The sequence below is a fragment of the Schistocerca americana genome, chromosome 6 (genome assembly GCF_021461395.2).
Source record: "Schistocerca americana isolate TAMUIC-IGC-003095 chromosome 6, iqSchAmer2.1, whole genome shotgun sequence".
Taxonomy (NCBI): domain Eukaryota; kingdom Metazoa; phylum Arthropoda; class Insecta; order Orthoptera; family Acrididae; genus Schistocerca; species Schistocerca americana.
In genome coordinates, this window is record NC_060124.1 from 182742714 (window position 1) to 183016446 (window position 273733).

At 41.7% G+C, this 273733-nt stretch overlaps 1 protein-coding gene and 1 non-coding gene across 2 annotated transcripts; one reads left to right on the top strand and one right to left on the bottom strand.

Annotated features, from left to right (window-relative positions):
• Positions 1-9376: 9376 nt before the first annotated feature.
• Trnas-cga lies at positions 9377-9451 on the bottom strand. The gene has a single exon. It is a non-coding gene; the product is annotated as a tRNA-Ser (tRNA).
• Positions 9452-53597: 44146 nt separating this feature from the next.
• Positions 53598-206778, top strand: LOC124620037 (selenoprotein N-like). The gene is made up of 10 exons (XM_047146703.1): positions 53598-53810; positions 73403-73492; positions 114379-114554; positions 142689-142856; positions 167398-167549; positions 169024-169104; positions 192784-192881; positions 197070-197279; positions 206123-206280; positions 206364-206778. Exons 1-8 carry the CDS (start codon positions 53598-53600, stop codon positions 197172-197174), a joined length of 1083 nt encoding a protein of 360 aa, XP_047002659.1. The 3' UTR covers positions 197175-197279; positions 206123-206280; positions 206364-206778.
• The last annotated feature ends 66955 nt before the right edge of the window (positions 206779-273733 follow it).

Here is a 273733-nt window from a genome sequence, read left to right on the forward strand (position 1 = left end):
ATTTACACATCGAGTGCGCTCCTGAATTAACTGTTCAAAATAATTCTCGGAGAAAGCATTTTGTACAATTTCTAACGATTGTACCTAGCATCGGCTTTGAACATGCGTTTTCGCCAACATATCGGGGATGGATTGAATTCATCACCAACTATAACTGTATGATTGGGGTACCTATTAGAGATGGCACCAAGTTTCCTTTGAACTGTGCAGCAACTCAATCATCAGGATCCGGGGAAGAAGTCGGTAAAAGGAACCATTATTAACTTATTCCTGTTGTCAAGTATAACTTTGCCATACTAACTCACAGGAACTATCTACTTCAATGTTGCTACAAGATAAACCACTTCTAACAGCAGAAGGAACTGCGGCGTTTCTTCCTTTCCCGCAGTGAGATACTGAATTGAAAGTTTCTCAAAAAGGTGACATTAATCAGAATTTACGTAAGGTGACTGTCGCGCTATTGAGGTAACCCACATTGATGATGAACAATGACTTCTTTTATGAGCACTGTACGGTGCAGCTCTCTGGAATTTCGGTATTGCTGATTGAAACCTTATCTCTTCTGTTCCATCACCTAATCATCCTTTGTTGTAATAGGCTTTGCATTAGGACAATCAGTAGGCTGGTATGTGTCATTGGTCGAAGGTGGCAACCGATCAAACCCACACAACTCATGTGATAAAATGTCACGTGCAGTGAGGGAAATGGTCGGATAAAATATATCAGGAGAGTTCTGGGTCGGACTGAAAAGCAAATAACAAAAGAACGCAAATAGTGTTCGGTCGTTCGCCCCCGAACAATCCTCCTCCAACTTCTCCTACTTCGCTGCTGAAACACGTTCAAAATACGATACACATTATGTAGGTGATAAGGACACAGGATGGTAATTTTTGTTAAATAGTGACCTCAGCTAATTATAATAAAAATCAACAATTATTAAGCCAGCAAAGTACAAGCACATTGACTAACATGCTGTCAGCACAAGTTCCGAATTATAAAAGATAAAATGGCAGGTAGAAAACAAATGAAGCAGCCTCTATCAATTTTTATCAGTGGCATTAGATTAACGTCTTCCACAGATCGAGAGGTTTCTCTGAGTATAAATGTTCATTACGTTTGCAAAAGCGTTCGGTGACTTATTGAAAAGCACATATTTTATGAAATAAAATTAGGATTACGTAGTCTTTATCCCAAAGTGTTTTATTTCAAATATCTGTTAAATAAGTGGATAAAATACACAGAAAACACTTCAACACGCTGCCACTAGCTGTATGCAATTAGTTCTTTCTGAACACCATTAGAGCATTTTCAAAAATTTCGGTTGAACTTGTCTCCAGCATTAGCCAGATTTCAGTACTTTCAACGATTTGCGCTACAGTGGTCTCTACTAGCGCCGGGAGCTCTGATTATTTCCCAACACAGCTACAACAGGTTACAATTAAAATGCTGATTGCAGCTACGTCTACCATCTCCCTGTATTCGTCCTGCACTCTTTGATACTGAAGCCCTTTCTGTACTTCCCCGAGACCCCTGTAACCCAAAAGAAGATAACAGCCCAGTCCAATCCACACAGCCCCCACTATCCATGTAGCTGCCTCCTGTGTACAGTGGACCCATGACTTATTAAGCGGAACTTGATTCCCCACCACCCTGTACGGTCGCAGAACCGTTTGAGTGTCCGATTCATACCTCTACTCGGCTCTGTACCAAAGGACCATAATTGTTCCTGTCGAAGATGCTACAGATGGTGAGCTCTGCCTTCATGTCGCAAGGCAAGATCGGTCGTCTTTAGTACTTCAATTAGTCACCCATAACTTTTTTTCTTTTTGTAGACCTGAGTTACTTGTCGAAATTCAAGCGAGACTCATAACCCGTCTTCAAGCACTACTTCCACCAATACCCCATCTCCTACCTTCCAAACTTCACAAAAGTTCTCCTGCATACATTGCGGGGTTAGTACTCCTGTTTGAAAAACGATACTGCAGAGAAGTGGTTTAGCCACAGCCTAGGGAACAGTTTCCAGAAATTATTTTCACGCCGAAGCCGAGAGTGCACTGTTTTGAAACTTCATGGCAAATTAGAACTCTGTGTTGGTCAACAACTCTACCCCAGAATGTGCTTTTCGCGGGTAATGCTCTTACAGAATTCTCTGAAATTTCAAAAGCAGGTGGAAATAAGTTGTGAGGATCGATCTCAGTGCAGCAAGATATGCAGGAGAACTTCTGTGAAGGTTGGAATATATGAGATGAAGTACTGGCGGAAGTAGAGCTGTGAGGGCAGCTCAGCTGGTAGATCACTTGCCTCCGTAAGAGAAAGGTCTTAGGTTCTAGTCCTCTAGTGCCACACAGTTTTAATCTGCCGGAAGCTCCTCTCCGTTCTACTTGTTGTCACGACAGCAGACTTCAGTAACCTGGAAGAAGTCTTTCACTCTGCAGCAGAATCTGTGCTACTGTGAAACTCTCAAATGGATTAAAACTGTGAACGCGACCGGGGCTCGAACCTGGATACTTTACTTTGAGGGGTAGTGCTCTTACAGACAGAGGTACCCCGGCACTACGCACAATCTGCCCTCAAAACACTGATTCTGCAAGTACCTTTCTTGCTCAAACTTTACAGATTCGTTTTTTCATCGTGTCCCCTAATTCCTCTAACGGGAAAAAAATCAGGAATGTTAAATGAAAAAAGGATATTATTTTAAAGAGGGTTAGCAATCACAAATTCCTTCTGTAGAAATTAATTCAATAAACAGTTATCAGTCGCTATAGACGCCATAACTGAAGGTACACAACTGTCAAACAAGCCGCTACACTGAAAAGCAGCTGCTGCATTTCCAGCTGAATAGATCATCCGCTGTTTGTTTACTACGGTTTGCTTAAAATCTGCGTGGCATTAAAAGAACAATTAACGTTATTACTTGTCATGGTAAAAATGTCAGTGTCCAATCCTCGTAGTTATAATCAAGCAAGGAGTGGGTAGCGGTGGACGCTTTCAGTTTTCTTTCGATTTTGCAGTTCTACCTCCCGCAACTGTTGCAGGAACGCGATTGTGCTCGTTGAACTTTGTAGCGAATAGTGACGAAACTTGTCAGTAGATCGGTAGCGACCAACTTTTCGAACATGCTGGGAGACAAAAAATTTGTCATTAATTGACAAAGGATGACTCTTACGGAACCTAAAAGTTGGTATTTCTAATCACAGAAGCAGAACGTGTGGCGTGTTCGAGAGCTGCCGCACTTAAAGTGTATCCTGATTGATGTCAATGAGGCGGAACAAGGACTCTTCGATGCGACTGTGGAAGGCCGGAGAGAATTGGCAGTTGCAGGGAGCGTCGAAAGGCATTTGCATGTCTGTTCACAGTGCAAGCTGGTGGCAGATAGAAGCAGTAAGCTATAAAGGAGCGAGCGTTTACACTCGCGAGCAATATGCTAGAGAGCAGCTGTTGAGCCGCTCGGAGTAAAAACTGAGGCGAAGAATCTCGTCTGAGGGTTCTGTGAGCCGCACTATTCGCGAGAGTGTAGACGCATACGAACGTCAAACACGCAGCAGTGCCGCTCTAGCAAAGCAACTATCACGCCTTAGCGGAGAAGTGAGGCAGCTGTTGCCGCCATTTCCAGGGACCTAGAGATTTGAAGCGTATCAGACGCAGTAAAGCTAACTGAAGATCAAAATAAAAGCATTTTTGTCACACGTCTCCTATCGAGTGATGAAACGCGTCTTATTCTCAGATGAATGTAGTTCCCTAGGTTTCTGTATTAGCTCGACATCAAAAGGCGGAAAGTCGCATATGTATATCCAAGGTTGAAGGGTTCCTTCCCGACAATTAGGAGCGAAAATGCGATCGACTCAAGATAGTTGGTAGCAAACAGGGAAGCTATTTTATCATTCGCTAAGGTTTTTACTTGCAATTCTTGATTAACATTTCCTCACACATCTCCTACCTTCGTCTTGTGTACTTACGTTGCATAGTCTTTAACTTCTTTTCTACTTCGCAATTTTGGCTACTCTCTATTTCACAAATTTATCGTAATTTTTCTTCAGGTTGGTTGGACTTGAATAATTATGATCTCCACTTTAACTTGAAACATGAATTTCATTCTAACATTCTGTTTTTAATAGGGATACAGGGTCCTTATGAACGCAGTCTGAAATCCTAAGTCATTGTACATGCAACGTTTTACCAGATTCGTGGGGGCTTCAGAAAGTAAGCTACAAATGTCATCCCACGTTAAGACCATTGTGCAACAAGAGTAGCGGATTGTCAGAAGGGAGTACGTGTCCCGAGTTTCCCGCAGTCACTGTGGGCAAAAAGTCTAAACCGCACACAGGTTGATCGTGAAGTTCTGGCGGTGTACAGACCGAACGCGATATCGCCTTCAACAGTAGTGAAATGGTGCCAACAATTTCATAAAGGCCGCGGAGACGTGGATGAAGCTGTTCGGAAAGCCCAGATCTTGCACCATTCGCAATATTTCCATCTTTCCGGTAACCTGAAAGAGCATCTGGTGGGGGAGACATTATCCAACGATGAAGACGTTCACACACCGGTTCTCGAACGCCTCCATGGCCAAGGAGCGGACCTCTGTTGTCGAGGAACTGAACGATGGCAGAACGTTCAGACCGTTCTTTATACTGACTGTGTTGAAAAATACACTCCTGGAAATTGAAATAAGAACACCGTGAATTCATTGTCCCAGGAAGGGGAAACTTTATTGACACATTCCTGGGGTCAGATACATCACATGATCACACTGACAGAACCACAGGCACATAGACACAGGCAACAGAGCATGCACAATGTCGGCACTAGTACAGTGTAAATCCACCTTTCGCAGCAATGCAGGCTGCTATTCTCCCATGGAGACGATCGTAGAGATGCTGGATGTAGTCCTGTGGAACGGCTTGCCATGCCATTTCCACCTGGCGCCTCAGTTGGACCAGCGTTCGTGCTGGACGTGCAGACCGCGTGAGACGACGCTTCATCCAGTCCCAAACATGCTCAATGGGGGACAGATCCGGAGATCTTGCTGGCCAGGGTAGTTGACTTACACCTTCTAGAGCACGTTGGGTGGCACGGGATACATGCGGACGTGCATTGTCCTGTTGGAACAGCAAGTTCCCTTGCCGGTCTAGGAATGGTAGAACGATGGGTTCGATGACGGTTTGGATGTACCGTGCACTATTCAGTGTCCCCTCGACGATCACCAGTGGTGTACGGCCAGTGTAGGAGATCGCTCCCCACACCATGATGCCGGGTGTTGGCCCTGTGTGCCTCGGTCGTATGCAGTCCTGATTGTGGCGCTCACCTGCACGGCGCCAAACACGCATACGACCATCATTGGCACCAAGGCAGAAGCGACTCTCATCGCTGAAGACGACACGTCTCCATTCGTCCCTCCATTCACGCCTGTCGCGACACCACTGGAGACGGGCTGCACGATGTTGGGGCGTGAGCCGAAGACGGCCTAACGGTGTGCAGGACCGTAGCCCAGCTTCATGGAGACGGTTGCGAATGGTCCTCGCCGATACCCCAGGAGCAACAGTGTCCCTAATTTGCTGGGAAGTGGCGGTGCGGTCCCCTACGGCACTGCGTAGGATCCTACGGTCTTGGCGTGCATCCGTGCGTCGCTGCGGTCCGGTCCCAGGTCGACGGGCACGTGCACCTTCCGCCGACCACTGGCGACAACATCGATGTACTGTGGAGACCTCACGCCCCACGTGTTGAGCAATTCGGCGGTACGTCCACCCGGCCTCCCGCATGCCCACTATACGCCCTCGCTCAAAGTCCGTCAACTGCACATACGGTTCACGTCCACGCTGTCGCGGCATGCTACCAGTGTTAAAGACTGCGATGGAGCTCCGTATGCCACGGCAAACTGGCTGACACTGACGGCGGCGGTGCACAAATGCTGCGCAGCTAGCGCCATTCGACGGCCAACACCGCGGTTCCTGGTGTGTCCGCTGTGCCGTGCGTGTGATCATTGCTTGTACAGCCCTCTCGCAGTGTCCGGAGCAAGTATGGCGGGTCTGACACACCGGTGTCAATGTGTTCTTTTTTCCATTTCCAGGAGTGTATTTCCAGTGCGCCCCAACTCGGCCGTTACCTCACATGGTTCACTCTGTATACGTAAATGCTCTGACGGATAAGGTGAGCAGCAATATCGATTGACTGCTGATAACAGTGTGATGCACAGGAAAGTGTCGTCTTTCTGTGGCTGTAGAAGGATACGGCATCACTTTGATATAATTTCAATGTGGTGTAGTGAATGGCAGCTTGCTGTAAATGTCGGAAAATGGTACGTTAATGCAGATGTGTCGGAAAAACAGTCCTGTTATGTTCGAATACAGTATTAGTGTTTTGCTACTGGAACTGGAAAGGCAATGACTAGCAGTACTGCGAAGTACCGTCTATGACGCACGGTATGGAGACTCGTGGAGCATGTGTATAGATGTAGACATAAATGATTTTGTGGAACGAGAGTTTTGTAAGCGATATCTCTCGTGCGTGAATTATAATTCCTACGATTTTTCCAATGACTTCCAGACTGGCCACAGCCTTTGCCACGGCTAGATTTTCGTGATCGAGTCATATAAATCACTCCAGAGATCCACATCCACACACACTACTGGTCATTAAAATTGCTACACCACGAAGACGACGTGCTACAGACGCGAAATTTAATCGAAAGGAAGAAGATGCTGTGATATGTAAATGTATGCAAATGATTAGCTTTTCAGAGCAGTCACACAAGGTTGGCGCCGGTGGCGACACCTACAACGAGCTGACATGAAGAAAGTTTCCAACCGATTAATCATACACAAGCGGCAGTTGACCGGCGTTGCTTGGTGAAACGTTGTTGTGATGCCTCGTGTAAGGAGGAGAAATGCGTACCATCACGTTGCCGACTTTGATAAAGGTCGCATTGTAGCCTATCGCGATTGCGGTTTATCGTATCGCGACATTGCTGCTCGCGTTGGTCGAGATCCAATGACTGTTAGCAGAATATGGAATCGGTGGGTTCAGGAGGGTAATACGGAACGCCGTGCTGGATCCCAGGGGGCTGTAACGGATCGTGCAGCCACGTCTCGACCCCTGAGTCAACAGATGGGGTCTTTTGCAAGACAACAACCATCTGCACGAACAGTTCGACGACGTTTGCAGCAGCATGGACTATCAGCTCGGAGACCATGGGTGCGGTTACCCTTGATGCTGCATCACAGACAGGAGCGCCTGCGATTGTGTACTCAACGACGAACCTGGGTGCACGAATGGCAAAACATTTTTTCGGATGAACCCAGGTTCTGTTTACAGCATCATGATGGTCGCATCCATGTTTGGCGACATCGCGGCGAACGCACATTGGAAGCGTGTATTCGTCATCGCCATACTGGCGTATCACCCGGCGTGATGGTATAGGGTGCCATTGGTTACACGTCTGGGTCACCTCTTGTTCGCATTGACGGCACTTTGAACAGTGGGTGTTACATTTCAGATGTGTTACGATCCGTGGCTCTACCTTTCATTCAATCCCTGCGAAACCCTACCTTTCAGCAGGATAATGCACGACCGCATGTTGCAGGTCCTGTACGGGCCTTTCTGGATATACAAAATGTTCGTCTGCTGCCCTGGCCAGCACAGTCCCCAGATCTCTCACTAATTAAAAACGTCTGGTCAATGGTGGCCGAGCAACTGGCTCGTCACAATACGCCAGTCACTACTCTTGATGAACTGTGGTATCGTGTTGAAGCTGCATGGGCAAACGCCATCCAAGCTCTGTTTCATTCAATGCCCAGGCGCATCAAGGCCGTTATTACGGCCAGAGGTGGTTGTTCTGGGTACTGATTTCTCAGGATCTATGCTCCCAAATTGCGTGAAAATGTACTCACATGTCAGCTCTAGCATAATATATTTGTCCAATGAATACCCGTTTATCATCGCATTTCTTCTCGGCGTAGCAATTTTAATGGCCAGTAGTGTATTTGAGGGAAATGACTGATTTCAATGGTCATTCATCTATCTTGTACTCAAACCTTATTCAATCGTTTCGCCAGGTTTCGAAGGTTACTTTGCATTAATTTATGTTAAGTCTCTCCTGCCAACATTGATCGCCTAGGAGCCTTTTCTGGACTTTTTTTAGCAATTTCCTAACGATGTCAACTCCCCATATGTAATTGCATCCCGTATTCTAGACGAGTTGAAATCACGTCCCCGACGTTTCATCCTGATTTACAGTCCCGGTGGTTTTCCCGTATCACCTGTAAACGAGACCCTACTGGAGAGTCTCAAAAAAGAGACTGTAGATTTCCTTCCCCTCTTTGCCCAAATGAGCTATTGTTCCATTTAAAATAACTTTGGTGTCGTCAGGGCACTAAACATTAGCTAGTATTTCTTTATTCGGCGAAAATTTGACAGCAGCTCTTGCGAAGGGCCGGCCGGTATGGCCATGCGGTTATAGGCGCTACAGTCTGGAACCGCGTGACCGCTACGGTCGCAGGTTCGAATCCTGCCTCGGACATGGATGTGTGTGACGTCCTTAGGTTAGTTATGTTTAAGTAGTTCTAAGTTCTAGGGGACTGATGACCTCAGAAGTTAAGGCCCATAGTGCTCAGAGCCATTTGAACCATTTTTTCTTGCGAAGGTGTAATGGCAAATAGTCTAACGCTGAATCGTAACCTTAGACATCGTTGTCCCGCTTTCCTCGTGAGCACACACCACCTTAAAAAGTGTCTATATACGTTTTCGCAGAGTACCACTGTAATAAAATCTGTGCAAATTTCTTGCTACACCTGAGATCGCACTTGAGACACTGCGATTTTATGAGGCAGGAAAACCTCGAAGATTTCGTTGCTTCCCACAAGCATGATCTTTTGAGCGTCATTTGTTCAACACTGTTCTATGCCTCTTGAGGCGGAGACCGTGATGACAGAAGAGTTTCAGTGTTTAGCGACCGTCGACATAATGGTCATCAGTGATGGGGTAGCTTAGAAGAGGACGACACTGAAAATCGGACGTGGCGGTATAGAAGTGATTTAGGGAAAGCAATAAAAAAAACTTAATACCGATAGTCTGACGACCGTAGTTTTAAACCTGCTCATCCCGAACTAAAGTTCATTGCCCGAAACATTGTACAACATGTATCGGCCGTTACTGGCTTCTTCGGCAAACGTCTCGTATATAGCGCCTCCATCGTCGTTCGGAATGATACGATAAGCCCTGAATATTTACTCCAAGTAGGGCACACATTAATGTTTGCAAAAACTGTAACACCTACAAGGATACACGTGGCTCAATTGCACTTTGTACCACAAAGTTCTGTACATGGCAACAGAAATATGATTAAGAGTACATATTTGTAAAACTTCCTGGCAGATTAAAACTGTGTGCCGGACCGAGACTCGAACTCGGGACCTTTGCCTTTCGCGGGCAAATGCTCTACCAACTGAGCTATCCAAACACGACTCACGCCCCGTCCTCACAGCTTCATTTCCGCCAGTACCTCGCCTCCTACCTTCCAAACTTTACAGAAGCTCTCCTGCGAAACTTGTAGAACTAGCACTCCTGAACGAAAGGATATTGCGGAGACATGGCTTAGCCACAGCCTGGGGGATGTTTCGAGAATGAGATTTTCACTGTGCAGCGGAGTGTGCGCTGATATGAAACTTCCTGGCAGATTAAAACTGTGTGCCGGACCGAGATTCGAACTCGATTCTGCAAGGTTCGCAGGAGAGCTTCTGTAAAGTTTGGAAGGTAGGAGGCGAGGTACTGGCGGAAGTAAAGCTGTGAGGACGTGACGTGAGTCGTGCTTGGGTAGCTCTACGGCACGTTAGCTCAGCGTGTTCGGTCAGAGGGCTGCGTGCTCTCTGTAATAAAAAATCTGAGTCAAGGAACCAACGATCAATTTGAATGGATGTCTTGTGACGTCCGCCCGGACCACACGCAACGAACTATATCGAACAAAATGAGTAAAAAAAAAAAGTTGGTAGAGCACTTGCCCGCGAAAGGCAAATGTCCCGAGTTCGAGTCTCGGTCGGGCTCACAGCTTTAATCCGCCAGGAAGTTTCATATCAGCGCACACTCCGCTGCAGAGTGAAAATCTCATTCTGGATACATATCTGTAGTTGACATTTGACTTTGAGAAAACGTCACCCGCTGCAGTCCAAGTCTCTAACCGTGATGGAATCAGAAGCGATTTCGATATGTTCACAGTGAATCTCCTTCCACACTGTTTGGCTGCGACTCTGCAACGTGTCAACAAAGACGGCTAGAGGATCATACCGAACAAATTGTTGACTGACCACGTATAATTTCCAGCGGGCAATATGCCAAGCGAAACGAGCAGGTCGTGGAGCAGTGGTAAGTGTCATTCGTCCAAGAAGGCTTGGACGTTACTTCCTGTTCACACTCCTATTGGGAGCCACATGACATTTGCTTTCCCGTAACCTACTTACAGACATTTAACTAAGAGCCAGCTGGAAGAGCCAGGAAGTGCGCTATCTGGGCCATGCAGGACGCGGTACGGAGATAAGAGCGTAGTGATTGCAGTGTCTTCCTTCTTCCCGGTGCAGCTGCCTAACAGTGATTTTTAAGTATTTTTCTGTCCTCAAGAATCGCGTAGTAGACTATGCAATTTGTGAGTCGTTTACCACAAATCGTATTACCATTCTCATTCTACTAAAGAAGGAACCTCCCCATCGAGCCCCCCTCAGATTTAATCTTAAGATGACTCAGTAGATAGCCCGTCAAACACTGAACACAGATCAAGCACGAAAGCAGTAAGAAGATGTACTAAACTGTGAAAAAAGAAGCAAAATAGAAACAATGAACGACCGAAGCTCAAGACGTGCAACATCGAGCATACTTCCGTAGCCGCGGCGTCGTGACTATGTGGTTATGGTGTTGGACTGCGAAGGGGGAGGGGTAGATGTGTGTTTAAATCTCGCTTTTTGCCCCAGTTTATTTTTCACAAAATTATGAACTTTCCGTCCGGTCGTTTACGTGTCTTTTGTCCTTCTGTAGTCTCGACAACTGTCATACTATACAGTGATTACAGAAGATGTCATGTGGTAAGAATATATTACCATTTCAAGTAAATGTGACGAATAGTGAGAGCAGGTGAGATGCAGCATCGATCTTTCACAGAAATGAAAACAACAAATAAGCGGGTGTGAACTATGTTACAACAAAGGAATTGAAAAGTCAGAACTTTCAAAATAGAAACGCAAGAGTCATAACATGTGGCACTTGTGTAGAACAAATAGGAGGTATGTACGTGTGGAGGTCCATTTCTTACACGTCCCTGTTGCACAAGGACGTTACACCACGACATAGCCACAAATCTGAGTACAGCGAACAGACACGTCAATGACGGGACGAACACTTCATAATTTTGTGAAAAAAAATTGGGGCACATCTACATCTACATACATACTCGGCTAGCCACCAAGCGGTGTGTGGCGGAGGGCACAATTCGCGCCAAAGTCATAGTCATATCCCCCCCCCCCCCCCCCCCCTCTGTTCCACTCGCGGATCGCGCGAGGGAAAAACGACTGTCTGAACGCCTCAGTAGGAGCTCTTATTTCCCTTATCTTTGAATCGTGATCATTGCGCGATTTGATAGTTGGTGGTAATAATATATGCTCTACATCCTCGGTGAAGATTGGATTTCGGAATTAATGAGCAGCCCTTTCCGTTTAGTGCGCCGTCTATCTGCAAGTGTGTCCCACTACAAACTTTCTATGAGATTTGTAAGGCTCTCGCGATGGCTAAACGTACCAGTCCCGAATCTTGCCGCTCTTTTTTGGACCTTCTCAATCTCTTGAATCAGACCCAACTGGTAAGGGTCCCATACTGACGAATAATACTCCAAGACTGTATGAACCAACTTATTGTAAGCTATTTTCTTTGTTGAAGGACTCCATCGCTTCAGGATTGTACCAATAAACCACAATCTAGAGTTCGCCTTACCCGTTACTTGTGTAATCTGATCATTCCATTTGAGATCATTTAGAACAGCCACACCCAGATACTTGACGGACGCTACCGCTGCCAAAGACTGGGTATTTATTTTGTACTCGTACATTAATGGGGATTTTCGCATTGTTATATGCAGTGGGTTACACTTACTAATATTGGGAGATAATTGCCATTAATTACACCATGCATTTATTTTCTGCAAATCCTCATTGATTTGTTCACAACTTTCGTGTGTTACTACTTTCCTGTAGGCTACAGCATCGTAGGCAAACAGTCTAAGGCCACTGTCAATACCATCAACCAGATCGTTTATGTAAATCGTAAAAAGCAGAGGGCCTATTACGCTGCCCTGGGGCACACCTGAATTTACGCTTGTTTCTGTTGAAGTCACCCCGTTCAGGACGACATACTGCTCCCCATCTGTTAGAAAATTTTCTATCCAACCGATATGTCATCAGTGTGTGATGTGAACACAGATCTCCGCTTTCCTAGTCTAACACCATAACCACGTAACCGGGACGCCGTAACTACGCATGCATGCTCGATGCTGCACATCTTGACCCTGGACCGTTCACTGTTTCTATCTCGCTTCTTTTTCTCACAGTTCAGTAAACCTTCTTCCTGTTTTCATGCGTGATATGTGTTCAGTTTTTAGCGGGCTATCTACAGTGCCATCTTACCACTAAATTTGACGGGGATGCGATGCGGAGTGTCCCTTATCAGAAGGCTGCTATATTACTCTCTGCTCACATTTGAACTTTTGCTGTAAAATAGGAAGATACACCTTTAAAATAAGAATGCTGTGTAAACAAACGTAAACGAATGAACTCTTCGTAAACGGTTATTGATCTCCCAGATGTAAATATACAGGGTGAAGAAAAAATGCCGCGCTTAGAGATCGGCAGGCGATTGTTCACCCCAGTTCGGGACAAAAGTGTCTTTATCAAAACACCCCACACCACCGTACCAGCTGACGTAGTTCACAGAGTAAGACTGCTGGGACATCAAACCGTCATTGCAGAATACATCAAACTTCACATGTAGTCTCTTTGACAATCCAACAGCTGGCAGACTGACTTACTGACCGAAAAGACTTGACTACAAAGTGAACCCCTAGGCGAACTGACCCTGCATTGCCACGTTTGCTTATATATATTCCAAACAATGAGTGTTCATTACTTCAGTTATTACGCCATTGTGAAATTAATAGTTACAATTAAAAGTTACAAAAATACAAAAGGTTGACAATCAGATTACTTACAGCATAAAATATTAGTTCATTAAAGATGAGTTTTAGGTTAGAAATTGTACAATTTAAGATTGAAAATTAAATATGACTTTTTACAATAGTGCATTTCATTAATTTAACAAATACAAATCAATTATCGATCGGAAAATGCTGCAAACATTTACGTAATATATACACAAGTTGTTTAACCTCTTTAATGGCTCATAACTTTGAAATATGCATCCAAACATAAGTAATGGAGTTAATTACATGTGCTAACAATGATTGACTGAAAATACTTGACTACAAAGTGAACCCCTAGGCGAACTGACCCTGCATTGCCGCGTTTGCTTATATACATTCCAACCAATGAGTGTTCATTACTTCAATTATTACACCATCATGAAAGTAATAGTTACAATTAAAAGTTACAAATATACTAAAGGTTGGCAATCAGATTACTTACAGCATAAAATATTAGTTCATTAAAGATGAGTTTTAGGTTAGAAATTGTACAATTTAAGATTGAAAATTAAATATGGCTTTTTACAATAATGTGTTTCATTAATTTAATAAATACAAATCAATTATCGATCGGAAAATATTGCTAACATTTACGTAATATATACACAAGTTGTTTAACCTCTTTAATGGCTCATAACTTTGAAATATGCATCCAAAGGAGTTAATTACATGTGCTAACAATGATTGGCCGAAAAGACCTGACTACAATGTGAACCCCTAAGCGAACTGACCATCCATTGCCGCGTTTGCTTATATATATTCCAAACAATGAGTGTTCATTACTTCAATTATTACACCATTGTGAAATTAATAGTTACAATTAAAAGTTACAAATGTACTAAAGGTTGACAATCAGATTACTTACTGCATAAAATATTGGTTCATTAAAGATGAGTTTTAGGTTAGAAATTGTACAATTTAAGATTGAAAATTAAATATGACTTTTTACAATAATGCATTTCATTAATTTAATAAATACAAATCAATTATCGATCGGAAAATGTTGCAAACGTTTACGTAATATATACACAAGTTGTTTAACCTCTTTAATGGCTCATAACTTTGAAATATGCATCCAAACATAAGTAATGGAGTTAATTACATGTGCTAACAATGATTGACTGAAAATACTTGACTACAAAGTGAACCCCTAGGCAAACTGACCTTGCATTGCCGTGTTTGCTTATATACATTCCAACCAATGAGTGTTCATTACTTCAATTATTACACCATCATGAAAGTAATAGTTACAATTAAAAGTTACAAATATACTAAAGGTTGACAATCAGATTACTTACAGCATAAAACATTAGTTCATTAAAGATGAGTTTTAGGTTAGAAATTGTACAATTTAGGACTGAAAATTAAATATGACTTTTTACAATAATGCGCTTCATTAATTTAATAAATACAAATCAATTATCGATCGGAAAATATTGCTAACATTTACGTAATATATACACAAGTTGTTTAACCTCTTTAATGGCTCATAACTTTGAAATATGCATCCGAACTTAAGTAATGGAGTTAATTACATGTGCTAACAATGATCAATTAATTATTTTAGTAATGGTATTAATTCTGGTTTACAAATTTGGGTTTGAAATTACATATCACTTGAAATTACGTGAATTTAAATTTGGTTCTTGCCTTTTGATCGATTTACAATAACGTTTTCCAGACTGAACTTTCGAGATCTAATTGCAGTTAATTAACGAAAGTTATAACGATGCTAACATTTATAACTACTTCTAATTAAATGAATTACATACTGATTATTATAGTTCTGAGTAAATGTTGATGGTTCATAGTGATTATTATGTTACATACTTACATATTATTTAATTATTCATAAATTTTGTTTAAATATCATTCATAGTATTATATAGTACAATTACATAACAGGAAAAGGTGCCATACTGCCATGATTTTTATTCTTTGTGTAACAGAACGTACCGATACCCGGCTACAAATTCTGGGTATCGAATATTATGGTAATGCTGGGGGGGGGGGGGGGGATGTTACAGTCAGTTCCCTAGTTCTCGTCGTTAATAAGCAGGACATAATTTTGTAATGTGACTATAGCATATCACATGAGAGTGGGATCCATTAAACTGCACGCAAGTGTGTACTAATGGCACAGTGCACAATCATAAATGGTCCTGTCACGTTTATGTAGGGTGGCTTCCCGATGGAGTGCAATACGTCGATATGGTTTTGGTGCTGAGTGCATCCGCCACCCAAGGTACTGCTGCTGCTATTGTTGCTCATGCGTATGCTCCACGGTATCCTCGAACGCGCCATCCCGATGAGAATGTTTTTCGTCGTCTGCATCAACGCAGTCGGGAAACCGGTAATATTCGTCCACAAGTAAGGTAGTTTCACTTGTGAAAGTATTTTCAACCCCACAACAGCCATTATTCGTAGGAACACAAGCCACATGTCGTCCGTGAACATGGCTTTCAGGCACACTTTGGAGTATGTCTGCTGGTTGGAATCATGGGACGAGTGCCGTACAAGTTGAATGTGCCCCTGCATCGAACGTTTCTTTGCAATACTTTGCATGCCGCATTAGAAAATGGCCCACTTGTTCGGCGACAACTATGGTTTCAGCATGATGGTGCACAACCACACTTTGGCAACTATTTAAAAGGTGCATTTCGAGGGAAATGAAATGGTCATGGAGGTCCAATTTTTCTGGCCTCCAAGTTACCCGGACCTTAATCTGCTAGATTTTTATTTTTGGGGACACTTAAAGAAACAAGTTTGTGGTACATCGCCCATGGATGTACAGTACATGACGTAATAGCTCGCGTACGTGTCGCTTCGGCTATGGTGGATGTGCGTGTGTTGCGTAGGGTCCAGCAAAGTCTGATCCAGAAAATGGCGCAGGGTTTGCGAATGTAAGGTGGTCGCTTTGAACATCGTCTATAAAGTGAACGTTGCTCGTACGTCCAGGTAAGCCTGGATGTCAAACGTACAAAATGGAATTATTGTGAGTAGCATAACGTGAAATCTATCGTTTTTTTTTTTTACCTCGCTGGATGCAGACAATGTTGCTCTAGCCTCTATTATTTTTTGTTGGATTTATTTGTTCAAAAATGGTTCAAATGGCTCTGAGCACTATGGGACTTAACTACTGAGGTCATCAGTCCCCTAGAACTTAGAACTACTTAAACCTAACTAACCAAAGGACATAACACACATCCATGCCCGAGGCAGGATTCGAACCTGCACTGTAGTGGTCACACGGTTCCAAACTGAAGCGCTTAGAACCGCATGGCCACACCGGCCGGCGGATTTATTTGTGCCATGGACGAAACAAAGTGCTCCTTTACGTCTGTAAGAAGTTTATGTTATGTTTTAATGTTTAAATGAAGGTAGCCGTAACAGAAAAAAGTACACAATATACCGCAGTGTGGAGGTGTAAACTGGATACAGTTTGATGCTTTAACTAAAACAAAAGTTTGGAAGAAACACGATTATTTTTTAACAAAACATGAACTTTAATTTAGTGATTTGCAGAGAGACATGGTGTGTCATGCACTCGAACATCGGTGAGCCTGCATATCCGTTCCTCACGGCATTTCCTCGTATCACTGAACTGATGGGACAGCCTGTTCTCGGCCACGCTGCATCCAGCAGCAGCGTTGCCAGAGCCACGTTTCTTAAATCGCATTTCCGTTAAACCTATTGGCGAGACTAAGTTTTACTAGGTACACTTTTGCCTTCAAATGGTTCAAATGGCTCTGAGCACTATGGGACTCAACTTCTGAGGTCATTAGTCCCCTAGAACTTAGAACTAGTAAAACCTAACTAACCTAAGGACATCACACACATCCATGCCCGAGGCAGGATTCGAACCTCCGACCGTAGTGGTCTCGCGGTTCCAGACTGCAGCGCCTAGAACCGCACGGCCACTTCGGCCGGCTACACTTTTGCCTTCAGTTGGGATGAGGTACCGCTTGCCGACCGCCAAGTGCGGCATTTTTTCTTTGCCTTGCATACTTCGTAAGGTACTGTAGAGTATACGATGCGTGGCTATCCAGTACCAACATTGACCGTGCGCTGTCAAATTCTGTTTGCGTATTGAACGAGGGAAAAAATGGCTACCTACATCCTTTTATACGCACCCTAATCCCTCTTAACTAGTTCTCGTGAAGATCCCTACGCCACATAAAATTAATTGTCGGTAAAGTGGATGCCAGACTGAGATTCATTGGAATAATCCTAAGGAAACGCAATCCGAAAACAAAGGAAGTAGGTTACAGTACACTTGTTTGCCCACTGCTTCAATACTGCTCACCGGTGTGGGATCCATACCAGACAGGATTGATAGAAGAGATAGAGAAGATCCAACGGAGAGCAGCGTGCTTCTTTACAGGAGCATTTAGTAATCGCGAAAGCGTTACGGAGATGATAGATAACTCCAGTGGAAGACGCTGCAAGAGAGACGCTCAGTAGCTCGGTATGGGCTTTTGTTAAAGTTTCGAGAACATACCTTCACTGAGGAGTCAAGCAGTATATTACTCCCTCCTACGTATATCTCGCTAAGAGACCATGAGGTTAAAATCAGAGAGATTAGAGCCCACACATAGGCATACCCACAATCTTTCTTTCCACGAACAATACGAGACTGGAACAGAAGGGAGAAACGGTAGAGGTACTCAAACTACCCCCCCACCACACACCGTCAGGTGGCTTGCGGAGTATGGATGTAGATGTAGATGTAGAAGTTGGCGGCGGTATGACGCTCTCACAGCCTCCCCCAAAAACTGCTTCCGTAAATTTACCCAAAAGCGTTTCAAAAGAACTCCGTCGTCTTCCCGCAAGTATTCCCATTTAAATTCCTCAATTTTCTTCCGTTACTCAAAGAAGGTGATCAGGAGAGATCAGAGAACGCAGAACACAAGACTGATCGAGGAGACCATAAAAACCGGTGTGAATATGAGGGTCCTACGTCCCAGCCAATCAAAAGGCGAAATTCCGAATGGACGACGAGAAGTCATTACTGAAAGAGACATAGTTATAAAAAGTATCGAGGACTCTTATCGGAAGCTCTACAGTCAGCCAGGGCAAGCCAAAGCCTGCATGATCGATTCACAGGTGCCGCCTCCACGTCTCACCTCCGCCGCACACATCTCGCCGGCTGCAAGTTAACATCGCCGCACGAAGTAATGTACTGCCGCTCCGGCATTGTCAGGGCTACAGATCTCACTCGCCACTTGCTCTCAGCTGCACCTATGTAGAGAAACTACTGTAGATTTGATCAGTCAAAGTCTGCTCAGCGTCAGATCAATTCAGATTGCGTTATCCACATTTTTAGGGCCAGAGTACTTGACTCACTTCTGCCATCCAGGATCCTTGTCCATTGTAGTCTGCTAGTTGTTTACGGTATTCAATCAATAACTTGTTTAGTATAATTTATGTCTGTTTTCCTTTTGAAAAATAAATCTTATTTGAACACTAAAATTATGGCAATACAATCAATCATATATATAGTCCCCACAGGGTTACCTTTCACATTCAGCTACCATTCTAATTAAATTTAAATCAACATTGTGGCGCTGTTGTTAAGTACCAAATTATGAGTCCAAAGGTCTGGAATTTTACCCTAGATCAGTCCAAGGTGTCTTTCTGTCTCTTATCACTTAACTCCCCTCTGGCAATATTTTTGAATATGAAAAATATCGAGATGCACCCTGGTTTGGAGTCTAAATTTAACCGCAGGCTCTTACATATCACTACTGAAACGTCCCCTTTGAACAATTATACAAGACTGTGCTTAAACTGACACACAATATTTTTTAGCGCAACGCAATCTGACTTTCAAAAATCTCTACAAAAGAATGGCCCTGACTAACATTAACCTATACGTTTCACAAATCACTTACCTCACCAAAAATCTTCGTTACTCGAACTACTGCAATACAGCAAGCGCCACTACTGCCAGCTAAATAAAAGACTCAAACTACTGAAGGCACTAACTACTGATAGGCATAGTTAGCAAATGAAAGATTTTGATAGAGAACAAATGATGTATTTACCTTAATAGTCATAATATATATAGCAGTTCATGACATCCAGTCTTACAAATTTCAAAACTCCGCCATCTCTCTCCCCACGTCCACCACTGCTGGCGGCTCACATCCAACTGCGCAACGCTACGCGCTGTTCGCATCCAGCTGCCCAACACTACAATGGCAGACAACAATGCAAACTAGCCACAGACTGCACACAGCACAGCCAGTGATTTTCATACAGAGCGCTACGTAACGTTGCCAATAAGAAAACATAAACAGCCTACTTACATAGCCCCCATGCACCCCACAAAAAATTTTACAAATTGTTTTGGGCAGTGTTCAATAATGATTTGATAAAATTTTTCATAATTACAATAACAAAGATATCAAATGCACACACTTATTGATACAATGTTGGTCAACAGCAAAAATTTTCTCATAGTCCATAAAGGCAATCTTGATCATTCATTACAGTAAAATTGCAGTGTTTTTTCAAAGTCTGAGCAGTAAAAGAGAATGCACATGGAAGTAGTGGATTTCCATGCAGTCTTGAAGAGTTAGTGTTGTCCTTCCAACGGAAAGACAGTGCTGACTCTTGACATGCAGACAGGTAATGGGCCACAACAGAGCAAACCCACCGCAGAGTCAGTCGAAGTTTTGAAGAATATTGGTAGGTAGGTCATCACAGAGGAAGTGATGTAGTCCTGGTAGAGAGTATGGTATTGGTGGGCCACCAGAGGTGCAAACCCACTGCCGTCCTTGTGGAGATAATGGTATTGGTGGGCCATCAAAGATGCAGACCCACTGTAGTCCTTGTAGAGATGGCCAGCAGCCATCTATTTGACTGTGCAGGTGTACAATCACCATTGAAGAGTCTTGTGGATAATATAGCAAGTCCATGAACCACCACTTGTGCACTCACAAAATTTTTTTGAAATGTCCTCCAAACCAGCAATGCTGTTATCCAGTCCCTTCCTGAATTATTAACACACGTGCAAACACTATCAGTCCCTACTTCTCACATATTGTCCATATACTATGACCAACAGAAACGGGTGCAGTGAAATGTAACTTACAAGTTACTTAATTTGATGAGCTGGTGCCAATTACAATTTTATAACACAAAAATACAATTACAAAGGTACAAAATACATCATTAAAGAACATAATAGTACAGATAACATTTGTAGTAATACGGGCTTTACAAAAGAATCGAACTAACATATACATCAGTGTTACAGGAATTATGACATCAGTAAATACATAAAAGATCAGAATAACTTTTGAAACATCAACTTCACACAAGAGCATTAAAACAGAACAGAATAAATAATGTCTAAACATCTTTACAAACAAAATAACATAGTATTTGAAAAATTCTACAACATAAATCTTATTAGCTAAACACATAAAGACAGGAAAAAGACAAATACACAAGGATACATAAACACATAGCGGAATAATACGAAAGGTAAGACAGGGTTCGTTTTCAGGGTAACATTTGGTACTGCAGTCCAACCCAAAACTTCATTCCATAGGTTTTTCGTCTTATTTCAACATTTGTTTCCACCAAAAAAAATCCTATCCAAGCATGCTTCCTGTATTTATATGTTCACATATTTATTACCTCATTATTTATTTTCCATTATCTTACCTCATCATTTATTTCCAAGAAAATCCTACCTATACCTGCTTTCTGAACTTTTTTCGTATAACTTCTCAATGCATTTCTTCCAATTCATTGCAACTCATTCTCTTATATAGTCTACCACCTCTTAAGCTAACTTAAATCTACTGAGCTCAGATGCTAAACTAAGGGACGAGGCAATGCAGCAGCACAAAACTATTAACACAAACATCAATGACAAAAAATTCAAATTGGCATAGCAATTGCAATATTACAACTAATATAAGGCACTGTGCAGCAAACAAGAAAAATAAATCCGTAGTAAAACTGGCTTAACAACGTAATACAAAGTTAAATTCTGTAACATTATGCCTGGCAAACAGCAGCAGCAAATGCAATAACTTACGTCTAAACATGACAAAGCTCAAACAGAAAAAATATTACAGTAAAATGGCCATGTTTAATACCTATGTCACATCTTAACACTATGGTGATGCGTCATCTTAAATTACACTACTAAATAAGTTACCCAGTCATTGACAAAAATTATGTATGCAATTCCTGTGAAGGGAAATGTCTTTTTGTGCTCCCTCGTTTTTTTGAAGTAGAATATAAAATTGTTATTTACTGGATCTGTAGGCATAAAATATTTATATTAGTACATCTATTAAATTTTATTTTAACCAATGCTGCAGGGCAGCTAGAAACTAGATATTAAACAAATTGAGCAATCTCTCAACTAGAAAGGCAATAAATGTAAAAATGTTTCTCATCATTTCATTAGGCATTTTAGTAAATATCATAAATTAAGAGCTCCACAGTGTAATCATGTTTTCAACTTTGAGCGTGTCGTATTTGCGATGCTTTCGCCAAAGAAATGTCAATAGCGAGGATAATGTCCTTATTTTTCTACCTGTGCTTCTGAAAAGGCACACACTAATGGCTTTTTCTGCAGGCGTCTCACACAGCTGGTCGCTCAAGATGCATTACGTCAAGGTCACTTGGCTTTCTTACCGGAATATTTACAACACCAGTTTGCACTACAGTGACAGTCTCATACAAAAATTTCACAGTTCGAGAATTTGCGTTGCAAATCTGTAGAAACGAAATCCTATAAATATAACAGTGTCCAAAAAATATTCGTTGGCATTGTGATACATTCACACATTTAGACACATTTCATAACTCTTAAAGTACGATTCTTGGTTTCCAACATACTTTTTCACAAGTCAGAGTCCCTAACCACTACTCATTATTCCTTACCTTATTACACATACACATATTCGTCGACACTTCATCAATATTTCATCATAATAAATATGTAGCATAATCAAATTCCTCATATAGCCTCAGCTTATTGATCATAAACATACCGCAACAGCGTAATACACATCGTCATCATAACATCATGAAACCTCAGCCAAATCTCAAAAAAGGCGTGGCTTTCTGCAATAATGTCAAAAAATAAAAAAATTCTCTGCTCATTTCAATAGTGTCATCTACCTCCAACGTACTTGAAAAATCATGACCCCATACCAAATACATCATTCAAAGCTCTCATAGTATCACAATGGTTCCGAAAAAATATGAACAGTTCACAAAGCACAGACAAAATACAATTTCATAAGTGTGAAGTTACCCAACGGTGTAATTGCGTAAACATGTGTCACTGATGTAGTAAAAAAAAATGTTTGTCTCTCAGTTAAATGATCAGATAGCTGTGTAATTTGTGTGTTAGAGAAATATGGTACCGATGTGTAAAGTTGTATAAGCAAATACCATATTAGCTAGGGCTCCTTGTGCTTGCCAAACACATGGTACACAAAGTAAGCGTGTACCCCCCTGAAGATTAATGTAATTATACCCTCAGGTGTTACAGATTACAGCAATGGAATGAAATGTATCACGGAAAACCTTTGTATCATTGTATTTGAAATATCTTTCAAAATAAATGATTTAAGTTCAAAATTAATCACTCAAATACGTGTCCTGTAGCACTAAATGTGCGTCTTGCTGTAAGATAATCTCTGTGGAAGTGTCGTAGTTATTTTCCTCCGAAAGCTAAGTTCTGCAGAAGCCAATGTACTTACCTCATGATAAACAAAAGTGAAATGCTTTGCGTATAGATATCGTAGTTATTACGTACAGCACTGTGATCAAGAAAGTACTACACTGTAACGTATTGTTGTGCTATAAACCAAAAAAAAGGCTGTCTTATTGTAGCTATACCACAAAGTTATTATTAAACATGTTTTACTTCCCAGAAGCATTCAGAAAAACTGTGCAGATATAAAGCAGATACAGCACAAAAGCAGCAATGTAAATTGTGTCACACTTTAGTAGCGTCGTGATATAATTGTGTAGCTGTCAAAGAAACCAAGTGCTAAGTCATCTTTAATCCCACAGAAAGTACATCAAATAAAGAATGTCTTTTCTAGTAAACCAAAATGTTGCATGAAAATCTCATTAGCAGTGCCGGTATATGTTCTAAGTATGTGAGCCTTATAATCGTTACGTGATCGTGCAACTAACAAGCAAGAATGCACAAATAACAACACTGTGTCGTCTGTTCACTATAACAATGCATTCGTAATTTCTGTTTAAATAAGTTCTCTTTGTTCTTGACTGGATGTTTAACTTCAAACATTGTTGCATGTTAACAGATTCTAAGTCTGACAAAGCATACTGGTAATGTAAAGTGAAAAGTTATATGGCAAAGACAAAGTTAAAAAGCAGATTATCTTTCAATAAACGGTTTTACATGTGAAATGTGGTGTAAACCTTTACTCTTCCTAGTACGCAGAGTTTCAACTTCAACGCAATTATAATGTGGTATACGTCGGATTCTGTAAGGTCCATTGTAAACTAGAAAGAATTTGTGACTCATGTATTTCTTCTAATGTGACAATGAATGAGCTTCAATGAGAACTTTCTGACCAATATATAATTTCTTTGCATTTGATTTACCGTGTAGTTTTCTCCTTTTGTCTGCTGCAGATTTTATATTTTTAATAGCCAAATCAATTATGTCTTTGTGTCGAAGTTTACGTGTATTCGGGAAAGGTACAAGCTCTCTGATTCTGTTCGGTGGTTCTTCATTCTTCAGTACAAGAGTAGGTGGTAAAGCAGTGGAGTCATGAGGCATTTCATTCAGCACATTTTGAAATAAGTGTAAATACACTCCTGGAAATTGAAATAAGAACACCGTGAATTCATTGTCCCAGGAAGGGGAAACTTTATTGACACATTCCTGGGGTCAGATACATCACATGATCACACTGACAGAACCACAGGCACATAGACACAGGCAACAGAGCATGCACAATGTCGGCACTAGTACAGTGTATATCCACCTTTCGCAGCAATGCAGGCTGCTATTCTCCCATGGAGACGATCGTAGAGATGCTGGATGTAGTCCTGTGGAACGGCTTGCCATGCCATTTCCACCTGGCGCCTCAGTTGGACCAGCGTTCGTGCTGGACGTGCAGACCGCGTGAGACGACGCTTCATCCAGTCCCAAACATGCTCAATGGGGGACCGATCCGGAGATCTTGCTGGCCAGGGTAGTTGACTTACACCTTCTAGAGCACGTTGGGTGGCACGGGATACATGCGGACGTGCATTGTCCTGTTGGAACAGCAAGTTCCCTTGCCGGTCTAAGAATGGTAGAACGATGGGTTCGATGACGGTTTGGATGTACCGTGCACTATTCAGTGTCCCCTCGACCATCACCAGTGGTGTACGGCCAGTGTAGGAGATCGCTCCCCACACCATGATGCCGGGTGTTGGCCCTGTGTGCCTCGGACGTATGCAGTCCTGATTGTGGCGCTCACCTGCACGGCGCCAAACACGCATACGACCATCATTGGCACCAAGGCAGAAGCGATTCTCATCGCTGAAGACGACACGTCTCCATTCGTCCCTCCATTCACGCCTGTCGCGACACCACTGGAGGCGGGCTGCACGATGTTGGGGCGTGAGCGGAAGACGGCCTAACGGTGTGCGGGACCGTAGCCCAGCTTCATGGAGACGGTTGCGAATGGTCCTCGCCGATACCCCAGGAGCAACAGTGTCCCTAATTTGCTGGGAAGTGGCGGTGCGGTCCCCTACGGCACTGCGTAGGATCCTACGGTCTTGGCGCTCATCCGTGCGTCGCTGCGGTCCGGTCCCAGGTCGACGGGCACGTGCACCTTCCGCCGACCACTGGCGACAACATCGATGTACTGTGGAGACCTCACGCCCCACATGTTGAGCAATTCGGCGGTACGTCCACCCGGCCTCCCGCATGCCCACTATACGCCCTCGCTCAAAGTCCGTCAACTGCACATACGGTTCACGTCCACGCTGTCGTGGCATGCTACCAGTGTTAAAGACTGCGATGGAGCTCCGTATGCCACGGCAAACTGGCTGACACTGACGGCGGCGGTGCACAAATGCTGCGCAGCTAGCGCCATTCGATGGCCAACACCGCGGTTCCTGGTGTGTCCGCTGTGCCGTGCGTGTGATCATTGCTTGTACAGCCCTCTCGCAGTGTCCGGAGCAAGTATGGTGGGTCTGACACACCGGTGTCAATGTGTTCTTTTTTCCATTTCCAGGAGTGTATCTGTCCCAATGCTGATGCTTTCTGTGACAATAAAGTCTGCAAAGCTTATTGATTTCTTTCATAATCCGTTCAGACGGGTTACAATGTGGTGAGTACAATGAAATAAAAACAGGTTTGATTTTATGATTCCGAAGCATGCGTGACCAAACAGCAGATCTGAATTGCGGTCCGTTATCTGAAATGACTTTACCAACGTGTCCAACTTCACATAAGAAATTTTTAACAAAGGCGTCGGATACAGACCGTCCAGTGGCTTTACGTAACGGAGTGAAAGAAACAAATTTCGAAGTAAGTTCAACAGCGACTAGAACGTACGAAAATCCATTTGATGTTCTGACAAGGGGTCCCAAGAGATCAACAGCAGCAAATTCTTTTAATTTAGAAGGAATAATAGGAAACAACGGAGTACGATGTGAGACAGTAGATGGTATCGCCTTTTGACAAAGTTTACAAGTAGACAAGATCTTCGAATTCTCTTTTCCATATTGTTAAAATAACAAGTCGTTCGAAGAATATGATAACGTTTTCGTGGACCAAAATGTGCGTAGCTGAAATGAATGTACCAAATGAGCTTATTAACAAAATCGTCTGGAATGCAAAGTACCCATAGCTTGTCATCAACAGTGCAGCGTTTGAAGAGTATGTTGCTTCTAACCAGGTAATAATGCCGAATCTGTGTGTGTGTCTTTTCATGCCATTTGCTCTTGATGTCTTTCCAAATCGGATCTTTATCTTGTTCATGAGCAATGTCCTTTAAAGATGTGGTGATGAAGTTTTCAAAGGCGACTTTCTGAATGTAAAGAATACTGAAATTTTTCTCGAGGTTGCCTTCTGTGTTACTTTTCTCAAGCCCAGCGGGTGCGCGTGAAAGTGCGTCCGCAACAATGTTCTCCAAGCCGGGAATGTAGACTATTGTGAAGTGGAATTCTTGCAGAAACAATGCCCATAGTTTTAACCTGTCATGATTTAATTTTGAAGACATAAGAAATTGTTATGCACGATGATCACTGTATACTTTTACGTGCTTACCAGAAAGAAAGAAACGGAATTTGTTAAATGCCCAAACGACAGCTAAAGCTTCTAATTCAGTAACGGAATAATTTTTTTCAGATTTTGTTAGCACTCGGCTAGCAAAAGCAATGGTTTTCTGAACGGTAGTGTGATTTTCTATGGCGTCTTGAAATAAATGGGCACCAAGACCGACTTTAGAAGAATCCGTGCTAAGGCAGAAATCTTGTGACAGATCTAGTATTGGCGCGTTAAGTAGCGATTCTTTCAAAGAATTGAATTCCAATTGTGCTTGTTCGTCCCAGTTCCAAATAGTATTTTTTCCAGTGAGAGAACAAAGTTTTGGTGTAACAAGAATTTGCATATTCAGAAAACGACGGTAAAAATTTACGAGACTAGAAAACTGCGGACTTGTTTTTTTGTGGATGGAACTGGAATGGCTCTTATTGCTTCTAACTTTTCAGGATCCGGCTGAATGCCTTCAGAAGAAATAATATGTCCCAAAAACTTCACCTTTGTACCACCGAATTCAGACTTTTCCAAGTTAACTGTAATGCCAGATTCTGCAAAAATATGTAACACGCTGTTGAGGATGCGACTGTGTTGTTCCCATGAGGCTTCTGCTATCAGAATATCGTCCACATATAAGGTGATGTGACGTTTTAAGAACTCAGGTAATATGGAATTTAGCCCGCGAATGAATGCTGCCGAAGAAATGTTCAAACCAAAAGGAAGTTTCCGAAACTGATAACAAAAGCCGAAACAAAGGAAAGCTGTGTATTTTCTACATTCTGGATGAAGTTCGATCTGATAAAAGCTGGATCTGAGATCAATAGAAGACAACACTTTTACGCCATTAAAATTTTGAAGAAGTTCTTCCATCGCTTGCAGCCTGTCTGTTTCAGGAATGATGATAGTATTGATTTGTCTCGAATGTAAGACAAGTCTGATCGATCCATTTTTCTTCTCAACAACATGTAATGGATTGTTGTATGAGCTTACTGCAGGCTCAATAATGCCCTCATTAAGCATAGATTGTTTTTCTGTTCTAACACGGTCCCTATAATGTGCTGGAATTGCGTATGGTCTAACACAAAATTTAGTATGCTCACGAACACGAAATTGGTATTGAAATCCCTTGATTGTTCCTGTTTTGTGAGTAAAAACTGTGGAATGTGCTTGTAAAATCTCAAAAAGGTCTTGCCTATCAGTGTCATTACAATTCTCAATTGTTCGAATTTTATTCTGAATTAACTCATTAGTATCAAATATGTCGTCGATATCATCCCTGTCAGTACTTGCAGAGTGGTTGTTAGTGTCTAGTTCCGTAGAAAATTCCGAACTGTTGTCTAACAGAAGGTAAAGCCGATTAATTTCCTCGTCATGGTTTGAGAGCCAATCTTCAAATTTCAAAGCTATTGACTTACCTTCTTTCTCTATACTTATTTCAGCTTCGTGAAAGTTTAAGATTGCTTTGTATTCATTCAAAAAGTCTACTCCCAATATAATTTCCGTCGACAATAATGGAACAATGAGAAAGTTCATAGAGAACCTGTGTCTTTGACAAAAGAATTCTAAGTTTGTTTGTTGGCGTACATCTACACTTTTTCCAACGATTGCACCTTGTAATTTAATCTTACGTAACGGAAGGGTGGGGCAATCGTTCGATTTGTTGCATTTGCTAAAGGCTGTTTCACTAATTACTGAAATGGGACTGCCAGAGTCAAGTACTGCCGTAAATTTTACGTCATTTACTGTAATGTGAATCACAGGATATGAAATGTTGTTATGTTTTATGTCGTGTTCCTGGAGTAAGATGTCCCTAATGTCTTCCATTTTTACGTAATTACTAGCTACGGCAGCTGCGTCGTCAGTTTCATACGTACGTTTTGTGGCTGCCAACCGTATGAGTCATTGCCTATTGTCTCTTTGTTGGCGCGCGTCGTTATTGGGATTTGGAGACCTAACATCTACAAATTCACCTTGTCGAGAGTGCCTGCTCTGTTTGAATCCCGCCAGTTCTGATGGAATTCAGGTCTGTCGTTTTGTCGGTAGTTTACATAGTTTCTTGTTTGTCGGTCATGTGGTGGAGAATTTCTCCCGGAATCGTAACTGCACGCTGAACTGTTGCGTCTTAAGTTATTCTGTCTCCCTTGATAATAATTGTTTTTGTTCCCATATTGTCTGTTTCTATTGTAATCTCTGCCATATTCATTACTACGGAAATGCGATCTTTCTCTGTAACTATTATTACTCTGCCAGTGGTTGTCATATGGGTGGTGTCTGTTTTGGTCACGATTTGCGTTGTAAGAATAGACTTGTCGTGTCCAGTTATTGTTTCTGTCGTCACGGAATTGTGACGGATGTGACCTGTAGTGATTGTTTTCCTGTTTTCGCATCCTGCGACTGTCTGAGTCAATTTCTAATTCTTGTAAGAGTCCCTGAAAAGCTTCAATGTCGTCTTTGCAACGTCCTGCCAAAATAATATTTCTTAAATGTTCAGGCAATTTCATTAAGCAAATGCGGATGAGTTCTGAAGGGCTGTATGGGTTTGACAGGTATTGATTCTTGTGCAACATGTCTTCAAAATATTTGACAAGACTGGAAAATTCAGATTGTTCGAAATGTTTCATCATTATGATGCTATGTTTTACTCGGTTTTGTGTAGCTTGAGACCAATATGCTGAGAGGAAGGCATGATCAAATTCTCCTTCACTGTGACAATCGTGAATGACCGATCGCATTCTTACAGCTGGTTCATTCTCTAAGTAGCCACACATAAATTCTAATCTGTGCTCTGATGACCAGTTGGGAGGAAAACAATGAGAGAATTGATGGAGCCATGCTTGTGGATGAATGTCGTTGCCAGAATTCTTAAATGTTTTGAATATATGTGTAGTAATGAACAGCTTATAGTCAAAATCATCATGTCGGCGAGTCGCATGTCGGTCATTGTTACGTCGTTTCGGCGGTTCCATCTCAAAATTCGGTGTACCTTGCCAATTTCTTTCATAATTTCCGAAGTGCCCTGAGTTATTATTTTGTGGCTGTTCTGTATTTCTATGTCCCTCTTCCCGTATTGGAGGGCGAGTGGCCTCTGAAATACGTAATTCTTGTATTACCTGTGTCAGCTGATCTTGTACTTCCCGGATTTCTCTTTGGTGTTGCGTATTAATTTGATTCTGATTTTGTTTGAATTTCCTAATTTGTTCGCACTCTTCTGTGTCAATAAAGACTACCGGTTTCGTGTCATTCAGATTATCATCTACCTTCGTAGATAAAGTATTTAGCTGATCCGAAAGTTCAACTACTTTCTCTGATAATGAACTAATTTCCTCCATGTGTCTTTCTACTGTGTCCTTTAAGTTTTCCTGAGTTTTTGCAAGTTGCGTAACCGAATCGGTAGATGCAACTGAGTCAATTTTAGCTTGCAAGGTCTCATGATTTTCATGAACAATAGTTTGCAGTTCTTTTATGGCTGCTTCGTGATTCTGTAATGCATTTTCATGACGCGAAAAAATAGGTTGGAAATGCTCACAAATTTGTGTTTTTACGTCGTTACAGAATTTTTGACATTTCGATTCGATTTTATGTAACTCAGTAGTTAAATCTTCACGTGTTTGTTCAAGAGTGGTGTGAATATTTTGTTCCATTGCGTCTAACTGTTGCTGTGTTTGTCTCTGGTGTTGTTCCATTGTGTCTAACTTTTGAAGCTTTTGCTGTGTTTGTCTCTGATTTTGTTCCATTGTGTCTAACTTTTGAAGCTTTGGTCCCATTTGTTGCATTAATTGTAATAACAATGCACTGGTGTCTGAAACATGTTCCTCAGTGCTTTTCGGCAGTGAATTTGCACCGGCAACATTCACATTTTGACAAGCGGAAAATGTGTCTTGACTCATTTGAGAAAACGGTGAGAACCCAAAACCTGAATCTACAGTATTTGCGAGATTGTGTCCTGTCATTTCGGATTCCTGAGGCAAGCTATTGCCGACCGATCGATCGATAATGCTTCCCTGTTCACTATTTGTTTCGGTGTCTACGCCATTATTTGCCGCCCGCTCCATTTCCCTATTCACAGTTACCAAATAACTACTTTGAATGTCTGTTAATTCATTACACAGCGGTGCTGGTAAGCTACGCTCGTCGTCACTATTATTTCTCTGTTTACTTTGGAGCCTAGTGTTACGTTTTTCACACGCCATTATTGTCACAATATTTCACACGATAACACACAAAATAAGAGAACACATTAACATAGCGCTGAAAATAATATCTAGTTAATTGCAAGCTGCGAAATACTTGGTGCAAATTTACATGCGTGCCACACCTGTTTTACTGTACAACAATGAAAGACTGCAACTACACAGGAGATTCTCTCTACAATTACGCGCTAGCAATAAACAAAATCTACACCAATTACACAAACTACAAGAAAAAATCAGAAGATTCCAGTGAGGTATCCTCGGCTAAGGGTCGACATACGAAACATCCCCTTAGAACAATTATACATGACTGTGCTTAAACTGACACACAATATTTTTTAGCGCAACGCAATCTGACTTTCAAAAATCTCTACAAAAGAATGGCCCTGACTAACATTAACCTATACGTTTCACAAATCACTTACCTCACCAAAAATCTTCGTTACTCGAACTACTGCAATACAGCAAGCGCCACTACTGCCAGCTAAATAAAAGACTCAAACTACTGAAGGCACTAACTACTGATAGGCATAGTTAGCAAATGAAAGATTTTGATAGAGAACAAATGATGTATTTACCTTAATAGTCATAATATATATAGCAGTTCATGACATCCAGTCTTACAAATTTCAAAACTCCGCCATCTCTCTCCCCACGTCCACCACTGCTGGCGGCTCACATCCAACTGCGCAACGCTACGCGCTGTTCGCATCCAGCTGCCCAACACTACAATGGCAGACAACAATGCAAACTAGCCACAGACTGCACACAGCACAGCCAGTGATTTTCATACAGAGCGCTACGTAACGTTGCCAATAAGAAAACATAAACAGCCTACTTACACTACTATTTGCAGTGTCTGTGTTTAACGGTCTGATATAAACACAGACAGTGGAAACTGTAGTTACATGCTGGGCAAAGGCCGTGGCAATAAGTAAGTCTCTTCCTGTACAGGAATCACAGCGACTGCGTGAGTCCAGGATGTGGACACATGGCGACATGTGGAGGTTTGGGTCGGCCCAGGAAGCGTGCTCAGGTAGCCGAAGTTGTTAGGGTGACCATTCACACAAAGAGGGAAATCCGGGTTCGAGTCTCTGTCCGTCACAAATTTTCATATGTCGCTAGTAAATTATACAGCTGGAGTCTCGTCATATTCACAATTGCGAATGCAATTTTTGTATCCCTTACAATAGGCTGGGTTGGTGAATGATGGCCCTTTGAAAAAATACCGATTTCAATCATTGTATATTATGTCTGTGAATTCATGTGATACATAAAAATATTTTGTTTCATGCATGCAACTTTTTGCTCGCTTCCGGAGGCCACGTTCATTTTGCGGTTTACGCTCTCGTTAACACACTGGGACGAACTGCAGTGAGAGCCGCTACAAGAATGACGCCTGTCGTAGAAAGCCGGGATTCCACATTCCCAAATGAGTGAACATGCTACTTCACCCACATAATTCTCGCCTAATGGTCACAACCTTGTAATTAGAGAAAAGGCCACAACCCTGTAATTAGAGAAATAAGGGCCCGTACAGAGGGGGCAGGGGCAGTGTTTCTCCCTGCTTACCGGCCGTGAATGGAAGAGGAAGTGTGGCAAGGAGGAGGGGGAGTACACTATGTACTCTCCACCTCACACCGCACTGCTGCTTGCGGAAGGCAGATGTAGACGTAGTAACTTACACCTACCGTTAAAGCAGGAATGACCAATAATTGGTCTTTAACCGTTCAATTCTTTACAAATTATATTGATTAATACTGCAATTCTTCTCGTCTCAGAAGTGATATATACCTGTAAATGAGCTCCAAAGTCGAAAATCAACGTGGCCGAATACCTTTTAAAGCCAGTTTACACTATTGAGCGAGACGTCAGTGGAACTGAACGTCAGGCGTTGTTGTTCGAAGCCATACTTATTTCGGGGAGCAGAAGAAGCAAACTCGGCCCTCACAATGACCGCCACAGGGGAGGAGACGTGTAGGAGGAAAAAGAGCGGCTACGGTCGCAGGTTCGAATCCTGCCTCGGGCATGGATGTGTGTGATGTCCATAGGTTAGTTAGGTTTAAGTAGTTCTAAGTTCTAGGGGACTGATGACCACAGATGTTGAGTCCCATAGTGCTCAGAGCCATTTGAACCATTTGAAAAAGAGCGCTTGTCTGGCACAGAGTCTGTTTGGCCACGGTAACTGCCGCGCGGGGTAGTCGGGCGGTCTACGGCGCCTTACACGGTTCGCGCGGCTGGCCCCGTTGGAGGTTCGAGTCCTCCCTCGGGCATGGGGGTGTGTGGGTTGTCCTTAGTGTAAGTTAGTTTAAGTTAGATTAAGAAGTGTGTAAGCTTGACCTCAGCAGTTTGGTCCTTTAAGATCTTACCACAAATTTCCAAAATTTCTTGCCACGATAACGTGACGATTTTGTTAGTGGTGCCTGAAGCGGAGAAAATCGGCACTACTTGAAAGATATTCAATTGTCTCCGAGCGCTGCCCAAGTCCAGGTGCCCCTAGACGCGAAGTATTACGAAATCCACTATCAATTAACTTCCGTAAGCACTCGCTGAGGTGTTTACGTTACAACAAAAACTTACTCAAGATTACTTCTTCAAGTCTCTGAGGCAAGTTTATTTCAGAAAGTAGTTGCAAGTACTTGTTGCAGAAGCGCAGTTGCTGGCCTGGGTGGCCAAGCGGTTCTAGGCGCTTCAGTCTGGAACCACGCGACCGCTACGGTCGCAGGTTCGAATCCTGCCTCGGGCATGAATGTGTGTGATGTCCTTATGTTAGTTAGGTTTAACTAGTTCTAAGTTCTAGGGGACTGATGACCTCAGATGTTAAGTCCCATAGTGCTCAGAGCCAATTGAACCATTTTTTTGAAGCGCAGTTACTCTTAGAAACCAGAGCAGTCATCATTGTTGTTGCATTATTATTAATGAATCAAAATCGTGAGGAAGCACAAAAATGAAACAGTAGGGAAAAATGTTAGAAGAGTACATATTGATGTTACCAAGGAACAATATTCAACTAACTAATATCAGAGGACTTCACTTATGTTAAAAGCTTTGAGGCTGTTGCACGCAATTCTCGGCCATCTCCCGTCTATTGCATAATCAAATATTGGATAACAGGAAAAGAAAATGCAGCGAGGTATCTCATCAAGAGACTTCCTTTTAATCACTCTTTGATTTTTCCAAGCAATATTTGCTACTTATATAAAAAATGTGATGCATTTCTGTTTACAGTAACATTAAAAAATCGGATAAAATTTAAAGACGTCTATACTGCCGTTCTACTTTTAATTCTGATGAAATAAATTGATTGGTAATCTCATTTCGCACTTCCTTGACAGGAGGTACCAGTTATGTGTGTTAGAAGTTCCAGTGGCACATTTGTTTCGGACTACATGTCTTTGCGCCATTTCTCCTCTTCGACACATATTTTCGCACCAGCACTGAACACACACAATTTCTATAAGTTTGAGAAAAATTTCCACGAAATGACAAACTCGGCAAGTACTTCCAGCAAGTTCCAAGAAACTAGAACGAATTTTCACCCTACACCGGAGTATGCGACGTTTTCAAACTTCCTGCCAATTTAAAATTGTGTGCCGGAGCGAGACTCGTACCTGGGAACCCAGTCGGGCAAACAGTTTTAATTTGACAGAAAGTTTCACACAAGACACTGTTTCCACTAATTTGCGAATTTCTGCAAATAGAAGAAACTAGCAGACGTCGAAGGGAGGCAGGGTTTGCAGATATGGTGGATCCGAATATTCCATCCAATTCTGTGATTGTACGGATAATGGGCCATACCATAGAATGAAGTTCGACAGAACGTCTAATAAATATGGTTTCATGATAGTGAATATAGAATGTTTGGGAGACAGGCAAATAAACTTCAGCGTCTCAGTGAGGAAGGGCGAACTGTTATTTAAAATAAAAGGAAACAAACTAGTCTTCAATGTGTACCTCGTGGATAAAATTCCTGTGAGCGGAGACCACAAAGTAGTCCGTGCCCAACAACTGCGATCTAAATTCGATAGAATTCGCATGTGCCAAAATAAAACAAAATTTCATGGATAATAATGTAACTGGTGGGGAGGATTGCGTGCCTCAGCGATACAGATGGCCGTACCGTAGGTGCAACCACAACGAAGTGGTATCTGTTGAGAGGCCAGACAAACGTGTGGTTCCTGAAGAGGGGCAGCATCCTTATCAGTAGTTGCAGGGGCAACAGTCTGGATAACTGACTGATCTGGCCTTGTAACACTAACCAAAACGGCTTGCTGTGCTGGTACTGCGAACGGCTGAAAGCAAGGGGAAACTACAGCCGTAATTTTTCCCGAGGGCATGCAGCTTTACTGTATGGATAAATGATGATGGCGTCCTCTTGGGTAAAATATTCCGGAGGTAAAATAGTCCCCCATTCGGATCTCCGGGCGGGGACTACTCAGGAGGACGTCGTTATCAGGAGAAAGAAAACTGGCGTTCAACGGATCGGAGCGTGGAATGTCAGATCCCTTAATCGGGCAGGTAGGTTAGAAAATTTAAAAAGGGAAATGGATAGGTTAAAGTTCGATATGGTGGGAATTAGTGAAGTTCGGTGGCAGGAGGAACAAGACTTCTGGTCAGCTGAGTACAGGGCTATAAATATAAAATCAAATGGGGGTAATGCAGGAGTAGGTTTAATAATGAATAAAAAATAGGAGTGCGGGTAAGCTACTACAAACAGCATAGGGAATGCATTATTGTGGCCAAGATAACACGAAGCCCACACCTACTACAGTAGTACAAGTTGATATGCCAACTAGCTCTGCAGATGGTGAAGAAATTGATGAAATGTATGATGAGATAAAAGAAATTATTCAGGTAGTGAAGGGAGAAGAAAATTTAATAGTCATGGGTAACTGGAATTCGGTAGTAGGAAAAGGTATCAGATAGATTATATAATGGTAAGACAGAGATTTAGGAACCAGGTTTTAAATTGTAAGACATTTACAGGGGCAGATGTGGACTCTGACCACAATCTATTCGTTACGAACTGTAGATTAAAACTGAAGAAACTGCAAAAAGGTGGGAATTCAAGGAGATGGGACCTGGATAAACTGACTAAACCAGAGGTTGTACAGAGTTTCAGGGAGAACATAAGGGAACAATTGACAGGAATGGGGGAAAGAAATACGGAAAAGAAGAATGGGTAGTGAAGGCAGCAGAGGATCAAGTAGGTAAAAAGACGAGGGCTAGTAGAAATCCTTGGGTAACAGAAGAAATATTGAACTTAATTGATGAAAGGAGAAAATATAAAAACGCAGTAAATAAAGCAGGCAAAAAGGAATACAAACGTCTCAAAAATGAGATCGACAGGAAGTGCAAAATGGCTAAGCAGAGATGGCTAGAGGACAAATGTAAGGATGTAGAGGCTCATCTCACTTGGGGTAAGATAGATACTGCATACAGGAAAATTAAAGAGACCTTTGGAGAAAAGAGAACCATTTGTATGAATATCAAAAGCTCAGATGGAAACCCAGTTCTAAGCAAAGAAGGGAAAGCAGAAAGGTGGAAGGAGTATATAGAGGGTCTACACAAGGGCGATGTACTTGAGGACAGTATTATGGAAATGGAAGAGGATGTAGATGAAGATGAAATGGGAGATACGATAGTGCGTGAGAGTTTGACAGAGCACTGAAAGACCTGAAACAAAACAAGGCCCCGGGAGTAGACAACATTCCATTACAACTACTGACGGCCTTGGGAGAGCCAGTCCTGACAAAACTCTACCATCTGGTGAGCAAGATGTATGAGACAGGCGAAATACCCTCAGACTTCAAGAAGAATATAATAATTCCAATTCCAAAGAAAGCAGGTGTTGACAGATGTGAAAATTCCGAACTATCAGTTTAATAAGTCACAGCTGCAAAATACTAATACGAATTGTTTACAGACGAATGGAAAAACTGGCAGAAGCCGACCTCGGGGAAGATCAGTTTGGATTCCGTAGAAATGTTGGAACACGTGAAGCAATACTGACCTTACGACTTATCTTAGAAGAAAGATTAAGGAAAGGCAAACCCACGTTTCTAGCATTTGTAGACTTAGAGAAAGCTTTTGATAATGTTGACTGGAATACTCTCTTTCAAATTCTGGAGGTGGCAGGGGTCAAATAAAGGGAGCGAAAGGCTATTTACAATTTGTACAGGAACCAGATGGCAGTTATAAGAGTCGAGGGACATGAAAGGGAAGTAGTGGTTGGGAAGGGAGTGAGACAGGGTTGTAGCCTCTCCCCGATGTTATTCAATCTGTATATTGAGCAAGCAGTAAAGGAAACAAAAGAAAAGTTCGGAGTAGGTCTTCCTTATACACCAAACGCATGCCTAAAAGCAGCATTGGCAGAGCTTCTGTCCAGTCTCCTCCACATGAGGGCTAGTTTGAGTATGCTGTGCCAGTGTTTCACTATTCCATTACTTTGAGAGTGGTAAGGTGTGGTTTGAAAGAATGGTTCAAATGGCTCTGAGCACTATGGGACTTAACTGCTGTGGTCATCAGTCCCCTAGAACTTAGAACTACTTAAACCTAACTAACCTAAGGACATCACACACATCCATGCCCGAGGCAGGATTCGAACCTGCGACCGTAGCAGTCGCGCTGTCCCGGACTGAGCGCCTAGAACCGCTAGACCACCACGGCCGGCTTGAAAGCATGAAACACCACACAAGTGATAGATCAGTAAAAAGTGCTGCTTCAAATTATCTCCCTTGATCAGTCATTATTGAGGCAGGACAGCCAAAACAGGAAAGCCATAAACTGACAAATGCTTTTGTTGTTGTTGTTACTGCAGTGATATCATATACTGTTATAGCCTCAACCCAGTGAGTTACCCTGTCAATTGCTGAAAGGATACGATGAAAACCACCTGAGTCATAGAGGGACCTGACAAGGTCTAGGTGGATATGCTGAAAGTGGCACATAGTGATTAAATAACAATCATGTTGTGGTTGCACATGCTGTCCTGTCTTAGAGTGCGGCAGGCAGCAACATGCTTGCATCCAAGTTTTACAATCTCTTCCGACATTTGGCCACACAGATCAGTTCGTGACAAGTTTCACTGTTGAGTGTATCCCTGGATCGGACAGCCTGTATAGTTTATCAAAGATGACTCTGCTCTTGTTCAGCGGTACTAGTAGTCAAACATGATTCTGTGAAAATCACCCAGTACTTGGGTTGAATAGCCAGGAACTGTGTAGCATTCTATGTGCAAACTGGTCATGGTGGTGTGTTGTGCTGGAGTTCACGAAATTACGTGTCCTGTAGTAATGCTTCTGATAGTTTATCGTAATTAACATCCACCATGAGTACATAGCTGCTAGAGAGATAATTTGCAATGACATTGAATGTGCAATGAAGATGTCAAATATCCATTGTGAATTGTGCAAATAACCTAAATTGAGGAAGCAGTGAAGGAAACAAAAGAAAAATTTGGAGTAGGTATTAAAATCCATGGAGAAGAAATGAAAACTTTGAGGTTCGCCGGTGACATTGTAATTCTGTCAGAGACAGCAAAGGACTTGGAAGAGCAGTTGAACGGAATGGACAGTGTCTTGAAAGGAGGGTATAAGATGAACATCAACAAAAGCAAAACAAGGATAATGGAATGTTGTCGAATTAAGTCGGGTGATGCTGAGGGTATTAGATTAGGAAATGAGACACTTAAAGTAGTAAAGGAGTTTTGCTTTTTGGGGAGCAAAATAACTGATGATGGTCGAAGTAGAGAGGACATAAAATGTAGACTGGCAATGGGAAGGAAAGCGTTTCTGAAGAAGAGAAATTTGTTAACATCGAGTATAGATTTAAATGTCAGGAAGTCGTTTCTGAAAGTATTTGTATGGAGTGTAGCCATGTATGGAAGTGAAACATGGAGGATAAATAGTTTGGACAAGAAGAGAATAGAAGCTTTCGAAATGTGGTGCTACAGAAGAATGCTGAAGATTAGATGGGTTGATCACATAACTAATGAGGAGGTATTGAATGGAATTGGGGAGAAGAGGAGCTTGTGGCACAACTTGACTAGAAGAAGGGATCGGTTGGTAGGACATGAGACATCGAGGGATCACCAGTTTAGTATTGGAGGGCAGCGTGGAGGGTAAAAATCGTAGAGGGAGACCAAGAGATGAATACACTAAGCAGATTCAGAAGGATGTAGGTTGTAGTAGTTATTAGGAGATGAAGAAGCTTGCACTGGATAGAGTAGCATGGAGAGCTGCATCAAACAACAACAACAACTCAAAAAAATTAAACTCACTGCATGGTGAGCAAAAACGTGTCTTCTGCGTGCAACAAACCTGAGAAAAGTGTTCTTGTAAGGTAGCTACGTGTAAGATTTAGTGGACTAAACAAAATACAGTCAAATACAAAATCAGTGCACATTGGCCAGAGAAGAACAAAACCATCTGAAATATTAATGTTTCATTTCTGAGTAGATCTACTGTACCTGTTCTAAGTTGTAGTTTAGAAATATCATTTTTGATACTTTTTAGCTTGAAAGACGGTATCGTCTGTCATTGTTTGCGCTTGCTCTGAAAATCTGCGCTCACATGGAACGGAAAGCTCTGGTTCTTTCAGTTTATCCAGGTCCCATCTCCTTAAATTCCCACCTTTTTGCAGTTTCTTCAGTTTTAATCTACAGTTCATAACCAATAGATTGTAGTCAGAGACGACATCTGCCCCTGGAAATATCTTACAATTTAAAACCTGGTTCCCAAATCTCTGTCTTACCATTATATAATCTATCTGATACCTTTTAGTATCTCCGGGGTTCTTCCATGTATAGAACCTTCTTTTATGATTCTTGAACCAAGTGTTAGCTATGATTAAGTTGTGCTCTGTGCAGAATTCTACCAGGCGGCTTCCTTTTTCATTTCTTCCCCCCAATCCATATTCACCTACTACGTTTCCTTCTCTCCCTTTTCCTACTACCGAATTCCAGTTACCCATGACTATTAAATTTTCTTCTCCCTTCACTATCCGAATAATTTCTTTTATTTAATCATACATTTCTTCAATTTCTTCGTCATCTGCAGAGCTAGTTGGCATATAAACTTGTACTACTATGGTAGGGGTGGGCTTCGTTTCTAATCTTGGCCACAATAATGCGTTCCCTATGCTGTTTGTAGTAGCTTACCCGCACTCCTATTTTTTATTCATTATTAAAACCTACTCCTGCATTACCCCTATTTGATTTTGTATTTATAACCCTGTATTCGCCTAACCAAAAGTCTTGTTCCTCCTGCCACCGAACTTCGCTAATTCCCACTATATCTAACTTTAACCTATCCATTTCCCTTTTTAAATTTTCCAACCTACCTGCCCGCACGCTCCGATCCGTTGAACGCCAGTTTTCTTTCTCCTGATAACGACGTCCTCCTGAGTAGTCCTCGCCCAGAGATCCGAATGGGGTACTATTTTACCTCCGGAATATTTTACCCAAGAGGACGCCATCATCATTTATCCATACAGTAAAGCTGCATGTCCTCGGGAAAAATTACGGCCGTAGTTTCCCCTTGCTTTCAGCCGTTCGCAGTACCAGCACAGCAAGGCCGTTTTGGTTAGTGTTCCAAGGCCAGATCAGTCAATCATCCAGACTGTTGCCCCTGCAACTACTGAAAATGCTGCTGCCCCTCTTCACGAACCACGTTTGTCTGGCCTCTCAACAGATACCCCTTAGTTTTGGTTGCACCTACGGTACGGCTATGTGTATCGCTGAGGCACGCAAGCTCCCCACCAACGGCAAGGTCCATGGTTGATGGGATTCTTTTTTTTTTTTTTTTTTTTTTTTTTAGTATGTTTATTCTCGAACACATAAATAAATAAACTTTTTTTGAGTATGTTTATTTATTTATGTGTTCGAGAATAATTATCTGATTTATGTATCTATATTTTGTGTGTTGTAAATGTGCTGTGTTTGGTTATTACACAATATAGGCATCTTAACATTTGTGTATCACAGATAATTCTCAGACAAATCAACAATGGTACTTTGATACTTTTGTTTTTGACTTTCAGATAATGTGATAAAAAATTGCTTTTCAACAGCAACTTAACTTTATAATTATCTGATTTCCTCGGGAAGTTTGTAATAAAATGATAATATATCTCCTTGCTGTGAGTACTTGTTGGAACTCCATATACGTGTATATCGAACAAACTTCCTTAACAAGAACTGTAAGTGGTGTAGAACCAGTTCTGCCGTGATATAGGTATCACAAAGGTATTATACTGTATGAATTGTTTTAAATTTTAGTTTGGATTTTATACTTCAAGGAAACATACCGAAAACAATGGAATATGATATAATGTGCAGGCCTATACAATTACGAAACAGCCGGCCGGTGTGGCCGAGCGGTTCTAGCGCTACAGTCTGGAACCGCGTGACTGCTACGGTCGCAGGTTCGAATCCTGCCTCGGGCATGGATGTGTGTGATGTCCTTAGGTTAGTTGGGTTTAAGTAGTTCTAAGTTGTAGGGGACTGATGACCACAGCAGTTAAGTCCCATAGTGCTCAGAGCCATTTGAACCAATTACGAAACACAAACGGTTTCACTGTTATTGCACTGTCTCATTTGTTTCGAAACAGTTATGTGTTTCAATTTGCCCATGTCTAATGCGGTTGATGGTGCCAGCACTGATGCAAGCAGGCTTCCCCTGACACTTATCTCCCCTCCGCAGCCCTACCGCGGTGGAATGTCCGTTCCCAACAGCCACCGCGCCAGTCGTCAACCCATCGTGGACAAACAGTAGACACCTTATCCTGTATGTCGTCCACGGCTGTGCGAAAGCAGAAGCCACACATGAAGGTAAAGATTTACTCGTCGCTCGTAATCAAAACTGATATAACTTTATGTCCTGGAACGTATAATGAAGTTCCTAACTACAACAATTACGTACACTTATCGCTCAGGAAGGAAACACTAAGATGTAGTGTGAAGTACAACACAGTAACACTGCAGTCAACAATGGCTACCGTACACATTATTGTCGGCTGGAAGTAAAATTGTAGCCAAAAATAAATGAATACTACAGGCCGAAGACTTCCGACGTGTACTGATTCAGCTTCCTTATATTCATCTATGGGAAACGGGACGACCGATAGTACCACCTTCACCCGTTGTTTTTCAGATTTCTTAATTTAGTGCGACAGATTTCGCCGCTACACCGACTCAGGACTTGGTAGCTGACAGGTTAGCTTTTTGTCTTTAACACACTGAAGACGGAGCCTAAAATCTGTGTCAATTTGCTCATAAGCTCGATATTTCTTTCGCAATACTGAGCATTGCGCAAAAATGTCTGTCTGAGAGCCGTATTGACGATTTGCTCAATATATTGAAGATCACTGCAGAATTTTGAAAATATTGACCCTCGCTCAATACGTTGCGCAATGTACCGTGTAAGAGTGATATTGGCGCAATACACGGCAGTACTGGAGGGAGTGAAATCCGACAAGTATACGGACAGCATCTTTTCTGTGTACACAAGGTCTAACGAAGTTCACCAATTCGTTCAGATTCCTCCATCGCTCGTTCTTAAAATATTGCGATAGGCATCTGGCTCTGCTGCAAACTGCCTTTGCATGATAATATGGCCGGGTGCAGCAGCACGTAGTGATAGCAATCACAAAACCTTCATCCAACGCCGATACGTTCGCTACGAAGACAGCAGACTTCCTTCTAACTGTCGCGACCCGGGCATAAGCATTGCGAAGTAGTATTGTGCCGTTCTTGGCCTCGCATTATACTGACACATTACCGCGCGTTAAATATTGAGCGTCTGAGGGCTCCTAGCCTAATACCGAACTGTGAAATGAGGTTATGAGATACCGTCCGTTATACAAAAAGTCAGAACATGGTATTAAAATAAAGGAACTAGCAAAGTAAAGTAAATTAACAGCCAAAGCAAATTCCATAAAGGGTATTATTGATAAATTTTGTGTCCTAACCTAGTAAGAAACGAAACAATATTTCAAAACATCGACATTTATTTGCCAGCAAAATATATAACGGAATACATAGAGCGTGTTTGCCTTTTCCATTATTTTTTTTTTCATCCTTCAATAGAGCTAACAGCTTCACTCGAACAAATTTGTTTAATGAAAATTGCTTCATCAGTTTATGTTATTTGTACGCAGCGTAGGCATCAGCTCTGTTTAGTTACTGTAATACGTAATTCGTGTTTCGCTTTCAGATATCTAGCCTCTCTTGTGGAAGAACACTCAGTGTAAAGATATGCAATTCGTGATCGAACATCTGCACTGTGTCACGGAAACAAAGGAAAATAATAAAATCAAGATTAATAGGACACAAAACCATAAAACCCACTACTATACCACGAGTCAGCGCGGCGAAAATAGGCTAAGTTCCGATGTTGGGAGAAGACGGCGCCGTACAGACTTCCTTCTCGAGAAACCTTGACGCCAACGTGCCGTGACTATATGTCTAGCTACCTTGGTGCCGTGATGTGACGGTTAGTTCGGCCTGTGTGAATGCCGCCACTTGAAATGCGTTGTAGAATGTTTTGACGTGACACGACGGCTAATTTGAACTAGCAATGTTATTGACGTTCTCCCTTGAGTGCTCAATAATATTATTAGTTATATTGTCAATAAATCGGACTATAAAAACGCCTCTGCTGTGATAATTGCTCTATGTTATGGCAACAGAAAAATGGCGGTTGGCGAAAAATTGGTTCAGGGAGCGTCAAAGATTTCTCACAAAAACTTGCGAGAACTGATATTGAATGAAAAAAAGAGTATCATAACTTTTTTTGTGTTGATGAAACGTTACTGGAAATGGTTCTCCGCCATACGTGGTCATCCCCGTACATAGGCACTTGACCCCCTCCCCCCCCCTTCCCGGATAAATCACTGGTCTGTCATTAACATTATCTAAAAACAAAATACTGCAATGAGAGACGCAATTCCACCAAGTCAGCGCTTGTGTCTTACGCTACGATACCTTGATACTGGCAATTCCTGGGAAGGTGCGAAATTTACAAGTGCAGTTTCATCTTACATTATTTGAGACATACACTGACGGGAAAAAAATCGCAACACCAAGAAGGAGGTGTGCGACGTATACAAAAATTGGTAGGCGTGTTCTCAATGAATTAGAGCGAGGTCGGGTAATACGGCTACAAGAAGCTGGATGTTATTTCAGAAATACTTGGCAGGAATGTAGCCACTGAAAGCGATCCCAGCCGCATTGGTCACGAGAATGTACGATCGCAAGATGGACGGATTCCGGATGGCCATATTACACTATCTAGAGGGAAGACTAACGAGTTCGACGTATGACTGGCGCATCGTACTCCATCTGCAGCAGCAGCTGACACCACAGAACAGCTCCAAGCCGATCGCCCTGCAGCGTGCATCCCACTGACCCCAAACCACCGCCATGTACGACTTCAGTGGTGCCAAGCGAGAGCTCATTGGAGGGCATTGTGGGAGTGTCACGTGTTTTCTGATGAAAGCTGGTTCTGCCTCGGTGCCAGTGATGGCCGTGTGTTGGTTAGGAGGAGGGCAATTGAGGGCCTGCAGCCAATATGTCTGCGTACTAGACACCCAGTACCTACAGCTCGAGTTATCGTCTGGGGTGCGATTTCATATGACAGCAGGAGCACTTCGTGGTTATCCCACCTACCCTGACTGCAAATTTGTACGTAAGTCTGGTAATTCGACCTGCTGTGCTGCCATTCATAAACAGCATTCCAGTGGGTGTTTTCAAGCAGGATAACGCTCGCCCACATATTGCTGTTGTAACTCAACTTTCATTCATATTTATTTACGTACTGCACGAATATGTAGTAAAAAATTGGGGTTCCTACTTTTAAAAAAACGCAGTTGATATCCGTTTGACCTATGGCAGCGCCATCTAGCGGGCCAACCACAGCGCCATCTGGTTTCCACCTTCAAGCTAGACGAGTTTCGTTCTTTGTAGTTTTTTCGTTTGATGCTTATTTCGTGAGATATTTGGCCCGGTCACTGTCAATGGACCACCCTGTAGAGTGTCAATATGCTGCCTTGGTCTGCTCGATTACCAGATCTCCAATCGATCGAGCACATACAAGACATCATTAAACAACTCTAGCCTCATCCACAACCAGCATTAACCGCCCTATGTTGATCGACCAAGTGGAACAGACATAACTTAATTTAACCTAATCTAACCTAACAACTCTGTGCCTCAGAATGACATCCGGCACCTGTACAACACAATGCGCGCACATTTGTATGCCTGTTTCAACATTTTAGCGGTTACACCAGTTATTAATGAATGAGCATTTAACATTTTCAGTAGCTTATTCCGTCCTAATGATATTGCCTTACTGGCCAAAGACTTCGCAGAGCTCCAAAACTTAGTTACAGATCTTGCATCGCAATGTCAGCTGGTTGGCTTGAACATGAACCTTTCCAAAACAAAAGTAATGTCCAACAAACGGGTCCCAGCTGGAGATGTGAAAGTCAAGGACAGTCTACTAGAAGAGGTCAGTGAATATGTCTACCTTGGCCAGATTGTAAATATGAAGGGAGACATAAGGCCAGAAATCTATCGACGCATCAAGCTTGGCTGGCAAGCATTTGAGAAGAATTCAAAAGTATTCAGATCAAAAATGCCAGTAAATCTGAAGAAAGCAGTATGTGATCAATGCATTCTTCCTGTGATGACGTATGGCTGTGAGACATGGACACTGAACCCATTTACAAAAGGGAAACTTAGTACAGCACAGAGAGCCATGGAGAGATCAATGCTGGGCTATACAAGAAAGGATAGAAAAAGGGCAGATGACATCCGGTCTGTGACGAAGGTTAATGACATCTTAGAGACAGTAGGTTCCTTGAAATGGCAGTGGGCTGGCCACATCGCAAGAAGAAAAGACAACAGATGGACGAAGCTAGTACTGGAGTGGAGTCCGAGAGAGCACCGGAGGCCTAGAGGAACACCACCAGACAGATGGGACAAAGACATCAAGAAGATCGCTGGTAACACCTGGCAGAGAACTGCCCAAGACCGTCCCACTTGGAGGAGACTGCTGAAAGCCTACCTGAATCCACGACTCGAAGAGGCCACATCATTTAATGATTGAATTGGCTGCTGCTGCTGATGATGATGATGATGATGATCCCGTCCTTACAGTAAGCTGTGGTCGTGCAATGTTAATCATTTAAATATGTTACCTAGACAAATGTATTCACGAAATTTCATTACTCTACATTAATTATTTTTTGGTGCTGCGATATTTTTGCCGTCAGTGTAATTATTGAAACATGCACTGAAGGATTTTATTCGAGTAGGTAATGTACAATTTTATTCATAATTTTGTATTAATTAATTTTTAAAGCATCTTCCTTCATGGCTATTCCCTATATTTTCTATACAATCAGTCATATGATTCATCGTCCGTAACACTTCTGTTTTTGTATTCACCTGCCCTAACATCGCACAGTGCCGGCAGTGATTTATATATTGCGATGCACACTAATGATATTGTTCTTTCATTTCTTTTGAACTGATCTTCCAGACAGCAACAAACCTAACCTGTTAAGGATATTATCAACACTGCCCACAGATGTCACAATATTCATTTATTCATTCATCAAAAAAATATTTCCAGATGGGACATAGACCAAACACAAAACAAAACAGTAAAAATACAGTATTATTTTAGTAGATACATAAATTTTAGCTTTATCCACAAAAGAGCTTGCACTACTTACAGTAGCTGCAATGTCTTGATTCAAGTTTCTTGTATCTCAAATGTTCTAAAAATTCTGCTACTGAATCTAATAACAGTGCGATTAAGGTTATACAGAAGAGTGACAAGGACGTTATGATTTTTACCTTACATGGAAGACTGTTGTAAATTTGTATACCACTCTTTATTGTGGAAGTTTTGTAGGCTGACGTCGTTATTGACTGTATGATGCTCATGGATGTTAAAATTTTCATTTATGTCTTTCAGGTTCTTTCTAATATACTTACAGGGAAGTGGGAGAATTGACGACTTTTGAAAGAGGGGCTCTCAAGAGTCTGTTTGTCAAGCATGTTGCATTGCTCTTACAGTTCTATTCTGGGTTAGGAAAAAGAATGAACTAGGTGGTGTATTACCACAGAATATAATTCCGTACAATAGGATGCTATAGAATTGAGCAAAACGTGCTAAAACTTGCTTTAACAGAGAGTAACCGTAAACATATTTTATTTAGTGTTCCATTTATTTCGTTTATAAGTGTATACCATTTCAAGTTATTTTGAAGCCATATGCCTAAAAACTTTGTTTCCAGAGAAGATTAAATGTTTTTGGAGTTTATTGTTTCACTGGTGTTACATGCATCACCTTTTATGAGAAATTTAGGATTATTTTTTTGTGTTTATCAACAGTTATTTCCTTCAAACCATCTGTTTAGCTGCACAGTGGCTTTATTTACAGCTGCTTGTAGCCGAGTGAGGTGTTTCCTGTAATAAGGATGCTTTTGTCATCTGAAAAAAAAAGTGTTTGTTTGTGACTCAGTATTTAGGTCTAAATCGTTTATAGAAGAAAGAGGATTGGCCCACGAATGGATCCCTGAGGGATTCCTTTTTTTAAATTATTATTATTAGAATAATTCCTAGGAGGAAGTTATTGTCCTTTACACGAGATTATGGAATAGGAGGCAAACTTTTGCAAGCAATTAAAGGTCTTTACATTGATAGTCAGGCACCAGCTAGAGTTGACAGTAAGTTGAGTTCATGGTTCAGAGTAGTTTCAGGGGTAAGACAAGGCTGCAACCTGTCTCCACTGTTGCTCATATTATTTATGGATCATATGTTGAAAACAATAGACTGGCTGGGTGAGACTAAGATATGTGAACACAAAATAAGCAGTCTCGCATATGCGGATGACTTACTTGTGTTGGCAGATTCGATTGAAAGTTTGCAAAGTAATACTTCAGAGCTAGATCAGAAATGTAAAGACTATGGTATGAAGATTAGCATCTCCAAAACGAAAGTAATATCAGTGGGAAAGAGATATAAACGGATTGAGTGCCAAATGGGAGGAACAAAGTTGGAACAGGTGGACAGTTTCAAGTACTTAGGATGCATATTCTCAGAGGATGGCTACATAGTGAAAGAACTGGAAGCGAGGTGTAGCAAAGCTAATGCAGTGAGCACTCAGCTACGATCTACTCTCTTCTGCAAGAAGGAAGTCAGTACCAAGATTAAGTTATCTGTGCACCGTTCAATCTTTCGACCAACTTTGTTGTATGGGAGCGAAAGCTGGGTGGATTCAGGTTACCTTATCAATAAGGTTGAGGTTACGGATATGAAAGTAGCTAGGATGATTGCAGGTACTAGTAGATGGGAACAATGGCAGGAGGGTGTCCACAATGAGGAAATCAAAGAAAAACTGGGAATGAACTCTATAGATGTAGCAGTCAGGGCGAACAGGCTTAGATGGTGGGGTCATGTTATACACATGGGAGAAGCAAGGTTACCCAAGAGACTCATGGGTTCAGCAGTGGAGGGTAGGAGGAGTCGGGGTAGACCAAGGAGAAGGTACCTAGATGCGGTTAAGAATGATTTTGAAGTAATAGGCTTAACACCAGAAGAGGCACAAATGTTAGCACTGAATAGGGGATCATGGAGGAATTTTGTACGGGGGACTATGCTCTAGACTGAATGCTGAAAGGCATAATCAGTCTTAAATGATGATGATGATATTATTAGAATTTCTGCATCTGAGAAACTGTTTTATTTGTATTTTCTGTTTCCTATTTGTCAAATACTATGTGAGCCATTTTAGTGCAATGCCTCTAATGTCGTATACTTGGAGCTTGTCCAACAGTTTATAGTGGTCTAGTATGTCAAAAGCTTTGCTTAAGTCTAAAAAATGCCAGTGGCACTTTGTTTCTTGTCCATTGGTTACAAGACATTCTGTATAAAATAATAGGTGGCACTAGTTGTTGATTTATTTTTCCTAAATCCATGCTGTGTATCAGTGAGAATTTTGTTTTTCACTAGCCTATTATACCGGGTGATCAAAAAGTCAGTATAAATTTGAAAACTTAATAACACGGAATAATGTAAGTAGAGAGGTAAAAATTGACACACATGCTTGGAATGACATGGGGTTTTATTAGAACAACAAAAAAAAACGAAGTTCACAAAATGTCCGACAGATGGCGCTGGACAGCAAAACGTCAGTGACTGCGCATGACAATCGTATATAAAAGGAGCTGTAATGAGAGAGAGAATCAGATGTGCCAGTAGTCGCAGCTTGTTGACGTTACCTGAAAAGGCGCTTTTAGTGAAGCTGCATTATCAGAATGGGGAATGTGCTAGTTCAGCGTTACGATCCTATCGCCATAGGAAGGAGATTCGAACGGGTAAAGGTCCGTTGACAAATGCAGCTGTGGCGAGAATGATTTCGAAGTTCGAAGCCATGGGTTGTTTACACGATAGACCCCGTAGTGGCCGACCGAGGACAAGGCGTAATGCTGCTGAGACAGTTTAGGAAGAAATGGAGACTGCAGCAGGTTCGTCTATGCACGGGAAGTCAGCGCTCGTGCAGTCGCACGTCGCACCGGCATTCCACACACTACTGTTTGGTTGGCACTTAGGCGTACCCTCCGATGTTACCCGTACAAAATCCATCGCCATCATGAACTATTTATTACCTTGCGATTTAGTGAAGCGGAGGGCATTTGCGGTGTGGCCGTTTCAAAAGATGGCGGAAGATGACGATTGGTTGAGTAACGTGTTATGGACCAACGAAGCTCATTTCACGCTCCGAGGGTCTGTCAACGCCCACGACTGCAGAATTTGTGCTACCGAAAATCCTAGAACTGTCGTGGAAACTCCATTGCACGACGAGAAAGTCACGGTATGGGTTGGATTTACCACATCTACCGTTATCGGGCCTTTTTTCTTCGAGGAAATGCGTGATTCTGGTTTTGTAACTGCTAACGTGACGGGTGAGAGGTACGCCGATATGTTACAGAATCAAATCATCCCCAGCCTGGCTGATAAACACCTGCTGGAACGTACGATGTTTATGCAGGATGGCGCTCCACCTCATATTGCTAGACGCGTGAAAGATCTCTTGCGCGCGTCGATTGGTGATGATCGTGTGCTCAGCCGCCACTTTCGTCATGCTTAGCCTCCCAGGTCCCCACACCTCAGTCCGTGCGATTATTGACCTTGGGGTTACCTGAAGTCACAAGTGAATCGTGATAGACCAACATCTCTAGGGATGCTGAAAGACAACATCCGACACCAATGCCTCACCATAACTCCGGACATGCTTTACAGTGCTGTTCACAACATTATTCCTCGACTACAGCTATTGTTGAGGAATGATGGTGGACATATTGAGCATTTCCTGTAAAGAACATCATCTTTGCTTTGTCTTACTTTGTTACGCTAATTATTGCTATTCTGATCAGATTATGCGTAATTATTGCTATTCTGATCAGATGAAACGCCATCTGTCGGACATTTTTTGAACTTTTGTTTCTTTTTTTTAGTTCTAATAAAACCCCATGTCATTCCAAGCATGTGTGTCAATTTGTACCTCTCTATCTACATTATTCCGTGATTTATTCAGTTTTCAAATTTATACTGACTTTTTGATCACCTGGTACATTAGGTGTTCTATGATTTTACTAAAGCCTGATAATAAGACAATTGGTCTATAGTTTTCTATATTTGATTTGTCTCCTTTATTATGAATAGGGACCACTTTAGCAATTTTTAAACGGTCTGTAAATGTACCTGTCAGAAAAGATAAACAGACTTTATTTGCAGGAGGCAGTGAAATGTTTGTAATACATTGTTTTATGATGCAGTCAGGAATACCATCAATTCCTGATGACAGTTTCTTAATGGTTGATGCAGCATGGATGATTTCATCTGGAGTTGTTCCATAAACGTAGATTGAAGAGGAGCATGACTGCACATTGGTTTTCTGTTTCCTTTTAGTATCTGTTTAGTCACTGACAATAAAATATTTGTTATATGTGCATAGGAGCACTTGAAAAGATTTGCGATGTGTTGGGGATGAGTTACACTCTTGTTCTCACTGTCCAGAGTCGTATTTTACCTTTTAGGGCACGCTTTATTACTCTCCATACTGCTTAGCTTTTATTTGCTGACTCTGTTATGAACTTATTAATGGCCATTCTTTTTGCCTGGCGTGTCACTCTTTTGTAGATTTGAAGATATTTCCGAGTGTAGTTGTTCGGAAGTAGGGGTATATTATTGTTTTTCCCATATCGAAGTAATTATCTTTTCCTCGCAGTTGAGATCTGGATACCTGTTATCCATTTCTTTGCCTTTGGAGTTGTACCGCTTAATACTAGTGTTTCGAGAGAGAATGGAAATTCAAAGTAACCACTGAAGATGAAGATGCTAGAGAATTTCTCGAACTTTTTGATCGTCTCATGCATTTGGAGAAGTTATTCCCGCCTTTCACTTGATAATAGGAAATTGAATGTTTCTATATGTACTAAAATTTCTTGCTGTTACAGCTGTTTTGTAGTTCTGGGTGGGCAGCAAGTAGCTTTGGAGAGTGACAACTTGAGCTTCATGATCACTAATGCTTGTACTTCACAAATATCTGATCCAGAGCAGTGGCAGTATTTTTTGTGATTCTTGTTGGGGATTTTATAGTCTGTTTTAGGTGAAAGTATCTGTAAAGTTGAGCAGTACACCTTTTCTTTCGTTGGTTCCAAGAAAATCATTGTTACAGCCCCCACACAGCATTATTGATTTCTAGTCTGGATTGAGCCTGTTTAGCACGTATTCAAGCTTACTTAGGAATGACCCAAAATTTCCATTTGGGGAGCGATAAATACATACTACAACTGTATTTGTCTCACATACTTCCGTTAGTACCAGCTCAATGTCTCTTTCTACATTGAGATGCCGAAAACATATTACTGCATTTATGTTTCAGACATTGCTTGCTGAAAATTACGGTTCCTCCATTTTTATGACTGTTTGTAAAGAAATAAGTCGCAAGTGTGTACACTGATACAGAGAGACAATTTGGTCAATATTTAACCAGTGCTCTGTAAAGCACAGAATACCGATAAGGTGGAGTTCTGTATTTAGTAAAGTTTCTACATGTAAAATTTTTCTTTGTTATTAACTGACTATTTTGATGGCAAACAGGAAGAATTTTGTTGCTGCAGTTTATTTTATTTCCAGTACTGAATCAATGCGCAAAGAAGTGGGATACGGAAGTAGTAAGGAATGACGAGATACGTTTGAAGTTCTCTAACGCTATAGAAACAGCAATAAGGAATAGCGCAGTAGACAGTACAGTTGAAGAGGAATGGACAGCTCTAAAAAGGGCCATCACAGAAGTTGCGAAGGAAAACATAGGTACAAAGAAGGTAGCTGCGAAGAAACCATGGGTAACAGAAGAAATACTTCAGTTGATTGATGAAAGGAGGAAGTACAAACATGTTCCGGGAAAATCAGGAATACAGAAATACAAGTCGCTGAGGAATGAAATAAATAGGAAGTGCAGGGAAGCTAAGACGAAATGGCTGCAGGAAAAATGTGAAGACATCGAAAAAGATATGATTGTCGGAAGGACAGACTCAGCATACAGGAAAGTCAAAACCACCTTTGGTGACATTAAAAGCAACGGTGGTAACATTAAGAGTGCAACGGGAATTCCACTTTTAAATGCAGAGGAGAGAGCAGATAGGTGGAAAGAATACATTAAAAGCCTCTATGAAGGTGAAGATTTCGTTTGACATCGTCACTGTAAATGTGAACTAATTTACATGTGTACATGTCCAACTGTTGCTGGTCATTAGATTACAGTCGTTTTCAACGAATGGAATTCTAAACAGGAAACAAAATAGCTTCATACATCGAAAACACTGCTGAGCTTAAACTTTCTTAAACATGCACATTAGAAAAGATAAATATTCCCCTCTTGCAACTGAAAAGAGAAACTTTATAAGATAAAAAAAATTTATTTGATTAAACAGGTATCTCTCTTTTGCCTCTTCTTCTGTCCCCCACCCCCCTCCCCCAACGTGTAAAATCGCAAGATATTTCATTAACACTCAGTGCTCCTCACCCCATAGTCAACCAAGATACCTAAAGAAGAGCACCAGCCGGCCGGAGTGGCCGTGCGGTTCTGGGCGCTGCAGTCTGGAACCGAGCGATCACTACGGTCGCAGGTTCGAATCCTGCCTCGGGCATGGATGTGTGTGATGTCCTTAGGTTAGTTAGGTTTAATTAGTTCTAAGTTTTAGGCGACTGATGACCTCAGCAGTTAAGTCGCATAGTGCTCAGAGCCATTTGAACCATTTGAAGGGCACCAATATGTTCACAGTTTCTTGTAAAAGCAACGTAACTTCCTCAGATTTACAAATAAGGTAAAGAAGCACGAATTCTATTGCTGCTGGACCATGAAGTTGTTTTTGTATGTCAATCCTTAAAACAGGTGGAAATTTAAGTTCAGGATTACACTGTTTGCTAATAAGTGTAATGAATTGCACAATTAATTGATTGCAGAAATCTCTCAGAACAATGTGAGTTGGTCAACTACCGCCAATAGTTTCACATTTTCCTGTGTCAGAGAGGGAGACATCGCCATTATGAGTATGCCTGCAACAGACCAGGCGTTCGGCGTGCCTACCTGACGTGACGTCACGAACAAGCGCCGAGGCCTTCCTTTGAGTCGGTGTTGCTGTGACCCAGCCGGATGGCTAGAGGTGCTGCAGACGGAGGCGCGAGCGGGCGCCTGGTTACGTGGCGGTAGGCGGAAGTTTCGAGTAAGCTGAAAGGCGAGTCCGTTGTCCCCTCCCCTCCCCGCCGGCCGCGTGTCCTTGCATGCCCCAGCTGACGCGCAGCGCTGCTCGCACCTCGGAGTCAGTCGCGATGGAGCTGCGGGCATCGGCAGCTGGCGCTCTGGCCGCGGCCGCGTTGGCTTCCGTGGTGGCCCTGTGGTGGTGTGGGTTTGTAGGTCCGCCCTCGCCCAGGCACGAGCCGGCTTCCTGGGACGCCGACCGGCTGTTCCGCAAGCTAGACGCCGACCGCAATGGACTGCTCGACAGGCTCGAGTTTGGGAATTTTCCAGACGCCATCGCCGAAGTAAGACTTCACTTGTTTATACCCCACCACTAACACGCCGTACTGCGTAGGTCTAGACAGCGGCTGTCAAATAGGGAGGGGGAGCGTGCGCGTACTGACGTTTATTGGTGATTTACACGCGTGAAATGGAATATTTTGAAATGTGGAAGGAATTACTGCTTGTAACAGCTGTGACGTTGGGTACACTGTTCCTTTCGAGAAAAATAAGCAGGCGGGTTGTATTCGCATTTAACCCTTATATACTGCAGTACATAAGCATTAGGAATTTTTCACTGCTTATAATATTGCAAAATTTAGACACAAGATAGGAAAAATTCACACAAATTCTAATCGGCGACATGTTGAGCTCACCGAGGTTATACGTCAAAGTCCGATTCAGTTTTCGGCTCTATCTCAGCAAGGTGTTTCCATGTTTGTTCAGTCGTCTTTATTGTTGACTTACAATACTCATTCCTGGTAAGTGAAGGAAGATAGTCGCTAAGAAGATAGAAGTGCTAAATCTGAAACACATTCTTAATTCTAGATGAAACTTCGAAATGTTTGGAACCTTTCCGTTGAAAGTGCCGCATATAAAAAAGTTGCACAAGGCACAGTTCCCATTAGTTGTGCCAACACATAAGCAGCAGCTGGACCAGTAGTTAAATTTTTAAGCTGTACTAGTACGTAAGGACAAAACTCTGTTTAACGTTCTTACGAAAAATCCCTTGACCGATTTACTTAATGTTTTTACACGATAGCCGGCCGGTGTGGCCGAGCGGTTCTAAGCTCTTCAGTCTGGAACCGCGCGACCGCTACGGTCGCTTGTTCGAATCCTGCCTCGGGCATGGATGTGTGTGATGTCCTCGGGTTAGTTAGGTTTAAGTGGTTCTAAGGTCTAGCGGACTGATACCTCAGATGTTAAGTCCCGTAGAGCTCAGAGCCATTTTAACCATTTTTTACACGATACTCTCAACTACATATAGGAGTTCGTTAAAACCAACTGCGCGAAATTAATGGTCATCATCGTCATTTATTGTACATAACAGGCCATAAAGACCCATGACAGAAAGCAAAAGGAATATTACAAACTAGAAGAATACACTATTCAAAGATCAATAACACGATCAGTGACACAGGAAGTAGTATTGCCCTGATCACAGTTGCAGGTATTTCCGGCAGATGTTGTTCTACTTTCTCCTGTCCATTGCATCTTCCAGGGATGCTGTTGGTTCTACCTTCTGCAACGAACTCATCACCCTACCATTCCACCTAGTCCTTGGACGACCTCTTGGACGTCTTCCAGGCAGCTGGGAATTGAACACTCGGTTGGGGATAGATTCTTCAGCTCTTAAGACATGTCCCAACCACTGGAGTCGTCGTCCTCTGATGGTCGTACCAACGTCAGCTTTCCCAAAATGTTGGTATAAACCCTCTTTTTGCCTCCTTTCCCATCTTCCATTTTCTCTGTTGAATGTAGGTCCATAGCTCTTTTTGAGCACTTTCCTGTCAAATGCGCAAATCCACTCTTCAAGAATTTGTGAAATCGCTCATGTCACGCAGCCATATAAGAGAACCGGTTTTACCAGTGCCATGTAAAGTTTGATCTTGCTGTTTTGTGAAACCAAGGGTGACTTGAATGAGTTATTGAGACTAAAGTAGGCACGATTAGCATTAATTATTCTCTGTTGAATCGCTTTCTCAACCTCGCTTTTGTTAGATATAATCGATCCCAGGTACTTAAATTTCTTTACTCGTTCAAAATTGTGTCCATCTGTATTGATAGTGATAGGGAAATCCTGTCGACGTGAAATGATCGTATATTTGGTTTTCTCGTCGTTGACAACTAATCCCACTTTGCTTGCCTCTTTCATGAACCTAGTGGTGTCAGGCACTATCTGATTGAGTCTACCATAATCACCACATCATCGGCAAAGGCCAAGATTGTGTCAGTTCCAAACATATCCATCTCCCTGTCATTATCAATTTCATGTCATACCTTTTCCAATGCAATGTTGAGTAGCAAAGGATCTCCTGGTCTCAAACTGTGTTGAACAGTGAAAGGCTCTGACATTTTCTTTCCAAACCGTACTTGGCAGCTTGTATCTGTATAACATGCTTCATTCACTTTGATGTATTTTCTTGTGATGCCCAACTCCTGCATAATCCTCCATAATACTGTCTGATTAATGCTGTCACAGGCCTGTCAGAAACCTATAAATATGAGGTGTAGTTCTCTATCAAATTCACAGTACTTTCCCAATAGCTGTGTAGCGTAAAGATGTGATCTATGGTTGAGCGTCCTGCCATGAATCCACATAGTTATGGTCCTATGAACTCTTGTAGAGCAGGTTTCAGGCGACTAAGTAACAAGGAGATTAAGACTTCATAGCCTATCTCAAGTAGCGAGATTCCTCGATAATTGTCCACTTTTGTGGCATCTCCTTTTTTAAAAATTGGGCATACAATTGCTCTCTTCCGTTCAACCGGGATCTCCTCTGATGACCAGATTTTGACAGTAAGCTGTCTTAGTGTGTCCAGTAAAATCCCCTCCATTTCTAACTAGTTCTGCACTAATACCACTACCGCCTGGCACTTTATTGTTTTTGAGTGACTGTACAGTTGTTCTTATCTCTTCCTCTGTATTTAATTCCCATTCTTGTTCTATACTTCCTTCTGGAATTTCTATATTTAGCAATTTTCTGAAAAGCTTTCCAAACTGATCTGCTTGCTCCATAGGAGGTACCACATTCCCTCCTTCATCTGTTAGGATTAAAGTTTGCTGTTTATAATTGCCTCGAGTTAAACCTGCTGACTTGAAAAAGTAGTGTGGTGTGTTCTTAGATTCCTCAACTGCCATTAATAGTTTCTTCCCTTATTCTCTTTTCTTCCTTCTAATGAGCCTGTCAGTCATCTCACTTCTGAGAAGTTTGTATATCTTCTGATGGGTGATTTAACCACTATAATATCTTCTCCATTCTATCTTTAACAGCTGATTGGCATTCATCAAACCAAAATTTGTTTTTCGGTTTAGGTTGTCGTCCCAGTTCTTTCTATGCACTCTGGATTAACCTCTTCCTTCAATTGTGTCAATATTCCTTCTACATTATCCGGGGCCTCTGTTGGCAAAAGCGAGGCAGTGACTCTATCTTGGTACCACTGTCTTACCCGTTCATTTGAAAGTTTGTCTTTATCACGATGAACTATTCCTTCTCTTTTCCTGTGTCATTTTGTAGAGAGTTTTAGACAAATCTTCAAAACAGCTAAATAGTGGTCTGAATTCATATTAGCACCACAGTACATTTGTACTTGGCTCGATGCATCCACAATGCTTTCCATCCACCAATGCATGATCAATCTGGCTTTTCATTTTACCATTTGGCGATATCCATGTGGCTTTATGTATCTCTTTCTGTGGGAAGTAGGTGCTACTAATTATCATTCTTCTAAGATCAACTTTTCAGCCCAATTATGGGACGATATTCGTTTTCTTTTCCAATTTGTGCATTGAGATCACCCAGGACTAAACAGATCGAAAGTCATGGTAGTTTGTGAATAATGTCCTCCAAATCAGCATACAAGTTGTTCTTTATCTCATCATCCATGTCGTCTGATAGTGCATGACAGTTAACAAATTAATGGTGTGCTGTGAAAATGTGTGATTTAGGGTAAATGTACCAAAGAGTGCATAGTCACAAAGAGAGTGCAGCTTGTGTTCCTGACAGTTGACAAAGCAGATCAGCTGGCCACTGACACAGTTGTATTCAGAGTTGTATCAGAAACACCTCGTACAAGCTGAGTGAAGAAATCCTGTTTTTTCCGAAGTGAAAGGGTAAGAATCGCTTTCCAGCTTTCTTTTCTGGTACTCTCTTGCATACGTTATACACAGAATACACGAGCAGTAGCCTTTAATTCTGGATTGCGTTTTGAAAGGCTGGCTTGCAGTCTACCATAATGCATCCACATGTTTTGCCAATGTGACGTGTGCTGCCATCAGTTGACATCGTTGTTTCTGTAGGAAGGAGCGCGTATATAATGTCCCAAAAGTGCGTGTGTGTTCACTTTAGGGCACAACTGGAAATTTATACATTAAATACAAAAATTGGCCAGGAAGCTCATATAAACTGAAGAGCTCTCCAATGAGGCCAGACAAATGGAGAAAGCAAACAAAGGTTGCTGCTGCTATTAGTACAAATGAGTCTGCTATAAGCCACATGGGATTAGCTGACCGGTCTAAGGCGCTGTAGTCATGGACTGTGTGGCTGGTACTGGTGGAGGTTCGAGTCCTCCCTCGGGCATGGGTGTGTGTGTTTGTCCTTAGGATAATTTAGGTTAAGTAGTGTGTAAGCTTAGGGACTGATGACCTTAGCAGTTAAGTCCCATAAGATTTCACACACATTTGAACATTTTGGAGTCTGCTATAAGGAAAAGACTGAAAGCTGTGAGTAGAGAGCATAGATTTTGGTGTTGCCAGAAAACTGGCTGCAGTGCATTAAGTTTGGGAGATGGTGGCACCAACAGTGCTCTTCATTTGAAGGGTAATATTGCGTTCATTTGTGACATTTGCTAAATGCGTACTGTTTGTCATGTTTTGTTACCTAAACGCAGGTGAACGAAAGACTGCGCATTTTCTGTTGCCTGTATTTTTGAAAAGTTCAATGAAAGTATCACCTCTCTGCTGCTGTAGTTGTCTGAACATGTACGTTTTGTATTAATAAACATAAACCTTAAATGATTTTGTTTTCTTGTTGATAATAATCCAGGTTATTCCTTAACTAGGCACTCGTAGGTATGGTTCCCCTAGTTTTCTTTCTTTCTTTCTTTCTTGCAGTTAGTTTTAATAGACATTTAAACCATTGAGCCAGTTTTATCCCATTATGTATTCTTTCTCCTTCTACACAATTTTAAACAAAACTGATGACCTCAGATGTTAAGTCCCGTAGTGCTTAGAGCCAAAAAGGAAAGCTTTATTTATAGTTTACGGGCTTATGGTTACTGAATCTGAATTGTCTGAAACTTTGTAATCTAACCCATTTCCAGTTTAAAACTGTGCAAAATGCTGTCATTGAAGCCATGGTACTCATGGATCCAGTAGTAGGAGAGGTCTCTCATTCCCTGAATACGAATGATCCCACCCGATTTAACTATTTATTTAAAACTACTTCAGTACCCAATCAAGGTTTCATTGGCTGTTACAAAATTGGCTCAAGATCAGAGTGGTGGTGGGGGGGGGGGGGGGGGGTGAAGAGGAAATAGACAGAATGGGGGGGGGGGGCGGGGAGGCTGAATGTGGTGGACATTGGACATAGAGGGGGAGAGGGGGCGGAGGCAGAGATCAAGAATCAAGAAGTTTTATTCACCATCAATCCTTTTACAATGGAAATAAGCTTTGCCATTGAAGTATACTATAAGATGTAGTACTACATACATAATAAGGAAATATAAACTATTATCAGTAAGTTATCCTATACATAGCACAGTAATAATAAAACACATTCCAAGAAAATTTGTAAGGGCTATTGTCAGTAAGCTATACAATACAGTATGGACTGGATCATTTGCAGGACTGTAAAGACTAAACAGTTCATAATTACACAGGACTTAACTACAAAAGACATAATCACAGCACTTCATGATACAATGAACTACAGGAAAATTTGTCAAATGCTAAGACGCTCCTCACGCATCTCAGAGAACTTTAATGTCATGAAAAGGATAATCTGATAGGCAGCCAAACCAGTTAATTTTTTAAAAAAATTTAGATCCATAGACTGATGTAGATTGGTAATTTGTTGAAAATTTTGAGCGGGTGCACTTGGTGAGAATTTCTGGTTCTTGCTAACATGTGCCATTCTATATCTAAATTAGCCTTAACTCTGGTGTTGTGTTCAGGAAATTCTGAAATATTTTTAATAGAGAACACAGATACATAGATGCATAAATTTGTAATTGTGAATATTCTGAGCCTGGAATAAAGGAGGACAGCATTCCACACAAATTGTTTCACATATTGTGTATAAGACCCTTTTTTTGTATTTTTAAAATATTCTTGATGTGAGGGGAGAGTCCCCATACAATCACACCATATGACACATGCAACTGGGATATTCCAAAGTAGGTTACCCCAAAATAAACAAAGTTCACTATATCCCAGAGTTTCAAAATGGGTTATGACACCAGAGTTTTATTTATTTATTTTTTGTATACTCAACTGGTATGTTGCTCCTAATGGAGCTTGGAGTCAATGTAAATATCTAGAAGTTTTACTGACTTATTTTCTATTTCCTTTGACATTTCCATTAGGAGTCGTTGGGTTTTATTGGGATTATAAACGAGTTTATTAGCTGGAAACCAGTGGAAAGCACCGAGCGAGGTTATGCAGTGGTTAACACACTGGACTCGCATTCAAGAGGATGATGGTTCAAACCACATCTGGCCATTCTGATTTGGGTTTTCTGCAATTTCCCTAAATTGCTTCAGGTAAATGCTGGGATGGTTCCTTTGAAAGGGCACGGCCAGCTTCCTTCCACATCCATCCTCACCGGCACCAGAGTACATGGTTTCATGCCTCCTGCTTGGACTGCAGAACTGCAGGCATCATTTGAAACCCGCCAGATGAGCCTCAGGTGAGCTCCTTCCCTTGCGCACCCAATTCCTGAGGCCCCACTAGCAATCTTCGCAGACGACTCATCCCATGCTGTCAGTGGTATGCTACAACAGAGCATAACTGAGCACTGGCAGCCTTTGGGTTTCTTCTCCAAGAAGATCACAGAGAAGCAGTGCTCTTGGCCACCATTTTATATTGAACTGTTAGCAGCCTATGAAGTAGTTAGATACTTTAGATGCAAGGTGCAAGAACATGCCCTCACTGTATATCAGACTCTACATATCAGACTTTATCCAACTCCTCGACATTTTGTGCTGCTACCAGTTTGACAGAATTCACAGGTGAAGAGATGCTTTCCACTCTAGACAGGACATCAGCAGTGTCATTTTGTGAACCACTTATATGCAAGAAAATACCAGATATTTTATTTACAACCCATAGGAAATTACAAACGAGCATTCTGAATGACTATCAACAACTGGCTCGTGATTCATTGGGTTCAGTTTGTGGGGTAATAGGTGAGTTGTGGCCCCCTGAAAATATTCTAAGTTCAGAGTTGGTGTGGCCGCATAGGCCACTCGGCAAGCCGGGGTTTGTCAGCGACCACATGGTGCCATACATTAGCTGGAGCAAGAGGTGTAGCCCCAGCGCATGGTCCAGGCCAACCATGTGGCTGGGAATTGCATGTTAACGCTGTGTCGTGAAAGGCGCTGTGTGTTGATGAAGGAGATTTGTATGCCGGGAGTGCCAAACATGGGGGACTTTGTGAAAACATAATGGCAGACATTTCACAGTTCATGTAGAAATTAATAATAGCCAGAGGAATCATAATACCTCAAAAAGAAACATGTGAACTACCATTATTTGCACGATGATTCTGATGGTGTAAATAGATTTTCAATATCTTTGTTAGCTTAAAGTTTAGTATCTGACTGTAAATTATACAAGTAACAACCAGCAATGAATTTCTAAAATCTAAATGGTTCATCCAATTGTGTTCATCGACATGTCTTTAGAAAGCTATTAGTGTAAACCTAAATTAGTATGAATTACATGTATATACCTTGAATAGTACATGAGTTATTGGAGGTCAAAGTGGCCGATTACTACTGATCACGTCAGGCCACAAGCACTCCACAGCTACATGAAAAAATGGTAGCAGCAGGCTTATAAATATATTTATTCATCTATGCCTTTGTTTGTATCCAATATGTACTATTCATGATGAAATTGGTCGAATATTTACTGTGTTTTAGGAAGCACAGAGACATTAGGCTTCTGGCCTGCTCTTATTTCTATTCCTTTGATATATGTTTATTTCATTTGTTTATGGATTTAATAATGTGTGTTAGAGCATGGTTATGGTCCAGCTGTAGGAATATTTATTTAATTTCAAGTTATTTAAATGTAAATCCACTATTTCGTGTGTGTCTCAGTATGTTTGGGAGTGTGGGTTAGCTTGTAGAAATGGCGGGAGCGCTCTAGCCAATCACAGTGCTTGTTAATGGGGAGACTGGATGGAAGTGGGAAGGAGTGCTGGACAGGACAAGGGGTGCTGGATGGGAAGCAGGACGGTCAGTCGCAGGAAAGATTGGGACAGTGGAGCGTTTGCGCATGGTCGTGGGAAATAGAAATATTTCGTAGTGCCGACTTGTGCACTTGTGAGACTTCTGTGGCTTCTGCAGTGAACGTGTAGTATGCGTTTGGAAGTGAATATCTTGTGAGCTATGTTGTTGTTGTTCATAACTAATTATGTGAAGTAGGAATCTATTGTTTCCCTGTTATTCAACTTTTATTTAATTCGTGGACCATTGACACTAATAAGTGTTTGCAGTAATAAACGGCATTCTTAAAGGTATTGTTCTCATCATTTAAAATCATAAAAAATATTACCTGCAGATTTTATTTAATTGCACTCTTTCATTTATAAATTTCTTCATTACATTCAAAAGTCATAATTGCTGAGTGATAGGAACCTTCGACCATTCGATTCATGTGTATATTCATACTGTATACTGTACACTCAGCAGTATCTGGCTTGTAATGCGGCATCTACGTATCCCAGCCCCTAGACAATGAAACCAGCCAAAACTTTTCAACTCTGAGTCTGAGGGTATGTAGTTGAGGGCCACACACCATTTTTATTTTTGAAAGCCCGCAAGTTCCCGTCATTCATAATCTCAACAGTTACCAACAGCAGCATTCAATGCAGAAGCAAAAGTACACTGGAAGTTCACTTTTACCAATACATAACAAACAAGTACCTGCTGCGTTGGCATTGGAGACACTACCTTGAATAACAGTACACAATCATATCTGATGTGTTCATGGTGAAGGTTATCACCGTTAACATTTCACCATTGGTGTGTTAAAGATGGAGCATTCTCAATATAGACACTAGCAGAGATTCAGTTACTGTATGTTGTAGCAGGATGTACCACTTCGAAAGCTGTATAGAAATAAGTTGCAACAGTCACAATCCTATTTGGAAGATGCTTATAACGACGAACAGAAACTTGTAGATATTTACTAAATGGCACACTTCACTTTAAGATAATGATCTTTTATTGGTCAGCACAACAAGATACACAACTTATATCACATCTATTGTAATCTTGCTTGTTATTGCTATGTAATCCACTTCTGGTAACTGCAAACACAGCAGTGTCTGTGCTGGGGCAGGTAGAGGCACAGGTACTGACTACTGGAGAATGTGGTCTTCCCAGCATTGGTCATTCACAACATTGCCAGCAGATAGGTGTGGAGCGACCTGCCAGCTGTGGTCACCACACCACACCCCCTACAAGGAAAAAAAAAGTTTTTTCTGACATGAACTATGAATGTCTGTTGGGTCGAAGCAGAACCACACTTCCCTTCTGTAATGTGTTTCTGTTGTGGCTGGGTTGATTGGCTGGCGTTGTGAGGTGACTGCTGGAGTTGGATTGATGGTGGCTGGTCAGTTTCCAGGCAGGACACAATGCTCTGGATGGCGGCTGCAGTGTGGCGGACTGTGGCAGTGGCCACCGGTTTACCTGTCAGTTGACATGAGCCAGTACCAGCAGCTACACAATCCTAGCAAGTCCAGGTGATTGTGTGAGAATCGTGCCTCTGAGCTGTCAAAACTCACGAGTGGAGCTCGTACTTGCCATGTTACTTTGCACTTTTGACATGCAATGCAGTTCTGAGTCCTCGTATGGTAGTCCTATATGTTGGGCCTCACAAAATGTTGTGTTACTGGTACCCTCATAGCACAAATTGCCAGTTGGCTGAGACCCTGCAGAGAATAAAAAACCCACTGTTGGATAAGGACAGGTAGGCATGGCTGTTGTCAGCCTGCTGACTCGTCTCAGTGTATCAGCTCCTCAGTGCCTTGCAGTGGCATATGACGCAAGTGCAGAGCCACCCTGTCTTTAAACAGATCATCCAAATCCTTGTCATCATTTTGTGCCACTGCCAGTTTGGTGAAAGAGCAATGCTCTTGGCCACTGTATTACGCAGAACTGTTAGCAGCCTGTGAAGCAGTTACATACTTCAGATTCATGGTGGAAGAACATGCCTAGACTATATATCAGAACACTGGCCGTGGAAGTTTGCATTTTTGCAGCCACGAAATAATTACCTCCCCCTGGCCATGCAAACCAACCACCTAAATTTTATTTTGCAGTTTACGACAGACATTGGGCATGTAAGGGTTCACAAAATGACACCTTTGATGCCTGGTCTATAGAAGAAGGAATTTCTTCACCAGTGAATTTCAGCAAACTGGCAGCAGCACAGAATGACAAGAAGTTGAAGGACCTGTTTAAAGGCAGGATGACTCCACACTTGCATCCTATGCCACAGCTGTACACCGAGGAGCTGATGTACTGAGATGAATCAGCAAGCCGACAGTGGCCTTCTACGACAGTGGGTTTTCAATTCTCTGCACAGCTCACCTGTCCGGGCATGTGCAAAAAAAATGGCTCTGAGCACTATGGGACTCAACTGCTGAGGTCATTAGTCCCCTAGAACTTAGAACTAGTTAAACCTAACTAACCTAAGGACATCACAAACATCCATGCCCGAGGCAGGATTCGAACCTGCGACCGTAGCGGTCTTGCGGTTCCAGACTGCAGCGCCTTTAACCGCACGGCCACTTCGGCCGGCCGGGAATGTGCACTATGAGGGCACCAGTAACAGCATTTTGTGTGGCCCAGTATACAGGACTGCTATAAGAGGACTCGGACCTGTGTTGCCTGTCAAAAGTGCGAAGTAACATGGCACGTATAACTTCCACTCAGGAGTTTTGACATCCCAGAGGCACTATTCTCACACATTCACCTGGACTTGGAAGGACCACGTAACTGCTGGTTCTGTCTCACAGCAATTGACAGGTACACCAGGTGGCCAGTGTCGCATTCTGTCACATTGCAGCCAGCATCCTGCCTGGAAACTGACCAGCCACCATCAACCCAGATGCAGCACCAGCCAATCCACCATCATGCAGCCACAGTAGAAACGCATTACAGAAGGGAAGTGTGGTTCTGTTTCGACCCTTCAGACATTCATAGTTCATGTCAGCAAAAATTTTTTTCTTGTATGGGGTGTGCTGTGGTAACCACAGCTGGCAGGTTGCTCCACACCTACATGCTGGCAACATTTCGAGTGATGAACGCTGGGAAGACCACATTCTCCAGTAGTCAGTACCTGTTCCGTGCCTGCCCCGGCACAGACACTGGTGTGTGTGTGTGTGTGTGTGTGTGTGTGTGTGTGTGTGTGTGTGTGTGTGTGTGTGGGCGCGCGCACGCTGTTACCAGAAGTGCATTACATAGAAATAACAAGCAAGTCTAAGACAGTACATGTGATATCTGTTGTGTATATTCTTGTGCTGACCAGTGAATCATCATTATCTTTAAGTGAAGTATGCTGTTTAGTAAGTACCCAAAGGTTTCTATTTGTTATCATCTTCTAGTTAGGATGGTGACTTTTGCAACTTTTTTCCATACAGACATTCAGCTATCCAAGTGGTACATCATGCTACAACATACAGTAACTGACACCCTCGTACACTTCACATGTTAGGCATTTCTCATCACTGTGGTATTTGATCTCTGCAAGTTTCTATGTTGAGAAAGCCTCATCTTTCCCTACCAGTGGTGAAATGTAAACAGTGATAACGTGAGCACATCGGGATTGATTCTGTATTGTTATTCAAGGCAGTATCTCCAATGCCAATGCAGCAGGTACGTGTTTGTTATGAAACAATATTGGTAAAATTGCTCTTTTGCTGTACTTTGGCTTCTCCACTGCTTGCTGCTGTTGGTAACTGTTGAGATTATGATGGGAATTGAACCCAATGAATCATGAGCCAGTAGTCGGCAGACATTCAAGATTTGGGCTTCACTAGACATCAGTCTGTTGGCATATCCAGTTTCTTCCATTCTCATTCATTGGTCTCACCAACTTGCAACTAGACTGCCATATAGTATAGGCATGTCCTTCCACCACGAATCTGAAGTATGTAACTGCTTCACAGGCTGCTAACAGTTCTGACTAATACGGTGGCCAAGAGCATTGCTCTTTCGCCAAACTGGCAGTGGCACAAAATGACGACAAGGATTTGGATGATCTGTTAGAAGACAGGGTGGCTCTGCACTTGCGTCATATGCCACTGCTAGGCACTGAGGAGCTGATGTACTGAGACAAGTCAGCAGGCTGACAACAGCCATGCGTACCTGCCCTTATCCAACAGTAGGTTTTTGATTCTCTTCCATACTGGAAACAAATCAATTTGCATACCTTGCCAAAAGATATTAGATTCAGTGAGACTCATTGGCTACAATATGTTGCGGCCAACAGAAATGATTACCAACAACCACTGACAACAAAAGAGCCTGATACACTGTAAGTGCACCTTAGCTCAAAATCAATTTATAAATAGATATGATTCACATGTTTCCCCTTCAGACCTTGTACTGCCCAAAGTATTCATTTATGACCATTGATTAGGGTCCTCTACCATCTGTATAATTTTGTTTAAAGGTTTGGGACACCCAATGTATACATTGTGTACCTCCGATTCCATCACTTTGGAGGACCTTTAGGCAATTGGGCTGGATTTATGTATTCGCATGTAAATTAAGAAAGAATTACAAACTTGTGGTTAGCAGAAGGAACAAAAATTGGAGTTAAATGTCCTGTCATTGGCGAGGCAGTTAGGGACTAATGTGCCCAGTACTACCAGTGCTGCCTTTATTTATATGTATAATGTTAGTCATCCCTTAGACCCCCCTCGCGCACACGCAGTGCAAGTCACCAAGCATTTGATGAGTCAGTTTTGCACATAAATTGCACTTTCTAGTACCCTATTAATAAATCAAATCATGCCGCTTGTTTTACCCACTGCACTCATTTGTAGTCATTATATTCCACCTTGGAGAGGTTTTGCAGTAATTGCATGTAACACCAATTTCATAAAACAAATACAAAGTATTAAAGTTCTATCTAACATAGCATCAATGACAGAGAGCAAAGTATCGTTCATCCTGGGGACTGAAAGGTTTTCAATACTTGTCACCTTTCCTCAAAAGTGAATGTGTGCATGATTGCGTGCGTGCTTGCATGCGCTTGAAGTGTAAACCTCTTGAAAACCAGTCAACTCCCACCCATGATTATCTGAAGAATTCAATTCCCATGTATAAAACATTGTATCTCTCAAATTGTGTGTTGTATGATGATACAGGTAATTTTGCTGACACATTCAGTGTTGTGTTTGTGGATACTGTCAGCAAAATTTACTGCAAATAGAGTTACTAGTAAAGAAGTAGTAAACTGAAATGCCATGCCAGATGCTGCATTTGTATGTGTGAACAGCAAAAATGTAGTAAGCAATAAACTTTGTTCCTTTCATAATTTTGTGAGGGATGTCGGCTAGAAAATTTTGTAAATATTTGAAATTATGTGCCAAGTTTCTTGAAAGTCACTATGTGCTCTCATTCTCAAATAATGGATGAATATAGTCTGCCTCAAGACATATACACAGTTTCTAATTGTAGTCATTGACTTTTTGTATCAAACCTTTAATATATGATTAAAATTCTGTCAATAACTGTTTGAAATATTAAAAAGCGAATGTTTGTTGCCCCTGGAAACTTCTAAATAGGCAACCTACTACTGGGAACATGCCCCAGGTTAGCTGTTTGGTAATATAGATACCATTAAGTGCAGTGAGAGATGGGATCAGCTGAACCCACAGATACCAGATTTCGGCTTCATCCAGTTATGCAATGATGTTCAGGCTTTTTATGTCATATGTGTGCAAAGAGGAAGAGAACAGCAGATTGGCAAAACTTTTTTTGTGTCTATATATTTTTTAAAATATATGTTGTGACAATGCTCCAGTGAGTAGAGCAGTACAGTTAAGTCAATGTAAATTGATCTCTGAAAGTTGCATTGGGATGGATAGGATGGCAACCTCAACCAGTCACATAACATGATTTTGTAAACATCTGCCAGGCAGTGCTTCAGTGTTGTTACAGCTCTATAGATAGCTGCTGTTTTTGCTTGCAGCCATTCGTGCTTCACAGTTGAAAGCTAGCAACAGTGCTGAGAGATATTGGGATCTTCTTATTCCATCTCAACTACAGGGTTCAGTGCTGGAGGCCTTGCTTTCGATCTCCGTAGGAGCAGAGATTTTTCCTTGTTCCATCCCCTCAAAAGTGGTCCCAGGTCCACGAAGCCTGTTGTGAATTTGAGTCCTGGGGATATTTCCCAGGGGTACAAGACAATCAGGGAAATGGGCTCACCATCCTTCCCTTTCTAGTGCCATGGCGAATGAAAGACTGCACACTACATACAATCAGGCCAGAAGCTCATGCACAGGCTGAGTGCCACAGATTCTAAGATTGTGGTGACAGACTGATGTGTAAATAAGTCCAAGGTATAGGTTAGGTTGAAAGGCAACACTTTGGCTGTGAGTTGGCGAGGCCAATGAATATTAATACAAAATTTTAGTTGTGGTGGCATACTGATATTTAGTGTAGCCCGAGACCTAGGTTAGACTGCAATGTGACCAATTGGTTGAGAGTTAGCAAAGTGGTATCAAAGGCTTTAGTTTATCTGAAAGATGTGCTGTTGTAAAAGATGAAACAGTAGTGACTGTCACATATACTAATGCTTAAAAATTGGGATGTTAAATGTTTTTAATCAATGATTTTTTTTTTTCAAGCAGGCTGTTAAATGGTTTTAATTGGCGATTTGTTTGAACGGGCTAAGCTACACATCAGTCTGCCACCATAGCCATAGCCCTTGTAATCACCAACTCACATCCAGTCACCTTCCGATCTAACCTAGACCTCAGGCAAAACTACAGATCAGTACAACAAGGTTTTATTTACTGTCATATACCATGGTTTAGCCAACTCACAACAAAACTGTTACCTTCCAACCTAATGTATACCTCAGGCTAAGGCACAGATCAATGAGTCACCGCAACCAATTTTTTTCTCCACTTTCTTTGGCTTTTTGGAACTAACAACAAAACTGAATACACATACCAAAAGTGACTTACATCAGCCATTAAAATTGTCACTAGCCAAAGCTGACTCATCTAAAATATTCCCCTTGGCCCCTGTTTGTCTTACTAGAGCACCACTTGGCTGTACCATCCAATTTTTAGTTGTTCTCTGATAGCATGTCAGCATGAAAAGTTTCTTTAAATGTGTTGGTACCTAAATTGTCAGGTTAATATGGAATTAGTCACTTCAGAGAAGCATTGGGGTAATCACACAACGATGAATGAATTGGCTTGGAAAACAAGGCTGGGAACCTTCTCATACAGATTTCGAGACTGCCTTTTTCTGGGGCAGTGGAATGATGGTTCCATGTTAAGTGTGTGGTGGTGTACATCTGTCAGTACTGACATTATTAGTACTACTCTGTTTTGTTGTGCCATTCAACTTTGATTAAAATAGGTCTGTGGAGGCGCTTTTGGCCATTGACATCACACTAATGCCACAACACATTGTGGACAGCGAAGTTACTTTCTCAGTTGCAGCTATCAAAGATCTCACATGAGCACGAGTCATTAGAAAGCAAATTAATTTTGGCAGGCAGACTTCTAGCCCTGCTTTAACTCATTGGATAACAATGACCAGATCCACCTGGGTCAGGGACCACACTGCTACAGCCAGCTGCAGGTAGCCTACCACAACCAAGTGTTCAGAAGACGTTGAGGATGACGTCCTCACATCTTCTGGGGCAGTGACCCCTCCGGCCAGTCAAAACAAACAGGCAGCCAGGTGTCAACAACTCTCTGCACTCAGAGACACACCCATGCCCCTGTTGGTACATTGGCGTTGTTGCATTTCAGTGATAAAGCATGCAACTGCATGGCACCTTGCTTTCACTCATATATTTTCTTGTTGATACTGGGTCTGGAGTGAGTGCCATACCATGTGAGTTACCACTGCCACAATAAAACTTTTATCATCTTTCCAACTCCGCACAGCAAATGTTTCACATATTGAAGCATATACAATCACATCTCAAATCTTTGACCTGGATTTATAACATATATTTTCATGGCAGTTTTTCCTTGCTGACCTCAAGGAACCATTACTAGGGGCTGACTTTCTAAGACATAATCATCTCACCCCTGATTTGGAACACGGAACTCTGCTACACTGCAGCAGCGGACATTCCATAACTGTAGTCATTGGCACACCATCGCTATTCACACAGCTGCCTTCCATGCACACCAGCTCACAAATTCTTTATTCAGTTGACAAAAGCAGACATGATCAGCAGATAATTTGAGACTGCTTGACATCAGCATTAGAACTGCAGAAACTTACTCAGCACATCCTCACCTAAATAAGAAACACTTCACCTAAAAGAGCCACACTACATAGCACAAAATTCGCACACCTACAAACAAGATCACTGCTACACATTCATATTTCAATTGGCTTGCTAGAAAACAACCTCATCATTTTGACATTATCACCATGAATGAGTCAGAGTGTGAGGGGTGGCCAGCAACACGCGTCATCGGAGCAGCGTGTAATATCTACACTGGCACCAACACAGGTCAGTATAGTGAACCTTTCTTGCAGTACCTGTGCACCTACTGTATGTGTTTCCATTTCATACCACTAGATTCAAATATGCAGTGTAGGCAAAGTGCTATCAGTAACAGAACTGTTCATAAAACCATGCTGGACCCACCAGTCCAACATAAGGCACACAGATTATCTCCAGATAAACTTTCAGCAGCCAAATTGGCTATTAATGACTTACTGCAAGCCACATAATCAGATTGTCCAATAGTCCCCAGTCCTCGCCCATTCATCTTGTACATAAGAAGAATGGCACATGTAAATTGTGCAGTGACTGTGGGCTCTTAACTCACAGACAGTTATCGAATCCTGAATATTCAGTACACTCGTAACTTAACAAGCATGTCAGTGTTCAGTGTGACGGACTGTAAAAAAAGCTTATTTTCAGCTTCCCGTGACCAAGAGGACATACCAGAAGTGGTTATTATCACTTCTTTTGGACTTTCTGAACTCCTTTACATGCCATACAGACTCAAAAATGCAGCCCAGACTTGGCAAAGGTTCACAGACAATATTGCTTTAAAGTTTTCCTTTTGATTCACATACTTCATGATATTTTAGTCTTCCCTGATTCTCATCACAAGCATGAAGAGTATCTCAAACTAGTCTCGATGCCTTACTTCATGATATTTTAGTCTTCTCTGATTCTCTTCACAAGCATGAAGAGTATCTCAAACTAGTCTCGATGCCTTACACAATCTCAACATCACAGTCAGTGACAGTAAATGTCAACTGTGACAGACAGTCAAAGATTACCTTCTTTGGCCATTCGTTTTTCAGTGACAGCATAGAGCTCATCACTATGGCCACAAAACTTTGAAGGATTATGTCAATTTCTCAGCCTGGTAAACATTTATCACGGACACCTACCCCTTGCAGCTGCCAACCAGATGCATTAGCAGCAGCCAAACACATGACATGCAAAAGAAATATTCAAAGGACACTGCAGATGTGACAAATTAAAGACTGCTTTTCTCAGGATAAGCTATTAGCACACCCGCTACCCACCATGCACCTGTTGATCCTCAGATGCAAGTGATTTCATCTGTGGAATGGTTTTCCAGCAGTCAGTAGCAAAAATACAAGAGCCACTATACTTCTTTTTCAAAAAGTTGACAGACTCCCAGTGTAAGTGGTCAGCTTAAGAAAGCGAACTGTTAGCAGTGTATGAAGCAGTATGGCACTTTGAAGATGATTTAGAGGGCAGACCTTTGACCATCTATACCAGTCATCTTCCTCTGGCAGATTCCATTTACAATCAGCAAAAGATTGTTGCTAATAGTGTTTTCGCCATTTAGGTTATTTGCACAATTCACAACGGATGTTTGACATCTTCATTGCACATTCAATGTCATTGCAAATTATCTCTCTAGGAGCTATGTACTCATGGTGGATATTAATTATGACAAACTATCAGAAGCATTACTACAGGACATGCAATTTCGTGAACTCCAGCACAACACATCACCATGACCAGTTTGCACATAGAATGCTACACAGTTCCTGGCCATTCAACCCAAGTACTGTGTGATTTTTCACAGAACATATTTGACTACTAGTACCTCTCAACAAGAGCAGAGTCATCTTTGATAAACTATACAGGCTGTCCCATCCAGGGATCCACTCAACAGTGAAACTTGTCACGAACTGATCTGTGTGGCCAAATGTCGGAAGAGATTGTAAAACTTGGATGCAAGCATGTGCTGCCTGCTGCACTCTGACAGGACAGCATGTGCAACCACAACATGATTAAATAACAATCACTATGGGCCACTTTCAGCATATTCACCTAGACCTTGTCATATCCCTCTCTGACTCAGGTGGTTTTCATTGTATCCTTTCAGCAATTGACAGGGTAACTCACTAGGTTGAGGCTATAACAATATATGATATCACTGCAGTAACAACAACAACAATAAAAGCATTTGTCAGTTTATGGCTTTCCTGTTTTGGCTGTTCTGCCTCAATAATGACTGATCAAGGGAGATAATTTGAATCAGCACTTTTTACTGATCTATCACTTGTGTGGTGTTTCATGCTTTCAAACCACACCTTACCACTCTCAAAGTAATGGAATAGTGGAGCGCTGGCACAGCATACTCAAACTAGCCCTCACGTCATGAAGAAGACTGGGCAGAAGCTCTGTCTGTGGCGCTTTTAGGCATGCGTTTAGTGTATAAGGAAGACCTCCACACATCCCTAGTGAAAATCCTTTACAGGAACCACTAACTCTACCGGCAGACTTCAGAGTCATTTCAACCCCCAACAGAGAAAAAACTCTTGCTCATCAGCAAGGTGAGGTGGCACATTGCTCATCTCCAGATACCACTCTTGCAAGCATATGGGCCGCGTAAAATCACTCTCTCACTCTCTGGACAGCAGTACAGCTGTCTGCTGTAAGGACTATCTTTGCATTCAGCTAGTTCTGAGCTTCAGCTGTATTCACATTCGATCTTATGTATTGCTACCAAGCAATGAAGTGCACCTATTCTGTATTTGTGGTTTCAGTCATTATATCATAAGCATTCTAACCAGGGCCCTCTCGACAGCTTGAGAGACCACACTAGCAACATAAGGTCTGATGTTTCCAATATGTCTGTGGCACTCTCTGAAGAGTCCAACATGCTGATAATAGATTTCAGTGTCATTCTGCGAGTCCAAAACGTTACGGCAATTTCATAGTCAATGAAAGGTACAGCATAAATAAAAACTTGTGCTGGTGCATTTTATATTGTCTTCATACATCAGCATAAGTACCTGTTGATATTATGAGAATGGAAGTCCTTTAGTACACTACAAAATTCATCACATTTGTCTATCAGAAGTAATAAGATTAGGAAATATAACACAATTTGAAAAATATGCCTGAAATATATGTGCATTGAATACAGTGATTTCCTAAATGTTTGCAGGTAGAATCAGAAGAAAGGAGAGATGGGGAGGTTATTATCAAGTGCTCATTTACTCCACTGCTGCTGTCATCTATGGAAAGTGAACTGTCTGTAAGTGTTTCCTTAGAGAATAAATTACTCTTTACATTTAACAGTAGTACTGTTCATTAGTTGTGAGTTATTACTCAAAAGAGAAGTATCATGTATGTATTGAAGATAATGTGTAGTGGAATACTTTATGGCAAATACTGAATCTGATATCCTGGAAAATGTTTTTGGTTAAAAAATAATCAGAGGAAAATAGCAGAAAATTGAGGAAAAAAAAACAGTAATATGCTTCAGAGTCGCTGGTGCTGTAGAACTCAAAAGAGAAGGAGCAAGCATCTGTAACATACTCACTGACTGAAAGTTACACTGCCTTAATTTTAGCATTTGCCACATTGTACTTGGAGCAGGTAAATTCTTCCTGACCATTCATCGTGAAAACTTTTTTTCTAATAAAAACAGAAACTTTCTTCTGTATCGTAAAGATATAATGAAAACAAGCAACAGTTAAAGACAGAGCAGCCAAAATATTATGACCACTGCACAGTGAGATCGGACGCTGCCCGGTGGCATCACGGGCACACGATGCGGTAAGGAAAATATATAAGTGAGCAGAGACAAATGTGGACTAATTCTAATGATAAGGGCCACAAATGAAGAAATCTACTGACTTAAGTGACCTTGAAAAAGGGCCACGTGCCTGGGTATTTTGGAAATGACTAACCTGGTCAGCTATTTATTCACTTGCTATTGTCATGAGCATCTATGGAAAGTGATTGAAGCATTGTGAAATCACAAGTAGATGACAATATTTTGGACATCCATGCCTCATCACTAACTCACCTGTAATTAGATAACTTTAATTTCAATCTTTTGATGGCGGTTAGAAATTGAGTTTCGCTGCATTTAAGACATTTGTAGCCTAGACAGGTTCCAAGAGGTTTGAGGAAGGTTATAGCACTCTATTAAATAATGTAGATGATACATTTTTTACTTTAAGTTTTATATATTGCTACAAAACTGAACAATTAACAATAAAACTTTATTTTGACTGGTACAAGTTACATTTCAAAATGCTGAACTACAACTGGAACTTACAAAGACTGCTCCATAACTGCTCCTTACAAAAATTACTCCATAACTGCCTTGCATGATCATTGCCATTCATCTTAAATGACATGACAATACTGGCTTACATTACTTCATGTTACTGAAAATGGCATACATTCTTGTACAACTAAAAATAATAATCTTGGCAAAAGTTAACGTACATCATAAATGATTTTATAATATAGGTATACTTTCAGTGTAATAATAGTTCAGACTATTCTACAATGTTTGTGAGGAAGTGTACCACATTATTTCTAACAACAATGTTCCTAACTAATATACAGTTTACTTCCAAATTACAATCAGTAAATTAGTGCTAATGTAACCTTACTGTCTGTGTGTGAATTGTGTTCCACAGTACATATGACTTTCAGTGTAGAAAGTTATTAAGACTTGATGCTCTTACTATTGATAGGATAGTGATGCTTAAAATATTCTAAAATTCACTAGTATATATGATGATGTTGTGTAGGTGATTGAAAGTTACATAAATATCAAATGTAAATTGAAACTGAGTTCAAAACAATGGTCAACATACGAATACACAAGCTAAACAATACACACAGTGTGTGATTAGAATGTGCTGCTGCAGTATCAAGTTTTAAAGTTGACATGGGATCAATCAGATCATTAAGTGTCATCACCCTCTGCCATGTTACACATGCCTCTGCTATGCAGGCACAAGTATTTTGGAGCAATTGTTTAATACACATTGTTCAAGATGGATCTCCACAGCAGATCATGTGTTCCCATGTTGACCTATCATCATCATCATCTTCTTCTTCAGTTATGATTGCTGTGGGCATAGGATCATAGAGGCTGGACCAGGAATCAATGGAGATGTCGCCTGGTTGAATGAATCACATTTTTTGTGTGCACTAGGTCAGTGAGCATGTAGAGGTAAACCATTATCGAGGTGTACAACTGTTTGGAATATGGTGTGTGTGTGTGTGTGTGTGTGTGTGTGTGTGTGTGTGTGTGTGTGTGTGTGTGTGAGGGGGGGGGGGGGGTTACATTCCATCCTGGATTTTCCATTGTTTGAAATGTATACTTCTTTTATTTTCATTTCAAAACTGTACTTACTTAAAAAACATGCCTCATATTTACTTACAGTGGCGTTTTATTTGGGCCTTTTCTTGGTTGTAGCTGGTGTGGTTCCTGTTTTGCTACCTGTGATTGAATTTAGCTGTAAGTGGGATCCCAACATCCATTTACTGTGAAGTTTGTCTCTTTTTGTTAAAGCTGTTATCGTGGTTGTGTATCTGAATGGCTCTTCTGAATAAAAGAATATGGTAGTTCTAGTTCACTGTGGTGGTAAATTGTAGAGTGCCCTGAATTCTGTTGTGAGCTCATCTGTGACCGATTTCTGCATGTATCCTAGTATGTAATGTCGTTTGTGTGTGGTAATAGTGGTTTTTATGGCACTTCTTGCCATCCTAAAACTTCCACTTTTCCACAGATATGTGGAATGTGATGGGAAAAAAATAAAAATGAGTGTTTGGCATCATTGGCCAGGAGGCCCCTTCCGGGGCAGGTCCAGCCGCCTTGGTGCAGGTCTTATTACAATCGATGCCACATTGGGCGACCTGCGTGCCAGATTGGGATGAAATGATGATGAAAACAACACAACAAACCAGTCCCTGAGCAGAGAAAATCCCCCACCCAGCCAGGAACTGAACTCGGGCCCATAGGACGGCAATCCATGACGCTGACCCCTCAGCTATCGGAGCGGACATGGAATATGATAAACTTCTGATAGATGGGAGGGACATTCACTGTCCTTTGAACTTGTGCAATTCTGCAACCCAGCCCTCGTTGATCTAAATCATCAGTTTGTATTCCATCTTTAGGCAGTGATTGTGTAATCTTGGGAATATACAGCAGAAATTATGTTCTCAATATTTCCTCTAGTGGTGTACTACATCAGCACTGTTCCTTAGAACACACTCAGTGTTGTTCCATCTCATGCCTATGGTGTTCATTACAAGAATATTGATTGTGCCTCTTTCCTTGCTTAGTCCAGGATTTCATCATTCCTCAGGGTCAGCATGATCATGGTGGCTAAGATGCTATCTTTCTGCACTTTCATCATCAACTTGCTTGCACCACACTTTTCAGAGGTCTAGTCTAGAGCCCAATTATCAAACTGCCCCATAAAATACTGACAACCAATGGACTTTAGACATCTAGCCGTTCGTAGGAATTATTCTTCCATATGAAGCATATAGATATATATGCTCTGGCAAACTGATGTTATGATAATGAAATTGTCCCAGTGTCTATGTGAGAATGTCTATTGCAATATGGCTTAATTTCATTTATTGGAATGTTTCAAAGCCCTTGCAGGATTAAGTTAAAGTAGAAATAGGTCACTTTCAGGATTTAAGTGTTGTTCCAGATTCCTTATAGCAAACGGGACCAAAAAAATCCAAATTATGGAGGGGAAGCTTATTTTCACAATCCCTGGATGAGGCTTTTAGAACCATTACAGTATGAAACACTTCTTAAGGCCTCTACCAATAACAACTGATTATAGTTTTGTTGTGCTGCAGGGTGTATAGGCCTCAGGGCAACCGGGGAAAAACCCAAGAATTTTTTCATCCACTTAAGTTTTTATACTTTTTACTGGTCCCCCCCCCCCTTATGAACCATTGGTGGGAAGTGATACAGATAGCCATACCATAGGTGCAACCACAACATAGGGGTATCTGTTGAGAGGCCAGACAAATGTGTGGTTCCTGAAGAGGGGCAGCAGCCTTTTCAGTAGTTGCAGGGGCAACAGTCTGGATGATTGACTGATCTGGCCTTGTAACACTAACCAAAACGGCCTTGCTGTGCTGGTACTGTAAACGGCTGAAAGCAAGGGGAAACTACAGCCGTAATTTTTCTCAAGGGCATGCAGTTTTACTATATGGATAAATGATGATGGCATCCATCTTGGATCAAATATTCCGGAGGCAAAATAGTCCCCCGTTCGGAACTCCAGGCGGGGACTAGGGGACTACTCAGGAGGACGTCGTTATCAGAAGAAAACTGGCATTGTATGGATCAGAGCGTGGAATGTCAGATCCCTTAATCGGGCAGGAAGGTTAGAAAATTTAAAAAGGGAAATGGATAGGTTAAAGTTAGATGTAGTGGGAATTAGTGATGTTCAGTGGCAAGAGGAACAAGACTTCTGGTCAGGTGAATATAGGATTATAAATACAAAGTCAAGTAGGGGTAATGCAGGAGTAGGTTTAATAATGATTTAAAAAAATAGGAGTGCGGGTAAGCTACTACAAACAGCATAGTGAACGCATTATTGTGGCCAAGATATACACGAAGCCCATGCCTACCACAGTAGTACAAGGTTACATGCCATCTAGCTCCGCAGATGATGAAGAGATTGATGAAATGTGTGATGAGAGAAAAGAAATTATTCAGATAGTGAAGGGAGAGGAAAATTTAATAGTCATGGGTGACTGGAATTATACAGTAGGAAAAAGGAGAGAAAGAAACCTAGTAGGTGAATATGGAATGGAGGTAAGAAATGAATGAGGAAGCCACTTGGTAGAATTTTGCACGGATCATAACTTAATCATAGCTAACACTTGTTTCAAGAATCATGAAAGAAGGTTGTATACATGGAAGAGGCCTGGAGATATTGGAAAGTTTCGTATAGATTATATAATGGTAAGGCAGAGATTTAGGAACCAGGTTTTAAATTGTAAGACATTTCCAGGGGCAGATGTGGACTCTGTCCACAAGCTATTGGTTATGAACTGTAGATTAAAACTGAAGAAACTGCAAAAGGTGGGGATTTAAGGAGATGGGACCTGGATAAACTTACAGAACCAGAGGTTGTAGAGAGTTTCATGGACAGCATTAGGGAATGATTGCCAAGAATGGGGGATAGAAATACAGTAGAAGAAGAGTGGGTAGCTTTGAGAGATGAAATAGTGAAAGCAACAGAGGATCAAGTAGATAAAAAGGTGAGGGCTAGTAGAAATCCTTGCGTAACAGAAGATATACTGAATTTAATTCATGAAAGGAGAAAATATAAAAATGCAGTAAATGAAGCAGGCAAAAAGGAATACAAATGTCTCAAAAATGAGATCAACAGGAAGTGCAAGACGGCTAAGCAGGAATGGCTAGAAGACAAATGTAAGGATGTAGAGGCATATCTCACTATGGGTAAGATAGATACTGCCTACAGGAAAATTAAAGAGACCTTTGGATAAAAGAGAACCACTTGTATGAATATCAAGACCTCAGCAGGAAACCCAGTTCTAAGCAAAGAAGGGAAAGCAGAAAGGTGGAAGGAGTATATAGAGGGCCTATACAAGGGCGATGTACTTGAGGACGGTATTAAGGAAATGGAAGGGGATGTAGATGAAAATGAAATGGCAGATATGATACTGCATGAAGAGTTTAGCAGAGCACTGAAAGACCTAAGTTGAAACAAGGCCCTGGGAGTAGACAACATTACATTAGAACTACTGACAGCCTTGGTAGAGCCAGTCCTGACAAAACTCTACCATCTGGTGGGCAAGATGTATGACACAGGTGAAATACCCCCAGACTTCAAGAAGAATATAATAATTCCAATCCCAAAGAAAGCAGGTGGTGACAGATGTGAAAATTACTGAACTATCAGTTTAATAAGCCAAGCTCCAAAATACTAGCGCAAATTCTTTTTAGACCAATGGAAAAACTGGTAGAAACTGACTTAGGGGAAGCTCAGTTTGGATTCTGTAGAAATGCTGGAACACGTGAGGTATGACTAATCTTAGAAGATAGGTTAAGGAAAGACAAACCAACGTTTCTAGCATTTGTAGACTTAGAGAAAGCTTTTGACAATGTTGACTGGAATACTCTTTCAAATTCTGAAGGTGGCAGGGAAAAAATACAGGGAGCGAAAGGCTATTTACAGTTTGTACAGAAACCAGATGGCAGTTATAAGAGTTGAGGGGCAAGAAAGGGAAGCAGTGGTTGGGAAGGGAGTGAGACAGTGTTGTAGCCTGTCTCCGATTTCAATCTGTATATTGAGCAAGCAGTAAAGGAAACAAAAGAAAAATTTGGAGTAGGAATTAATATCCAGGGAGAAGAAATAAAAACTTTGAGGTTCACCGATGACATTATAATTCTGCCAGAGACAGCAAAGGACATGGAAGAGCAGTTGAACAGAAAGGACAGTGTCTTGAAAGGAGGATATAAGATGAACATCAACAAAAGCAAAACGAGGAAAATGGAACATAGTCGAATTAAATCGGGTGATGCTCTGGGAATTAGATTAGGAAATGAGACGCTTATAGTAAATGAGTTTTGCTATTTAGGGAGCAAAATAACTGATGATGGTTGAAGTAGAGAGGATGTAAAATGTTGACTGGCAATGGTAAGGAAAGCGTTTCTGAAGAAGAGAAATTTGTTAACATCACGTATAGATTTAAGTGTCAGGAAGTCATTTCTGAAAGTATTTGTATGGAGTGTAGCCATGTATGGAAGTGAAGCATAGATGATAAATAGTTTTGACAAGAAGAGAATAGCAGCTTTTAAAATGTGCTGCTACAGAAGAATGCTGAAGATTAGATGGGTAGATCACATAACTAATGAGGAGATACTGAATAGAATTGGGAGATGAGAAATTTGTGGCATAACTTGACTAGAAGAAGGGATCAGTAGGTAGGACGTGTTCTGAGGCATCAAGGGATCACCAATTTAGTATTGGAGGGCAGTGTGGAGGGTAAAAATCGCAGAGGGAGACCAAGAGATGAATACACTAATCAGATTCAGAAGGAAGTAGGATGCATTTGGTACTGGGAGATGAAGAAGCTTGCACATGAGAGTAGCATGGAGAGCTGCATCAAACCAGTCTCTGGACTGAAGACCACAACAACAACAACAACTACTACTACTACTACTACTACTACTACTACTACTACTTTCTACTGGCAGGAACAGATACTTTAACAAAGAATTTTTCTGTATCCAGCTACTGCAGAATAAAACTGCAGCAATAAAACATAAACGGGAGGTGGAAAAAAACACTTACGTCACAAAGGAAATGCGCCATTCACAACAACAAAACGCAGTGCACACTCATGCGTCTGCCAACGGCAACCAGTACTTCTTAACAAATACCTCTTATCAATACTTTATAATAATAAACTGCTTCCGACGAGTGTCGTTGTTGTTGTTGTTGCTTGTGGTCTTCAGTCCTGAGACTGGTTTGATGCAGCTCTCCATGCTATTCTATCCTGTGCAAGCTTCTTCATCTCCCAGTACCTACTGCAACCTACATCCTTTTGAATCTGCTTGGTGTATTCATCTCTTGGTCTCCCTCTACGATTTTTACCCTCCACGCTGCCCTCCAATACTAAATTGGTGATCCCTTGATGCCTCAGAACATGTCCTACCAACCGATCCCTTCATCTGGTCAAGTTGTGCCACAAACTTCTCTTCTCCCCAATCCTATTCAACACCTCCTCATTAGTTATGTGATCTACCCATCTAATCTTCAGCATTCTTCTGTAGCACCACATTTCGAAAGCTTCTATTCTCTTCTTGTCCAAAATATTTATCGTCCATGTTTCACTTTCATACATGGCTACACTCCATACAAATACTTTCAGAAACGACTTCCTGATACATAAATCTATACTCGATGTTAACAATTTTTCTTCTTCAGAAACGCTTTCCTTGCCATTGTCAGTCTACATTTTATATCCTCTCTACTTCGACCATCATCAGTTATTTTGCTCCCCAAATAGCAAAACTCCTTTACTACTTTAAGTGTCTCATTTCCTAATCTAATTCCCTCAGCATCACCCAACTTAATTCGACTACATTCCATTATCCTTGTTTTGCTTTTGTTGATGTTCATCTTATACCCTCCTTTCAAGACACTGTCCATTCCGTTCAACTGCTCTTCCAAGTCCTTTGCTGTCTCTGACAGAATTACAATGTCATCGTCGAACCTCAAAGTTTTTATTGCTTCTCCATGGATTTTAATACCTACTACGAATTTTTCTTTTGTTTCCTTCACTGCTTGCTCAATATACAGATTGAATAACATTGGGGAGAGGCTACAACCCTGTCTCACTCCCTTCCCAACCACTCCTTCCCTTTCATGCCCCTCAACTCTTATAACTGCCATTTGGTTTCTATACAAACTGTAAATAGCCTTTCGCTCCCTGTATTTTACCCCTGCCACCTTCAGAATTTGAAAGAGAGTATTCCAGTCAACATTGTCAAAAGCTTTCTCCAAGTCTACAAATGCTAGAAATGTAGGTTTGCCTTTCCTTAATCTGGCTTCTAAGATATGACGTAAGGTCAGTACTGCCTCACGTGTTCCAATATTCCTACGGAATCCAAACTGATCTTCGCCTATGTCAGCTTCTACTAGTTTTTCCATTCGTCTGTAAAGAATTTGTGTTAGTATTTTGCAGCCGTGACTTATTAAAATGATAGTTCGGTAATTTTCACATCTGTCAACACCTGCTTTCTTTGGGATTGGAATTATTATATTCTTCGTGAAGTCTGAGGGTATTTTGCCTGTTTCATACATCTTGCTCACCAGATGGTAGAGTTTTGTCAGGACTGGCTCTCCCAAGGCCGTCACTAGTTCCAATGGAATGATGTCTACTCCGGGGGCCTTGTTTCGACTCAGATCTTTCAGTGCTCTGTCAAACTCTTCACGCAGTATCAGATCTCCCATTTCATCTTCATCTACATCCTCTTCCATTTCCATAATATTGTCCTCAAGTACATCGCCCTTGTATAGACCCTCTATATACTCCTTCCACCTTTCTGCTTTCCCTTCTTTGCTTAGAGCTGGGTTTCCATCTGAGCTCTTAATATTCATACAAGTGGTTCTCTTTTCTCCAAAGGTCTCTTTAATTTTCCTGTAGGCAGTATCTATTTTACCCCTAGTGAGATAAGCCTCTACAGCCTTACATTTATCCTCTAGCCATCCCTGCTTAGCCATTTTGCACTTCCTGTCGATCTAATTTTTGAGACGTTTGTATTCCTTTTTGCCTGCTTCATTTACTGCATTTTTATATTTCCTCCTTTCATCAATTAAATTCAATATTTTTTCTGTTACCCAAGGATTTCTACTAGCCCTCGTCTTTTTACCTACTTGATCCTCTGCTGCCTTCATCTCTCAAAGCTATCCATTCTTCTTCTACTGTATTTCTTTCCCCCATTCCTGCCATTTGTTCCCTTACGCTCTCCCTGAAACTCTGTACAACCTCTGGTTTAGTCAGTTTATCCAGGTCCCATCTCCTTAAATTCCCACCTTCTTGCAGTTTCTTCAGTTTTAATCTACAGTTCATAACCAATAGATTATGGTCAGAGTCCACATCTGCCCCTGGAAATGTCTTACAATTTAAAACCTGGTTCCTAAACCTCTGTTTTACCATTATATAATCTATATGAAACCTATCCATTATATAATCTATCAGATACCTTCTAGTATCTCCAGGATTCCTCCATGTATACAACCTTTTGTTATGATTCTTGAACCAAGTGTTAGCTATGATTAAGTTGTGCTCTGTGCAAAATTCTACCAGGCGGCTTCCTCTTTCATTTCTTATCCCCAATCCATATTCACCTACTACGGTTCCTTCTCTCCCTTTTCCTACTACCGAATTACAGTCACCCATGACTATTAAATTTTCCTCTCCCTTCACTATCTGAATAATTTCTTTTATTTCGTCATACATTTGTTCAACTTCTTCATCATCTGCAGAGCTAGTTGGCATATAAACTTGTACTACTGTAGTAGGTGTGTGCTTCGTGTCTATCTTGGCCACAATAATGTGTTCACTATTCTGTTTGTAGTAGCTTACCCGCATTCCTATTTTTTTATTCATTATTAAACCTACTCCTGCATTACCCCTATTTGACTTTGTATTTATAACCCTGTATTCACCTGACCAAAAGTCTTCTTCCTCCTGCCACCGAACTTCACTAATTCCCACTATATCTAACTTTAACCTATCCATTTCCCTTTTCAAATTTTCTAACCTACCTGCCCGATTAAGGGATCTGACATTCCATGCTCCGATCCCTAGAACGTCAGTTTTCTTTCTCCTGATAACGACGTCCTCTTGAGTAGTCCCCGCCCGGATATCCGAATGGGGGACTATTTTACCTCCGGAATATTTTACCCAAGAGGACGCCATCATCATTAACCATACAGTAAAGCTGCATGCCCTTGAGAAAAATTACGCCTGTAGTTTCCCCTTGCTTTCAACCATTCGCAGTACCAGCACAGCAAGGCTGTTTTGGTTAGTGTTACAAGGCCAGATCAATCATCCAGACTGTTGCCCCTGCAACTACTGAAAAGGATGCTGCCCCTCTTCAGGAACCACGTATTTGTCTGGCCTCTCAACAGATACCCCTCCGTTGTGGTTGCACCTACGGTACGGCTATCTGTATCGCTGAAGCACGCAAACCTCCCCACCAACGGCAAGGTCCGTGGTTCATGGGGGGGACGAGCGTCATGTCACAACTATTTACATTTGTTTCGTTTGAGCAGTTGCCAGCGGGCTCATCCGCTTGCGCAGTCGAGTCGCATATGAGCAAAACTTCTTTCGCCTCTGTTACCTTGAAGTGTGGCTGTTGGTTGTATCAGCAGTAGCAACAAGCAGCCAGATGCTACCCGGAAAAAATTTTTCTGGCGTTCCCAAGCTACCAGTAACCAGTGTTGCGCATGCGCAGAACAGTCTGAGTTGTAGTGGGGAGAGCGGTAGTTCCACGTAACACATGTTTAAGTTTAGTGATTTCTGGGGCCGGGAACTACAGTCACATAATTACGGAAGGTTAAAATACGTTATTAGTTTCAGATTTCTGATTTTATTTCCATGTTTTTGACAGTCGAGCATTAACCGTCTTGCCGAACAATGAAGTTCTTTTTGTCTATTTTGCTAAAGATATTTAGCTTTTGTTGATCTTTTCCGAAGAGACGGTTTATTTGAAACGATATGTTCCATTTCACACTATTGCTTAATTTCAACCGTTAGCTGAATTTAAAGTGCACGTTTTCATACTCAGGCACGTATGGCATTATGCCAAGATAAAGAACCAAACATGAGGTAATACAGTACCGGTACTCCACGAAAATTTGCATCAGAAAACCACACTGAAAAGCTTAATACGAAGTTTTGGCCTACGTCTTTGTGAATCTGGACATACAAATGTGACTTCAAGCAGAATTATGCATTTTAGTATGGTTTACGAAACGCTCTTGGAGCATCCTGTGCTGTCATGTTTCGTTTATGACTTAATGTTACCGCAATTCTAGTACGAATATACGGACTTCCTACATCATCGTAGCTGCGCACGCGCAGTAATGTATGTTTTTTGGCGCTCTCTGACAACTGCTGATTGGAAAAATTTGCGAAAGGTCGTTTGAAAATCGTTACTTTCAAAGTAAATTTCATTTCACGCAAGATGAATTATGTTACGTGTGAGTAGTGCTTTGAATTGAGTTTCTTAAATCGTTTTCATTTAAAGCTTAACACTTTGAGGGACAGCCACTCAAGAAGAATTTCTAATCCATAAGACCAGACATTTATGTCATTATTTAAAAATTTTCTGGCACATTTGTGTTATGTATCTTAAATTGTAACACACGAGAAAAAAAATCAAATATTATATGTGAAAGCTTAGCTTTACTTGTAACTACACTATTTACATTAATGTAAACCATTAACTTTTCCAGTTTATATGTTTGCGCTACTTAACAGTGATGTTGCCATTGGCTAACTACATCAAGTGTACTGTGCTCTGAATATTTGCTTTCATCGGCTGGATACATCACGTGACATGATCTATGATTGGCTTACAAAAGCCCATCGCAATCTCGACTTCAATGCGTCGGAAACGAACGTGTTGTGTTCTGTGGAATTCGAATATGTACTTTCGTAATACGAAAATATGCAGCGTGTCATAATACGAAAATATGTAGCCTACATGTTGCTGCACCGCGAAGTACTACGCCGGTGTAGAAAACGTTAACCATTCAAAGGAATGGTAAGTTTTACAGTTCCGAGGGAAAGTATACTGTCACTTAACACGGAAAACGCATATATTTAACCTGGAAAAATCCCGATATTTTTTCCCTTATCCGCGAATACACCATGTCCTAGCATATCAGCAGTTTTTCAGAAATAACTAAAAAAAACCTGTTACCAACATTCCGCAGTGCATCAATTATCTGGATGATATAGTTGTAGTTGCAGCAAAACCTCAGAAGCACTATATATGAAATCTCTGGCCGGTACAGGATTTTCAGTCTTTCTGAAAGCCAGGGTAAAATGTAATTTGTCAAAATACAACTTGTTTCAGCGTTCTGTTATGCAACATATAGTTCGCATGAACTATGAGAAAAGCAAAAAGGCACTGTGAATAAGATAGGAAAAGAAAATTTACTGACGCAAACAAGCGTGAATGAGGTCAATGTAAATGTGCCGACCAAAAATTGTGCCGAAGTGAGTAGTAAAATAATACAAAACCATTTCCACATTGTGAACTTCAATAACAGCAAACTGTTTGTGCTTTCAGACAGCCATGGTCGTGGAGTTGCGAGTACCTAAGCTAAAAGTACACCCAAAAGATATTCGTGTGCTATAGTGAAACCGGGAGCGGCGAAATTTAAAAAAAGAACTGCATCCGCAGAGGTAAAACTCCACGATAAAGACTTTGTTGTACTTATTGGAGGCGCAAACGTCGTCTACAAAAATGAAACAGCGAGTGCGGCGCGCGATCTTAATCAGTGTTTGAGAAATCTCACTTTACATGTGTAGTAATGGTCAATATTCCACATCGCTATGATCTTGTAAGGTAGTCCTGTGTTAATACGGAAATAAAAAGTGCCAACAATCAGGTTGCAAACATTTGCAGGCATTGTAAAACCGTGAAATGTGTTGATATAAGCAATATTGGATGGAGATTCCATACGCAACACGGACTTCAGCTGAATGGCTTGAGGAAAGAATATCTGGCAAACCTGACAACCAAGGAAATAAAAAACCACCAAAATAAATTCAAAACCATAATGATAACTGCATCACCATCACCAGACTCCATAACGAAAGCACTTCTAAAAGAGGTAAAGGCATTAGAACCATTACCAGCACCAGAAAAGCATGTTAAAAAAAAGACTAAGTGTTAACAGGAAGAACAGTGGACAGTAATTTGAACGACAAGAGAACTACAGTTCCTCATCATCCAAATATCTTTTTAGCCGAAATCAAGAAAAATGAGAACACTCACAAGAAAGCACAGCAGTAGTGGCAGAAACAGCATCGCCATCGTCTCAGAAACAGCATCACCATCGTCAACAACAACAGAAATGGCAGTATTAAGTACAGTAGCAGCAGCGAGAAGCATTTCACCACAGTCCAGTGTACAGGTGTGACCCGAGAGGTGCAGGAAACTTGCCCTTCTCAAGGATTTTTGGTATCTTATCGAGACACGGGAATGAAATGACAGCACAAAACGTTAATAAAACTGTAACTAGTTCTCATCCTAGTCACCTGCAGATTTTAAGCCTAAATATTCAGTACCTTAGAAATAAATCACTAGAACTTGATGAAGTAATAAATGGTGCAAACATTAACTGCATGTGCTAATGGAGCATGGGTAATTTCCAAGAATGATTGCCTCTCGAAGTTACGGGGTCCAAACGATACATATCGAATGTACGATCCTACGTCGATCACGCGACTCTGGTGGCGGGCATTATGAGTATGTTTACGGTGGTCACTACAGCAACGACAAAAGAAGAGCATTAGAGAAATACTTGTAATTACAAAGGAGACGGCTTACCTTATTCGTTGTCGGTGTTGTCATCATGTGAAACCTCATGTGATGTGTACGCTACAATTCCCTTTTTGCCATTAATTCGGGAGGTGTGTAACTTAGAGCAACTAAGGGAATGTCGGAAAACAGATAACAATGACAATCACAAATAATTGATCATAATGCCCGTCACCAGAGTCTCGTGATCGATTTAGGATCGAACGTTCGATATTTATCGTTTGGACCCCGTGTCTTCGAGAGGCAACCATTCTTGGAAATTACTGAGCATTGGTGCAGAAGTTTTGAACTAAGTAGCATTAATATTCATCCATGTAAGTTGGCTAGTCAGTGTTGTAGAAAAAATGCCAAAAATAGAAGTGTATGTATCTTTAATAAATCAAGTATCGGGTACAAAACAAGGTGTGAAGCTGAATCATTGAGTGTGGAAAATCAATTTGAAGCAGCAGCTATACAATCGTATGAAATACAGGGAAAAGTCATAGTTACAGCAATCTACAGACCACCTACTGGGGATAGACACATTCATTGATCAAGTAGATACACCGATTAACATTCTTTTTATTGAAAGAACCATCACAGTTGTCTGTGGGGATTTCAACATAAATCTTATGAATGAAAGTGGGCTAAAAAATCAATTCCTAAAACTGTTATGTTGTTTCCATCTGTTTCTGCACATACACGAACCCACAAAAATAACATGTAATACAAACAGTCTTATAGATAACATATTTTTAAATGTATGATCCACAGAAGTAGAAGTAACAAATACTGATTTGGAACTATCAGACCATAATGTTCTTGTCATCAAAATTCATTCAATGCCACTGCAAGAAAAAAAAGTGTACTTCATGTATAAAAGAAAATTTTCCACTGAAAACTGTGTAGAATTTACAAGTATCCTAACTAGTGAGTTCTTGGCAGAAGTGCTGTCCCTAACAAATACAAATGGTGCATCTAACACTTTTTCTTCAATTTTTGTGGGATATTTCAAAATGTGCTTTCCAAAGAAGCTGTAATGAATCAATCACAATACAAAGCCAAGTTCTTGGATCACAGCTCACATCTAAACTTCTTGTGGAACTCTAAAGAGACTAAATTCGAAATTGAAGACACATCCACAGTTCATAGAAAGTATTAAGAATTACAAGAGAGTATATTGAAAAGTAATTGCCAAGGAAAAATTTATGAGTAATGACAACTTAATAAGACAGTCCGATAACAAATCAAAAGCCATATGGGGTATTGTGAAGACTGAAACAGGAAAGAGATACGAAGACCAGGATAAACACACAGAAAATGTCAATATTAAAAACAAGATTTGCCAAATTACATCAACAATTATTTCATAAATGCAGCAACTTCACTAAGCTCGTAATTTACAAACCAAGAAAAAACCAGAATTTCCAAAAGCTGCTTGTAGCATTGGAATGGACCTAACAGATGAACATGAAGTGTTCAAAGTAATAAAAAGCTTGAAACCTAAAATGTCAGCAGAAGTAGTTGAGGTGCCTGTATATCATAACAATGACTGCTGCACAAATCGCAAGGCCCATGGCATACTTAGCCAACTTATCGTTTAATGAAGGAATGTTTTGGAAAAATGAATATGTCAAAAGTGAAGCCATTATTCAAAAACGGCAACAAGCATAAGGTAGAAAATATCGGCCAATATCCCTCCTTCCGGCATTTTCCAAAATAATAGAAAAATTAATGAAGCACAGAATCAACAAATATCTAAACGACTGTGTTACTAAATAGAAATCAGCATGGCTTCCAGGCAGGTAAAAATACAGAAGCAGCACTAATGTGCTATGCTGGACAAATAATAAAAAATCTAGAAAAAGACAATAGCATAGTATGAATAAATTTAGATCGCTCCAAAGCATTTGACAATGTCAATCATGGCATTCTTTTTTTAAAAAAACTGGAAGCATTAGGTATTCATGGGACAGGGAAAAAGTGGTTTCAATTCTACTTACAAAACAGAACACAGATTGTAGGACTGATTTCAGATTACTCCAACCACAAAATAAATTTAGTATCAGATGCAAATAAGTGGAAATAGGAGCCCTGCAAGGTAGTATTCTACGTCCCTTATTGTTCCTTGTCTACATATGACATTCACACCTCAGATGGAGCAGCAAAGGCCATATTATTTGCAGATGACACAGTGTGATAGGTGCACCAAAGCAAATGCTGCAAACAACTACTGATAAAGTAATAAAGAATGTTCACACTTGGTTCAATGCAAACGGGTTGACATTAAATGCAAATAAAACAAATGATATACAGTTTGGTAAAATACGTCAAAATGTAAATCTCGATCTGTTGTTGGGTGACAAGGCCATAGACAGAGTGGCATCATCAGAATTGCTGGTGATTCATGTAGATGAAAGTCTGAATTTTAATGACCATGTAATGAAACTTGTGCAGAAATTTAACTCAGCCTGTTTTGCTCTTAGAATTATTGCAAATGTTTGCACTGCAGATGGTTGCAAGATGGCATATTTTGGCTGTTTGTATGCATTATTCTTTGTACTGCTTAATGTAAAATTTTGCATGTTCCTTTTCCTTAAATTGTTTCCCATAAATTTACATGTACTTTTGGACAACATCCATACAACATCTGTTGTCTATAGATGAATAAATAAACTAAAATAAAAAAAAAATGCTCAATGTATCTCCCAAATTATGATGATAGGCTATCTGTGGAAAACGATGGCTTTCCAGTAGTCCACAGTGTGTCACCAAGCTTTTCTTAAATGGCAGCAATGCCTTCAAACTGCCCCATGCCTGACCTTGTAACAGTCACGGATGCATCACCATACGGCATTGGGGCCATTCTGTACCCAAGAGTCTGAATGGTTTGGTATGGCATATCGTGTTTATCTCTTAAGACAATGACCGTAGCACAAGAAAATTATTTACAGATAGAGGAGGAAGCATTAGCAATTAGATTTGGTATCCAGAGGTACCACATTTCCCTATCTGGAAACAAATTTCATCTGGTCACAGATTGTAGGCTGCTGTCGTCCATAGAATAGAATAATTTTATTGTTATTAGGCCATTAAGGAAATAGACAAAGTCATGCACATAATACAATATAATTCATGTTGCAATAGAACAATAGGTTTGTTATTACAGTGTAATATTACAATTGATGAAATCCTACAAAGTCATACTTATAACACAATATAATTCCTGTTGCAAAGGAGCAATATATTTGTTATTACAGTATAATATTACAATTGACAAGGTCATACATATAATATGATATAACACATGTTGCAAAAGAACGATAGGTTTGTTATTACAGAGTAATATTATGGTTGGTGAAATCCTACAAAATCATACTTATAATGCTGTATAATTCCTGTTGCAAAAGAGTAATCAGTTTGTTATTACAGTATAATATTACAATTCCTTTTTCGTAGAATGGGTGGGCAACTAACCAGTCATACAGTGCTTGTTTGAATGGTTACTCTGGTAAATCTTGCATAGGTAGTGGAAATTTATTAAATATCATATTTGGTGTTCAGTCTAAATTTCCTCAACAGACATCCAACTTTGGTCTCTTTTCTTATGAAATTACTGTATTCAATTCATTATCATACGCCAGTTAAGCACATGAATGCCAACATGCTGTCGAGATTCCCTACAGGTCCAGATAAGGAATTTGATAAACAATACTTTTTGTTTCCACGCTGTTTCGTAATTAGAACATTCAGTGTAAGAGTTTACTGTTACTTCCAGAGATGCTGCAGCAACCACACATAAGGATTCACTCGAGACAGGTTTACCAGTTTGTGCAAACCAGGTGTCCTGATAGGTTTACCTGTTCGTGCAGACCAGCTGTCCTTTGACTGGTGTCATTTTGTTGAATCAGGATGACTGCCATTGTAGAATAGTGATCACCAAGGTTCTGCATTCTCATTTTTCATCAGTGCCACTGGGGCATTTTCAGAACAAAGAATCTTGCCCAGTGATAAGTGTGTTTGTCACTTGTTGAAAAAGGTATTGCACAAGTTGCTCAAAAATTTCAGACTTGTCTGCTGCAGCAAACAGCAGTGCCCCAAACCTATCATGATGATATACACCTACCTCGGCACAGAACTGGGTGCATTTACGAGCCTATACTATGAGATCCTGTGACTGATTTTGATAGATGTATGTTCTCATTTCCCATTAGTAATAAAATTCAGCAGACCATGATAGAAAATACCACTAATGTCCTCACAGGTGTCCCAAGCTCTTCTTTCGCAGAAAATGGTTTACAGTTTACTTCTGAATATTTTCGGCAGTTTTGCAGTCGAAACGGAATTAATCGCGTCACCACACCTCCCTTTCTGACTGCATCTAATGATATGGCAGAACATTGAGTATTTTAAGTTGCAGAAGGAGTAAAATTGTGATGTCCACTTCTATCGATTCTGCACTGATCTCCATTTTATTGTTGTACTTGACAACACTGTTCCAAAATCAAAGTCTGCAAGACCTGTTAAATGGATGCCTTCATCATTCCTTGCTTGATTTAGTGCAGCCTCCATCAGTGCAAGAATGAAAGAAGCTATTCATCTTTTAAGGTAGAAGTATCTGTTGGGGCATGTGTGTTGTAACACACCCTTTATATGGTGTAACAAATAAATGAAGTTCCAAATTTCAGTGGTTCAGTATTCAGATTCGTCATTGTAATATAGTTCATATGGAGATATGTTCACTTTAACTCATCATATGATGGATTTATTGTCTTCTTCAAGGATGATAAATGTTGGCCCAGGTTTTGAATTACAAAGAAGTTGCAGTTAGCATTATTAAATTAAGTGGACCATGAAAGTAGCATCAGTTATAAAATAATTTTCATTGAGTTCTCTGTCCTGTATTTTTCCTTAAAAATAATCTTCTAAATGGAAGTATATTTTGTTTTCTCAACAGTTACAGTAGAACAGAAAATAAACACTCAGCTGCCTGCTATTAACTACTGACGCTTAGCTGTAAGCATGAACTACTTTACACCAAGCATGGCATGAGCAGAAGTATCGTCCAAACAATGCATTCTTTTTCAATAGTTGTTGCAGTACAGTTTATTGTACAATTAATCATCATAAGCAAAACAGAAGAATAACATTCATATAGCTAGCAAACAAATTATTACTTTGTAAAATTTACATAAAAATATAAAACTTAAAGAAAAAATATTACAGATTGTAGTGTAAGTTTTATATAATTTTACTTTCAAATTACTGCCTATCAAAATTGTTTGGTCTGTAACAAATGAATGCAGAACCTCAAATTTTCACTGCTTATATTTAAAAATTAATTTAAATATATTTCTATTTTTCTACTGTAGCTGTTGATACCTGATGGTATGGATAGGTACATGTAAAGTATTGAGCACCTTTACAATAGTTGTTGATACCTAATGGTATTGGTAGTCTGTTGATTAAATAATAATTTAAGAAAAAATAATTATGATATAAATTTGCTGGCACCGCACAAAATGTGCAACAACAGTGAGTTTGCATGGGAGTGTGTATCTCAGTTAGTTTACACACAGTGATGCACACTCCAGTCAATCGAGCTTATGATTTTTCATATACACAAAAAATCTGTAACATATAATATTGGATTATTAGATGATAGATCTTAGAGCCTTGGTTATTTACCTTCTCTTCTTCTTTGAAGACAATGTCACGGTGTCCAGCTTGCTCTGTTCAAATTTCTTGCTTCTCTGGAGTATTACAGATACCAGTAATGCAGATAGATCAGGTGAAATAAGGAACTGGTAAATGAAGTTGACTTCTTACTATAGGAATACTTTTTCTTCAAGTGACATCTCTCCCCTGGTTATCTTGGGCAATGGTTTCTCCCACTCATCGAATTCTCACCTTTTAAACATCAGTTCACTAGGTGTAAAATCAGTTGAAGTGTGTGGTTAAGTTGTTATGATTTGTTGAACTGGCGAGACAAATTCAACCCATTTCGAGTGCTTCTGGGGTATGAAGATGCAGATAAATCTGTGACATTCTTTGAACGTCCTGTCTATTGGGCTTCACTCGGAGTGAAGTCTGGATATACATTAATGTTTTATCTTGTTTATGTTAGTTAATTGCTTCTTTCTATTGCCTACAAAGTACTATGCATTTTCCATTAACAATATCTGCGGCTCCCCCACTCCCGGGAGGTAATCCACCTAGTAATAAAACCTGCAGTCCTGCATACAACTTAACATATTCTGTGAAAACATCATACAAGGCACATTTGATATGTCCCTTCACTTGGGAGGGAGGATCTGGTAGCATCCAAGGACATTAATTCTAAAGCTTTGTTGGCACTATAGGATATAGTTCAATCAACTCAAACTTGTTTGAGTGCTTCATCTTTTGGCAAATAACGCACTCCTGAATTACTTGGAGATCTCTTCTCCATAAGTTGGGAAAACAGCAGTACATATTTATCTTAATGGTGCATTTGGAAACCCCATAGTGACCCCATACATTGAGTGTATGAAATTAAATCATCTACGTAACTTTCCGGTAAACACAGACACCACTGTTCTTAATTCAGTGTACACCGATGAAATAGGACACCCCCTTATATATAGTATAGAATTTCTTCAAATTCTTACCAGTGTTTTTAGATAGTTCTGATCTTACCTTTGTCCAGCACAGATCTTCCTCTTGCAATAGCTCCAAACTCTTTTGTGGATATGTGCGTGGCGAGCACGGGGCCCCGAGCTATAGCAGCCTTCCTTTTTTCAAGGACTGCATTTCCTTGCCCTTTCCTCCTTTCCTGTCCTTGCTCCTTCCCCCTCGCCCTCTCCTCTCCCTCTCTTGGTGTCCTTGCTTATGTTGGCCTCACTATCCTCCTGGTTCTGTTGGTTTTGCAATTTAGCTTTGTTGCGTAATCGCCTCCTCCTTTTGGCACTCCCTGGTCCCCCTCTGGGGTTTGACCCCCATTACTAAATTTCTCTTCTGTAGTGTGAGCCATTTGTGGAAGAGCACCTTACCTAGTGTCTCCAATGTGTGCCCTCCTAGTTCATTCCACTTTTTCTTTCACGTCGTTGTCTGATGCTAGGGTGCGTAGCCAGCACAGTAGCCAGTCTGTGTGGTGGGGTCGCTATGTACCCTTTTCGTTGAGCCCCCTGAACACACAGGGATCACACTTCTGATACCTGAGCTGTGACCACCTCATGCAAGCCTCAGAGTGGTTGCTCGTCATCCTGGAGCATCGGAACTCCCGGCAGTGGCTGCCGTGCCAGACGGCCCTTGCTGTGGCTGGGTGGCGCCCGTGAGGAGAGCCCCTGATCGGAGTGGGTGGTATCAGGGCGAATGCTATGCAAATGAAATGCATACGGGTCCAGAACTCTGGCCATTCTTCTGCGGCCGTCTCACTGCGTGGAACTGATTCTTCTAGTGCTGCTTCTCCTGCCCCTACGGCGCTCCCTTCCATGGCTACCCTCTGGAAGAGGGTCAGGCCCGTCGGCTAGGGCAAAGCCTTTCCCCCATTATCTGGTTTTCACCAGGACTGATGGGGATACTTTCATCAATACCAAACCTTTATTCTTTGTGGAACACATTGAAGACAAGTTTGGTGAAGTGGACTCCCTGAGCAAGGTGCGGTCGGGTTTGTTGCTGATCAAAACTGCTTCAGCTGCCCAGTCTGCGGCCCTTCGTGCCTGTACCCATCTTGGCACAATTCCTGTGTCCATTACCTCCCCCACAAGTCTCTAAATATGGTTCAAGGTGTGATTTTTCACAGGAACCTCATTCTTTGCACTGATGAGGAACTTTGGGCCAATCTCGGACGGCGGGGTGTTCACTTTGTTCGGTGTGTTCATAAGGGTCCTAAAGACAATCACATTGATACTGGTGCCTTTATCCTGGCCTTTGAAGGGCATACCCTCCCTGAGAAAGTAAAGATTATGGTTTATCGATGTGATGTGAAGCCGTACATCCCACCTCCTATGAGGTGTTTTAAGTGCTTGCGTTTTGGACACATGTCTTCCTGCTGTTCGCTGACCCCTCTCTGTGGTGACTGTGGACGTTCACTCCATGAGTTGTCCCTGTGTTCCCCCTCCTGTGTGTGTTAATTGTCATGGCAATCATTCTCCACATTCACCAGATTGCCCAGTATATAAGAAGGAAAAGAAGATACAGGAGTATAAGTCCCTCGATTGGTTAACCTACACAGAGGCTCGTAAGAAGTATACACATCTTCTCACTGTGTCCATGATGTCTAGTTATGCTTTAGTTACATCTTCACCCCTTCCTCCCCCTTCCTTATCCCAATCCCGTTCCCCTCTCCTCCCCCCTCCCTCCCCTGCGGCTCCCACACCTTCTCCTCTTGGTACTACTCCCCTTCCCCAGCTGGAGAAGGGTCCCACTCCTTTGGCGTCTGCTGGTCAAGGGCACTCCTCCCGGGATGCCCCTTCCGTGCACCTTCCAGGCCAAAGGACTGCTGCCACGCGACAACCACGAGAACTGCGGTCTGTTGGCCCCCAGGTCGCGTGATCTCTCTCTGTTCCCGATCTTGCTGCAGCTGGCTCCTTTATGCCACACAGCCCTCCTTGATCTCAACCAGAAAAGAAGAAGAAACATAAGTCCCGGGACAAAGAGCCTCTAGTGTCACCAGAGGTCCCATCCCCGGCTTCACAACCAGATTCTGACCTATCGTTCATGGATGTCACCCCCTCCTTGTCGGTGACGGGTGGTGACCCGGCTGTATGACTGGCTTTAGCCTGTTCAACCCCCATTTAAATCATCATTCTATGGTTATCCAATGGAACTATAATGGATACTACCGTCACCTTCCGGAATTGAAATCCCTTATTTCGTCTTACTCTGCAGCTTGTGTGGATCTACAGGAATCTCATTTTACTGATGATCACTCACCGACCCTCTGTGGGTTCCGTGTTCTCTGTCGAAATCGGGTCGGACCCCTGCGGGCTTCTGGTGGCGTTTGTACGTTGGTCCGTACAGTCATTGCTAGCACGTGGATTCCTACATTGGAAGCGGTTGCTGTTAGGGTCCACCTGACAGGACTCTTACACCTGCTGCCTTAACTGCCCTTCTTCAGCAACTTCCTCCTCCCTTCCTCCTTCTCAGGGATTTTAATGCTCATCACCCCTTGTGGGGCAGTGCATTTCCATTTAGATGAGGTCTTCTCTTAGAACAGTTTATGACAGACCACGTCTTGTGCCTTCTTAATGATGGTTCCCCTACTCATTTCAGTGCCGGTCATGGCACCTTTTCTGCTATTGATCTTTCTCTTTCTTCTCCCTCTCTCCTCCCTTCATTACACTGGTCGCCACACGACAACCTTTGTGATAGTGACCATTTCCCGTTGATTCTCTCTCTCCCTTCCCGCTCCCCTATGGACAGGTTACCTCACTGGTCTTTCCAACGCGCCAATTGGCCTCTATACACTGCACAGGTCGTGTTTTCTCCCTCTTTGTCGGGTTGTATTGATGACATCCTACATGACGTGTCTGACGCGATTGTTCGTGCTGCTAGCCTTGCTGTACCGCACTCATCTGGACCATTTCGTCACCGGCAAGTCCTGTGGTAGAGTAGGGCCATTGCCATTGCCATCCTTGATCGCCGTCGAGCTTTGCAACACCTTAAGAGGCACCCATCCGTTGCCAGCCTTATTACCTTTAAGCGCCTTCGCGCTAAAGCTGTTATTTAATCAAACAGAGCAAATGGATATGTTGGGAACAATTTGTTTCTTCCCTCGGTTCTACTATCCCTATGTCACGGGTATGGGCTACACTTTGCTCTCTCCAAGGTTCCCACTGGCATTCCACCCTCCCAGGCCTTCATCTCCCAGATGGACTTTGTACGGACCCGTTGATTCTTGCGGAACATTTTGTGACCCATTTTGCAATGGCATCAGCATGAGCCTCCTATCCGGCTGCTTTCCTTCACCAGAAACAGCGGGCCGAAACTTCCAACTTATGTTTTACCCCTTGTCACTCAGAATCTTACAACGAACCTTTTACTGAATAGGAATTTCTTTCCGCACTTTCTTCTTCTCATGATACAGCCCCTGACCCAGACTCCAATCATAACCAACTGCTTCAACATCTCAGTGCTCCACAACGGCAACATCTTCTCTGGGTGTTTAACCATATCTGGCACCAGGGTGACTTCCCTTCTCAATGGAGGGATAGCGTCGTGGTTCCTGTGCTTAAGCCTGGTAAGAACCCCCTATTTGTTGACAGCTATCGGCCAATTAGTCTGACCAATGTTGTTTGCAAGTTGCTTGAACAGATGGTAGCCCGGTGGCTCAATTGGGTACTCGAATCTTATGCACTCGCTGTCCGTTCCTCTCCCACTCATCCTTCCTATTCTATCCTGTTCCAAGACCGTGGACATCGCCCACCTGATTCCTGCCCTCGGGCGGGTTTACCGGTTGGGCTCTGCCTTGCATCTCTTTGCCGTGATTTTCAGCATCCTTCTTTGTCCTGTCTTCCTCGCTCCCTCCCCTCCACCCCCCCACCCCCCCCCCCCTTGGTTAGTTCCTCGGCCTTGAATTCCGATGGATCTCCGCCAAGGTCCGAAAGCTTCCATCCCCCCAATGGTGTTCCGTTCCTTTTTCCGCCGAATTTTATGGGAGTTTCGGGATGCTGTTGTTTTCTACACTGATGGCTCTAAATCTGCTGATCATGTGGGATATGCCTTCACGTCCTCTGTTGGAACGGAAAATCATCTGCTGCCACCTACATTTGGGGTGTTTACTGCGGAATTGATGGCAATTTCCCAGGCCCTTACCTTTATTAAATAGTCCCAACACAACCGTGTTTTGTTATGTACGGGCTCAATGAGTGGCCTTCTGGCTACTGACCGGTGTTTTTCGCACCATCCCTTGGTCTCTGCCGTCCATGACCATCTCGCTGATATTCACCGTGCTGCTTGTTCCGTTGACTTCCTTTGGGTCCCTGGCCGTGTGGGTATCCCGGGTAATGAGCTCGCTGATCGTTTGGCTGGGGGAGCAGTCACTTACCCCCCATTTTCTGTAACCCCTCCTGCAGCAGATTTACGGCTTCACATCAAATCCCACTTCGCACAATCATGGCCCAACTCTTGGGAGGCTACGTCCCTACCTAATAAATTTCGTGCGATTGAGGTGACACCAGGCCCGTGACATTCTTCCTTTTGCCTCTCCCTAAAGGACTCGACCACACTGTGTTGTCTCTGCATTGGCCATACCAGGCTGACCCAGGGTTTTCTTTTGCGTGATGAGCCACCCCCACTCTGTGGTTGTGGAGCCTTCCAGTCAGTAGCCCACATTTTGGTTGAATGCCCCCTTCTTTTGGCTCTGTGTGCTAAGTACAGACTCCCCCGCACTTTACCTTTGATGTTGGCTGATGATTCCCGGATGGTCGACCTGGTTCTCGGTTTCCTCCGGGAAAGTGGTTTTTATTCTTAGTTTTAAGGTTTTTAATCTCTCTCTGGTGTTGGGGCTGGGCGGTGAATGTTGGGGTATCTCCCACTGTAAGCCATGTTTGGAGATTCCCGACTCCCCTCCCTTACCGAGATCCTCTTTTCTTCCCCTTTTACTCTGTTTTTATCATTTTTTTAGGATTGGTTAGTCTCCTTTTTCTCATACGTACTTCTACATTTTAGTAGTTGCACCTTTTAAGTCGCAGGTGGTCTTGCCTCTGCTGTTTCAGAAGTGGGATATTTCCTGCCTCTAGCATAGCGTAGGGTTCGCTCTCTTGCTGACTTACCTCATTTTGTTTTTACCATTGACAACATGACTGCCCTTTTACATTTTTTAGCCTTTTCCATTTTATCATTCTGACTTTTCTGGGATGTCACACTATTGGAATGGACCACATTTGAAACAAGGGACTGATGACCTTGCTGTTTGGTCCCTTAAACCCCAACCAACCAACCAAACTCTTAAACATCTTTATGTAATATGGTTGCTGTGTCTTGTCCTGCATGAGCAGGAGCCCTTGAGGTAACCTTGACAAGGTGTGTGCGATTATGTTTTGTTTACCCTGGACGTATAAGATTTCAAAATTGAACTCCTGCAACTACATGTACCACCTGGTTAACCTTTGATGTAATAATTCACATGTCAACAAAAAAGAAAGTGCTTGATGATCGCAGTAGGCTTTGGTGTGCTTGCGTCGATAAGTAGTAACCATATTTCTTAAATGTCCTTATAATCCCGAGAACCTCTAGATCTGTCACGGAATATGACCACTCTGATTCAAAAAGTGTTGGACCAGCAAAACTGATTGTCTTAGGTGTCAGTTCCCCTTCACGTTTAATGATCTGAAATAAGCAAGTGCCTAATCCCTGTGACGATACATCCATACTCAAGTAAAACTCCTGTGACATGTCAGGGTGGTGTGGTATGTTTACATGTAGTAATGCTTCCTTTATTTTGTCGAAGTCTGCTTGATACGGATCAGTCCATATCCATGGATTGTTCTTCCTCAAAATATTAACCAATGCATCACTATTCAATAACTGATCTGGAATGGATTTCCTAAAAAATGAGACCAAACACAAATGTGCCTTGAGTTGGCTTCTTTTTCCTGTGGCAGTGGGAAATGTTTGATCGTGTCACGTTCTCCTGGAGCAGATAGTATACCCTGTGGTGAGATAATGTGACCAGGGATCTGACCTTTTCTTTTCCAAACTCCAATTTCATTATTCTGCAATTTGATATAATACCTGTGCCAAAAGCCTCACATCTTCTTCCCATGTGGAAGTAGCAATTAACAGGTTAGGGTGGCTCTACTGAGGAGTTCTGGTCCCAAAACTGTGTCCAGTGCAGAAATGAAAACACTCACACTCACATTCAAGCCGAACAGTAAAACACGAAATTCATAGCTTCTGCGCCCATACACAAAGGTTGTGTACTTCCTACTATCTTCATGTAATGCTGTTTATCAATACATGTCTTTAAATCAATTATAGTGAGAAATTTAACATTGTGAAATTTCAGTAACTGTTCTTCAAGGTTGTCAGTGTGTGTCGTGACAGGAACAATGATTTAGTTTGTACTTCGAACGTCAAGCACAAGCCTGATTGTATCATTGGGTATGGCAATGGTTATGGTAGGGCTACAGGATGGAGAATACGAGAGTTGTTCGATCTTCCAATTTATCATCCTTTCAATTTCTTTCCTTGCAACTTCTCTTTTTGCCCAAGGAATTGGATATGAAGAAAAGTAGAGTGTCTTGTGTGGGTAAATGTCCATTTTGTACTCATAACCATTTGTTACCCCAGGACACCATGTAAATACTTGCGCATAACAAAGTATTACTTCTTGTAAATGCTCCTTCTGATTCTCTGACAAACAAGCAGTTTCACTTAGCATGATTTGGACAGTATCCAGATTCATGACTTGTTCCGACAGCTGCTAACCCTTTTGTGTGTCAAGAAACCGTATGTTTTGATATGAAAATCGTACTCTGATATCAGTACTCAGTTTGAGTATATCTTCAGTTGTGCTGGTTTTAACCCTTTCGTGGGCAAAATTATTGAGCAGTTTTTTTAATGAATGGAGAGCAGATAGTAGTTAACAGATAGGTATATTTATTATACAGAATATTAAATTTGCTCCAACTGTGAAAGTGAGGTCACACAGCAAGTGGGGTCTATGCAAAATGGTATTTGACAATACGTACAAACACAGCCCTCCTCCCATGAACCATGGACCTTGCCATTGGTGGGGAGGCTTGCATGCCTGAACGATACAGATAGCCGTACCGTAGATGCAACCACAACGGAGGGGTATCTGTTGAGAGGCCAGACAAACATGTGGTTCCTGAAGAGGGGCAGCAGCCTTTTCAGTAGTTGCAGGGGCAACAGTCTGGATGATTGACTGATCTGGCCTTGTAACACTAACCAAAATGGCCTTGCTGTTCTGGTACTGCAAACGGCTGAAAGCAAGGGGAAATTACAGCCGTAATTTTTCCCGAGGGCATGAAGCTTTACTGTGTGGTTAAATGATGATGGCGTCCTCTTGGGTAAAATATTCCGGAGGTAAAATAGTCCCCCATTCGGATCTCCGGGTGGGGACTACTCAGGAGGACGTCGTTATCAGGAGAAAGAAAACTGGCATTCTACGGATCGGAGCGTGGAATGTCAGATCCCTTAATCGGGCAAGTAAGTTAGAAAATTTAAAAAGGGAAGTGGATATGTTAAAGTTAGATATAGTGGAAATTAGCGAAGTTCGGTGGCAGGAGGAACAAGACTTTTGGTCAGGTGAATACAGGGTTATAAATACAAAATCAAATAGGTGTAATGCAGGAGTAGGTTTAATAATGAATAAAAAAATAGGAGTGCGGGTAAGCTATTACAAAGAGCATAGTGAACATATTATAGTGGCCAAGATAGACACGAAGCCCACGCCTACTACAGTAATACAAGTTTATATACCAACTAGCTCTGCAGATGACGAAGAAATTGAAGAAATGTATGATGAGATAAAAGAAATTATTCAGGTAGTGAAGGGAGACAAAAATTTAATAGTCATGGGTGACTGGAATTTGAGAGTAGGAATACGGAGGGAAGGAAACATAGTAGGTGAAAATGGATTGGGGCTAAGAAATGAAAGAGGAAGCCATCTGGTAGAATTTTACACAGAGCATAACTTAATCATAGCTAACACTTGGTTCAAGAATCATAAAAGAAGGTTGTATATATGGAAGAATCCTGGAGATACTAAAAGGTATCAGATAGATTATATAATAGTAAAACAGAGGTTTAGGAACCAGGTTTTAAATTGTAATACATTTCCATGGGCAGATGTGGACTCTGACCACAATCTATTGGTTATGAACTGTAGATTAAAACTGAAGAAACTGCAAAAAGGTGGGAACTTAAGGAGATGGGACCTGGATAAACTGAAAGAACCAGAGGTTGTACAGAGTTTCAGGGAGAGCGTAAGGGAACAAATGGCAGGAATGGGGGAAAGAAATACAGTAGAAGAAGAATGGGTAGCTCTGAGGGATGAAGTAGTGAAGGCAGCAGAGGATCAAGTAGGTAAAAAGACAAGAGCTAGTAGAAATCCTTGGGTAACAGAAGAAATATTGAATTTAATTTATGAAAGGAGAAAATATAAAAATGCAGTAAATGAAGCAGGCAAAAAGGAATACAAACGTCTCAAAAATTAGATCGACAGGAAGTACAAAATGGCTAAGCAGGCATGGCTAGAGGACAAATGTAAGGATGTACAGGCTTATCTCACTAGGGGTAAGATAGATACAGCCTACAGGAAAATTAAAGAGAACCACTTGTATGAATATCAAGAGCTCAGATGGAATCCCAGTTCTGAGCAAAGAGGGGAAAGCAGAAAGGTGGAAGGAGTATATAGAGGGTCTATACAAGGGTGATGTACTTGAGGACAATATTATGGAAATGGAAGAGGATGTAGATGAAGATGAAATGGGAGATACGATACTGCGTGAAGAGTTTGACAGAGCACTGAAAGACCAGAGTCGAAACAAGGCCTCGGGAGTAGACAACATTCCATTAGAACTACTGACCGCCTTGGGAGAGCCAGTCCTGACAAAACTCTACCATCTGGTGAGCAAGATGTACGAGACAGGTGTTGACAGATGTGAAAATTACCAAACTATCAGTTTAACAAGCCACAGCTGCAAAATACTAACGCGAATTATTTACAGACAAATGGAAAAACTAGTAGAACCCGACCTCGGGGAAGATCAGTTTGGATTCCGTAGAAATGTTGGAACTTGTGAGGCAATACTAACCTTACGACTTATCTTAGAAGAAAGATTAAGGAAAGGCAAACCTACGTTTCTAGCATTTGTAGACTTAGAGAAAGCTTTTGACAATGTTGACTGGAATACTTTCTTTCAAATTCTAAAGGTGGCAGGGGTAAAATACAGGGAGCGAAAGGCTATTTACAATTTGTACAGAAACCAGATGGCAGTTATAAGAGTCAAGGGGCATGAAAGGGAAGCAGTGGTTGGGAAGGGAGTGAGACAGGGTTGTAGCCTGTCTCCGATGGTTTTCAATCTGTATATTGAGAAAGCAGTAAAGGAAACAAAAGAAAAATTTGGAGTAGGTATTAAAATCCAGGGAGAAGAAATAAAAACTTTTGAGGTTCACCGATGACATTGTAACCTGTCAGAGACAGCAAAGGACTTGGAAGAGCAGTTGAACGGAATGGACAGTGTCTTGAAAGGAGGATATAAGATGAACATCAACAAAAGCAAAATGAGGATAATGGAATGTAATCAAATTAAGTCGGGTGATGCTGAGGGAATTAGATTAGGAAATGAGACACTTAAAGCAGTAAAGGAGTTTTTCTATTTGGGGAGCAAAATAACTGATGATGGTCGAAGTAGAGAGGATATAAAATGTAGGCTGGCAATGGCAAGGAAACCGTTTCTGAAGAAGAAAAATTTTTTAACATCAAGTATAGATTTAAATGCCAGGGAGTCGTTTCTGAAAGTATTTGTATGGAGTGTAGCCATGTATGGAAGTGAAACATGGACAATAAATAGTTTGGACAAGAAGAAAATAAAAGCTTTCAAAATGTGGTGCTACTGAAGAATGTTGAAGATTAGGTGGGTAGATCAAGTAACTAATGAGGAGGTATTGAATAGGATTGGGACGAGGAGAAGTTTGTGGCACAACTTGACTAGAAGAAGGTATAGGTTGGTAGGACATGTCCTGAGGCATCAAGGGATCACAAATTTAGCATTGGAGGGCAGCGTGGAGGGTAAAAATCATAGAGGGAGACCAAGAGATGAATACACTAAGCAGATTCAGAAGGATGTAGGTTGCAGTAGGTACTGGGAGATGGAGGAGCTTGCACAGGATAGATTAGCATGGAGAGCTGCATCAAACCAGTCTCAGGACTGAAGACCACAACAACAACAACAACAACAACAACACAAACACAGCGAGTGCTCTTTTCCGCAGCTTTGGTACTACAATGACAGCACATCCAGTAGGTTTCCCCTAAAATGTGTTGATGCTCCCCTACAGCCACATGACGAAAATCTTCAGGTACTTTAACCCTTTTTGCCAGAAGGACAGGTTTTTGTCCACGTCTTTTTTGGGATGCGAAGCCAGTGATCAATTGTCTGGCTAGATGGATCCTGTATGTGAGCTGATCATGCTGTCCACTTTCTCTTTTACTTATTTTCCACAGGATAAAACTGTTCACTGCAGCAAGTCCACCAGGAAATAAAATATTCTGTGCCACCATTTTACAGAACGTCTGCCAATAGCATACCTTTCTCGTAATTGATCAAACTTATCGACACCATTCATTATTTTGTTGTATTCTGCCACAACTTCAGGACAAGAAATCTTTGTACTAGTACCATCCTTGTTTTTCCTTTTCACCATGGCTGTTTCTCATGGATCATGAATTGAGGACAGGAAAGTGACTGGGTGGTTATCCATCCATTTTACTGCAGAAATGGCCCCTTTTGTTTCAAACGGAATTCTCCTCATTCCAATTTTACGTTTTCCTTCATAAATTTGGGTAAATACTATAGCTTTGAGGAAAAAATCACAAAATGTCATGCAAACAGCACTGAAAGGCTCCTCTACAAAGTAACACTCAGCTATACAATGCCTCTGCACAAAGGTACAGCAAAAACGGCGGGAACTTCAGATTGGAGGTAGTACCCTATACTGTTCACTAGGTGGTAGCACCGTACAGAGGTGGGAACTATGAATCCCATGGGACTAGGAGCGAGTTCATTGTAGTGGGAAGTATGTTTCCCACGGCCCGTGAAAGGGTTGATTAAATTTACTGATAACGTCTGTTCGTTGACTGTAAAGAAACATTTTCCTTGCCCCATGTCAAACTGTACTTCATATTGTCTAAAGGTATCAATTCGAATAAGATAGTTTACTACAAGTTTTTCCACTACCAGAAAATACACTTTAGAGAAAAACTACTGATAGTAATGCGTATTAATGCCAGAAGTTTAACTTCTTTTGACTTGCTCCCGACTGTGGTTAGAATATGACAGTTCTGCACTGGAAATGCTGGCATACAACATAGTCTTTGCAGGTCATTAGAGAGACCTTGTGATAGTACATTTGTTGATGCACGTGTGTCAAGTACTACATGTACTACAAGTACAACTAGATCACATATCTGGGCACCAATTACAGCTTTCAGTGACACCTCATTATCTGTGTCTAAGTTGTTTACATCTTCCCAACACTGATGTTCTTTCATATCTACCCCTTGGTCATATCTGAAAAAGTAATTTGGAATAAACTGCGTGTACCCACCCCTTTTAATGGTCTGCGAATGGGGACTTACCACCTGTTCGAGTTTTCCTGATTGGTTGGGGAGGAGTTAGCCTCTTGATTGTGAGTAACTTAAACTGTCTGAATGTTGTGGGTTTGACCTCGCCAGTCCATGTCCAGTATTGCCCTGGAATTAACTTCTCCTTGACCTTGACCCCCACTGGATACATAATTGTTATTCCATTAATTGTAATTGCCCGGTGGAGAACTCCCAGGTGGTCTATTTGCAGTTGGTTCCTGCCATTTGCTGTATTGATTATTGCCACCTGCTGAGGGTGCAATGTGAAGTTGTTGACCACAGCCCCTATGTTTGGTATGAACCGGTCTATTGTAATTCTGTTTGTGATTTCCTTCGGAACCTCATTTGTGCTTTTGGTTTCCGCTGCTGCCATAATTATTTCCTGTATTATTATTGTTGTTGCACAGGGCATCTGGGTCCCAATTGTGTTGGTTATTACCACCGTTGCCATTCTGCTGTTGACTATTTTGCAGAGACACACACTGTGTATTAATGATCTGTAGTTGCAACATCCTCTTTTCATACACACATAAAAAAAGTTTTGCATCACCTCGGTTCTGAGAGTTCCAGAACCTGTACAGAAAATTGCAATAGAGATTAACATGAACATCATTTCCACCCTTTTTATTGCTCATGAAAACCATACATGCATGTTGTACCACCATACAGTGAGATCTTCAGAAGTGGTGGTCCAGGTTGCTGTACACACCAGTACTTCTGATACCCAGTATCACGTCCTCTTGCACTGATGCGCGCCTGTATTCTTCATGGCATATTATCCACAAGTTCATCAAAGCACTGTTGGTCCTGATTGTCCCACTCCTCAATGGTGATTCAGCGTAGATCCCTCAGAGTGGTTGGTGCATCACATCGTACATAAACAGCCCTTTTCAATCTATCCCAGGGATGTTCGATAGGGTTCATGTCTGGAGCACATGCTGGCCACTCCAGTTGAGCGATGGCATTATTGTGAAAGAAGTCATTCACAAGATTTGCACGATGGGGGCGTGAATTTTCATCCATGAAGATGAATGCCTCACCAATATGCTGCCAATATGGTTGCGCTATCGGTCAGAGGATGGTATTCACGTATCATACACCTGTTACGGTGCCTTCCATGAGTGCTAGTGACATACGTCGTTCCCACATAATACCTCCCCAATACAGCAGGGAACCCCCACCTTGCTGCACTCGCTGAACAGTGTGCCTGAGGTGTTCAGCCTGACCGGGTCGCCTCCAAACACGTTGTAGGGAAGCAGCCTACACATGCTGTAGTAAATTCACATCAGTTTCCATTGTGTGCCAGCCAGTCTGCTGTAACTAGCTCTGACGTCATAAATGTTGCGCAATACCTTAAAAATCAAGCAAATGACCTAAAACTTTTCTAGCATGTCAGGAATAATACTAAATTAATGTGTGTTAAATATCAGTTCGATAACTTCAGCCATTTTCGAAATTTGGACGTTTTTCTGAAAAAATCATTGGCGCAACAGAAAAGAGCTAGAGACTTCAAAATTTATATTTAGATTCATCTTTCATAATGATTTAATAAAAACAGTACTTTGGATTTCACAAATTAAGATTTTAGTGGAAATTCATGATTTTCTGGTTTTCATCTCAAAACTGAAGGAAGCAAGATAGATTAAGTAGGCTAGTAAATAAGGCTAGGATGTTTAGATTTAAATAGGTTGGAGGTCCGCTATGACTATGAAGATGTGAAAAGTTTGTTTTGAATACCTATAAAATTATAGCGATAGCGGATCTCAAAAGGGCCAGTTCAGAGCTCATCTACTGCGTGCAGTGTAATTTAATTAATTCTCTCGCCCAAAATATTTAACTTAGCCACGTCAAAATTTTATTATCAAACTTACCTGCGTGCTGAATGCACGTTTAAATTAAGAGCTTCATCGGCCATCAGCAAAAGAAGCTATAAATTATTATGTAACTTGAAGTGGTGCGTTACTAGCCCAGCGGCTAGTCGGGAGAGCTGATTTGATCAGGCGTTCCCTTAGCCGTCCGCACCGCGGCTATATATATAAGAACGCTGCGCAAGGAAGGAAGGCCCCAGTTCTCTCCAGACGCTGAATGACACGCCATTTGTGTCGGGAGTCGCGTCGCATCGGTATCACTGCTACAAACAGCCTCGGGTGCCGCATTAAGTTACTAGAGATACGCGGAACCATGAAAACATTTCAAGTGAAGTGTTAATTCTGGGATGATTTTCATTATCTAGCTTCAGTTTGCATATTGTCGTATTTTCATGTGCTGTTGCGGGACAGACACACTACCAATTATTTAGCGTGGCATTTGATGAAATAATATCATCAAATTATGGCGAGCATTCTTTTTAACATTTAATTCGGACATTTATAGTTGCATCAGCGCATTAGACTCTGAACTGCTCTGTTAGTTAGGTTGTAGGGATACTTGTGTTTTTTATCAGTGAATTTCAGAATATACTCAACTATTTTGGAAAACCGTTTTTGATTAGAAATCCCGGACAATCGCCTAATTCCTCAGAGCTATAAGCTGCAGCTATAATGGTATTCTCAGATGAAGTGGGCACTAGGATCTCTAAGTACTGGCTTCACGTTTTGTTAAATCACTGTCTGGGTGCTAAAAAGTAAATAGAGAGCCAGTGTTGAGAACGGCGAAAGACAGCATTAACAACATTCAAAGAGCCAGAAACTGATTCAACATGCAAGCATTTATACAGCAATTTATTTTTACAACTTAACCGCCGCCCCACAACGTCTTCAACAATTGTCTGATTGAAGGCATATGTGACACTTATTGGTGAAGAGAACATAGTGCCAATCCTGAACAGTCCATTTGGCTTGTTGTTGGACCCATCTGTATTGCACTGCATGGTGTTGTGGTTGCAATGACGGACCTCGCCATGGACGTCAGGATTGAAGTTCCTCATCATGCAGCCTATTGTGCACAGTTTGAGTCGTAATACGACATGCTGTGGCTGCATGAAAAGCATTATTCAACATGGTGACATTGCTATCAGGGTTTCTCTGAGCCATAATCCATAGGTAGTAGTCATCCACTGCAGTAGAAGCCCTTGAGCGGCCTGAGCGAGGCATGTCATCGACAGTTCCTGACTCTCTGTGTCTCCTCCATGTCTGAACTACATCATTTTGGTTCACTCCAAGACACCTGGACACTTCCCTTTTTGAGAGCCCTTCTTGGCACAAAGTAACAATGTGGACATGATCAAACAGCGGTATTGACTGTCTAGGCATGGTTGAACTACAGATAACTCGAGCCGTGTGCCTCCTTACTGATGAAATGACTGGAAGTGGTCGACTGTCAGACTCCTCCCTCTAATAGGTGCTGCTCATGCATGGTTGTTTACATCTTTTGGCAGGTTTAGTGACATTTCTGAACAGTCAAAGGGACTGTGTCTGTGATACAATATCCACAGTCAGCATCTATCTTCAGGAATTCTGGGAACTGGGGTGATGCAAAACTTTTTTTGATGTGTGTGCATTAGATCAGTTGAGTCAAATATGGATAAGAACTACTCTATATAATTTTCAGGTGTAGTGATCAGCTTTTCCCTGTTGTGTGTGGGAGGGAACTTTTCAGTATTTTCAGTACATCCACATGGGAAACTGGATGTGCCCAATACCTGTTTTTGTTTAAGTATTTTTCTAAATACTTGCTCAGTTCTCCATGGTGACCGGTTGAAAACCTCTCGATGTAGCCTCTGTTGGACTGCTGTGGACCAATTTTTGTCCAAAAAAGCCCGTTAAAATTGCTCATAGGTATGGCATCTCTCAGCCATATCTGTTGACTACAGTAAAACATTGCCCTGTGTGTACCCCACAATAAACCGTATCCTCTGTGCTTCTGTCCAATTGTGGCATAACACATTGCGAAAGGCTCTGATAAACACAATGGAGATCGTCCTCTTACCCTCTGTTGAAAAAATCGGAAATTCCCTATGACGGAGCAGATACTTGTCCGCTAATAATGTAGACAAACATGCAGTATTGTCTGTTGCCACCATGCAATTGTTTGGATGCACATGATTATACTCTGGTTATGTTTGCACTACTGGTATTGACATTGGCAGTGCCTGTTGCATTTTGTAATTTCTTTATTTTCAGTCTGAAGGACTGGTAGCAAATGATTAATATGTCCTGCCCAACTGCACCTGATTGCTAGCTATTGGTGTCTCTCTTGTGACATACAAAACATTAATTAGACTGCTCTGCAACTTCTCATTTGCTGCCTTTAAGCCAGTCTCAGTCTTAGCAATCAATTTGTTTTCCCTTTCCTTTACTACCTCTTCAACTGCCTCGACATAAGTCTTATGTTCTTGTATGACCTTCTGTGTGAGGGTCTTACCATTATCTAGCATTTCCGCTTTGGCTCTGTCCTTTAAGTTATTTACCTCCTATTTGTTTGTTTCCTGTACTTTCTTTATAAACTTAGTGCCAAGATCTAAATTACTCAATTTTACCTACAGCTCCTGTACTTCTTTAGGGCAAATCTCTACATAAAGATTGCAACTCATTAACAGTACCTGTCATAGTTTCTAAATTTTTGTAAATTTCCGACTGGGCCTCTTGTGTATGTGTCTGCACATCACTCATGATCTTTAGCATATATACCATTTCCTCTAGTGCCTTGTCTATAGATGACACTTTTTGGTCTAGGTTGTTTCTCCTGAGACAAATCAGTTAATTTCTTCTTCATACCTGCAAGTTTGCATGTTAAATCAGTAGAAAGATCAGTGCATGGATTTTGACCTAAATTATCAAACCACTGTGATAGGTCATTCTTAAAACCATCAAATGTTTGCTTTTGTTCCTTTTTAAAATAACATAATTTTTTATCAAGTTTTTTGGTTTTCTGTGTACAAAAATTATTAATAAATTCTTCATTAGGTCAATGCATTGATGATGCAATAGTGTCTTGTGCTCCTACCATGTCTTGTTCTGCCACATTTGAAACAAGCTGTCATGAATTGGAGAAATGGAAATTTACTGATTCTGAACTAGCATGCCTTTCTCTGGCTTTATATGAGAAAATGCTTCTTGGTGAGATTTGGAAATTAGTCTCATATACCATGAGCTTGGTAGGACCATGAGGTGACATATTACTGTCATCAGCGTAAATTTAATTTGTGCAATATTCTCTGCTGTCTTAGATATGATTGACATTTTTGGTGTCACTTTCATTTGTCGTTGCACCCATTGCAGTGACATTTTGTATCTCTGCACTATTTTTATTAGTCAGCACAACCTTGTTAACTGGTTCTCTTTTTAAGTTATAAATATGAAATAAAATTGAATTTTAATGTTAAAACTTATTAACGAGAATTTTCTGAATCAGTACATGATGTATTCTATGCCAGTATGGCATATCGTTGTTGCTATTTACAATTTTTGTATCCACATTCCAAAAAATCAAAATCATGTTGACCCAGATCCCTATAGCTCTAAAAAAATGTTTCATTTTTATGACTGGGTAGGGTAACGTACTGCTAACACTTTTGATCGAGGCTTTACCAAGTGCATTCATGCGAGCTCTAAGTTGGAGTTTGTTCCTATCTTACAGACTATTTTCTTAAATGTTGTTGATACAATTCTTCTGATTAAACATTTGTAATTGATGCATACCGTGTGATGCTTGCCCTTCGTTTTCTCTCGGCAATGTTACTCCAATCGTGAAACAAAGTAAATGAAAAACATCTATTACAGCAGAATGTTACTAAACAAGTTTTATATAATTTAATTATTGCACCTGTCTAATCTCCCTGTCACCATCTAGGGAACATTCACCAGTTCTACTGATTAATTATAATTTTAAGGATAATAATTATGATGGAAATTTGCTGGCACTGCACAAGAGGCGTAACAATAGTGAGTTCACTCAGGAGTGTGTGTCTTGGGTAAATTATGCACAGCAGTGCACACTTCAGTCAGTCAGGCTTATGATTTTTCACATACACAATCAATCTGTAACATATACTATTGAATTATTATATAATAGCTCTTCAAGCTTTAAACTTATTTACCTCCTCTTCTTCATTGTAGACAGTGTTAAGGCATCCAGTTTGCTCTGTTTAAATTACTTGGTTCTCTGAAGTATTGCAGATAATGCAGATGTTGTTGTTGTGGTCTTCAGTCCTGAGACTGGTTTGATGCAGCTCTCTGTTACTCTATCCTTTGCAAGCTTCTTCATCTCCCAGTACTTACTGCAGCCTACATCCTTCTGAATCTGCTTAGTGTATTCATCTCTTGGTTTCACTCTGATTTTTGCCCTCCACGCTGTCCTCCAGTACTAAATTGGTGATCCTTTGATGCCTCAGAACATGTACTACCAACTGATCCCTTCTTCTGGTCTAGTTGTGCCACAAGCTCCTCTTCTCCCCAAATTCTATTCAATACCTCCTCATTAGTTATGTGATCTACCCATCTAATCTTCAGAATTCTTCTGTAGCACCACATTTCGAAAGCTTCTATTCTCTTCTTGTCTAAACTATTTATCGTCCATGTTTCACTTTCATACATGGCTACACTCCATACAAATACTTTCAAAAACGGCTTCCTGACACTTAAATCTATACTCGATGTTAACAAATTTCTCTTCTTCAGAAACGCTTTCCTTGCCATTGCCAGCCTACATTTTATATCCTCTCTACTTTGGCCATCATCAGTTATTTTGCTCCCCAAATAGCAAAACTCCTTTACTACTTTAAGTGTCTCCTTTCCTAATCTAATTCCCTCAGCATCACCCAACTTAATTCGACTACATTCCATTATCCTTGTTTTGCTTTTGTTGATGTTCGTCTTATGCCCTCCTTTCAAGACACTGTCCATTCCGTTCAACTGCTCATCCAAGTCCTTTGCTGTCTCTGACAGAATTACAATGTCACTGGCGAACCTCAAAGTTTTTATTTCTTCTCCATGGATTTTAATACCTACTCCCAACTTTTATTTTGTTTCCTTTACTGCTTGCTCGATATACAGATTGAATAACATCGGGGATAGGCTACAACCCTGTCTCACTCCCTTCCCAACCAGTGCTTCCCTTTCATGTCCCTCAACTTATAACTGCCATCTGGTTTCTGTACAAATTGTAAATAGCCTTTTGCTCCATGTATTTTACCCCTGCCACCTTCAGAATTTGGAAGAGAGTGTTCCAGTCAACACTGTCAAAAGCTTTCTCTGATGCAGATAGATCAGGTGAAATAAGGAACTAGTAAATGAAGCTGACTTTGTACTATAGGAATTCACATTATTAGTGAACCAAACATAAATCCACACCCTCTCTGTCATGGATGGGAAAAGACAGACAGTACAAGATTAATGAAACATCTGATAGGAGTTTTTAGAAGAATAACAAAATTAATGTTCTTTATCTTTTCTTGCCAACTTCACAGACCTGATTGCTGTGGGCATACAACATTTTAATCTTTGTCGTAAACTACTTAGGCGAATGGCTGGATAAAAATAGAAGGAAAAATAAAACATATACCAACATAGAAAAACCAGCATAAGTTCCAATACAGTAGGGACATGCGATAAAGTCCAGTGTCTTATACCACAATGTCCAAACATGTACCTGGCCACGTGCATGGCTTCAACAACACCCAGCAAGGCTGCCAGCTGGTCCTAGTGGCCACACCCAGAGACGTCCTTCACCAGCATAGGAACCAGTTCTGTTAGCATCATCTGGAACAAGCTCTGCCGCCACATCTGCCACACCAGCAGGGGCAGCCCAGCTCACCCACTCCAAGGACTCACAGAAGCAGACACAAAGTCCATTTGTGAGCAATGACATTCCAGGTGATGGACGCTCGATATTACTGGTTCTCCAGCCATTGTTGATCACCCCCAATGGATATGGATCCAGATGTCTCACAGGAGGAACTCCAGTCTGTGTTGCTTATGATGTCAGACACACAGCCCACTATCAGGAAGTTGTGAGTCTGGCCCAACATCGCCTCCTCCAGCTCCATTGCTGGACCCAGGAGTGGCTCTTCTACACCAACAGCGTCAGGAGCAGTTTTCACAGCAGGTTGTACTGCTCCCATCACACTCTCCCTTACACTTGCTAGGATGGTTCCAGCCTAAGGCCAATTCCAGGGAGGAGGTATATTGTGATCCTGCTGGACATACTGCCAGATCAATCAGTATAATTACGTGTACATCTGATGAGATCACTGGCGACTGCACAGAGTGATACATTCGCAGTGCTACACTTCACTGATAAACAAGAGCAGCTAATCTAAGGACTACTGCGACCTGTCTAGGCCTCACTTGTCGCAGCTGGCTGATGTGTGCTACACGCTCTCTGGTGGACTTAGCAATGCTTGGCTATTTCTGGGCACTGATTTGAAGTGATGCAGTCTTTGGTTGATGGGATATTGTGCCTACCATAAGTGCAATGATAGTGTGTTTGTGCATTGAGGGTGGTAGGATGCTGGTAGGCATAAGCAACAAATCTTGAACTTCAGCAAGTTCAAAATAAAATGATAAACATGTTTTGTTGGACAGTAATTCTGCAGATTAACAGATTATCTTCAATCAAGGTTTAATAATTCATGTTGCCAGTATATCCAGTAACTGTGTTAATTGTGAATATACCTCTACTTTTACAGCACATATGCAATTATTTTTCTTGGACAGACACACGCAGATAAGACGCAGCAGCAGCAACTATTGAAGTAAAATACAACAGACACTCACATCAAAAATATCATTGGTTTCAGGTTGCAAACGTGGCAGTGAAAGGTCTTCTAGATTGGCGTGAACCAGCAAGACCCCAAGCAAGTTATTCTCATGAAATTTTTGCAAATTTTATGAAAACCAGAAGCAATGAAGTTGGCACCATTTGGTACATGATTCAGCCTGACACTGGTTCATCGTATGAAAATAAATTTTCCAAGTAAGATATTAGGACTAAGAAATTGCATATTCAGCTCAACAGCAAACTTCAGTGTATATTAACAATGACCAAGATAGAAGAGGAACTACACACACACAGAAAAAAGTGTAGGATGAGGATATCTGATAAAGTTCGGTATTTTAAGTGTCAGAGTTTAAATTGACTTCTTTATCAGGAAAATAAGAAATATTAAATAAATTCTTGTACTGTATGAAACTGGATACAGAAGGAGCAAGATCTACAGAAGCTGAAGGAAAAAAAATTGTGGTGTTGGATCAGGAGAGGGAGAGAAACTGATGCCAGGAGGGACTTCATAAGTAGTATTGTTTCAGATGCCATAGCCAATGTAAAGTTAATCTGTGTCATAAATTAGGCCTCAAGGAGCAGGTTAGGAACCAAAAGTGATAAAATTTGGATAGCCAGCCCCTTTTCTCTCTGTTTTAAGGATGAGTGGCTTTTTCTTTCCTCCGGCAGCTGTATGTCTTACTCTTTCTTTCTCATTTAAGGAAAGATTCATCAGAAAGTTAAACCAGGAATTGTTCTGTTTAAATTATGTATTGTTCAGTTTCTCCCCTTTTTGTCAGATATTAAGAGCAGGGCTACTGTTGTTTGTTTTATTGACAGTTTGCACAGAAAATGTTAATACCAGAAAGTAATAGAAATGTGTAAAGTGACTAATCTAAGTGTTATATGCAAAAAGGTTAAAAAATCCAGAGGTTTCAGAACAATAGTACGTTTATTTGGAGAAAGGCAGTGGAAGATGGGACAACATACCGTGTAACATAATGACTGAGGCTTAGCAAAGAGATGGAAGGGGAGGGGCCAAAGACTAGAAAACTAAAAAAGAAACAAAAAGACAAAATGGCAGGGAAAGGGGGAGGCAAGCGGGAGATAAAACAGTGGGGGTCCAGGGTGGATGTACTGTACTGAGATGAGTAACAAAGGTAGTGTGCTGGTAGACCATTTACCACAGTTTCTGTGCACTGTTGGTATGTATCCACTAACTCATATTGGCAAGTTTGTAATTGTTCTGCAAACATATAGAACAGGCATATATGAGCTGGTACACTGGATGGATTTAATCATATAGAATGGACCAGAATAACTAGGGATAACAGTGCAGGGGACAAATACAAATACAGATGTTTTATTTCACCTTTGAGCATCTTTACATGCAATCAGTGTCATCAAAGTTAACACAGTAATAATAATAGTAATGATGATGATGGATGATGATGATGATGATAATGATGCAAACTTGGGCAAATGTCATTAAGCATAAGAAAATAATGGAAGATAGATACATTGCATATTCAAGTATGTGACAGCAGCATTACAAGATAATTGGCTTACATAATTATGTAAATGACAAAGATAACAAATATTTAAACAGTTAAACGACAATAGGCACATGAAACAGTACTAAAATAGATACACAGCATGAAGTATATTTTGTTTGTTGTTAATTTATTGCTCATTCTGATAAGAAATGTGGGTCATTTGCCACACTCTCAAGGAACTCTTGAGCAAAGTTAATTCCTTTACTTTTCATCCATCTCAAAAGACTAGGTGTAAATTTATTTACTGGCATCATGTTGGCACTTTCAGGAAATTTGTCAAAATAGACAAGACCAAGATATTTCCAACTGTTATAGGTCTTCTCTGGCCTAGCATCTGGCGCATTAATTGTATGGCTACAAGTTTTTAGAATGTTACTAACTGTCATCTAAGGCATTGGAAAGGAATTATGTGAAATGCTATACAGGTTGTTACTAACATATTGGAGATTTAGGGAGTAACAGAAAATTCCTATGGGTTATAAGGGTAAAAGACTGACATTTCATGGTATAGCACTTCTGCAGCAATAATGATCAGCACTAAAATGTTAACTCATCTAAGTTACTCTCCATAAAGTTGTAATTAATTTCAATTAGATGAGTGTTCAACTTAATACTGTTGTAAATCCAATTCTAAATTTGTAGAAGCAAAATCATTCAAAAATGCAGATGTGCTATTTATACAATAACATTTTGGAGCTATAATATGAAATTTCCACCCACTTTTTGAGTTAATAGATTTGAGAAGTATACATGGAAGAGCAACTGAACGGAATGGACAGTGTCTTGAAAGGAGGATATAAGATGAACATCAACAAAAGCAAAACGAGGATAATGGAATGTAGTCGAATTAAATCGGGTGATGCTGAGGGAATTAGATTAGGAACTGAGACACTTAAAGTAGTAGATGAGTTTTGCTATTTGGGGAGCAAAATAACTGATGATGGCCAAAGTAGAGAGGATATAAAATGTAGACTGGCAATGACAAGGGAACATTTTCTAAAGAAGAGAAATTTGTCAACATCAAGTATAGATTTATGTGTCAGGAAGTCATTTCTGAAAGTATTTGTATGGAGTGTAGCCACATTTGGAAGTGAAATATGGATAATAAATAGTTTGGACAAGAAGAGAATAGAAGCTTTCAAAATGTGGTGCTACAGAAGAATTCTGAAGATTAGATGGGTAGATCATGTAACTAATGAGGAGTTATTGAACAGAGTTGGGGAGAAGAGAAATTTGTGGCACAACTTGACTAGAAGAAGGGATCGGTTGGTAGAACATGTTCTGAGGCATCAAGGGATCACCAATTTAGTACTGGAGGGTAAAAGTTGTAGAGGGAGACCAAGAGGTGAATATACTAAGCAGATTCAGATGGATGTAGGTTGCAGTAGGTACTAGGAGGTGAAGAAGCTTGCAAAGGATAGAGTAGCATGGAGAGCTGCATCAAACCAGTCTCTGGACTGAAGACTTCAACAACAACAGCCAGTGGTATGATCGGCTTTATAATTGTATAGAAAATCTATACCATGACTGCTTGTTCTTAAGCTGTGACATATGAATAAAATCTGTGATACGGGAAGTGTAGAATTTATTTCTTTTATTCCAGTCTATGATCACAACATTTTTTGTCCTCACACTATTGATGTTGGTCAGCAGTGACCATCTTCAGACCATGCAAAAAGAGCAGTTATGTATGTTCCCTGAAGTGTAATTTTTTCCATTTGTGTTTTGGGCAGTGTACAAACTACTTGCCCAAGTTTCCTAATGATCAGCAATCTTATCATGATAATATGAAAATGGAAAAAGTACAATGGTCACTTGCTATCACCTTCATCTGGGGGTGATTCTCCATTCTCAGAGCCATTAGTACTGAATGAAGTGGAAACACTAATAGTTCGTTCATCAGTAACGTTTCTGATGTGGCTGTCACAGTTCCACTAATCCTGTTTGAGTTGCTGTACTGTACTGCAGTAGTCTTTCCAGGCTTCAGCATTAATTGGCTGAAATGGATCATCTGTAGGTTTCTGTAAATTTGCTTCAAAATCTGCAGTGTTTAAGTTCTATCATACTACAATAGTATTTTCTCCAGCAGCTTAGTGTGGTATGAAATATTGTCTATGACAGTTACTGATTCTTACAGAGATAAGATGATTGACACTGCCTCATAAAGTGAGCACATGTAGTTCTGCTGAAGTCTACTTGCAGAGCTTTGAGAACCTGTGTTAAGTTAAGAATCTCTAGACGTTCTTCTGCCATCTATGTATTGCTGCCATAGAGACTGAGGAAACAAGATTATACTAATTACAGTGCAAATAGAGGCATTTAAGCAGTCATCTTCCTGCACTTACGTGATAATACAAAACGAGCTGCCCTTTTTTGCACCCTTTCGATGTCCTCTGTCAATCCCACCTGGTAAGGATCCCACACCGCGCAGCAATATTTTAACAGAGGACGAACGAGTGTAGTGTAAGCTGTCTCTTTAGTGGGCTTGTTGCATCTTCTAAGTGTCCTGCCAATGAAACGCAAGCTTTGGTTCGCCTTCCCCACAATATTATCTATGTGGTCTTTCCAACTGAAGTTGTTCGTAATTTTAACACCCAGGTACTTAAGTTGAATTGACAGTCTTGAGAATTGTACTATTTATCGAGTAATCGAATTCCAACGGATTTCTTTTGGAACTCATGTGGATCACCTCACACTTTTCGTTATTTAGCATTAACTGCCACCTGCCACACCATACAGCAATCTTTTATAATATTAAAAAACTAGAAACCCGCCTCGATTGTGAAAAAACACCTAGGTTTCGGCGTAGATAACTACACCTTCTTCAGAACAATAAAACCCACAAGTGCTTAAGAAGACCTTTGTCAATGATTAAAAGAACACCATAGCTACTCATTTATGAACGAAAAAAAAGGAAAACACAAACAGTACATGTGTACAAAGTCTAAACCGTTACTTAACTGTTTGTGTTTTCCTTTTTTTCGTTTATAAATGTATAGCTATGGTGTTCTTTTAATCATTGACAAAGGTCTTCTTAGGCACTTGTGGGTTTTATTGTTCTGAAGAAGGTTTAATTATCTACGCCAAAACCTAGGTTAACACTAGGTGCTTTTTTCGCAATTGAGGTGGGTTTCTAGTTTTTTAATATATTAACCAACTATTGCTGACGCGCTGCAATGTTGAAGCTTCTTAAATCTTTTATAAATCACTTTGCAACTGATACTGGTCTTCATATGACCTTACTAGACGGTAAATTACAGCATCATCTGCGAACAACCTAAGAGAACTGCTCAGATTGTCACCCAGGTCATTTATATAGATCAGTAACAGCAGAGGTCCCAGGACGCTTCCCTGGGGAACACCTGATATCACTTCAGTTTTACTCGATGATTTGCCGTCTATTACTACGAACTGTGACCTTCCTGACAGGAAATTACAAATCCAGTCGCACAACTGAGACAATACCCCATAAGCCCGCAGCTTGATTTGAAGTCGCTTGTGAGGAATGGTGGCAAAAGCTTTCCGGAAATCTAGAAATACAGAATCAACTTGAGATCCCCTGTCGATAGCGGCCATTACTTCGTGTGAATAAAGAGCTAGCTGCGTTGCACAAGAACGATGTTTTCTGAAACCATGCTGATTACGTATCAATAGATCATTCCCTTCGAGGTGATTCATAATGTTTGAATACAGTATATGCTCCAAAACCCTACTGCAAACCGACGTCAATGATATAGGTCTGTAGTTCGATGGATTTCTCCTACTACCCTTCTTAAACACTGGTGCGACCTGTGCAATTTTCCAATCTGTAGGTACAGATCTATCGGTGAGCGAGTGGTTGTATGTGATTGTTAAGTAGGGAGCTATTGTATCAGCGTAATCTGAAAGGAACCTAATCGGTTTACAATCTGGACCTGAAGACTTGCCCGTATCAAGCGATTTGAGTTGCTTTGCAACCCCTAAGGTATCTACTTCTAAGAAACTCATGCTAGCAGCTGTTCATGTTTCAAATTCTGGAATATTCCATTCGTCTTCCCTGGTGAAGGAATTTCGGAAAACAGCGTTCAATAGCTCCGCTTTATCGGCACAGTTGTCGGTAACAGTACCATCGGCACTGCACAGTGAAGGTATTGACTGCATGTTGCCGCTTGTGTACTTTACATACAACCAGAATTTCTTCGGATTTTCTACCAAATTTCGAGACAATGTTTCATTATGGAACCTATTAAAGGCATCTTGCATTGAAGTCCGTGCCAAATTTTGCGCGTCTGTAAATTTTAGCCAATCTTCGAGATTTCGCATTCTTCTGAACTTTGCATGCTTTTTCAGTTGCCTCTGCAACAGCGCTCGGACCTGTTTTGTGTACCATGGGGATCAGTTCCAACTCTTGCCAATTTATGAGGTATGAATCTCTCAATTGCTGTTGCTACTATATCTTTGAATTTGAGCCACGTCTCGTCTACATTTGCATAGTTAGTTTGGAAGGAATGGAGATTCTCTTAGGAAGGCTTCTAGTGGCACTTTATCCACTATTTTAAATAAAATTATTTTGCGTTTGTTTCCGGTGGATTTGGAAGAAACGGTATTGAACCTAGCTACAACGACCTTGAGATCACTAATCCCTGTATCAGTCATGATGCTCTCTATTAGCTCTGGATTGTTTGTGGCTAAGAGGTCAAGTGTGTTTTTGCAACCATTTACAATTCGCGTGGGTTCGTGGACTAACTGCTCGAAATAATTTTCGGAGAAAGCATTTTGGACAATCTCGGAAGATGTTTTCTGCCTACCACCGGTTTTGAACAAGTATTTTTGCCAACATATCGAGGGTAGGTTGAAGTCCCCACCAACTATAACCGTATGAGTGGGGTATTTATTTGTTACGAGACTCAAATTTTCTCTGAACTGTTCAGCAACTATATCATTGGAGTCTGGGGGTCGGTAGAAGGAGCCAGTTATTAACTTAGTTCGGCTGTTAAGTATAACCTCCACCCATACCAATTCGCATGGAGTGTCTACTTCAACTTCACTACAAGATAAACCACTACTGACAGACACAAACACTCCACCACCAATTCTGCCTAATCTATCTTTCCTGAACACCGTCTGAGACTTCATAAAAATTTCTGCAGAACTTATTTCAGGCTTTAGCCAGCTTCCTGTACCTATAACGATTTCACCTTCTGTGCTTTCTATTAGCGCTTGAAGCTCAGGGACTTTCCCAGCACAACTACAACAATTTACAACTACAATTCTGATTGTTCCTTGATCCAAGCACGTCCTTTATTTGCCATGCACCCTTTGAGATTGCAGCCCACCCTGTGCTTTCCTGAGGCCTTCTAACCTAAAAGAACCGCCCAATCCATGCCACACAGCCTCCGCTACTCGTGTAGCCGCCAGCTGAGTGTAGTGAACTCCTGACCTATTCAGCGGAACCCGAAACCCCACCACCCTATGGCGCAAGTCAAGGAATCTGCAGCCAACACGGTCACAAAACCGTCTGAGCCTCTGATTCTGACCCTCCACCTGGCTCTGCACCAAAGTTCCGCAGTAGGTTCTGTCAACGATGCTGCAGATGGTGATCTCTGCCTTCATCTCGTAAGCAAGACTGGTAGCCTTCACCAAATCAGATAGCCGCTGGAATCCAGAGAGAATTTCCTCAGATCCAAAGCAACACACGTCATTGGTGCCGACATGTGCCACCACCTGCAGCTGGCTGCACCCTGTGCTCTTAATGGTATACGGAAGGACCCCTTCCGCATCAGGAATGACTCCACCTGGAATGCACATGTAGTGCACACTGGATTTCTTCCCCTCCTTAGCCGCCATATCCCTAAGGGGCCCCATTACGCGCCTAACATTGGAGCTCCCACCTACCAATAAGCCCACCCTCTGCAATTGCCCGGACCTTGAAGGCTGAGAATCATCCTCCGAAACAGGGCAGGCAGCTGCATCTGGCTCAGCCAGAGACAGTACCTGAAGCTTGTTTGTCAGACGCACCGGGGAGGCTTTCTGATCAGCCTCCGGGGACGTCTTTTGCTGCCTGCCACGCCTTGGAACGACCTCCCAATCAACCACAGGCGAGGGCTCAGCCCCACTGTGGGCAGCAACCGGGGCAACCACAGCGGCAGACCAATCTGGGGACAGACGGGACGAGGTTGACATCCCCGTGATACCAAAAGTCCGGCTCCCCACAGTGGTGCCCATTGGCAACAGCCTCAAGCTGCGCAACTGAAGTCAGTGCCGCCTGCAGCTGTGAGCAAGGGGATGCCAACTCAGCTCTCATCCGAACACAGCAATCACAGTCCCTGTCCATTCTAATCGATGTTGAAAAACAGTTACTGAAACACGAGTCCATGCCGAGATAACGCAAGGGAAACACGCAAAGAATGTATGAACTAACCTGTATAAATGCCTAACGACTATGCCACAATTTGCCTGAATTTACGATTACAGTAACTAAAATTCGAAATTACACCTACTATACGAAACTCACACGCAATTTAAGTAAGAATCTACAAAGTAAAAACAGAAAAGAAGCTATATATGTATCTTTCTGTGCTGTCAATGTGCACCAACTGGGAGCTCAGGCCCTAGAGCCAATTTTTGTTTGCTTTGCTATGAATTTTGGAAAAAAGGGTGATGCAAAACTTTTGTTGATGTGTCTGGGCCTCATGGTTTGTACATACTTGGAACAAGTTACTTCAGTAATATACAAAACTGTGCCTGAAATATTAGGCAATCAAACCAACAAAATGTCTTGTTGAAAGGTCTGAACAAGGCTATTAAACCACACAAAAAGTAAAGTGATTATCTTATTCTTGCTGCCGGTAATTTCCACAAGTGAACTTGTTCAGTCCAGAGGATGCTGTATAGTTAACATTTTAGAACAAGCCTTCCATAAACTATTATGTTAACATTGTAGCTGCACTTTCAGGCCACTCATACCAATAGAACATCTGTTTTGAAGTATTAAACAATGGAAAATTCAAAATCCAGGATGGAAGAACAAGAATGGGAAAGGAGAGACTGTTACTCACCACATAGAGGAGATGCTCTCAGGAGCTCAGGATTCATTTGCTGGGCATGGGCTTGGCAACCCTGCGATTACTCAGCTGGGGACTGGTAAGCACCACCACCACCACTCCCCTGTCACCATAAGCTTTGGACATGCTTCAGTGACCACCATGTGGTGCAGCAGTGGAATGTTGTGTGTTGCAAGGAATTGGGATCTTGGCTTGAGCACCTGGATTGTGAGGATGGTAAAACCTCTATAAAAAAACCTCTCAGTCTTAAGGTGCATTGTGTGCCGATGAGATAAGTGGCTGTTGAGGTGGAACAGTCATTAGTGAGCAACCTCTGGGGAACCTGCTGCACTTCAGTTGTATAAGGCTCACCTAGTAGGCATGCAGGGCTCTGTCTGGAGGGACTTTTATTTCCCTAGCCGCTCATAGGTCTAAGTTGAAAACCTCAAAATTATCTTCTCCTCACAGTGGAAAGGGTGCAGCCATGGCTCATGTAGCCAGTCCTGAGTCTCGACTTATTCAGAATGACAGTATTTACAGTAACAGAACACATGCTGCTGTCTGGAATGTGTTTTTCATAGTCAAGTAAAAAGAGGGTAGTTTTGAGAAGGTTTCATCCTTCTATATCCAAAAGGGCTTAGAGGGAACCTGTGGCTCTTTAAAGTAAGTCAAGCTTTCATGCAATGGGACATTATTAGTGAGAACTTCTAATTCCCACCAAGAAGCTAACCTCCAAAAAGCTAAATGTCTTGGGAAGTATGCTGTAGTTCAAGGTGATGTGCAATTCTGTCTCTATTGCAAAGGTGTTGACTTCCAGGGACATAGTTGACTTTCCCAGAGAAGAAATCAGTGGGTTCCAGAAGGCATTGTTGATATGCAAAATACAGTGAAAAGGTGGGATGGTGATCTAGTGAAATCAGACTCTTGTTTTTACTTTCTACAGCATGAAACTTCCAGAGCATATCAAGGCAGGTTTCCTTCACCTCAGCATGCAGCCTCATTTCCCCACCGGAACACTACTGTTCGCCACTGGGAACAGTACTGTCAGATATAAGGAAGAAGCCACTTGTCGCAAATGTGGGAAGGCTGCCCATGAAGTAGTTGGTTATTCATCTCCTGTGAAATGTGTAAACTGCTCTGTGGATCATCCTGTCTGGAGTAGGGACTGCAGTGTCTTTCTTGAAGAAAGGAAGATACAAGAGATCAAAACCACTAAGCATAAGTCATATGCTGAGGCCAAAAAGACCTATAAGGCCACACAGCCCCCAACATTTACAACATCCGTTGCATCTGTTCTTAAACAGCCAGTCCCAAAACCAATGCTGCTACACAAATGGAGGTTGCCAGTGTCAGCACTAGTACCTGTGTCTGCCAGTGCACTTGTTCTGCTGCAGTTATTTTGAAACCCATACCACCCCCAAGAACATTGGACAATACTGTGGTTGCCACTGTTGTGGTGCTCCCTTCCCCTCCAAACAATCAGCTTGATCCACCATCCAGTGCTGCAACTATCACACCCACTGTCATGTCTCCAATGCCCAACATCTACATCTACATTTATACTCCGCAAGCCAATCAACGGTGTGTGGTGGAGGGCACTTCACGTGCCACTGTCATTACCTCCCTTTTCTGTTCCAGTCGCGTATGGTTCGTGGGAACAACAACTGTCTGAAAGCCTCCATGCGCGCTCGAATCTCTCTAATTTTACATTCGTGATCTCCTCAGGAGGTATAAGTAGGGGGAAGCAATATATTCGCTACCTCATCCAGAAACACACCCTCTCAAAACTTGGCGAGCAAGCTACACCGCGATGCAGAGCGCCTCTCTTGCAGAGTCTGCCACTTGAGTTTGCTAAACATCTCCGTAACGCTATCATGGTTACCAAATAACCCTGTGACGAAACGTGCCGCTCTTCTTTGGATCTTCTCTATCTCCTCCGTCAACACGATCTGATACAGATCCCACACTGATGAGCAATACTAAAGTATAGGTCGAACGAGTGTTTTGTAAGCCACCTCCTTTGTTGATGGACTAAATTTTCTAAGGACTCTCCCAATGAATCTCAACCTGGTACCTGCCTTACCTACAATTAATTTTATATGATCATTCCACTTCAAATCGTTCCGCACGCATACTCCCAGATATTTTACAGAAGTAACTGCTACCAGTGTTTGTTCCGCTATCATATAATCATACAATAAAGGATCCTTCTTTCTATGTATTTGCAATACATTACATTTGTCTATGTTAAGGGTCAGTTGCCACTCCCTGCACCAAGTGCCTATCCGTTGCAGATCTTCCTGCATTTCACTACAATTTGCTAATGCTGCAACTTCTCTGTATACTACAGCATCATCCGCGAAAAGCTGTATGGAACTTCCGACACTATCTACTAGGTCATTTATATATATTGTGAAAATCAATGGTCCCATTACACTCCCCTGTGGCACGCCAGAGGTTACTTTAACATCTGTAGACGTCTCTCCATTGATAACAACATACTGTGTTCTGTTTGCTAAAAACTCTTCAATCCAGCCACACAGCTGGTCTGATATTCCGTAGGCTCTTAGTTTGTTTATCAGGTGACAGTGCGGAACTGTATCGAATGCCTTCCGGAAGTCAAGGAAAATAGCATCTACCTGGGAGCCTGTATCTAATATTTTCTGGGTCTCATGAACAAATAAAGCGAGTTGGGTCTCACATGATCACTGTTTCGGGAATCCATGTTGATTCCTTCAGAGTAGATTCTGGGTTTCCAAAAATGAAATGATACTCGAGCAAAACACATGTTCTAAAATTCTACAACAGATCGACGTCAGAGATATAGGTCTATAGTTTTGCGTATCTGCTCAACAACCCTTCTTGAAGACTGGGACTACCTGTGCTCTTTTGCAATCATTTGGAACCTTCCGTTCCTCTAGATACTTGCGGTACACGGCTGTTAGAAGGGGGGCAAGTTCTTTCACGTACTCTGTGTAGAATCGAATTGGTATCCTGTCAGGTCCAGTGGACTTTCCTCTGTTGAGTGATTCCAGTTGCTTTTCTATTCCTTGGAGACTTATTTCGATGTCAGCCATTTTTTCGTTTGTGCGAGGATTTAGAGAAGGATCTGCAGTGCAATCTTCCTCTGTGAAACAGCTTTGGAAAAAGTTGTCTAGTATTTCAGCTTTATGCGTGTCATCCTCTGTTTCAATGCCATCATCATCCCGGAGTGTCTGGATATGCTGTTTCGAGCCACTTACTGATTTAATGTAAGACCAGAACTTCCTAGGATTTTCTGTCAAGTCTGTACATAGAATTTTATTTTCGAATTCACTGATCGCTTCACGCATAGCTCTCCTTACTCTAACTTTGAAATCATTTAGCTTCTGTTTGTCGGAGAGGTTTTGGCTGCATTTACACTTGGAGTGAAGCTCTCTTTGCTTTCGCAGTAGTTTCCTAACTTTGTTGTTGAACCACGGTGGGTTTTTCCCGTCCTTCACAGTTTTACTCGGCATGTACCTGTCAAAAATGCATTTTACGATTGCCTTGAACTTTTTCCATTAACACTCAACATTCAGTGTCGGAACAGAAATTTTCGTTTTGATCTGTTAGGTAGTTTGAAATCTGCCCTGCTAAACAGATAAACCTTCCTCCCTTTTTTATATTCCTATTAACTTCCGTATTCAGGGATGCTGCAATGGTCTTATGATCACTGATTCCCTGTTCTGTACATACAGAGTCGAAAAGTTCGGGTCTGTTTGTTATCAGTAGGTCCAAGATGTTATCTCCACGAGTCGGTTCTCTGTTTAATTGCTCGAGGTAATTTCCGGATAGTGCACTCAGTATAATGTCACTCGATGCTCTGTCCCTACCACCTGTCCTAAACATCTGAGTGTCCCAGTCTATATATGGTAAATTGAAATCTCCACCTAAGACTATAACATGCTGAGAAAATTTGTGTGAAATGTATTCCAAATTTTCTCTCAGTTGTTCTGCCACTAATGCTGCTGAGTCGGGAGGTCGGTAAAAGGAGCCAACTATTAACCTAGCTCGGTTGTTGAGTGTAACCTCCACCCATAATAATTCACAGGAACTATCCACTTCTACTTCACTACAAGATAAACTACTACTAACAGCGACAAACACGCCACCACCAGTTGCATGCAATCTATCCTTTCTAAACACCGTCTGTGCCTTTGTAAAAATTTCAGGAGAATTTATCTCTGGCTTCAGCCAGCTTTCTATACCTATAACGATTTCTGCTTTGGTGCTTTCTATCAGCGCTTGAAGTTCCGGTACTTTACCAATGCAGCTTCGACAGTTTGCAATTACAATACCGATTGCTGCTTGGCCCCCGCATGTCCTGACTTTGCCCTGCACCCTTTGAGGCTGCTGCCCTTTCTGTACTTACCCGAGGCCATCTAACCTAAAAAACCACCCAGTCCATGCCACACAACCCCTGCTACCCATGCAGCCGCTTGCTGCATGTAGTGGACTCCTGACCTATCCAGCGGAACCCAAAACCCCACCACCCTATCGCGCAAGTCGAGGAATCTGCAGCCCACACGGTCGCAGAACCGTCTCAGCCTCTGATTCAGACCCTCCACTCGGCTCTGTACCAAAGGTCCGCAGTCAGTCCTGTCGATGATGCTGCAGATGGTGAGCTCTGCTTTCATCCCGCTAGCAAGACTGGCACTCTTCACCAAATCAGATAGCTGCCGGAAGCCAGAGAGGATTTCCTCCGATCCGTAGCGACACACATCATTGGTGCCGACATGAGCGACCACCTGCAGATGGGTGCACCCTGTACCCTTCATGGCATCCGGAAGGACCCTTTCCACATCTGGAATGACTCCCCCCGGTATGCACACGGAGTGCACATTGGTTTTCTTCCCCTCTTTTGCTGCCATATCCCTAAGGGGCCCCATTACGCACCTGATGTTGGAGCTCCCAACTACCAGTAAGCCCACCCTCTGCGACCGCCCAGATCTTGCACACTGAGGGGCAACCTCTGGAACAGGACAAGCAGCTATGTCCGGCCAAAAATCAGTATCAGCCTGAGACAGAGCCTGAAACCGGTTCATCAGACAAACTGGAGAGGCCTTCCGCTCAGCCCTCCGGAATGTCTTTCGCCCCCTGCCACACCTCGAAACAACCTCCCACTCTACCACAGGTGAGGGATTAGCCTCAATGTGGGCAGTATCCCGGGCAGCCACAGTCTTAGTCCGATCGGGGGATGCATGGGACGAGCTGGCCGTCCCCGACAAATCCCCATCCGGACCCCCACTGTGATGCCCATTGGCAACAGCCTCAAGCTGTGTGACTGAAGCCAACACTGCCTGAAGCTGGGAGCGAAGGGATGCCAACTCAGCCTGCATCCGAACACAGCGGTTGCAGTCCCTATCCATACTAAAAAGTGTTGTGCAAAGAACATCTGAACTAATCTACAGAGAGCACAAACAATTGGATCCAAAATTTAATTGGTTATTAAAATACAAGATTGCCTAGGAAATGCAATAATGCTGCTACTTGCGCACTGCTGACACACTGCTCGGCGGCAGAAGGAGACTACCCGATTTTATGCTATTCAGGTACTAAAAGGCGATGCTACAACTCTCAAATACTATAATACACCCGAAATTTATGAATTAAACAATGCAAATACCAAAAACACGCAAAGAAATTAAGAATTAAACTATGTAACAAATAAGTGAGCTAAGAGTATACGACTTGCTGCTGCAGCTGCTTATCCAAGGGCGGCAGGGAGCACAGTGTAAAAGCATCAAACACAAAGCATCACCCACTGACAGAGCCAGGAGTTCAGCTCCCTGACGATGTGGAAATCGTCCTCTGTGACATATCCCTTGATTCTTCTTCAGAGCTAATGGACCTTGGTGTTGGACTGGGCAATCATCTCGCCCCAAAGCTGATACTCCACACATGGTAGGCTCCCCTCCCAGGTGGTAAGACAGGATAGAAGTGCAACCCCCATGATAAATGGCTCCCATCCTCCAATGGCATGCTAATTGGTTCAGGAGACACGTGAAGGAACTGTAGCTGCTAGCACAGGAATGCCCCCTGTGCATGTGTTTGAAGAAATGCATTTTAAAGCGTCTTGATGCCCCTGTCCTATGGGGCTGTACACTCCACCACAAGGAAGATCTGACCGTTGAAAGGGTCAATGGAGGGGTAACTGTGTTTGTCAATGACACACACCACTTCTTTGCTCTTCCCCTGGGTACTGACCTGCAAACAGTTGCAGTTTAAATTCATGGATGTCGGAGGATCACTTTTTGCCTATTGTATTTGCCTCTGCCAGAGGCAGTAGACTCTGAATCTCTCACAGGTCTTGTGGAAGAACTCCCTCGACCATTTCTCCTCCTGAGAGACTACAGTGCTAATCATGTCTTGTGGAGCTTGAACTCTGCTTACTCTCAGGGTTGGGTTTTGGAGACACTCTTGAGCTGTGCGCCCTCAGTACGGGAACTCACACTCATTTCTGTGCTGCTACTGGGTCATTCTCAGCCATCAACCTATTTCTCTGCTCTCCAGCCATCACAGACTCTGTTCAGTAGGAAGTCATTGATGACCTTCATTCCAGTGACAACTTCCCACTCCACATTCACCTACTGGATGAAGGATTCTTTGAATAGAAGCCACCAAAGTGGATGGTCAGCAGGGCCAACTGGACACTGTTCAGCCAGCTGGTTGTGTTTGAACACCACAACAGCATCCAGGAATGGGTGGACCACATCATGCCAGTGGTGCTGCCAAAGTCTTCAGGTCATCTTAGGAGGCAATCTGTCCCTTGGTGGACTGATGAGTGCGATTCATTGATCCAGAACAGGTGTGTGGCTCTTCAACAGTTTAAGTCCCGTCGAGCAGCAGACAACTTCACAGCCTTTTAAGTCAAGAGAGCCAAGGCTCAATATGTAATTAAGGAAAGCAGGAAAAGGTCATGTCAAGTGTTCCTGGATACCATTGACCACTCCAATTGTTCTATGAAGAATAAGAGTGTGGGAGGTCATCTGCAGGATTTCCAGTATACACGGTCATTTACCAATAGCAGCATTGCTGAAACGGGTGTCTCCAGACAATGCCCGGAGACATTACCCAGACAATGGCAGAGCTTTTTGCAGCTTCTACTGCTGATGCTAGCCAGGCTCTGGCATTTCACTCCTACTGAGTGACTGCAGAGAGGGGCAAGCTGGATTTCAACTCCCACAATTGTGATTCTTACAACTGCCCTTCATCTATGTGGGAGCTGGAATCGGTACTGTCTGAGATTCGTGATACTGCACCTGGTCACAATCAAATCTAGTACTGCATGCTTCTACATTTACCAGCAGCATCAAAGGAGATCCTACTCACATGTTTTAGTCTTATATGGCAGACAGGCAACTTTCCTAACTCGTGGAGAGAGGCATTTCTGGTACCTCTCCTCAAACCAGGAAAGAACCACCAGTAGTTACTGGACTGTTACCATAACAAGCTGTGTAGGAAAATCCCTGGAGTGAATGGTTAACTGTCATCCAATATGGTTGTTAGATCAGACAACTCCTTAGCCACTCTGTGTGCACTTTGGTATTTTGGTCCACTGTTAACAATCTGACCCTACTAGAGGTGGCTGTTCAGCAGGCTTTCCTATGTATCCATCATTGTCTGGGTATATTCTTTGACATCAGTAAGGCATATGACACTTGCAGACCTACCTTTACCGTATCATCAGAAAGTCCCACATGCCACTCTACAGAGCCCAGATCCTAAACAGACCCGAAACACAGTCATGAACCTGTCTCCCAAAAGCCTCTGTCCCTCAGAAGTATCAATCCTTTCCAAAAGTGTTACCTTTCTCCCCCTCCCAAACTGAGTCATGCTGGGCTTTTTAAAGGCCTTCTCTCCTTCTCCTGGTCCATACAGTGGAAACACTTTTTTACCACTAACAATCAGACTCAGTCCAAAACCAATGTTGAACATTGACTCAGTTTAGTCCTTCATCTAACCTTTGTCCATCCCCACTGCCCTCAGATTGTAACATTCCCTAGGGCGATGCACTGCTTTGTAACGTCCCCTCTGTGGAATGACAAACCCTAACCTAACATACTGGACCCCTTGGACTGTCTGATACAGTAAGCAGTAGATGTACAGGGGTGCATGGCAGGTCCTCTTTGTGACTTACCTGCACGGTGGCAGCGTTGTCAGCCTCCGCACTTGCTCGACCTGTAACCTTACCTGCAGTTCAGCGGCTCGTACTTTATTCGGCACCCTGTGAATTCTGGACTTAGCAAATACATAGAACTGAGGGTTAGGAGAATAATTCCGGGGCTACTAAATAATGCAACACACTTCTGATCAAAGCAGTTATATTAGCCTCAAAATCCCCTGACACAATTTATAACAAACAAGTTGCAACATTGTAGCTTGCGTACCAGCAACATTGTAGTTTGCATGCCAGAATCCAGCCAGATAGTGGTCAGATGGATATGCCCCTCTGGGTTTAAGACCACTGTTGGATACCGATTGCATTTTGTTGTCGTCTGAAAGAGGCTAATCCCAATTGTGGTCGTATTAATATAAATCACTCAGCTCCCACTCGGGTCTTTTAGTGCACAAGGCCAGGATCTTGTACTACCAGATGCCATGGAACTCAGTCTTTACTTATACTTGATACCCCACTTAAAAATAAGCATGATCATAACCAATTGGCTATAATGATCATTATCAGAAAACAAAAACAGCAACAGCAGAAGCGAGCACAGCAGCTGACTTACCATGTTCAATGACTGTTGTGTTGTTGCATGCACTAAGCTTTGCTCAGTTAACTATTGGTGTCTATACCTCAGTAATTGTCACATATTAAGATAAATGTTCATTCACAATCAACATAACTTCACCACCCTCACAAACTTTGTCACTGTCTTAAGCAGATTAAGCCACAAAGCAAAGCATAGTTGGTAATCTTACGGGAGCGCAACCGCCATCCATACGTACTGCTCCCCAGTCTGTCCTCCACAATGGTGAGCTGTGTGCTCCTTCTCCCCGACTAAACCGCCTGTGACATCAGCCACCATCTCTGCCCTTAAAATATACACATTTTACTTTATACTTTCCCTGTTGCTTTCTACACCAATACACTTTTGATTTTCACTCTTCTGCAAATTTTACTCTGGGCCTCTGCTCTAATTTAAAGTTTTGACAAACAAACTACTTTTTTACCATTTGGCAGCCTCTGGTCGGACCAGTCCACCTTCCTTATCCCCAAGGGGTGCCCGCCTGTGGATGCTGCATCCTATTTCTAAGCTACCCCTGGCTTTTCTGTATCCTTCCGCATTCACGTTCTTGCAAGTCACTGTGCTGGCCTACCATGCCCAACTTGACTCTTAATGTAACCCTTCAGCATGCTACCTCCACTCTGGCTGTCGATCAGTCTGCCATCCCGCTGCATTCTAATCAGTGCTCGCTTAATTAAAAAGGCCTAAAACTATTGCTTATCTGAAGCATGGTCATTCGTGCACAGCACATTGCCACATTTCAAGATCATACCCTATAAACTTTTCAGCATTTCCAAACCTTGAACTTTACTTAAATCGATTTCATGGGACTACCAAGGCAGCCTGTGTTCAGACATCACCCATACCTGACCTGCTACCAAACTGCAGCTTGCCCTGTGTATACATAGTGTGCTACTGCAGGCCTGCATGCAGGGACCACTGAAGTTACAACTTATTTTATGGATCTTTTGTTCACAGTTGCACTCAGATACCTCCTGCACAGGGCCCACCACAGGCTGTGAGCTGGTTGCACATTTGTGCCAAATTGAATGACCAGCTTACTGCAAAGTTTGCTGTTGCAGTGTGCCTGTCAACTGTCTGGCCTGCACAGCTCTATGTGACTGCTGAGGAGCTGACGTGGCTTCTGCACCACAGCATTGGGATGATGGTTATCACTGACAAGATGAGTTTTTGGGCACACTGGTTCTTTTCATATCCAGTTTAACCTGACTGTTAAATCTGGTCAAAATAACCAGTTTCTGAAATAACCAATTTTTGTTTTTTATTGCTATTAGTACCAGTAATAAACATAGGTTTCAAACAAAGATTGAAAAATTCTAATGAAGATCAGGGGGTAGGAGGTGATTATCAATATTGGGTTGAAACGGCAGCAAAGATTGCAAAAGTGAAGGAGATGGGTGTGGCTACAGCAGGAATGGAAGGTCACAAGCTGATGACATCCTTGCATTGTCATTTTGGATGGTATCAAGTTTTTCACCTTGAAGCAACCACAAAATTAAGGGTTCAGTTATTATTCCAAGTTTATAGCATGTCAGTAAAGTTACAGATACAGCAATCAACTTTACCTTCTCTTCCAAAGAACATACTGCATGTTTTCTCCTTATATGATGTAGCAAATTTGTTGTGCTTTCTCGCGTTTTTAATTCTTTGATGAAAATGGAGCATTGTACTTCATTTCTACTGCACTTCATAAAATATATCTGAACTATGGATGATAACAGTCTGAATTACAACTAATGTACAAGGATGACAGTGAGAAACCACCTTATCTTTCACCCAGTGCAAAGTCCCAAGCGACTGGAAAACAGTGCAGGCGACTCCTCGGTATAAGACAGGCAAAAGAATTGAGCTGCAAAATTACAGACCAATATCCTTAACATAAGTCTGCTGTAGAATTCTGGAACATATTCTCAGTTTGAATGTACTAAATTTTCTCGAGGTGGAAGAGCTTCTGCCCACGTGTCAGAATGGATGTAGAAAGGCTCACCCTTGCGAAACTCAGCTTGGCCTTTTCACACTTGATATCCTGAGAAATAAGGATGAAGGACAACATGCAGATTCCATATTCATAGATTTCCAGAAAGCATTTGACACAATGCCCCACTGCAGACTATCAATGAAGGTGCAAGCATACAGAATAGGTTTTCAGATGTGTGAGTGGCTTGAAGACTTTTGTTATGAAAATGTTATGACACATACAGAGACATCAGTACATTGTCTTTGATAGCAAGCATTCACCAGAGACAAAGATAACATCAGGAGTTCCCCAGAGGAGTGTGATATGACCACTTTTGTTCTTTTATACATAAATGATCCGACAGATGGGATGAGCAGCAATCTGCAGCTATTTCTGCTGAGGATTCTGTAATGTTTTGAAAGGTGTCATCATTGAATGGTTGTAGGAGGATACAAGATTACTAGTGTGATGAAGGGCAGCTTGCTGTAAATGTAGAAAAATGTAAGTTAATGTTGATGAGTAGGGAAAACAAAGCCGTAATCTCTGAATACGGAATTAGTAGTGCATTGCTTGACTCAGTCATGTAGATTAAATATCTGGGCATAATGTTGCAGAGTGATATGAAATGGAATTAGCTCATAAGGATGGCTGTAGGGAAGGTAAATGATCAACTTTGGTATATTGGAAGAATTATAGGAGAGTGTAGCTCTTCTGTGAAGGAGATATTGTTTGGAATACTAGTGTGACAAATTTCTTGAGTATCACTGGAGAGTATAGGATTCATACCAGGTCAAATTAAAAGTGGACATCAAAACAATTCAGAAGTGAGCTGATAGATCTGTTACTGATAGGGTTGATCAGCAGGCAGGTATTACAGAGATGCTTGGTGAACTCAAATGGGAATCACAGGAGGGAAGACAACATTCTTTTTGTGAAACACTATTGAGAAAATTTAGACAACTGGGGTTTGAAGCTGACTGTAGAATGACTTTGCCTCTAATCTATATCTACACTCTGCACACCACTGAGAGGTGCATGGCAGAGGGCACAACCCATTGTACCAGTTATTAGGGTTTCTTCCTGTTCCATTTTTGTATGGACAACAGGAAGAATGATTGTTTGAATGCCTCTGTGCATGCTGAAATTATGCTAATCTTATCCTCATGATCCATATATGAGTGATACATAGAGGGTTATAGTATATTGCTAGGGCAATGATTTAAAGGTGGTTTTTGAAACTATGTTAACAGACTTTCTCTGGATGGTTTATGTCTATCTTGAAGAGTCATCCAGTTCAGTTCCTTCAGTATCTCTGTGACATTTCCCCATGGGCCAAATGTACCTGTGACCATTTGTTTTGCTCTTCTCTGTATATGTTCAATATCCCCTGTTAGTCCTATCTGGTACAGGTCCCACACACTTGAGCAATCTTCTAGAACTGGTCACACAAGTGATTTGTAAGCAACGTCCTTTGCAGATTGAAATCTACCCCCTGCTTTACCCACGATTGAATCTATGTGATCATTCTATTTCATATCCCTACAAGCTGTTACTGACTCATTGATATTATTGTCATAGGAGACTACGTTTTTTTCATTTTCTGAAGTGCACAATTTTATTTTTCTGAACATTTATAGCAAGTTGCCAATCTTTGCACCGCCGTGAAATCTTATCAAGCTCTGACTGAATGTGTATGCAGCTTCTTTCAGATAGTACTTCATTACAGGTAACTGCATCATCTGTAAAAAGCCCGATGTTACTATGAATATTGACTACAAGGTCATAAATATATAATATGAGTAACAAGGGTCACAACATCCAAGATAACACGCTGCATCCTCCCTACCAAAAAGCCCTCAATCCCATACAAATTTCACTTGATACACCACATGATCATAATTTTGACAATAAGTATAGGTGTGGTACTGAGTCAAATGCTTTTCGAAAATCAAGAAATACAGCATCTACCCGATTGCTTTGGTCCATAGTTTTCAGTATGTCATGTGGGAAATGTGCGAGTTGGGTTTCACATGATCGATGTTTTCAAAATCCCTGCTGGTTAGCATTGAGGAGGCCACCCTGTTCAAGATACCTCATTATGTTTGAGCTCAGACTAAGTTCTAAGACTTGACAACAAATCAGTGTCAAAGATATTGGACGGCAGTTTCGTGGATCACTTCTACACTCCTGGAAATGGAAAAAAGAACACATTGACACCGGTGTGTCAGACCCACCATACTTGCTCCGGACACTGCGAGAGGGCTGTACAAGCAATGATCACACGCACGGCACAGCGGACACACCAGGAACCGCGGTGTTGGCCGTCGAATGGCGCTAGCTGCGCAGCATTTGTGCACCGCCGCCGTCAGTGTCAGCCAGTTTGCCGTGGCATACGGAGCTCCATCGCAGTCTTTAACACTGGTAGCATGCCGCGACAGCGTGGACGTGAACCGTATGTGCAGTTGACGGACTTTGAGCGAGGGCGTATAGTGGGCATGCGGGAGGCCGGGTGGACGTACCGCCGAATTGCTCAACACGTGGGGCGTGAGGTCTCCACAGTACATCGATGTTGTCGCCAGTGGTCGGCGGAAGGTGCACGTGCCCGTCGACCTGGGACCGGACCGCAGCGACGCACGGATGCACGCCAAGACCGTAGGATCCTACGCAGTGCCGTAGGGGACCGCACCGCCACTTCCCAGCAAATTAGGGACACTGTTGCTCCTGGGGTATCGGCGAGGACCATTCGCAACCATCTCCATGAAGCTGGGCTACGGTCCCGCACACCGTTAGGCCGTCTTCTGCTCACGCCCCAACATCGTGCAGCCCGCCTCCAGTGGTGTCGCGACAGGCGTGAATGGAGGGACGAATGGAGACGTGTCGTCTTCAGCGATGAGAGTCGCTTCTGCCTTGGTGCCAAAGATGGTCGTATGCGTGTTTGGCGCTGTGCAGGTGAGCGCCACAATCAGGACTGCATACGACCGAGGCACACAGGGCCAACACCCGGCATCATGGTGTGGGGAGCGATCTCCTACACTGGCCGTACACCACTGGTGATCGTCGAGGGGACACTGAATAGTGCACGGTACATCCAAACCGTCATCGAACCCATCGTTCTACCATTCCTAGACCGGCAAGGGAACTTGCTGTTCCAACAGGACAATGCACGTCCACATGTATCCCATGCCACCCAACGTGCTCTAGAAGGTGTAAGTCAACTACCCTGGCCAGCAAGATCTCCGGATCTGTCCCCCATTGAGCATGTTTGGGACTGGATGAAGCGTCGTCTCACGCGGTCTGCACGTCCAGCACGAACGCTGGTCCAACTGAGGCGCCAGGTGGAAATGGCATGGCAAGCCGTTCCACAGGACTACATCCAGCATCTCTACGATCGTCTCCATGGGAGAATAGCAGCCTGCATTGCTGCGAAAGGTGGATATACACTGTACTAGTGCCGACATTGTGCATGCTCTGTTGCCTGTGTCTATGTGCCTGTGGTTCTGTCAGTGTGATCATGTGATGTATCTGACCCCAGGAATGTGTCAATAAAGTTTCCCCTTCCTGGGACAATGAATTCACGGTGTTCTTATTTCAATTTCCAGGAGTGTACTACCCTTTTGTAGACAGGCATGATGTGCATTTTTCCAAGAACTGGGCATGGTTTTTGGTTCAAGGGATCTATGATAGATTGTAGTTAGAAGGGGAGTTAACTCAGTCGCAAAATCAGTAGAGACACTGACAGGGATTCCATCAGGCCCTGAAGCTTAGTTCATTTTTAATGATTTCAGCTGTATCTCAGCACCACTGACACAAACACTTATTTCATTCATCTTTTCAGTGGTAAGAGGATTAAATTGGAACAATTCTCCTGGGTTTTCCTTTGTAAAGGAACGTCTGAAAATTGAGTTTGCATTTCAGCTCTTGCTTTGCTGCCCTGTGTTTCAGTTCCTGTCTCATTCACTAGGGACTGGACACTAACTTTGGTGCTACAAACAGCCTTTACATATGACTGGAACTTCTTTGGATTTTGTGAACTGTCATTTGACAGTATTCTGCTGTGGTAGTAATTGAAGATATCACACATTACTCTCTTGACAGCCAAATGCTTTTCATTCAGCATTTCTCTATCTATAGACCTATGCTTTGTTTTACACCTATTATGCAGTAATCTGTCTATTTAGAAGTTGCTTTACAGTGGTTATATACCATTGAGGTTCCCTCACATTGTGAACTGTTCTATTGGGTATGTATCTATCCAGTTCATTGTCAGTTAATCTTTTAAACTTGAGCCAGAGATCTTCTACATGCTCCTGCCCTGTCCTGAAAGTTTCAGATTCCTTGTCAAGATATGACAGAAGTGATTTTTTAGCTAGTTTATTGAACATATATATCTTTCTGCTTGTTTTAGTTGTCCTTTGTAATTTGGTTATCATTGTTGCCATAACCGCTTCTTGGTCACTGATGCCAGTTTCGATGTGGAGATCCTCAAAGAGGTCAGGTCTATTCAGTGCCATTAGATCCAATAAATTTCCATCATGAGTGGGGCGGCTCCTATCTATCTGTTCTAGATAGTTTTCAGAAAAGTCATTTAGTAATGTTTCACAGGATGATTTATCATGCCCACCACTAACAAAACTATAATTTTCCCAATCAATAGTTGGATGGTTAAAAAGACCACCAATGGCTAGAGTGATTGGGGAATTTATGTATAAATAGTCAGGTTTTTCTCTAAAGTTTTCAGTTACATCAGGAGATAATCTGGTGGGCGATAGAAGGATCCAATTATCATTTTATGCACACCCCTGATACTGAGTGTTGCCCAGACAATCTCACATCCAGCTTCAATTTCTACCTCAGTGGATTTGAGTTTCTTGCCTACTGTGACAAGTACACCATCTCTGTTTCCCATTTACCTGTCCTTTCGATATCCACTTAGGTTTTTTCCAAAAATCTCAGTGCAATCAATTTCAGGTTTCAACCAGCTTTCTGTACCTAGTATTATGTGAGCTTCACTGAATTTCATGTGTGCTTCAAACTCTGGCACATTGCTGCGAATTCTTCAGCAATTTACCATTAGGATTTTAATACCCTCATCTTCAGGTGGTTTTTCTTTTGATCTTACTGATACTTCTGGGTTTCCTACAGCTATCTTTATCTGGATTGGATGGAAAGTAGCCTAATCTAAAAAAAAACTTGTGTGCACCCCTTACACAGTGAGCTACCTGAGCAGCAGTGTCAGATGTGTTGTGCACATCTGACCCATTTAGGGGTGCCATACAGTTCTCAACCCTTTGGCACAAGTCCAGAAAGTTGCAGCTTAGTTTGTCACAGAACTTTCAAAGTATCTGGTACAGACCTTCCACTCAACTCAAAACCAAAGGGCCACGATCAGTTCTGGGGACAGTGTTGCAAAGTGTGAGCTTCTTTGAAGCTTCTTGCACAAGACTGATCTTCTCAACCTTCTCTGCCAGTCGCTAGAATGACCTCAAGGCCCAGACGACACTCATCATTTGTCCAATGTGCACCACAATCTGCAGTTGGTTGCACCGTGTTCCCTCAATAGCTTCTGGAATAGCCTCTTCAGCATGCTGAAGGAGGCTCACAGGTGTACACACTGAGTGCACCTGGTGTCTTTTCCCATCTCTTATTGTCATTTCCCTAAGGGGTGCTATCATTTGCCCTATGTTTGAACTGCTGATGACTAATAGACCCTACCCTTCTGTGTTTGCCTCCTCCTCCCACTGGACAAAACAGTTTTCTCCAAAACACGTGAAGTGAATCCCATTGGCTCAGTTTCAGAGAAGGACATCACTGCCGCTGTACATTTTGTGCAAGGACCACAAAGATAAGAGAGATTGGTGGGTGGTTGAGTATCCACATATCTGTAGATGTAGACTAGGTGGGGGAAAGGCTTGCACATTGCATGTATATTCACACCATATAATAGGCCATGCCACATGGCAGCAGATACAGTATTCTCTCTGCAATGCTGTACCAATTCTTACGTCGTTTGTTTGTTGCTAGTTTCTAACTGTAGGCATCATTATTAAAATAGTGCAGACCACTTTCCCCAATTTCTATAGTAATTCAGTATTTAAAAGTAATGGAAATTTTATGAAAACCATTAGTCACTGTAAAGAAAATTTTATGTAAAAACACAAAATTTTAGTGCTGCTGATACGCCAGATTTTTTATCTGGTCATTAGTAAAAAATGAAAAACCCCTGTTGTGACAGGAGCCAAAAAAATACTGGTTATTCTGAATTAAAACACTTGTATGAATTTAAAACTGGTTGGTTTTTCCCTTTCCTACCACAGTGTTCCTGTCTGACCTAGCAAATCTGTGTACAGGCCACCTCCTGGTGCTGTGTTATGAGCTAAACCAGGGCCTGCATGTGTACTGCTAGGTGCTGACCACAGCAAAAAAACACCAACTTCTGATGATAGAATTCTGACCAACAAACTTATTTCTCACTGCCTCTACGATTAAACAATGGCTGACCACTTCGTTCTACCTACCTGCTGCCCTGGCAACAATCCTGCATCTTCTTCATGACCTGCTATGACTTCAATAAATGATTGAGCCATCCTGACCCACTACACTATAGTAACTTATTCATGGACCATCTAGAGAAATCATTCCATCCACAATTACAAAGCCTTCATATGGTTCAGATTGATTGATGACATCGTCCTGATCTGGACAGAGGGTGCGGACACCTTATCTACATTCTTGCAGAATCTCAACACCTTCTCTCCCATTTGTTTCACCTGGTTGCATTCTGCCCAAAAAGCCACCTTCTTCGATGTGGCCACCCTTGAGATGGAGGTTGGCATCAGAATCTACGGCCACATGAACTCTACCAGTTCCAACAATGTCTTAGCTTCGACAGCTGCCACCTGTTCCACATTCCTACAGCCTAGGCACCAGTGGTCATCGCATCTGTAGTGACAAGCAGTCCCTCTTCAAACAGGGTAAGGATCTCACTGAGACCTTCACAGACCAAAATGACCCCTCCCCTCCTTGTCCAGAAATAGATCTCTCATGTCCTGTCTCCCCAGTCACATACCATCCTCCACACACCCACTGTCCAGTCACAAAAGTGCACCCCTCTTGTGACTTAGTACTGTCAAAGATAGGAGCAGCTGAGTCACATTCTCCACCAGGGTTTTCACTATCTCTCATCATTGCCTGAAATGAGAAGTACTCTCCCCACTATCCTTTTTTCTCCTCCCACAGTGGAATTCTGCCCTCCACCCAACCTATATAAAATCCTTTTTCATCCCTATTCCACCCCGTCTCCCAACCCCGGGTCTTCTGGCTCATATCCCTGCAATAGACCTACATGCAAGACATGGCCGCTACATCCCCATACTATCATCTACTCCTGTCCTGTCACAGTATCTCATACCCATCAAAGACAGGACCACCTGTGAAAGTTGTCATGTGATCTACTAGCTTAGCAGGAACCACTGTGCTACATTCTATGTGGGTGTCACAACTAACAAGCTGTCTGTCTCCATGAATAGCCACTGCCAAACTGTGGCAGAAAAACAGCAGGATCACCCAGTTGCAGAGTAAGCCACCCAATATGATATGCTTCAGTTTAATGACTCCTTCACAGCCCATTGCATTCTGGATTTTTCCAACCAACACCAGCTTTCCTGAATTGCATGGATAGGAACTCTCTCTGCAACTTTTGTTCCAAAAACCCCCCTTGCCTCAACCTTTGCTAGTCCCTGTCCTCCATCTACATTTCACTTTCCCTGCTCCCACACCAATACACATGCTCATTCTGTCCCACCAATGCACCTACATGGTCCTTTCCCCTTCTCTACTTCTCTCCTCTCCCCTTTCCCTCCCTCCCCTTTCTCTCCAGTACAGTCTCTCATTGTTGCACCTAGAGTCCTATCCTGTCCCCACCACATCCTTGCACATTCAGAGAAGCAGCAATAGCATCTTCCTCCACCTGTACCTTTCTATCCTTCTCACTTCTCACGCCATACCTCTTCTTTACTCCCACTACACTCCTGAGCAAAGATTGCTACTTACCTCAGACACAGGTGCAGTAGAGCCTTACACCTGGAGATGAAAATGGCCATGTGTGTCTATGTGCGTTTTGCTTGTCTGAAGTTGTGTGCATTTTTCTACGTCTTATGAAAAACTTTGTCTAATAGCTGAATATATCTAGCATTCTCTCTTATTGTCTCTATCCGTGACAAACTGCCTCCTCTGTATGGTGAGGTGTAATCTGTCCTTTCCTGCTTTTATTTTGAATTATTGTCATATTTGTATAATTGAAGTTTTAAGACGTACTTTCACATTGAAACTTAGCAGTGAAAGTCTTGCTCCACCTTTTCATGCTCTCTGTACCTGTCACACATTTACTTATACAAGCAGCAGCTCACTTTGACTGGCTCCCCAGGTAAAGCAGTTTTTGCACCTATTTCTTAATATCACACCATTCAACAACCATAGTTATTATTTTTCTGGCTTTGCTACGAATCATGAACTCTTGAGTAATGGCGTTATCATTCATTGATCCAGAGCTAAAGAAAACTGAACTAATAATGCAAGCTATTTCACTATAGCATTTGACATAGCAGTGACGCTTTCAACTAATGCAAAGTGATTATGTTTCCAGTACCAACTGCTGTTGTTAAATATATATTAATCTGGCTCTCAAAGATGAAATAGTTATTTGTGAAGATGATGTGAAATGAGAGATCATTTCATCCTACCCTGATACCTCTTCACTCTAGGAAGCTTTCATGTGTAAGCAACCATTTGGCCCTTTATACTCAGCTGCTAGATAAAGGCATATGTGGTTCTGAAAGCTAGTTTCTTTTGCTTTTTTGTGCCTGATTGTGATCTGATTGTCAGCCACAAAATAGCATCTTAAAGCATCATTTTAGTGTGTTTCCTATTAATTGCCTTCAGGCAAAGTGATGTTACCTGAAGGTAACGAGTGATGATTTTTTACCCATATAAATTTTGCTAAAGAATTTCTTTCAGGCTTATCACTTCTAGATTTTGTTTTGCAGTTTTAGGTATGCTGAAGACCCTCCAACAGTGCCTGGTCCAGAACTAACTTTCTTCCACTTGTTGAGCATATTCCACGAGAATGTTTTCCTGCAAACTAGATTTCATCCACGAGGAACAGTAGCCATGCTCCAAGCAAAAACATCAGAACTGTTCCTCATCATTTTCCGGTAAGTATCTGTGCCTTAATCTCCCATTAAACTGATAGGCATCACTGTAATAATGTGGAAAACAATATTTTGTTCCCAGTCAAAAAAATTGCATTTTGTACCCTAAATTTACTTAGAAATTATCCAATAGCATGTGAATGGTGAATATAAAATGTTAAGTCAGCATTGACTTTTTCATGGTTTTACTTATGTTTATTGTTAATAACATCAGGTAGACACTAAATGCTGGATCTGCTTTGCAGTTAGCTGAGCGCTTTTTCCTTACTGGATTTTCTGCTGTTTATCAGGAATGTGTTAACATAGAAGCGCAGGTAAATTATCCGACCACAACTTCAATTATATATTTTATGAAGACATAAGTAAATTGCTGAGAATGTTCTTCACATTAGTGTGAAGATGTCACACTCTGAATGTTATGATAATACCTGAAAACACCATTCAGTGGAGTGTGATCATGCAAAGCCTAGAAAATCACTCAAAAAGAAAGAAAGAAAGAAAGAGAGATCAGAGTTTATGTCCTGTTGACAGCATGGTCATTAGACACAGAGCAGAAGCTCAAATTATGAAAGGAGAGTGAAGGAAGCTGGCCATGCCCTTTTCAAACGAACCATCCCATCATTTGCCTGAAGCAATTTAGGGAAATTACAGAAAAGTTAAATCTGGATGGCTGGATTGGGATTTGAGCTGTCATCCTCCCAAGTGCAAGTTCAGTGTGCTCACTCAGTAAAGTCACGCCTGAGAGCAGGGCACCTATGAGTGTGTGACCAATTCATCACCCCTCGCTTGGTTGCATCTGTGTGGTCTGCACCTACATGCAAGCCTCCTTTCTAATGTACGCAGTATCCATTATAATCCAGTGATATCCATTGTTTTCTCCAGGCCTTTTTAAGTGAATTATTCTTAAAGTCAGAGCTGCAGATTACAATAATTACAATTGAAACCTAACAATGTACACTTCTGTCGATGAAAGAACATTTGTTTAGTATCTTGCAGCAAAACATAAACCTCATAAATAAAAGAACAAACTACAGCATCAACACAGATAAATGAAAGTGGAATATTAATGGATATTGGATTGGACAAGTTTACACAAAGTTGAAAAAATTGCAAGTGTCAAAAATACATAACTACATGCATATATCAGTAAAATGACTGAATTCTTCACAAATAGCATCTAAAATACAGGCATCTAAAATTTTTCATATAAATACATAATTATCAAAGATTAAAATCACTTTATGCTTTCTGAAAGATTTTGTACATATTTGCACATTTATATATGAAACATTACATTAATTTTTGGCCTTAAAGTAGTCTTTAACACTGTATGGACAAGTTTCAATCAAGTGACATTTTAGTTTGTTTTTGAAAGCAGAAAATTTGTTATTGTCTTTATGCAGTTTGGCAAATTGTTGTATACGAGGTACCATGTTTTTACAGTCTCTTTGTCAGTTAATTTGAGGCAACTTCCTTCAATATGATAATCATTTTTATTTATTGTGTTATGGTTACGGGGATCTCTGTTTAACAATGCAGCATGGTTACCTTTTACATAACTAGTTGTTTCATATATGACACTACTGTTCATATGTTTAGTTATTTATTTCTGCAGGAATCTCTAGGAGCCTTCTTTTGTAGCTTTCGTACCCTTTGTATGTGCACATCTGCAGAATTTCCCGAGACCAGGATACTGTCTGAAATTTGTGAATGTCCTTGACTTTTTTCTCATTAAAAATATACTTGAGCTCACTTTGACATATCATTTATATGCTTCTCCCATGTCAAGTACCTGGTATGGGGAAATTCCGCAGATGTGCACATACAAAGGGTACTAAAGCTACAAAAGAAGGCTGTAAGATGCATAAAAATTATCTCCTAGAGATTCCTGCAGAAATAAATAACTAAACATATGGACAGTAATGTCATATATGAAACAGTTACGTAAAAGGTAACTATGCCCAGGAATTTATAAGTTTCTGTCTCTTTTAGTTCCAAGTCTCAAAGCTTGACAGTAATACGGTTCAAGTGTTTTGTTTGCATGTATTTGCATATATGTGGTATTACTTACATTCATAAAAAAGATTATTTCCTCTGAAATAATCATTTCCATTTTCCATATGATGTCATTTTGCATACATGACAGCGTTTCCACCTACTATTTTGGGCATATCATTGACATATAAAATGAAAAGTAGTGAGGTTCAACATTGATCCTTGAAGCACTCAATATTTAACAATATTTCAAAATTTGAGTAGATATTTGTAATAGTATTGTTCACATTTTGCTTTATTTGTACACACTGTTCTCTATTTAGCATGAATGATTTCATGACATCAACAGCTCTCTCCCTTATGCCATAACACTTAAGCTTGTCTAATAATATGTTATGGCATACACAATCAAAAGCTTTTGAAAGGACTCGAAAGATACCACAAACTTTCTTTTGTTTGTCTATCGCCTTAGTTACACACTCTATAATTCACCTATCGATGTATTGGTGGACCTACCCTTCCTAACCCCATGCTGGGCATCGTTCAGATATTGCACTTTGCTATAAAATTTCTATTGTGTCTTCAATTACACACTTTGTTATTTTAGATAAGAAAGGTGTAATAGTAATTGGTCAGTAATTTCCTGGCTCTTCCTTGCTGCTCGTTTGAAAAGAGGAGCCACTTAACTCATTCTTTTAAACATGGTGGGAATATTTCTTCTTCCATGGATAAGTTTTTGAGAAAAGTCAGAGGCTGTACCGCCTACTGTAGTCTGCATTTAATTAGTCTAGTAGAAATACAGTCTGATCACTCAGTATTTTTTGTTTTTAATCAATATAATTATTTTTACTAATTCAGGTTTATTTGTTGGGAGAAGGAACAAACTTTTTGCCTCATCAGGAGTACTTTGTATGCATTTTGTGTCAGAAGGAGAGTTTTGCTTTATTAATTTGCCCACTACCTCAACATAATGTTAATTTAAAACGTTGCTAGCTTCTTTAGGGTCCCTGATTTCTGTCCCATTTTTCTTTGTAGTTATGTTCCCACTATTTTTCATGTCTACACATTCCCTCTCTCTCTTGATGTGTGGCAGTATGGTCTTTGTGATTTTATTAGAAGCTGTAATTTTGTTTATGTAGTAATTGGATTTGGTTTCTTTTATCAGTTTCTTGTATAATACCTTGTCCCCATAGGCATCAAAGTTTGCTTGCGTGGGATTTATGTGATGTTGTTCATAAATTTTTTTAACTCTTCCCACTTCCTTTTACATCTGCTGTGAGTTATTTTCTATTGCTCTTAGCATTAGTATTCCTACATAGTAATGGGCATGTCCCCCCATGAACCATGGCCCTTGCTGCTGGTGCGGAGGCTTGCGCGCCTCAGCGGTACAGATGGCTGTAACGTAGGTGCAACCACAACAGAGGGGTATCTGTTGAGAGGCTAGACAAATATGTGGTTCCTGAAGAGGGGCAGCAGCCTTTTCAGTAGTTGCAGGGACAACAGTCTGGATGATTGACTGATCTGGCCTTGTAACACTAACCAAAACGGCCTTGCTGTGCTGGTACTGCGGACGGCTGAAAGCAACGGGAAACTACAACCGTAACTTTTCCCGAGGGCATGCAGCTTTACTGTATGATTAAATGATGATGGCATCCTCTTGGGTAAAATATTCCAGAGGTAAAATAGTCCCCCATTTTGATCTCCGGGCAGGGACTACTCAAGAGGACGTCGTTAACAGGAGAAAGAAAACTGGCATTCTACGGATCGGAGCGTGGAATGTCAGATCCCTTAATCGGGGAGGTAGGTTAGAAAATTTAAAAAAGGAAATGGATAAGTTAAAGTTAGATATAGTGGGAAATAGTGAAGTTCGGTGGCAGCAGGAACAAGACTTTTGGTCAGGTGAATACATGGTTATAAATACAAAATCAAATAGGAGTAATGCAGGAGTAGGTTTAATAATGAGTAAAAAAATAGGAGTGCGGGTAAGCTATTACAAAGAGCATAGTGAACACATTATTGTGGCCAAGATAGACACGAAGCCCACACCTACTACAGTAGTACAAGTTTATATGCCAACTAGCTCTATAGATGATGAAGAAATTGATGAAATGTATGATGAGATAAAAGAAATTATTCAGGTAGTGAAGTGAGACGAAAATTAGTAGTCATGGGTGACTGGAATTCGAGAGTAGGAATAGAGAGAGAAGGAAACATATTGGGTGAATATGGATTGGGGCTAAGAAATGAAAGAGGAAGCCGTCTGGTAGAATTTTGCACAGAGCATAACTTATTCATAGTTAGCACTTGGTTCAAGAATCATAACAGAAGGTTGTATACATGGAGGAATCCTGGAGATACTAGAAGGTATCCGATAGATTATATAATGGTAAGACAGAGATTTAGGAACCAGGTATTCAATTGTAAGATATTTCCAGGGGCAGATGTAGACTCTGACCACAATCTATTGGTTATGAACTGTAGATTAAAACTGAAGAAACTACTGACAGCCTTGGGAGAGCCAGTCCTGACGAAACTCTACCATCTGGTGAGCAAGATATATGAGACAGGCAAAATACCCTCAGACTTCAAGAAGAATATAATAATTCCAATCCCAAAGAAAGCAGGTGTTGACAGATGTGAAAATTACCGAACTATCAGTTTAATAAGTCACAGCTGCAAAATATTTACGCGAATTCTTTACAGACAAATGGAAAAATTGGTAGAAGCCGACCTCGGGGAAGATCAGTTTGGATTCCATAGAAATGTTGGAACACGTGAGACAATACTGACCCTATGACTTATCTTAGAAAATAGATTAAGGAAAGGCAAACCTACGTTTCTAGCATTTGTAGACTTAGAGAAAGCTTTTGACAATGTTGACTGGAATACTCTCTTTCAAATTCTAAACATGGCAGGGGTAAAATACAGGGAGTGAAAGTCTGTTTACAATTTGTACAGAAACCAGATGGCAGTTATAAGAGTCGAGGGGCATGAAAGGGAAGCAGTGGTTGGGAAAGGAGTGAGACAGAGTTGTAGCCTGTCCCCGATGTTATTCAATCTGTATATTGAGCAAGCAGTAAAGGAAACAAAAGAAAAATTCAGAGTAGGTATTAAAATCCATGGAGAAGAAATAAAAACTTTGAGGTTCGCCGATGACAATGTAATTCTGTCATAGACAGCAAAGGACTTGGAAGAGCAGTTGAACGAAATGGACAGTGTCTTGAAAGGAGGATATAAGATGAACATCTACAAAAGCAAAACTAGGATAATGGAATGTAGTTGAATTAAATCGGGTGATGCCGAGGGAATTAGATTAGGAAATGAGACATTTAGGTAGTAATGGAGTTTTGGTATTTGGGGAGCAAAATAACTGATGATGGTCGAAGTAGAGAGGATATAAAACGTAGACTGGCAATGGCAAGGAAAGCGTTTCTGAAGGAGAGAAATTTGTTAACATCGAGTATAGATTTTAGTGTCAGGAAGTCATTTCTGAAAGTATTTGTATGGAGTGTAGCCATGTTTGGAAGTGAAACATGGACGATAAATAGTTGGACAAGAAGAGAATAGAAGCTTTCGAAATGTGGTGCTACAGAAGAATGCAGAAGATTAGATGAGTAGATCACATAAATAATGAGGAGGTATTGAATAGAATTGGGGAGAAAAGGAGTTTGTGGCACAACTTGACAAGAAGAAGGGACTGGTTGGTAGGACATGTTCTGAGGCATCAAGGGATCACAAATTTAGCATTGGAGTTCAGCATGAAGGGTAAAAATTGTAGAGGGAGACCAAGAGGTGAATACACTAAGCAGATTCAGAAGGATGTAGGTTGCAGTAAGTACTGGGAGATGAAGCAGCTTGCACAGGATAGAGTAGCATGGAGAGCTGCATCAAACCAGTCTCAGGACTGAAGAACACAACAACAACAACAACAACAACAATGGGCGTGTGTGATCTATGTTGTAGGCTAATGTTTTGGAGAATGTTTCCCCACATTTGCTGTTTGGTATGTGTCACTCAAATCTTTTGACTGCATTAATCTTTGTGACCTCTGTAGGTTTGCTTGCTTTGTTTGTTACAACTCTTTAAAGATATTTTCCACTATGTTATCTTATCTGATATGTCTATTAATACCCCATTGTGGTCAGCAATGGCTGTGTTTGACCTGTACTTTTTGTCTGTATTGTGGTATATTAGTAATTATGTGATCTATTAATATCTCTGTATCTTTACTGCACCTTGTGAAACTACTTACTACCAGATTTAGATCATAAGGTTTATTCGTCCACTGAAACTCCTAGTATAACAGATTTCTTTCAGTGTGTTAATATTTAGATCGCCTACTGTTATTATTTATGTGAATTGCCTAACAGCCTAGTCTAACAGAACTTCTAGCTCTTGTAGAAAACAATTTACCTGACTGCTTGGTGATTTATATTCCTAATATCAAACACTTTTCCCCTTTGAATGCTGTCTGTATTTCTGCTGATTCTGTACAGTTGTCTGCTTGCCAGGTATTCAATCCCTCATTTCATTGTGTACATATACTACAGCCCCCCACATTTATGTCGACATCTGCAGAAGTAAACGACTTTTTTATAGTCCTGTATGTTGTATACACTAATTTCATTTTCTTTTACCCATGTTCTATCATAATAAATATACACTCCTGGAAATTGAAATAAGAACACCGTGAATTCATTGTCTCAGGAAGGGGAAACTTTATTGACACATTCCTGGGGTCAGATACATCACATGATCACACTGACAGAACCACAGGCACATAGACACAGGCAACAGAGCATGCACAATGTCGGCACTAGTACAGTGTATATCCACCTTTCGCAGCAATGCAGGCTGCTATTCTCCCATGGAGACGATCGTAGAGATGCTGGATGTAGTCCTGTGGAACGGCTTGCCATGCCATTTCCACCTGGCCCCTCAGTTGGACCAGCGTTCGTGCTGGACGTGCAGACCGCGTGAGACGACGCTTCATCCAGTCCCAAACATGCTCAATGGGGGATAGATCCGGAGATCTTGCTGGCCAGGGTAGTTGACTTACACCTTCTAGACCACGTTGGGTGGCACGGGATACATGCGGACGTGCATTGTCCTGTTGGAACAGCAAGTTCCCTTGCCGGTCTAGGAATGGTAGAACGATGGGTTCGATGACGGTTTGGATGTACCGTGCACTATTCAGTGTCCCCTCGACGATCACCAGTGGTGTACGGCCAGTGTAGGAGATCGCTCCCCACACCATGATGCCGGGTGTTGGCCCTGTGTGCCTCGGTCGTATGCAGTCCTGATTGTGGCGCTCACCTGCACGGCGCCAAACACGCATACGACCATCTTTGGCACCAAGGCAGAAGCGACTCTCATCGCTGAAGATGACACGTCTCCATTCGTCCCTCCATTCACGCCTGTCGCGACACCACTGGAGGCGGGCTGCACGATGTTGGGGCGTGAGCGGAAGACGGCCTAACGGTGTGCGGGACCGTAGCCCAGCTTCATGGAGACGGTTGCGAATGGTCCTCGCCGATACCCCAGGAGCAACAGTGTCCCTAATTTGCTGGGAAGTGGCGGTGCGGTCCCCTATGGCACTGCGTAGGATCCTACGGTCTTGGCGTGCATCCGTGCGTCGCTGCGGTCCGGTCCCAGGTCGACGGGCACGTGCACCTTCCGCCGACCACTGGCGACAACATCGATGTACTGTGGAGACCTCACGCCCCACGTGTTGAGCAATTCGGCGGTATGTCCACCCGGCCTCCCGCATGCCCACTATACGCCCTCGCTCAAAGTCCGTCAACTGCACATACGGTTCACGTCCACGCTGTCGCGGCATGCTACCAGTGTTAAAGACTGCGATGGAGCTCCGTATGCCACGGCAAACTGGCCGACACTGACGGCGGCGGTGCACAAATGCTGGTGTGTCCGCTGTGCCGTGCGTGTGATCATTGCTTGTACAGCCCTCTCGCAGTGTCCGGAGCAAGTATGGTGGGTCTGACACACCGGCGTCAATGTGTTCTTTTTTCCATTTCCAGGAGTGTATGTGGCAGTTCTGCTGCTATTAGTACTTATGCCTCGTATAATTTACTTTATACATACTGTACATTTTGATGTATAGTTCTTACAGTAGAAACATTTATATTCACTTCTGAATTTTGTGTTTTACCATTTTTCCCAGCTGCTGGGACATCTGTACCACATCTTCGAACACTATTTCGATGGTCTTTCATCCTGTGTGATTACAGGAAAATAAATTGTTTTGTCAAGTTGGTCATTGAGGTGTTGGTTGTCTGCACATTTGTTAAAAGAGCTAAAGAACCTAATGCATCTGTATGTACAATTTTGGTGGCACTGGCTGTGGCATGATAGTTCATAAAATATCTTTGGTGCAGCTATTCACATCCCTGCTTCGGTAGATGGACTGTACTGAACATGGTGTTAAACAGCTTTTTGAATACTGTGCCACACCAATGGAGTTGGAAACATAATTGCATTGTTCTGTCAGTTCTTGGTAGAATATTTTAAACATTATAAATGAAACACACACAATACCGGTGTAATGTTCTACATAACTGGAAACATAGGTTATAGAGTATTTTTATTTTGCAGATTTAAATCTGTTTGGTCAGTATATTTGAAACAAAAATGCCCATAATATTAAGATAAATAATTTACTATTGCGTCTACATCAAAATTACTGAATGTGGGTATGTCTAATAGCAAATTGTCAAAAATTGTTCTCCTGTAAGTTGTCTGTAACAGCTTCATCAAATGGGAACATAAAATTCCACTTTGAATACCCTTTAGTTTCAAACATATTTTCTATTTGCACTTGGTATCAAATGAAGCACATAAGGGGCTGACTCAAAAAGTTATGTGCCATTTTTCAGGCAAACCGATATTCAGAGAGCCATTGTTGCTCTTATGTAGCTCACAAATCAGTTGGTAGAACATAAAATTAACTAATTCACATGTAAAATAATGACATAAATATTTCATGGAGCTGTTTTGTCTAAATGAATCTCATTGGTTGCAATATGCGCAAAAAGTTTCAGCAGTGAATCAAGCAAAAGAGGGTTATGACTTTGATGACTTCCTCTGGGGTTGCCTGGGTGTGATTGCCAGTAGATGTCATCAGGAGAATGTGCTACACTTTTCCTTGTACATATCCCATTTGTACTGCCTTCACAAACCAGCCAGTATCTTGTGTGGCTGTTTGATTAGACATCCAGGTTAGACTGCCTGTTCTGGCCACAATTAGTTTCTGAAAGTTGTTGCTATACACAAAAACTTTGTTTTTCAAAAAATTATTAACCAAATGGTTCACCAAACAAAAAAATTAGAAGAGGAACTTTGATCTGCAAGTTATTTGTACTTTCTGCAGGTTACATCTCCACAAGTGCTGAAATGTCATCTTGTATGCATGCCTACAACAGTGCAGCGAATACAGAATTTCCATTGCTCTTCTTCAACTATATTCACAATTCCTATCCCCATTTCTGCAATAAAATGAAACATGTAATGGAATTGTGGATAAAATTTAAGAAGATCGATCTGGAGTGCTAATAGAAGACAGCAAAAGGAAAGCTGAAGTTTTAAATTTCACATTTAAGAAATCATTCATGTAGAAGGACCATACAAACGTATGGTTGTTTGGCTGTTGTGCAGACTCTCACATGGAGGATGAAGAAATAAGGTATCCCTGGCACAGAGGAGGACAGGAAGAGTTGAAAACAAATAAGTCACCAAGTGCACATGCAATCCCGTTTTGGTTTTACAGAGAGTATTCTGCAGCATTGGCTTCTTACTTAGCTGCATTTATCACGATCTCCTGCCCAGCACAAATTCCCAATCAACTGGAAAAATGTCCAGGTGACCCCTGTATGTAAAAACGGTAGAACAGACCCGCATAATTACAGACACATACCCTTAACATCAGTTTGCTGCAGAATTCTTGAACACATTCTGAGTTTGAATCTATTACACTTTCTTGAGACAGAAAAGTTTCTGTCCACATATCAACAGGGATTTAGAAAGCATTGCTAATGCGGAACTCAGCTTGCCCTTTTCTCACAATATCCTACAAACCACAGATGAGTTTAGCCCTTCTTCTGATTACAATCCATGATAGATCCCTCGAAGAAAAAACTGTGCCCAGTTCTTGCAAAAAAGCACAGGTCACACCTGTCTACAAGAAGGGTAGACAAAGTGATCCACAAGGCTACAATCCAATATCATTGACATCAATTTGTTGTAGAATTTGAAAACATATTCCGAGGTATCTTGAACAGAATGACCTCTTGAATGCCAACCAGATCTTGTTCAAAGACTAAATGTTGCCTTTTTTACCGTTCGAACGGTATCTGAAGTGAGTGATTGTCAGACACAAAAATTAGTCTACTATGCTTATTTTCATTCACTTATGTCATATGGTATTATATTTTGGGGTAACTCTTCCCATTCTAAAAGGATATTTTTGGCTCAGAAACAGGCGGTTTGGGCAATAAGTGTTGTCATCAACCTCTTGTCAACCTCTGTTTACAAGTTTGGGTGTTTTGACATTGGCCTCTAAGCAGCTTTCACTCAGTTAATACTTGCACCAGAAATCAAGCCTGCATTTGGATCTGACTTCCTCAAGTCTTGTGCAGAAAGGTCTGCAGTATACTGCTGCATCCATTTTCAAGAAGCTACCACTAGAATTCAAAAATCGTAGCAGTAATCCACGCGCTTTAAAATCAGAACTGAAGAGTTTCCTCATGGGTCACTCCTTCTATTCTGTCGAGGAGTTTCTTGAAAAATTAAGCTGATTCTTGTTGTATTGTTGATTGCATTTACTTAAACTTGTCGCTTGACTTTTTTCGGGGCCATAAACAATTTTTTTTTTTTTTCCTGTTATTACTTTTATGTTGTAACTTCATGTACTGACACATTCCATGACCTTGGAGATTTGCTTCTCAATTTGCTCCTACAGAACTTGATGTGTAAATAAAATAAGACAACCAGGTAGATGCAGTGTTTTTTGATTTCTGAGAAGCATTTGATTCAGTACCACACCTATGCTTATATTCAAAAGTGTGATCATATAGGGTATCAAGTGAAATTAGTGACTACCGTATTTACTCGAATCTGAGCCGCGCTTTTTTCCGGTTTTTGTAATCCAAAAAACTGCCTGCGGCTTAGAATCAAGTGCAAAGCAAGCGGAAGTTCTGAAAAATGTTGGTAGGTGCCGCCACAACTAACTTATGCCGTCGAATATATGTAGCGCTACACAGGCATGCTTTGTTGGCACAAAGATAAATACTGGCGCCAAAACCTCTGCGTCAGTAAATAAATTTTAAAAAAAGGTGGAAAACGAGCTTTTTTTTTTCTCCGCCCCGAGTTTCGACCACTGCATTTTCATACATTATCCAACGAAGTAAATACAAATTCCGTATTGTTCATCTTCGAATGTAGCAGAATTCCAATGTACTACGAAAATCCGACTGGCAAAACTGTTTGGGATGTTTGTCAATATGGCCAACTCTACGTTCTGAATTTTTTCCTACCTGTGAGAAGAGATGGTTGGTAATAGGAACCTGATGAAATGTGAATCACATGCAGTATTCTCTTCACCATAGCAATAATATGAATATAAACAGTTTGCCATGTATTCTTTCGTATTTGCTGCTATCTCATTTAAATCCTGTCTGCCTAATAAATTACGAAACTAGAGTGAGACAACAGCAAACGCGGAAGAATATACGTATCGTGTCATGTTTATATTCGCATTATTCTTATGCCTAATAGTGATACAGTCAGAAATGAAGCAAGGCAACTGACTAGATTTTTAAATCTAGGATGACTCTAATTTCTGTGCAGAATTTGATGTACTAAAGAAGCAGCCGCAAAGATTTTCAAACGGAGAAAAATTTTCGCCTAACTCTCGTTCAGAACATGTTCTATCATACGCGGTCTATTATTTGGTTCTTGTTGATCATTATCAAAGAAAGCAGCAGTGTAAGTAACAAAAAATAGCAGTCTCTTGCTATTGTTTCGCTTATGAGACGATTCCTCTCCCCCACCTTTTTTTTTTTTATTATTATTATTATTAAAAAAGCGGCGGTAGCGCGCACAAAAGCAAGCCATGCCACGAGCGGTGACAGGCCGTAAACACGCAGTATCAGAATGCGACAAACAATGCATGACACAGTACAGTAATTCATTTTCAGCTTAGAGTGACGTAAACACCTATAACAAAGAAAACAGCACTTATCCGATCAAAGCAAAATAAGCAATCGATTCAAACCAGACGAAGCACGTGAAAAAGGAAGGGTACCCGTATAAATACAGACGGAGCGCTAGACGCATAGCAATGGCCACCTGGTAAAGCTTAACTGCTAAGCTTACGACTCGAACCAAACTACTGTAGCTGTATCGTCATTCATTCGACCTAAATTGTGTCTCATATTACAATGGACCAACTTTGTTTCGATTTGGAGGTGCCACCTAAAACTTTTCTCTCCCCTTGAATTTTGAGTCTCAAATTTCAGGTACGGCTTAGATTCGGGAATTTTTTATTTCCTTTATTTCGAGTCTCATTTTTCAGGTGCGGCTTAGATTCGAGTGCGGCTTAGATTCGAGTAAATACGGTAGATTGAGGACTTTTTGAAGGGAGGACCCAGCATGTTATCTTAGATAGAGAGTCATAGTCAGATGTAGAAGTAACACCTGGTGTGCCCTGGGGAAGAGTGTTGGGACCCTTGCTGTTCATGTAGTATATTAATGACCTTGCAGACCATATTAATTGTAAAATAAGGCCTTTTTGTAGATGATGCAGTTAACTATAATGAAGTGCTATCCTGAGAGAAGCTGCATAAATGTTCTGTCATATCTTGATAAGACTTCAACATGGTGCACTTGCTCTGAATGTTCAGAAATGTAAAATCTCTCACCTCACAAAATGTAGTATCCTATGACTACAATATCAGTGAGTCACCTCAGTGAGTCACCTTTGGAATTGGTAACTCGTACAAATACCTGGATGTAACACTTTTTAAGGATAAATGGAATGATCACGTGAGTTCAGTCATGGGTAAAGCAGGTGGCAGGCATTGGTTTATTGGTAGAAGACTGGGGAAGTGCAATCAGTCTATAAAAGAGATTGCTTACAAATCACTCGTGTGACTGGTTCTAGGATATTGCTCAGGTGTGTGGGACACATACCAGACAGGACAAACGGGGGATATTGAATGTATACAGAGAAGGGCAGCACGAACAGTCACAGGTTTGTTTAATCTGTGGGAGAGTGTCACAGAGATATTGAAGGAACTGAACTGGCACTCTCTTGAAGACAGATCTAAACTATTCCAAGAAAGTCTGTTAAAGTTTCAAGAACGGGCTTTAAGTGATTACTTTAGGGATATACTACAACTCCTATGTATCACTGACACAGACATTGTGAGGATAAGATTAGAATAATTACTGCAAGCACAGAGGCACTCAAACAGTCATTCTTCCTGTACTCCACACGTGAATGGAACAGGAAGAAATCCTAATAACTGGTACAATGGGACATACCCTCTGCTGTGCACCTCACGTTGGTTTGCAGAGTATAGATGTCAATGTAGATATAGGTGGAGGGCAACAGGCAGATTTCATATTCTCAGACTTCCAGAAAGCATTTGACTTGTTGGTCCACTCTAGACTGTTGAAGGTCCAACCATATGTGAAAGGGTTGAAGGCTTCTCAAGTAATGTAACCCAGTACATTGTTCTCAAAGGCAAGTGTTCATCAGAAACAAGGGTATCATCAGGAGTTCTCTCTATGCATAAATGATCTGACAAACAGGGCGGTCAGCAATCTGCAGCTGTTCACTGATGATGCTATGGTGTATGGGAAGGTGTTGCCATTGAATGACTGTAGGAGGAAAAGTGACTTGGACAGAATTTCTACTTGGTGTGATGAATTGCAGCTTGCTCTAAATGTAGAAAAATGTAAGTTAACGTGGATGAGTAGGAAAAAACAATCCTGCCTCAGCAGTCAGAGACTGGTCACCTGAGAGTTGGGTGCGTGCGCGTGCGCGTGCCCTCCCACACTTGCACACGTGTACGTGTGTGCGCGTGTTCTTTAATTCTGATAAAGGCTTGTTTGGACAAAAGCTTTGTTTGACAGTCTTTTTGTTGTGCCTATCTGCAACTCAGCATCTCCGCTGTATGGTGAGTAGCAACTGTCCTTTTAGAATAGGTCCGAGATATTCCTGCCAGTCGTAAGAGGCGACTAAAAGGAGTTTCACACATTTCGGCCTTTGTGATGGTCCCCTGTAGGGTTTGACCTCCATTCTTCAAAATTTTCCCTAAGAGCGAGCCAATTTAGGAAGTGCGCCTGACTTGGTGCATCATGTCCATCGTGCATTGAGATCTTTAGCCCACTTTCTCGTTGTCGCATTGCAGTCCCACCTATTTTCCATCTTTTGGGCAAGGACACCTTCTTGGGTGCGTTTCCCACCATGCACTATGCAGTGTCGCATTCTGTGTCGACGATGACCATGGACTTCTTTGCACCCGATACCAAGCACGGTAGCCAGCCCGTTGTGGTGGAGCCTCCATGTACGTTGTTGGTTGTAGCCCCCTGACCACACAGGGATCGCTCTGCTGATGCCTGCGGCATTAACTCCCCATATATAAAGATGCCCATGATCCTGGGGCATCGGGACTCCCGGCAGTGGCCATCCTGCCATGTGGCCTTTGCTGTGGCTGGGTGGTGCCTGTGGAGAGGGCCCCTGGTCAGAGTGGGTGGCATCAGGGCAGACAACATGCGATGAAGTGTAGTCCATCATGGTGGTGAAACACCAGCAGTCTCTAAGTGATCACGAGCTCATTTCAACATACAGAAGTACGACCCCAAATCGTGCCCCTCCCTTGCCACACCATGGGACGAATGTCAGCTAAGGATGGCAGCAGATCTTATTCATCCCAGTACCTTGTGTGTTTGATAGCTGATGGAGAATCTTTCATGACAATGAAGCCTCAGTTTTTTGTTGAGCATTTAGAGGACATGTTTGGGGAGGTGGAGGGCTTGTCCAAAATGAGATCTGGGTCAATCTTGATCAAAACAGCATCCTCTGCCCAGTCACGGGAGTTACTCGCTTGTGACATGCTGGGGATGTTTCTGTAACCAACACGTCCCATAAGAGCTTAAATATAGTCCAGGGTATCATATTTCAGAGTGACCTTCTTTTGCAGACCGACGATGAGCTGCGAGCCAATTTAGAGCGGTGAGGTGTACATTTCGTCCAGTGTGTCTACCAGGGTCCGAGGGATAATCAGGTTGCCACCGGTGCCTTCATCTTGGCCTTTGAGGGTGATACATTGCCTGAGAAGGTCAAGGTGATGGTCTACCACTGTGATCTAAAGCCCTATATCCCTCCCCCGATGCGGTGCCTTAAGTGCTGGAAGTTCAGTCATATGTCTTCCCGCTGTACTTCCAGCATCGCATGCCAAGATTGTGGATGCCCATCACATCCCAATACTCCATGTGCCCCACCTTCGATCTCTCTCAATTGCAGAGAGCACCATTCACCTTGCTTGCCAGACTGCAGGATTCTCCAGAAAGAAAGGAAAATCGTGGAGTACAAGACTCTGGACCGATTGACCTACACTGGGGCTAAGAGAAAATTTGAATGCCTGCATCCTGTGTGTATGACATTTTACGCACTACAACAGTTCTGGTACCATCAGCTCCGCTAACCCAAGTCACCTCTCAGAGCCAGAAGACCACACCTGCCCCATGATGGTGGGGGCCATTTCCCTCCCTGTTGCTCCTGCACCACCTGCTTCGGGAGCAACACCCCCCAACCATCGGGGACGACCGTCCCCACTTCTAAGCCGGAGAAGCGTAAGTCTTCTTCGGCTTCTCTCAGTAGGAAGGGATGCCTTGTGTCACTCCCTTTCCAGGTTTCTGCTAGTGAGAAAGTTGACACCTGCCAGTGGCTCAAGAGCCCAAAAGCAGCTGGTCGTAGGGCTTCATACTCATCCTCATTCCTACAGACTGAGGCAGTGAAGTCCTCCCAGGCAGGGAAACCCAAGGAGCAGCGAGAGAACTCCAAAATGAAAACCCCTAAGACTAAGGAAATTGCGGTGGCACCCACACCATTGCTACCTACAGCTGTGTCTGAGGGTGGGGTGGAGATTTTGGCATCCGCTGAGGACCCAGATCTTGCCAGACCCTCAGACACAATGGATATACACTGCTCAGGCAATAAGTCAGTGGCAGCAGGTGACTCTGAGGCGTAAACTGCCTCATTGAATGTTCCATGCCTTCAATGGTATTGCGGTGGCTTTTTCCACTGCCTGGCTCAGCTACGGCAACTGTTAAGCTTTACACCTGCTTTCTGCATTGCCCTCCAGGAAACCTGGTTCCCGGTAATGCGGACCCCTGTCCTCTTTGGCTATAAAGGATATTACAGGAACTGTAGTGAATATAATCGAGTGTCAGGTAGAGTTTGCGATTATGTCCTAAACTCAGATTGTAGTGAGCATGTGCCCCTTCAAACCCCCTCTTGAAACTATGGCTGTCAGAATAAGAATGACACAGGAAATAACTGTCTGCAATGTATACCTTCCTCCAGATGGTGTAGTACCCCAGAATGTATTAGCTGCACTGATTGATCAACTCCCTAAACCTTTCCTACTTTTGGGAGATTTTATTGCCCATAACCCCTTGTGGTGTGGTAACATGCTTACTGGCCAAGGCAGAGATGTTGAAACTTTACTATCACAGTTCGACCTCTGCCTCTTAAATACTGGGAACGCCACACATTTCAGTGTGGCTCATGGTAGTTACTCGGCCATTGATTTATCAATTTGCAGCCCAGGACTTCTTCCATCTATCCATTGGAGAGCACATGACGACCAGTGTGGTACTGACCACTTCCCCATCTTCCTGTCACTGGCCCTGTGTCAGGCCCATGGACAACTGCCCAGATGGGCTTTAAACAAGGCGGACTGGCAAACTTTCACCTCTGCTGTAACCACTGAATCACCCCCACACAGTAACATCAATGTGATGGTTGAGTAGGTGACTACAACAATCGTTTCTGCTGCAGAAAACGTGATCCCTCGCTCATTAGGGTGCCCAAGGCATAAGGCCTTGGTGGTCGCCAGAAGTCACTGAAGCAATTAAGGTGTGCCGGCAAGCTCTACAGCAGCGTAAACGGCACCCTTCCCTAGAACACCTCATAGCTTTTAAACGGCTCTGTGCCCGTGTTCACTACCTTATCAAACAATGCAGGAGTGTTGGGAGAGAAACGTCTCAACCATTGGGTGCCATATGTCACCTTCACAAGTCTGGGCAAGGATCAAATGTCTTTTCAGGTACCAGGCCCCAACAGGTGTCCCTGGTGTTACCATAAATGGCATATTATCTAACGACGCAAATGCGATTGCCAAGCACTTTGCTTGAGCCTCTGCGTTGGAGAACTACCCCCCAACCTTTTGCTCGCTCCAACAGCAGCTGGAAGGGAACGTCCTCTCATTCACTACATGCCACAGTGTATCTTATAATGCCCCATTTACAGAGTGGGAGCTCCTCAGTGCCCTTGCACATTGCCCTAACACAGCTCGTGGGCCTGATCAAATTCACAGTCAGATGATTAAACATCTCCTCATCATCTTCAACTGGATCTGGTGCGATGGCATCTTTCTACCGCAATGGCGGGAGAGCAATATCATTCTGGTGCTCAAACCTGGTAGAAACCCCCTTGATGTGGATAGCTATCGACCCATCAGCCTTACCAACGTTCTTTGTAAGCTGCTGGAATGTATAGTATGTTGGTAGTTGGGTTGGGTCCTGGAGTCACGTGGCTCGCTGGCTCCATGTCAGGGCGGCTTCCGCCAGGGTTGCTCTACCACTGATAATCTTGTGTCCATCGAGTCTGCCATCTGAACAGCCTTTTCCAGACGGCAACACCTGGTTGCCGTCTTTTTTGACTTACATAAAGCATACAACACGGGCTGGCAACATCATGTCTTTGCCACATTGTATGAGTGGGTTCTCCGGGGCCCGCTCCCGATTTTTATCCAAAACTTTCTGTCGCTCCGTACTTTCTGTGTCCAATTTGGTGCCTCCCATAGTTATATCCATATCCAGGAGAATGGAGTCCTGCAGGGCTCTGTATTAAGTCTCTCTCTATTTTTAGTGACCATTAATGGTCTAGCAGCAGCTGTCGGGCCCTCCGTCGCACCTTCTCTGTATAGAGATGACTTCTGCATTTCGTATTACTGCTCCGGTACTGGTATTGCTGAGCGGAGCCTATAAGGAGCCATCCACAAGGTGCAGTCATGGGCTCTAGCCCACGGCTTCCAGTTTTCAGGTGCAATGTATTGTTATGCACTTCTGTCAGTGTTGTACTGTTCATCCGGAACCAGCACTTTACCTTAATGATGATCCACTCACTGTAGTGGAGACATATCGATTCTTAGGACTGGTTTTAGATGCTCGATTGATTTGGCTCCCTCATCTTCTTCAGCTTAAGTAAAAGCTCAGGCTGCACCTCAATGCCTTCCGTTGCCTGAGCAACACCAATTAGGCTGCAGGTCTGCAGAGCCCTTGTCCAATCCCGACTTGACGATGGTAGTGTGGTTTATGGTTCAGCAGCACCTTCAGCGTTGCATTTACTTGACCCTGTGCACCACTGCACGGTTCGACTAGCGACAGGAACTCTTAGGAAGAGTCCAGTGACCAGTGTACTGGTGGAGGCTGGTGTCCCTCCATTGCAAATCAGACATGCAGTTATGCAGCACACATTCGTAGTTCCCCTGAGCATCCGAATTACCATATCCCTTTCCCGTCTGTGGCAGTCCATCTCCCGCATTGGCAGCCCAGGTTGGGGCTAATGATTGTGGTTCACGGGCCGTCCCTTCTCTCCGAACTCGAGTCCTTCCCTTTACCACCTCTACTTGCAGTCCGTTCACATATGCCTCCATGGTGTATGCCTCGGCCACAGTTTTGCCTGGACCTTTCACATGGCCCCAAGGACTCCATTAACCTTGCGGCTCTCTGCTGTCACTTCCTCTAGATTCTTGACGTGTTCCAGGTCTCGGAAGTGGTTTACACCAATGGCTCGATGGCTGATGGTCATGTTGGCTTTGCCTAAGTGCATGGCGGCCATATTGAACAGCATTCCTTACCTGATGGCTGCAGTGTATTCACTGCAGAGCTGGTGGCCATTTCTCATGCACTTCAGTATCTCTGTTCATGCCCTGGGGAGTCTTTTCTTTTATGTACTGACTCCTTGAGCAGCCTGAAAACTATCGACTAGTGCTGCCTTTGTCATTGTTTGGTAGTGTCCATCCAGGAGTCCATCTATACCCTGGAATGGTCCAGTCGTTCAGTGGTGTTTGTCTGGACCCCTGGTTATGTCAGAATCCCAGGAAATGAACTTGCTGACAAGCTGGCCAAACAGGCTACATGTAAACCACTTCTGGAGATGGGCATCCCCACAAGTGATTTACGTTCGTTATTACGCCGCAAGGTTTTTCAGCTTTGGGAGACGGAATGACAAAATCTCAGTACGCACAACAAACTGTGAGCCATTAAGGGGACAACGAATGTGTGGAAGTCCTCGATGAGGGCATCTCGCAGGGACTCTGTGGTTCTGTGCAGGCTCTGCATTGGCCATGCATGGGCGACCCACGGCTACCTCCTTCGCCGTGAAGACCCACCTCAGCGTTGGTGCGGCGCCCGGTTGACAGTGGCCCATATTCTTCTGCTATGTCCTTCTTTGGCTGCCCTGCAACTTCATCATCGGTTGCCGGACTCGTTAGCCTCGATTTTAGCAGACAATGCCTTATCGGCTGATTTGGTTTTACGTTTCATCCATGAGGGTGGGTTTTATCAATTGATCTGAGTTTTAGCACATGTCCTTTGTCCCTCTGTGTCCTCCACCGTAGTGCTTTTAGGGTGAAGGTTTCAATCAATTTGTTGCAGGGTGGCTGGCTTTTCCTTTTTATTTTCGTGGTTGGCCAGCCACTTTAATCTGCTTTCTTGTTTTACTCTCTTCTGTTTCTTGCATCTCTGTTGTTCTCTTGTCCTCTTTCATTCCTTTTAGTGTTATTTGCCTCCCCTTCATTTTTGTAGTCTTTCCTTTCTTTCCGTTTTGTGTTATATGTCTCTTATTCTCACACTTGTGGCATTGTTTTATTAGGAACAAGGGACTGATGGCCTCATAGTTTGGCCCTTTCCCCCTCTTTTAAACAAACCAACCAACAAGTAGGGGAAAGCAAAATCAACTGCAACTGCTTTGAAAGAACTACAGCACCATTTACCTGAAGCAGTTTAGGGAAAGTGTATAAAACTTAGTGTGCGGCTAGGGGTTCTGAACCCTGCTCCTCCCAAATGTAAGTCCAGTGTCTTAAACATTGTACCACCGTGCTCAGTCACAACAGAGAATAATGTTTAAGGAATTTGGAAGTCTGACACTTAGCTGACAATAGAGTTTCATGTGAACTGTATTCTTGCTCATAAGTAAATTGTGAACTGACTCACACTGTCCAGTCACATTAATGTGACCACCAGCCAAAAGCTTGATCAACCACCTTCTACAGTCAAGGCATGCAGAAAGAGAGTCAGTGAGGTTCTGGAAGGTACCAACAGGGACAGGGAGCCATGCCAACTCCAGTGCCATGGGCAGCTGTGCTAGGTTTCCCGTTTGTGGTTTGAATTATATTTACAAAACAGGATACCAATTGTAGGACTGATGTCAGCTTGCTCTAACCACAAAATAAATTTGATGTTAGATGCAAAGAAACTGGAAGTAGGAGTACCACAAGGCAGTATTCCAGGTCAAATATTGTCTCTTACCTATATAAATGACATCCACACATCTTATGGTGCAGCAAATGCCACGGTATTCGCAGATGATACTAGTGTGATAATAGGTGCACCAAAGCAGCTGCTTCAAAAAGCTGCTGATGAAATCATTAAGAATCTCTGCTCTTGGTTCAATGCACACAGATTAACACTAATTGCAAATAAAACAAATGATACGCATTTTGGGAAAATAAGCCAAAACATAAATCTTGATATGATTTTGTGTGTTACTACCTTTTGTATGACCTTATATATTTTTGTCTTTACTTTTTTTTATTTACATATTTTATATTCCACATCCTTGAAATGGTTCCCCATAAATTTACATGTACATTTGGACAACATCCATACAATATGGATGGATAAATAAAATAATAAATAAATACACTCCTGGAAATTGAAATAAGAACACCGTGAATTCATTGTCCCAGGAAGGGGAAACTTTATTGACACATTCCTGGGGTCAGATACATCACATGATCACACTGACAGAACCACAGGCACATAGAAACAGGCAACAGAGCATGCACAATGTCGGCACTAGTACAGTGTATATCCACCTTTCGCACCAATGCAGGCTGCTATTCTCCCATGGAAACGATCGTAGAGATGCTGGATGTAGTCCTGTGGAATGGCTTGCCATGCCATTTCCACCTGGCGCCTCAGTTGGACCAGCGTTCGTGCTGGACGTGGAGACCGCGTGAGACGACGCTTCATCCAGTCCCAAACATGCTCAATGGGGGACAGATCCGGAGATCTTGATGGCCAGGGTAGTTGACTTACACCTTCTAGACCACGTTTGGTGGCACGGGATACATGCGGACGTGCATTGTCCTGTTGGAACAGCAAGTTCCCTTGCCGGTCTAGGAATGGTAGAACGATGGGTTCGATGACGGTTTGGATGTACCGTGCACTATTCAGTGTCCCCTCGACGATCACCAGTGGTGTACGGCCAGTGTAGGAGATCGCTCCCCACACCATGATGCCGGGTGTTGGCCCTGTGTGCCTTGGTCGTATGCAGTCCTGATTGTGGCGCTCACCTGCACGGCGCCAAACACGCATACGACCATCTTTGGCACCAAGGCAGAAGCGACTCTCATCGCTGAAGACGACACGTCTCCATTCGTCCCTCCATTCACGCCTGTCGCGACACCACTGGAGGCGGGCTGCACGATGTTGGGGCTTGAGCGGAAGACGGCCTAACGGTGTGCGGGACCGTAGCCCAGCTTCATGGAGACGGTTGCGAATGGTCCTCGCCGATACCCCAGGAGCAACAGTGTCCCTAATTTGCTGGGAAGTGGCGGTGCGGTCCCCTACGGCACTGCGTAGGATCCTACGGTCTTGGCGTGCATCCGTGCGTCGCTGCGGTCCGGTCCCAGGTCGACAGGCACGTGCACCTTCCGCTGACCACTGGCGACAACATCGATGTACTGTGGAGACCTCACGCCCCACGTGTTGAGCAATTCGGCGGTACGTCCACCCGGCCTCCCGCATGCCCACTATACGCCCTCGCTCAAAGTCTGTCAACTGCACATACGGTTCACGTCCACGCTGTCGCGGCATGCTACCAGTGTTAAAGACTGCAATGGAGCTTCGTATGCCACGGCAAACTGGCTGACACTGACGGCGGCGGTGCACAAATGCTGCGCAGCTAGCGCCATTCGACGGCCAACACCGCGGTTCCTGGTGTGTCCGCTGTGCCGTGCGTGTGATCATTGCTTGTACAGCCCTCTCGCAGTGTCCGGAGCAAGTATGGTGAGTCTGACACACCGGTGTCAATGTGTTGTTTTTTCCATTTCCTGGAGTGTAAAAGAATTGGGGATCCATCGTGCAAACAGCCTGGTGGGGGTGGTCCCACAATTTCTTGGTTCAGTTTAAATGAGGAGAGTTGGAGGCCAGGGAAGTACGGCGAACTAATCCTGGTGCTTTTCAAACCATGCATCTGCATTGAAAGCTGTGAGACAAGTTGCATTCTCTAGCTGGGAGATGCCATCGTGCCAAGGAAAAAGGAACATGCATGTAGTGGTGGGCATGGCCCCTAGGATAGATGCATACTTATGTTGATCCATTATGCCTTCCACAATTACAGGATCACCCAGGGAAAGCCACAGAAACATTCCACAGACCATAATGCTCCCTCCTGGCTGCAGGCTGTTTGCTTTCAGACGTTTCACACTATACACACCAACAACCATTTGTCCAATTGAGCATAAAATGTGATTCATCTCAACAGGCCACCTCTTGCTACTCATTGGATGTCCATTCATGCATGGTATTGTATTGGTGTGCAAATTCCAACCATCATTGCTGATGAACAGCAGTTGTATTCGAAATGCTTACATCCTTCACCTGAAAGCCAATGATCATGCCCTTTTGGATGTCAGATAAATTGTTGTGTTTCTGTATTATGACAACAAGTGCACTGTCTTCCCCATCTCTCAACACACACTATACACCCTACACTGCTTGTGCTGCCACCTGCCCTCTGTGAGTGGTTATTGCACATTGACATTGATTGTAGGCAGTGATCACATTAATGTGACAGGACCATGCATATACAGTACAAGTATTATTATTATTATTATTAGACCGAGTTTTTGCACCCATGTCTAAAGTTCAGAAGTTCTGCTTTCTAATGTAATAAACATTTAGAAAATGGCAAACAAAAAAATGAATGAGTTTCAGGATGATCAACAATAAATTGAGATAATAATTGTAGTCTAAAACTGCTAATGTGTCATTGTACACATGGTAAAATATGTGTCTCAAATAAATATTGCACATAAATATCATCCTTCCATAACTATCAATACTCTTGTGCTTATATACGAGGGCTATCCACAAAGTACATTACATTTTGGAATTAAAAATAAATAAAGTACTGGAAATTTTTTTTATTATATACAGATGAAAGCCACACTTCAATACTACTTTTCTACATAGTTGCCATTTAAATTAAGGCACTTATCGTAGTGATGGACGAGCTTGGAAATTCCTTCGTCGTAAAATTCGACCGCCTGCGCCTTCAACCACGTGGTTACCTCTTCTTGAAGCTGTGCGTCGTCATCAAAATGCTGCATAGCCAACCACTTCTTCATTGCTGGAAATAAGTGAAAGTCGCTCGGTGCCAGGTCGGGACTGTACGGCGAATGAGGAAACAACTCTCACTTAAAAGATTCGAGAACTTCACAAGTAGCATTTGCCGTGTGGGCCCGGGCGTTGTTGTGAATCAGAAAGATCTTTGAGACCAACTTTCCCCTGCGCTTGTTTTGTATTGCTCTTCTGAGGTTTTGCAGAGTTTTGTAATACCTTTGAGAGTTAATTGTAGTGCCTCTTTCCAGGAAATCCACAAAAATCATATTTCTACCGAGTTACTGATTAACCACGTGGTTGAAGGCGCAGGCGGCCGAATTTTACGACGAAGGAATTTGCAAGCTCATCCATCGCTACGATAAGTGCCTTAATTTAAATGGCAACTATGTAGAAAAGTAATATTTTAGTGTGGCTTTCATCTGTATATAATAAAAAAAATTCCAATACTTTATTTATTTTTAATTCCAAAACATAATGTACTTTGTGGATAGCCCTTGTACAATAGCAATACAGCTTAACTGCAGAAGCGCAAGTTTTTTATTTATCTACAAAGTATAATATGCATTTATAGATATTATTTAAGCTTAATATTTAATTAATTTTTCAGGTGCCATGCAGAATTTCAACTGAACAGCCCACCACTGTTGCCATTCTGGTTTACCCCAGGCCAATTTAGAGGACAAATCATCATAAGCAGAGATAGAAGCAAGGTCTTTTATTTTCATTTGGAAGTACCACCTACAAAAAAACTTAATGTAGGCAAGTTATTTATCAGCTATTGTGTACAATTATTATTCTCTATTTTTTTAATTGGTAGTAAAAAATGAACATTAGCAATAAGAAACGTACATAGTTATCAGCTGCTGGGAAAGAAAGAACAGGGGAGGATGTAGGCTGACGCAGAAATTTGGAAACACAGTTGAACGTTTCAAGGAATTTAATTTACCAATTGACAGTAAACCAGTACATGCGGTACATTAACAAAACTGCAAATGTTACCCATTGTTTTAAATGTATATGAAGATTACTAAGCTCTTTGCCAGAATAAATGGCAACGAAGAAAACCTAATTGTAAAAGAAAAATCTCAGGTTTATTTCAAATGTAATCTTAAATGTCATTCAAATTTTAACCAATAACCTCCCTTGGCTGGGAAGTCTAGTGCATAGCATACGCAAATCCAAAGAAAACGTTCTTGGGCAAACAGCAAAATTGTTACGGCAATTGTACATAATATTTCAACAATAGCTCAAGTTTTAATCAAGTGTACTGATTAACTGATGCAAGGTACTGATGATAATTCAGCTGATTGTTCAAAATCTTGTGCATTATTGCCATGACAATCTGGCTGTTTACTTGTTGCACTAATATGAACTCCTGGACCTTCTCTAATATTACTAACAGTTTCCAGTTCTGACAGTGAGAGCCCAGCCCCTCAGCACACATGCAGTCTAAGTTAATGCCAGTCACTTCCTAGTTCTATTTTCCATTCTCATCCACAGCCTTTTTTTCCTTGTACCTCTTTTTTACCCCTCTCTTCCTCATTTGCACTCTGTGATTTTCTTTATCCTTACATTTCATACATTAATTCATCATGTTCTATAAACCCCATAAAGAACCTCCTTGATGGATGTGGAAGCAGTGAATTCTCAGCTACTGACTGCTAGCAGATCATTATTAGCGGTATTCTGAAAATTGTGTCTGCAGTAACTTCATTGTTGTAATTCTCATTTTATCCCCAAAGTACATCACATACGAAAAATGTTGGATAAACATCCAAATGATTGTGGCAGACGTGCACAAAATTCTCAGAACAGATGGAGTTGCTGTCAGCAGCATTCCTTATAACTCAGTCTGTTGTCAGCATATCTGTCACAACGATCTGGCCATTCACATGAGTACTTTCATGCAGCTCCACCAGTACTTTGCAGTTTATCCCTGCTTCTTGTGCTTCTCTTGGTCCAGAGTTCAGAGAAATATTTTTCTTCCTTCAGCACCATATTTCCTTCTTTTCCCTGTTATGTCTTCCTCTTTCCTTTGATAAGTTCTTTTTCATCAGAAGATCGGAATTTCATTGTACTTTCCTGTGCTGATGATTGTTAGCTCTAGCTCTGTCTCAGTGCCGATCATTTTTCTTATTATTATTATTATTTTAATGCTCATAAATATGACCAAATTACATGTAGGCCTACAATAAGCCTTCTTGATAAATGACCTTCTTTTTTTAATTTTCAGACATGGAATGGATGAATGAACAGAATTCAAGCTTAGAAGTTGATATTGGGTACCTTCCAGAAATGAAGCTGGAATTCAAAGGTATCATTTTTCAGGCAGATCAGAGTGATTAAATGAGTAATGAAATTCAGTTAGTGCCATAGTGTTGTTTTTAAAAAAATTCTGTGCTTCAAAAGCTTCGTTTTAAAGATGTTACTAAACAGCTTGACACTTGGTTCCTCCTTTAATGAATATGTGAGTGGTAAGTCCACATGTTCCAAAACAATTACTTATCATGAATCTAATCACAGTAATATAGTGTGTTCTGTAATGAGGAGGTTTGAAGATTCAAAATTTAATTTGCAACTAAATCATCCATTATCAATTAATATCCAATTTGCTTTTGAGAAACAGTGCTCATAAGAGGCATAACTTACAGACCATTAAATTGATTGTAGTACATAAAGCCTGCATAGAAAGATAAGAATAAATGCAGTAGATGGATCCGGCACACACCAGGTTTCAAATGTCGAACTCAAGCATCAAGAGAGGGGATGGAGAAAAGAAAATTATAGATTGTCTCAATTATCGAAGTCCTTATCTGGCCATATTAACTTTCCTTTTCTAGGAGTGTCTTTCTATATCAGTTGGAGGTGGGACTAACACACAAATCTAACTATGGGAAAGTCGGATGCCAAACTATAAGAGAAACTTGGATGAGAATTCCATCTTGTGCAAGACACCTTAGAAGTTTTGTTTTATCCAGACCTGTTTCAGCACTTTCTGTGCTATCTTCAGTGGGTTACTTTATTTCCTTTCTGTGAAATCGTTATTGCATATTAACATTTAGAGAAAACATTTGGTACAAAATATTTACATTTGTGAATGAAGTGATCGTTGAATATTATACATGGTTTGTTAACAGTTAAGATATATATTACTGGGCTGATGAACTGTTTGTTGTTTATTCAGTATGTCTAAAGTTCTGGTTTTGTAGCTTATTTGGCAAAAGGTGGATGAGTGCGTTAGTTTACGTACCTTACATGAAGCTATTGAATGTTTATTGGTGGCTGTGAGTCTGCTACACAAAACTTATCTGCAAACAGCAAAACACAATTTTTATTTTTGTTTATTATTCATTTCTGAATGAAATTGAGTATGTATCATGTTATTCTGTGTGTTACTTACAGCTTTCGTGTTGTGGTATTTATCTCCTTTGTTTGTGGTGCAGTAACAGGCTGATTTCTACCACTTTTGACATTTCACAAGCATTTCCTGTGACTTTTCAAACTTGCGAGTGTTTTTGCAGCCATTGTGTGGTGTTGTGTCTGTGAAGTATTCATTTGTTTCATGGCATGTTTGTCTGGGTGGGATGTGCAGATTTGAAGTGTTGTTGGCATTTATGGTGTTTGGTTTGTGTGTTTTCTAGAGTTTGCAGTGCAGAGTGTACAAGATTAGTGTATATGGCTTATTTCAATTCTATTATATCCTATGGAATAACATTCCGTTGCTTGAGAGAAGTTTTTAAATTACAGAAAAGTGCCATTAGAACTATTACACACTGCAAGCCCTTTTCATGCAGGTAAACATTTGCATTACCACCTTTATATATATTAAAAAGCATACTGCATACAAGAACACACTCGAGTAGTTTACGTGTAAATTCAGATCTTCATGACTACAATGCACATGTCTGTAAGAATCTGCATGTCGAAAGAACAAGAAAAACAAAAACTCAGAAACATGTGAGCCACTATGGAATAAAGCTTAATAATGCTCTGCCATTCTGCATCAAGGGAACAGAAGATGGAGGAAAATTTAAGTCAGAGTTAAAAAAGTATCTGACAAATAAATGTTTTCATAGCATAGAAGAATATTTTGAATCCTTAAATCACTAACTGATACTTGTATTGTCAATATCATGTTGTTCTCATTGTCAGTTCTATGTCTTGTTTATACTCTTTTAAATCTAAATTATGTGTAATATGTGTTTTCCAAAATGTACTAAATATATATATAAAAATTCATCACATATGGTACATGTTAACAGAGCATGTAAAAGAACAACCCATTAATTCAATGTTTTAATTTTCAACATATTATATAATGTTAATTTTACATGTCTGATAGAAATTTGTAATATTCTTCTGTGCATATTCTGGACAGTACTATGACAATTTCTATACCATGCAATAGATGCAAAGGATGATAATAAATGAAACGAAATGAAATGAAATGAAGAGTGTGCGTGTGTGTGTGTTTGGTTGGTGTTGTTGTTGTGGTGGTGGTGGAAAGGCATCTAGAGTGAATATTGCACAGTATTCAGGAGAGGGAAATTTAGTTGTGGGGGCTGAACATGTTAAGTTTTGGTGCGGATGTTATTTATATAGTCCATCAGTTGTGACAAAGAGGGCTTTATTGCACAGTTATGTGTATTCATTTAGTACTTTCTTCCCTTGGGCTGTTGACTTTTGGATTTGATACTTTTCTTCTATTGTTAATTTTTGGTATAGAATGTTACTAGTTTTAAGGATCCTTAAGTCACCGTCAGTGTTTGTTGGGTGGTGATTCTGTGTTGTCACATTGATTATGAGCTATTGTTTTTCAGTGCTCTGAGATGTTCTCCATACCTGCTTCTGAAGTTCTGCCATGTTCAACCCACATGTACAGATTGACAGCAGTCGCAAGTTAGGCTGTGTCGTGTTTCTTTGTGAGTATGTTTAATGATTATGTATTGCCTGTTTTTGTATTTTGTGGTTTATTTTATCTACTCTCGTTGCATCATATCCATTCTTCTGGCAATTTGATTTATTGTATTAAATTTTTACATGTAATCATGTTTGTTCTTCAGTCTGTGTGGTAAATATCTGAAGCTAGCTTCTTTGTGAGTCATGAGACGATTAGATTGGTTATGAATAATGGTGCTGCTGATTGTGAGTTTCCTGTAAGTTGTGAACTCATGTCTGTTGTTTCTCTTGCTTATGGTGAGATCTAGGAAATTAACTCTTTCATCTGTCTGTGTTTCAATGTTGAACTGTATTTGTGGGTTTTTATGTCCTCCTGAAATTCTTTTATGTGAAGCTGTGATTCATCTGGTGTGGTTTTGGTATTAGTATATTGTCAGAGATTTGCTTTTCTTTCTGATTGAGGAGAATGTCAGCTAGGAGGCCACTGATGGGAATCCCACAGGTAGTCCATCTTATTGAGAGAAAAATTTGCTGTTGAATGTGAAGTAGTTTTGCAGTGTGATACCCTGAGTATGGCTGATATTTCTTGTAAGTTTGTTGTGGGAATGTTCACGACATTTTGATTTTTCATTTTTGTCGGTTTGCTAAAGAAATTTGGCTTTTATTAAGCTTTCCTGCTGAGGCAGTAAATTAATTTGAAACGAAATGTTTAATTCCACACTATTGGCTAGTTTCGACTGTTCCTGCATTTCAAATGCACGTTTTCATCTTCTAGCACGTATGGCATTATGTCATAATAAAGAACCAAACAAGAGATATTACACACACAAACATACAGGCTTCCTACGTCACTGTAGCTGCGCAAGTGCGGTAGAACCTCTTATCTGGCGCTCTATGGCAACTGCTGAAATGAAATTATTTCTAACAAGTCGCAGGAAAATATTGCGAATTGTGATTCAAAAAGCGTTATTTTCTAAGTAAAATTTCCTTTTATGCTAGAGGAACTACGTGCGAGAATGTACGATGAATTTCTTAAATAACAGAGCATTTGCTCTCATTTAAAAATCAACTCTTTGATGATGAGCCATTTAGAAGATTTTTGGGCCCAGAAGATCAGAGATTTATGTCGGTATTAAAAAATTTACTGGCGTATTTGTGTGATGTATCTTAAAGTGTAACATGTGATAAACAGATCAACATTATATGTGAAAGCTTAGCTTCTGTTGTAGCTTATTAATCTTCAAGGCAAATATTATATGTGAAAGCTTTGCTTTTCTTGTGGCAACACTATGTATATTAACTTAAACCATTAACTTTTCCTGTTGGTGGAATTCGAAATACAAAAATATGCAGCGTACATGTTGCTGCACATCAAAGATCTTTCCAAAACGTGTTTTTCCCCCCTGAGTTTTGTTTTCTAAAGTGCCGCAAAATTCTATGCTGCTGTATAAAAACCATATTCCTTCAAAGGATTGATAAGTTTTACAGTTCCGACTGAAAGTATACTGTCATTTAACACAGAAAAAGTGTATTTTCACCTGGTTCAAAAGCTCAAGTGGCTCCAAGCACTATCTGAGGTCATCAGTCCCCTAGTCTTAGAATTACTTAAACCTAACTAACCTAAGGACATCACACACATCCATCCCCAGGCAGGATTTGAACCTGTGACCGTAGCAGCAGCGTGGTTCCGGACTGAAGCGCCTAGAACCGCTCGACCAAAGTGGCCGGCCTTTTCACATGGGAGAAAATGTATTTTTAACTGGGATATCCAGGAAAAATCCAGGAATTTTTTTTCCTTGTTCGCAGATACACCCTGTTATAATTTCTTGCCTCTGAGGGAAGTCTCTCACTCTCCATTCTTTGTAGATGTTTGTTCCATTTTCTTCTGTAATCTCAAATTTTGCCAGTTCTTCTCCAATATCTTGATTTCTTAACAACCTTCAACTCCTCTAAGGAATTTCGTTTCTTGTGCCTGAATCCAGCTTGCTTGCTTCATGGTAATCACCTAGGTCTCACTCCCACAGAGCCATTTGGGCACTAGGATGTGAAATGACATATGGCTACAGCAGAGATATTGAAATTAAGCTGAATAAATTCAGCCAGGTATGTGGAACAATTTACAGAAACCTAACAAACTAAAACAGGAAAGACACTCAAATTTTACAGAACAGGAATACATTGACAAAAAATTAGAATTCATCCAAAGAAATGAAAACATAAAACATACCAAACACAGCAGCATTAATTTCATTTGACACAATTTCCATGTATGCACACATTCCAATAGAAGAAACCAACAACATCATAGAAACAAAACCACCAACTACAAGGAAACATCCCGACAACAATCTTACAAGAAATATCAGCCATACTCAGGGTCATAACAGAGCAAAACTACTTCACATTTAACAGCAAATTTTACTATCAACAAGATGGACTGCATATGGGATCCCCATCAGTGCCCACCTAGCTGACATTCTCCTCAATCAGAAAGATAAACAAATTTTTAACAAAATACTAATACCAAAATCATACAGAATAGTATATTAGTACAGGTATGTAGATGATATCATTTGGCTAATAGATGAATCACAGCCTCACATAAAAGAATCTTATGAGGACATAAACACCATCCACCCACAAATACAGTTCAATATTGAAACACAGACAGATGAAAGAGTTAATTTCCTAGATCTCACCATACGCAAGAGAAACAACAGCTATGAGTTCACAATTTACAGGAAACTCACAATCAGCAGCACCATTATTCATAACCAATCCAATCGCCTCATGACTCACAAAGAAGCCAGCTTCACGTATTTACCACACAGACTGAAGAACAAACATGATTACATGTAAGAATTGAATACAATAAGTCAAATTGCCAGAAGAATGGATATAATGTGAAGAGAGTAGATGAAATAAACCACAAAACACAAAAAAAGGCAATACATAATCATAAAACATACACACAAAGAAACACGACACAGCCTAACTTGCAACCGCTGTCAATCTGTACATGTGGGTTGAACGTGGCAGAACTTCAGAAGCAGGTACGGAGAACATGTCAGAGCGCTGAAAAATGATAGCTCATAATCAACCTGACAACACAGAATCACCACCCAACACACATTGGCAGTGACTTAAGGATTCTTAAAACTAGAAACATTCTATACCAAAAATTAACAATAGAAGAAAAGTATCAAATCCAAAAGTCAACAGCCCAAGGGAAGAAAGTACTAAATGAATACACATAACTGTGCAATAAAGCCCTCTTTGTCACAATTGAAGGACTACATAAATAACATCCACACCAAAACTTAACATGTTCAGCCCCCACAACTAAATTTCCCTCTCCTGAATACTGTGCAATATTCACTCTAGATGCCTTTCCACAACAACAACAACAACCCCTCCCCCCCCCCCCCCCCCCCCTGCAATTCTGCATGGCTCACCCAGACAAACATGCCATGAAACGAATGAATACTTCACAGCCACAACAACACGTGCCAGATAAGACTTTCCCACATGTCTGTGTTATTCATCCCAAAACAATCTAAAAAATATCCTGGCCCATCTTTGTCACACCTTCTCTCAATCTCTTTCCATATGGGTCTTAGCTCTGTGGAAGGCCCAGGTGCAATACTGTCCTATCCACCAACCCAGCACACCCTATTCCAGTCCTGTTATAGGTGTATCCTATCCTGTCCTAGACAGAGCTACTTATGAAAGCAGTTAATATAACTTTTGCGCAACCTTTTATGTGGGCATAACCTCCAATCAGCTGCCCACCAGAGTGAATGGCTACTGATAATCTGTGGCCAAGAGCAGAGTTGACCACCCAATGGTAGGATAGGCTCCTGAGCAAAAGTGCTCAACATCAGTGGCCTCAATACCAACTTTCTGAACTATGTAGATGGGGACTGTCCTTACAACACATTATTTAATCCACAGTCTCTGCCAGTCTGTGTTAGCCACTGTTCCTAACTGACCTCCACCCTTGGCCCCTTGCCCCAGACCCTCACTTCATTAGTTCTACACTCAAACCCTCTTTCCCACAGTTTCCCTACTCTTCTGTACTATGTCCCCTTCCCAGTTGATTACATCATGTCAATGTGTACCACATGCAGCTCTCACTGTCTGCACCAAATCGATCTCCACATGGCCAGTATAATGTAGTCAGCCAGGTCTGAAGAACACTAAAGCACTGCTAAGTTTTTGGACAGTTTTCTTTGCGATCTTATCAGTGACTCAGCACTTGCAACTACACAGTTAGTTGTTTCTGGTACTCAGTCCGTTATTTGAAAGTCAAGTAACATATTGCTTCATCTATCGTCCACTAACATCCATACTGTGTAATGACCACAATGGAAAAATTTAATAAATTCAGGCTTATGCAATGGTGTACCAACAGTCTTTCTACCTGCATACCATCTACAATTGGAACAGGGAGGGTGGAAACATTATTCTGGTACACTACATACACTCTACCATACACCATACATTGGCTTGAAGACTACAGATCTAAAAAGAATCATCCTTGAGCTAATTTTGGAATCAGGATAAGTATGTAGACATAGTTATATATTTATCATGCAAAAATAATGCTTTATTAATTAGTGAACTACAGTGCATCTCACATCAGAAGGCAGAACAGTTTTGAACTTTTCTGTGCGTCCACTTATAACTGCCAGCAGTTATTGGACTGAGTTTCCCCATGCCCAGCTGTGAACAGCACCATATGGCGATAACAGCACTGTGCCAAAAAGGTACTTTTCACATGGGAGTTAAGCTTTATAACAAACTTCCTGAAAACATAAAAGCTATCACTGAGGTCAATACATTTGGAAAATCTCTAAAATCATATTTACAGCATCACTGCTTTTACTCCACTGAAGAATATTTAAATTTATGAAATGTGTTATATAAATACTTACGTGTAAAGTGTATTATTGTAACCTTAAATATGTATGCCTTGAAACGACTTTCAGCCTGTATATTTATAACTTGACTTGTCCAATGTCTTATGCATAAGCTGCTATGTAGACAACAGGACCAATAAAAAATACAATACAATACAATAAAACTGCTCCCCTCCAGGCTGCAGTCCAGCCATACTTAGGGGTGCTGAAATTTGATTTGTTGTTATTAGTAACAACACTTAATAACGTTTGTGTTGTGACTCGCCGATCATTCAAAGCGCCGCCGCGCAATTACGCACGTCCTCTATGTGCGGCGCTGTCTGCCAGCCATGCAGCAGCTGCGCCACCTAAGCGGCCACCCGAGCAGTGGCCGCTAGACTGGGACTCAGTGCTCATTCGAATGCTAACGTGTACACATGTCTTGCTTGTCAACTTACTCTGCGACTTATATGTGTTGTGTCATTCAGAAATATATGTGTTAAACTTGACGTTATAACAATTGAACTTTTCCTTTTCACCGTTGACCCATAGGGTTCCATGGCTACTGTCGAGCAACTATTGCAAAATCTCCTTGAACAGCAAACGCTTCTAACAGCGACGATTCGCGATTTCGTTGCAGCGTCAAATGCGGGGCATTTCTCGTCGTTGGCTATACCTCCTTTTCCTCCTTACGACGAGACGGCGAAAGACTGGTCTGATAATGAAAAACGTCTTCGACAGCACTTCTTGGCATTTCATGTCACGGACGAACAACCATGTAAGTCTCTGTTCCTTTCCTGGATTTCAGCTCAAATGTATCGGTTGTTGTCGCAATTGGCTCCTTTGAAGGACCCTGCGTCTTTGTCCTTTGCTGAAATGTGCTCACTTCTGTCTATTTTCGAAAGCAAACGCATGTGGTAACCTCTTGTGTTGCCTTTTATCATTGTCAAAAACAGCCACATCAATCCTATCGCGCTTGGGCTGCTGAACTTCACGGCCTCAGTCGAAAGTGTCAATTTGTTACTGACATTCACAAAGAATCCTTTGCCGATTCCATGGTACGGGATGCTATTATCCGGTCGGCGCCCGACAAAGAAGTTCGGCAACGTGCCCTTCAGTCGGCAAATTCGACTCTAGATGAAGTTCTCTCCATTGCGCAGTCTTTTGAAATTTCTCGCGCCACTGGGGCGCAAATAGAGGCATGGGGTGATGTTGGGGAAATACAACCTCTGTGCGCTGTTGACGACGCGTGCGGTGCGTCCCTGCCAGCCGACGTGGCCGCAGTGCGCTCCCAGGTGCAGCCTCGGCCTAGCCGTAAACAACCCGCTAAGAAACTGCAGCAAAACCCCCGGCAACTTCCTTCATGCCCGCGGTGTTTTACGAAACATTCACGCGAGGATTGTCCCCAACGTTGGTCTGTGTGTCACAATTGCAAAAAGAAAGGTCATGTATCTTCCGTTTGCAAATCCGACCCCATACATGATGTTCATGAACATTACACTGATTCTGATTCTGTGTTGTCTGTCAATTGCACTTCTTCCCTTTCAGGGAAGTTGTTCCTCACTGTCCAAATCCTTGGTCAAGATGTTTGCATGCAAGTGGATACCAGTTCTGCTGCCACTATAATTAATTCTCCGACGTATCTTCAGTTGGGTTCTCCACTCCTGTCACCTGTCACTCGGCAATTACGGACGTACAATAAACAGAAGATTTCTCTCTTGGGACAGTTTAATGCTGAGGTATCTTACAAATCCGTCGTTCGCACTGTTCCCATATTTGTGGTCGACCAGAGCAACGCAGAAAATCTTTTTGGTTTCGATGCCTTTCGTGTTTTTGGGTTCTCCATAGATGACTCTGTCAATATTGTCTCTGATGCTATTCCTTATCCTCAACTGGAATCCTTGTCAACGACCTTTTTGTCCCATTTTTCTCCTGGGTTAGGCCGTGCAAACGACTTTGAAGCTCATATCACACACAAACCCACTGCCCGGCCTAAGTTTTTTCGGGCTCGGCCCATTCCTGTGGCCCTTCGTGATCGGGTAAAACGGGAGTTGGATCGTCTCACTACTTCAGGGGTCTTGCTTCCTGTCACTTCCAGTGAGTGGTCCTCTCCTGTCGTTGTTGTTGCTAAGCCAAATGGTGGTATTCGTCTCTGTGGCGATTTCAAAGCCACTGTAAATGCTCAATGCTTCATCAACACTTACCCTATGCCCCGTCCTGAAGAACTGTTCACTAAACTTGCTGGAGGCCAGTATTTTTCTAAAAGTGACCTGTCAAAAGCTTATCATCAACTTCCTCTCGACGCTGCTTCCTGGCAGTTTCTGGTTCTTAACACGCCTTTCAGCCTCTATCTATACCAACGCTTGCCATTCGGGGTTGCTAACGCCCCTGCTCTCTTTCAGCAATTCTTGGAACAATTATTGCTCCCTGTCCCTGGGTGTATCAATTACATGGACGACATTGTTGTCACTGGCTCCACCACTGCAGAACATCTTCGAAATCTCCACACACTTTTTCATGTCTTACAGACTGCCGGTCTTAAGTGTAATCTTCAGAAATCACAATTTTTTCAGGCATCTATCACGTACTTGGGGTTTCAACTCTCTCGGGATGGTATTCGTCCGCTTCAGCAAACTGTTGCTGCGATCGATGCCCTTCCTCGCCTTACATCTGTTAAGGAACTGCAGGCCTTCTTGGGGAAAATAGCATACTATCACAAGTTTTTACCGTCTGCGGATTCGATGGCTCAGCTGTTGCATCGCCTGTTGCATAAAAATGTGCCTTTTCACTGGTCCGCGTTATGCGAAGCGGATTTACAGAAATTGAAGACTATGCTGAAACAGGCCCCGTGCCTGGCTACTTATTGACCTGGCCAACATCTTGTTCTTGCCACAGACGCCTCTCAATACGGGGTCGGTGCAGTCCTTGCGCACCGTTTTTCTGACGGTTCGGAACAACCCATTGCTTATGCCTCCAAAACGCTCATGGATGCCCAACAAAAGTATTCTCAAATTGAAAAAGAAGCTTTGGCCATTATTTATGCTCTTCATAAGTTTGGTGTTTTTCTCTATGGCTCAAAATTTCATCTTGTTACGGATCACAAACCACTTGTTTCCTTGTTTCATCAATCAACGTCACTTCCCGACAAGGCTGCACACTGCCTCCAGCGTTGGGCTCTTTACTTGTCTCGTTTCAATTATGAGATTCATTTCTGGCCAACAGCTCAACATGCAAATGCTGATGCTGTGTCTCGCGTTCCCATGGGTACTGATCAGGCATTCGACAGGGACGAACTTTTGTGTTTCCACCTAGATGTTGCCGAGCAGTGGGTTGTGGACGAGTTCCCCATCACTGGGGACAGGCTGGTGGCTGCTACGGGTTCTGACCCTACCCCCTCCTGGGTTTTACGCTGTATTCAGAAGGGTTGGCCAGATCGCCCGTCCGCTAAGACTTCTGATCCGTTGCGGAACTACTACGCTTTGCGCTGCCGCCTCACGGCTAGGGATGGTGTTATCCTCCTCTCCACTGACAATGCTTCGCCGCGTGTTGTGGTACCTGCGTCTTTGCGTGCTTCGGTCTTGCACCTCCTTCACCAAGGGTACTGGGGTGTGTCTCGCACAAAATCTCTGGCGCGCCGTCATGTGTACTGGCTTGGCATCGACTCTGAAATAGCACACATGGTCGCTGCCTGCGGCCCTTGTGTGTCACAGGCCGCTGCCCCGAAGTCATCTTTGTCACCGTGGCCTTCGCCTGAGAAGCCCTGGGAGCGCATTCATGCTGACTTTGCGGGACCCTTTTTAGGTACTTATTGGCTCCTTGTAATTGACGCTGACTCTAACTTTCCTTTCATTGTCCGTTGCACATCGCCTACCACCGCGGCAACCACCAGTGCTCTCGCCCGCATTTTTTCTTTGGAAGGCCTCCCCTTTACTCTTGTTACTGATAATGGTCCGCAATTTGCCTCTTCCGAATTTGCGGATTTTTGTGCTCGTCATGGCGTTATGCATGTCACGGACCCGCCGTTCCATCCACAATCAAACGGTGAGGCTGAACAACTGGTCCGCACATTTAAGGCTCGGATGCGGAAACTTCTGACTTCTTCTGCTGCTGATGATGCGCTTCTCCAATTTCTGGCGTCTTACCGTTTCACCCCCGTGGGCGACCACAGCCCGGCTGAGCTCTTACATGGCCGACAGCCCCGCACGCTACTTCATCTTTTGCGGCCTTCCACCTCATGGCCGCGGGTGCCTTCACTTGGCCGGTTCACCGCTGACGACCTCGTCTGGGTATGGGGATATGGCAGGTGGACAAAATGGAGCCCGGGCCGCATCTTAAGACACCGTGGCAGACGCCTGTATGAAATCCAGATGGACATGGGTGTTGCAGTGCGTCATTCAGACCAGCTTCGGCCTCGTGTACCAGCAACGCCTGTTCCGAATGCTGCTACACCACCTTTGGCTCTACCTGACGCTTGGGATCTTGGCATCTCTCAATACTCACAACGCAGCCAACTCACCGTCATCGCGATGCCAGCACAAGAACGGACGCCACCAGGAGACGTGCCCATGCAGGAACGGGATGACCATCCTCTGTCAGAGGAAATCTACTCGCCTCCTCCTCCAACGGACACTGACACATTGCCCATGTCTCCTGTCATATCAACTGGACTTGCCGCAACGGGCAGATTGGTGCAAGGGGGCCCCAGCAGATTCGACCCCAACGTCTCCTGTCATCTCGACCCGTTATCATCGGGGACACTTCCGTCTGTACGGGAAGCCTCCTCCTCGAGACTTTACGGTGAGTCAAACAACGCCTATGGACGTCAGCCATCTCCAGGACACCTACATCAAGACCAGTGCAACAATTTCAAAGGGGGGAAAAGTGTTGTGACTCGCTGATCATTCAAAGCATCGCCGCGCAATTACGCGCATCCTCTACGTGCGGCGCTGTCTGCCAGCCATGCAGCAGCTGCACCACCTAAGCGGCCAGCCAAGCAGCAGCCGCTAGACTGGGACTCAGTGCTCATTCGAATGCTAACATGTACACATGTCTTGCTTGTCAACTTACTGTGTGACTTATATGTGTTGTGTCGTTCTGAAATATATGTGTTAAACTTGACGTTATAACAGTTTGGTGATATAAAAGGTGTCTGCTTCCTCTCTACTGACATATGTATAAGCAGAGCTCATTCTCTTCACAGTATGGTACTACACTCTCTCCATGTAGAGGCACCTTCCTTCACAATGCTCACTACAGCAAGTGTTGGTTCTGTTGCTCATGCTGTGTCATATTATGCAATACTGTCTTGTAGTGCACAATGTAGAGAGAAATTTGCACAGACAAGAAATATTACAGAGAGCAGCACCAGTATATATGCTTCTAGAAAAAATATAATAGGGTGGTCTCAGTTCATATTCTGGTAGGCAATTTTTATGTACTCAGTTAATACTTATAACTGAATTATCAATATTAATTATGTTCATGTAGAGGTATGGTGGGGTGGATGAGAAGGTACTTATCAATCATTGAAATATAAACAGCTGGAGACCCACATATTTGATACAAACACAACTGAATCTCAATATATTTTCAGGAGGTGGAATCCCACAGCTCATCTACAGGGTGTTACAAAAAGGTACGGCCAAACTTTCAGGAAACATTCTGTTGTGGGTTGGCAGGAGAGCCAACACCAGGATACAAGAGGAAGCCGAAAGGCACGCGTTTTAGCTCACGCAGGCTGGCGTGAGGTCTGGAACAGGTCAAGGAAATTAGAATTTAGAAAAAACGGACGTAGCTGGTGGAATACTTAACTTTAATCCATAAAAGGTGAACGTCGGTCTGACAGTACATGCATCACAAGATCAATAGCAACTGATAATGGCGCCTTGCTAGGTCGTAGCAAATGACGTAGCTGAAGGCTATGCTAACTATCGTCTCGGCAAATGAGAGCGTATTTTGTCAGTGAACCATCGCTAGCAAAGTTGGTTGTACAACTGGGGTGGGTGCTAGGAAGTCTCTCTAGAGCTGCCGTGTGGCGGCGCTCGGTCTGCAATCACTGATAGTGGCGACACGTGGGTCCGACGTATACTAACGGACCGCGGCCGATTTAAAGGCTACCACCTAGCAAGTGTGGTGTCTGGCGGTGACACCACAGGGGGCATTTGAAAGCTCTTGTCTACGCAACCCCGGTACCAAATGTAGAGACTCTTTGTGCTCGTATTGTGGATGGCTGTGATACAATATGTCATTCTCCAGGGCTGCATCAGCGCATCAGGGATTCCATGCGACGGATGGTGGATGCATGTATCCTCGCTAACGGAGGACATTTTGAACATTTCCTGTAACAAAGTGTTTGAAGTCACACCGGTCCGTTCTGTTGCTGTGTGTTTCCATTCCATGATTAAGGTGAGTAGAAGAGAAGTAATAAAATGAGCTCTAACATGGAAAGTAAGCGTTTCCGGACACATGTCCACATAACATATTTTCTTTCTTTGTGTGTGAGGAATGTTTCATGAAAGTTTGGTCGTACCTTTTTGTAACACCCTGTATATTTGAAAAATATCATTTTACCACCTTGAGCTGCTGGTAAAATTCTTTATTTGCATAACCAGTTCTGTTTGAATGACAATCATCAGTATCATAAAAGTATACAGAGTTTTATGTTAGATGATATACAAAATCATTATTGTTGCATGATAAAACCATGAATTAGACACTGTCATCATATCACAAAATAAATTACATCATCAAGCTATAAAGACTATGCTAGGTAGTCATTTGCAGAAGGTTTGAAGGGGAAGGAGGTGGGGTGAAGGAAAAGGACTGGAGAGGTCTAGGAAAAGGGGTAGATTTCGGAAAAGTCACCCAGAACCGCATGTCAGGAGAAACTTACCAGACGGGATGAGAAGGAAAGACAGACTGTTGGGGACAGCATTGGACAAGATTTGAAAACCTGAGAGCTTAAAGGTGGAAGACAGGGTAATATTCAAGACAGAAATTACTGCTTAAACATTGTGCATGAGTTAATAAGAATGAAAAGCTAAGTGCATCGTTAGTAAGAGAAGTGGAAAGGGGGGGGGGGGGGTGAAAAATGATGGCAAGACAATGAAATATGTAGAAAACTAAACAGAGTGAAGAAGAGAGTAGTTACTGTGAATAAATGCTGAGACAGAAGAAATTAAGCAGTAATCTCTGTCTTACAATTACCCTGTCTTCCACCCTTAAGCTCTCAGGTTTCCAAATCTCGTCCGATGCAGTCCCCAACAATTAGTCTTTCCTTCCCATCCCGTCTGGTAAGTTTCTTCTGACATGCGATTCTGGGTGACTTTTCCAAAATCTATCCATTTCCCTAGATCTTTCCAGTTCTCTTCCTTCATCCCTCTTCCTTCCCCTTCAACCCTTCTGCATGAAGAAGGAGCCACTGGCTGTGAAAGCTAGCATAATCATAAAGTTCTTTTATGAGTGTGTTCTGCCACCACTTGGTGAGTAGATTTTTTATCTATCCAATTAATTTGTCTGTCTGTTTTGGCACAGATAAAAGCAGTTTGGCTCAATTTGTCAGTTCTTTGGAATTGCTGTTTTTAATTATCAGACCATGAAAATCCAGAAAATTTAATAACTTCTAAACCTGTAGTGCATTCAACATGATTTTTACTTTACAAAAGATAAGTACCAGTATGAGGTGTAATCAAAAAGTAATGGGGATTCTTTTAATTTTGTGGAATTTATACATTCAGTTTTCAAAACTTACTTTTTTTGTATATATCTTGCTGGTACACATGTTCCTGATTATGTTTGTGAAGTTGCAGATGTTTGAATATTCAGTTTGTTGTCAACAGTTGAAATAGCTGTATGTGTTTTTGAGTGCTTGGTTAATTTTTACTTATAAAATAAAGGGATCAAAGAATTTGCATTAAATTTTGCTTGAAAAATGGAATAAAGAATAGCACCACTTTCAAAATGTTGACTGTGGCTTTTGGCAAATCTGCTATGAGTAAGATAAAAGTTTGCAAGTAGTATAAACATTTCAAACAGGGTCGAGAAGTCATTGAAAATGATGACCACTCTGGATACTCCAGCACATCAATTACTGATGACAATGTGAAAGAAGTAAAAAAACGGTTTTGGAAAATTCTGGGTCACTATCAGACAGGTTGTTGGTGATGTTCGTATATCTTCTGACTCGTGCCAAGCAATTTTTTCAATCTTTTGGGCATGAAACAGGTAGCGGCAAAGTTTGTTTTGAAATGGTTGAATGTTGACCAAAAAAGACGTCATGCAGACAGCACTCAGAAATAGCTGAATCAAGTTGACAGTGAACCAGAACTTCTAAAGGATGTTATAACAGGTGGTAAAACGTGAGTATATGAGTATGAAGTTGAAACCAAGGCCCAATCATCCCAATGGATACTACCTGAAGAGCCAATACTGAAAAAAAAATTGACAAGTTCAATCACACTGTTTTCTTTAATTAGAATTGGATAGTGCATCATGAGTTCCTGCCTTACAGTTGTATGGTCAGCAAGGAGTACTACCTGGAAGATATGCACCGTTTATGTGAATTAGTGTGAAGAAAATGGCCAGAACTGAGGCAAAACCACTTGTAGAAGTTGGATCATGCTCCCGCTCACACCTCAATGCTTCTTCATGATTTTTTGGAAAAAAAATGCACCGGACATGTCCCCCTGCAACTTCTTTGTATTCCTGAGGCTGAAGAGAACCACGAAAGGACGTCATTTTGCACCATTGATGAGATAAAAACAGAATCGCTGAAGTAGACAAACACCGTAACGAAAACTGAGTTCCTGAAGTGCTTCTAAGATTGGAAAGAGCACTGGCACAAGGGTGGTTACCTTGAAGGGGACAAAGTTGTTGTTGATAAAGAAGTAGATACTTTACGTAAAACAAAAATTCCTGTTACATTTTGATCACATCATCATCATCAGGATGACACAGAGGAAACAGAGGATGACATGCATAAAGCAGAAATACTAAACAGCTTTTTCCAAAGCTGTTTCACAGAGGAAGACAGCACTGCAGTTCCTTCTCTAAATCCTCGCACAAATGAAAAAATGGCTGACATCAAAATAAGTGTCCAAGGAATAGAAAAGCAACTGAAATCACTCAACAGAGGAAAGTCCATTAGACCTGACAGGATACCAGTTCGTTTCTACATAGAGTACGCAAAAGAACTTGCCTGCCCTCCTTCCCCCCTCCCCCCCCCCCCCCCCTTTCTAACAGCCATGTACCGCAAGCCTCTAGAGGAATGGAAGGGTCCAAATGATTGGAAAAGAGCACAGGTAGTCCCATCTTCAAGAAGGGTCGTCGAGCAGATGCGCAAAACTATAGACCTATATCTCTGACATCAATCTGTTGTAGAATTTTAGAACATGTTTTTTGCTCGCGTAACATGTCATTTTTGGAAACCCAGAATCTACTCTGAGGGAATCAACAAGGATTCCGGAAACAGCGATCGTGTGAGACCCAACTTGCTTTATTTGTTCATGAGACCCAGAAAATATTATATACAGGCTCCCAGGTAGATGCCATTTTCCTTGACTTCCGGAAGGCGTTCGATACAGTTCTGCACTGTCACCTGATAAACAAAGTAAGAGCCTACGGAATATCAGACCAGCTGTGTGGCTGGATTGAAGAGTTTTTAGCAAACAGAACAAAGCATGTTGTTCTCAATGGAGAGACATCAACAGACGTTAAAGTAACCTCTGGCATGCCACAGGGGAGTGTTATGGGACCATTGCTTTTCACAACATATATAAATGACCTAGTAGATAGTGTCGGAAGTTCCATGCGGCTTTTCGCGGATGATGCTGTAGTATACAGAGAAGTTGCAGCATTAGAAAATTGCAGCGAAATGCAGGAAGATCTGCAGCGGATAGGCACTTGGTGCAGGGAGTGGCAACTGGCCCTTAACATGGACAAATGTAATGTATTGTGAATACATATAAAGAAGGATCCTTTATTGTATGAGTTACTTCTGTAAAATATCTGGGAGTATGCATGCGGAATGATTTGAAGTGGAATGATCATATGAAATTAATTGTTGGTAAGGCGGGTGCCAGGTTGAGATTCATTGGGAGAGTCCTTAGAAAATGTAGTCCATCAACAAATGAGGTGGCTTACAAAACACTCGTTCGACCTATACTTGAGTATTGCTCCTCAGTGCAGGATCCGTACCAGGTCGGGATGACTGAGGAGATAGAGAAGATCCAAAGAAGAGCGGCGTGTTTCGTCACAGGGTTATTTGGTAAGCGTGACAGCATTACGTAGATGTTTAATAAACTCAAGTGGCAGACTCTGCAAGAGAGGCACTCTGCATCGTGGTGTAGCTTGCTGTCCAGGTTTCAATAGGGTGCGTTTCTGTATGAGGTATCGAATATATTGCTTCCCCCTACTTATACCTCCCGAGGAGATCACGAATGTAAAATTAGAGAGATTCGAGTGTGCACAGAGGCTTTCCGGCAGTCGTTCTTCCCACGAAGGGAAGGTAATGACAGTGGCACGTAAAGTGCCCTCCGCCACACACCATTGGGTGGCTTGCGGAGTATAAATGTAGATGTAGATCACCATCATCATCATCAACATCAACATCATCATCATCTTATTGGACAGTTTCCAGCCTCTGGCCGGGTCTGTATGGAACATAGGCCTGTCCATTGTCTTCTGTCTTATCACCATCTCTCCGTCTTCATCTTGGTCCAGTCTTCTCCTTTCTTCTGGATGCATTCCTCTACTCCTTTCAGCCATCTGTCTCTCAATCTTCCTCTTGGTCTCTTTCCTTCCAGTTTCATCTCATGTATCCTCCTGGGTACCTCTTCTCCTCCATTCTCTTAACGTGTCCATACCATCTCAGCCTTGGTTTCTCTGTTTCCTCCTGTAATGGTTCCACCTTCATTAACTCTATGATCCTCTTATTTCTTACCCTGTCTATCTTTGTCACTCCAATACTATTTCTCAAGAATTTCATCTCACTGGCTTGTACTTTGCTTTTCTCTCTTCCTTTCATAACCCTGGTTTCTGATGCATATGTCAGGATCAGGACATAGTATGACCAGTATCTAACCTTTTTACTGATTTGGTGTACATCCTTGCTCCATATCAGGCTTCTGACACTCTTCCGTAATGCTTCTGCTTTTCTCCCCCGCTCATTTATTTCTCTGTCATTTCTTCCATCTTCCTGTATCAGGCTTCCTAGGTACTTGAAACTCTCCACTCTCCTCAATCATTCCCCACCAATTGTTATTCCAGTTGTTCCTCTCTCCTTCTTTCTTGTTGTGATAATAATCTCACTCTTACTTTTACTAAATTTCATCCCATATTCTCGTAATGTTCATTCCCATATGTCCAACTGCTCTTGCACTTCCTCCTCCTCATTCCCCGAATCATCAGATCATTTAAAAACACCATAGCTTTCATCTTTCTTCACCAATTACTTGTGCTGCTGTACTCATTATATCATCCATCGCTACAGTGAAGAGTAATGGTGAAAGTGCACTTCCCTGCCTCAAGCCATTCTTCTGTTCAATCCAAGCCGATCTCTCTTCTCCCACTTAAACACAGCTTCCATGATACATTTCCTTATCATCCAAATAATCTGTTTTGCTACTCCTCTGTTCTCCAGGGCTTTCCACACTTTGCTTGTACGTACACTATCATACGCTTTTTCAATGTCCAGGAAGGTCATTGGTAGATCTATTCCATATTCATAGTGCTGTTCCCGCAGTTGTCTTACAGCCAGAATTAGATCCAGTGTGGGCCTTCCTGTTCTGAAGCCATGTTGCTCTTCTCTCATTTTTCCTTCTAATTTTGCTCGAATTTGTGCTTCCAAAATTCTCTCAAAAATCTTTGCACAATGACTCATCAGTGTTATCCCCTGGTGGTTCTTGCACTCTTTTCTATTTCCCTTCTTAAAGATTGCGACAATTATTCCCTTTTTCCAGTCTTCTGGGATCATCTTCTGTCTCCGCACAATTTTCATTACTCGATATAGCCATTGAATCCGCACCTCTCCTTCTGCTCTCACCATCTCTACACTTAACTCATCCAGACCTGGTGACTTCCCTCCCTTCATCTTGCCCAATGCCTCTTCCACTTCCCCCCCATGTAAGGTCTTTTTCTATTTGCTTTTCCTCTTCAGCTTGTTCCTCCTCATCCAGGTCCCCATTCGGGTTCAGGAGTTCTTCAAAATACTCCGTCCACATATTCTTGAGTTCCTCCTTATTCTCTTGATCTTGTCCACTTCTGTTCACCATTCGAGCGTAATCTGTCATACCGTTCTTCCTCTTACTTTTAATATTCCAGTATAACAACTTTTTTGAACCTTCACTAGCCTCCTCATCATTCTGGTGCCCTGTTCCATCCACTTTCTGCTTTCCTCCACCACCACTCTTTTTTCTTCTTTCTTTCTTGCCTCATACTCTTCTCTTGTCTGTACTGTTCTCTTCTGGAACCATACCCTAAAGGCTCTATTCTTCTTCTGTACTATATCCATTGTTCTATCATCCCACCAGGGTGTTTCTTTCCATCTCTCTTTGTTGCTTGTCCTCCCGCATATTTCTTCCGCTGCACTTACTAATGTTACAGTGAAGCTACTCATTCCTCTTCAACCATTTTTGCTCATACTTTGGGATGCTTTCCTTTGCTACTTGCAGGTTCTGTAGCCTGCTTTCTTCCTCCTTCAACTTCCTTACCCTTATACATTTTTCCTGGTTTTCTGTCCCTTTATTATCCTTAATCCCTCTCAGGTTCATTACCAGCAAACTGTGGTCGCTATCCAAGGCCTCTGATGGTGTACAGGAAGTAGTCAACTATCGACTTTCTTTTTAAGTCTTGACTGTACCAAGTAATCTTGTGGCTCTCTCTTTTCCTGAACCAAGAGTTCCCAACCAGCAAGCCATTCATTTGACAGATCTCCAGTAGTCTTTCACCTTCCTTATTTCAGCAGCCGCAACCCTCTGGTCCAAGCACACTTTCGCAGCCTTGTCTTCCTCTTCCATGTGTGTGTTTAAATCCCCCATTGCTATCATATTCTTCCTTCCCATCTGCTTCTGCATTTCCTCTTCAAACTCTTGCTTCTTCTCAGAAGTGCAACCCACTTGCGGTGCATACTCTTGTATTACCTCTATGGTTGTCCCCTTGAGTGAAATTTTGGTCATCATCATCCTGTCACTTATTCTCTTCACTTCCTCTTTTAATCCATCTCTTACTATTACTCAGACTCCATTTCTCCTTCCCTTCTCATTTCCACTCCAGTGCAGTCAGTAGCCTTTCCTCAGTTCTCTCCTTCCTTCTCCTTTCTATCTCGTTTCAGCTAACCCCAATAGGCCTACCTTCCTTCTTTCCATCATGTCTACCATCTCCTCCACATTTCCAGTCAATGTTTTTATATTTAATGTTCCAAATCTTAGTCTTTGTTTATAGCCAGTTCGTCGGTGATTAAATCCACCCTTTCCGAGGCTCATTCTATTTTTTAAAGCAGAAATCATAACCACTACTGGCTTGCTGAGCCTATCATAGTTTCACTAGAGCCCTGTTAGCCATCACTTTTCAGGATTCCTGTAGGTCCTTCACAGCTACCGTAGTGGTCATGGGAGACAGAGTCCCCACTGTACCTCACTCCTACAGGCAATCCCCTACTTTATGCTGTTGCCCATCTCCCACAACTTGGACGAGGGGTTGGACTAAACTTACAACAATCTAATGTAATGATGAGATGTTCATTCCTGACCTTGCATGTGCTGTTCCACACTACTGATACTGTTTTAGGATGGTTTACTTAAATGAGTGTACCAATGTTCTTATTCTGGGTACAAATATAAGCCTTTATAGGATTAATCTTTATATCTTATATTGTGATTGGCGTTAATTCACTGCAGATGAATAACCCCTTTAAATAATTTGTATGTGATGACTTGAGAATAGTAATCCTGTTAGCCTGTACCTGGGAAATTCTTGTCTATATCTGCTGCATTGACAACAAACAAGTAATAATTATAGTACTGTTTGGCAATGGCAGTGCAGCAAATTTGTGAATCATTTTACAATTTACAGTACTTAGAAAGTAGCATTTGAGGTTCAGAGAGTAGATACACTTTAATGATACAAACTCCGGAATCCTAAATATTTCAATAAGTGTGTGTAAGTTCTGTGCTGGGACCCTTATTGTTCATAATTTATATTAATGATCTGCCTAGTATCATGCCATTTAAATCTGTTCTGGATGCTGTTGATAACACTTTCATCACAACTGGAAATGACACAGGACCTAAAGGAACAAAGCAAAGCAAGTCTAAGAATTTGCGGTACGTGGTTTAAAGACAATGGATTGAGTGCAAATCAGAGTAACACTGAAAATAAATGCAATGTTTAGTTTATGCAGTACTAACACTGACACACACACACACACACACACACACACACACACACACACACACACACACACACACACACACTCTCACTCACTCACTCACTCTATATGCATTAAATTACCAAGAATCATGTACTTGGTTATATAAATTTGGAGCACACATTAGTAATAATGTGATACTTAGTTCTGATTATGTATTTTTTCATAGCCACATAACATACAGCATACTTCTTGGGGGGGGGGGGGGGGGGGGGCTGCTTCACTGGAGCAAGAAGAGCTTTTCTCAGCCCACCATTTCTTTCCATTACTTCCCACTTTAATCAACCCTTCAGTTATTTCCTTTTTTATAAATATGCAGGCTTCTGTACCTGGTATCAATTTCATTAAAATCCTTCTGTTTATGCTGCAGTGTCATAATACAAAGTACTAAAATAACTGATGTTTTGGTTGTCTTGTTGTTATCCTCATCAGGGCATTTTTGCTGGCAGTGGGTAGTTCAGTGTATTGTTTTTTCTATCATTGTCATAAAAGTACCAATAACAATTATGTTCATTTTTATTGGCTCCAAAATTCCACTGGTTAGTCAGAACAGAGGGAGGGGATGTATAGGAAACTAAACAGGGATTAAGAAACTTGCTGATCCTACTCCAAAAAGGCAGCATGGTTTTGGAGACTGTGTAGTCATAGGAATATTATGCCAGCTCTGTCTCAACAGTTTGAGATAATTGTGGTAGTGTCCGGTGAGGACATTGAACAGTGACTATTTGTGGTTCATCATACTGGAATTGCTGGCAATCAGGTGTTGAGATTGTTAGGCTACTTCAAGACATGAATTGTACCTCTTAAGTTGTGTGTGAGCATCCACAGCTGTCTCACAAGCACTTGGGCTTCCTCGAACTTACTAGAGAGATGGTGTTCTGCCAGAACCAGTCTATTGCACTGCCCTAATCAAATTTACCATTAGTGCACTTCCATGTGGGTGCTGAAAGATGTAGTAGTTTCCCCCACCTAGCTCACACTGCATACACAGTATACCTTGTATGCACCTGCAGTGTGGAAAAGATTTTACAGCATCATTAGCAGATCCTACCAAATCCTGGATTTTGTGGCAGCTCTGGAAAATTGGTCCAATGCCTCCTCATGACGCATGTTGGCCACACTTTTGCCAATGCCCTTGACGTTAAGTGTGTTACCAGCCGCTGCTCTGTTTAATTTCCCCTATCTGCATCCTGCCAGTACCTTGGGCCACATGTGGTCATTGCACAGAGGCCTCACTGGAGATTATGATGACTGCTTTACATAAACTGACCACACAGAACTGTCATCAAATCATCAAATTTCTGTGACTACCAGTAGGAAAGCACAGCCTGCACAAGCTTGTTGCCAGTTCACAATAAGCTACTAATTATCAACAAGAACAGGTTCCCATACCTTCCTCTAACTCCTTTTCACTAAAACCAATGATATTTTAAGGCCAGTAGAAACTTAGAAAATGTAAATTGGTGGTCTTATGAGACTGGCAGAATTGCAGCATAAACCGTCTATGCTCTAAGAAAGGCTGCTGTTGCAAATTTGAAACATCAGTTATTTTAGTATTGTATGTGATGATGCGGCAGCATACCCAGAAGGTTTTTAGTGAACTTTATTTTCATAGTTTTGGCATGTAAACAGGAATGTCATTCCAATAACTGAGAAGACAATACAGCTCAATGTTTTTATTAGTTTTAAAAAGATTCTGTATTTCTTAATTATGGTTATTCTCTGAAGTTCAGTGTGATTTGCAATTAATTGCCATATTCTTATGTTACAGAGCAGCAACTGACACCATCTAAAGTTAAATGGGATCAACAAATATCAGACGAAGATGCTGAAGATATGCTTGAAAAAGCCATGTTCCCATTTAAAGAGGTGTGTAATGTAAGACGGCATGTTCAATATGCGTTGAACATAGGGCTAGCAAACATATACAAATTTTGTACAAATTTGATAAGCTAACTAAAGTATAATGGAAGAAACATTTTTGTTACAGTATCCACAAGATGCACAAATTATCTTTCTGAAATCCATTCTACAGCAACATTGTTACAATTTTTTGACATTACAGGTGTCTTCCTCAGTTGCAACTGCACGTTTTGTTGCTCATTGTTTCAACTCCAACCAAACTGTGATGTGGACGTGCTGCTTGCCGTCCTAGTCATTGTTTGCATACACCATCAAACAGTAAAATAATGTCTCAGAAATTTAGGATGAATCAAAAAAGAAAAAAGGAAAAAAGTGGCACATTATATGTTGGACAGACTATAAGAACAGTTTTACAAAGATGTAAAAGAATAATGAGAATTCCTGGACAGAACAATATGTAAAATCAGGGGAAGGCAACCGTTCACCCATTGTGGACTGATGTGTGGAGCACTGAAACATGTAACGGAAAATAGCATTCACACTAGGTTTCAAGAACTAGCTCTTTTTCTAACATTAGTAGACCCATTCACAGACACAAAAACATTGATACCCAAATGCACATGCTCATGACCACAGGAAGACTAATCACTGACACTGGATTATTGAAAGCAGTTGCCTGTGCTGATGGGGGGAGGGAAGGAGTTAGAGAGGCGGTAGTGGGAAAGAGGCAGGTCTTTGAACAGATGGCTTTGTGGCACCATAACAAGATGAAAAAAAGTATGGAGATATAGGAAGAGGGAGAGGGGAGAACTGAGGGGAATGAGGAAAAAAGAAGAGAAGAGAAAGGTGAAGATGAAGATGAAGAGAGAAAGGGAGGGTAGAGGGGTTGAATCGAGGGGGAGGGGGGGGGAGGGGGGATGGAGGAGAGAGAGGGGGGGGGGGAGAGACACTACATGATTTTGAACAGAGGAGGAGTGATGTGGACAGGATAGAGAAGGGAAAAGGTGAGGTGAGGCCGTGGGAACGGGTTAGTGGAGGTTTATCCCAGAGGGATTGCTAGAGCACCAGATGTGTTGGAGAGAACTTTACTAGCTTGTGGATGAGTTCTTGAGCTAGGAGTTCACATACATGTGAATATCTTCTCTTCTCTCTCTCTCTCTGTCTGTCTCTCTCTCTCTCTCTCTCTCTCTCTCTCTCTCTCTCTCTCTCTCTGGAGTTCAGTAAGTAAAGAGGGGTGAGGGAGAGGTAGTACATGTACCAAATAGGGATGCAGTAGACAAGCACTGGAGCCAGTGAGTTAATATGTCACTGTGACAATGATGCCGTGGAGGAGTGGATTGTGATGGGTGCTGGATAGAGGAAGCAGGGACTGGAGGGTACAGGGTGCTGTGTCTTAGCTGGGGTTGAGACCATGAGGATTACTGTAGGAAAAGGAGAGTTACAAGGGTAACTCCCATCTACAAAGTTCAGAAAACCTGTTGATGGGGAACAGATACACATGGCATGGGGTATGAAGCAGCAGTTGAACTGAACATGTTGTGCTCTGTAACTGGGTGGTCAACTCCACTCTTTGCCGCAGTTTGGACGTGGCCTTTCATTCTGATGGACAGCTGGTTGGTGGTCATTCCCACATGAAATGCTGTTCTGCACCCCCTCCAAATCCACTCCTCCATTTTACTGTGCGTCACACAAAATCATTGTCTCCGGTGCCTGTGTATCACATCCCTGTCCTGTACACTTGGTGCTTCCATTCAAGCTGTCAGCCATCCCTTCCAATCTCTTTTTCTCCTTCTGCTCACACAATACAGCAGAACCCCTCACCCCAGCCTACCAAACTGCACATAGAACTGCAGACATTGTGTGCTCCTTGCACAATGTAGTAGCTCGTGTGCGCACCACACACACACACACACACACACACAAGCTAGCAAGGTTTTAATTTCTTTTTGTGTGCCTGTGTGCCTGTCAACACTTCCCCTATCTGGTGAGTTGTCTCCTCTACCCCTAATTTATTTACATTCTGCCAGGAATTTCCTTGCCATTCTGTCTGATTTTTCTATTTCATGTCCCCATAAATTGTTACACCCGGGTATTTGTAGTAATTGACTGATTCCTGTTTTAATTCTCTTCTCCTAATGAAATTAGGAAAATAATGAATTCATCAAAAGTAAAAGCTCACATGGAATTGATGGTATTTCCAGCAGAGTACTAAAAGCTTGTTCCCAACAAATAAGTAGGATTCTCAGCCACATAATGTAGTAACTCACAGAAACAGGACATTATTTCAGATAAGACTAAAATATACTATTGTTAAATCATTGCATAACAAAGGGGATAGGTCTGATGCTAACAACTACTGCCCAGTCTCACTTCTGACAGCTTTATCCAAAATTCTTGAAAAGTAATGTATTCAAGAGTAGCTTCACATATTTGTAAAAATGCAATATTGAAAAATGTCAGTTTGGTTTTCAGAAAGGCTTTTCAACAGAAAATGCAGTATATGCTTTTGCTGATCAAATGTTATATGCTCTGAATAACCGAACATCACCCATTTTAATATTTTGTGAACTCTCAAAGACTTTTGACTGTGTGGATCATGACATTCATCTAGATAAACTTAGGTATTGTGGCATGAACGGGACAGTGCAAGAATGGTTTAATTCATATTTAAGTGAAAGAATGCAGAAGGCTGAAATTAACAGTATAGATAGTTGGCTAAAATCAGCAGAGCCCTCTAACTGGGGAGGTATCAAGAAATTGTAAATAATGTCTTTCAGAAAATTAAGTGGTTCTGCAAATGGACTCTGCAAAATGTGTATGGCAATAAACAAACTGCCTTCAGTTAGTTGCATAGACGGTATATATTTCCATGAACTAGAAAAAAGAACGATCTTCACTATTGTGGGTTAAATCTGGCTTTGTTCATTTCCACATAGCATTAAAAGTAATTAAAAGAATTTCTGAATAACAACTCCTTCTACTCAATAGATGAATTTTTAGCTATGAAGTAGAAACTGTAATAATAATAGTGTGTAATGAAATCTTATGTTAAACTGACATGTTCCACATCATTACAAAATGTATGGAACCAGTATCAATGTATTGTGGTCACAGGATGCTACATTTTTCTATTTTTTAAGTGCATAATTCTAATTTTTTTAACATTTAATGCAAGTGGCCAGTTTTTGTACCACTTCAAAATCCTTCAAAGATCTGACTGAATATTTGTGCAGCATGTTTCAGATAAACTTCATTACCAGTAGCTATATCGTATAAGAAATTCAGAGGTTACTGTCAACATTTTCCATCAGGGGCTGTGCAATAAAATAGGCACTAGAGATTAGAATGGCAGATAATTTAATTACAAAGAAAACAGGCTTTAATGTATGTAAAACGTGTGGTCCTGCACTCAGTTTGCTTAAACCCTGGTGAAACTCTCGCCCTACCCCCCCCCCCCCCCCTCCTCTCTCTCTCTCTCTCTCTCTCTCTCTCTCTCTCTCTCTCTCTCTCTCTCTCTCTCTCTCTCTCTCTCCCCCCCCTCCCTCTGCTCAAAAGTAAGACTTTTTGGTAAAGGATACTGTCTTAATATGTTTTCCTTACTTATAACATTATTTTATGGTTTTGCATTGGTTTTTGTTTCATCTAAAGTTCCTGAGAAACTTTTTCTTTGTCATTGTCAGGAGACAGTCACTAGTTAAGTGCACAACAAATAGTCCACACAGCAGGCAACAAAATCTGTATTAACAGCTAAGGAAGCCAACTAGGGAAGTTATCAAAATATAACAGCTGCACTTTCTTTTATGCTCTTCTAGGCACTCCATGATTTAATTCTTCTCTTTGAGCTAGTTATTGCCTGCAGATCATTCAGTATAGTGGAGCCTCTCAACAGCTTTTCTCTCTCTAGGATTTAGTATCTTTCCCTTCCTTTCTTTACTGTAGATATTTTCTTGATATTTTCTTTCATCTTCTCCTGCGAATGAGAATTTTTTAGAATGAAAGAAGCTCTTAACACTTTTCTGTTCATGTCTGTCAGACCAGTAATAGCTGGTTGTCTCTTAAGGTAGTCACTGTTCTTTTATATCATATGATTTCAGTTTGATATTTAACATTCACACTTTGAATTGCCTGTTTTATGTAATCTTTATTTTTATGTGTTCCCCTTTCTAATGCCTGATTAATGTGGTCATGCAATAGGTCAAATATCATCCCATTAAGGAAGCAGTGGTGCTCTCTCAGCTGACGCAAAAGCCGTTACACTGCATTGTTCTCTGGGGTGTCCTAGATGACCAGTCGTGCTGAGGCTCAGGTCGGTCCTTGAGAGAAGGTGCACTGTCTGCTTCTTCTGTCATGGACACACTCAAGAAACATTTCATAAGTTCTTGGGCACTTGTAGCTGATCTGAAGGTAAAGGAATGTCATAACTTTTACAATTGCAGAATTTAGCAGACAAAAGATGATTGAGATCTGATTTCCTAGATTTGAGTAGTAAAAATATAAACTCATGTAGATGATATACATATTGGAGAAAAATTATGAAAAACGACAACACAATGAATTTAAAAGTTCATTTTACTACAAAATGAAGGATTCTGGCAGTATCTCATTTATATTTGTCTTTAGAAAATAGAAATAACTTTTTTCAGCATCAACTTACACTACTGGCCATTAAAATTGCTACACCACAAAGATGACGTGCTACAGATGCGAAATTTAACCAACAGGAAGAAGATGTGATATGCAAATGATTAGCTTTTCAGAGCATTCACACAAGGTTGGCGCCAGTGGCGACACCTACAACGTGCTGACATGAGGAATGTTTCCAACCGATTTCTCATACACAAACAGCAGTTGGCTGGTGTTGCCTGGTGAAACGTTGTTGTGATGCCTCGTGTAAGGAGGAGAAATGTGTACCATCACGTTTCCGACTTAGATAAAGGTCAGATTGTAGCCTATAGCGATTGTGGTTTGTGGTATTGTGACAGTGCTGCTCTCGTTGGTTGAGATCCAATGACTGTTATCAGAATGGAATCGGTGGGTTCAGGAGGGTAATACGGAATGCTGTGCTGGATCCCAATGGCCTCGTATCACTAGCAGTCGAGATGATAGGCATCTTATTCGCATGGCTGTAACAGATCGTTCAGCCACATCTCGATCCCTGAGTCAACAGATGGGGACGTTTGCAAGACAACAACCATCTGCACGAACAGTTCGATGACGTTCGCAGTAACATGGACTATCAGCTCAGAGGCTATGGCTGCGGTTACCCTTGACGTTGCATCACAGAATGGAGCGCCTGCGATGGTGTACTCAATGATGAACCTGGGTGCACGAATGGCAAAACGTCATTTCTTCGGATTAATCCAGGTTCTGTTTACAGCATCATGATGGTCGCATCCGTGTTTTGCGACATCACGGTGAACGCACTTTGGAAGCATGTATTCGTCATCGCCATACTGGCGTATCACCCGCCGTGATGGTATGGGGTGCCATTAGTTACACGTCTCGGTCATCTCTTGTTTGCATTGACGGCACTTTGAACAGTGGACGTTACATTTCAGATGTGTTATGACCCATGGATCTACCCTTCATTCGATCCCTGCGAAACCCTACATTTCAGCAGGATAATGCATGACCTCATGTTGCAGGTCCTGTACAGGCTTTTCTGGATACAGAAAATGTTCGACTGCTGCCCTGGCCAGCACAGTCTCCAGATCTCTCACCAATTGAAAACGTCTGGTCAATGGTGGCCAAGCAACTGGCTCGTCACAATACGCCATTCACTACTCTTGATGAACTGTGGTATCGTGTTGAAGCTGCATGGGCAGCTGTACCTGTACACGCCATCCAATCTCTGTTTGACTCAATGCCCTGGCATATCAAGGCTGTTATTACGGCCAGAGGTGGTTGTTCTGGGTACTGATTTCTCAAGATCTATGCACCCAAATTGCACGAAAATGTAATCACATGTCAGTTCTAGTATAATATATTTGTCCAATGAGTACCCGTTTATCATCTGCATTTCTTCTTGGTGTAGCAATTTTAATGGCCAGTAGTGTATAAAGTAATATTAATAATCTGTCTAATCACAAGCACTCTTTGGTAATTCCAAATTATTAATTGGCTTTTTAAATTTGGTTGTATATAATAAGTTACACAATACTAAATAAACAAACATGAGGGTAGGTGATTACTCCTTTTTAGACAATTGATGAGTGGCACATAACCACATGCCACTCTCCTGGTTATTGGACAATCTTTTATGCTTACATTTCACTGCAATATTAATAATGTATATTAACATAGCAAGTTCCTGTAAATGTCTTCCTGTTAGACATTATTTTCCTATCTTCTTTTGTTTTTCTACAGCAAAATCATCTGAAACAAATTCTTATTTCTAACAAAAATGGTAGTCATGGGAATATTTGTTGGGGAGTGGTTGTCAGAATTCCAAGATCTTTGAAGAGGGCTCTGCAAGATACCATCTACTTACTATCTACTTTACACAGCAATTTTACAACTGACTTATACGGAATACTTAATTTACTTTAACTGAATTACCCTTGAAGATAACTATGAACTATGTAAAATAATCAACAGTGTAAGGAAAGATAGATTGCTACTTACCGTAAAGATGACATGTTAAATTGCAGACAGGCAAAACTGAGATGCTTATGCAAAGCTTTTGGCCATCGCCATCATCAGCAAAAGAGAAACAAACACCATTCATACAGACAAGCAAGCTCACCTCATGCACACATGACCGCCAACTCTGGCATCTTGGGCTGGAATACACTCTGGCTCGAACTGCTGGAGTTGGCATTTATGTGCGCGTGATGTGATCGTGCTTGTGTGAATGAATAGTGTGCGCTTCTCTTTTTCTGAAGAAGGCTGTGGCTGAAAGCTGTGCATAAGTGTCTTTTAATTTTCCTGTCAGCAACTTAACATGTCTTCTTTATGGCAAGTGGCAATCTGCCTTTTCCTGCATTTTTGATATTCCTACCAGGAGTTTCAATCCTTAATGCCTGTTACATTACCTGTGAACCAGTTGTAGCCCTCTTCAGCATCATCTGCACTATTGTCATATAACTGAGTTCTGGGTCTTGATTAGTATGTTTCTGTCATCAGAAAACATCACACTTTTAAACAGTCCTTTTAAGTTAATGGACTGTCATTTTTAAAGTTCAGGAACAAGAGGGGCCCTAGTAATAAACCGTGTTGGACTCTTATTTTATGATCCCTCTTCAGAGTTGTTTTATTCATATGGTGTAATTAATCAATGTGATTTTCTTCCCTTTATGAAAGTAGAGCTCCATCAATGCAAGAGAGATATAACAATTAAATTTTCCAAATAGTTTTCAGTACACAAATGGGACCAGTCACTGAAAAGCAGAAACATTGAGTCGTCAGTATGCACACTCAAAAAATAACAACTTGAAACTTAGTAACTGGAGTGCCTCCTTGAGCACGTGCACACGCACACGCGCGCACACACACACACACACACACACACACACACACACACACACACACACCATGCTAATGGAAGTTGGTTATTATTGCAATTCCTAGTGCCTGCTTAGAGTTATTAGTGTGTACCTCACCTAATTCCACATTGTTGTAATGATTCTGTTTAATGACATGGAACATGAATGAATGAACATTTTGGAGTAACATACTATTAATATTTAATATCAGGTAAGAAGAGCCTTGGCAAAGAACACAAGACATAGGAGTAGTGTACAGAAGAAATGGGTATTTTGATTAACTAATCATTGTGGACAATTTCAAGAATTCCTGTGAAGGAGACTGAGATCAAGAACAGAGAAAAAAAACATGGGTTGCTTATATACCCTAATCTTTAGAAATGTTTACATAGGTAGTGTACTGTGGTAAATTCTCTAAATGCATTTAACTCCTTCCAAGAATGGTGTCATTAAAGATGATCCAGATCTCCAAAAACCAGGTATACACCACATTTGTTGCCAGTGTGTTGGGTTGAATATATAACAGAGCACCAAAACCAGTTGAGGAAAAAATAACAATGTCAGAAAAGACAGGTTGGTACTTACAGTAAAGAAGACACTTGTTAAGTCTGTACAGTAAGCAGCAATTTGTCTTTTCCTACATTTTTTATATTCCTACCTGGAGTTTCCATTGTTTAAAAAAAACTAAGGAACATATGAAACACACTTCACATAGGCAAGCAAATCAACCATTACCAAACACAACCAGGAATACAATCATTAAATATGACAAAACTAGTGTCGCTGTACAGGATCAAAGTATCTAATGCAGTGTAATTAAGGAATATATCAACATAATGATATTGGGAAACATTACAAACAGGGATGGAGATTTCAGTGCAAATAAGGCTTTAGAATTGATGAAAAATATTATTTAAAGGTAAGAAAACATTTTATTAGCTTTGTAATTACACTCTGGATACGAAAAAAAACACATTTACTGAAAGAAGACACAGAAGTTACATACAAGCCAAGAATAAAGATATTGACAGCAGAGTCATGGAGCAGCACATAAATATAGACGACAAGGAATTTTTTCTTTTCTTTTAACACTTTCTCCAAAAGAAAAATCATGAAATTATTGCTTTGTCTCTTGCATGCCAATTTCTGAACATAGAAAATTAAATCGAACTCGTTCTAGGGGTTTCGTCAAAATATCTGCCAACTGGTTGTGTCCATCAATGTGTTCCAAGAAAATCTCACCGTTCAGATATCTTTCACGAACATAGAAATGTCGGACCTCTATATGTTTAGAACGTTGATGATATTTTGGATTTTTTGCCAACTTCAATGCACTAGCATTGTCAGTGTAAAGAACTGGAGGCTGGCCCGACATTTCCACTAATTCTGGTAGCAGACGACATAACCAAACTAACTCTTTCACTCCTTCACTAGCTGCAATTATTTCCGCCTCGGTTGTGGATGTGGCCACTACTTTCTGCAACTGACTTGTCCATGACACTGCACCACCTGCGTACTTTGCAAGAATTCCAGTTGTTGAGCGCCTTGTCCGGTTATCACCTGCGAAATCTGCATCAGCGTAAATCTTTAGCTCTTCTTTTTTATTATATACAATTCCAAAATTTAAGGTCCCTTTCAAATACTGGAATGTGCGCTTTACTCTATTCCAATCTTCAGTGGTTGGTTTCTCCATAGCTCGAGCAGCTTTATTGACTGCAAAAGTGATGTCTGGACGAGTTACTGTTGAAAGGTACATAAGACAACCAATTGCTTCACGGTAGGGTACAGATGACGAAACTTCTTCATTTTGATTATTGTCCTCATGTCCAATAGGAGTTGAGATTGTATTGCCTTCTGCCATTCGAAATCTTTGCAGAATTTCTTCTGTATATTTCTCTTGACTTATCATTATTGCTCCATCTTCATATTGCTTTATATTTATGCCAAAAAAATTTTCAAGACTGCCAGTTGTTATTTTGAATTCATGTTGTAAAACATCCATAAAAACAGCAATTTCTTTCTTGTTACTGCCAACAATCAGGCCATCATCAACGTAGATTGCCACATAAAGGTTATTTCCATTTTGTCTATGATAAAATAGGCATGGGTCTGCATCACTGTTTGAAAAACCAGCTTTCTTCATGAACTCAACAAAACGTTTGTTCCAGCAACGTGGCGCTTGCTTCAACCCATAAAGACTTTTTTTTAAGAAACATACTCAGCCTGTACCATCTTCGAAACCTTCTGGTTGTTCCATATATACTTCATCTTCAAGTATTCCATTCAAAAAAGCTGTCTTTACATCGAATTGTTCTAGCAGCATTTTCTTTGAAGCAGCTACAGCCAACAGAGTTCGTATGGTGTCATAACGTGCCACAGGGCTAAAGGTGTCGTCATAATCAATTCCTGCTTTCTGAATACAGCCTTTTGCAACCAATCTGGCTTTAAAGCGAGTACCTCCATTGACTGCGACCTTTCGCTGTAGAACCCAGCGGTTTTGCAATACTTTGGCATTCTTCGGACGGTCAACCAACACCCAGGTATTGTTTTTCTTTAGTGATTGAAGTTCTTCACTAATAGCTTGCATCCATTCTTCCTTCTCATTTGACTGCAATATTTCTGGAAAACAGTTTGGATCTTTGTATTCAAGTGCATCAACTTTTGTTATGCAAAATTCACCACTTTCCATCCAGGTTGGTTTTCTTCGTTGTCTTTTATTCTTCTGTTTCTCTTCATTAGAAGATTCAGCAGCTTCTGCTTTTAAAAATTCTGTTAATTCTTTATTTTCATCAGATTCACTCGACTCTTGACTTTCTCCAGAATCGAGAGTGCCAATTTTTTCTTGAGTTTGACTTCCTCCAGAAGTGTACAGTCTAGGAGATTTACATTGGTCATCTTTAGATGAATTGGGATCATTAAATTCTTCCTGAGGGACTTCAAATTCAACATGATCACTATATTCAACATGATCACTATGTAAATCACAAACAATTTCTGGCTTTAATTTCACATCGTGACTCAACACCACTTTACTTTTAGATGGAATCCAAACTCTAAACCCATCTTTGTCATTAACATATCCAACAAGTCGTCCAAAAACTGCCTTATCATCAAACTTGGAACGGAATTGTTTGTTAATGTGAACATAGCAGCCTGTGCCAAAAATTCTGAGATGATCAAGTCGTCCTACTGGTCGATTAAACCATAGTTCATAAGGGGTTTTATTTTCAACTGAAGATTTTCCAGTACGATTTATTAGGTAGACTGCTGTATTACATGCCTCTGCCCACAACCCTTTAGGTAATTTACTCGGATTTAGCATTGACCGGGCAGCTTCAACAATTGTCCTATTTTCCCGTTCAGCCACACCATTTTGTTCAGGAGTGTAAGGAGGAGGAATCAGTAGCTCTATTCCCCTGTCTGCAAGCAGTTCACTGATATTCTTATTGTTAAATTCTTTGCCACCATCACATTAAATTGTTTGACAACATGTCCATTAGTTCGTGCTTCATTTAAAAACTGCTTAAGCACAGTGCACACTTCATTTTTGTGTCTTAAAAAGAAAATTCGACGAAATTTACTAAAATCATCTAGTTTAAGAAGTAAAACAATATTTGAAATGAGCCTGTGTCTGTAAATAAACATGACTGCGAGCGGCGATTATAAGGTCAGCATTGATAAGCTTGAAGGGCCTGATGACTGGGCCCATAACCTGATGAAAAATGTTATTTAAAGGCAAGAAAACATTTTATTAGCTTTGTAATTACACTCTGGATACGAAAAAAAACCACATTTACTGAAAGAAGACACAGAAGTTACATACAAGCCAAGAATAAAGATATTGACAGCAGAATCATGGAGCAGCACATAAATATAGACGTCACGGAATTTTTTCTTTTCTTTTAACAAGAATTGACATTGAACCTGCCAAGGTGTGCCTGTGATCTCATCCATCAAAACTGGAAAACACAATAGAGACATGTGCTTCAAAGAATGATGTAACAGCCACATGGGGGAAGGACATAGTGGACACCATCATCCAAATTAAGTTATAATCTGAAATTGTCAACTTGGGTTTAAACCTTGAAACACACCATGAAAAACAGTGATTTGAGAGAAAAGAAAGTGGTTAAAAGGTGTCGTGGTTACCGATTCAACACGACATTTCTGGTATCAAAATGAGATGCTCAAGCCTTTTGGTAGTCGATCCTATTTATGAGAACATGCTTAGAGCTAAGAAAGAATCCATAATGGTGGTTGCCCCTCCACCTGCCCCTCCTTGTCTTTGCCACCCTGTGAATGTTGACATGCTTTACAGGAGTTAGTTCTGGAGTCTAAATTGTCCATGACATATGATGCGTATCTTTACCTATGAAATAGTCAATGACCAAAGCAGCCCAATAAGTAAAGGCACAATCTTCCTTGGAGAAGGAGTCTGGATCAACAGTACCTCTGTACTTCTAAGTATCTCTGGATAGTTGTACATGGGTGTTGTTGCACATGAGTGCAATACCTCATCACTGCACCTCTTGGTGCCTCACCGCACTGTGACTCTATCACCACTGTACTAAGCTCTTTCTACTGTCCTCTTGTGATCTTACAGGCTACCTAATTTTCCTCCAGCTTGCTGGGAAACGGTAACTCCAAAGGGATCTACAAGATCTGTTGATATAGTTCTCTTGATCACATAGTTATAAAATTCTGTTGAGCTGTTAAAGCAATAAATTGGTTTCAGCTGTTAAAGCAAGAAATTGGGTTAGTGGAGTAGTTACTCTTGATAAATACTGTATCAGTCTAAGATGAGCATTCTCTCCATCTTACAAACTCTGTGGGTCTGTCATGCTGCTGACTACACACTGTGTCCAACCTGTTTCAATGCATATGCGAATGGGGTCGGGCATCGTGTGGGATGGATGTGTGAAATAACACTTTTGTTTCTTTTAATATGCCCATAGAATCTTAACCTGCATTTTCTAATCTTGCTATTGATAATTGCTCACTGCATTTTCTAATCTTGCTATGGATAGTTGCATACTGCTTGATTTCCCATTTGCCTCACAGTTGATATAAAATAACCAAGTTTTTCTTAAGACTTTTCATCCTGTTTTCTCAGTGTTTTCATTGTTTGTTTTACTGTTCAAAATTAGTGTTTCTGATTTGTAGAGGCACTCTGGATTAATTATTGTATTGTAATGTCTTAATTTTGTTTGTTTTTAAGATACATTTCCCCTCATAGATATCTTGGGTGACTCAGTATGCATTTTCTATCTTTTGACATTTGATTTCTGCTTTTGTTTCAATTCCATTTTCCTGAATGCTTTCAGCAAAATATATAAATTCATATCATCATCATCATCATCATCATCATCATCATCATCATCATCATCATCACCACCACCACCACCACCACCACCATCATTAACTAGAGCACACCAAGGCCTGTACTCCAGATCGCTTTCTGTTCAAGTTTACACAATGGAGGATACCTGAATTGCGGTTTGCTTCAAGTCCTCAGGCAAAATTAAAAATTTTTATACTGAACTTCACACACTCCTCAATATAGTAGAGCCAGGGTTAGGTGGCCATGATTAATGTGTTTTCTGCTCAGAGCTCATGTGGAATTTTTATTCACTAAGTCACTGATGACTGTGACATCAAACACCCTAAACCAAAATAACCAAGCAATCAATTCTGAGAGGTACTTATATCAAGAACACATTATTTAAGTTAACAAGATCACACTCCTAACTAATTATTTTGCAGGAACTTTCTGCTGCTGGCATGAGAGAAGCTGAAGAACTGCTTTCCAAATACTCCTTTCCAGTAACAACAGAGATTATGATGCCAAATGGAACAGTCATCGGCATTCTAAATGCAAATGATATATTGGACAGTATAATGCCAGATATGAAATGGGACAGGTAATAAATTTAAAATCCCCATGCAGATAACATGTTAATTTTTAATTAGTATACCAAAACTTTTTCCTTTCTGTCTTTTCCAGACATCAAGATCCTGCTGAGTATGTCTACCACCAGTTCTTATTAGAAAGCCTCAATTCAGTGAACATAATACATTAATGTAAATTTTGAGTTAGTATGAGGCTGTTGAGCACATTCCGCATAAGTGACTTAAAATGTAAATTATTTTCTAGTCAGTATGAATTGGAAAAAGTGTTACTGTGTGATGGACTGACTTTTATCATTAGCACAAGAATGACTGTTTTCAAATGATGAATCTTGGATATATGTTAATATGCACAGAGGTTGTGTTGCACGATGGTAGTGTATGACTACCTGGCTATAAAGCTCTGACGAGTTGAGTCAAGGTACGATGTTGTAAAAATTGTACCATCTGCAAACACACAAAATGTATTTTGTATAAGTTGTACAGTGGGTATAATAAATTATTTTAGTAAACAAAAAGAGCATTAAATTGTGTTTTCTTAGCTTATTAATGGTAATCTATACAACTCAATGCTTCTACTATTCAGTGAGTTGTTATTTTTGTCCTAAATTATTTAAATGTAGAAATCATGAAAAGGATAGATTCCTACTCATCATATACGAGTGCAGATGTTGAGTCACAGGCAGACACAACTAAAAGAGTGTTCAACAGGTATGCTTTTGGCTGAACACACACTATTCACCATATAGCGGAGATGCTGAGTCACAGATAGGTACAACAAAATGGCAGTCACAAAATGAGCTAAGGCCTTTGTCAAACACACACACACACACACAGCAACAGGAGTGCATGATGGGAGAGAGCAGCAGCACATGATTGGAGAGGCAACCAGGTGGATGTAAGGAGGAGGCTGGGGGACGGGGGGAGGAGGGGGGGGGGGAGAGATAGCATGGTAGGGATGGGTGATGGTAAAGTGCTGCTAGTGGGAGCATGCAGGGACGAGGCGGAGGGAGAGTAGGGGGCAGCTAGGTGCAGTCACGAGGTTAGACAGAGAGCAGGGAAAGGGGGGGAGAGGGTAGCAGAAAAGTGGAGAAGTAAAAAGGCTGGGTGCATTGGTGGAATAGAGGGCTGTGTAATGCTGGAATGAGAACAGGGAAGAGTCTAGACAGCTAAGTACAATAACTAATGAAGCTTGAAGGCAGGGGGGTTACAGGCATGTAGGATATATTGCAGGAAGAGTTCCCACCTCTGAAATTTAGAAAAATCTGGTGATAGTGGAAAGGATCCTAATGGCACAGGCTGTGAAGCAGTTATTGAAATGATGGGCAGTGTGCTCAGCAGTAGAGTGGTACAGTTGTTTCCTGGCCACATTCTGTCCATGGCCATTCATGGAGACAGCCAGCTTGTTGGCTGTCATGTTCAAGTAAAATGCAGCACAGTTGTTGCAGCTTAGCTTTTAGATCGCATGTCTGGTTTCACTCATAGCCCTGCCTTTGATGGGATAGGTGACATTTGTGACTGGAATGGAGTAGGTGGTGGTTGTGGTGGTGGTGGTGGTGGTGGTGGTGGTGGTGGTGGTGGTAGGAGGGGGAGGAGGTCATATTACAGGAATATGAGCCAGAGCAGGGGTTGTGTAAGGCAGGATGAGGATATTGTGTAGGTTCAGTGGGCAGAGGAATACCACTGTGGGAGGGGTGGGAAGGATAGAGGGTAGGATTTCTAATTCTAGAGCATGATGAGAGGTAGTTGAAGCCCTGTCAGAGAATGTAATTCAGTTGCTCCAGTCTTGGATGGTACTGAGTCACAAGGGGAATGCTTCTCTGTGGCAGTACGGTGAGACTTTGGGAGATGGTGGATGACTTGAAAGATAAGGCATGGGGGATCTGTTTTTTTTAAAAGGCTGGGAGTATAATTATGGTCTGTAAAGGCCTCAATGAGACCCTAGATATACTTCAAGAGGGACCAGTCATCACTGCAGATGTGATTGCCATGGGTGGCTTGGCTGTATGAAAGGGACTTCATGGTATAGAATGTGTGGCAGTTGGCGAAATGGAGGTATTGCTTTTGGTTGGTTTGCTATGGACAGAGGTACTGATGTAACCGTCTCTGAGGTGGTCAGCGTCAAGGAAGGTGGCTTGTCGATGCAGATCACAGATATGTCATCAATGAATATGAACCAGGTGAGGGGTTTGGGATTCTGGGTGTTTAGGAAGGATTCCTCTAGATGGCCCTTGAATAGGTTGGGATAGGATGGTGTCATGTGGGTGCCCTTAGCTGTATCCTAGATTTGTTTGTAGGTAATGCCTTTAGGTGAAGTAATTATGTGTGAGGATTTAGTTGGTAATGGTGACTAGGAAGGAGGTTGTTGGTTTACAATCCATTGAGCATTGGGAAATACGATGATTCAATAGTGGTAAGGCTGTGGGCATTAGGGATGTTAGTGTGAAGGGAGATGGCATCAGTAGTGAAGAGCAGGGCACCATATGGTAAAGGAACAGGAACTGTGGAGAGTCTGTGGAGGAAATGGTTGTTATCTTTCATATTGGATTATTTTATACAGTATTATATTGTTATCTTTTGTGGGTAATGGGCTGAGGGTGTTGGTCTACAAGTGCAGAGATTATCTCAGTGGGGGCACAGCAACTGGCTGCCATGGAGTGCCTGGGTGGTTGGGTTTATGTACTTTATGAAGCATGTAGAAGGTAGGAGTGTGGGGAGTGGTAGGGGTGAGGAAAGGTATGGGCTCTGGGATGGGCCTAAGGATTTGAGGAGAGACTGGAGAGCCTGCTGGATTTTTAGACTGAGGTCACTGGCAGGATTTATAGGTGGATGACTCTAACAGCTGGCGGAGTCCTGCCAGATAATTCTTGCAGTTCTAAACAACAATTGTGGAGCCATTGTCAGTAAGTAGGATTATAAGGTCAGGATCAGTTTTTAGGTGGTAGATTGCGATACTTTCTGTGGATGTAAGGTTAGTTTGCATGTTGAGGGATATGGGGAATGATGATGAGGCAAAGTTCAAAGTTAATAAATTGTGGAAAGTAAACAGGAGGTGATTTGAGGGTAGTGGAGGTGCTGAGCACTGCCCAACACATCATTCTACATTTTAATTACTGCACTATGGCCTGTGCCATCTGGATCCTTCCCACAAACGACAGATTTTTCTGAATTGCACAGGTGGGAACTCTCACTGCAATATATCCTATGTTCCCGTAACCTGTCTGGCCTCAATCTTCATTAGTCATTGTCCTTACCCATCTAGCCCCTTTGCTGTTCCCATTCCAGCAATACACTGCCCTATATTCCACCAAAGCACTCAGCCTTTTTACTTTCCTCCTCCCAGCCCAAACTGCTAAGGATATAAAGGGTTGAAACAGGGGACAAAAGGCTTTTTGAAAGTACATTGCTATTAAGGGAATTTTGAAGCGAGAACTATGAAAACTGGTATTTTATTTTTCAGTCAGAAAATAAAAAATGTGTTTCAATATTTTTAAAATAGTTGGTGAGAGCTTTTTTGAAAAATAAATAATTTCTAAAGAACTACTGTGACAAATGGTATTTGACTTCTCGGTCGGAAATTAAAAAAAAAATGTTTTTCTGGAAATTTGTTGCCTAAGGGAGTGCAATAGGGAATGAAAATTTCATTGGTATTTCACGTCTTGATTAGATATAAAGAAATATTTGTTAGGGGGTGAAATTTGCTTTGGAAATATCTCCATGAGAACATAAAAAGCATGATTAACAAACACTTTGGACTCCAGCTACCAGAATCGCTTTCTGGTCAGAAGTACATTCAGAAAAGATCATGTTTATATTAATGTTAAAACTTAAAAGGTGTTCCAATTTGTGAACAATATAAAAATTTAATTAAATAAAAACAAAAAATCTCTGCAGACCATGCGAGCAAAGCAGTAAGCACTAAGTTAATACCTAATATTTATACAGCTTAGAAGTCCTTCAATGAATACAGGGATTTATTTATAAGAAAAGATTTTAATTTTGTTTTAAATGGATCTCCAGTATGTACTTTTAATGATTCTGGCAATCTACATCTACATCTACATCCATACTCCGCAAGCCACCTGATGGTGTGTGGCGGAGGATACCCTGAGAACCTCTATCGGTTCTCCCTTCTACTCCAGTCTCATATTGTTCGTGGAAAGAAGGATTGTCGGTATGCTTCTGTGTGGGCTCTAATCTCTCTGATTTTATCCTCATGGTCTCTTCGCGACATATACGTAGGAGGGAGCAATTTACTGCTTGACTCTTCGGTGAAGGTATGCTCTTGAAACTTTAACAAAAGCCCATACCGAGCTACTGAGCATCTCTCCTGCAGAGCCGTCCAGTGGAGTTTATCTATCATCTCCGTAACGCTTTCGCGATTACTAAATGACCCTGTAACGAAGCGCGCTGCTCTCCATTGGATCTTCTCTATCTCTTCTATCAACCCTATCTGGTACGGATCCCACACTGCTGAGCAGTATTCAAGCAGTGGATGAACAAGTGTACTGTAACCTACTTCCTTTGTTTTTGGATTGCATTTCCTTAGGATTCTTCCAATGAATCTCAGTCTGGCATCTGCTTTACCGACGATCAACTTTATATGATCATTCCATTTTAAATCAATCCTAATGCGTACTCCCAGATAATTTATGGAATTAACTGCTTCCAGTTGCTGACTTGCTATTTTGTAGCTAAATGATAAGGGATCTATCTATCTTTCTATGTATTCGCAGCACATTACATTTGTCTACATTGAGATTCAATTGCCATTCCCTGCACCATGCGTGAATTCGCTGCAGATCCTCCTGCATTTCAGTACAATTTTCCACTGTTACAACCTCTTGATACACCACAGCATCATCTGCAAAAAGCCTCAGTGAACTTCCGATGTCATCCACAAGGTCATTTATGTATATTGTGAATAGCAACGGTCCTATGACACTCCCCTGCAAAACACCTGAAATCACTCTTACTTCGGAAGACGTCTCTCCATTGAGAATGACATGCTGCATTCTGTTGTCTAGGAACTCTTCAATCCAATCACAAAATTGGTCTGATAGTCCATATGCTCTTACTTAGTTCATTAAACGACTGTGGGGAACTGTATCGAACGCCTTGCGGAAGTCAAGAAACACGGCCCTCTGAGTCTCGTGGACGAATAGTGTGAGCTGGGTTTCACACGACCGTCTTTTTCGAAACCCATGCTGATTCCTACAGAGTAGATTTCTAGTCTCCAGAAAAGTCATTATACTCGAACATAATACGTGTTCCAAAATTCTACAACTGATCAACGTTAGAGATATAGGTCTATAGTTCTGCACATCTGTTCGACATCCCTTCTTGAAAATGGGGATGACCTGTGTCCTTTTCCAATCCTTTGGAATGCTGCGCTCTTCTAGAGACCTACGGTACACCGCTGCAAGAAGGGGGGCAGGTTCCTTCGCGTACTCTGTGTAAAATCAAACTGGTATCTCATCAGGTCCAGCGGCCTTTCCTCTTTTGAGTGATTTTAATTGTTTCTCTATCCCTCTGTCGTCTATTTTGATATCTACCATTTTGTAATCTGTGCGACAATCTAGAGAAGGTACTACAGTGCAGTCTTCCTCTGTGAAACAGGTTTGGAAAAAGACATTTAGTATTTCGGCCTTTAGCCTGTCATCCTCTGTTTCAGTACCATTTTGGTCACAGTGTGTCTGGACATTTTGTTTTGATCCACCTACCACTTTGACATAAGACCAAAATTTCTTAGGATTTTCTGCCAAGTCAGTATATAGAACTTTACTTTCGAATTCATTGAACGCCTCTCGCATACCCCTCCTCACACTACATTTCGCTTTGCGTAATTTTTGTTTGTCAGCAAGGCTTTGGCTATGTTTATGTTTGCTGTGAAGTTCCCTTTGCTTCCGCAGCAGTTTTCTAACTCGGTTGTTGTACCACAGTGGCTCTTTTCCATTTCTTACGATCTTGCTTGGCACATACTCATCTAACACATATTGTACGATGGTTTTGAACTTTGTCCACTGATCCTCAATACTATCTGTACTTGAGACAAAACGTTTGTTTTGAGCCGTCAGGTACTCTGTAATCTGCTTTTTGTCACTTTTACTAAACAGAAAAATCTTCCTACTTTTTTTAATATTTCTGTTTACGGCTGAAATCATCAATGCAGTAACCGCTTCATGATTGCTGAATCCCTGTTCTGCGTTAACTGTTTCAAATAGTTCGGGTCTGTTTGTAACCAGAAGGTCTAATATGTTATCGCCACGAGTCAGTTCTCTGTTTAACTGCTCAAGGTAGTTTTCAGATAAAGTACTTAAAAAAATTTCACTGGATTCTTTGTCCCTGCCACCCGTTATGAACGTCTGAGTCTCCCAGTCTATATCCGGCAAATTAAAATCTCCACCCAGAACTATAACATGGTGGGAAAATCTACTCAAAATATTTTCCAAATTATCCTTCAGGTGCTCAGCCGCAACATCTGCTGAGCCAGGGGGCCTATAGACACATCCAATTACCATGTCTGAGCCTGCTTTAACTGTGACCTTCACCCAAATTATTTCACATTTCGGATCTCTGTCAATTTCCTTCGATACTACTGCACTTCTTATCGCTATAAACATGCCTCCCTCTTCACTGTCCAGCCTGTCTCTGCGGTATACATTCCAATCTGAGTTTAGGATTTCATTGCTGTTTACGTCTGGTTTCAGCCAACTTTCTGTCACTAGTACTATGTGGGCGTTGTGACCATTTATTAATGAGAGCAATTCTGGGACCTTTCTATAGACGCTCCTGCAGTTTACTATTAGCACATTAATATTGTTATTCCCTGTTGCATTTTGCCTACTCCTACCTTGCCGCGTCTCAAGAGGCGTCTTGTCGGGCCTAGGGAGGGAATTCTCTAACCTAAAAAACCCACATGTGCACTCCACACGTACTCCGCACCCTTGTAGCCACTTCCGGCTTGTAGTGCACCCATGACCTATTCAGGGGGACCCTACATTTCTCCACCCGATAGCGGAGGTCGAGAAATTTGCACTCCAGATCTCTGCAGAATCATCTGAGCCTCTGGTTTAAGCCTTCCACTCGGCTCCAAACCAGAGGACCACGATCGGTTCTGGGAACGATACTACAAACAGTTAGCTCTGATTCCATCCTGCGAGCGAGGCTTACCACCTTCACCAATTCCGCCAACCGCATGTACGAACTGAGGATGACCTCTGAACCCAGACGGCAGGAGTCACTGGTGCCGACATGAGCAACAATTTGCAGTCGGGTGCACCCAGTGTTCTCTATTGCCGCCAGCAGGGTCTCCTCCTCATCTCTGATGAGACCCCCCGGCAAGCAGACAGAGTGAACACTGGCCTTCTTCCCTGACCTTTCCGCTATTTCCCTAAGGGGCTCCATCACCCGCCTAACGTTGGAGCTCCCAATAACTAATAAACCCCTCCCCCCCGTGTGCCTGCTCGGACCTTGCTGAAGGAGCGGCCACATGTCCACTCACAGGCAGAGTGGGTGATGCCACACGGCCAGCTTCCACATTGACCCTCCACCTCGTGGACCGCGAACGCCGCTGAACCCGCCACTCCCCTTGGGGGGGAGAGGGTGGCCCAACCACACCCAATACCCGCGAAGATGTCTCGGCAGCAGGGACAGTGGGTGAAGCATGTAACACCTGGGGTGTACCATGCGACGCACCAGACTTCCCACTGCCACTACCCTCTGAGGCAGCAGCCCGAAGACGGCTGATCGCGGCCATCAACACGTTCAGCTGTTCGCGAACAGTGGCCAGCTTCTCCTGCGTCCGTACACAGCAGTCACACATCCTATCCATCCTAAGAAATCAATTTACTGTAGAGAGTTAATCAACTTTTAACTAGACTGCTAATTCACTAAAGGAAGCTAATTGTTGACTAAACTGTGGTTGCTAGCCACTTCTTGTAGAAAACAATGAAAATAGCACTACCTGTCTCTGGACTGTATCGAAAACAAACACTAGCGCTACTGGCACCATGGTTGACTAAAGGGACTCTCTCTGACTGTATTCAAAACAAACATGAAATCTATGGAACACTATTACTAGCTTCCTAAAAGCAAAAACACACAGAAGAAGAAGTGACAAGTAAGAAAAATACAGTTCATACTTAAATTAAGGTAGCTCGCTGCACAGCAGACGTGAAGCAGACAGCAGTTACGACGATCTGTTGCACCAGGCTGAGCCACTGATATGTGGACTATTCGTCTGTTAGTTTTAACTTTTTCTTTGTCCGAAATAACTGTGCTTATTTCTCGTGTTGTGTTAATATACATCGTAACATTTGGGTTTGTTCCCCTGACGGCTTGCAAAAAATGTAATAAGTACACAGGGTGAATCACCTAAGCCTTGCACAACAAATACTGCAGAAATGGAGAGTGCTAATGGATTGGTAGTCAGAGGCTCATATTGTTAGCCAATAAACAGATTGTAATAATACTTAGAACTTGTAATTTTTGTGCAAACATACACTTCTTTAAATGGAACAATGGCTATTAACATTAACAAACTAAAAGTAGGGTAAATTAGAATGTCAGTGTTGTTTGTTGCAGGAGTATAGTGCGATTTGATTAGAAGCTATTGTTTTGTGCAAAGTTTCCAAACAGACAATTGTTTGTGCCATGCAACCTGCTTAGTTGCTGAGTACAATGTTGTTATGTTTACTTACAGTGTGCTTGTATGCTCCTTGAGTGCATTTGCAACTTACTAGTCAGTTAGTGTGTGGCAATCCAAACAGTGAGTCGTGACTGGATGATGGGATTTCCCAGTTCAGAAAAAGCCAACATGCTCATGGTGTATGGAGTGTGTAGGAAGAATGCAGTTCTTTCTTGTATGGTGTATGTGGCAAGATATCCCAATAGACATCAACCATCTCAGCAATTACTTATCAACCTCGTCAACCAGTTAGGCAAAAGTGGTTGTGTAACACCTAGACAATCTAACACAAGGAAACAAGTTATGACAGAAGAGGGGGAAATTAATGTTCTTGCTGCTGTTGCAGTTGATATGGACATTAGCTCCTGTGCAATCGCATGAGGAAGTGCCATGAGTCAGGCAAGTGCCTACACATTGTCCATCAACATAGGTTCCATCCCTGTCACATCTTTCTCCATCAAGAGCTGCATGGAAACAATTATGAGAATCATGTTAACTTCTGTTCACGGACATTATTAATACAGGATACTCCAGCTGTATCACATCTTTTGTTAATAATGAAGCCACATTTACCAATCATGGTCAGGAAAACCACCAAAACATGGACTATTGGTCTGCTGACAATCCCTGTTGGCTTCAGCAGATGGAAGTCTCCTAGGAGTGTAAATATGTGGTGTGGGATAGTGAACTATCAGCTCATGGGCCCGTGTTTCATAGATGGAACATGGAACGCACACAAGTATCGCAGCCTCCTAACAGAGTGTCTTCCATGGATGCTGCAAGACATTCTTCTGCAGACTAGGAGGAACCCTTGGTACCAACAAGATGGCTGTCCAGTCCATATTGTATGAAGTACTACAGCACAGTCTTCACAAACTGTTTCCAAATCATTGGACTGGATGCAGAGGACCTGTAACTTTGTCAGCTTGTTCCCCAAATTTGATTCCTGTAGACTGTTTTCTGTGGGGAATGCTGAAAGGTACTGTCTGCAAGGACATACCAACTGCATCCTATGATATGCAATGACATATTACTGCAGCCTGCTCAGAGACCTCCACTGAAATAATAGTGCAGCAGTTGTTCAATACCAGACTGGAAGTGTGTATTGCCACTGCCAGTGGTCATATTGAATACAACCTTTGATGGTCAGTTGTCTCATTACTGATCAGAATCCACATAACTAGTGCATGCACTTGTGTTGTTCTTAAGTGTGTGCTACCACAGTACACAATATTATACAAGAGTCTGTATGTCAACTTTTCAATATACAGTATCCTGTAAATGACTCACAGTAGAATCCTGCAACAGATGCCACTGTCATTCTAATTTACATTACTTTTAAATTGTTAAAGGCAGTAGGCATTGCACCACTTAATAAGAAAGTGTATATTTGCACAAAAAACACTTTTAAGTTTATTACAGTCTGTTGACTGCTAACAATACGAACCCCTAACTAACAATCCCTTCTGTGAAAACTGTACATCAAACAGCACTTTCCATTTCCACATTTTGTGGTGCAAGTTTTGGGTTTCACCCTGTATACATTTTTTTGTAAACCATCAGGGGAACAAACCCAGATGTTATGATGTATATTATCACAGCACAAGAAATAAGCACAGATTTTTCAGACAAAGAATAAAATTAAAACTAACAGACCATAGTCCAAACATCAGTGGCTCAGTCTGGTATAAACAGTTTGTGTAAGCATGAACTGCATAAAACAGTATTGTGATAGTTTATTGTTAATGCAGGACAGAGATTGGGTTTCTATGACTTGCATTTGTTTTGCTATTAATGCACAGTGTTATTTTAAATGATGGACCCATTTTCAAAACTTTGTATTTATTCATGTGCAAATCCAAAATTAACAACCTTTATACCAATGAAAAGAGGAAGTTTCAAAGTTTTTTTTCATGATGTTTGATATCAATTTCATAAATTTAATAATTTTTAATTAATTAGTTTGTAATAATTATTTCATAATTATAAATGTGATAAATACCCTGTTGGCTGCACAGCAAACATTGACACAGTAGCCAAACTCATCCCACACATGCGAAAGCGTATCTGCTGTTACTGAGTGCGTGCAGCAGTGATTCGATTCTGCAGCTCATTGAGTAGTTGGAGGCAGGATGTAAACAGCTTCCTTCGCATAATCCCATAAGAAATAGTCACAGGGTGTGAGATCAGGAGATCTCGGTGGCCAGAAGTGCAGAGCCAGGTCCTCAAGTCCCCTGTGACCAATCCAATGCTGAGGAAGGGAGTCATTCAAAAAGCCTCGTAAATCATGGTGCCAATGGGGCGGAGCTCTATCCTGTCAGAAAATGAAGTCCTGGAAATCTCCCATAACTTGAGGGAACAGCCATTGTTCCAACATGTCCAGGTACATGATTCTTGCTAACAGTTCTTTCCGTGAAGAAAAATGGTCCATAAACCTTTGTACAGGATACGGCATGGAACACATTGATCTTTGGTGAGTCTCCTTTGTGTTGCAATGGTGAATGTGGATTTTCCAAATCCCATATGAGAACACTGTGTCTGTTGATTTTTCCAACAAGGTGGAATGTTGCTTCATCGCTAAAAATTACACGCTGGAGAAATGCATCATCCTCCATCTTTGCTAGCACATAATAACAAAATACTTCTCTTTATCATTGGGATTGAGAGCCTGCACAAATTGTAATCGGTTGGGTTTGTACAGCAAATGCCATCTCAGAACTTTCCAGAATTTTTTCTTTATAAATGCTTCACATTTTCCCATAATGCTCCCATTGAATATAAATCTTCAAATCATCTTCCCTGCTGTTGGCTTCACAGGTTCATTGGAATCTAATTTTGTAGACATTTAAACAATGCATGTGCTACAAGTTTATCATTAATCTTGTGACTTAATAGTATTGGGTCCATCTTTCTGTTACACATATCATCTTCCATTTGACTATATGTAAAGAGAAGATATCACATGAAGTTTGCAGTACCTGCCATCTCTTTGGATCTGTGATGTAACTGCATTGTGCTGTGTGACATATTGGTGGTGCAGTGTATGTGAAATGGATTGTTTTTGCAGTGGGCATGTTGGAGCATGTGGTGGAGCTCTTTAGTGTTGGTTGTTTGTTTCTAAATTGGTTGTGAATGATGACAGTGATTCATTGTTCCCCCTGAGTGATTTGTGTAAGAATAATATTGGAGGGGTCTGGTGATCTGCAAGTGTGTTATTTTGATATTGGCAGCAATGGGCAATAGATCTGTTTTCAGGTTTAGAATTATTGCAGTTTGTTGGTTTGTGTGTGTGTGTGTGTGTGTGTGTGTGTGTGTGTGTGTGTGTGTGTAGAGCTTATGGGCTCTCAACAGAGAGGTTATCAGCATCCTTACACACATTAAAAGAAATAAATGTGGATAAAATTACAAAAATAACTGTTGCTCAGTGAGGAGTAAAACTATAAAATGACTCATGCCTTCACTTCCACCTCACTAGCTTTGACCTTATCTCACACACCTCAAGACAAAAGGATGAAACGTGCTACAGCTGGGATTACAACAGAAGTAAAACAACAGAGGAGCTAAAAGAACAGCACAGGGAGATGTGACTTACTGACCACTTATAAAAAACCATGGGTGAGCCAATCACCCTGTTAGCACATTGAAAACTTCTCCCTAAAATGTTTGGAAAAAGTTGGACAAATCACACAACCTTAAAACTCTCACAACATTCATTTCAGTGTTATTTAAAATAGAGGGCAGATCTTTCAGCAAATCTGCCACTGCCTAGTGCTTGGAAAATAAAACATAGTATAATAAAATGTGGTGCACAGTGATCTGCACGCCACTAGCACCACACTTTGGAGGGTCCTTTTGCTGGAGCAAGAAGCCTTGCATCATAGGGCTGTGGCCTATGCAAAGACGCGTAAGAAAAACTACATCTCCTTTGCATGGCTGGAAGGAGGTACACTATGGTGTGTTGTGGGCTTTATTAGACAAAGCTTGTTGCCTGCCATTTCCAGCCATTCATCTTCCCATCCACGCTTATCACTGTACCTCAATGGCTAGACAACAGCATGCAGGGGAACGGCACACTGAACAAACCGAGAAACATGGCATGCCTCCTTGGCTGCTAAATCTACCCTTTTGTTCCCTGCAATAACCATATGTGCCCTAGCACCCAGCAGGACACCTCTTTCCCCAGCCTTCGTAGCTGGGGGAGGGTGTCCTAGATATTCTGGACTACTTTAGCAACTGGATACATGCATTGCACAGACTGAAGGGCATCCAGGGAGAGGGGACAGATGCATCTCACTTGCTCCAAAGTCTTCAATATTGTGGATAGTTGGGCATAGAATATAGTGTATTCTGGAGGTAACCAAATCTTGCGAACTCAATTCGAGAAAACAAAAGAGCACCCAACATAGGCCCCCTGTTAAGACCCATCCATGACCACAGCTATATAGTCGAGGTACTCATTTAAAATGTCACAAAATAGCATATTAAAATCAGAAACTGGAGTGCACTCTCTCCTGTACTGCACTAAATCTAAAATTACTCAGGGCCTTTGGGATAACTAGGATGGCAATCGGTTGAAACGCCAGATTTGAGCTTATATGTGCCTCACATGGTAGGATTCCAATACACACTTTCCGTAGATCTCAAATGGCCTTGTGGCCCACGTGCAATTGGTAGAGAGGCTTCCCATAGCCCAACAAGCAACGGTATGGTATGCTGGGGAATTGGGAATAGTGACGAACTGATATACCTGGCACATCACGAGAAGCTGCTGCCACATGGTAAGTGGCAGTTCACCAGCCTCTGCCCAGAGGCTGGGTATGGGGCTGGTTCTGTAAGCCTCAGTGGCCAGCCTGACCCCCTGGAGTACATCATTGATGATATGACCTGCACACTGTGCAGACCTGGTCCAGTTGTGATCAACAGAAACACTGTAAAACTTGAGCAGATGCACCCTGTCCGCTCTCCAAGACCTGTGGCTAAAACACTTCAAAATGTTCAGCACCCTCTGGGAGCTAGCCTTCGGGTCCTTGAAGTGTGATAATTAAGACTGTTTGGAATCAAAAATGAGGCCCAAAAACTACACAGAGTCATTAAAATGGAGAAAGGTGTTCCACATATGCAATTCAGGTAAACTAAAAATACGATGAGAATATAAAACCAATCTTTGCAGCCCACTGCTCCAGCCTCTTTACTGTTAAGTTGCAACTGATGAGTTGCTGTTGCACTGCTAAAGGAAGAACAAAAAATGCAAAATCGTCCACAAATAAGGAATGCTGTATGGGGCTCCTTACCATAGATATTATACTGTGTATGGCTATGGCAAAGAGGGTAACACTTAAAACACTGCCGTGAGGAACAATGTTCTCCTGCTCTAAACTGTTTGACAACATGTCACCAACTCACTACTGTAAAAGTGCTTCAGTAAGAATGACCAAACGAAGATGGGGAGATGACCACGAAAGCCCCATTGCTAGAGTTGGCCTAGAATACCGTGTCACCAAGAAGTGTCGTGTGCCTTACATACGATCGTCTGATGATTAGCTGCCTCTGGGAGGGTCGGGTTTTGTCAACAGCGGATTGAAATCTCCTGAATCCACACTGAGAGAACTTATGTTCTGGTATCTATCATCCAGATGACTGTTAACCATTACAGAGCTCATTAAGGCAATACTATCGTAACTACTAGGACACATTCAGTTCTTTCCTAGTTTGAGAAGAGGTATCAAAATTGTCTCCGTCCATGAGTTGAGAAAGTTGCCTGTGTGTCATATCAAACTAAAACAGTGTAAGAAGACTTCCTTTGATGCTGGTTTTAATTTCTGCAGCATGTGGTAATGGATTTGGTCATGACCAGGCACAGTACCACAAGCTGCAGACAGTGCCGAATCCACCTCCCACAGGGAGAATGGGCAGTTGTAGGACTTTAATTGTTAAACCTGAAGTCCTTGGTGGCACAGTAACAATGGAATGCTGGATCCTCAGCAGCCAGTGCAAAATTCTCTGCCATTGTCTGTACAATGTCTCCAGCTGTTGTTTGGAGACACTCCTGATTCAACAAAGCTACTGTGGACAACTGACTTCCTTTACCAGAAATCCTCCTGATATAGCTTCCCATACCGTACTAGTAACAGTGGAACAGTTGATAGAGTCAAGGGACATGTGCCATGAACTTTCCTTGCTCTCCTCGATGATGCTCAAGCCTTTACCCTCAGTAATCAAAAGGCTGCAAGGTCTCATGCCATTGAGTGGTTCTTAAGCCATTGCAGAGCCGCACGCCTGACCCAAAATACTGAATGGCACTCATCAGTCCACGAAGGGACACGTGGCCTCCTAGGATGATGAAAGGGCTTTGGGATGGAGAGGTCAATGGCATGATGGATTACTCATATAATGTGGTCCACCCACTCCTAGATGCCATCGCTGCATTCAGACATTCTCAGATGGCTGAACAGCGTCGAGTTCACTCTGCTGATCATCTGCAGTGACTGTGCCCTAAACAGTCAACATAAAAATATCCAGTTCACAATGGAGGTTGGCAACAAATCCATAAACTTCTTAGATCTCACCATTGACATCAATACACACGCGCATTGTTTCAAAATTTACAGAAAAACTACAACTACAGACACAATAATACCTTCTTGCTCACAGTACCCCATAGCTCACAAACATGCAGCTTTCCACTCAATGGTACACCATGTCATATCTATCCCCATGTCCAGAGATGATTTTAAAGCTGAGTTAGATATAATACAATTTATTGCCACAGCCAACAGCTACAATCCAGTTCTTATTGACCACATCTTGCACAGGAAACAAAAACAGACAATACCCCTCCTCTATGCCCCACCTGCTTCCCCATCCACTGTCTGCAAGAAATGGTGTACACTACCATTTCTAGGTGAGGTATCACAGATTGTAGCCAAAGCACTCAAATCCTGCAAGTATAGGCTTTCCTTCTATTCAGGAACACAACAGCCCAGTGTGTTTTTAATAGCAAAGATAATAACCAGTTATTAGCCAACAGTGGGATATACAAAATCACCTGTTCTGATTGTGACAAATTTTACATTGGTCAGTCAGACAGAGACATAGCAGCTAGGCTGGCTGAACATGAACGCAGCTGGAGGTTGCATAATTCAGACTATGCATTTGCTGAGCATGTACTGAGTGAGGGTCACAACTACCAGACAGTGTCCTGTGTACTTCTACTAGCAAACAAAGGCCATAAACTCAACCTGCTGGAAGCCCTGCAAATTAACAAACATCTTGCTCACAGTCCAGACACAGCTCAACACTTCCCCTCTCCTAAACTTCATATAATCATCTCTGTTGTTCATTACTTCCCACACTCTCTCTTCTTACATTTTCCTGTATTCATTAAGTTCTTTTGTTTTCCTGAAGTTGTATTTTTATTTCATATAGACTGTAGTTTCAATAGTTAAGGCTTTCTTTTAACTGGTACTTGTATTACTGTCCATGTTTAACACCCCTTGTAGTTGTCTCATCAATTATTGTTCATATTTTACTTTGTTCATTTATTTAATGCAAACTGTTACACAGCCACTGTTTTGATTATAATGTTAATGTCAAAATGCAGTACCACCACACCCTCAAAGATTGCATTTACTGTAGATTCCCTCAAATGCCTCCATTTTCCTGCATTTATTTATCCCTGTTTATCTTATTGATATTGCTTAAGTTCCTTATGTATTCTGTAGTTACATTGATAATGTCACTTCTTTTGATTGGTTTGTTTAACTCTCTTCATGTTTCATACCTCCTGATGTAGCCTTGTGTAGTACTAATTTTATTTTGTTTTATTAGTTTTGTTTATTAATAGAAACTGTTATGTGGGCCTCCTATTCCTATTTTGTGTTAAAGGTTTTCCTGTTTTCTCTATTGTTATTTATGTACTGTTCAATTTTTACTTTTTCATTGCATTACCACCACACTGTCAAAGAAGTTACTTACTGTATGTTTCTACTTCATTCTGGACATGTCACTTCTCTTCCAATGTTGTTTGCAAACATTGTAACTTCTTTGGTGATAATACTCAGTAAATGTCTGTAAGTCGAAAACTGGTTAACAATAAAAGTAATATTGTAGTACAAAAGCAAACTGGTGCTTTTCATTTATCAATAACTTTATTTCTCCATCAGAGTGGGTACAATGAACTTTAATTACAGGCATCAAGTTTTTACCAATCACTTTCTGGTTGACAACATTTTAGTTAGAGAGCCTGTCTTGAGAACAGCAACAATAGAAAATTTCCACCTGCCACCCAACAAGACCGTCACACAGGAATTCCAAACTGCATCAGGATCCACTGCAAGTACTATGACAGTTAGGTGGGACATGATAACTTGGATTTCATGGTCAAGCGGCTGCTCAGAAGCCACACTGGTAAATGCCAAATGATGCCTCACTTGGTGTAAGGAGCATAAACATTGGACAATTGAACAGTGGAAAAACGTTGTGTGGAGTGATGTGGCAATCTGATGGCAGAGTGTGGGTATGGTGAATGCACAGTGAACATCATCTGTCAGCATGTGTAGTGCCGACAGTAAAATTCGGAGGTGGTGGTGTTATGGTGTGGTCATGTTTTTCATGGAGGGGGCTTGCTTGCACCCCTAGTTGTTTTGCGTCACACTATCACAGCATAGGCCTACATTGATGTTTCAAGCACCTCCTTGCTTCCCACTGTTGAAGAGCAATTCAGGGACAGCAGCTGCATTTTTCAACATGACCAGATACAGTGAGCACATGGAATAGTTACATTCATGCACATGTGTGTTCTGGTATTTGGGAACATTTAAAAAACTGTAAGAAACTAACTACATGTGAGCTGCACACATTCTCAGCTAGACATAATTTTATGGCTTACAGAAAATAAATTGATGCTAAATCACAGTAACACACAAGGTTTAACTAAAACTAATATTCTGATTACACAGAAAGGCATATGTTTAGTGAATCTGAATGATTTAAATTTCTAAGTGTTTAGATGGTGCAAAACTTTGAAAGCTCATCTTTAGGATCTTGTTCAAAAACTGAACAGTACCTGGAATAAGTGAAATCCAATATGAACATTAATCTACATTTCTGATTTTCAATCACTTATGACATACAACGTTATATTCTGGGTAATTTATCACCCATAACAAGTATTTTCGGCTCGAAACAGGCAATTCGAGCAACATGTAGGTAAAGTTTGCAAACCTAATGTCAACCCTGGAGCCTAGGAACTCTGGCATTGCCTCTCAATAATTAGTTTCTTTAACATCATTTGTTGTTAACAATATGAACTCATTCCCAAAAATTAGCATCTTTTACTCAGTTAATACTAGACATAACACATCTGCATTTGTATCACACCTCCTTGACTGTTGTGCAAAAAGGCATGCAGTATTCTGCTGCATCCATTTTCAATAAGGTACCACAGGAATTAACAGTCTAAGCAGTGATCTACACACATTCATTCCAATCTCAAGTTGTCATGGATCACTCCTTCTGTTCTCTCAGGGAGTCACTGGAAAACAAAAATTAATCAATTCCTGTGTTATGGTGTTGATTATGGTGATACACATTTGCAGCTGGTCATCTGCATAGAACTCGTCAACATCTTATTTTATTATGTTAATTTCATGTAATGACTTGTTCCATGATCACAGAGATTTGATACTAGAGAACAAGACCTGTAAAATAAATAAAAACAAAACAACTTTTGCATCTGGTAAAACATTTCCTGTCCAACCACAGCACCTTATTCCTATTCTTGTTCACGAAATTACATTATCATCTTGTGGCTGACGACTCCAAATTGGAGAAGTGTGTAGACCAAAGTAAAGGCACATTATCCAAACAAGTTTACCCTTAACTAGCTGTGTTATTTAAACAGTCCTCACTGTACTGACCACAAGGATACTGTTTTGTGATCTCTTCAGTAATGCAAATCTGGCAAAGTCCCTCTAACAGTTTATAAATGTAGAAAGGTGGCTAGTTTTAAAAGGTTTTTTTCACCTTTTAATAACAAACAAATTATTAGTTACCTGTTACTACTATCATTAGCTTCAGGTTTGGCAGATTGCTCTGTTGCATTAATTACACTAGATACTGCTGGCTGATATAGTCTCAGACTATTAAAAGCTTATCTCAACAACGATAAACAGGTAGTTTGTGTTGGTAAGGAAATGTCAAACAGAAAAAATGTTAAGGTAGGTGTGCCTCAGGGATCTGTACTGGGGCCCTTCCTGTTTCTGATAATGATCAATGACCTCTCCTTGTTTATTAGATCCACCACTGTATTGTATGCAGATGATACAACTTTTCTTCATAGCAGTAACAATCTTAATGATCTTAAAACCTGTGCTGAAAATACACTCACTCATGCAGCATATTGGTTCAGAGCAAATGGTTTCCTGCTAAATGAAAATAAAACTCAGCAGATAATCTTCACTCTAAGAGGCGAGCCACTATCTGATGACCCTAGTTCTGTTAAATTCCTGGGAGTTAATTTAGACGGAAAGTTATCCTGGGGCCAACATGTAAACTATATTAGTAGTAAGCTATCTAGAGTAATTTATTTATTAAGACAACTCAGAAACTGTGTACCTGAAACATACATCAGATCATCTTATTTTGCATTTTTCCAAAGTATAATATCCTATGGCATTATCTTGTGGGGTAACTGTAGTCATATACATGACATCCTATTATTGCAGAAGAAAGCCATTAGGATAATTACAAATTCTTCACATAAGGCTCACTGCAAACCCTTATTTACTAAACAAAAAATTATGATGGTAATAAACCTCTATATATACAATGTCTTAATCTTTATGAAGAAGAACCTACAAGATGAGAAACGTAGAGAAAATGTACATTGTTACAACACAAGAAGCATCAAACACATATACACGCCTTACCACAGACTATCAAAATCAATAAATAGCTATGAAGTCACAGGGCACAAACTATTTAATAAGTTGCCACATGCTATGCAGGATCTTTCTGAACATACATTCAAAGAAAGACTGCGTGAATGGTTTATTGCCCACCCGTTCTATGATATCAATGAATTCTTCAACTGTAAAATGCTGTAATCCAACAGATGACCCACTGTACATTTACTGTAATATAAGCTAAAATATTTCAGTAGTCAATACCTTATCACACTGTACTATAAATTGTAACTTCATTTGACATTGTCAATTGCTGTAGTGACCTAAAGACAATAAAATCTTTATTATTATTATTATTATTATTATTATTATTATTATTGTCCAGTGCAGCACAGGACTGCTGCTACACACATCAGTAGCTGAAATTATGGATCTGCAGTCCAGCATGGAGTTAAGAGATATGCAGATCAACTGAGACAGAGACCAATATGTCTGTTTACCTTTTTGTGAATTTTTAAAAGTCTTTTAGATGGTAAAGACTAGCAGGTTGTCTTATGGGAATTCTGTGCAGCACATTTGAATGAACAGCTACACCCATCAGAAGATATACAGGTTCAAATTTATTTTTATGGGTAACAGAAACCTGATGAAACTAAGATTTGTGTCTAACAGGCCGATGTCAATGAGCTCATTAGATATCTACACTCTGCAAACCACTGTTAAGTGCACGGCAGAGGTTACATCCTGTAGCACCAGTTATTAGGATTCTTCCTTCCAGTACTGAGTGTTGGAAGAATATTTGTTTGAATGACTGTATGTGCTATCTTGTTTTCATAATCAATGTGTGAGGAATAAGTAGGGAGATATAGTATATTTCTAGAATCATCATTTAAAGCCTGGTCTTGAAACATTGTTAGTAGACTTTCTTGGGATAGTTTGTCTATCTTCAAAAGTCTGCCAGTTCAGTTTCTTCAGCATCTCTGCGACACTCTCCCATGGGTCAAACAAGCCTGTGAAGATCCTTGCTGCCCTTCTCCATATGTTTTCCATATACCCTGTTAGTGCCACACACTTGAGCAATATTCCAGAATGGGTCACACGAGTGATTCGTAAGGAAACTCCTTTGGAGGCTGTCCACCTGCTTAGCTGAGTGGTAATGTGCTTGCTACCATGTAGCGGGCCTGGGTTTGATTCCTGGCTAGGTTTGTGATTTTCTCCGCTCGTGGACAGGGTGTTGCGTTGTCCTTGTCATCCTTTCATCATCACTGACACACAAGTCACCCAATGCAGCATCAGCTGAAATAAGATTTGCAACTTGGCAACCAAACTTCCCCGGATGGGGCCTTTTGGCTAACAATACCACACGATCATTTCATTTTTTCCCCTTTGTACAGCGATGGCATTTTCCAATGATTCTACCAATATACTGAAGTCTACTACCACTTGCTTTACCATGACTGAGCCTATGTGATCATTCCATTTCATATCCCTACAAAGTGTTACAAACAGATATTTGTATGAGATGGCAGATCCCAACTGCGACTCTCTGACTTTATGGTCATAAAATATTAAGTTGTTTTTTTTCCCACTTTCTGAAAATTGAAAGTGAGTTACCTACATTTTCAACGCTCTGAAATCTTTATCAAGATCTGACTGAATATTGATGCAGCCTCTTTCAGACAGTACTTCACTATAGATAACTGTGTCATCTGCAAAAAAAAAAAAAATCTGAGATTACTATTAATATTGTCCACAAGGTTGTTAATATACGATGTGAAGAGCAAGGGTCCCCAAATACTTCCCTGGGGCACACCTGAAGTTACTTCTACATCTGACAATGACTGTCCAGCCAAGGTAACATGCTGAGTCCTCTCTGTCAAAAATTCCTGATGTGTTGAGTCAAATGCTTTTCAGAAATCAAGAAACTGCATCTACCTGACTCCTTCATCCAAAGCTTTCAGGATGTCAAGTGACAAAAGTCCTCAAGTTGGGCTTTACATGATCGATGTTTTTGAAATCCATGCTGGTTGGCACTGAGAGGGCATTCTGTTCAAGATACCTCATTATGTTTGAGCTCAGAATGTGTTCTAAGACTCTACAATAAATGAACTTCAAGGATACTGTCCAGTAGTTTTGTAGATCCCTTCTATTACACTTCTAGTAAATGCCCTGTGTTCTCTTGCAGCTACTGGGAACAGTTTTTTTTGTTAAAGGGATTTACAATAGATCATATTTAAGAGGGGCTAAGGAGCTTTGTTCACTTTCAATGATTTCAGCTGTTTCTGAACACCACTGACGCTAAAACTTATTTCATTCATCTTTCCAGTGATACGAGGATTAAATTAGGGCAGTTCTCTTTGGTTTTTCTTTGTAAAGGAACAGTTGAAAACAAAGTTAAGCATTTCAGCTCTTGCTTTGCTACCCTCCATTTCAGTTCCTGTATCATTCATGTGTGACTGGGCACTAACTCTGTTGCTTCTCACACCCTTTACATACAATCAGAATTTCTTTGTACATTTAACGTATTCATAATTGCAAATATGGACAAACATCATGTGTGAAATGGAATGATGACAACGAAAATTTGTGCCGGGCTGGGACTCGAACCTGGATTTCCCCTTTGTCGCAAGTGGTCACCCTATCAGACGCTGTCCATGCATGAGTCATGGCCAGACCAAAACTTCCATATGTTGTTAACCATCGCGGGAAATCCAGGTTCGAGTCCTGGTCCAGCACAAATTTCCATTGTCACCATTCGATTCTACAGCCGATGGTTGTCCATATTCGCAATTGTGGATACATTAAATATATTTCATCATGGCTGTAGTGACCCTAGTGTCTATTCTTTTGGACATGCAAAGATGTCAAAAGGAATCTTGCATCATAACTCAGAATAACACAGGCACTGCAATATCGTAGAACATCGTTGGATTTTGTGAAAGATTATGGGCAATATTCTGTTTTGGTAGTCATTAGAGGCTTCTTACATTCCTCTGACTGACAGATGCATTTCATCTAGTGTCTCTCTATCTATAATCCTATGCTTTGTTGTATACCTGTTACACAGTAGTCTCTGTTTCTTTAGAAGTTCCTTTACAGTTATTTTGTACTATGGAGGGTTCCTCCCATTATCAGCTGTTCTACTGGGAACATATCTATTCAGTGCATGGTCAATTATTCTTTCAAATATGAGCTGTAATTCCTGTGTGTGTTCCTGTCCTGTGGTAAAAGTTTCAAGTTCCTTCTTGAGATATACACTACTGCTTCCTTATCTAGTTTGCTGAATGCGTAAGCTTTCTATTTGTTTATGTTGTCCTTCGTACCTTGGTAGTGCAGGACCAGAGGCCTGCAAGTGACAAGCGTACATTTTTTGGTCCTCTGGGTGAGACAGTGAGCATGTGGAATAGTTACCTTCTTGCATTTATTTGTTCTGGTAATTGGGAATGTTTAAAAAACTGTGAGAAACTAACCTCATGTGAGTTGCACACATTCTCGGTTTCATTGGTAAGCAGTACTGAGTGTTCCAAGGCCGGATCGGGACTTTCATAACAACAGACTTAACACCAGTGTTTGGAGACATTTTTATCCAATATTTAATACGTCTCATTGAAAGCTGACAACAGGGAATTCAGACACAGACAGCGCCAACCATTCCCTGTGATGTCATCTGTTCCCACTGAAACTTTGTGCCATCGGAGCCTGCAGCCCCAGGCGTGCCAGCTGCCAGATTCCCAGGCATCCTTATTGTTCCAGTTCATGCTGACTGCGTCTTGGCACGTGCAACAGTTGGCTTTATGTTTCCATCTGCCTATTCCTAAAATGGAGTCTTCTGCGCAAGCATGATTAGTCAAACAGAAAGGGGTTGCAAAGGCCGGTCTTGCACACTTAGGGAATTTCTTTTGCAGACTGCAGAGAGTGTTAGCACTGAAATACTGGAATCAAATTTAAGCATGCTGATGTGGATTCAGACTTATATTGAGTTGTCTCAAGGTTCGCTGGAAACTGAAGACAAATCCGTGGATCGCAGTATGGACAGGGAGGAGTTTGTGGATTCCTGAGACTTCATCGAATCCACAATCAAGAGTTTAATGAAGAAGCATGTTAAGCTACCAAACCACTAGAATCGAATCCAACAGGCAGTGTCAGTACTTTGAAACTACCTGCTATTACCTTCCCAAATTTTGAAGGGGACTACGTTACGTGGTCTTCCTATAGAGACGCCATCTAATCATGAATAATAATTCAATCAATGATGTGCAGAAGTTTCAGTAGAAGGTGCAGCAAAGAACCTACTGAAGCCAGGAAGTCTATCCATTTCATGGGGATTTATTATGCAGAGGTATGACAATCCCAATATAATTGCAGCCAGACATGTAAAGGCTTTGTTGGCCTTACCCACAGTCGGCCATGTCATGGCAACTGATTATAGGCAATAATTAACCATGTGTGTAGCCATTTGGAGCCCTTAGAGGCTCTTAAACCTCATGCCACACTACATGAAGTCATTCTTTCAGAAGCAATTCCAGCTGTTTTGCAATCCACAGATGGTAATGAATGGGAGGTGAAAATGTCTACATTCACCATATTGAATCAGCTGTTCGGAAACAAAATGTTAGGCTCTTGAGTTGATCAGATTCAGGGACTTCACCTCAAAGGATCTGCAAGGAAATTCCAGTAACTTAAGTCAAATGTGGTGTATGGGGACAGCTCATCTGACTAATGCTGATGTTGACGGGATGTGTCAATTTTGTAATGAACTTCATGCTATCAACAAATGCAAGGGCTTTCAAGCACTAAATGTCAATGAATGTCAGGCATTTGTGACGTGAAATAAGCTTTGTTGTTGTTGTTGTTTTTTTTTTTTTTTTGCTTGTAGTGGCCCACCAGGCTACAAACAAGATATCTAACATAAACTGTAGTGCTTTGTTGGCAACCACTGTTGTCAACAATGACAGCATGGGTAATTGATTGATTGAGAGGGGGTTATGAGACCAAACGGTGAGGTCATCAGTCCACCATTCCAAAGTTAGTCACAGAAGAAAGAGGGTCCACTAAAAGTGGATGGATCCAGTCAGGGGAGTCAAATTATAAAATAATGCACATTAAGCATACACAGTAAAAGGCATAAAAGGTGATACCAAATCTAAAAACTGGTAAAAAGGGGGACAGTCGTGGGGTCACAGACTGAGAAGACTGGAAAAGAAGTCCCAACCACAACCAACCTGCCTCTGCTCCATGACTAAAGTAGAACCTTATATCTGTAAATAAAAACCACTTTCACAGAGGAAACTGAGGACCAGTTGAACCACCCATGGATTGTCTGCTAATATTAAAGTTAATGAATTGGGAAGTCTGTACTTAACATGAAGGGCCAAAATAAGGGGACATTCCACCAATATGTGGGATATCATCAGTCTGGCTCCACAACCACATTGTGGGGGTGGGTTGTTACATAGGAGAAAACAATGGGTGAGCTGGGTATGACCAATGCGTAAACAGCATAAAACAGTGGACTCCTTCCAAGAGGAGTGGAAGGAAGAGTGCCAAACTACAGCAGACTCCTTGATTGTGCAGAGTTTATTACTATGAGCAGTAGCACTATGGATGGCATTCCACTTTTGGGCAAAGAGACGTAGTAGTCTTTAGATGGCAAATGTGGGGCAGCCATGTCAGCTTGTTATAAAAAAAATAAGGCCCAAGAAATGGGACTGTGCTGCAATATCGAGGAGCTGGTCGCCTAAATAAAGTACTGGATTGGGGTGTACTGTAGGTCACCGACAAAAATGCATAACCCATGTTTTGGAGCAAGAAAACTGGAAGCCATGGGAGGTGGCACATGCAGAGGCCCGTCGGATGGTCAGCTGGCTTATAGGAGGGGGCGGGGGTGGGGGGGTGGGGGGGGGGGGGGAAGGGATCAAACTGCAAGGTCATCAGTCCCTTGTTCCCATTCAAATAATTACACAAGGGAAAGGAGAAAAGAAAGAAGACATACAGCACAATGACAAGAGACTGGAAGAACCAGAAGAACAGCAGGACAACCAACAATTCTATGGACAAAACAGGATAAGAAAACCACAGAAAGAGGCAAGAAACAGGTAGAAGGGATAAAAACAAGATAACAGATGACCGTGGCTGGCCAACCATGAGAACAAAAAGGAAAAGCCAGCCACTCAGCGACACATTAAAACATCCAGCACTAAAAGCATTAGAGTGGAGAACACAAAGGTACAAAGGACATGTGCAAAAACTTATACAAAACCCACTGTCACGTATTAAACATACAACTGAATTAGCTGATGAGGTGTTGTCAGCTAAAATTAATGGCAAGGAGTCCAGTAACTGAAGGGGTCTGTCACAGGGCAGCCAAAGGAGGATGGCTCACCATGAAATGGGCCACTGTCAGCTGGGTGCCGCGCCAACACTGAGGTGGGTCATTACGGCGCAGGGGGTTGCCATGTGTCACCCAAGCGTGGCCAATGCAGAGCCGACAGAGAACCACAGAATCCCTGCGAGAGGCTCACGTGGAGATCTTCCACACATTCATAGTCTCTTTAATGGCACACAGCTTGTTGTGCGTACTGAGGTTATACCATTCCATCTCCCAAGCCGCAAAACTTTGCAGTGTAGTACTGAATGCAGGTCAGTTGCAGTGAAGCTGATCTCCATAAGCAGTTTCCACATAGCCTGTTTGGCCAGCCTGTCGGCAAGTTCGTTGCCTGGGATTCCAATGTGACCTGGGGTCCAGATGAACACCGCTGAATGATTGGACCATTCCAGGGCATAGATGGACTCCTGGATGGTCACTACCAAAGGATGACAAGGGTAGCACTGGTTGATAGGTTGTAGGCTGCTTAAAAAGTCAGAACACAGAAGAAATGACTCCCCAGGGCATGAACGGATATGCTCATGAGCATGAGTTATAGCCACCAGCTCGACAGTGAAAACACTGCAGCCATTGGGCAAGTAATGCTGTTCAATATGTCCTCCATGGACATACACGAAGCCGACGTGATCATCAGCAAATGAGCCGTCAGTGTAAACCACTTCATGGCCTTGGTACATGTCAAGAATCGAAAGGAAGTTGCAGTGGAGAGCCCCGGGGTTAACTGAGACTTTAGGGCCATGTGGAAGGTCCAGGCAAAGCTGCGGCCTAGGTGTACACCATGGAGGTGTACGTGAATGGACCTCAAGTATAGGTGGTATAGACAAGGACTCCAGTTCGGAAAGAAGGGATCGGACATGAACTGAAATTGGAAGCCCTGACCTGGGCTGCTGATGCAGTAGATGAACCACTGTGGGTGGGAAAACGAGATGGTAATTTGGATGCGTAGGAGAACTATGAATGTGTGCAACATAACTGGCCAGCAGTTGTGCACACCTAATTTGCAATGGAGGGACTCCAGCCTCCACTAGGACGCTGGTTGCTGGACTCGTGCTAAAAGCTCCTGTCGCTAGGCAAAAGCCACAGTGGTGCACTGGGTCAAGTAAACGCAACGCTGGGGGTGCCGTCGAACTATAAACCAGACTCCCATAGTCAAGGTGGGATCGAACAAGGGCTCTGTAGAGCTGCAGTAGCATAGAGCGATCTGCACCCCAGTTGGCGTTGCTCAGGCAGCGGAGGGCATTGAGGTGCTGCCAGCACTTCCGCTTAAGCTGACGAAGGTGAGGTAACCAAGTTAATGGGGCACTGAAAACCAGTCCTAATAATCGATATATCTCCACTACAGTGAGTGGATCATCATTAAGGTAAAGTTTTGGTTCTGGATGAATGGTATGACACCGACAGAAGTGCATACCACACGACTTTGCGGCCGAAAACTGGAAGCTGTGGGCTAGAGCTCATGACTGCAACTTGGGGATGGCTCCTTGTAGGCGCCGCTCAGCAACACCAGTACTGGTGGAGCAGTACAAAATGCAGAAGTCGTCTGCATACAGAGAAGGTGAGGTGGACGGCCATACAGCTGCTGCTAGACCATTAATGGCCACTAAAATAGAGATCCACTCAATACAGAGCCCTGCGGGACCTCATTCTCCTGGATATTGTGGGAACTATGGGAGGCACCAACTTGGACACAGAAAGTATGAAGTGACAGGCAATTTTGAACAAAAATTGGGAGTGGGTCTTGGAGAGCCCACTCATATAATGTGGCAAGGATATGAAGTCGCCAAGTCATGTCATAAGCTTTTCATTAATCAAAAAAGACGGCAACCAGGTGTTGGAGTCTGGAAAAGGCTGTTTGGATGGCAGACTTGAGGGACACAAGATTATCAGTGGTAGGGCAACCCTGGCAGAAGCCGCCCTGACATGGAGTCAGAAGGCCACGTGACTCCAGGACCCAATCCAATCGCCGACACACCATACGTTCCAGCAGCTTACAAAGAACATTGGTGAGGCTGATGGGCCAATAGCTATCTACATCAAGCGCGTTCCTACTGGATTTGAGAACTGGAATGATGGTGCTCTCCCACCATTGCGGTGGAAAGACGCCACCACACCAGATCCGGTTGAAGATGACAAGGAGATATCACCTGTAGTCAGACGAGAGATGTTTAATCATCTGACTGTGGATCCGATCTGGTCCAGGATTGTGTCGGGGAAATGTGCAAGGGCACTGAGGAGCTCCCACACTGTAAATGGGGTGTTATAGGATTCTTTGTGGCTTGTAGTGAACGAGAGCCTTCCCTTCCAGCTGCCATTTGAGAGTGCAAAAGGCTGGGGGGTGATTCTCCAATGCAGAGGCTCGAGCATAGTGCTCAGCAAAGTGCTCGGCAATCGCATTTGCGATGGTAGATAACATGCCATTTATGTTAACACTGGGAACACAATTGGGGTCTGGTACCCGAAAACACATTTGACTCTTACCCAGACTTGGGAAGGTGATGTATGGCATCCAATGGTTGAGACGTATCTCTCTGAACACTCCTGCTTCTGTCGTTTGATAAGTTGGTGAACGCAGGCATGGAGCCATTTAAAGGTTATGAGGTGCTCCAGGGAAGGGTGCCACTGTAGAGCATGCTGACACTCCTCAATTGCTTCAGCAGCTTACAGCGACCACCAAGGGACTGCCTTTCGCCAGGGGCACCCTAAAGAGCGAGGGATCGCATTTTCTGCTTCAGAAAGGATTGTTGTAGTCACCTTCTCAACCATCACATTGATGTTACCATGTGGAGGGGGGGTTTCAATGGTGACAGCAGAGGTGAAGGTTTCCCAGTCCACCTTGTTTAAAGCCCATCTGGGCAGACGCCTGTGGGCCTGATGCCGGAGCAGTGATAAGAAGAGGGGGAAGTGGTCAGTACCACACTGGTTGCCATGTCCTCTCCAGCGGATAGATGGGAGAAGTCCTGAGCTGCAAATGAATAAATCAATGGCCTAGTAACTACCTTGAACCACAGTGAAATGTGTGGCAGTCCCAGTATTTAAGAGGCAGAGGTTGAACTGAGACAGTGAAGTTTCGAGATCTCTGCCTCGGCCAGTGTGCACGGTGCCACCCCACAAGGGGTTATGGGCGTTAAAAGCTCCCAAAAGTAGGAAAGGTTTAGGGAGTTGATTGATCAGTGCAGGGGTACTGCACCATCTGGAGGACAATATACAATGCAGACAGTTATTTCCTGCGTCGTCCTTAGTCTGATAGCCACAGCTTCAAGAGGGGTTTGAAGGAGTACAGTTTCACTACAAACTGAGTTTAGGACATAAACGAAAACTCCACATGACACTCGATTATAGTCACTACAGTTCCTGTAATATCCCTTACAGCCATGGAGATCAGGGGTCCGCGTCGCTGGGAACCAGGTTTCCTGGAAGGCAATGCAGAAAGTAGGTGTAAAGCTTAACAGTTGCCATGGATCAGCCAAGCAGTGGAAAAAAATCGCTGCAATTCCACTGGAGGGTGACGTCATCGTGAGACTGGGAAGGCATGGAACATTCAATGAGGCAGTTTACGCCTCAGGGTCACCTGCTGCCACCGACTTATTGCTTGATGTCTATATCCATTATGTCTGAGGGTCCAGCGAGATCTAGGTGCTCAGTGGACACCAGAATCTCCACCTCATCTGCAGACACAGAGCTTGTAGGTAGTGGTGGTGTGGATACCTCTGCAATTCCCTTTGTCTTGGGGATCTTCGTTTTGAATTTCCCTCACTGCTCCTTGTGTTTACCTCGCTGGAAGGACTTCACTGATTCAGTCTGAGGATGAGTGTGAGGCCCTACGGCCAGCTGCTTTTGGGCTCTTCAGCCACTGGTGGGTGTCATCTTTCCCACTAGCGGAAACCTGGGAAGCGAGTGACCCAAGGGCCCCTTCCTAGCGAGAGGAGCCAAAGAAGACTTACACTTCTCTAGCACAGAAGTGGGGACTGATATCCCATATGGTTGGGGGGTGTTGCTCCTGAAGTAGGTGTGTAGGAGCAACTGGGAGCGAGGTGCCCCCCACCCATCAAGGGGGCAGGTGTAGTCTTCCGGCTCTGAGAGGTGACTGGGGTTGGCAGAGCTGATGGGGCTAGAACTGTTGTAGCGGCAACATAAGACAATGTCATACATACAGGATGTAGGCATTCAAATTTCCTCTTAGCCTGAGTGTAGGTCATTTGGTCCAGGGTCTTGTACTCCATGATATTCCTTCCTTTCTTTCTGGAGAATCCTGCAGTCATGCGAGCAAGGTGAATGGTGCTTTCTGCAGTTGACACAGATGGAGTATTGGGATGTGATGGGCATCCATAATCTCGTCAAGTGACGCTGGAAGTTCAGCGGGAAGACATATGGCTGAACTTTCAGCATTTAAAGCACCGCATTGGGGGAGGAATATAGGGCTTTACATCACAGCAGTAGACCATCACTTTGACCTTTTCAGGCAATGAATCACCCTCAAAGGCCAAGATGCAGGTAACGGTAGCACCCCTGTTGTCTTTGGGTCCCCTGAAAATGCACCGGATGAAATGAACACCCCACCGTTCTAAATTGGCGTGGCGCTCATTGTCAGACTGCAAGAGGAGATCGCCATGGAAAATGATCCCCTGGACCATGTTGAGGCTTTTATGGGGAGTGATGGAAACAGGAATATCAACCAGCTTGTCACAGGTGAGTTACACTCAGGATTGGGCTGGGGATGCTGTCTGAACCAAGACTGCACTGTTTCACATCTTGGACAGCGCTGTCACTTCTCCAAATGAAAAACTGAGGCTTCATAGGTAGAAAGGAGTTACCAACAATTCTGCTACAGACTAAAAGCTGAGGCGAATATGGCTCTCTCCATTCTGTAGCCCTATGTTCCTCCCATGGTGTAGCGAGGGAGGGAAACAATTTAGGGTCATACCTGTTGACAATGTATTCGATCTTGTCCTTCTTAGAGACTGCTGGTGCCATACAGTCACCAGCAAAAGATGACTTGGTCCGCTTCATTGCGGGTCATCCGCCCTGATGCCACCCACTCTGATTAGGGGCTCTCCCCACAGGCGCCACCCAGCCACAGCAAAGGCCAGCTGGCATGATGGCCATTTCCGGGAGTCCTTGTGCCCTGGGGCAGGCATCTACTTCTTGGCATACACAGTGAGTTTACAGTTCAGGCATCAGTAGTGCGATCCCTGTGTTGTCAGGGGGCTACCACCAAATGGGTACATGATGGCCCCACCACAAAGGACTGGCTATCATGCTGGGGACTGGCTACCATGCTGGATATTGGGCGCAGAGAAATCCAATATTGCCATGGGGGCGAAAAAGGATAGGAGAGAACAGAAGAAGATGACATACCCCAGAAAGTGTCCCAAGTAGTTGAATCGCAGATGGAGATGCAAAGCCATGACATGAGATTCAGGATATCGAATCTAAGGGCACTATGGATAACTCATGGACCATGTAAGGCATCCTTCCCTATATGGCCCACACTTCTGTAGAATTTTGAAAGTGGCAGGTCAAACCATAGAATTGGGCCTGAACTCATAGGGCCGAAAAGTAAAAGACTCCTTTTAGTCTCCTCTTACGACAGGCAGGAATACCTAGGGCCTATTCTAACCCCCGGACTCACAGGGGGATGTCAGATGGTGCCCTGGAGCTGGTGCTCAGCAGATGCTACCAAGTGGGAGCTGGACCAGATGCGAAAGCCATCGACGTACAACACTGGGGTAACCAGAGGCCCAACAGACGTCACAAGCCCACTGATGGCAATTAGGAAGTGTGTGACTCTTAGCACAGAACCCTGTACAATACTGTTCTCCTGAATCCGAGAGGCGCTGAGTGAAGTACCAACTCGAACCCGGAAGAGCTGATGACATAAAAACTCATGGATAAAAATTGGAAGAGGATCATGAAAGCCCCAGTCATGGAGGGTAACTAAAATGTGATGGCACCAAGCCATGTTGTATGCCAATGTAGGTCAAGGAAGACTGTGAGTAGGTGCTGGTGGTGAGTAAAATCCTTTCTGATGGCTGATTCCAATCGAAGTAAATGGTCAGTTGGAGATCATCCTGCCCAGAAGCCACACTGATATGGGGACAAAAGGCCCTGAGTTCGAGTACCCAACGTAATAAATAAATAAATAAAATCTGAAGCTGACCACCCTCTCGAGCAGTTTACAAACTACATTTGTCAGGCTAATTGGGACAGCACGGGTAAGCAGAAGTCCTGTAGGGTGCTTCCAGATAGTGTGAGCCAGCTGTCTTTTATCTCTAAAAGCATAGCAGATAAATTAAAACTGAAACAAAATAAACACTCATTTTCTGTGAGTAGAATAAACAATACCTTTGAAGCCTCTGTGTCTTATACACGTAACACTGAACTGGCATCCAGGCCTAGTGATTTTCATATTAGAACCACTTGTGCTATTGTGGACAATGTCACCAGTGACTTAGCAGCAAGCTATATAGACATAAGGTGCTGGAATGTCCCACTTGATCTAGCACTTGCTTATCCTGAGTTCATCAAGCCTGCCACAGTAGACTTAATTCTTGGTGCTGAGGTTTCCTTCAAAGTTGAATGTAGGGAAAGGCTGGGAGAAACAAATCATCCATCACTGATTGAAATTAAATTCTTATGGATTTTGTCTGGTAGAATTCCTTCAGCTTCATGCAACAAGCCTCATTCTACAGTGATCTCGTGCTTTGTTAGAGGTGACAGTTTAGATGCCAAACTGCAAAGGTTTTGGGAGCTTGAGAAACTGTGTACCAAAATCATGAGTAGGCAGGGAAAAGTGTGTGAGGCTCACTTTCAACGCCACACAGTTCGAGATGAAGGTGGGAGGTTTGTGGTTCGGCTACCAGTGAAACCTAACCGTAAACTCTTAGGTCAGAGATCGGCAACAAGCGGACTGCGGTCCGTGTATGGACCGCGGAAGGTCGAACCTCGGCTCGGACCGCCAAATATTCTTAAATACAGTCTGACGTCCAACTAAGTATCCCGGCGCCTCGTTCGCACTAGGCTAGTAATTTAGCCGAGTACTGAGTAATTTAGTAACTAAAGGTGTCTGAAAAATAAAAATTTAGTCGAGTAGATTAGCAAATCATCTTGTCGAGTCGATCCATTTCATTCCATTTTTCTAGGCGAGTAGCGCCTCCCACCACGCGTCACTGCTCACTCGTTCATTTGTTAAACAAGTCCGAACCTGTAGTTTCAGTAAAAGAGAGCACAGTGGGCAGTCGGTCTTTACTTCATTTCGTCAATCGCACGCAGGCCGCAGAGCAATTATTCATTTGTTTTACAGTTTGTCATGTGAAAAAACTTTTCGTACATACGTACATTAATAATGGGTCCTAAAAATCGAAAAGTGGACATTGAAAATAGGAGATTTTTGACTGAATGGACTGTACAATAGTGTTTTACACTGCCTGATAGGCCTCAAGTGGTTCCAGTTTGCTTAATATGTAATAAAACGGTCACTGTTATTAAAAGTGGCAATTTAAAGCGACACCATGAAACAACTCATCAGCACTTCCACAAAAACTTTCCTCTTGGGAGTGAGGCTCGTTAAAAAAAAACTATAGGTAATATAATTCTACTAGATAATGTATAAATGTGATATGTATAACTGCTTTGTAAACTTATCACAATAAAATTTAAATTACAGGAATATCTCACTTCTTACGAAAAAAGCACGAAATTGCTGGTTCGCTGCATGAGTGAGCAAGAAAAATCGGCAGAAGCAGCGTTATGTGTGTGTGCTGGACACTTAGTAAACACCAAAAACCATTTTCAGATTCTGAAATAATGAAATATTGTATTTTGGAAGTAGCCTTGGCACTTTTTGAAGAAAAAAAGGATTTTTCATGAGATTTTTCGACACTGAAAATAAGATATTCAGGGAAGAATTGCTCGCAATATTCCCTTTGAAAGGTAACACTCGAGGAGAAAATGTATTCAAATCTATTGACGAATTTATTAATAATTCAAACATTCGTTACAATAAAATAGTGTCGCTTTCAACTGACGGCGCCCCAGCGATGATTGGCAAAGAAAAAGGTGTAGTAAAGACTGCCTTTTGTGGAAAACTCAGTGCTACACTGAAAGAAGTAATGGACAGCTTGGTGGTGCAGTTGATTAATTTTGTGAGATCTCATTCTTCTCTTCAACACCGAAAGTTCAAGAAGTTTCTTTCAGAATGTGATGCAGCGTATTCTGACTTACTGCAATACAACAATGTTCATTGGTTAAGTAAAGGTCAAGTTGTTGAACGTTTCTGGCTAATAAAGGAAGAAGTAACCTCCTTCTTGCAAATCTTGGATACGCAGGGAGCAAAGAAGCACTTAAGAGTTCATAACAAACAAGCGCAATATGCTAGCTATGGCTTTTCTGAAGGATATTCTGAAATATTTAAATGCGCTCAACATAAAGTTACAAGGAAATGGGAAATTAATATGTGATCTGATACAAAGCGTGTCTGCTTTCCGTCATAAGCTGGATATTTCTGAAAAAGATATTGCAAGGCATGAATTTATTCATTTCCCATTAATTCTTCAGTATAAAAACGAGAACTCTGAAAAAGACATTGCAGTGTTTTTAAGATTTCTGTCTGATCTAAGGGACGACTTTGCTACAAGAGTTTAAGACTTTGCAGAAATTGGAAAGCTGTCTCAATTCCTAAAATTTCTTTATGAAGTTGATGCATAGGCAGAATGGACTGATGTGGCTGCTAAGATGTTCAACTTTTCAAAGTATTCACTTCAAGTGGAGATAATCGACTTGCAAGAAGATATTTCTTTGCAAATGTATAAAACTGTATCCACTGAAGAATTTTGGGGTAAACATGTTTCAGTGAAATATGAAAATTGTAAGAAAGTAGCTATCAATTTGGCCACTATGTTTGGTTCGACATTTATATGCGAGTCGTCAATCATGAAAATGAATTTTTCGAAGAACACATATCGGTCAAGGTTGACGGACGCCCACCTCGAAGACATACTTCGCATTTACTGTACCCATGGTACATCGAACTTTAAAAAAATGTCTTAAGACTGTCGATGTAATTTCTCACATTGAATATATTACGATATTAACTGCGAGCTAATTGTTTTATTTGGTTTACCCTTTTTTTGGAAACTAGCTCGACTTGAAAACAAAATAAAAACCAGTACCTTTTAATTATTAGTTTTTTTCTGTACTTCCATAAAAAATTTTACACCGAATCTGGACCCCACTGAAAACTGCTTGCCGACCCCTGTCTTAGGTGACTCATGACAACAGGTCTCTCAAAGACTGGAGCATACAGAGAGGGGATTTAAAGGGCAATCAATCTGAAAGCAGAATATACTCCATTCATGTGGTGTCTATTGAACTAGGTCACATGGAGATCGCTAAGTCTCATGATATTGTTGGTTGAAAGTTTTACCTTCCACACCTCACCGTCTTTACGGAATACAGCTCCTTTACTGTTGGGGTAATGTTTGATGGTTCTGCTGCCTTTTTTAATGGAGTATCTCTCAAAATCTTGATGGCTGAACTCACTATCTAACCAGATTATTGTCCATTATTATAAAATTTTGTCCTTTAATGTGGCTCTGTCAGCTGACATACAAAAATGTATCGCCAAGTGCCTCTCCATCCTGACGCAAGAATATCAATTGTCTACAGTCGCTTATGGAACCAACAGTATCACAAGCTTTGTTGTCTATCTTGCATGAGGACATCATCTTAGGTGGGCCAGTTACAGAAGCTGAAACTCATGAAATCCAGCTGATTCAATTGCTTGTTTCAAGGGAGGGGTGGGGTTCCACTGAGGAAATGGTGTGCTCCAATAGCCACAATGTTGTGGAATAAATTCCAGTGCAGGAAAGAGAAATGTTTGTGGCTTGTAGTCTCACTGATGAAGCAGCTATAAAAATGCCACAAATCTTATGGCATTCTGGCACTGACACATTTCAGAATTTCAGTATCATGTGCAGCTGAAGAGTCATCAATGCTCAAAGATTAGCACACTTATTGCATTGTCTACAACAGCATCTATTTTTGATCCACTGGGCTTTTGGGCTCATCAGTCAAGGATGCAAGCTGTTCTTATGGCAACTAAGCCTTGATTTGGATGAAGTTCCTCCATCCAATCTAGGTGATGAATGGAATGGCCTTTACATGCAATCGCCTTCCCTAAATGATATTTTGATTAGAAGGAAGATCATTCCCCATCCTCAATATGTTACAATCGAATTTCATGGTTTCTGTGATGCTTCAGAATTGGCATATGGTGCTTGTGTATAAATCAGATGTCTTCTTCCCAACAACAAAGTTGTAGTTTCATTTGCTGTGGCCAAATCTCATGTAGCTCCCATCAGACAACCACCTCTTCCACGCCAAATATTGTATGGTGCTCTGCTTCTTGCTCATCTCATTCATAAGGTAGCCAGTGCCTTAGACATGGTAAACAGTAGTAATGTCCATCTGTGGACGGACTCCACAATAGTTCTCTGCTGGCTGCAATGTTGTCCTAGTCACTGGAAAACCTTTGTTATAAACAGTGTCTCTGAAATTCAGGAACTGAGTTTGGTTTCCAATCGGAGACAGATTAAATCAGAAGACAATCATGCTGATCTACATCTGCATGGATACTGTGCAAATCATACTTAAGTTCCTGGCACAGGGTTCATCAAACCACCCTCACAATAATTCTCTATTATTCCACTCTCAAACAGTGTGCAGAAAAAAACAAACACCTGTATCTTTCCATGCGAGATCTGATTTCTCTTACTTTATTATTTGATTGTTTCTCTGTACACAGGTTGGCATCAACAACATATTTTCGCATTTGGAGGAGAAAGTTGATGACTGAAATTTCATGAGAAGAAGCCGCCACAATGAGAAATGCCTTTATTTTAATATTTCCATCTGAAATCCTGTATCACGTCCATGACAGTCTCTCCCCTATTTTTCAATAACACAAAACGTGCTGCTCTCCTTTGAACTTTCTTGATGTATTCTGTGAATCCTATCTGGTAAGGATCCCACAATGCATGGAAGTACTCCAAAAGAGGACGGACAAGCGCAGTGTAGGCAGTCACTTTAGTAGATTTGTTCTGCCAATAAAACAAAGTCTTTGGTTTCCCTTCCCCACGACATTTGCATATTTCTTTCCAATTTAAGTTGTTCGTAACTGTAATTCATAGGTATTTAGTTGAATTTGTAGCCATTAGATTTGACTGATTTATCATGTAACCAAAGATTAAGAGATTGCTTTTCGCATTTGTGTGGATGACCTCACACTTTTCATTATTTAGGATCAATTGCCAATTTTCACACCATACAGATATATTTTCTAAATTGTTTTGCAATATGTTTTGATCTTCTCATGACTTTACTAGTAGATAAATGACAGCATCATCAACAAACAACCTAAGATGGCTACTTAGATTGTATCCTAAATTGTTTATATAGATAAGGAACAGCAGAGGGCCTCCGCCACACACCGCCAGGTGGCTTGCGGAATATGGATGTAGATGTAGAACACTACCTTGGGGAATGCCAGAAATCACTTCTGTTTTACTTGATGACCTTCCATCAATTACTAGAAACTGCGACCTCTCTGACAGGAAATCTCAAATCTAGTCACATAACTGAGACAATATTCCATAAACACGCACTCTGATTACAAGCCGCTTGTGAGGTATAGTGTGAAATGCCTTCTGGAAATCTAGAATCAATTTGAAATTCCTTGTAAATAGCACTCAACACTTCGTGTGAGTAGAGGGCTAGTTGTGTTTCACAAGAATGATGTTTTCTAAATTGTGTTGACTGTGTCTCAGTAGACCATTCTCTTCGAGATAATTCGTAATGTTTGAACACACTATAAGTTCTAAAATCCTGCTGCATATCAACGTTAATGATACGGGCCTGTAATTCGGTGGATTACTCATATTGCCTTTCTTGAATATTCATGTGACCTCTGCAACTTTCCAGTCTTTGGGACCAGATCAAGCAGTTATATCCGATTGTTAAGTATGGAGCTATTGCATCAGCATACTCTCAAAGGAATTTAATAGTTATATATCCTGGAACAGAAGACTTGTTTTTATTAAGTGACTTAAGATGCTTCACAACTACGAAAATACCTACTTCTACGTTACTCTTGTTGGCAGCTGTCCTTGATTTGAATTCTGGAATATTTATTTCATCTTTGGTGAAGGAATTTGCTAAAGCTGGTTTAGCAGCACTGTCATCAATAGTATTTACATTGCTATTGCACAGAGAAGGCATTGGTTGTATCTTGCTATCAGCATACTTTACAACTACTTATCATGAGGCATTAGTAAACCATACTTGAATTCACTTGTGCAGTAGTGGTCTGGCCCTTCATGGCTATCCAACTATGATCTGGACTACAGCACTTGATCTTCATCTGTGGTAGATGATGCACCAGAAAGAAGGTGTAAGTATCTTTGGTGTCTGTTATTAAGCTTGATGGCAAATTGCTGTGTAAATATTCCTCATTCAAGAGAACCTACATGGTTTTGGCTTATGCACTGAGATTTATTAACAACACTAGGTTGCAACAAGCAGACAGGATAACTGGACCACTCACCCCACACAAATGCCAAAATGCTATCAAAAGGGCATTCGGCATGGTGGGTATGGTAGTGAGATCGCTGTGTTAAAGGCCAATTCTTCTATTCCACATAATAGTAAATTAAGAAATTTGCATCCATTTGTTAATGCAGTAGGTATTTCATAAGTGTGATGAATGCAGATGAATTCCAATGTACCGTATGATGAGCAACATCCTATTATCTTTCACCTTCTCATGATGTATGTAGATGAAAATCAGTAGCACGCCGGGTCACTGCTTTCGCTGTCTATATTGCATAAGAGATTATGGGTTTCCAACAGGCACAACACCTTCAAAGGAATTATCGGGAAGGTTTAACTCCCAGGCAGCAGTTCAACTTGTGGGTCAACTACCAGTATCTAGAGGAACCAGTCTTGTTTCCAGCACTGTGGAGTGGATTATGCCGGCCCTGTTACTGTGAATTGTGATGGAAGATAGAGTAAGGTTACCAAGGCCTATGTTGTTTTATTTATGTGAATGTCAACCAAAGCCATCCAGAGTAAGGTTACTACCAATTCCTATATTGTTTTATTTATTTGACTGTCAACCAAAGCTGTCCACCTAGAGTTAGTTAGTGACTTAGTAACTAGCTCATTTTTGGCTGCCCTCAGGAAATTCATTGTGGGAAGAAGTAAAATCCTCTCAAATATATAGTGATAATGGTACTACATCTGCAAGTGCCCACAATTAACTTAAAAAAATTTTCTTTGATCCTACAGTTGAAAGTGTGGTGAACTTTTCAATCTGTGAGGGCTTCTGTTGGAATTTTACTCCACCTCATGCCCCTCACTTTGGTGGACTGTGGGATGCAGGAGTCAAATGTAAGAAGTCACATATCAAACGTGTCATTGGCAGTACAATACTGACATTTGAAGAAGTGACTATTGTGTTAACTCAAATGGAAGCATTTCTAAATTCCAGGCTGTTGTGTACTCTCTCTGATAACACATTCCTTTCTTGATTGGACAGCCACTTTGTGCCCATCATGAATCTTCTATCCTTGAGATTTCTGCAAACAGATTGCACAAGTGGCAACTTGTACATTAGCTGCATTCAGTCCTTTTAGAAGAGGTGATCCACCAAGTACCTGCATCAGTCACAGCAACACAGTAGATGGACTCAGAAGGAACACGGCAGCCCCAGATCGACGATTACATTCTAGTCAACGATTATAGCTCACCTCCCTTGGTGTGGAGGCTGGGTGTCACTGAGCGGCTGTTTCCCAGGCCCAATTAGCATGTGCTTGTAGTTATCGTGAAAACTACTAATGGGCGGATCGAGAGGCCTATAGCAAAATTGTGTCCCCTGCCCAAGCAGTGAATCAGTGATGTTTTCCCTCTGATTTATGTGGTAATACACAATAAAAGACCATCACCAAAACTCTTAGTGCATTTCATCTGTATATGCCTCGATATTGTGCCTAGTTAGAGTTTTATTGTTTTCCTTGTTTGGAATTTATGTTTTTATATTGTTACTTTTTAAATTCAAGTTTTTCTTGTAAAATGAGAATACTCATTTTAGAGTGGGAGTATGATGAGATCAGTAACTCATTTGCCACCCCAAAGTGCCATCTAGTGGCATTTTGCAAACTGGACAGGTCAATATGTCCAGTATAATCCACTCCCTGCCAGGAAATATTATAACTTTGTGTGTGTACGAATATGGAATAGCATCTGATGAGAGCAGATATCTCAGGTAGCCAGGAGACACTGCAGCAAGTAGTCGTATGTCTCGACCAGCCGAGGGCCGCAGCTCATGGCCAGCTTGTAATGTATTACTGAATATCACTTCATGGACTTGTAAGGTAGTACAGAATAAAGTATGTTCACATATAGGTTCTGTTCCTTCTCATCATTGGGGAGTGGAATAAGGGGAGGGCAGTGAGTCCTCTCATACTACACGATCCAAACTTAAATGTATCAGTGCAGGCCCAGACACCTGCAAATTAACTGCATACAGAAGATATAAACAAACATAGGATCGTCAAGGCACCTTTCTGGTTTAAGGTAAATAAATTAAAATTTAACAATAGCAAAACTAAGTATAGCACTCTCCCTAAAAGATAACTGTTGTATCCTGCCTACTCGTTACTATGGGGTGTCTAGGAAACCTGCTTTCTTGGATCGCTAGACAACAATTCAAGCAAATCGTATTAATGAGTTTTATTTACAGAAAATAAATGACAATACTTAACTTTGAGAAATTTACAATGATGTGTCGCAAGCAAAGCATGACATGCAACATAAGCAATCTCTTCAGTATATACAATTCTTAATACAAGAGAAGTAATACAGTTCCTAAGAAGCTGCTATACAAGTGCCTATCTTGGTGCCGCTATGGAAGTGGGCAAACTGGGCCGCAGCAAGGTGGCATGGAGCTTATGTCCTCTTCGTGTGGATGGCGCTGCCATTGTGTTCTTGTCCTGGAGAGGGGTTTGTCAGTGTTCAATTGGCTGATGCCATCTCTCAGCCCTCTCTGCTCTAACATTCCCGCCTGGCATGCCGGTACTTGACTTTATGCCAGAACAATAACAACTGCCATGGCAAAGACTGTCAAATTATTGGGTATCCACCTTGACGCAAAACTGAACTGGAACACATACACAGATAATTTATGCAGCAAACTATACTACATGTAGTACCTAATCAGAAAATTAAAGGGTTCTGTTAGTGCAAAACAGCTATACAATGGCTACTACACCTTTTTCCACACACATGTAAACTATGCAATAATAATGTGGATTACCTATGCTGGAGCGAGGAGCTATTAGATGCATGTATGGTCTCAGAGGCAATACTGCTTGCAAAATCGTGGTTGTCACAAGTTTCCCCAAGTGAAATTCCAATATATTTCACTGATTTCTAGACAAGTAAAGTCATAAGTTGACAAAAAATGTGAGGACTTCTGTATTTCTCCCCTGTGTGAGCAAAACTCTCTAAGTACTAACATCAACATGTTTTGTAATGATGGAGAAGGCAAGTCAATGCTATGTGTGTTTCCTTAAGACCACTGTTGTTATTTTATGTCAATAAACTGACATACATTTGGGTACAAAAATATGCATTTCCTTGGAGTCGCAAGACAGAGTTAAAATACCTTCACTGATATCAGGGATAACCTTAGAATAAAGTAGGTATTTTAAAAGAACCGTATAACGCTGGGAAGAGTTGTGTAAACCAACACTATAGCTGACCACCAACAAAATGTTGGTTCTACTATGTTTGTTATCATCAGTTATTACCCATTGTGTTATGTCTATTATTTTACAGGTATTGTATGATTTTTCTTTTGAGAAATGTATCGGCATATTGTTTACAAACTGCCAGCGACTGCCACAATTTTCTTCTTCTTACCGTCCATACTTTCTAATATATAAATTATTTTCAAAGTGCCAAAATTTACAATAATAAATAAAAAAAATGTAGTTGTGGTGAGACAGTTGCAATTCCTGAAATCCATCACCCATGGCCTCTGGCCTGCCGAGGAGCACCACAGTCCAGGGTCCTTGGATAAACCAGACAAATCCAGTGCATTATGCCACACACAGACCCGGCCTGTGGGCAGATCGGTTAGACTAGATCAGACAGGTAGGGTTTGCACCTTAGTGAGAAACAATGGGCTTCAGATCGACAGGCCTGATCCATTAGAGATACCTGCAGAAATGGCTTGTAGTTTTGGCCCATCGTGGAAATCCATTCACATGGCCAGCTATTCACATGTTACAGATACCATGTTGATGAAATGAAACTGCGGTGATCTATTCACGCAACAGATAACTTGCACGAATACTCTAAGAATCAATACTAATGAGTATAGGTAGCAACTTACTGTAAAGATGACCACTGAGCCACAGCCAGGCATGTACAAAAGACAGTCACACTCTCATAACTAAAGTTTTGGCCATAGCCTTTGACAGAAAACAAGAGCACACACACAATCACTCAGACACAACTCATGCATACATGACCACTGACTCCAGCCACTTCGTCAACAATCTCTGAGAATCAGATCCAAACAAACCACTCTTCATGCCTCCTTGCCTCTCATCAGCTGCTGCTAGGCTAGTGGCAAGAAGTGGTGGCAGTGCTGACTGCAAGTTGAGGGGAGTGGTAGGATGGGGAGAAGCAGTAAGAATGAGGGTGCAGCGAAGCAGTGCACATACTCAGCTGTGCCCAGCCAGCAACGGTGCATGACATCTCAGTAAACAAACCATTTCATATACTGAGAGAAAAACATGATTTTTTCCCATGTTTCATTTTTTTCTCAAATGTCCCTGATTTCCAGAACTTATGACAAACCTTTTTGAAATGTATTTCACTGACAACAAGATCATAACTGTCTCAATTCATGCATATTTCACACCCTTATGCACATCAGGGGCAAAAGTTACATTTGGGATTCTACCTGGAATCTTGGTTGTGGTGGCAGTTTGATCTGTAGTTCAATCAGAGGTCTAGGTTAGGTTGAATTGGGACAATGTGGTTGTGAGATGGTGATGCCAACAAATGTAAAAGCAGAAAATCTGGTTGTGGTAACACACTGACTGGTAGCGAAGCCTAATGTTTATGTCTGCACCATATTGACAAGGTGAGTACAATGCATAACTTCCACCCACACGAAGAACACTTAGGATAAACATGATATAAGATCGAAAGTGCACTCTTACGGGACTAAGAACTGGAACTCTTTGAATATTCCCTGGACTAGACTGACAAAAATTTAACAAAAAAACTTCCTACATACAGGGTCTCTTTTCAACAAATTGCCAAGTAGGATGGGGCACTTAAATATTAATATGTTCAGATTAATGATATCAATATAATAGAAGGAAACATTCCACGTGGGAAAAATTATATATAAAAACAAAGATGAGGTGACTTACCGAACGAAAGTGCTGGCAGGTCGATAGACACACAAACAAACACAAACATACACACAAAATTCAAGCTTTCGCAACAAACTGTTGCCTCATCAGGAAAGAGGGAAGGAGGGGGGAAGACGAAAGGAAGTGGGTTTTAAGGGAGAGGGTAAGGAGTCATTCCAATCCCGGGAGTGGAAAGACTTACCTTAGGGGGAAAAAAGGACAGGTATACACTCGCACACACGCACATATCCATCCACACATACAGACACAAGCAGACATATTTAAAGACCATTAAATATGTCTGCTTGTGTCTGTATGTGTGGATGGATATGTGCGTGTGTGCGAGTGTATACCTGTCCTTTTTTCTCCCTAAGGTAAGTCTTTCCGCTCCCGGGATTGGAATGACTCCTTACCCTCTCCCTTAAAACCCACTTCCTTTTGTCTTCCCCCCTCCTTCCCTCTTTCCTGATGAGGCAACAGTTTGTTGCGAAAGCTTGAATTTTGTGTGTATGTTTGTGTTTGTTTGTGTGTCTATCGACCTGCCAGCGCTTTCGTTCGGTAAGTCACCTCATCTTTGTTTTTATATATAATTAATATGTTCAGAAATATTATAGAATCCTGACAGAAAGAAAAAGCTTCCTACACGATTGATGAATTTGTGAATACTAATATAAATGATCTGGCAATTTAATTACAAACAAATTGCTATTTTTATCATCTATTACTTTAATTATAAACAATCAGCTTCCGTCATTATTCTTAAGTGTATTCATAGAACAACTTGGTATACATAGTGTAACTAAATTTAACCTAGTTTAATTATTAAGTTGTATGAATGGATACTGTGCAATACAACCTATATTTCAAAACGCATAGTGTATCTATGTAATTGTGGATGTGCCTTACGTAGCTTGAAAGTTATCTTACAGGCTAATGAATAAGAAAATAAATGCGGTAGGAAAAGAAATCAGCTAGCCTTTTCCAAGGAAAATATGCATAGACTTGGGGCAGTTATTATCTCGTTATCAGTGAAATGCATTGCGTTCAACCTCTCATGACCCAGAAGGTCCATTCACGAAAAGGATATTTTTTTTTAGACATGGCTGAATGTTCAATGTAGTTCAGAGTGCATTGAAATTTTGGATCACCTGTAATACTTGGTAGTAGATGTAAGTTTTGAGAGAAGGATGGTTTGAGGATGTTCCTTGTAGTGCCTCGAGAATTTTGGTGTAAGTTCTAGAGACACTCGGCTTTCCACTGTCTCAAACATCCAATATTTTAAGTATGAGAGTGGAGAGGTGTCTACTTAGCCGCCAGTTTCTGTGTGTGCAGGGTGGATGTGTATCGGGAGAATACTGCAATAGTGACGGTCGATCAGCACGGACAAGTGTTTGCCGTTCGCGCTGTAGAAGCTGTATGTCCAGTACAAGGAGCAAGCACGCTTTATTCCTTGATGGTGTAACAACTGTATTTGTTATGAACAAATGAATTATGTATTGAACTAAAGACACTTACATTTGATTTTCTGGTGCTGGACTTGCTAGAAGCAAGAACTGATTTTATAATGGTTATTAAACCAGACATATTGTAATTGTATCTAATGGTCCAAGACAGGGTTGACTTGCAAGAGTTGAGCAATTATGTGGAAGTTGTTTTATTGTGAAGATGAAAACATAACAGCGTTGAACAAAAAGTATCCTGAGAGTGCTGAATCATTTCAAGAGTAGAAAAGAAGTCTACTTTGAAATTCCTTTAACCAGCTATAGTCATTGGGCAAGAAGAGTTTGTGAAGATCAACGCAGCCATCTGACTCGAGAAGAAGATCAGCTGCACACAATACATAAGTCAACTGCGAGAGACATGTGAGTCTTGCTTCCCAGTACCACACTGTCTTGTGTCGTCAGAAACTGTTAGAATGTGGCGACATAAGAGACAGGACTCAAAGAAAATGGGAATTTTAAAACAGTAACTGGAAGAAGGTATTATGAGTTGCCATAGCAACCAGGCCTAACAAGATGTGAGAACTGTTTCCAGTAACTGTATAGTGTCCAATAAACCAATGGAAGAAAGTTGTGAATGCAATGCAGTAAAAGACATGAGGAAGTAATAGCATTAAAAAAAGGGAGAGAGAGAAGACCCCAACTTCTCGACTAAGAAGATTGGGTGTGGAGAGTAAGCAGTTTTCACACACGTACATCTCGCCGACGTCAACGCAGTAACCAGCCACCAGCCACCAACACCAACTACTGCTCACCGGTGCTGATTCCACGTCCGCTCACCGATGACAACGCTGAAACCAACATTCGATGCTGCCAGCGCCAGTGCTGTCCACCAGCGCTGATTATACATCCGCTCACCAATGCAACTAGAACTCTATGCCGGGTGAGCGAAAAACAATAATTGTTTGGTAAAGTCGAAGGAACTGTTAAATGATAAACTGTTAGTGTAGTTATTGTACTCAGTGGTGAATTTTCTTTTAGATGATTACTAGGTCTAAAATCAATAAAGTTATACATCAAGAACAGCAACTAGCAGAACCAGCCCTGGCTATGACAGTAAATAAGGAAACGTCAGACTGGGCTGAACTAGCAAATTTAATCAAAGAACTATGTCTAAAGTTAGACTCAGTAAGAACAAAGTCAAATGCTCAAATTACTACTCTAAGTAAAAATTTAAATGCTCAAAATGCTTCCTTGAGAGATGAACTGAGTATGAAAGCACAAAGTGTAATGCTAAGTGAAAAATTAGATGCTCAGAGTGAAATTTTAGGTAATCAAAGTGAAACCTTGAACAGTCAAGCAGCAAATATAGTTTTATTAAAGACTGAATTTGACTCTTTAAATAATAAGGTAGAAAATCTGAAGTTAGATTTAATGAGTGAACTCACTGTTTCTTTGAATACTCATGTTAATCAACTATTTACTGAATTTAACCAGAGGCAGGATGAGCAACTTCAAGATTTAACTAAAAAATACGAATTAGACACTGAAGATAAATGTAATAATGTAGAAATGGAACAGAGCTAAAAACTAGCATCATTTCAAAGTGTATGTAATGTTATATTTGATGTTGTAAAACAAAGGTTACACACTTTAAGGAAAATGTTGAAGAGGAGGACAAACTAATTCATACAGTCTAATAGCAAATTGCAGGCATTAACACGCGAGTTGACAATGTGGGATGAAATTTTAAAGAGAAACTAGCTACTTCAGATATAATAAATATCTGTAATCTGGAGAAACAAGTAGAAGAGATGATAGAAAAGTGGCTGAGAGGGTAACCCCTAGCAACATTTCTTCAGATTTAGCTTTGGAACTTAATGATACGAAGAAAGGCATAGATAGTTTATGGAAAAAATTCAAACTTATCCAGGATAAAGTAGACAAAAAGTTACTTCTTCTAACGCGGTGTTAACCAGTGAGGCAATAACTGACCTACAATGGGGAGCAAATTCTGGACTATCCAGGCAGTTTCCAAAATTTAAGCCAGACGGGGACATACACCCAACTCATTTTCTGAAACAGTTGGTTGGTTGGTTGGGTTTAGGATTAAAGGGACCAAACTGCATAGGTCATCGGTCCCTTGTTTCATAAACACACAGAGCACAGTGAAACCATCCATTAGTCATTCGAAACACAAGATAAAAATTCCAGGGGAAGAAAAACCCCAAGGTCAATAATAAAGAAACATGGAAAACAGAGCACAGCAACAAAAACAACAAAGAGAAGAAAGGCAGAAAGAATTAAAACTGTTCAGCAGAGGATCGTGGCTGGCTGATCACGAAAATAATAGGATGAGCCAGCCACTCTGCAACACATTAAAACCTCCAGCCTAAAAGATTAGGATGGAGTCGAATTACAACACAAAACTAATTAAAAGATACAGCTCAAAAGAGGGTGATGTTAAAAAAAAATTAAATGGACCTATAGAAGCCGCTTGCGCGAATAAAACTTAAAACCCAATCTGCCATAGAGACATTGTCACCTAAAAGAGAGGATAAATCACCCTGGAGATTAAAAGCACGCCTGAGAGCAGTTAAAAAGAGGACATTCCAACAACAGATGGGCCACCGTCATGGTTGCACCACAGCGACAATGAGGGGGGTCCTCTCGACGCAGCAGATGACCATGCGTCAGCCAAGAGTGACCAATGCGAAGCCTACAGAGAATAACAGAATCCCTGCGAGAGGCCCGCATGGAGGAATCCCACACAGCCGTGGTCTCCTTTACACGCCGCAGCTTGTTGGGTACAGACAGAGTGCGCCATTCGTCTGCCCACATCCCAAAAACCCGATGGCGTAACACCGATCGGAGATCAGTTGCCGGGAGGCCGATCTCCAACGGCAGTTTGCGGGTGGCTTCTTTAGCTAACTTGTCGGCGTGTTCGTTTCCCGCTATCCCAACACGTCCCGGGGTCCATATGAACACCTCTGAATGTCCACGCTGTTCAAGAGCATGAATGGACTCCTGGATGGCAACAACAATGGGATGGCATGGGTAGCACTGGTCAAGAGCCTGTAGACTACTGAGAGAGTCACTGCAAATGACAAAAGACTCTCCAGTCCTGGTACGAATATGCTCAAGGGCACAAAAAATGGCTGTTAGCTCTGCGGTGTAAACACTGCTGCCGTCCGGCTAGGAGCGCTGGTCTACATAGTCCGCATGAGCATAAGCGTACCCCACACGGCCATCAACCATCGAGCCATCTGTATAGATAGCCTCTGAGTCACGGGATGCGTCGAGGAGAGCAAGAAATTGGCGGCGCAAGACTGCAAGAGGAACGGAATCCTTTTGCCATCGTGAGAGGTCCAGCCGAAGTTGCGGCCGACAAATACACCAAGGTGGTGTATGTGGGTGGACCTGAAAAGCAGATGGAAGAGACAAAGACTCGAGTTCACTAGGGAGTGACCTAACACGGTTCCCAATTGTATAGCCTGACCGCAGCCGCAGGTGTGGGATATGGACTGCTGCATTAGCGAAAAGAAGATGGTAGTTAGGGTGACGGGGCGAACAACGGACGTGAGCAGCGTAGAGGGCTAACAGTTGTTGACGCCGAACGCGAAGCGGAGGAATGCCAGCCTCAGCAAGAAGGCTATTAATAGGACTGGTGCGGAATGCTCCTGTCACCTGTCGAACCCCACAGTGGTGAACGGGGTCCAGCAGTTGCAACGCTGAGGGCGACGCTGTGCCATACGCCACACTCCCATAATCCAGTCGGGACAGCACAAGGGCTTTGTAGAGCTGCAGCAGCGTGTTACGATCTGCACCCCAAGTTGTGTTGCTCAGGCAGCGGAGGGCATTCAGATTCTGCCAGCACTGACGCTTGAGCTGATGAATATGTGGAAGCCAAGTAAGCCGGGCATCGAACAGCAATCCCAGAAAACGGTAAGTGTCAGCAACCCTGAGCATGGCATCCTGAAGATAGAGCTCAGGGTGGGGATGGGCAGTTCGACGCCGACAAAAGTGCATAACACAAGTTTTCGCAGGAGAAAATTGAAACCCATGGGCTAGGGCCCACGCCTGCGCCTTGCGTATGGCTCCCTGCAACCGACGTTCTGCAACACCAATGGTGGAGGAGCTGTAAAAGATGCAGAAATCGTCAGCATATAATGTGGGTGAGACAGACGACCCTACTGCTGCTGCAAGGCCATTAATGGCCACAAGGAAAAGGGGCACGCTCAATACAGAGCCCTGTGGAACGCCGTTCTCCTGGATATGAAGTGAACTATGGGATGTGCCAATTAAAACGCGGAATGTCCGAACAGATAAAAAATTCTGAATAAAAATGGGGAGAGAGCCCCGGAGACCCCACCCATACAATGTGGCGAGAATATGGTGCCGCCACGTCGTGTCATATGCTCTGGAGAGATCGAAAAAGACGGAGACGAGGTGTTGGCGCCTGGAAAAAGCAGTGCAGATTGCAGACTCAAGGAAGACCAAAGTATCGGCGGTGGAATGGCCCTGACGGAAGCCGCTCTGGCACGGAGCCAGAAGACCCCGAGACTCGAGCAGCCAACACAGCTGTCGACTCACCATACATTCCAGTAGCTTGCACAGCGTGTTTGTCAAGCTGATGGGCCGATAGCTATCCACATTAAGTGGGTCCTTACCAGGCTTCAGCACCGGAACGATGGTACTCTCTCGCCACTGCAACGGAAAGACACCATCGCCCCACAGGTGGTTGAAAATGGCAAGAACACACCGCTGACAGTCAGGGGGACAGGTGTTTGAGCATCTGATTGTGGATGCCATCTGCCCCATAGGCTGTATCGGGGCACTGTGCCAGGGCGCTTTGGAGTTCCCACAAACTAAATGGGGCGTTATACGCCTCAGGGTGGCGAGAAGCAAAAGAAAGCTGTTTGCATTCCTCCCGGCGTTTTAGCGCACGAAACGCGGGCGGATAATTTCCCGACGCAGAGGCCCGAACATAGTGCTGTGCCAAATGCTCGGCGATTGCATCGGCATCGGTGGATAGCGCCCCATTGATGGTAAGCCCTGGGACACCTGTAGAGTGCTGCAATCCAAAGATGCGCCGAATCTTCATCCACACCTGGGAGGGTGAAGTGCGGGAACCAATGGTGGAAACGTACCTCTCCCAGCACTCCTGTTTCCGCCTCTTGATGAGCCGCCGTGCCTGAGGATGGAGACGTTTGAAGAAAATGAGGTTCTCCAGAGACGGGTGCCACTTATGTCGCTGAAGAGCCCGCCGACGTTCTTTAATGGCTTCAGCGACCTCCGGAGACCACCAAGGCACTGACTTTCGCCAGGGGCACCCTAACGAACGAGGAATGGTACGTTCCGCAGTGGAAACAATCGCTGCAGTCAGTGTGTCAACTGCCACATCGATGGTACCATGGGGGGAGAGATTCAACAGTGGCAGCAGAGGAGAACGTTTCCCAGTTTGCCTTGCTAAATGCCCATCTAGGCAGGCGTTCATGGGATCGACGCTGGGGTAGTGAAAGGAAGATGGGAAAATGGTCACTACCACACAAGTCGTCATGGACTCTCCAGTGGACCGATGGTACAAGCCCTGGGCTGCACAACGACAGATCTATGGCCGAGAACGTGCCATGCGCCACACTGAAATGCATGGCAGCGCCAGTGTTTAAGAGGCAGAGGTCGAGTTGGGAGATGAGATTCTCGACATCTCTGCCTCCGCCAGTAATCTTCGATCCACCCCCAAGGAGAAGAAAAGGCATGGGAAGTTGGGTGACAAGTGCAGCCAATTCAGTCAGGGAGACCGTACCACCTGGAGGGAGATAGACACTGCAGATGGTTATGGCCTGGGTAGTCCTTACGCGGACAGCCACAGCTTCCAATGATGTTTGAAGGGGCACAGGAGCACTATATACCGAGGTAAGGACATACACGCAGGCTCCACCTGACACACTATTGTATGTGCTACGATTGCAGTAATAACCCCTGTATCCATGGAGGACAGGGGTTCGCATTGCCGGGAACCAGGTTTCCTGGAGGGCAATGCCTAAAGCAGGTGTCATGCTTAGAAGCTGACGTAGCTCAGGTAGATGGCTAAAATAACCGCCACAATTCCACTGGAGGATTGCACAAAGCATGTACTGTAGGGGCATTCAGGCACTGAAAAGGCAAATTACTTCGCAGGGTCACATGCTGCCATCGACGGCCATCGTTTCTGAGGAGACGGCGAGAGCCAGGTCATCAGGGGACGCAAAGAGCTCGACCTCATCCTCAGAGGCTGAGCTGACAGGAAGCGGTGGTGCGGGAACCACTGGGTCCTTATGCTTCTTGGAGAGCTTCCTCTTCTCCCTCTTGTCTTTGGGAGGAGGGTTCGCATGCTGGGAAGGCTTTCCTGATGCATTATCAGGAACAGAGGAAGAGCGTGAAGCAGCTGGTGGCTTCTTCAGCCACTGGCTAGTGTCTTGTGAGACACTGGGGAAGTCCTTGGAAGGGACTCCCCCAAGGGATCGCTTCCGGACAAGTGAGGCCGGAGGAGGCTGTTGCGTCTCCGGCTGAGCAGCCGGAGAGAGCTGTCGCTTCCCCGGCTGAGGAGCCGGAGAGGGCTGTCGCCGCTCCGGCTGAGGGGTGGGGACTGACGTCCCCGGTTGTTTGGGTGCACTGCTGCCAAACTGGGTGTTTTGGGAGTAGTGGAAGAGAGAGTGTGGCCTGTCCCAGCGGTGGGGCAGACGTTACTTGATTTCTCTGTGGGCCAACAGAGAAGGGAGTCTTTGTAGGAGCCAGTGGCGGCAGTGTGATGGTAGCATAACTCCTCAACATAGGTGTGGGGTTGAGTCGTTCTAGCTTCTTCTTTGCCTCTTGGTAAGTTAAACGGTCCAAGGTCTTTATTTCTTGTATCTTCCGCTCTCGTTGATAGACTGCACAGTCTGGTGAGCAGGGAGAATGATGCTCCCCACAATTAACGCAGGTGGGAGGCGGAGCACATGGAGCATTAGGATGCGGAGGTCGTCCACAATCACGACAGTGCACCTGGAGGACATGTGTCCGAATTTCCAGCACTGGAAGCATCGCATAGGGGGCGGGGCATAGGGCTTGACATCACACTGGTAGATCATGACCTTGACTTTCTCAGGCAAGCAGTCGCCCTCAAAGGCCAGGATGAAGGCACCGGTAGTGACCCTATTATCCTTGGGCCCCCTAAAGACACGACGGACAAAGTGTACACCTCGTCGAGCCAGGTTCTCACGTAGCTCATCATCAGACTGTAGCAGAAGATCTTTATGAAAAATAATCCCCTGGACCAAATTTAAGGACTTATGGGGAGTGACAGTAACGAGGATGTCACCGAGCTTCTCACAGGCGAGTAATGCCTGGGACTGTGCAGAGGAAGCTGCTTGTATCATAATGGCCCCGCTCCTCATTTTGGAAAGAGACGCCACTTCCCCGAACTTATCTTCGAGATTGTGCACAAAGAAAAGAGGCTTAGTCGCCAAAAACGAATCCCCATCAGTTCTGCTGCATACAAGGTATCGCGACGAATACAGCTCCTGTCTGTCTGCAGGCCTACGTTCCTCCCATGGTGTGGCTAGGGAAGGGAATGATTTTGAGTTATATGTCACAGCGTTAAATTCCACCTTACCACACTTAGAGACATTGGCGGTTGGGCGACCACCAGATTGAGATTTCACCCGCTTCATTGCGGGGCATCTGCCCCGATGCCACCCACTCCGACCAGGGGCTCTCCCCACGGGCGCCACCCAGCCACAGCAAAGGCCACCTGGCAGGATGGCCGTTGCCAGGAGTCCTGATGCCCCAGAGAGACGAGCATCGACTCCTTGGCTTACGTGGAGAGGTGTCAGCTCAGGCATCGGCAGTACGATCCCTGTGTTGTCAGGGGGCTACAACCTAGAGGGTACATGACGACCCCACCACAACGGGCTGGCTACCGTGTTGGATTTTGGGTGCCATGGGTAGTCCATAGTGATCGTGGGTGCAGATGGTGATGCATTAAGGGCGTAACTTACACAACCCATCAGCTGTGTCAGCCCAAAATGAGGGATGGAGGGTGCAGTGACGACGCCAATACGATACAGAGTGCCAAGGTCTTAGGGCACAGAGGACTCATGATGAGCCACGTAAGGTGTCCTTCCCCAAAAGGCTCGTACTTCTGTTGAATTTGGAAAAATGGAGGTCAAACCCCAATGGGGACCATCACATTAAAAGCCGAAACAGTTGAGACTCCTTTTAGTCGCCTCTTACGACAGGCAGGAATACCGCGGGCCTATTCTAACCCCCGAACCCGCAGGGGGTTCTGAAACACTTTAACCAAGTCTCGCTGAAAGACTGGGAAGACTAAAAAAAATATAGAATTGGCGGTAGAGTACCTTTTAGGAGATGCTTCAGAATAGGGCACTGTGAACATGGAGAATTTTTCATCTTGGGCAGATTTCCAAAAAAAGTTTAAGGAGAAGTATTGGTCAGCTAGTTCCGAAGAAAAATTAATATCTGATTTGTGGGACCCTAAGTATTATAACAATACCTGGGGCACAATGAGAAAGTATTTTGACTGGCGTTTAACACATGCGAGGTACTTATATAAGCCCATGGAGGAAGAAGGGTTAGTTCCAATTCTAATAAGACGTTTACCCATTTACGCCTGGAAAGATAGATTGTGTAGTGGGTGGAAAACAGTAGAAGAAATGTTGTCTTTTTTAAAAGCACTTGATGCCTTAAACAAAGACCGCAACGAAAACATACATCAAATTGAAAATCAGGATTACAGAAGTGACAGTAATAGTAATTTTAGGAGACATGAGGCAAACTTAGCTAGAGTACACCAATGTAACCGGAATACGGGTAGCGAAAATTATCAAAAGAAACATTCACCTTCGAATGTACGCCCAGTAATGTCGCAGGAATTTGTACCTAGTAGCAATACAGTACAAAGCGGTAATGTAATAGCCCGATTTGGTAACCAGCCGGTGATTACAAACTATGAGGAAAGCGTTATGCGACCTGGATTCAGGGCCGGCGCCCAGGTCGTAGAAATACATTAGGAAGCCTAGCTTGTAATACATGTATTAGCTTTACGCATAAAGTACCGACCAATGAAGGGTTGTTACTAGAAGAACCTAGCTTAACTACCGTTAATCCACAACCAATTACAGTTGGAAAGGTAGAAGATTTTGGAGTTAACATATGTATTGATTCCGGTAGTGAAGTGTCACTTATTTCTAGTGGTTTCTTTAACACATTACGAAATAAACATAACTCACAGCTATTACCGGTAACAGGAGTGTACATAGTAGCTATAACTGGAACTAAAAGTAAAGTTGTGAAACACGACTCCCAGGTGAACTGCATCATTGCGAATGTCCCATTTCCTCAGACACTTTTAGTAGTGGAAAATATCAGTAGAGAGGTGTTATTTGGCATAGACTGGCTATCAGAATTTAACGTCTTATTGAATTATGAGGAGAATTTTCTTTATTTTGGAATAGGTGACGATAAATATTGTGTAAAGTTTGTTACGACTCGCTGTAATCGTTAACAAATAACTGAGAATCAGCGTTTACGTTTACGATTAACAGCGGCAGCGCAATTGTCACCAGAGATTGAAAACATAAGTCATGCATCACACCGAGCTGACGAAACAAACTAAATGAATCCCCTAAGTTAACCAACGACCAAAAATTGGATTTTTCTAAAATCCAATTGGAATATGAAATGGTATTTTCTGATAGTCCGGGTAGTATTAGTGACTATGTATGTAAATGTAAGATGAAAGATAATACTCCTTTTTTGTAGATCCTATCCGATACCGGTAAGCCTGAAAGAAGCGGTTACCGAAGAAATAGATAAAATGATTGACAATAAAATAATAGAACGTAGTACGAGTGTTATGAATAACTTTTTAGTATGAGAAAAAAGGCTATAGGAGGAGTGCGGTTAGCGCTGGACGCGCGCACTTTGAATAAGCATATAGATACGGAACGAGACAGACCAATTAACATCGACGAATTACTGTCCAAATTTGAGAAATCACAGTATTTTAGCACGATGGACCTGACTGTTAGGTATTGACGAATTCGGTTACATCCTGATTCAAAGAAGTATACAGCGTTTCTATTTGATGGGAAATCATATCGTTTTAATGTGTTACCGTTTGGACTAAATATCTCGGTATTGTTGAGGATATGTGAACAAACATTTTCCAGCGTGCATAGTGGCGCACAAGATATGATGTGCAGAGTGCTTTGGACTCTGTGGAATATACATGTTTCGTGTTTGCTGACGGGGCAATGTAATATAATTTGGTGGTCAAATGTATTAATGTGTGTTGTGCGAATAAAGCATACGTTTATTTTGTCCCTTAAATAGTTGTTACCTGGTATTTAGCTGCGTTATCTGCATAAACTACAACAGGTTATGGGCCCAGGTACTGGATTAAAGCGAAATAATACGCTTTAATCTGACGTGATTTGCGCAAAAGGTGCGCGGAAGTTCGTATAAACTTGGATTGTGTACGCTATACGAAGAAAAAAATAACTGTAAAATGAGTACAACACAGACACCGCAAATAGAGCGGCTTGTAGGGCGCGAAAATTACGCGACCTGAAAATTTGCACTTAGATGACTTATGGGACGTCGTAAACGGTAAATTGGCACCTATGGAATCAAGTTTTGCTACTAAGGATAGGAAGGCGAAATCAAAACTAATCTTTTTGATTGATCCAATGAATTATGTTCACATAGAAAAGGTTTCGTCAGCTAAGGAGGTATGGGGCAAACTGGAAAACGCATTTGAAGATGGTGGTTTAACCAGAAAAGTGGGGTTACTTCGTGAGCTGATAACCACAAGATTGAATAAGTGTAAAAGCGTGGATGAATATGTGAATAAAATAATTTCAATCTTCAGTCGTCTGAGGAATATTGGCTTTGAAATTGCGGATGAATGGATTGGAACTTTATTGTTAGCTGGACAACCAGAGAAATATTCGCCAATGATTATGGGTTTGGAAAGTTCGGGAATATCCATTACAGCGGATAATGTTAAAGAAAAGATTCTACAGGATGTGAAGAATGAACCAGATTCTAATGCTTCGGAAAAAGAAACAGTGTCGGCTTTATACTCTGAAGTACAAGAAGAAGAAGCCAATAATATGTTTCAGATGCCAGAAAGTTGACATACTGCTTCAGAGTGTAACGAAAAGTTAAGTATAAAAGAATAGAAGTATGTTAATTCTAATAGACCCGAGAGAAAGACTACCGATAAAGGTAAGGCATTTTCTGTTTTTTACTCTTTTAATGAAGCGAGTGACGATCATACAGAATGGTTCCTAGATTCAGGAGCATCTGTGCACATTACCAAAGCTCCGTCAGGTTTGTATGACGTACAATCAAGGGCTGGCACTGGAATTTCTACAGTTGACGGATCTAAGTTAAGGTGTGAACTCGCAGGAAAAGTGGATCTTAATTTGCTTGTGGGTGGGGAAAAGGAAATTGTTACTGCTCATGATGTACAATAGGCGTATGTAAAGAATATTGCAACTAATTTGTTGTCAGTAAGCGAAATAGTAAAGAAGGGTAATAAAGTTATCTTCGATATAGAGGGAGCCAAAGTGATAGACTCTTGTGGTGATATTGTAGCTACTGCAAATAATGTAATAGGTATTTACAAAGTGAATACAGTTCAAAATACTGCTGAAACAGGAAATCACTCTATTTACACTGCAAGAAGTTTCTTGTGGCATAGGAGACTTGGACATTTGAATAGGAAAAGTATGACTCTACTGAAGATGGCAACTGGGATGGAAAATTATGGAATGAATAATGTTCAATGCGAGGTATGTTTGCAAGGTAAGTCGGCTAGATTGCCATTTAAATTGAGTCAGAGCAGATCTACCGAAGTCTTGCAACTCATGGATTCAGATCTCTGTGGACCTATGGAGAATGAATCCTCGGATTCCAAAACCATTAAGAGGAAAGTGGGATGCAAAATCTCAAAAATATATTTTTGTTGGCTACTGTGAGGATTCAAAAGGCTACAGATTTTATAATCCTGTGAATAAGAAGATAATAAGTAGTAGAGATGTAGTATTTCTGGAGGATAATAGACCTAAAATAAAGGAAAGTAGTCATAATGATACAGTAATGCAACCAAGCATAATGTGTGATAATGCTGAAACAGAGATGGAAACTGAAACAGAGGAAGAGGAAGATGAGGATAAGGAGGATGTGCTACCCGAGAATCAAATTGAGGAAGAAGATTCAAGTCAGTTTCAGGCGGTGTTCATGTATAGCAAAACCAAAAGAATATCCAGATTATGAAATTATGCTGCCCAAACAATCAACAATGAACCAATCACAACTGATGAAGCTTTAGCAAGTTCAAATGCTCAAGATTGGAAAAAGGCTATTGAAAAGGAGCTGCAATCTTTTGTGGATAATGATACATATGAATGGGTTGACATGCCTGAAAATAAAAAGCCACTACGAACAAGATGGGTGTTTAGTATTAAAAATCCTGAGAGTGCAATACCAAAATTCAAAGCTAGATTGGTACTTAAAGGATATTCCCAGAAAGAAGGAGTAGATTACAATGAAACTTTCTGACCAGTGGTGAAGTATTCATCATTAAGACTTATTAATTCATCAAATGGATGTGAAAACAGCCTACCTGAATGGAAGACTGGAAAAGGAAATATATGTGATTCCATCTGATGAAGTTAAGTGACCTTATCAAGGGAAAAGGAGAATTTGGGGCATGAAGGAAGGCATATTTGGTTTAAAGCAAAGTGGCCATTGCTGCAATAAATGTTTGCATAAAAGTTTGATAAAACTAGACATGTTACAGTCAAAGGCAGATCCCAGTATATATCTATAAAGAAGCAATGAAGAAATTGCAATCATGGCCATATGGGTAGATGATTTTTTTATTTTAACCAATAGTGAAAGCCAGATGGACTTTTTTAAAGAACAGTTACGGTCAGAATTTAATATGCATGATTTAGGGGAAATTAATCAATACTTAGGCACGAAGATTCTAAAAAGTGCCAACAGAGAAGAATTATCGATTGATCAATCTCTGTACACAAGGAAGATCAGTATGGAAAATTGCAAACCTATTTCTACTACCATGGAAAACAATGCAAAACTGCTAATAACTGATGGTGACAAAAAATGTAAGGAAAGTGTACCCTATTTGGAAGCTGTAGGAAGTCTACTGTACTTAGCACAGACTTCCAGACCAGACACTGCATTTGCCACAAATGCAGTAAGCAAGTTTTGCAGTGAACCGAGAGAAAAGCACTGGATGGCAGTCAAGAGAATATTCAGATATCTAAATGGAACTGCTGATTATAAATTAAAATATTCTACAACTGGAAATGTAAATTTGGAAGGATACAGGATTCAGACTGAGGAAATGAGTTGGAAAGCAGACATTCCATCACTGGAAGCTGTTTTAGACTAATGGGAGGATTTATATCATGTTCTTGTAAGAGACAAAGAACTGTTGCTTTGAGTACTGTAGAAGCTGAATACATGGCCTTGTCCTCCAATATCCAAGAAGCTCTTTGGATCCATACATGATGAGTGAAATAGAATCTCCTCCAACATTAAAGCCAACTGCGGCATTTTGTGACAATATGGGAGCTATTAAACTTGCAAAAAATAATGTCACCAGTGTAAGATCCATGACATTGACATAAGGCATCACTTTATAAGACATCATGTGGAACGGGGTAATATAATCCTCAGTTATCTATGCACAGAAGAAATGTTATCTGACCTCCTAACCAAGCCTCTCAGTAAGGGAAAATTTCAGTAGCTGGTGAAACATTATGGTTTAACTTGGGATTTATAGTGCTGAGTATCTGAAAAATATTTGTTCAACAGAGAGTGTTGGGGATATGTGAACAAACATTTTCCAGCGTGCATAGGGCGCACAAGATATGATGTGCAGAGTGCATTAGACTCTGTGGAATATACATGTTCCGTGTTTGTTGATGGGGCAACGTAATATAATTTGGTAGTCAAATGTATTAATATGTGTTGTGCAAATAAAGCATACGTTTATTTTGCCCCTTAAATAGTTGTTACCTGTCATTTAGCTGCATTAATCTGCATAAACTACAGTAGGTATCCGTGTTTATACGCGCACTGGACGAGACGTTAGGTAGGGAATTGTTAAGGAATTTAATAATATATGTGGATGATATCCTTATAATCTTCGCTACATGGGAAGAACATTGTATAACCTTAAGGAAGACCCTGAAAGAATTTGAAGAAAAAGGTATTACAGTAAAATTATCTAAATCGCATCTTGCAAGGCAAAAGCTTAAGTTTTTAGGGCATATCGTAGGGGTGCAGGGAATTAGACCAGATCCCTAATGTATAAAGGCTATTAAGGAATGTCCATCCCCTAGAAACATAAGATTTATTGGAATGGCCGGGTATTATAGACGATATATACGAAGTCAAGAGCTGAACGACCCAAGACTTCTGCATTTATTACAGAAGGGAATACTATGGAGTTGGGACCAAGAGGCAAATAGTGCATCTGAAAACGTAAAATGGGCACTGGCAGAATCACCAATATTACACTATCCGATTATGGGTGAACCATTTACGATTTCTACAGACGCTTCCGACTATAGTATAGCAGCGGCGCTTTATCAAGGAGAGTGGGATCTAGAAAGCACAAGTCATAGATCTATAGCCTTTGTTAGCTGGAGTTTCAGCAAACATGAGTTAAACTATACAGCAACGGAAAAAGAACTATTGGCTGTAGTATGGAGTATACAAAAATTCCAAACACTAGTACGGGGGTCCGAAATATATGTATATACGGATCACCAAGCTCTATCCTTTTTAATGAATAGTCGATTATTACACAGAAGATTAATGCGGTGGATGTTGTTCCTACAGGAATACAACATTAAAATCCAGTATATAAAGGGTTCTGAGAATATTGTACTTGGCACTTTGTCTAGGTTACCTGTAGGTATGAAATAATTAAAGCTAATGGAAGGACCCGGCAATTAATTTTTTGACATTAGAATATCCACATAACAGGGTACAAGATATGGTTCGGAAGCTAACTGAAAATATCCAGCACGATACCTACTTTACAGAAATATATGCTATGTGTAACAAAAATTCCTTACCTTTTAATCAAACAGGGAAATGGAAGATCGTAGGGTATAGTTTATTTTGGAGAAACCATATAACATCACAATGTTGGTGTTTATGCATCCCAAAGTTGACGGAGGACGAGATTGTGTGGTATGTTCATACGGGATATGGACACTTTGGAATAAAGAAATCTATAGCTCATATGAATAAGTTTTATTATTTTAAGAAGCTAGGACATAATATAGCAGCTTTAATTAGGACTTGTGAAATCTGTCATAAGGTGAAAGAGAGTAACACTCGTGTTAAGTATAAAATGTATCCAATCACTCCTAAAGCATTATACAATCTAACAGCAGCAGATTTCTTTGGACCAGTTCCAAAAGGAAAAGGAGTGGCTTACATTTTTGTCGTCATAGAGTGTTGGTCGAAGTATGTTAAGTTGTACCCTATTAAGAAAGTGAATACACCAACTGTGATTCACTGTATGCAACAATATTTTCTAGAGGTAGGAAAACCAAAGCGGTTTCTCTCTGACAATGGTCCTCAGTTTATTAGTAACGAGTTTAAAGAATTTCTAGTTTGGGAAAATATTCATCAAATATTAATCTCCAACTATAATCCATCTTCTAACCCGTGTGAAAGGGTTATGAAAGAAATTGGGAAATTATGCTACAACTATTGCCATGAAAAATATACATTGTGGGCCACAAAAGTTAGAGACTTTGAGCTGATTTTAAATGAATTACCACATTTATCAACGGGATTAACACCTTTAGAGGTAATAGGTAAACCCCTTGTGGAGAACCCCTTATGAAATGCTTCACTTGGCCAGCACAACCTGCTGTTGATCACCTACTTACTCAAACGATAGTTTCTTAGAACCTGGTTGACAAGGCACAACAACGAGTACGTAGGCATAATGAAAAATCAATCGAACTTCAATGCAAGGTAGATGACCTGGTGCTAGTAAAGCAACATCTTTTGAGCTCGGCACAAAAGAACGAAACACATAAATTTTTCCAGAAATATGAGGGACCTTACTGAGTATAGACAATAATACAGCACAAGACTGTATTTTTGGTGGATCTGTCAATGGTATCAGAGAACGGAAAATACAATGTTAAAGATATAAAGTTGTATATCTCCCAGGGACATTAACATTCTGTGTTAACAGCCAGAGTGATGACCGTCAGATCCCTTGTTGTTTTCGGTGTTTCTTCTGTACTATTTTTCCTGCACCAAATTCCCTCCAAATCTTAAACTATTCTGTAAATCTTAAACTATCCTATAATTTCAGTATGTAGGAAGCCAGATATGACTACAAGATTGAGACCAATTTAAGAGAATCACGGATGAACAGTGATCTCTAGACATGAAGTGAAACAAACAGAATGTTATATTAGTGGGAAGTATAATATGATGGTACTATTTAAACCGAGTGATGTCAAGACGACATAAACAGAATACAGGATTTTATGTGTGTATAAAAGTGCCCCCCATGAACCATGGACCTTGCCGTTGGTGGGGAGGCTTGCGCGCCTCAGCGATACAGATAGCCGTGTCGTAGGTGCAACCATAACGGAGGGGTATCTGTTGAGAGGCCAGACAAACGTGTGGTTCCTGAAGAGGGGCAGCAGCCTTTTCAGTAGTTGCAAGGGCAACAGTCTGGATGATTGACTGATCTGGCCTTGTAACAATAACCAAAACAGCCTGGCTGTGCTGGTACTGCGAACGGCTGAAAGCAAGGGGAAACTACGGCCGTAATTTTTCCCGAGGGCATGCAGCTTTACTGTATGATTAAATGATGATGGCGTACTCTTGGGTAAAATATTCCGGAAGTAAAATAGTCCCCCATTCGGATCTCCGGGCGGGGACTACTCAAGAGGATGTCGTTATCAGAAAGAAAACTGGTGTTCTACGGATCGGAGTATTGGAGGGCAGCGTGGAGGGTAAAAATCGTAGAGGGAGGCCAAGAGATGAATACACTAAGCAGATTCAGAAGGATGTAGGTTGCAGTAGATACTCGGAGATGAAGAAGCTTGCACAGGATAGAGTAGCATGGAGAGCTGCATCAAACCAGTCTTAGGCCTGAAGACCATAACAACAACAAATTGAATGACTAAACAACTATGTTATCATAGTATATACTTTTCTATTTTTTATAGAACATTTTATACCTTTTATGAGATGGAATGTACACGGTGTTTATACATGAATATCAGGGTTTTAACGCTTTATAATAGTTATTATATTAAACTTACAGTTACAAATGATATGTCAAATGAAAGAGCAACTCAAACAGTTTTACCAAGAACCTTATAAATGTTCAATGTGAGCACCATTTGTCACATGACACACATCAAGTCTACAGCCAAGTTCTTCCCAAACATCGATAAGTGTGTCTTCAGTGATTGTAGCAACATCTGCTTCAATCCAGTTTCTTAATTCAGGGAGGTCTGCTGGTAGCAGAGGTATGTACACATGACCCTTGATGAAGCCCCAAGGAAAAAATCGCATGGCGTTAGGTCAGGTGAACGTGGAGGCCATGCAAAGCAAGCTCTGTCATTGGGCCCCTTGCGGCGTATCCAGCGCTTGGGTACAGTGAAGTTCAACCACTGCCTAGTGGATTGCGGTGGAAACATTGCTCGCTGCACATGTGCACTGGTGCCAAACACAACTGTTTGAGTTGCTCTTTCATTTGACATATCATTTATAACTGTTAAGTTTAATGTAATAAATATTATAAAGCGTTAAAATTCCTATATTCATTTATAAACACTCTGTATAAGGGAGGATTTACATTAGTTTTGGAAGGGGTGGATAGTGTAAGTACAATCATGACTAACACTAAACACACATCACACCTTTCGTACAATCCTCATAAACAAGTGTAACTGGTTCTTCACCATTTGGCGTTCCATAGGGGTTGCTAAGATTTTTGTTCGGATACTTAAAAGGTCAAGGTGAGAATGTCCATTCTGTAGGAGACATTTAACTTCACACTTCCTCCGGCTTCTCACTCAAGTACCAGCGAAGTAGGGATCCTGGAGAAGGGTGGGATGGGTTTCCTGTATTTGGGGACATCTTCTTTCTCTTCTTTGATCTTAGCATCCATTTCTACTCTTTCCTTTCATACTTCTCATCTGAGTACCTATCTATCTTTCCCACTTTCCATATTCATTTACATCTATCGCAGACGTCTCTCTCTTTTTCCGTGGTTACAAAGAACCTAAAACTTATTTCACATAAGTAGGCCAAAGAATCAGGCTGCACAAACACACATAGATATACACGCAAAGAGAAACTTACACACAAACATGAAAATTATGGATTAGAAAACTGAAGCGATGTCCAAACCGCCGAGGTGTGTAGGGGAATAAAGACATATGTACATCTGAGTAGATGCATATATAACATTGTTGATATGTGACAGTTCTGCATTGTTATTCTTTTTCTTTTTTTCATATATATTTACATGCATATAAAGATAGGACAATAACAATCAATGCACGTGCCTACAGAAGCAGGAGCAGGAGAAATAGGGCAATAAGTATAAAACAGGGATAAGTTAATTGGAGTAAGTCGTGCTAGTCTTTTGAGAAAAGGCATATTATTTACTGGGAGTTGGTAAATATAGGTAGACACAGCATCTACTATGTATAGGCAAGATATCTGTATAATAGGAGTGAGGAGTGAAAGAGGACTCTAGGGTCTTAGATGGACTTTTGGAAAGTGGAGTTGAGTGTAAAGTAGATTTGTAATTTTGCCAGAGAATATTTAAGAATAGGATACATAAGGATGTATGCTAGGGCAATGAACCAGGAGGCCTACTCAAGAAGGATACGGAGGGTGCACTCGACATTTATTGGATGAAAAAAGGACGGATAAGCAGACCTATGAAAGGCTCACCTATACTGCGTGGACAGGGGCATCATAAGGGGGACTGACTTGTACCATAGAAGGATAGGAATAAGAAAGGGCCGTACCTACCAAAACAGAAGGAGAAAAGGTACTCCTAGGATCAACCCACATAAGATATATGTACTGTTCCTAAAGGGAAAAAGGGCAGTATCACGACAAAAGTAACACGTTTAATGGGATGAGCCTGGTAGGTTTCAATTCTATGCAGCACTAGCATTTTTACGTTTTAGATTTACAAGTGTCAGAAGAAGGGAACACTTATTTTACCCCGAGTTCCTCCAGATTATAATAAGTAATGAATAAGTACATACTTAGGAAAAGTAGTACGGGAAATAAGAACAAAGCAGTAGAGTATTCATGAGATATGTACACCTGGAATTTATGATTGGAAAAAGGCAGAAAACAAAAATTTAGTACACACAAAAAAGGGGAATAAGTAATGAGAATAGGCATATTCATTGTTATTGATAGAAAAGATATATTGTTGAAAGACGAAGCGTTATCCTGTGTGGCCTTACTGTACATGATAATTATGTATAAAATATCGCATGTTCGAGCTAAGGGGGGGGGGGGGGATATGTAGTGCCTCGAGAATTTCAGTGTAAGTTCTAGAGATACCACTCTGCTTTCCACCGTCTCGAACACCCAATATTTTAAGTACGAGGGTGAGAGAGTGGAGATGTGTCTACCTAGCCGCCGGTTTCTGTGCGTGTAGGATGGACGTGTATTGGGAGAATACTGCAATAGTGACGGTTGATCGGCGCGAACAAGTGTTTGCTGCTCGCACCGTAGACGCTGTATGTCCAGTACAAGAAGCAAGCACGCTTTATTCCTTGATGGTGTAACGACCGTATTTGTTGTGAACAAATGAATTATGTATTGAACTAAAGACACTTACATTTGATTTTCTGGTGTTGGACTTGCTAGAAGCAAGAACTGGTTTTATAGTGGTTATTAAATCAGACATATTGTAATTGTATCTGTTAGTATCTAATGGTCCGAGGCAGTGTTGACTTGCAAGGGTTGAACAAAAAGTATCTTGAGAGTGCTGAATCATGTCAAGAGTAGAAAAGAAGTCTACTTTGAAATTCCTTTAACTAGCTATAGTCATGGGGAAAGAAGAGTTTGTGAAGATTGACACAGCCGTCTGACCTGAGAAAAAGATCAGCTGCACACAATACATAAGTCAACTGCGAGAGATGTGTGAGTCTTGCACCCCAGTACCAGACTGTCTCGTGCCATAAGAAACCGTTAGAAGCTTCATCCATTGAAGCAATAATAATAAGTAAGTCAAAAATGAATTCTGTTTGTCTTCTTTTAACTGGAAAACAGATGCACAGTGAATGAAACATAGGGATAAGATGTAACAGAAGAAAAATCTCAAAGCAACACAGAGAACATGTCATGAGTCAGACAAGTGATAGGCCATTACCACACTACACAATAGTTTGAAAAGCATGGAAGAGCATGATATGGACAGATTTTATAGCAAGCCCAAAATGTTTTCAGAGTTACAACAATCTTTATGAAGTAGTACAGTTTATTAACAGAAGTCACAGGTTGTGTGTTGCTGTTTAATGTATATTATTCTACATTTACATCTGTATTCTACAAACCATCATTAAGTGCATGGCAGAGGGTACACTGCATTCTGTCAGTTCTTGAGCTTTCTTCCCAATCCTTTCACATATGGAACATGGGGCAAATGATTATTTGAACACCTCTGAACATGTTATAATTATTCTAATCTTATCCTCACGATCCCTATGTGAGTGATACAGAGAGGATTACAGTATATTCTTAGAATCATTATTTAAAGCTTCTTGAAACTTTGTTAGTAGACTTTCTCAGGATAATTTAAGTATATTTTGAAGCATCTGCCCATTCAGTTTCTTCAGTATCTCTCTGACACACTATCACAGATCAAACAAACCTGTGACCATTTGTGCTGCCCTTCTCTGTATATGTTCAATATCCTCTGTTAGTTCTATTTGGTATGGTTCCCACACACTTGAGCAATATTCTAGAATTGGTCATATGAGTGATTAGTTATCAATCTCCTTTGTAGACTAATTGCACTTGCCCAGTATTCTACCAATAAACCGAAGTCTACCATCTGCTTTACCAACAACTAAACCTAAGTGATCATTCAATTTCACAACCCTACAAAGTGTTACACTCAGGTATTTGCATGAGTTGGCTGATACCAACAGTGATTTATTAATATTATAATCATACGGTACTACTTTTTTTTTGTGAATTGCACAATTTTATATTTATGAACATTTGAAACAAGTTGACAATCTTTGTATCACTTTGAAATTGTATCAAGATCTAGTCGAACCTTCGTGCAGATTCTTTTTAGAAAATAAGCTTAAGTGTCGTATCGAGTCAAATACTTTTCGGAAATCAAGGAGTACTGCATCTGTCTGCCGGCCCTGATATAAAGCTTTCAGTACGTCATGTGAGAAAAGTGCAATCTGGATTTCACACAATTGATGATTTTAGAATCCGTGCTGGTTGGCATCAAGATACCTTATTATGTTTGACTTCAGAATAAGTTCTAAGGTTCTACAACAAATTGGCGTCAAGGATATTGGATGGCAGCTTCTTGGACCACTTCTACTACCCCTCTTGTATATACAGGTGTGATCTATGCTTTTTTCCAAGAACTGGGCTTCGTTTTTTGCTCAAGGGTTGTACGATAGATTATTGTTACAAGCGGGGATAACTAAGATAAAAATTCAGAATAGAGTGTGACAGGGACTCCATCAGGCCCTGGAACTTTGTTCAATTTTAACAATTTCAGCTGTTTCTCAACAACACTGACACTAATACTTAATTCACTCATCTTTTCTGTGGTACAAGGATTAAATTATTCCATAGAAATCATTTTAAGTGGCAGACTGGGAGCACACTAAACAAATTATTTTTGAGCAAAGTAAAGCAATGCTTTCAATGAAATGATCAGTTGTTTACAGTTAGAACTAATGCTACTTGTTGTTTCAAGGCAACAAGATTTTCTCGAAATTACGTATCTGATTTAGAAAAATAATCTGAAACATTGTTTGAAACATTTAAGGCAACCTTATTCATTTCTCTGGAATATTTTGTTAGCCTCAATGCATTTTTTCTGAGGAATGTTAGGGCTATTTCTTACTGTAAACCAAGTTTCCCGAACAAATGAGAGGGAAGGAAAATCAAGGTGAACTGTATCCCACGTGTAATAGTGCAATTATGCTTTGCACAGTAGCGTGTATATTATTTAGTTCAAAGAACAATAACAGGTATTCCTGAATGGAGCAATAAGTAACACATGGGAAAGGCAACCACTCAACTATAGTGGGTCAATGCATGAAGCACACAAATACATAACAGAAAACTGCATTCAGACTAGTTTTCAAGCACTAGTTCTTTTTCCATCAAAAATACACAGACACCCAAGCACGCATTTCTGTGGCCACGGCAAGACTCAGAAGATGAAAAGTTCAGTATCACAAGAAAAATGAAC

Coding starts and splice junctions, on each gene's coding strand:
- LOC124620037 (XM_047146703.1), top strand. CDS start 53,598: ATGGAGCTGCGGGCATCGGCAGCTGGCGCTCTGGCCGCGGCCGCGTTG. Junction 53,811..73,402: donor TTCCAGACGCCATCGCCGAA/GTAAGACTTCAC, acceptor AAATGTTTGCAG/GTAGAATCAGAAGAAAGGAG. Junction 192,882..197,069: donor CCATGTTCCCATTTAAAGAG/GTGTGTAATGTA, acceptor GTCATGCAATAG/GTCAAATATCATCCCATTAA.